The 288,358-nt window shown below is 40.7% G+C and overlaps 11 protein-coding genes and 1 long non-coding RNA gene across 17 annotated transcripts; 8 read left to right on the forward strand and 4 right to left on the reverse strand.

The window, feature by feature from the left end:
- Nucleotides 1-266: 266 nt before the first annotated feature.
- On the reverse strand, nt 267-41,362 carry wizb (WIZ zinc finger b). Its single transcript, XM_051941482.1, has 19 exons — nt 41,052-41,362; nt 40,424-40,600; nt 38,745-38,928; nt 38,433-38,508; nt 36,031-36,179; nt 34,348-35,934; nt 30,817-31,257; nt 28,143-28,556; nt 26,307-26,452; nt 24,517-24,556; nt 22,881-23,441; nt 22,328-22,789; nt 20,703-21,074; nt 18,325-18,900; nt 18,038-18,249; nt 8,154-8,409; nt 5,067-5,232; nt 2,784-3,131; nt 267-2,677 (listed from the first exon to the last, which is right to left on the reverse strand). The coding sequence occupies exons 2-19, from the start codon at nt 40,517-40,519 to the stop codon at nt 2,620-2,622; spliced, it is 6,144 nt and encodes a 2,047-aa protein (XP_051797442.1). The 5' UTR covers nt 40,520-40,600; nt 41,052-41,362; the 3' UTR covers nt 267-2,619.
- Nucleotides 41,363-46,856: 5,494 nt separating this feature from the next.
- On the reverse strand, nt 46,857-70,196 carry LOC110970843 (uncharacterized). The gene is made up of 11 exons (XM_051941483.1): nt 70,058-70,196; nt 66,577-67,398; nt 64,917-65,127; nt 64,544-64,838; nt 57,464-57,538; nt 54,229-54,245; nt 53,780-53,889; nt 50,322-51,143; nt 48,596-48,806; nt 48,223-48,517; nt 46,857-46,941 (listed from the first exon to the last, which is right to left on the reverse strand). The coding sequence occupies exons 1-11, from the start codon at nt 70,170-70,172 to the stop codon at nt 46,924-46,926; spliced, it is 2,991 nt and encodes a 996-aa protein (XP_051797443.1). The 5' UTR covers nt 70,173-70,196; the 3' UTR covers nt 46,857-46,923.
- A 1,561-nt stretch (nt 70,197-71,757) lies between these two features.
- LOC110967238 (trafficking protein particle complex subunit 5-like) lies at nt 71,758-77,667 on the forward strand. The gene is made up of 3 exons (XM_022216783.2): nt 71,758-71,859; nt 72,733-73,005; nt 74,653-77,667. Exons 2-3 carry the CDS (start codon nt 72,736-72,738, stop codon nt 74,947-74,949), a joined length of 567 nt encoding a protein of 188 aa, XP_022072475.2. The 5' UTR covers nt 71,758-71,859; nt 72,733-72,735; the 3' UTR covers nt 74,950-77,667.
- A 118-nt stretch (nt 77,668-77,785) lies between these two features.
- Nucleotides 77,786-94,755, forward strand: mcoln1b (mucolipin TRP cation channel 1b). Its single transcript, XM_022216786.2, has 13 exons — nt 77,786-77,973; nt 79,350-79,594; nt 79,713-79,874; nt 81,737-81,893; nt 83,437-83,518; nt 84,760-84,856; nt 85,029-85,128; nt 85,221-85,327; nt 86,834-86,983; nt 87,065-87,166; nt 88,176-88,298; nt 89,210-89,416; nt 91,176-94,755. The coding sequence occupies exons 1-13, from the start codon at nt 77,931-77,933 to the stop codon at nt 91,308-91,310; spliced, it is 1,710 nt and encodes a 569-aa protein (XP_022072478.2). The 5' UTR covers nt 77,786-77,930; the 3' UTR covers nt 91,311-94,755.
- A 6,632-nt stretch (nt 94,756-101,387) lies between these two features.
- prr36b (proline rich 36b) lies at nt 101,388-141,348 on the forward strand. Its single transcript, XM_051941484.1, is given in 7 exon segments — nt 101,388-101,715; nt 121,497-122,231; nt 122,644-122,731; nt 135,874-136,097; nt 137,121-137,162; nt 137,165-137,719; nt 137,768-141,348. Coding segments are annotated over 6 exon segments (4,017 nt in total). The 5' UTR covers nt 101,388-101,715; nt 121,497-121,603; the 3' UTR covers nt 140,248-141,348.
- A 10,930-nt stretch (nt 141,349-152,278) lies between these two features.
- Nucleotides 152,279-207,392, forward strand: pkn1b (protein kinase N1b). Of its 5 annotated transcripts, none has more exons than XM_051941134.1 (22): nt 152,279-152,645; nt 186,771-187,071; nt 190,179-190,324; nt 190,436-190,556; nt 192,063-192,208; nt 192,621-192,834; nt 192,924-193,118; nt 193,358-193,467; nt 193,971-194,114; nt 194,323-194,398; nt 196,385-196,520; nt 197,923-198,013; nt 200,165-200,277; nt 200,650-200,722; nt 201,430-201,521; nt 201,641-201,817; nt 201,953-202,015; nt 203,089-203,165; nt 203,345-203,487; nt 204,585-204,692; nt 205,410-205,490; nt 206,313-207,392. In XM_051941134.1, the coding sequence occupies exons 1-22, from the start codon at nt 152,619-152,621 to the stop codon at nt 206,514-206,516; spliced, it is 2,838 nt and encodes a 945-aa protein (XP_051797094.1). In that variant the 5' UTR covers nt 152,279-152,618; the 3' UTR covers nt 206,517-207,392. The 5 variants fall into 5 exon arrangements, with proteins under 5 accessions (XP_051797094.1, XP_051797093.1, XP_051797095.1 ...); XM_051941133.1 differs by lacking the exon at nt 152,279-152,645 and adding an exon at nt 177,394-177,537; XM_051941132.1 differs by lacking the exon at nt 152,279-152,645 and adding an exon at nt 180,095-180,395.
- A 4,656-nt stretch (nt 207,393-212,048) lies between these two features.
- engl (endoglin, like) lies at nt 212,049-230,428 on the forward strand. The gene is made up of 17 exons (XM_022210785.2): nt 212,049-212,526; nt 213,919-214,039; nt 214,497-214,669; nt 215,728-215,865; nt 216,333-216,507; nt 218,119-218,290; nt 219,329-219,473; nt 220,178-220,370; nt 220,568-220,731; nt 222,828-222,983; nt 225,210-225,290; nt 225,377-225,631; nt 225,752-226,234; nt 227,266-227,407; nt 227,478-227,579; nt 228,628-228,739; nt 229,800-230,428. Exons 2-16 carry the CDS (start codon nt 213,970-213,972, stop codon nt 228,735-228,737), a joined length of 2,559 nt encoding a protein of 852 aa, XP_022066477.2. The 5' UTR covers nt 212,049-212,526; nt 213,919-213,969; the 3' UTR covers nt 228,738-228,739; nt 229,800-230,428.
- A 2,156-nt stretch (nt 230,429-232,584) lies between these two features.
- Nucleotides 232,585-237,745, reverse strand: LOC110962782 (zinc finger protein Gfi-1b-like). 2 transcript variants are annotated; one of them, XM_051941136.1, is made up of 4 exons: nt 237,359-237,745; nt 234,257-234,406; nt 234,006-234,171; nt 232,585-233,919 (listed from the first exon to the last, which is right to left on the reverse strand). In XM_051941136.1, exons 1-4 carry the CDS (start codon nt 237,641-237,643, stop codon nt 233,723-233,725), a joined length of 798 nt encoding a protein of 265 aa, XP_051797096.1. In that variant the 5' UTR covers nt 237,644-237,745; the 3' UTR covers nt 232,585-233,722. The 2 variants fall into 2 exon arrangements, with proteins under 2 accessions (XP_051797096.1, XP_051797097.1); XM_051941137.1 differs by lacking the exon at nt 237,359-237,745 and having other exon boundaries at nt 234,257-234,439.
- LOC127531552 (uncharacterized) lies at nt 234,021-234,663 on the forward strand. The gene is made up of 2 exons (XR_007938683.1): nt 234,021-234,163; nt 234,273-234,663. It is a non-coding gene; the product is annotated as an uncharacterized LOC127531552 (long non-coding RNA).
- A 15,976-nt stretch (nt 237,746-253,721) lies between the features above and the next one.
- Nucleotides 253,722-262,255, forward strand: si:ch211-106h11.1 (volume-regulated anion channel subunit LRRC8D). Its single transcript, XM_022210786.2, has 6 exons — nt 253,722-253,863; nt 254,859-255,236; nt 255,481-256,068; nt 256,787-257,037; nt 258,304-258,681; nt 260,305-262,255. Exons 2-6 carry the CDS (start codon nt 254,886-254,888, stop codon nt 261,425-261,427), a joined length of 2,691 nt encoding a protein of 896 aa, XP_022066478.1. The 5' UTR covers nt 253,722-253,863; nt 254,859-254,885; the 3' UTR covers nt 261,428-262,255.
- A 953-nt stretch (nt 262,256-263,208) lies between these two features.
- On the forward strand, nt 263,209-273,650 carry ddx39ab (DEAD (Asp-Glu-Ala-Asp) box polypeptide 39Ab). Its single transcript, XM_051940907.1, has 10 exons — nt 263,209-263,340; nt 265,321-265,534; nt 265,807-265,934; nt 268,436-268,712; nt 268,798-268,916; nt 269,068-269,199; nt 270,413-270,522; nt 270,711-270,855; nt 272,060-272,207; nt 272,570-273,650. Exons 2-10 carry the CDS (start codon nt 265,330-265,332, stop codon nt 272,584-272,586), a joined length of 1,281 nt encoding a protein of 426 aa, XP_051796867.1. The 5' UTR covers nt 263,209-263,340; nt 265,321-265,329; the 3' UTR covers nt 272,587-273,650.
- Nucleotides 273,651-275,024: 1,374 nt separating this feature from the next.
- Nucleotides 275,025-286,259, reverse strand: si:ch211-106h11.3 (CCN family member 1). Its single transcript, XM_022210787.2, has 5 exons — nt 286,003-286,259; nt 284,233-284,446; nt 282,419-282,859; nt 281,742-281,920; nt 275,025-277,562 (listed from the first exon to the last, which is right to left on the reverse strand). Exons 1-5 carry the CDS (start codon nt 286,051-286,053, stop codon nt 277,257-277,259), a joined length of 1,191 nt encoding a protein of 396 aa, XP_022066479.1. The 5' UTR covers nt 286,054-286,259; the 3' UTR covers nt 275,025-277,256.
- Between the last annotated feature and the right edge of the window lie 2,099 nt (nt 286,260-288,358).

Consider the following 288,358-nt stretch of genomic DNA (forward strand, 5'->3'; position numbering starts at 1 on the left):
TTTAAAGCCACACTGGTGATGTTTTGTTCTGGAAGGCTGTCCTAAATTAACTGTATTGTTTTGTTTCTATGCTCTGCGGTTAAGCCAATTTCCACATTGCAGTTAATTAATGTCCTAACCAACTTTTCACTGCTGTCTGAGCTCGCATACATGTGAAATCTGGTTGGAATTAACAACTAAAGCTTGCATTGCAGCTCCCCCTGGTGGTCAAAAACGACAACAACCAAATCATCGAGGTGGGAAACAAAGGACAATGATTCAATGTGTGAAATTGAAATCACATTTATTGTTTGTTCTGGAGTTGATTCACTTAAAACTTAACCCTTTTGTGTACAGTACAGTTCTTTCTTTGACTGCATCGTTTTCTTCTTCGTTGTCATTGTCGTCTCACCGTCGTTTGACACACTCGTACGCTCACACACGCACACATCCACGCAAAACAGCCGGTCGCACCAGCCGAGGCTTGATCAGGCGATCCTAAAGGGGAACTCTAACTGCTCCGGCCTCCGATTCAAACCCCTAAGAGGCGACAGCAACGTGTTACTCTGTGGCTGCAGAGAGGGAGGCTCGTATCTCACCATGCAAAGTGGTCCCCTTTAAGGCCCGCTTATTAGAGTCCTTTGATACCAGGACGTGACAATCACATTAAAACGTTACCCTCGCGTTCAGTCACTCAGCGGCTCCCCGGCCAGCAACATTCTCACCAGCACCAAAATGTTTCAGCTCGGAGAGACTAACAGAGAAAATAAAAAATACTCTAAGGTTCACCTTGCGGGACTGCAAATACAGAAATGCACAGAGCAATAAAAAATACATAGCATCAAATGTCGAAATCAAAAAATCACAATAGAGGGATTAAGATCACTTCTTTTTCAACTACCTCGCTAATAGAACTGCCGACGGCTCTACTAGCATCAACAGCTTCTTAAGTACATGTAGTTATATAGTATGTATCTATACTCCATAAAAGGGTCGGGGTTTGGATCGAACAGTCAAACATGGCCGACACCGGAACAAACTCTGAAAAGGTCGCCAGCCTACATGGACCCTTTAGGGAACGCTTCAGCTCTGGGTTGATATGAACACGCCGAAGCAACGTAAAAAGAACCAGAAAGAACCAGACTTCAGCCTCGGGAGGCCGAGGTCAGACGTGTTTGTGTCTATTTGGACTGAGGGCTGACAGTTCTCAGGAGCCCCTGCTTGAAATCGAGTTTGGTTTGTGTTTAATTGGAATAATCTAACCCTACAGTAACAACGTGAGTCCCAGGAAGCCGCTCCAGTAGCCCGAGTCTTTAAAACCGGGGAGAGTCGGCGGTGTGTGGAGTGGATGCAGATCACCGCCGGTTCGGTCCGTCGTTCAGTGTGGGGGCCTCGGGGAACTCGGTAGCTGTGCAGAGTTTCCTCCACCATCAGGTCCAATGTAAACAGCTTTTACAGAGGCAAGACAAGGAAGTAAACAGACTCTTTGGCACATCCTAACACGACGATGGATGCATTTAAGTCCTGATCAGACTAAAACAGACAGACAGGCTCCCACATTTAGTTCACTTTGAGCTAAGGAGGCGTCTTCCTATCAAGCAGGTTTACTTTGCTGTCTTTCTCTTTCGAATGGGAAACAAAATGCACGTTTTGCTATGTATGTACACAAACATACAAACTAACACCCACACTCGCCTTGTCCGCTGACCTATTTTCACACATTCCTAAGTTATACGTTAGCTTTTAAATGACCTAGCTTACCACATTCAGATGCAAAATAATAAATAAATATTTTGGGTTACATCGAAAAAAGGCAGGAAGGAAAAATGGCAACACTGTGAGTGGATAGAAACTGAAATGTGTGACCTCGACCGCTGTGGCCCCACTTATCGAAAACCAAAAGAAGCAACCGTGCCGTCAACACCACAGCAGAAACGCCACTGCGATCGTAATATGGACCAAATGTTTGATTGTGTATGAATGTGTGCATATAAGGTATTATTAGGTGCTTTAAGCTACATTCAAGCAAAATTATGTCAATGAAAGGGGACAGTATTACATTATAAAGTTAACTAGGGGGACGTTTTCCCTTTTCGTGTGTGCTTCCACTTCTTGCTCCAATCAGAATTAATCTGCGTCAGTCCACATTAACCCATTTAAACGGGTGTTTCATTAAGTGCTGAGTGACAATGTCAACGTTAAAAGTGCCTCTTTTTTTTAACACTAAGTGTTACATGTTTAAAGTCTCAACCACGAGACTAGAATGATTAGAAACGTCGTTTAATCTCAGTCGGGACCCTTCAGTGACAGGCTGGAGCCTCCACCACGAGAAAAGGTCAACATCTCTCAGGTCTAAGCAATGCGCTGCTCATAAGGGGGAAATGTGGGGAACAGCTGTAGAAGACGGGAGGTTAAGGTTTGATAAAGGGCTACATTAACCCCTAAATCACCCAATAAATGGGAGAGGTACAGTAAGAGTCCACGGTAACACCTGGACATTCAATAAAAACAAGGCAAACACAAAACATTAGTTCATCTCTCCTCATAACCTCCCGTAATCACTCATCCTCGGAGCGTCGATAAGCCAGGAGAGCTTCGTTCCCATGGTAACGGGACTTAGTAACAGTCTAGAAAGCTGCTTCAAAGGTGCTTGGGCTCAGAGGGCTCTTTGGAGGGAGAACGCTCCTCCTGAACAACACTTTGTGAAGGCCAAAAGGAAAGAAACAGGTGGATGAATAGAAACCAGAAAAAAAACAAAAAACAAGAGCGACTGTGATGGCGGTGGGCGATGGGTCTGAGCTTACGTCGTCTGGGTGGAGAGGGGGATGGGAGTGAGGGTGGGCTGCTCTTCTGGGACCTGGACTATCTCTGTGGCAGTGACGGTGGCAGCACACTCGGCCTGGTGCGTGGGGGAGCGGCTCTTGGGAGCTGTAGTGCGGGTCGGGGTGGCAGAGGTGGTTCTGGAGGTAGAGGTGGAGGCCGGGGCCGAGGCCTGGACCACGGCCGGCTCGTCGGCCACAGCGGGGGGGTCAGCGGCGGCCGCTTTGGGAGCAGCAGACTTGTTGTAGTTCATCTTGAGGATGTGCTGCTGGAGGTGTCGGATCCAGTCCTCCTGCACCGACAGCGGCCCGTGGAACTCCACCTCACAGAACCTGAAGCAGACGGAAAAACATACTGAAAGACGGACTTTGTTTGTTTTTTCATGCACTGAATAATTCAGAGTTTTTCTTTTGGGCTGGTGAAAACAAAGCATTCAAACGACACATTTAGGCTTTTCTCTTGTTTGTTCCCTTTATTTATTTACATTATATTGACCACAGACTGAATAAACATCTATTTTTTATGTCTAAAGAGAACATTTCTAGAAAAAAATACAAAACAAATTAAATGAAAAAGTAAATACTCAATTGAGTGAATTTCATTGTGACACCCATTTGTACAAAATATAACCTGAAAATGCTGGTTTCCAATAAAAACACATGGAGTGTTGCTCTATAGAGTCATGGAAAAACTTATTAGCCCACCTTTGTTTTCTTCAATTTCTTGTTCATTTTCATGCGAGCCATGACCTGCTTCATTCTCCCTGTTCCACTCAGACTGAAACAACCCCAGATCATCACTGATCCACCCCCATGTTTTGCTGTAGGGGCAGACAGTCTGGTTTGTAGCTTCTCCAGGCTTCCTCCTAACCAGTAAGTTGGCTGGAGTGGGCATCAAGTGAAAACTGGATTCATCAGTGAAGAGAACCTTAGCCCAATCATCAGCAGTCCAATCCTTGTGATCCCAACAAAGAGTAACCGGCTTTCCTCTGCCTTTCCTTGATGAAGGGCTTCTTCCTGTCCTGTGTGGCTTCAGACCAGCTTCAACAAGTCAGTTTCCAACTGTCCTTGCCCAACAAGTCACATTTCTTGACAGTGTTCACTCATTTTTAAGGTCCCTGGAGGTCTGATGATGATTCCTGACACAGGAACGGATGAGTGTCGGTCATCTGGTGGGTAAAAGACGTTTCCTGAGTTGACCACTTAGCAGTTTGGTAGAACCATGTTGGACTTGTTCTTTCTTGGTGTGATGAATGACTGTCTTTGAGATCTTCAGTTTTTTCTCTACCTGTCTCTCACTCATTCCAATTTCCAGATTGCCAAGATGGCTGCCTTTGTGGATTCACATAATTGTTTAGTTTTAGGCATTATGTGAGAGCTGAAAACTTCTGGCTTGTGCTATGGCTTGAACGTCAGCAGGAAACCACTGTAGACCTTTACATGTGCTGCTGATGACATGAAATGTCCTCTTATATACCCTGGAGATACAATGAAACTGAAGCAGGTCAAATAGGACATAAAGTATGATGGAATCAGCTGCATTTTTTGTTGTGTTCATTGTATTCTTCAGGTAATATACCTTTAGTGATACCAAGTATTAAAATGAACAAGAAACTGAAGAAAACAAGGGTGGTCTAATCATTTCTCCATGACTGTATACATATATGTCTTCTTTTCTGGCTGTTACGGCATTTTGTTGTTTAGGGAGCGATATAAAGAGAAATCCAGAATAATGCTCACTCACGCACACAATATGTAATCCAAAAGACCACATGCATTATTGTATTCATTATAATCGACTTGCTAAGTGAGCTGATTGCACCATTCACCTGTAGTGTCCCCTCTTAAGCTGGAAATCAGGCCACATAATGCTGCCGGTAATCAGGAAAAATGACTGCAGTGTCGACCGTGGATCGAGCAGCTTCTCACACAAAGACACAAAACGCAGTCCGATGCTGCACTTGTTTCCCTCGGGAGCCGCTGATTCCGTCAAAACTTTTGTACTGCGGTTTTATCGGACCTTAAGCGCTCGTTCGTTCGTGTTGCGCGAAAATCCCAAATGGTTCGCTATCCTCAATATAGTGCATTAGCAACTAAAAGTGGAGTACGGCTCGGCAGGGGGTGGAGGTAGGGATTGCTGCTCGGGGATTAGGGGACTATTTAAAACTTAGCCAGACTGTTCTATTAATGCCACAGTCTCAAAAAATTCTAATGTAAGAGCCCTTTCTCTGGGGCGTTGGAAAGAAGCAGCAGACGGGTTTGACTCACCGGCACTTCAAGGTGTAGAACTTGCCCACCAGCTTGACCAGCGGGTAGGATGGAGGTTTGGGCACCAGGGCGGGGACGGTGCCTGTGCGCGGGGGTTTAGGAGGGCCGCTGTCCCTCTCTGCTCCATCTGGACAAGACGGGTGCTTCAGGGGCCGACGCTCAAAACCTTAGCGGGAGGAGGAGGGAGCAAAGAAGGTCGATGCAGAATAAAACTGCAGCAAAACACCGTGTATGTCAGAGCATGCTCAGTCAGTAGAGGTAATTCAGCCTCTGAACGCTGATAAGGTGGGAGTTTTCTTCTTCAAACCCAGCAGATGCATTAATGTCGTGCTTTCAAGGTTAATTTTGTGCAAATATTAATCCATCAAATGTTTCAGTGCGACTCCTTACACTTCACTTCAAAAGACAAAAAAAAGAGAAAAAAGCACGAATGAAACTCAAAGTCGAAGAGATAAAAGACAAAACTGTGACTAACAAAAGGCCAGCACGGTGCAGTGCCTCCAGCATTTCATTTATTTCCCCTGATGTAACATCTCACTCTCTGTGTTTTTGTTTCTCGTTGAACATTACAGATTTTATTTGGCTTACAGGGTTTACTCAGCCAGCTATTGTGAACGTAGTGTGTGCATACGTTATAATGCAGAGACTCCACTTAAGCCTCCTGTTGTCTTCATTTACGAGCACCAAAAAATATCGTTTCCTGTCCAATCCGGCCTGTTGGACGATTTTGTAAAGTGTAAAAATTACAGAGAAGATATTAAGTACAAGTTGTAAAACTGTAAATTTTACATAATTTCTAGACCATGACAAGATGTTTTGACCATCAAGTAAAATACTATATTGCTTACTTTTAACATTTTGTGTCTCATTTTTGTAATGTCTTGTGTTTTTTTATTGTCTGACTTTTGTTGTTCGTCTCATGTTTTTGTCATTTTATTTCTCTTTTTTCTCGTGTTGTTTCTTTTTTGTCTTGCTTGTCTCGTTTGTCCATTTTTTTGTCATTTTGCAACTTTTTGGTGTAATTTTTTGTCTCGTTTTTGTCGTCTCATGTTGTTTGTCTTATTTTTTTTTTTATCATTTTTCGATCTCATTTTTGTAAGATTTTGTCTTGTTTTTGTTGTTTTTTGTCTTTTGTTGTCTGACTTTTGTTGTTTGTCTCATGTTTTTGTCGTTTTGTTTTCTCGTTTTTGTCGTTTTGTGTTTCCTTTTTGTCTCACGTCTGTTTTTTGTCTTATTTTTGTCAGCTTAGTTGCTGTATATGGTCGTCCACATCTGGAATGAAGATGGGGTTGTAAATGCTCACAGGGTTTCAGAATCAGACTAATTCCTGGGTAGGTTTTCTGTGGGTCAGACGAGGAAGAATTGAGAAAGTGAGGGATAACCTTCTTAAACAGTGTTGATTTTTGACAGTTTGGTCGATATTTGTGCGATACTTCTGTCAATGAAATAGGAAATGCTCTTTTAAGATGCATTTTTTCATTAACTTTTTTTGCCCAGAGTTACTTTTGTAATGATTAATACAAAAACATTCCCCCCATGTGGCTCTTAGATGCTGCTCAGATGGCGCTAGTCTTTGTAATTGACAAACAAGAGAGAAACTGAAATTAAAGTATCGATCTTATTACTCTGGTATCGTTCAATATCGATACCAACGCTGGCATCGATATTGTTCATATTTGCATCGATCTATCCCCCTCCAGCTGTTAGAATGGTGCTGTGAAGTAAAACCAGTGGGTCAAAATGCTTTTTAAGATTTATTTTTCAGCAAAGTTGTAAAATCTTATTTTATCAGATTTGACTGGTGATTCCATACATGCAATTTTTATGTCCTGTCACTCACTGAAATGACATTTATGACTCCCTCCTCATTCATGTAGACAGGAGCCTGGTCTTGTTAGCCCAACATAACTGCCCCGGGGCTTGAACATGATGTCAAACTCAGGTATAGCGCTGCCAGGGCAAAGGAAACGAGGCTTTTTTTCTCAAAGTGGGAAAATATAATAGTCACAGTTTGCATTGTCCAACTGAAATTCCACAACATTTTAAAGTTCTAGAAGACCTGACCATCACTGAAGTGTCTGTCAACCAAGACAGTCAATAAAACAAAATGGTCAGACTTGTTGTATCGACATTAAAGACGATTGATTCACGATGTCAACTCATGCATGAAGGAACATGCAAGAAGGCGTTCCACCTTAAAGGCTGTCAGTAGCTGAAGGCTGTCTTACAGCGGCACAGGGGAATACTTTTCCTCTAGTGTATATAGTCAGGTTGCAACATGTCTATTTAATAAAAGCCTTGATTAGGTTATTGCCTTCCAGTGCGCTATATAATATTTTTTAGATACTGTGCCGTCTAAGACTTCTGGCACAAAACCCAAGTGCCGGAGGAAAATGCTTACCATCGCAGAAAATTAGAAAATTACATCGGTTCAAGAATGTAGAACGTGTTTAAGAGCATAGGAAGCGTTTAAAGGAGTCTGGGAAGGATGTATAAAGCCTTAAAATACACATAAAAAATATAACATACGGTCGCTACTTCGCAGATTTTCGTCTATCCGGGGGGGTTCTAGAATGTAACCCCTGCGATAGACGAGGGAACACCGTTCACTTTTTTTGCTTGAATGTTTTCCATCTTTAATGAGTTGGTACCAGCTGAATATTTTCAATATGTAACCACTTTTGTGCATTTTTATATTAAAAATAGCGTTCAGTTTAATGTTTTAGTTTATTAGTCGTATTCTTCTTCAAATAAAAATAAATACATAAAGACTAGGGGCAGCTGCGGCACCAAGATTAAGTCTCTGGGCTACTGATCAGAGGGTCAGGGGATCAAACCCCAGTATTGTCACTACTGGGCCCTTGAGTAAGGCCCTAAACCATTCCTGCTCCTGGGGTGTTGACCCAAATTCACAATTCTGCAAAAATGCATTCATGACAAATAAAGTCGTCTTCTAAAATGAACTCAAAACTGATTTTAAATATGCACACAGTGATATTTGTGGCCATCTTGACAATAATAAAGCCTACAGTATGTGATCCATGCAGGTGTACATGAGAGCTAAACATATGCTGTGTCCTCACGTACCTCTGGGCAGGCGGACGTTCAGCTCGCTGCGTGCCACCTGTGCTTGAAGCGGGAGGCCGCCGCCGCCGCCGAGCCGCGACAGGCTGGGACTGCTCCGACCGGCTCTGATGGGAACGGCCTGGAAGTTGGTACCGGCTTCTCCCTCTGCGGTCTTGGAAGAGCCCTGGCTGACCTCATGGCTCAGTGGCCGCACCAGGCTGACAGCCAGAGAAGAAGACCACTGAGAGGAGGAGGAGGAGGAGGAAGAGGAGGCCTTCTGCGATGAGAATGGGAGGACATGATCAGAACCCAGTGACGCAGTGAGAGGTGAGCTGCTCTTCTGGAAGATGGAAAAAATGAGCCATCCTATCAGCAGTACATTAACAGAACACCGACATGTCCTGGTGTGCTTACTGTGGCACTACAAAGAACACAGTGACACGAGAACGGTCACCGAAATGCTCGACAACACAGCGAACACAAAATACCTCTTTCGACATTTTTTTTTTATCATATAACTCTCAAGACAGATTGATATAAAAAACATGAAAACATGAAGTCACAGCCTGCAAATCATTAGCTTACCTTGGCACAAAAATGAAAACAAAGGTTAGTTAGCATAGCTCTGTGCAAAGGTAAGAAAAACCTACCCATAAGCTCCTCCAAAGCTTACAAATTAAATTTTTTTTATTCAAAATTTTAAACCAAAGAGAAAAGAGCGCAAATTATTATTAAGTATTAGTGTCTTTGACTCGCCACCTTTACCTGACAAATCGTCGTCTCCAAGTTATTGGGCTCTAGTAATTTCATTTGGTTTACATCCATAAAGCACCCACAAGTCATTCTGAGGAGTTTGGCTTTGCAACTAATCAGTGTCTCAGGATAAACATTAGTACCATCCACAGATGAAGACAGGGTTGTAAACGGTGGAAAAAGATGTGGATAAGCTGACTGAAATATGACATTTGTGCTCGTTTCATCCAGCTGTACAAGTGAATAGAAATGATGGCCGTTAGCTCTAATAGTTGTGATTATGTAATAGATTCAAAAGGACTATCGTGCAGCTGCATATAAACACAAAAGCTGCATCAATCTCTTCATCCACTCTGCGATAGAAAGGTAAATAATGTGAAAATATTCTTGTAATTTGCTGCAGAATGCCTTTAAACAGACAACAGCAGCAAGGTCACTGATAAAACTGGTCTTTGAAACAATATATTACTCTGTATTTGTTTGATTAACGTAGTAGGTTTTGTGATTTCCTCAGGTATTTTGGAAAGTATAGTATAAATATATTCTTTTAACTAGCCCTGCTTTGTTGCATTAATTTCTAGCTATGCTAATCCTGACATTTTTGGGTCCATTAACCAACTCGGTCCTGTGTGATTATTTTTAGTGTTTGTTTTGTAATAATTGTGATCTGTTAAAGCTGTTTTATCTGATCTGAAATTAAGAATATGTATCTGGACAGTTATATATATTTTTTCCTCTAAAAGTTTATCATTTTAGCATTTCTTTTATTTGAGCTCATCTAATTCGGGCTCTTTTTTTTGTTGAGATTTGATGGCTTGTGCAGTTCCACATCCACAAGTGGGATGTTTGCCACCTCACATTGTACATTTCTTTCTTTTATACCAGAACACAGAAAGTCAAACTGTTCCTTTAAATCACAGCAGACTAATGTTTCTGGACATGATTGTCATTCCAGACTGTTAGCATTTAGGCAGCTACACATGTTTTGTTTTTTGGCCTCTGTCCTTTAGCACATTCAGCTTTAATTAGAGAGGGTTTGTGTCATTACTGAAACAACTGTGTGGGAGATAAAACCTTTTTAGCACACAGCTCCTAAAATGCCGGGGGAATCTGATAACAGATCCACATGAATTAGAAGAACTTAATTCAATTAACAAAATTAAAAAAGATATTTAGTGCAGAATCAGAAACCGCCACAAACATTTGTTCTAGTTTTGTATGTTTTTGCAGATGGTCTGCTCTCATGTCTGCTTCACCCTCCTCTCTTGCACCTCTTAACTCCTTACAGCGACAGACAACAAGGAGACAGACAAACTCCACCTAATTCTAAATAACTCTCAGCTCGGATCCACGTGTGAGCTCTTCTGAACCGACTCGCTGCTGCTGCTGCTGCCCGGGAAACGTTTAGTAGTGACCAATTACTTTTGAACCCGTGCAATTATGGGCACTGTGTTAAAGGGCCTTTATCTCCCACTCGGTACTCTCGGTGCTGACGTAACTCGGCTGGAATGTGCTGAAGCACTGAGCCTGAAGGACAAAATATGTCTAACTGTGCTCACACTTACACTACTTACAGTCTGGACTGCACATCTAACTGTAGGATCATGTTAATCAGATAAACACGGTACAACACACCGCATGCAGCCGTTACTGCTGATCTTTTAAGCACTAGTAGGAGTATAATTAACACATGAGCACATAACAGTTAACAGATGGATGCACTGACTTCATGAAAACCATGAGATGCATTTGAAAGCATCTGGACCCTGAGCTGAGATTGTTTTTGCAGAAGAAAAAGTCATTGTTGCAGTGGATTGTTTTACAGACAAATCTCTGTATAACTACAGTTTCACTGCAAAAACTCAAAATCTTACCAACTCTACTTGTCTTATTTTTGGTCCAAATGTCTCATCTCACTTCGTTTAAGATAAATTCACTTAACAAGTGGCATTTCAGCAAGATGGAGGGACTTGTTTAAAGATCTTAAATATCTCGTTAAGTCAAACAATCTTGAAATTATCTTGTTTTAAGTCAAATTTTACGAGAAAATTCAAAATAAGTTTAGCCCTCGTGTCGTCCTGTGGGTCAAATTGACCAGTTTTAAAGTTTTAAAAAGTGGGAAAAAAACATATTTTCACAGTGAAACTTCAGATGTCCACATTTTCAACATTTTTGGGAAATCTTTGAACATTTGTGGTGGGAAAAAAAGAAATGATAAAAATGTTTCTTAAGAACATTCACAAAAAAATTAACCAAAATCCCGCGAATTTCGCGGGATTTTGGTTAATTTTTTTGTGAATGTTCTTAAAGAAAGTATTAGAAGTGTTGCTGATATATATGTAATCACTTTAGATATTTTTAGGATTTTGTTGAAGATTTTTGCTCATATTTTGAAAATATTTACAAGAATTTTTTTGCCAAATTTGGGGGACTTTTCTTAACATAAAACTTTTAAGGAATTACAGGAATTTTCTTCCTGAAGTTTTTGCAAATTTTCAGAAATTTGGTGAATTTTTTTTGCTGAATTTTTGGGATTTTTTGAGACAAAGAAACAATATTTTCTGGTGCCTGTAAATGAAGGGGAGGGTTAAGACATTTCAAATTAGGAGGTTACATGAATTCGAAAGTCTATTTTTGAGTGAAAAACTACTATTTTTTTTAGCATGTCTCGCTTATTTTAAGACACCTAAGCTTGACAGTCCTGGTAAAATAGAGCTTAAAATAAGTTTTCCCGGCTAATTCTAGGATCTCAATATTCTAAATATCACATCTTATTTCAAGAAGCCATTTTTCACTTGCTCTATTTGCAGATTTTTTCACCTATTTCAAGGTAAAAGTTCCTTGAAATAAGTTTTTTGTTCTTGTTTTAAGAGGAGCATTTTTTCCAGTGTGCATATTTTCTTGATTTTTTTTAATCGAAAGTACAGACGCTGATTCAAAACAGATGTGTTGGAGTGTGTCTGTGTGGCAGCTACTGTCCAAGAAATACTGTGGCACATAATCCCCATTAAACCAGTTAAGCTGAGCTAACTGGTTCCTGGCTGCAGCCTTGCAGTCTGCGCATTTGGACAACTCTGGACGCTGATTTTTGGAGTGAATACAACACACAAAAAGCAACCTTTCTTCAAATGTTAAACTTTTAAAGCGTAATTATATCAGCGTCGTCACGAAAAGAGTCGCATTTGTGTGGAAATGTGAAGGCCGGAGTAAGAGGTGTCCAAGGAAACTGCACGTCTGCCGGGCGGAAAGGCAAACACTGCACATTCCGCCGAATATCAGCAAATTTCTGGCTGCAAATGTCACACAGTCAGTCAAGACACAGAAAATGAAAAGAGGCTGGCTCCTACAAGAGGACAATGAGCCCAAGCAGCCCTCAAAATCCACCGTGACCTACTTCAAGAAACACAAGCTGAAGCCCTCACAGTCCTCTAACCTGAACTGAAAATCAGACGGGCTCCAGTACTGTATGGTTTTACTGGCAATAATGCAGATTTATACGCTATAGTTCGTCAGTACTGCCAACTCTCTTTGCATTTATATGTTTTTCTGTGCTCTGCTTTTGTTCCCCTTGCGTATGTACAAAGGGAATAAAGAGCAGAGTGAAAAAAAAGAGATAAAATCTGAGATGCTTGTGTGCGCAACATTGTCTAAAAATATCTCCGAAGTCGAAATGATCTGCAAGGATAGAAAGATTCTTAACTGGCTACGAACTGCGTTTGAAAGCTGTGATATCTGGCAAAAGGGTGTGACTAAGTACTGACGCTGAACGGGGCCCAAGCTTTTCCACATGCCACGAATACTGTTTGACTATTTTTTATTTTTGAGCTGTGATACATTTAATGCCACTTTTATTATAAATTTTCAGATGGGCTTGTATTTAATTGATTTTACTGAAGAAATCAACTAAATATTGCTTACTGGGGCCCAAACTTCTGCATGAAACAACCATCCTGTGCATTTCAGCTGCACGTTTTATGGCATAATTCGAAGCATTAAGGGCTGCCACAGCAATCTGACAATCAACCACTATTCACTAATTAAATCAGTTTTCCCTCACAGCGCCCACACCAGCTACCTTACTCGCGTTGGTTTTAATAGTCATGGTCGTAATTGTGCTTTTTGTGGTTTACATCTGTTCATGAAAACAAGATATCATAGCAGAAGTTGTCTGAGTGTGGGTGTGAAACATGCGCTAATATAGACTTTTGTTCGTCGGGTTGGTGACACTCCACACTGCACTTCTCCGTGGCATGTGGTTATTATCGGCTCACAGAAGAAGTAGACGTGTGAAAGGATGTGTTTGAATTTATTTCTAAGCCTATATTAGATAGGATACTGAAAATAAAAGAGATTGGGGGAGAGAGAAGGGGAGCGACTTTCAGCAAATACTCTGGGATCCGTCACAAAGGGTGTATGCACATGACCTCAGCTATCGGATATGTTCGAACTCGTGCTGGAAAATCAGCTTCCAGACCAAAAAAAACTGAAGTCCTCCTGGTTTAGTGATCACGAAAAATGTAAATAATGTAAAACTATCTGCCCGTGTGGATTCTCAGTCATCCAGTTTGTTGTAATTGTTGATGCTTCAGTGGTTTGGTTCTTGAAGACATTTCAGCTCTCATCCAAAAGGCTTCCTCAGTTCTAACTGACTCCTGCATGTACAGTCGTGACTAAATGTTTACGTCTTTCTAATGATTGATGTGGATTCGAGTTTCTAATAACTCTTAATTTGCTTTTATGGACTCACTGAAACACTTGTCTCAAAAAAACATGACAGATTTTGGTTCTTTCATAGATTACGGGAAAATCTGCTCGGTCAGAAATATACATTGAGAACAGCTAAAGTGTGGTTCAATGTCTCTTGGCCCCCTTTTTAAACTCCACTAGGTGCTTTTGACAAGCATTGGTTGTGTCCTTGATCATTTCTGTGAAACTATCCGCATCGTCTCAGTCATGCAGTTTGTCGTAATCCTTGGTGCGCGAGTGGAAGGAACTTCTTTTTGGTCACTTTTCATCCAAAAGGCTTCTTCAGTTCTAACTGACTCCTGTATTTACAGTCGTAACCAAAAGTTTACATACATCTCTCTAATGATTGGTATGGATTCAAGTAGGGTGGGGTGATAAATCGAATTAATTCTCATTTTTAAAACCTGACGATTTGAAAATTTGCCAAATCCTAAAATCGAGACGAGCTTAAATATATAACAATACAGATTCTTCTTCTGCCTTTCACGACATGTGCACTGGCGTTTGCTTCCGCCTCTCATCTCCTTCTGCCAAAACACCCCCACCCCCGTCATGGCGGACAGAACAGCAGACGAAGAGTTGGTCGTGAGAAAAGGGCCTCATGTTACATCGATTATATGGAAGTGGTTCGGCTTTGACAAGACTGACACAGAGCAAACTACAGTCAGGTGCAAGGTTTGCAAAAGTGCTGTGAAAACGAAGAGTAGCAGCACAGCTAACCTCTTTCAGCACCTCCGGCAGAGGCATCCTAAAGAATGGGAAGAGTGCTGGCAGCTACGGGAGTGCGGCATGGCTAGCACTAGCCATAGCAAACAGACCGCAAAGAAACAACAAAAATCGATTAAAATCGTAATCGTCCAAGATGACTAAAAAAAAATCGAGATTTTACTTTTTGGCCATATCGCCCTAGATTCAAGTTTCTAATGGCTCCACTATGATGGACTCGTTGAGATACTTGTGTCTCAAAATGACATCACAGATTTTTGTTCTTTCACAGATTTATTAGAGGTTTTCTGGGAACATGGGAAAATCTGCTAGGTCAGAAATATACATGCAGAAGTGCTAATGTGTGGTTAAATGTCTCTTGGCTCTTTTTTTTTAAACCTCCACTCGGTGCTTTTGTCAAGTGTTGGTTGTGTCCTTGATCATTTCTGTCAAACTCTCTGCATCGTCTCAGTCATCCAGTTTGTAGTAATCTTTGGTGCGTCAATGGAAGGAACTTCTTTTTGGTTATTGAACACATTTCACTTTTCATCCAAAAGGCTTCTTCAGTTCTGACTCCTGTATTTACAGTCGTAGCCAAAAATTTTCATACATTTCTCTCTCATGATTGGTATGGATTCAAGTTTCTAATGGCTCTACTATCATGGACTCATTGAAACACTTGTGTCTCAAAATGACATCACAGATTTTTGTGCTTTAGATTTATTAGAGGTTATCTGAGAATATGAGAAAATCTGCTAGGTCAGAAATATACATGCAGAAGTGCTAATGTGTGGTTAAATGTCTCTTGGCTCTTTTTTTTTTAAACCTCCACTCGGTGCTTTCGTCAAGTGTTGGTTGTGTCCTTGATCATTTCTGTCAAACTCTCTGCATCGTCTCAGTCATCCAGTTTGTAGTAATCTTTGGTGCGTCAGTGGAAGGCATTTCACCTCTCCTCCAAAAGGCTTTGTCAATTCTGACTGACTCCTGTATGTACGGTCATAATCAAAAGTTTACACGCTTGTTTTTGATGATTATGTTTGACCCAGCACATTTCGTCATTTTAAAAAGACATCTTCAATAAATCAATTAAAGAAAACATGAGCTTTTTTATGAGAAAGACAAGCATTTCAATGATTCCATCAAAGATGATTAAGCTGCAGGAGAATTTGGAAATTCAACCATTATATGCCCGGTTTTTATAAGCGTATGGAAACTTTTGTGAACAATTAGAACTGGTGTAGCTCAGCAATTACACACATCCCAGTGCTCTTCAGATGCAGCAACACTCCAAGACAAAAACCAGTTCAAGATAAAACACCCAAACACAAGCCGAACAATGCATATGCTGCCCAATGCAGTGAGGACAGCACAGACTTACTGCTATATATTATGGCTACAGCAAATGGGTGACAGCTTCTCACAACAAGACTCAACGGTCCACCTGCATACAAAGGATAAGGAATGCTCCTCAGAGGACAGCAATGCATGACAAAGGAGACAGATGGTTTGAGAGAGGAGTCAAGGAAGCCCACCATTCACACCTTGAGGCATGTGAGTCCTGGCCATCAGCCATGTGGTTTGGGGTGACAATAAATAGCTGAGTACTGAGAAAGCCTTCTGGATAACAGGTGAAACATCTTCAACAAAAAGACAGCGTCCGGTTCTACGAAAACACCTGGATTGCCCACATCATCACAGAAACATTAAGCTGCTGCAGCAACACGCAGCCAGCTAATTTTAATCTACTAATGTCATTTAACCTAGCATCTGTGCTGTGGGGGGATTTATATTTATTATAGCCAACATTAGCAACCAGAAGAGAGACACAAAACTGGAAATGGAACAAACTAAAGGTGTGTATATGAAACAATCTCCTATTATTATTTACCCCACTCAGGATCCAGGTTGATGGACACCTTCCATGCTAATTTTATCATTCTTATTAGCAGTGAGGCCACATCACACGATTTCCAGCTCTGCTCTAATCAGCCAGAACGAAAACACCTGAGTGGGAGGGCAAAACTTAAAGGAATGTCTGAGCAACTACAGTTTTAAAGTGCTTTTAAATGATCTGACATTAACTTTTTCTTTCTAAATTTCCTCAGTTCACTTATGTAATATTAAATATTCTTCTTCTTTTTTATATATATGGTTAGATGTGTGCATTACCTGAGATGTAACTATACTAAAGATAAAGATAAACTTTATTGATCCCACGGTGGGGAAAGTGAATCGTTACAGCTGCTCCAAAAGAAAAACGTATAAAAGCAGTACAAGAAAAAACACAGTGCAAAAATTACAGAGAACATTATATACAGATGACTCTTTTTTTAAATACTATGTAGAAGACTGTATACAAGAGGACGAGGTATCGGTTATTGCACATAAATAGGTGGAAAGCGTGTGTAAATTGGGGGGAAATAATCATAAATAATCATAATAAATAGTGATAATCTAGTTTTGGCAGGTTTAGTTCATGAACTCACGAGTGTAATAAGGAAAATCAACATTATAATAACTGACTTTAAAGTTATTTAACAGGAAAAATGAGAAACTTTCTTTTCTTTTTTGTTTTTTGTCCATTTTTTATCATTTACAAATTGAATGCATTTGGGTTTAGAATTGCTGGTGGGGAAAAAAACATGACAAATAATCTATAATAGACAGTTTTCAATACGGTCTGACAACTACCAGTGAATTCTTTTAACAATTAATCTGCTAATCATCTTCTCCACTTAATGTTTTGGTGTATAAAACTCAGAAAAATGGCGATTACAATTCCCTAAAGCTCAATATATCGTCCTAAAATCAACTGTTAGGCGTTTTCAGGCTACTATCACATAAGACCAAGAAAAGTAGCGCTTCATTTCAACAATCAGCTTCGCTAATTGACTAATCAATTAATGGTGGCTATTTTTAATCATGCCTTCCTTCACTACTCGGTGCTTAGATACAAGCCTGGCAGTCTGCTTCTGTGCTCGGTGTACTTCTCCGGGATGAAAACCCTTTTACAATATGATTACAAGGACATTTAAAAGGTAATCCATTCTGTATGTGTGTCACATCACAGCTCAGGGAAAAGGTGTGACTGTGACGCAAATGCACCAGAAACTAATTCAGCAGGGGGGAAAAAAAGAAAAAGAAAACATACATTTTCTTCTATCAACAGCATGCCATAATTTATCTGAAGATGAAACATAAGCTGCCAGGCACCCTGGTTACTATGGCAACACCCAAGTCAATAGCAGAGTTGTTCTGGCATCTGTCCCCACAGTGATTTTTTTTTTCTTTTTCTTTTTTTTTTTGCTGGGTGTAAAGACACAGGATCTACAGTAAGGCTCAAAGCTGTGAGACAACACGTCTGAAGCTTTCCAAGACACAAAATGTCTGTCGTGCCACCAGCCGAGGCTTGTTAGATCTCCAAGCATGACGCCTATTCAAAGACGCTGAGAGGAAAGCGAGTGTGTCAGAAGAGCAGCACAGTGGGTTATGATCTTTTATTGTATATCTGTTTAGCTTCTGTGGAGTTCTTTCACTGATATTTTTTCTGTGGGGGGAAAAAATGACTCACCAGCAGCGACGATAGGTTTTTGCTGAAGCGCCAGCGGCCAAACACGAAAGCGAGCAGCTCTGTTTGTTAATAAAAACACCTGAGCCGGTAAACCAGAATGAATTACCAACAGCCGACTGCCTCTCCTCACCTTCTTGAGGGTTGAGCGGTTACCCTGCATGTAGCTCCGGTGCATCTCCAGCACCTTCTGAGGCCTGCTGCGCATCCAAGCGCTCAGCGTCTCGATAGGCGATCCGTTTACACACCACTCAGTCACACCGAACTGCCGCAGGTGGGCTCGCGCGTGGCTGGCTAGAGCCTTACGGTTCTCGAAGTAGAAGCCGCAGAGCTCACAACTGGGATCTGAAAAATACGAGCGAGAAGTAAAGGGAAGATCTCTCTCAAAGATGGGACTTGGCGTAGCTGGAAAAAACTCACCTTGGTGTCCGTGCTTGTCTGGAGAGGGTTTTCTTTTGTAGGAGAAGTCATGCGGAAGAGGCGAGAAAGTTTTGAGCTGATGTGGCGATGAGTGGGCAGCCTCCACCGACTGGGCCTCCTCAGACAGAGGCCTCTTACCCAGCGGAGACATCCTGAAGAACTTCCCTGCAGACGATGCAGCAGATGAGCCCACGGACCCCAAACCCTGCTTGTGGAGCCTGGACCCCGACTGCAGCAAACTGAGAGGAGATTTACGGTATTTGGAGGACTGGTAACCGGAAACGATCAAACCCTCGGAGCTGCCGGCGCCTCCCGCGGTCTCCCATGGAGGACTGTTGGCTCCTCGGCTCGATTCTTTCTTCACTCCCTGGTCTGAGCGAGAGGAGCCGCCCACCCCTCTCTTGTGCATGACCTCCCTCAGGGTGTCGATGGGCGAGCCGTTGACCGACCACTCGGTGATGCCCATCTGTCGCAGGTGGGAGCGGGCGTGGCTGGAGAGCCCTTTGCGATTCTCAAAATATTCCCCACAGAACTCGCAGCGGATATCCCTCGTAGGCTCCACTTCATGGGTCATAGCTGAGGAGAGAACAGGAGAAATGTCCACTTTAATGCTAGTTTTACCACGATTTTCCATCCACCTTCCATCTGTTACTGAATTTACACACATGTTTTGGAAGTTTCTGTTAAAGAAAAGTTGGAGGTGACATGAGAAGACGAATACACTGTAACCAGACTGAACACAAAGTGAAGCACACCACAAAAACTCAAAATCTTACCAAGTCTGTTTGTCTTATTTTCAGTCTAAATGTCTCATCCCACTTGATTGAAGATAAATTCACGTAAAAAGTGACATTGAAGAAAGATGGAGGGACTTGTTTGAAGACAATGCATCTTAAATATGTTGTTAAGTCAAACAATCTTGAAATTATCTTGTTTTGAGTTGAATTTTACAAGAAAATTCAAAATAAGTTTAACTCTCTTGTCATCTTGCCGGTTTAAGTGACCCGTTTTAAAGTTTGAAATGCGGACAAAAAAATCTATATTTTAACTGTGAAACTTCTGATGTCCACATTTTCAACATTTTTGGGAAATCTTTGAACGTTTTTTGGTGGAAAAAAAGAAATGTTCAAAATATTCTTAAGAGAATATTATAAGTTTTACTGATATACATGTAATTACTTTAGATATTTTTAGGATTTTGTTGGAAGATTTTTGCTCATATTTTGAAAATATTTTCAAGAATTTTTTTGCCAAATTTGGGGGACTTTTTTTTTTATTTTTTTTTAAAGAAAACGCTTAAGGAATTATTGGAATTTTCTTCCTGAAAGTTTTGCAAATTTTCAGAAATTTGTGGATTATTTTGCTGAAATTTTGGATGTTTTTTCAGACAAGGAAACAATATTTTTGGTGCCCATAAATGAAGACAACAGGAGGGTTAAGACATTTCAAATTAGGAAGTTACATGAATTCAAAAGTCTATTTTTGAGGAAAAATCTGCTATTTTTAAGCATGTCTCGCTTATTTTAAGACACCAAAGCTTGACAGTCCTGGTACAATACAGCCTAAAATAAGTTTTTCCAGCTAAGATCTCAATATTCTAAGTATCAAGGTAAAAGTTCCTTGAAATAAGTTTTTATTTCTTGTTCTGAGAGGGGCATTGTTTTTTAGTGCAGGTAGCCCGGCTCTGTACAAACGTAGCAAAATCTGCCTAACAGCACCTCCAAAGCTCCCTAATCAACATGGTATGTCTTGTTTTTTCTAAACTTGTGCAAAAACATAAGTGCAAAATGATGGTTTTATGCTGGGTTATGTACAGGATTATTTCTTGGCTGCGACCAAGTTGCTGCTGGCTGCCTGGAAACTGGTCCTAGCCAAGAAATAGCTCAGAACATACCCTCGCGCACTGCAGCTAATTCAAAATTAAACAAACAAGACATAGCATGTTAGGAAAAGAGCTTCTGAAGTCCTCAAAAGCTACATAAAAGTAGCTTAACATAAAAGTTTCATTCAGAATCCTCCCGTCTAACATTTCCTAAAGTCAGAATGTGAATTTTCAAACCAGAAATGAATTGGCTGAGATAAAATTGGTCAGGTTGCAAATGATGATGCTGGTACAGAAATGGCTGGTATTCACCTTCTCGTTTAACTGAGCAAGAAAGTAAATAAGTATAGCTCCTGAAATGTCACACCGCTCCTTTTGTATTGCTCAATAAGCACTAAAAATAAAAACTGAATTCAAGTTACCCAGGTTGAGGGGGAACACGTTGTCAGAGCTGCTCCAGCTGGAGTTGAGAGATTCAGCAGAAAAGCCTCCAGATCGCCCAACAGTTCCAGGTGTGGTGACCTCCAGCTGCACCGGCTCCGGTTTCATCTTGAGAATCTGCCCGCTCGGGACGACGGTGGAGCCGAGCCGGACTTGGACGCCGCAGACTGAGCGGGACTGGAGGGCCGGGCGAACGCGAAGGGCAGGCGACTGAGGAGGGTGGCCGAGGGAGACGAGGAGGCCGACAGAGGGGAACGAGGGGGTCCTGGGGAGGATGGAGGAGGGGTTTTGAGGGGTTTTACAGGAAGGGCGCAGGGCAGGCCCCGTCTTGTAATGATCTCCCTCAGGGTGTCGATCGGGGAGCCGTTGACCGACCACTCGGTGATGCCCATCTGGCGCAGGTGGGAGCGGGCGTGACTGGAAAGCCCTTTGCGATTCTCAAAATATTCCCCACAGAATTCACAGCCTATTTCCTTTGGAGGTTCACCTGAGAGATAAGAAGATTAAAGCATTTTGCAACATCAGATCATATATTTACAACAGTTATGTTCCACTTCTTATGGAGGATTTATCATGTTAGACAACAAGATGGTTAATCTATAACTGAGGGACTTTTGAAGTCCATGGGATATATCTTGCATATATTTTTATTAAAAGTAGAAAAACTAATGCTTTTTTATGTTTATTATGATCATGTCTTCACAAATTCCATGATCATCTATTATGGAAACAATCACTTATTAATGAAAAATGATGGATATCACTAAAATGTCAACTAAATAACCGTCCAAATTTAATAACAACCACCTTCTAATTAGCTAAACAACAATAAAATGAGCTTATTGTACATGGCACATGACCGGCTCCAAATTTTATGGATCTGTTTTGGCATTTTCTGTCTCGTTTTGTTTAAATTCTCAGTTTTGTCGTTTTCTGTCTCATTTTTGGTGTTTTGTCTGTTGGGTTTGTCATTGTGTGTCTCGTTTTTGACATTTTGTATATCAGTTTTGTCTTATTGTGTCTTTGTTTTCATTTTGTGTTTCGGTTTTGTTGTTTCGCGTCTCATTTTTGACATTTTGTGTGTTGGCTTTGCCGTTTTCTGTCTCGTTTTTGTCACTTTGTGGCTCAATTTCTAATAAAAAAATGACTTGATATCACTAAAATGTCAACTAAACAACTGTCCCAATTTAATAACAACCACTTTCTAATTAGCTAAACAATATTTAAATGAGCCTATTCAAAAACTGTTTTGATTGTGTTCTTTTTATTAAGTTGACATAATCATGACCGATTTTTCTTTTTATGCAATATATCAAATTTTATATAGAAAATAACAAATTATATCTGTGTCCAAGAAGCTAGCCATTACAAAAATATCTCTCAAGGAAGTGTGTTAATTCCAGATCACATGACCTGCTCCACATGATGTCACTTCCTCCTGAAGAAAAGACTGGAAGACTCCAAGGCTTTCTGAGTTATTCAATATAAAGTAGGGTGTGAGTCAAGTGTGGATTTATGGCATGTCAACAGGTTTACTATAATATCTTTATAAATAACTTTCAGTTTCAATTTTACTCAATTGTATATATAATATGTAGAAGAATGTTTCTGCAAAAATGCCATGTGGTGTTTGGTTATAGGCGGCCATGTTGATTCTGAAAACAGTAAAAATGTCAACTATGTTACAAAAAGTCCCGCAATTCTATATTGGCCAAGAAAATCCTTTTGAGCAACACTCACTGTGTGGAAGTGCCATGAGCTCCCCACTACTGAGGCGGAAGACCTGCATGGAAGAGGACTTGGCACGCTTGGCGGGTGGGCCAAGTAACGAGGAGGCAGAGGAAGAGGTAGCTTTGGACGTTGAGCCGCTCCCGGTTGTGGTCACCTTGTAGAGGAGCGATGAAGAGGAAGAGGAGGAGAGTGTCAGCATGGATTGCTTTGGGGAGGACAGGGTGGTGGAGGTGGTGGTGAGACCCCGTGGCTCGGTGGGGCTGTTGAGCTGCAGCGCACTGGCTTTGTGCTTGAAGTCGTCGGTATCGATGAGCTGGTTCAGGAGGTCGATGGGAGAGCCCTTGGATTCAGAGTACTCCACCCCAAAGTGCCGCAGGTGGGCTCGTGCGTGGCTTGATAGGCCTTTCCGGGTCTCGAACCAGGCGCCGCACAGCTGGCAAACAATGTCCTTGTTGGGGTCTACCTCCAGAGCTGCAAATGAAGAAGAAACAACTGAAGTAAGACTCACAAGAACCATGAACAGTTGGTGGAAATAGACTTTAATGAGGGCAGTGCCACTTACTGAGGTTGAGAGGAGCGTCATTCTCCTGCGGTGCCCAGAGGGGTTTGGCTGTTGTGATGGTGGACGGGGCAGAGAGGTTGGTCAAGCTTTTCATTCCCCCAGCCTTGTGCTCTGGGGACCGCAAGGGGGAAGACACAGGCAGCAAAGAGGAAATGGGGGCTTTCTTTACCACTGAGGAAGGAGAGCCAGAGTGAGACGGAGCTGGAGAGGCACCGGGAGAAGGTGTGGGCGTCGAGGAGGAAGAGGGTGGCACTGCTTTCGCCGCTTTGGCCAGGATGGAGAGGGGGATGGGCTTCTCGTCCAAGTCCATGTCGTCTAGCTCCTCATCTTTCGGGGAAATAGACGGGGGGGAGCTCTTGGCTGCGAGCGGCTCCAGAAGAGACGAGCTCAGTTTGCTGTCCGCGTCTCGCTCCTTGGAGATTTGGTAGAGGAGGTCGATGGGCGCACCGCTGCTCTCGGAGACGGTGATGCCCAGTTGGCGCAGGTGAGAGCGGGCGTGGCTGGAGAGTCCACGCCTGGTCTCAAACTGAGCGTCGCACACCTCGCACTTCAAGTTGTGGACTGCAAAAAAAGGAGAAGAAAAAGCTAATTAAGGACATTTTCGGACTGTATAATAAAGAACATTGTATACTTATTAACCCTCATGTCGTCCTGCGGGTCAAATTGACCCGTTTCAAAGTTTGAAAATGTGGCAAAAAAATATTTTTTCAACATTTGAGGGAATTTTTGAACATTTTTTGGTAGAAAATAAGAAATATTAAAAAATGCTTCTTTAAGAACATTCGGGGAAAAAAATCAGCTTTTTTAAATGAAACACTGAATAGAAAGATTTAGTTGAAAAAAAGTTGAAAATCTTTTACATAGAGAAAATATGATTTTGACCAAAAATACATTCCCTGTCAGCTGCTGCTACACAACCCCTCAACCAGTTATTTAAATCAGCACCACAAAGCTGTGCACGAGGCCAAACTTAGGTCTGATATTTATTTAAAAACTACTTTTGCCAGTGTTACACCATATGGGAAAGGCTCCAAAAGGCAAAGATCACAGTGACGAAATCACTTCTCACCACGTGAAACACACGACCGTTCAAAAGTTTGGGGTCACCCAGACAATTTCATGTTTTCCATAAAAACTCCCACTTCATGCATGTGCTAACATAACTGCACAAGGGTTTTCTAATCATCAAATAGCCTTTTTAGCTAACACAATGTAGCATTAGAACACAAGAGTGATGGTTGCTGGAAATGTTCCTCTGTACCCCTATGGAGATATTCCATTAAAAATCAGCCGTTTCCAGCTAGAATAGTCATTTATCACATTAACAATGTCTAGACTGGATCTATCCTTCACTTAATGGTATCTTCATTGAAAAAAATGCTTTTCTTTCAAAAATAAGCACATTTCTAAATGACCCTAAACTTTTGAACAGTAATGTAGATGAAAACAATTAACACTAAACAGGCTCTTAAAAAACACAACCCAGTCTGTAAAACCATCACCCACCTATCTATCTCAAACAACCATCCCTGAACTGTATGAAAAATGCAAGACACAGGTTGAGCTGTCAGAAGTGGAATATTACGCAGCTACAAAAAAGACTTGTGGTCCAGCAGGACGACGGAGCCCTGCATACGCCTCACAGCCCACTTAAATACGAGGACTTCCAGCTGACACTGTTGTTTTCACATTATCATAAAAGTAAGAACACCACAAATGGGATGAAAGAAATATCGGTGAACATGATGACTGTGTCGTACTGAACAATATCCATTCAGTATTTCCATTTTTCGTGCCACAATATATATCATAGACAGACTAAATATCGCTATATCTTTTTCCAGTATCGAGCAGCCCTGTTTGGAAGCATTACATCATATGAAAAGGGTTCGTATCTACAAAATCTTCTCAGTAAAAAGCACCCTGGACTGATGTAAATAACATGTAGGTCTATGCACACACACATTCACCCATGCTCTGATGCCTAAAAAACATAACAACACACACAACGTACACAGCACCACAAGATCTCCACCTCACTATTTATGCCGTTAGGACTTTACTCTAATGTTTGCCTTATTATTGAGAGCAGTCGCGTTGCATTTCACTGCACACACCGTACGAGAAGTGACAAATAAAAACTCTTGAATCAGTTTTCCATTTAAAAAAATAAAATTATCTATACATACGCACGTTGCCGCAAAAACTCCGCAATTTTCCAGAATGATGAGTTCTTTCCAAATACAGTTATTCAAGTCATCTAGTTTTTAATTCCTGTGCAAAATGTTCACGTTGCAAGTCAATTACAATTATATAGCACGTTTCAGAGATCAGCCAAAAATGTTCTTAAACATTTTTAACATTTCCCAAAAATGTTGAAAAAGTGGACATCAGCAGTTTAACCGTGAAAACATACATTTTTTTCATATTTTCAAACTTTAAAACGGGTCACTTTTGACCTGCAGGACGACAGCAGGGTTAAGAACATTCACCAAAATCCAGTGAATTTCGCTGGATTTTGGTGAAAGTTCTTAAAGAAAGTATTAGAAGTTTTACTGATATATATGTAATCACTTTAGATATTTTTTAGGATTTTTTTTAGATTTTTACCCATTTTTTTTAAATATTTACAAGAATTGCCCCAAATTTGGGGAATATTTTTCAAAAAAAAACTTTTAGGGAAACTTTTGAAGAATTATTGGAATTTTCCTCCTGAAAGGCTTTGCAAATTTTCAGAAATTTTGGGGAATTTTTTTGCAGAATGTTTGGATTTTTTTCGGACAAGGAAACAATATTTTTTGGTGCTCGTAAATCAAGAAAACAGGAGGGTTAAGGACCGTCTGATTGGCTGACCTCAGCGATGAAACTGGAGCACGTATGGTTAAAAGATCAAATCAACAAGAAGGTGCCAACATATTTCACACCTTAAAAACAAGCAATCAAATCTTAAAACAATTCTAACATAGACAGAAAGCCAGTGGAGTGACGCTGAAACTGTAGTGATGTGCTCCCTTGTCTTTGTATCGCAGCATACATGGAAAGAGAGCTATCATGCAGCTCACTATTAAAGCATCCTTCCTCTATCTTAACTAACTCCATCCACAGCAGGTGGCTCAGGTTCCTCCAGAGGCCACAGATACCCCAGCAGACATGTCACCTCACTTACCCTCCCTGTCTACATCTTCACCCAGCCTGCAGTAACACCGGCGCGGTGCTAGAGGTGCTCATATTAGCCCCTAAACGCATTTGTCTACCTCTGAGGATTTCCCTCGGGGTGCCGGGGAGGGTGTAGTGTCTCCACGACCCGAGGTCACTTTTACAATTTTCCCCCACTGACAGCTGCGATAAGGCTCGGCTGTGGCAAATCTGATCCCTTGTCAACACTCTGGGGGTCAAGCATTCCCCGCGCATATATCCCCGCCTCACCCTTGGCGTCTGCATCCTCCCCGGAGAGAGGCTGTCTGTGTTGGCGCCTGGTTTCCCGGGACTGGAGCTCAGAGCCGAAAGCTGCAAGTCCTCCTCGTCATCATCATCATCATCATCGTCGTCTTCCTCGGCTGCCTCCTCGTCATCTACAAAATACCACAACACAACCAATAAGTGCAGGAATGCCACCTTAATTAGGCTAATTAGCACTAAAACAGTGAGAAATGATGCCTCACATACATGTTAAAAAATCCCCAAGAGCCTCTCAGAGCATATACATGCACAGTGCCCCTCAGTAATTTCTCAGTCCTGGTAATAGCAGAGCACTACAAAACGTCCTCTTTTTTAGTGTTGAAATCTGCATGAAAAATGATTCAAGTGATGAATTCCTGTCACAAAGTCATAATTGCACTACTGTACGAGACAAACACGGCAGTCTCGCTTCCCCGCAGTCAAGGCATTCCTGGGACAAAAGTGCCATTTTCTGCGACAAATCGGTAAATCAAAAGAGACGTGGAGACAGACAATGCTTTTTGTCTGGTGGGCGGCTCTGCGCTTGTCAGTTCATCTCCTGACTGTAAAAGAGCGGCGATGTGACACCTCGGAGCGCAGCGTTATAACACCGTTTATTAAGAGAGCGAGGAACAATACGAAATAATCAATCAATCATTTAGGAAGAAGAGGAGGGAGGAGGAGGGAGAAAAAGAAACGAGAAACGGATCGGCGAAGAAGAAGTAGTAGAAGCAGCAGCGGCAGCAAATTCGAGTGGAGGAAGGAAAAAAAGAAACTTGGATTCTACTTGGTTGATAAGTTGTAATAGGATTACTGATTACTTTCGCAAAAGTTACCCGCGAGCTTTAATGCCCCCACTGTCAGTTTCAGTGGCACAAATGAAAGCACAGCGTGTCCTCTATCAAAAATCAAAGCAAAGTAAAATGGCGAGGATTGGGCAACTGTAGGTAATTTTAGAGATCCTGCAGCAGCGGCGGTGAGAATACTGGACGTCATAGGAGACAATAATATATATATATATTAAAAAAACTGGAATATGAGAGAGGGAGAGGAGGGAGGAAGAAAATGAGACTCCAGTTTATGACAATGAGCTTCTGACATGCATGTCATGGTGCTCGTTTTGCTTTAATAAAGAGTTTCTTTTTTTAATGGCAGTTCTGTTCCGGATACAACAACGGGGGGAAAAAGTGGAAAGAAGATGCGGCGCGAGAGAGAAACGGACGTGCGGCGCGCGCGAGAGAGAGACAGACGCCGCGCTCGTGCGATCCGACGGGGGTGCACGCGGTGCTCAGGAATTATAGCAGCGCGCACGGGTTACTCACCGGTCCGCAGCCGCAGTGCATCGGACTCCCGGCAGCCGAAGCCAGACAGTTTTTCCGCTATTGTTTGGGTCTGCGGGGAGGTGGAAGCAGCCATTTTGCCCCCATATGCACCGCTAAGCTAAGGCGTGACCAATCGAGTGGAGGCGGAGGTTGGGATGAATGCACCGTGTGCCACATCAACCACGGGCACCAGGGACTCACACTCTCTTCACAACACACTTACACACACTTATAATTATTTATTCCAACACTTCACCCACAGCGGGTCGTTTTTATTTTATTATTATTATTATTATTATTTTCTTGAGTGATCAGACATCCTCAAACAACCCCTGACAAGCCTCTTAAGTCACATTTCTCCACCTCACTCTTCCCACAATCACAACCCCAAACACTGCCAGGATCACCAGGTAATCAAATCCATCAACACAGCCAGCAAAACACACCAAAAAGTCTCATGCAATCCTCCCTTTTAAAAGTAAGAAAATCAATATAAACTTACCTTCACACTCCTCTTTCTTCTTCCACTGTGGTGATGCTGAAGGCGGTGCATCAGCAACAGCAGCACTCTCACTCGTCTCCCCCTCCAGCTTTACCTCAATGATTCCCTCCCCTTCCTCGTCAAACTCTTTCTCCTCTTCCTCTTCATCCTCCTCCTCCTCCTCCTCCTCCTCTTCTTCTTCTTCCTCAGGGGAGTCCAGGCTCCGAGGGGGAGCCGTGGGGATCACGAGGTCGGGCCTGCTGGAGAACAGCTCTCTCAGGATGTGGATGGGGGAGATGGTGACGTCCCAGTTGGTGATGCCGAAGTCTCGCAGGTGGGCCCGGGCGTGGCTGGACAGGCCGGCCCGGGTGTCGAAGCCAGCGCTGCAGAACTCGCAGTGCATCACGCTGAAGGTGTCTGGATCGAAGTTGGCAACTAAGGAGAGAAGATAGTGGATGTTTAGACGCAGGACTCGGTGGTTTCCAACCTTTTGTGACCCCTGAAATGAAGGTGACATATTCTTGCAAAGTGGAATCAACATGCAAGGAAGTCATTGACCTGTCAGGTCAGTCAGTTCACTACTTTGTTGGCTGGATGGTCAAGAAACTTTCACTCATGGTACCCAGAAGATGAATCCTATTGACCCTCAAGCACCACTTGCAGCTTAACATCTGTGCTTTTGAGTGAAATGTCTTCACAACTACTGGAAAGATGGCAAAACTCGTGCACACACTCACACTGAATGTAATGAGAAGTCATTCTGGTTCACAAAATTACTGACATTGTTTGATCCGTTGGCTTGTTCACTACTTTTTGTGAAGCTTCAAGAAGAGTCTTTCAATCTCACCATCCTACTTTTTTGAACCACACCTGCCAAATGAGAGGGAAGTGGATCTGACAGACCCCAAGGACACATAGGGGCGCACAGATATAGACCCATAAACAGGGTTTATACTCCCCAACACAGCACCAGGGTTCGATTCCAGCTCACGCCCCTTTAATGTAGGTCTTCCCCCCAATCTTCTCCCTACTTTCCTGTCTGCCTCTCTACTACCCTGTCAAATAAAATGAACAAAAGGGTCAAAAAATAACTTTAAAAACAAGAAATCAAGAACAAAGTCAATGTGGTAGCAATCTGTCATTCACAAGGCAGCCCCACCCTAAAACTTGCACTACTTTATCATTTATTTTCCTCTAAATGACACCATAATTTACTAAATGAACATCACGCAGTAGTGAAGGAGACTTGAAATTAGCAGTTGAGACCATCAGCACATTCAGAAAATGTTTACTGAGGTAGTATATGAAGTCTTAAGTAGGCCAATTTCCTCATAGACATCTATACAGTCAGGCTTTGTTTTGTCGCCTCCTGTTGGCTGTTAGAAAGAATGCAGGTTTTAATCACTTCTGCAATACTTGCTTTTCAGATCCAGTGGCCACATCCATCTTTTACATAGTGTACATCCTGAAAAGATTTGCATGCTGGTATTTAGCTCGAAGGACAGATCTGTAAACTCTGAGAGGGGAATTATTCTGTTGCTCTGTTGTGAAATGCACCAGTAACACAGTAAAAATACAATCCAGAATCACGACACAGCAGTTTTAAATACATTAACAGGTGTGTGTAACTTTAAACAGTTATCACGCCAGCAGCTATTTGATCTTTTGTCAGACGGATTGAAAGGTACACAGTATAAGGATGATTTTTTTGTGCATGAAATAGTGCATCAGAAATGTGCACTAGTATCACAGACTGTTTATAATGATGGATGTCATGTCAGCTCCCCAGAAGCATAGCCAGTACATTTCAAGCGACCCCTTGTTTCTGCCATTTTTGCATAGATCTAATCTCACAGATCGATGTCCTATAGTCTATTTTATATACAGTATATGATGGCATCACACTGCGGCAAAAGTCAACTTTTTGGACCACTGTCTTCCTTACGCAACTTCTCCTTTTCCTATATAATTTGAATAATTTGAATTTGATTATTCCTAACTATCAGGCTGGTGCCACTGCTTTACATTATGGAAATCACTCCAAAATGCATCATGTGTTTCAAGCATGTCAACAAAAATGCAACACATCCAAAAAAGTGGTTAGCACTTTCGCCTTGCAGCTGGACGATCCCCGCCTTCCCAGGATCTTTCTACATGGAGTTTGCATGTCCTCTCTGTGCATGTACATGTACTCCGGCTTCTTCCCACAGTCCAAAAACATGCTGAGGTTAATTGGTAATTCTAAATTGTCTGTAGGTGTGAATGCGAGTGTGATTGTTTGTCTGTATATGTAGCCCTGTGACAGACTGGTGACCTGTCCAGGGTGTCCTCTGTCTTCACCCTAAGGCAGCTGGGATAGACTCCAGCCCCCCAGCAACCCTAATGAGGATTAAGCGGTGTATAGATAATGGATGGATGGATAGAGTTCAAAATGGTATTTTAATCTTTTGATGCACAACGTGGGTCAAAAGTCACCCAAGTCATCCATTGAATATGGGTGACTTTTGACCCAAGTGAATGTTGTTACAGGTAATGTGCACTTTACAGCTTGGAATCTGTTATTGTTGCATGGTCTATATCAGAGTTATTACTGTATTCTGAGCATGGTCTGGAACAAAGACAATCAAAGGAGAGGACTGCAAATCTGCACAGACAACCACACAGCCCGAAGACACACATGCAACAAGTCGCTGACCTTTTTTTTTCTTCTTCTGATAGGAAAACTTCTTCTCAATCGCGTTGACCTCCTCGGGGGATATGAAGTGACGCACATTGTAGCTGACGCCCACCCGGTTCAGGTGGCCTCTCACGTGATTGGCAAGCCCAATTCCATTATGAAATCGATCGGGGCAGTAGGGGCATTTCCTCTCCACACTCTTCAGTGCCTCTGTGTCCTCATCAATCTCATCTTTGTCTTCATCCAAGATGCCCTCTGACAGGAAACGTCGCACGCGTTCCTCGTCAATGTCGTCGTCATCATCATCACTGTCAATTTCTGCAGGAGCAGCAGTAACCCTGGTGCTCCTCCTCAAAAAGAAAACCTTTCCATCCTTCTCCAGCTCCTGCTTGTCCTCGTCCTTTACGCTCTTCTTAGAGGGCAGCGACAGTGTAGGACTCTGCTGTGACGGACTGTCATCTATCAAGAAGAAAAGCAGTTTTGAATGCGACAAATAACCAACAAATCCAGCTCAAACTGAAACAACATGCAGTACACCATAATTACTGAATATGCATCCATGGTTTGGATGACAATTCCTGTAGAGCTCTTTAGAGGAGCCTCTGTCTGACTTAAGTCACTTCCACAAGTCCTTCTCCGGTCATTGCTTCAATCCCTAAAAACTCATCTCTGCATCAGAAACATGTATTTTGAAGTTTTTTCAATGCAAGTAATCCCTTCCTGCCTTAAAATGGCTTGGCAGTAACTCTGCAATGTTTCTTCTGAGTCACCTTTTCCTTACAGTTTATCAAAAATGCATATAGTCACGTTCACAAGGTAAAAAACAGGATTTATACAGGATATATGTTAATATACGTAAACAAAAGAATGACTCTTTGTGTGAATGAACTGAACTGAATCACTTCTGATCCGTTTATTTCTCAGTTCAGTTAAGTTCTCGGTCTGCAGGGATACACTCACCCACTGAACGAGCGGCTCAAGACATTGATTCGTTCGCAGGGAAACACTCACATAGAGGCCATTCTTTTTCACTACGCTAAAGGCTAATGTAGCCTGGAGTTAGCACAAGAAAGTCAGTGGCCTAATTCCTCACCCGGTTACGCTCACAGAGCACATTTCCAGGGTTGGAAACTCTCACACCTTGGCGTGAAGCACCTGCTTTTCAAGGCTGTATCTCATGCCATACAAGTGCAAGTCTCCAAATATATGAATAGGGCTTTGTACATTCAAACAGGCTTTTGTCTGCACACCGGACCGAGCGTGAACATTAGGCTTCTTCCACATTTCAGCACCTACACTGGTCCATAAACATCACAGAGAGTGCAAAAGATGCAGTCTCTATGCCTTCAGTTGCCAAAGCGCACATACAGACCTCTTCAAAACAAAAAAAAAAACACTTTTTGTGGACATCAATTTTGCCTTATTCACTTTTCCCAACAGTTCCACATCTACTACAAACTGAAATGTCCATAAAAATACAACTTCACTGTGCTGAAGCAAGAGTCTTATGACTCTGTGTAGCAGATTAGATTAGTGAGACTCACTAATTATAAAAAAGTAATTGAAAATAAAGGAGCTGAGGTTTAGTTTGTTGCTTCCAGCTGTTTGTATGACTTCTTCCTCAGAGTGTATTTGATTCCAGCAGCATCAGACAGCAGCAGAATCCATAAAAGTGTTTCCAAAGTGAAAGAGTTGAGCTCAATTACACATGTGGCAAAACAGCTGCAGCTTACTAATTAATTCTAATTACAAATGATCTCCAACATGGTGGCACAATTGATCAGGATCTAACTAATCTAGTTCGATCTAACTAATGTAAAACCTACAATTACATCATCTGGTACATAGTGACCATCTTCAGATTGAGTCCCAAGCTCCATCACAACTGCCAGAATATCACTTTACTCTAAAAGTCTGATCTGTTTACTAAAGTTAAATTATTTTTTCTGCAATATCAGTTTTTTTTATTTCACAGCTTGGCAGTCTCACAGCAGGATATTTGCAGCAGTGACATTCTGCATGAATGCATTCCTATAACTATACATAGAATGTGATCATTAAAGTAACTACTATAATTTGGTACCAGATAGCCAAGTAACAATAGACACGCTTTTACTATAAGTGGCTGTAGTTAGATAAATTATCAGCACACATGGGCAGCATTTTCTGTGCTGAAAAAAATCATAAATAACCTATGAATGTCTGGCCTACAGGTGAACTTTTCCCCCTCAAATACACCACCGCATCTCTTCTCCTGGGTTATTTTGGTCTCACAAATTACCCTCCTCCCCTCTACCTTCTCCGACTCTCACTCCAGCTGGTCGGCTAGCTGAAAGTTGGCAACCTTGCCATGAACACAAACACACACCTTCTGGTTCCCCGTTGTTTTAACAGACTCAAAAACGCAATCTTAAAATGTTAGCCTGTATGTGAGGAGACTTTAGAGAGACACATGAGCCCTGAGTGGTAGAACATCAGTGAGTGAAACTGAACTGTTGGTCAGTTAAAAAGGCATAAAAAATATTTTAAAACAAGCATTTATCTCCGCTACTGACTGAGAAAACGTTTAAAATATCAAGAATTATAGAGTTTGGCATGTTTGTCAAAGCACTTTTAAAGAAGTCTTTTTAATAAACTGATTACAGTGATTCAGAACACTGAAAAAATCTGCTAATGAGGCATGTTAATAATTAATACAATCTGAATTAAACTGAATATTAATTTTAAAAAACTATTGGTTCATTAAAATGCAATGCAAAATCCAGTTATCCCCTGGCTTTTGCATTTATCTGACTATGCCTCCAGTAATATGGACTAAACCAAAATATAAACACATTTCGATTTCAACTACAGGATTTTTAGGCATGAACGATGAATTTTGCCACATGGTACTGTAATATTGTGGGAGGAATACATTACACAGGCTTATTATCATCTTATAAAGCTGTCAGTGGCTAACGAGTTAGCAAATTGGTACACATTTATGCGTCTAGCATGCACAGAGGACATTAAGTGTTCATTTGGAGTCATGTTCTAGTGTCTAAATTTGACACTGATTCTTCTTTTTGCTCTGCTTTTGGTTTCCACCACAGTTCGAGGGAAATATCGGGCTCTTCTTTACATTATGCCTATGAGCTAATCCCCAACTTTGCTAACTTTTTGAAGTGTGTCAGAGCTTTTGAAAACAAAACTGTAATAGTTAAACAAAACAGGAAGTTAATAGTGGCTAAAGTGTCCTATATTTGGGAGATAATTGTCTAGGCTTGTCACCATGAGTAACACCTTTCACGTATATCTAACGAAGAACAAAAAATGTGGTGCAGCTTTAATATTATCTGGATGAGTTGATTTTCTGTGCAACTTTAAAACAAAGCTATAAACATGCAGTGTGTAAATTGTGTCTGGAGTGATCAAAATATTTTCTTTTTCAATTTGCTGAGCTTAACAATAATGTTTCTGTGCGCATGTCAAAGCAACTTGAGTAAAAATGTGGCTTTACCTAAAATGTCACTTCAACATGTGAGTCTTTATTCTGCCCTTTAGTCTCACCTGTGTTGGATCGCGCTCTGGTGTGTGGTTTTACTCCTACAGGTGAATCTGTCTCCTGCTGGGACAGCTCACTGCTAAGCTCTCTGCTCTGATCTTGGTCCTGCTCTTCCTCTTCGCTCCCAGGCAGCTTGTCATCATCCATCTCGGAATCAAACTTGGCCAGATCCGTCCAAGTCTTCCCTCTTCGGCTGAATCTCCGGTTCCCAACACACTTGTAGGCCGCCTGGGTCGCGGGCCGAGCTGCTGCTGCGCTGTCTGGTGTTGTTCTGTCCTCAGAGGTTCCTTGCTGGGTTTTGGCTTGATCTGCATCAAGAGGGGATCCTGAATCGGAATCTATGGTGAGTTTTGAACTTCTCGTTCCTCCGTTAGACTGTGAACGCTGGCCGCTTTCGTCGTCCTGTGCCCCACTGACAGATGCCTGTCCTGGGTGAACAAGCGTCTGGTGTTCCCTCAGTATGGTTGGACTGGAGGTCAGGAAGGCACAGTGACCGCAGGCCAGGGAAGTGGACGCCAAACTTGAAGGTGAACCACGAGATGGAGAGTCAGGCTGGAGAGCGGGTTTCTTTCTGTTGTGGGTCTTGGAGTGATTCGCCAGTGCCTGGGATGTTCTTGTGCTGAAGTTACACTTGGTGCAGACGAAGCGGCGGCGGTAGGCAGAGACGGCTCGGGCCTGAGTTGGGGTTCGAATTGAATTTGGTGTAGTCGCGTTTGTCTCGAGGACTGACGAGTCTGTGTCTGGTGTAAGAACTGGTGCTGGGGATAGAGGTGGAGATTTGACTGGTTCTAGCTCTGCGCTGATGTGCTTCACTACCTTACTGTCCAGTGTCCGAATTTCTTTCGCCTTCCCGTTTTCATTCAGTTTCTCAATCTCCTCCAGGATCTTCAGACGGGACTCCTGGTGCTTTCTGTGGTGGTCTGCCAGCGCGAGTCGATTGGGCAGATTCCATCCACACTCAACACACCTGAAACGGCCGCCTTTTCCTAAACGCCTTCCGCCCCCTGCACCGCTCTGACAGTGCTCAATCATGTGCTCCTGTAAGTGCACCTGCTTTTTGAAGTAAATGCTACACTCCACGCAGGTGAAAATATCGTTACCCGGCTCCACCTCACTTTCGTCTTCCTCTTTATCTCTTTTCCCACCTCTGTCTCTGAACTTTATCGGCTCCACGTCTCCCTCCTCAAAGCTAACCTCCTCAAAATCATAAACCCCTCCTCCTCGACTCAGCGGTGCAGTCTCAGCGGTTTTGGATTTTTGAGGACTCAGTCTTGCTAGCTTGCCAGTCTCAGGCGATGTGCGCTTTAAGGTGCCAAGTCCCGAGAAGGGCCTGAGCAGCACCCTCTTCTTTCTGCACCGCTGAATGAATGTGCAATGGGCCCAGGGGGCAGGAGGGGGACTCTCTGGGTCTGAGTCTCCCGGGAAGGTGTACACATCTCTCTCAGGCTCCTTGGTTTCCTTTCCCTTGAGCCTTTTCTCTCCGTCACTGTTGTCCGCCGCCTCCTCCTCCATTTGGCAACCTTCCTTTGGTTTTACTTTGGACAGAAATGGCTCTGCTCCCTTTGATACATTCCAGACTTTGCTGTCTGCCACTGTGAAGAAAGCAGAGCAATTCTGAATGAGAGGAAAGATAAAAAGGAAGATATCAAGTGTGAGGGCAGATTCAGTTTCTTCCTTATGGTGCTTACATTCTGGCTGGCCAATCTGAGATGTTTTTGGCTCTTCTGTTTTTGTGCTCTCGTTGTCGTCCGTGTGCCCCTCCACAGGGGAAGATGTGACAGTCTTACTATGGAAGTGCTGCAGTTTTTCCGGTTCTTGGTCGTCTTCACAATCAAGTCTGTACAGCAGCAGAAAGAGAAGCATGTCACACAAGAAAATCTCCTTCTAAAATAAGTGAAAATTGCATATCATGCGTGGGCTCGTTTTCTTGTTCTCAGGGCCAAGGCTACCACTGAAGACATTTTTCCGGGGAATTTCTTGGGTTTTAGCTAACCAGGGGTAGTGTAATTATAAATAAACACACGGTGGGAATGTTTTACACTCATTCCAGCGTTTGTGGACTCTTTATGTTTAAAGTTGACTACTTTTAGATCAACTAAATAAATTAAGGATTCAATATTTTCCCACCATAATATTATTGCTGGGAAGGCTTTGAAATAAAACAGAAATGCTTTATTTTCAGGGACCCTAATTTTGCGATAATGTCCCGTAAAGTTTCCTAAGAAGAATTATGCAGAAGTAGTAGAGCTTAGTGTTGTGAAAGCAAGAGTTGAACAGCATTTGAGGGAATACACTGATTTGCTTTCTTGCCAAGAATTACTAAACCACTCTAATTTATGTCAGTCAAGTAAACAGTTGCATTCTAAAGTTTGGCATGCATTTTTAAAGGGCCAGTGTGGAGGATTTAGATGGATCCAATGGCATTATATAGTGTATAATAATTTGAAAACTATACATTTGTGTGAGTCACAAATACACCCACCACGGTATCTACAGGGAGAGAGTGCAAGATGTTTCTACAGCAGCCCAGAACAGATGAACCAAACGCTGGCCTTTCAAATTCTTCGCAATGACCACAGGCTCTCCTACATGCATGTGACCTCACAGCGAGATGTCACTACGTCCAGCACATTGGTCCTTGAAGGTCTCACCACAGACAAAATCTGATACTGTGTAATGTGTGTGACATAAGGTTGTGGCAAAACAAGACAGTGAACTGTCATTTTGGGATTGTTTTCTTCAGTTTCTGGACCCAGCACAGCACAGTAAAACCTTAAGATTGTGTAATATGGTTAAGTTAACAGTTACAGACAACAGCAGATTCTGTAGGGGTTCAAGTTAGTTCGCAGCAATCAGCTGGTAGCTTCTGACGAATACAGTAAATGCCTGAATTGGAATCTCTGATCAATAGTACAGTTTTGAAAAAACAGACACTTTATGACCCAGTTCTGAGGAAATCAAGAATGTGCTAACTAGCTAAATATGCTAACTAGCCAAACGAAGAAACAACTAACTTTGCCCTAAAATAAGGTTCAAATAAGGATAAGGAAAAGGATAAACTTTATTGATTCCACAGTGAGGAAAGTTCACCATTACAGCAGCTCCAAAGAAAAAGTATAAAAGTATAAAGGCAGTAATAGTGTTACAGGTTCTACTTATTCAGGAGGACCTCAGTTTATGACGTCCTCGACTTATGTCATTTCACCGTTACGTCGGAACTGATTACCGTCCGGTCCTCGGTTTAACGTACAACGTTTCATCGTTATGTCAGAATTGATTCAGTTGAACTAGCTGGCGAGCGGAGCGGATGAAAACTGTATGTAGAGTAGTCACGTGGCACTACAAGAAAGCTTTGTTTACATTTGCCGCCACATTGGATTATGCTACATTCGTTAACTTCATCATGGCTCCTAAGCATAAGCCAGACTCAAAGTTTAGATTTTCGCCGGTGTTTCAGTGTGAGCTAATGACTGTTTTTGTTACTGTAGTTGTACAAATATGTAAAGTGATTAATATCGTGATGCAGTAACGGCTTTGTTCACATTTTCGCCGGCGGTCCGACTTATGTCACACCATAGGAACTGAACTCTGACGGAAGTTGAGGACCCCCTGTACTGAACACATGGACAGGTTATTTGCCCTGGGCTTGTTTCAGTGCTGCAACATGATTGGCTGAATGTTTCAGGTTTGGCTGTTACAAAGCAGACAATTGGCTTTTTGCAGGAAGGAGTGGGACAAGTTGGGCATCACAGAATTTTTCCACAGATTTCTGTTGAGGATTCTCAAATGCAATGTTTATGCTGTGGCTTTACATTTACTTTACAGACATGAGAGTGGTATTCATCTTCTCATCAAACTCCAAACCAAAAAGCTAGCAAGAATATTCTCTAAAGTTGAACTGTTGCTTTCACTTTGTTATGCATTTGCTAATTGCAGCTGTTCAGACAGATGTAGTTTTTGTTTTTTTTCTACCCAAATAATTGGGGGACACGATATCTGACAACCTCAGTTTTGCAAAAATCCTAAATCTGATGCTACACACTAATTAAACTGATATTTCGCTACTCTTCCTCCTGCACCTCCTCCTCACCTGAGTCCAGAAGAAGGAGATCCTGGGCTGTGAGCAGCCAGACCGTGAGGGTTAGAAAAGTTCTGTAGCTCCTCCTCTGACGCGTAACAGCACACAAAACACACAACCACAAGGAACATCACTTCACGGCTCAACAGGTAAAATTCACAGTTAAAACCATCTGTGCGTGTTTACATGGAGAGCGGGATGAGAGACTGGTGACGGTGGACGGCAATGGCGGGTTACACATTATGTGGACTACTAGCTGATTTCAGAACTACACTCCTGAGCTACTCTGGAGGTGTTGTGCGACAGGTTTGCAGTGTGTGTTACCATCCAGCGTTTCTCTCTCGGAGTCAGAGTCCCAGCTTAGGGAGGAAGGGAAGGCTGAGGACTTGAATCTCCTCTGTGCGCTCCTCCCTGACTCTACAGTGGGCTGAGGGCTTTCAGTCGGCTCCGGGCCCTCATCTCCAACCCACGAGCGTTTTCCAGACATCGGATCTGGCGAGCATGAGGACTGGTGGACACAACAGAACACACATGGAAACACAAAAGTACAAACTTATTGTCTTACAAAAGACAGATACAAGGTTCACTGGGAAAAATGCTCCTCTCAAAACAAGAAAAAAACTTGTTTCAAGGAACTTTTACCTTAAAATAAGTGAAAAAATCTGCCAATAGAACAAGTGAAAAATGGCTTGGTAAGATTTCTTGAAATAAGATATGATATTTAGAATATTGAGATCTTAAAATTATCTGGGAAAAGTTATTTTAAGCTGCATTTTACCAGGACTGTTAAGCTTAGGTGTCTTAAAATAAGCCAGACATGCTAAAAAAGAAAAGCAATTTTTCACTGAAAAATAGATTTTCACTTTCATGTAACCTCCTAATTTGAGATGTATTAACCCTCCTGTTGTCTTCATTTACGAGCACCAAAAAATATTGTTTCCTTGTCTGAAAAAAATCTAAAAATCAGCAAAAAAATTTCCCAAATTTCTGAAAACTTGCAAAAACTTCAGGAAGAAAATTCCAATAATTCCTTAAAAGTTTCCCTTAAAAGTTTTGTTTTTTAAAAAAAAAAAAAATCCTCCAAATTTGGCAAGAAAATTCTTGGAAATATTTTTGGAAAAATGAGTAAAAATCTTCCAAAAACTCCTAAAAATATCTGAAGTGATTCCATATACATCAGTAAAATTTAGAGTATTTTCTTTAAGAATTAAGTTTAACCCTCATGCTGTCCTGCAGGTCAAACCCGTTTTAAAGTTTAAAAATGTGGAAAAAGTATGTGTGCATATATATATATATATATATATATATATATATATATATTCACAGTGAAACTTCTGATGTCCACATTTTCAACATTTTGGGGAAATCTTTTAATATTTTTTGTGGAAAAAATGTTCAAAATATTTCTTAAGAACATTCACAAAAAAATCAACCAAAATCCAGCAAATTTCACTGGATTTTAGTTGATTTTTTTGTGAATGTTCTTGAAGAAAATACTAGAAGTTATACTGATATATGTGGAATCACTTTAGATATTTTTATGATTTTTTTTTGGGCAAGATTTGTACTCATTTTTCTCATTTTTTGAAAATATTTACAAGAATTTTCATGTCAAATTTGGGGATTTTTTTTAAATAAAACTTTTAAGGATTGATTGGAATTTTCTTCTTGAAGGTTTTGGAAATGTTCAGAAATTTGGGGAATTTTTTTGCTGAATTTTTTGATGTTTTTCAGACAAGGAGACAATATTTTTTGGTGCCCATAAATGAGGATACTGTGAGGGTTAAGGACTGAGCAGCAGAATATTGTGTGTTTTGGATGTGTTGCTGCAATGCTGGTATATTGGTGTCTTGTAAACCCATGGGGGTTGGGCATGCTTGTGTGCATGACACAAAAATAAAAATAATTAAAATCAATTAATCAATCACACAGAGCAATTTTGTATCAGCGGATGATGGAGATGACGGCGGAAATGGCGATGGCGATGGCGATGGAAGTTTTACCTCTAAGGTGCAGTTGCGGACTGGGTTTTGTGCTGAGTTGAAGGCTGGGGGCCCATAGCTGGTCCCTGGGGTTAGGGGCCGCCCTTCTGGCTCCATGGTCCCCCGATGCCCCCCAGAGAGCAGTATGGAGTCCCACTGGTGACCAGCCCACCTACATGGTGCCGCTTCAATCTTCTTCTGGAAAACACACACACACAAACACACACACACACACAGACAAGTTTTCATGATGCAAAACTTTCTGCAGATTTGAGCACACACACAATATCTGCAGGATCTGTCCTCTCCATAATTTTTTCCTCTTTTTTGTGCCAGCTGCAGTTTTGTCTGACCCATTTCCACAGCATTAAAGAATGAAACGGGGCGCCTGAATGGTTACATAAATAAGTGGCCTTTCTATCCAGGCCCGTGTCCTCTCCTGCTGCCCCCCTCCTCCTGTAAAAGCAGGAAAACGCTGGCCGGGGACGTGAAGGTGTCCCACGGCTTTGGCCTCTGCTGTTCCAGAGGACGTGGCTGGTATCGATCCGGCCGCTGTCAGGTGATTGGAAGCACAACGCATCCGTGCACAGAGCCCCAAACGCCCAGAAACTGCAGTTGTCTGTTTTTTTTTTTTAGTGCAAATACTCACTGAAATCGGCCTGGTTTGCGGATCGCACAGGGGGGAAGGCTGCCTCTCCTAAGCGCCGTTCGTCATAGTTTGAGGCTGGAGCTGAAGCTTTACGTCCCGCGACGATGCCGGAGACAGACTCGGGCCGGAGACATGGACCAACTTGGCGTGTTTTTTCTCTAGTCGCTGCTCGGCTCTTTGCATTGGATCCCTTGGAGATGCCAGGCAGAGGACTCCATGTTATTTGGCTTGCAGGCACGCCACGGCTCTGCGTACGTAACGTCGACGGGGAGGGCGACGAGAAGAGTTTCGAGTAAACCCACACCGGGGCAAGTTTAATAAGTTCAACTTTTACCACCGCTCCGTTTGTGTCCCCAATCCTGCGCTCCGGTCGCGTTTATGTGCAATAATTTAAAGCGAAACAAATCAGGATTACACTTAAATCCGCTGCAGATACACAAAGCAAAGCAGCGCTGATATATCACACCCATAATCAATCAGTATAATCATTTTTATTGTCTGCAAATAGGAGAAATATTAATATAAATAGTTTTAATCTAAATAAATCTCATGATATATATTTGACCCACTTATTAAAACTGTAATAGGTGACTTATTTACACACCATTACACACACGCATCCCTCTCTATTTGCTGATTATAGTTAATGCTGAGTTTGTCAATTAGTTTGTGTATCAAACATCCCCAAATGCTGGAGATCAATACGCCCCCCACTGATTATTAGATGGTCGTCTGGCGCCGCCTGCTGGTCACAGCTGGAACTGTGTGTTTGTGTCAGTGGAGGAAAAGGTTAACTGGTTGAAAACGCCCCCCTGAAGGACAATATTTATATATAAAAAAAGAAATGATGTAATGATTTTTTTCTGGTATGATTATGGTAATTACCTTCTAAAATAGTTCTTATGATATACAATAATAATAATAGTAATAATAATAATTATTATTATTATTATATACACCGGAGGTATGATTAGGTGATCTAATTTAGAAGGCAATTATCATAATCATAATAGAAAATACAAATGCATCTATATACATACATTAACAATACTATTATTATTAAATAAACAATAATAATAATTATTATTATTATTGCTATATGTTGACCAAAAGTATGATTAGGCGACTAATTTAGAAGGTAGGTATTATAATCATAAAGAAAAAATATATATTTATATTCATATATTAACAATGTTATTATTATTATTATTATTATTATTATTAAACCTTTAAACCTGTGTGCAATGACAATAAAGGTTTGATTGATTGATTGATTCTTATTATGTTGTTATTATTATTATTATTACTATTATTATTATTATTATTTGTACACCAGAAGCATGATTAGGTGAACTAATTAGACAGTAAACATTATAATCATAAGAGAAAATAGAAATAAAAAACTAATTACTAATAAGTAGAAGAAGGAGTGTATTACCTCATGAGTTATTTAGATGTACACAGATGATGTGATTTTATTTAATTGTTTAACGTTGGTTTGCTTCTATGTTATGAAATGATAGTGTACATAGATTATTATTATTATTATTCAGAATAATAACAATAATAAATATGAACAAAATCAACAATAATATTTATTATTGTTGTTGTTGTTATTATATGTACACGGGAAGTATGCTTAAGCAAACAAGATTAGAAGGTAATTATCATAATGAACAGAAATTTATTCAAAGAACTAAATGTAAAATCTTGAAAAGAAGAAGAAGAAGGAATATATTACGACATTATCATTAACTAATCTGAAGTTAGTTTTTTGTTGAGTAAAACTGCAACATAACTGTTCGCTAAAGCCTACATTGTTTTTTAAAACACAGTTTGAATATTGCCAATTAATTTAGAATGGATTGGCCAAAAACAAAGCTTCTAACAGTACTATAACTTTATCATCGCAGATATCAAAATTCCTGAAAAAAACAAAGGTCTAATCACAGGAATGCTAACAAAATACTAGCAAAGAGTTCAAGCTAACTAGCTCGCTGGCTAACGCTACAGAAGCTAATGTAGCATAGGTTTATAAGTTTAACATGAAGTCAGCTCGTTAGCCTTTTACACAAATAATAATACTTGTTTTTCCTTCTTCGTTTTTTTTTTTTTTTTTTTTTACTGTTGGTTAGCTTTTATGTTATTGAATTACATGATAGTACCTGAGTCTTTGCAGACAATTAACTTGCTAACATTAGCAAGGCTACAGTACTGAAAATAACGGATGTCCAAGGTGGGCTTCTTGCTTTTTTTTCTAACACTTTGATGTATTACAAGAAAAATATTTGTTATTTTTGGTTAAAAAAAAACAACTAATGGATAACCCTTTACATGACTCTTCTGTTTGTATATGTCTATTCTTATTAAAGAACAGACAATAGGTGAAAAGAAAATGTCACAGTGTGAAATAGAAAACATGGTCTTACCTTGTAATTCCTGCTTAAAATACCAAATATGGTCCATTTCCGACTAATGAACGTTATTTTATTGGATTGTAGTTGATTTTGTAATTGATTGCAGCTGGTGAGGTGCAGAGGCAGGAGAAGTCGGTTTACCAAAATAAAAGTACTGATACCATGGTACAGGAATACTCAATTACAAGTAAAAGTCATGCATTTAATGATGATATGATTATTTGTTGATTTTATTTTTGTTTTATTCATGTAAATATGCAAGGTAACTAAAGTCAGAGTAAATGGTGAAGTATTTGTCTCTGAATTATGGTGAAAATAATATTTAATGTGATGTATTGCAGTATACTGTATCTGATTCGTGGAAAAATACTCAACTGGAATCAAGTGAAAAAACATTTGATGAAAACTGTTGACTTTTTGTAAAACATCTTATTGTATTTGAATCAGTGCTTATTAATAAAGATGGTATACTCACATGAAATTGACATTTTATAAAAAATTTCACTATTTACACACAAAAAACATGTTACATCCCATGGACAAAGTGAATACAAGCATTAACATTATATGGATTAAAATTTATGACAAATGTCAGATCAGTCAAATTAGAAAATTAGGACCAAGTGTTCCAGTTTAAAAACCAATGATTAGAACCTCTTTAGACAGGTGACAGGTGCAACCCGTCAAATTAAACCCCTGACCTCTAATCTGCTGCTCTCTTTGCTGTTGAGCTCTATGACGTTGATGCCAAGCTCTAACAATCTCTCTCAGGCCTTCAGAAAAAAAAGGCTTTCGATTGGTCTGGCAAGGGATGTGGAACGATCCCCGAATGATTTGAACTAAATTGCTCCACTGTGAGGAAAATCATCTGTAAGTGGTGCAGATTTCAAATGACTGCCAATTCATCCAGGACTAAGCACCCCAAGAAATTCAGCCACAGAGCGAACAAAAAGTGTCAAAGAAGCCCAAAACTTCATCGCAGAATGTGCAGGTAACTCGGCAACTTTTTGCGTCAAAGCCTGGCATCTGTTGTTGTACAAATTTGACCGGCATGCGGGCTGAGACAGGAATAAAAGCATTTGTTAACCAAAAAGAACATTAAAACAAAACTATAGTTTTCCAGCCAATATGCAGGCAAAGAGCCGGCCTTTTGGAACGATATACTCTGGAGACGTGGATCAAAAATTGACTTCTTACTGTGAAGCGTGGTGGTGGAAATGTTCTGGTTTCCTTCAGGGACTGGACAGCTTGCAATCAGCGATTCAAAGTTTATTTCAACTTAAAGATACATAAACGTATCAATGATGTATTGACAATGTAGCAGAGAAGAAACTTAGATAAAAAATAACAATAAAAACAGTAAAGGCAATAAGGATAAAACATTATTTAGAGTAAGCGTGTATCAGCTAAAACAAGAACAGCTGGACATAAAATGAGATGAAAGTTAAAACCTAAATCGCCTCGAGGTTAAAAATGAGTCAAGCTTTAGATTGTGGTTTATTCCAGTGTCCACTGATGCAACAAAGACTTCTGCATCATATCAGAGAGAACTTGAACATAACCTTTAAACAGAATAATGATCCTAAGCAGACAGCAGATCCACCAAGGAATGGCTCAGAAAAAATGGAGGGTTATTAAGTGGCTTGATCAAACCCAGATTTGAATCCAATTTAAATGCAGTGCAGGATTCAAAACAAGCAAAAAACACCCTCAAACATCTGGCAAGTGAAGGAATTTTGCATGGAAGAGAGTTCTGAAGTTGCAGTAAGTTGATGTCAGAGATTGGCTGACTAGTATTCCTACTAAAGGGGTCAATAGTAGTTTCCGAATCCAAAGGTGTAGTTACTTTTACACATAAGAATACTAGATCTGTTGATAATTTTTGCTGAATAAATGATTTTAAAAAGTTCATTTTCCTTTGTGGTTGTTCAAGAATGTCAACTTTATTTGTGGCCACTGTATGTCTGTAGAGTTTTGCACCTATTTCTTCCACATGACTTTAAATATAACACAATAATGATCAACTAACCGTGTCTCTGGATTTACTGATGCATCACCATAAAGACTCTGTTTTATGATTGTTAAAGCGTTGTGAGGTGAAGTCAATTCTTTATTTACTGCCGTGTAGTTAAATCTAGCAGATCTTCATTAAGAGGTGCTTAATGTTACTCTGCAAATTATGGAGGTAAAAACAAAAGTAGGACAGTAAGTCCAACATTTCTGCCTGAAATGTAGCATAGTGAAAGCATTACAATAGTATCTTCTTCTTCTTCTTTTCCTTTCGTCTTTTCTCTTCAGGGGTCGCCACAGCGAATCATTTGCCTCCATCTAACCCTGTCTTCTGCATCCTCTTCTCTCACACCAACTACCTTCATGTCCTCTTTAACCACATCCATAAACCTCCTCTTTGGTCTTCCTCTAGGCCTCCTGCCTGGCAGTGGGAAACTCAGCATCCTTCTACCAATATATTTACTCTCTCTCCTCTGGACATGTCTGAACCATCTCAGTCTGGCCTCTCTGACTTTATCTCCAAACCCTCTAACATGTGCTGTCCCTCTGATGGACTCATTCCTGATCCTATCCATCCTGGTCACTCCCAAAGAGAACCTCAGCATCTTCAGTTCTGCTACCTCCTGCTCTGCCTCCTGTCTTTTCCTCAGGGACACTGTCTCCAGACCAAACAACATGGCTGGTCTCACCACAGTTTTGTAAACCTTTCCTTTCATTTTAGCTGAAACTCTTCTATCACACATCACACCTGACACTTTTCTCCAGCCGTTCCAGCCGGCCTCACTTCTTCATCTCATTTCCACACTCTCCATTGCTCTGGACTGTTGACTCTAAGTACTTAAAATCCTCCACCTTCTTGATATCTTCTCCCTGTAACCTCACCATTCCACTTGGGTCCCTCTCATTCACACACAGATACTCCGTCTTGCTGCGGCTAACCTTCATTCCTCTCCTTTCCAGGGCAAACCTCCACGCCTCTAGCTTCTCCTCCACCTGTTCCCTGCTCTCACTACAGATCACAATGTCATCTGCAAACATCATAGTCCATGGAGACTCCTGTCTAACCTCGTCTGTCATCCTGTCCATCACCATAGCAAAAAAGAAGGGGCTCAGAGCTGATCCCTGATGTACTCCCACCTCCACCTTGAACTCCTCTGTCACACCTACACCACACCTCACCACTGTCTTACAGTCCTCATACATGTCCTGCACCACTCTAACATACTTCTCTGCCACTCCAGACTTCGTCATACAAAACCACAGTTCCTCTCTGGGCACCCTGTCATAAGCTTTCTCCAGATCTACAAAGCTTTAAAATAGTATAAAACTACAAAAACAGTAAACATGCTTATGGTGTTGAAATAAAATGTCAACAATATGCACATAGAAATGTTATTTATTGTATGATTGTTTTGAAGTATTGAAGGCTCTTCTTGTTGAGGAGATCATTCTTGTTTCTTGATCTGAAAGAATTAAAATAAAATAATTCAGACCATTAGTAGAAGTAGGAATACAGCAATGTAAAAACAGCATTAGTAATAGTACTGTCGTCAGTCCAGGTAAAGCAAAAGTACAGAAGAATTGGCAAAAAAATGTATTACAATATCAATTATTTAAAAAAAATACACTCAGCAGTAAGTGAAATATATTTGTTAATATTTCTGTATCAGCGTGTTAGAGTTTTGCTTTGTTTGAACAACTCAAAGGGTCATAAGATAAATTTGAGGGGTCCTAAAGGAACTATTACATCATTCACAGTGGATTCAGAATGTATTGTAACCTCTTTTTTTGACACTGTGTGAAAAGTTTTGAATAAACACAACTGTCCAATCTACACTCAGTAACCCAGAATCGCGTTTTTAAAAGTTACACAAATTTAGTAAAAATCCAAAATTGAAATGTCTCATTTATAAAAGCGTTCAGACACTTAATTTAGGACTTTCTAGAAGTCCTTTTTGGCAGAAAGTACAGCTCTGGGTGTTCTTTAGTAAGTCCCTACAGGGTTTGCACATCTGGATTTGGGCAGTTTATCCATTATTGTTGGCAAATTCTGTCAAGTTTCATTAAATTGGATGAGAGGTGTCTGTGAGCGGCCATCTTCACGTCTCTCCACAAATGTTTTATATGCAATCAGGGGCAGTCTGAGACTTGCCCCGTCTCATTGTTATCTTGACATATGCTTTCATGCATCCCTTTATTATGATCCTCTGTGTCACTCTGGTTAGGCACCTATAGCATGCATGATACTGCCACCACCGTGCCTCACTTTAAGGACAGTATTACCACGTGATGAGCAGTGCCTGGTGTTTGTCAGATGTAGTGCTTGACGTTCCAATCAAAGAGTTGTTTTTTCTCATTAAACAATCCTCTTCTTAATTCTGTCATTATCTGGTTTCTAAACTCCGAGCAGACTGTCATTTGCGTTTATCGGAGTCACTTCGCTGTAGCTGTTCTATCATAAAGCTCTCATTGATGAAGTGCTGCTGACATGTAAAAGGCTTCTGAAGCTTTCTAATGGTGACTGTTTTGTTCTTGAGTTCTTGGACAATGACCTTCCTCCTTGGTTACTCAGTAAAACTAGACAACACCAAATCTACAACTCAAAAATAAAGTGTCCAAAACGTGAAGGGGGTTGGTATATTTCTTGAATCCGCTGTATTATTTTCAGGATATTGAAGCTTTGTTTCCTGTCGGAGCTCAACAGACCATGTAACACCTGCTGATATGTCAATACTTCTACATACCTCAAAGTGTGGCCAGGATTGTATCTCAGCATAGAAGGCATCTCCAGGACAAGCAGTGTCCACCACCTGTCTGTGGCCATGCAGGATGTAATCAGATCGCAGTCTCCCACCACTGACAGCACAGGATGCCAGCTGATCTCTGACCAGCCTCATGGATTGCTGAGAGGGCAGTCCGTAGGAGTAGTCTCCAATGAAGGAGACTCCGTAGCCTACGGAGTTGTATCTATAGGTGTGGGCTCCTTGCCAGTGCCACCCTCGGCCCTCGTAGATGTTCCCATCAGAACCTGCGACAAAGCTTTTAGAAGCACAGATTTTCTTAGATCTTGTAAACATTTCACATAACCCAGTTTTGACGTGTGCAAACTGTTTTTACCTGTATCCTATGTCATCCCAGCCTCTGTCGTCCTGGTGGAAACGCTGCATGGAGCGCATGTCTGCAGAGCACTGCTCAAAGGTGTAGCAGGGCTGGCTTGGAGTGGCAGTGTGGTGGATGAACAGGTAGGACAGAGGCAGAGACAGGATGGTGGGTGTTCCGTTGTATGGTCTTGCCTCCCACATACACCGAGGGATGATGGATGGACATTCTGAAACACAGGAAGAATGCATGACCTTGTTAGTTGTATTTGAAATGAAATGATCAGATTTTGCAGCTGTCTTCATATGGATTTTTGTCAGGCCATGAGTGCTTTTTGTTGTGGGAATTTTGCGATGTCGAGAGATGAACAAGGAGGCAGATTTAGAGATGCTCTGGAGACTCAGATGACGTTGAGAATAGGTTTTACTGACATCAGGAGAAGTGGCACTACCAGCAACACAGTGATGTGAGCACTGGCAGCATCAATTCTGAGGATTCTCCTCAACCTTCTCAGCTGCAACAACTGGTCAGCAGCTTTTCATCTGCATGTGTCATGATCAGCTTGAAGAAGACAGTTATTCTGTCTCTAAGCTCGGCTCAAGACTTCTCGATAAATGAAACAACCCTCCAAAATGTGAATGCCTTCACGTATCTTGGTTCTGTCATGACCTCAAACCTCTGCCTGGATAGAGAACTCTCAGCAAGACTGGACAAAGCTGCAAGCATGTTTGGTAAACTGGAGAAGGGTATATGGAGAAACAAACATCTTATTATAAAAACTAAGGTGAGAGTATATGAAGCATGTGTCATGAGTGTACTGATGTATGGATCTGCAACGTGGACAATAAACTGACGTCAAGAAGACCGACGGAATGCTTTTTATGCAAGGAATCTGACATCTATCCTTGGTGTGACATGGAAAGACAAAATGACCAAATGAGACTATTTGATATCACCAATTCCCATCCCTTGTCAACACAACTGAAATTCAACCGTCTCTGGTGGTCTGGGCACGTAGACAGCATGCCTACATCCCGCCTGCCTCGACAGATCCTTCACAGTGTTCTGAAAGAGGATACAAGGCCCGTTGGCAGACCTCGTCTCAGGTACAGGGACGTTCTGAAGACGGACCTTAAAGACTTCAACATGGGCGTCCACCTGCACTGACCAAGGAGTCTGGTGCTCCAAACTAAACAAGGGAGTCAAAAATGACAAAAGACGCCTGTCTACCACTATCTACAAAACCTAGCTGATCTTCTTCAGCAACGACTGAAACCGGCCTGAACTGAACCTCAGCCTTTGGTAATTATTGAGTTGGGAGGAATGCAATATTTAAATTAGAGCCCAATATGGAGACAACTTGTCTACTCGGTAACGTCGGACTAAACAGTCTTAATACAATCTAATGATAACCAAATCATGTTTTTCCTGCAGCAGTTGTCTCTCTCATGGATCTTCTTTTGCAGCATCTGATTTTCTCAGGATCATTTTAGGGACAGAGAGGTCCTGAGCAAATAGGAACAAGGATCAAAGATGATAACCTGTAGGATAATTTGAGGAGATCTATAGCTTCTACAACTTGATTTAAGGTGACTGTAGTTGACAGATGCAACCTGCATGATATTCTGGGATGTCTTCACCTTAGAGCTGCAAGGAAATACCTCAATATGAGGAAAGAGAATCATTTTTCCTTTACTCTTTTCTGATTTCTTTCATTTCCTTTGTGGTTTGGTCTTGTACTTACCCATGTACAGATGGAGAAACTCCTTCATTCCCTCCTTCACCGTAGCTGTCAGCTGCCTTTTCGTCTTCACCTCCATCTCAGAGCGTCCCGTCAGCCTCAGCTGCAGCTCTTCTGATTTCACCACATGTCTGACCAACACCGGAGGGAGGACCAGCGTTTTGAAGTTCTCCCTGCGACGTCGGCTGATGAGGCGAGGGGCGGCGTCCATCCCTCTGCTGTCCAGGTGGTGGCAGTAGTATTCTGTCAGCAGACTGCTCAGCTTTAGGGGACGTCTGGATTTGGCAGAGACCTCCATCCCTAACACCACACCATCCATGCCACCGTTGACCTGAGCGGTGGTGAGCAGAGAGGAGCTGTCTGAGAGGGTGAACACCTGAGGAGAGGTGATGTTGTCCCAGCAGCCGTCTGACCCGAGGCGCTGTGACTGAGGAGAGCGCAGAGAAAGACTGAGCTCTTTGGTCAGAGTGAGCTGGTAGAGACCTCGAACACGACCCTGATGTTTGGAGAGGAGACCAGCCTCGATGCCCAGGAGGAGCTGCCTGAGTGCCACAGTGGTACCATCAGGAGTCAGAACCACTCCGTCCTCTTTGCCGTCCTCTGTCACCCGGTGATGCACGACCTTGCTAATGTAATCTGAGAGGTTGGCATTGAGTTCAGGACCGCTGGAGTCGGCGTTTGCGAGGAAGTGCTGGATGAATGGATCATTAAGGCCAGCTGCCCTCCGCAGCCTCTTCAGCACAGCTACTGGCTCCAACCCAGGATCCTCATCTTCCACCTGCTGCACCGCTTTGATGAAATCTTCCATGCGCCTAGAAAATGAGGCTAGAGACAAACAATCAAAAAAAATATTTTATCACTCAGATGAAAATCCACGTCTTTACCTTCATCTCAACTTGCTAGTTTTCATCCATTCGTCTCCATACACTGATGTCACCTGGAAAGTAATAGTGTGAGGCGAACAGTGAAACTTAGCAACTGGATCTCTTTATGTATTGAAAAATGGTCAGTTATATAGTACCATCAGTGTTTCAGAATGTAACTGTTTAGAATTGGCTAGTCAGCTAATGGTGGCTAACAGTTAGCATGCTTGAAGGTGAAGCAGCATTAGCTTGAGTTGGCCACTGATGGACAAAGTATTCACTTTCTTTACTTAAGTAAAAGTGCTGATACCAGACTGCAAAAGTACTCTTTTCTGCATTAAAACATTACCTTAGCAAAAGTTTATAAATATTGAAATGAAAATGCATTCCAAGTCTTAAAAGTAAAAAAAATGTCCCCTGTGACTCTACTATTGTTGTTAATTATATCATTTTAATTATTATTACTAATAATCTATTATTTTATTGTTGAAGTTGGTAGACATGGAGCTTATTCTTAACTGTTACTTCCAAATAATGATATTGTCATGAATTTATCTGCTGATTGTTTTCTCCATTAATGAATTTCCATTCAGGGATCAATAAAATCATTCTATTCTTTTCTAATCAATTGACTATTTGGTTTGTAAAAATACAGTAAACAGTGAGAAATGCCTTCAGAAGTGCTCTAAATGTAGCCAATTTCCTCTCAACTGACTGAACTGATGAATGGACTATTTCAGCTGCTTTAATGTAAACTGTAGATTTTCATTTGTTTTGTGTGCAGAAATCTTCATTTGTAAAGTAACTATAGCTGTCAGAGAAACAGATAAACTTGATGGAGTACTAGGTTTCCTTTTAGAGATGTAATGGATTAGAAGTGGCATGAGAAGGTCAGTCTGAAGACTCAACTAAACTACTTCAAATTCACATTTAAGTACATTATTTGAGTAAATGCACTTAGTGACATTCCTTCACTGCTTTTAGCAGCAACAGAAATGTTTAATTAAATAGACTTTGTTTCATATTAACTGTTACCTGTATTAAGACTATTATGTTTAGGGATGATTCATCTAATCCAGTGTTTTGTTTCTGATTTTCAAAGATGTTATTTCTGTGGCTCAGCCGACTGATCTAGCACTTGTTATAAACTAATTTGCATTAATCCTGCATAAAAAACATGATTCTACAGCATCTTATTCAGCTGTCTGTTATGATAGTTACACAGCAATCCTTTCCATGAAAGTCAGAGCTCTCGAGGTGTCACAATATGCCAGTATGGATGAAATGAGAATACACTAGGGCTGAAGAATTATTTGACTTCAAAAATTAATTCAGTTTCCAGTTTGAAATAATGCATGTAGCAAATTACGAAGGCTGTAATTAGGGATATGCATAATGCAGCAGAGCTGACGCAGGACTTTTACTGCTGCGTCAGTGGTTTTATAAACTCCTGTTGTCCTCTTGTGAGACGATCATGCTTTTGATGGTCAGTCATGTGGTAATGTTTTAAAGCTAATCGACTAATATCGTCATTGTGAATTCTTCTCGTCACAATCTGGTGTCGTGAAAATCTGATATCCCTTGAAAAAAGTTTAAAAAAATGTATTCTCTAATGTTCTAAAACGTCTTAGCTGAAGCGTCAAATAATTCCAGCATGTTGACAAAAGACAGATTTCAGACTGCAGTTTTTGTTTGAACTCCTCAAAAATAAGTTATTGCTGTATTATTTTCACAAACATGACAGTTAAAAAAGAAAAAGAGGGTATAGATGCACTTCTTAGTGCTTCACTACAGGTTGTCACTCTGCTGATAAGACTAATGTTTTGATGCATAAAGGCTGGTATTTCAGCTGGAAATCACACATGGGCCTGAATATGCATGAATGATATTAATAATAATAATAATAATAATAATAAGAAGAAGAAGAATCACTTTATTTTTATAGCATATTTTGAAACCCTGTTGCAAATTGCTATGCACTTATAAACAACCAAAACAAGGTCAAATAGTTACAGCAAGTCAGGACAAGTTAAGACAATGTTTTTATACAACACATTTAAGACAACAGCTGTTGCACAAAAGTACCTGGATAATGATTGGTGTGATGAAAGAAGGAAAACAAACTAAAAACAGTGTGGTTGACACCTTGTAGTGTTGTTTAGAGTGTGATTATATCTGAGTTATTTGCAAATTAGTGATCAAACCCTATACTAATTTTAAAAAACACTACTTTACTTGAGTATAATCAACATTAAAGTGAAACCATACAGTGTTATTAATGATGGAGAATAACCTAATAATAGAGCTAGATTCTAAAGTATTCTCATTTAGGTTAAGTAAAAGAAATATTGTGGGGTAAGAGCATACAGCTGTATCAATTTGGGATAAAAACCTGATTGTTTTGTTAAGTTCTTAATTATATATAACACTATATGAACAGCTCAGAGAAGTTTCTCAAGTAGATCCACAACAATTTCTGAGTCAAACAGAAAAAAAACACATCATGTACCAGATTTGACAGAATTTCTGCCTCTAAATGCATCTTTTACATACCCTACATCACACAAAACTGTTGAAATCATAAACAAACGTTGTTACCTTCTGCATGTGTGCTGACCAACAGCACCCCAAAGGCCAGGATCAGTTTCCAGCTGCTGTTCTCCATCCTGAGATCGTAGCTTCGACTGGGTGCACCTTGTTGTTTGTCTCTCATTTATGTGCACCGTAAATGGGAGGTTATGCAACATCTGTACACATGCTGTAGATACGCCTACGTTTAATCAGTCGATGTGGCCGAACGACTAATGTGGGAAACTGCCACCTGTTATATAATCAGAGGGCTTAACACCAAAGGTCTTCCTGTGCACGTCGTTCATGTAAATGACTTGGACATTTTCAAGAAATTCACAAGTTCCGTATAAGAAAAAAAATCTATGTCATCTCGTCTTATGGGAATAATCTCAGCCACCAGAAGCAAACTGCTGAACAAATCACTGGCAGTCCTCTATGAGGCAATCGGCACGTTCTCTGGAAGTGTTCATCAATACAAACCCAGGCTGCAACACTGAGGAAGTCCCAAAACCGTGAATCATGTGTGTTCTCTGTGGCAGGAATAGATGGTTGGCACGCTTTTGCATTCATCAATGAATGGAATAAAACTGATGTTGCTGAAATATCTGTTTCGGGAATATGTGCACAAACTGTCCGGAGTGTAAGTCACATAGAAGCTCTTGCAGAGCTCACACAAGAAGAGGAAGTAGATGCTGTCTGTGTGTGGTCTGGAAGGTCCAGGATGGGCATAACTATGGTCAGAGATGTACTGACAGGAATCTGTGCTAGTATCCTTTTAGAAGGAGGAAGAACACATATAAGGTGGTGTTTGTGGGAACAAATCGAAAGGAAAATATCATAATATTTTATGACATTTCTGAGGGAGGCTCGTGATCAGTGGGGGATAACATGGAAGGAAACTACCAGTGATATTTGCACTGATACTGATTATTGCTTTATTGCACTGGTTACTGGCTATAACTGTGCAGCTTAATGTTCGTTCTGTGTTGGTAAAAGTATATGTTTACACCCCTTTGAATAGCTCCGGTGCGGTTACCTTTCCAGGAGTACCGGTTAGCATCGGTAGCTAGTTAGCCAACAGCGAGAGGTGATCAGCTGTTTGTTGGGTTTAAACTGGACACACAAAAACACACAAGGATTCAGCAGCTGCATTTTATTTCTGAAGCATTCACACAATGTGTAATTTGTGTGTATTGAGTGGTGTTACCTTTAAAATTAAAAATACATTGATTTTGACGTAGGGTAAAGTGGCTAGTTCGAGCCTGTCCGTTAACAATTAGCCTCAAATTCTTTCAAATTATATTAATGTCAAATAATATCATTGCTTTAAATGATTCATATAATAAATGGAAGCTGGCTAAGCCCCAGATTATAGCTCTTATATTTTCTCATAGCTGTCAGTGACAGTAATCACGTGATTTAGTCACCATAACAAGGCTCCACCTTCAGTATTTTGGGGTGTATTTGACTGTAATTTTAGATAATGAGCTGCAGGTGTGTTTATTTCTAAAGGTTTTACAGTAATAAACAGCTTAACTGTCACTGTTTAGGTTGGCATTATTACCAGTTGTTGTCTCAGAAGCTGGGGCAACCTATAATTGAGGGACTTTTGAAGTCCATGGGATATATCTTGGATACATTTTTATTGAAAATAAAAAAATGATCATGTGTTCCCAAATTCTATAATTATTTATTGTGGAAACAATTATTTATTAATAAAAAACGACTGGATGTTACTAAAATGCCACAAAAAAAAGCCGCAAAGTCCCAAAATTATATATTGGTTCATCCAGAATGAAGTGAAAATGATCCATAATTCTGGAAAATTAGTCCAGAATGACATGAAATTTGTCCTAAATGACTTGAAAATTATCCCAAAGACACAAAAACGATCCAAAATGACGAGAAACGATGCAAACTGACATAAAATTTGTTGAAATTGACAAGAAAATTGTCCAAAATGAAATTGTCCGGGTCAATCTAATTGATGAACTTTTTAAGTCCGTGGGATATATCTTGCATACATTTTTATTAAAAGTTTAAAAAAATAATGTTTTTATGTTCATTATGATCATGTCTTTACAAATTCCATTATTATTTATGATGAATGACTCTAAACTGCATCACTTCTTAAGAACACTAATATTTCTCGACAGTTGATCAAATACTTTTTTAAAGAGAAAAATACAGCTCCAAAGTAGAAACTTCATACAACACAGCTGAATACTGCCGTGAACACGTTAGAAAACCTGTGATCATTGAGACAACATTGAGTTCCCTGTGATTTCCAGTCAGCCTAATCCCACAAACATGATTAGAAAATGAGCCGTGAACATCAGGACTTTCTGAGTTTAGGACCTATGGTTGTGTCTATCTGTTTCTATCCACATGGAAAACAGTTACTAGAGGAAGTGAAAAACCCTGAGTGTGAAAGTTCACATAGATGGATACAGGAAGATTGGTCACCCACAAGAAATCAGCTGAAGCACAGTTCCAGCGGTAATCAAGATGTAGACAGTGTGCTATTTGCGCAATCTAGCTCTGATAAACAACAGGCAACTGTGTGTGACTTGGTACTGAGTTCCTGTGAAGAACGATGCATAACGTCAGCCTCTATAGATGGCATCCAGGAAAGATATTCCTGCATGGAACAAAAGTGAAAAACAATTCTTTGCTAGAGAAGATGAAAGGAAGCCTGATGAATGCTTTGTTAGATGTGGCAAGGATACGTTTGTTTGGCTTAGATGGAGTCAAACAAGTTTTATCCCAGTGAATACATGTTCCTGACAGTGAAGCACAGAGGTGGGAGGGTGACATGAGGCTGCATGTGTGCAAAAGGTGTTGTGGAGAGATAACATTTAGAAATGGCACCATAAATGTATGTAGATTTATCAAAAGCACTGGCTCACAAGATTACTCCCAGTCTGCAGAAGAGAAATATTGCAACATAAACATCGAAAGCACACAGACAATTTCTTAAAAAGAACAAAGTGAGAAATATGACCTGGGCAAGAACACTTTTGGTTTGTATTCTGATGAGACAGGCTGAGCAGCACAACCCTTCCAGGAAAGAGAAAGTGAAAACAATAGCCCCTGAATAATGGCTTGATGAGTCTGTAGAAATGTTCTGGTATCCTCCATGCTGAGGAGGATTGGACTCATGAAAATAAGGTGGACATATGAAGATTTAAATCTTAAAAATGAACGATTGACTGACACTTGTTGCATTGAGTACCTTCTGTGGGTCTGAGTTTTTAAAATAGCGACTCTAAACTGTTAGTTTTTAATTCTGGCTTCCTCTTTAACTTAGAAGTAATGCAATTCCTGCAAGGCGCTACAGTTTAGAATCATATCATTTTATGTCGAAACACAGAGGAGAATACTCACTTCTGTCGTGTATTTATTCACCTGTATTTTCATAAATTTTAGGTTGAGGATTATCTATCTATCTATCTATCTATCTATCTATCTATCTATCTATCTATCTATCTATCTATCTATCTATCTATCTATCAACACAATTGGGCTGTCAGTGCTGCATATCTATGTCAATATAAACCTGTGACTTCATCTCTCTCCAACAGAGAATGGACACAAGGTTTATCCAACATCTTAGAGCGGCCCCTGACCCGACCAAAGACCGAAGTCAGCGTGAGCGCCTTCGCCCTGCTGTTCTCTGAGATAGTCCAGTACTGTCAGAGCCGAGTGTACTCCGTAACCGAGCTGCAGACCCGGCTGGCTGACATGGGCCAGAGCGTTGGAGCCAGCATGCTGGATGTTCTGGTTCTGAGGGAGAAGAACGGCAAGAGGGAGACCAAAGTGCTGAACATGCTGCTCTTCATCAAGGTCAGCAAGTAGGGATGTCTGATAAATTATTGGCTTTTCTGCCAATATCCGATATACCGATTGTTGTCCAAATCTCAATTTCCGATTCCGATATGAACCCTCCTGTTGTCTTCATTTACAGGCACCCAAAAATATTGTTTCCTTGTTTGAAAAAAATCCCAAAATTCTGCAAAAAATCCCCAAATTTCTGAAAATTTGCAAACCTTCAGGAAGAAAATTCCAATAATTCTTCAACCCTTGAGTCGTCATGCAGGTCAGAATTGAACCATTTTAAAATTTGAGGCTGGAGCTGAAGCTTTACGTCCCGCGACGATGCCGGAGACAGACTCGGGCCGGAGACATGGACCAACTTGGCGTGTTTTTTCTCTAGTCGCTGCTCGGCTCTTTGCATTGGATCCCTTGGAGATGCCAGGCAGAGGACTCCATGTTATTTGGCTTGCAGGCACGCCACGGCTCTGCGTACGTAACGTCGACGGGGAGGGCGACGAGAAGAGTTTCGAGTAAACCCACACCGGGGCAAGTTTAATAAGTTCAACTTTTACCACCGCTCCGTTTGTGTCCCCAATCCTGCGCTCCGATCGCGTTTATGTGCAATAATTTAAAGCGAAACAAATCAGGATTACACTTAAATCCGCTGCAGATACACAAAGCAAAGCAGCGCTGATATATCACACCCATAATCAATCAGTATAATCATTTTTATTGTCTGCAAATAGGAGAAATATTAATATAAATAGTTTTATTCTAAATAAATCTCATGATATATATTTGACCCACTTATTAAAACTGTAATAGGTGACTTATTTACACACCATTACACACACGCATCCCTCTCTATTTGCTGATTATAGTTAATGCTGAGTTTGTCAATAAGTTTGTGTATCAAACATCCCCAAATGCTGGAGATCAATACGCCCCCCACTGATTATTAGATGGTCGTCTGGCGCCGCCTGCTGGCCACAGCTGGAACTGTGTGTTTGTGTTAGTGGAGGAAAAGGTTAACTGGTTGAAAACGCCCCCCTGAAGGACAATATTTATTTAAAAATAAAGAAATGATGTAATGATTTTTTTCTGGTATGATTATGGTAATTACCTTCTAAAAGAGTTCTTATGATGTACAATTATTATTATTACATATTATTATGAGTCATTCCACGAAACCGGTGCCTTTTCAACTTTGAAAATGTAAAATTTAAACTATATTTAATTTTTATTTTTTAAGTAGCCAGGAATCACAGAAGGTCTAAAATGACAGGAAACTATATTGTGCCATCTCAGGCTGTGTTATTTAATATTTGTTAATTATGTCAAATCCTGTTACTGTGGAAAGGTAACAGGGTTGACAGTAACAGGGTTGACCATTTTAAACTAATTTGCTTGTAGCTAGCTAAAATAAATGCTCGTTAAAGTGCAAGCTATGTACTTTGAAAGATAATTACTTGTAGATATTGATTATATTTTGAAAAATAGAAAATTGATTATGTTTATATGTTAAAAACTGGTAACAGGATTGACGCTGTATGCTTGTCCCCCCCTGGTTAAACCTTGAAAAACACTTCAAAATACCAAATCAGAGATGAGAGAAACTTACTTGTCAATGAGCTGTGAGCATCCTGGTTCCGAGATGATGCAACCTCCTTTAAATCCTGTCAAATCTGGAATGTACCATTATTTTTATAGGGTTTTTTAGTTAGGGTAACAGGGTTGACACGAAATCAGGGGACGCCGATAAATTGGTAATTTATAATGGTTAATATATATTATTATTACCAAAAACACTTTTTTACAATAAGATCATACTTTAAACTACATGTAAATGTAAAAATTTTAACATTTTGCCTACATTTTACAAATGAAAAGTCCTGTACACATACAACAATAACAGTGAGGGACAGGCCAAAAACCTCACCCTCTTCAGCATGAAAGTAATTTAAATTAATTAAAATAACATTTCACTGACTTTAATTTGATGTTATATTAAGGAGAGAAGACAGGGTAATGTTATATTTTTAAATGAAATATTAATTTGTTGTTATCATAATTGTATGACTGATTATTTCTTGGGGACGCAAAAGGCACCGATTTCATGGAATGACCCTTATATACATACAGCCATGGCCATAAGTTTGGACACAGCATGACTTATGTCTGTTTTGATGTCTATTACAGAACATAAGTATATTGTAAGTGACAATTTTGTGGTATTTTCTAAGATTCACAAGCGTCATGGTACTTGTGTCCAAACTTATGGCTGTACATTGTTTTTTAAAACACAGTTTGAATATTGCCAATTAATTTAGAATGGATTGGCCAAAAACAAAGCTTCTAACAGTACTATAACTTTATCATCGCAGATATCAAAATTCCTGAAAAAAACAAAGGTCTAATCACAGGAATGCTAACAAAATACTAGCAAAGAGTTCAAGCTAACTAGCTCGCTGGCTAACGCTACAGAAGCTAATGTAGCATAGGTTTATAAGTTTAACATGAAGTCAGCTAGTTAGTCTTTTACACAGACAATAATACTTGTTTTTCCTTCTTCGTTTTTTTTATTGTTGGTTAGCTTTAATGTTATTGAATTACATGATAGTACATGAGTCTTTGCAGACAATTAACTTGCTAACATTAGCAAGGCTACAGTACTGAAAATAACTGATGTCCAAGGTGGGCTTCTTGCTTTTTTTTTCTTACACTTTGATGTATTACAAGAAAAATATTAGTTATTTTTGGTTAAAAAAACAACTACTAATGGATAACCCTTTACATGACTCTTCTGTTTGTATATGTCTATTCTTATTAAAGAACAGACAATAGGTGAAAAGAAAATGTCACAGTGTTAAATAGAAAACATGGTCTTACCTTGTAATTCCTGCTTAAAATACTAAATATGGTCCATTTCTGACGAATGAACGTTATTTTATTGGATTGTAGTTGATTTTGTAATTGATTGCAGCTGGTGAGCTACAGGAATACTCAATTACAAGTAAAAGTCATGCATCATTTAACTTTATGCTTAATTAAAAGTATAAAAATATTCAAATATACTGAAGTAAGCAAAGCCTTATCTTACTTAACAATATGCCATCATAATTTATTTGTTGATTATATTTTGAATTATTCATCTGAATATGCAAAGTAAATAAAGGTTGTGGAGTTAAACGTAGATTATTTGACTGTGAATTGTGGTGGAATGAAGGTATAAGGTAGAAGAAAGTTGAAATGCTCATGTGAAGTGCAAGTGACACAAAATAAAATCCTTATGTACTGTCCACCCCTGTTAAGGTGGAGCTCATTTACTCTCTGTGCTGCTGCGTCACCTTTGAATGTACCTAAGAATAAAATAAAAAAAATGAGTCAACTAATCCATGATGATATGATTATTTGTTGATTTTATTTTTGTTTTATTCATGTAAATATGCAAGGTAACTAAAGTTAGATTAAATGGTGAAGTATTTGTCTCTGAATTATGGTGAAAATAATATTTAATGTGATGTATTGCAGTATACTGTATCTGATTCGTGGAAAAATACTCAACTGGAATCAAGTAAAAAAACATTTGATGAAAACTGTTGACTTTTTGTAAAACATCTTATTGTATTTGAATCAGTGCTTATTAATTGATGAAAGTTAAAACCTAAATCGCCTCGAGGTTAAAAATGAGTCAAGCTTTAGATTGTGGTTTATTCCAGTGTCCACTGATGCAACAAAGACTTCTGCATCATATCAGAGAGAACTTGAACATAACCTTTAAACAGAATAATGATCCTAAGCAGACAGCAGATCCACCAAGGAATGGCTCAGAAAAAATGGAGGGTTATTAAGTGGCTTGATCAAACCCAGATTTGAATCCAATTTAAATGCTGTGCAGGATTCAAAAAAGGCAACAAAAAAAACCACCCTCAAACATCTGGCAAGTGAAGGAATTTTGCATGGAAGAGAGTTCTGAAGTTGCAGTAAGTTGATGTCAGAGATTGGCTGACTAGTATTCCTACTAAAGGGGTCAGTAGTAGTTTCCGAATCCAAAGGTGTAGTTACTTTTACAAATAAGAATACTAGATCTGTTGATAATTTTTGCTGAATAAATGATTTTAAAAAGTTCATTTTCCTTTGTGGTTGTTCAAGAATGTCAAATTTATTTGTGGCCACTGTATGTCTGTAGAGTTTTGCACCTATTTCTTCCACATGACTTTAAATATAACACCATATTGATCAACTAACCGTGTCTCTGGATTTACTGATGCATCACCATAAAGACTCTGTTTTATAATTGTTAAAGCGTTGTGAGGTGAAGTCGATTCTTTATTTACTGCCGTGTAGTTAAATCTAGCAGATCTTCATTAAGAGGTGCTTAATGTTACTCTGCAAATTACAGAGGTAAAAACAAAAGTAGGGCAGTAAGTCCAACATTTCTGCCTGAAATGTAGCATAGTGAAAGCATTACAATAGTATCTTCTTCTTCTTCTTTTCCTTTCGGCTTTTCTCTTCAGGGGTCGCCACAGCGAATCATTTGCCTCCATCTAACCCTGTCTTCTGTATCCTCTTCTCTCACACCAACTACCTTCATGTCCTCTTTAACCACATCCATAAACCTCCTCTTTGGTCTTCCTCTAGGCCTCCTGCCTGGCAGTGGGAAACTCAGCATCCTTCTACCAATATATTCACTCTCTCTCCTCTGGACATGTCCGAACCATCTCAGTCTGGCCTCTCTGACTTTATCTCCAAAGCCTCTAACATGTGCTGTCCCTCTGATGGACTCATTCCTGATCCTATCCATCCTGGTCACTCCCAAAGAGAACCTCAGCATCTTCAGTTCTGCTACCTCCAGCTCTGCCTCCTGTCTTTTCCTCAGGGACACTGTCTCCAGACCAAACAACACGGCTGGTCTCACCACAGTTTTGTAAACCTTTCCTTTCATTTTAGCTGAAACTCTTCTATCACACATCACACCTGACACTTTTCTCCAGCCGTTCCAGCCTGCCTCGCTTCTTCACCTCATTTCCACACTCTCCATTGCTCTGGACTGTTGACCCTAAGTACTTAAAATCCTCCACCTTTTTGATCTCTTCTCCCTGTAACCTCACTCTTCCACTTGGGTCCCTCTCATTCACACACAGATACTCCGTCTTGCTGCGGCTAACCTTCATTCCTCTCCTTTCCAGGGCAAACCTCCATGCCTCTAGCTTCTCCTCCACCTGTTCCCTGCTCTCACTACAGATCACAATGTCATCTGCAAACATCATAGTCCATGGAGACTCCTGTCTAACCTCGTCTGTCATCCTGTCCATCACCATAGCAAACAAGAAGGGGCTCAGAGCTGATCCCTGATGTACTCCCACCTCCACCTTGAACTCCTCTGTCACACCTACACCACATCTCACCACTGTCTTACAGTCCTCATACATGTCCTGCACCACTCTAACATACTTCTCTGCCACTCCAGACTTCCTCATACAAAACCACAGTTCCTCTCTGGGCACCCTGTCATAAGCTTTCTCCAGATCTACAAAGCTTTAAAATAGTATAAAACTACAAAAACAGTAAACGTGCTTATGGTGTTGAAATAAAATGTCAACAATATGCACATAGAAATGTTATTTATTGTATGATTGTTTTGAAGTATTGAAGGCTCTTCTTCTTGTTGAGGAGATCAATCTTGTTTCTTGGTCCGATAGTACTAAAATAAAATAATTCAGACCATTAGTAGAAGTAGGAATACAGCAATGTAAAAACAGCATTAGTAATAGTATTGTCGTCAGTCCAGGTAAAGCAAAAGTACAGAAGAATTGGCAAAAAAATGTATTACAATATCAATTATTTAAAAAAATACACTCAGCAGTAAGTGAAATATATTTGTTAATATTTCTGTATCAGCGTGTTAGAGTTTTGCTTTGTTTGAACTACTCAAAGGGTCATAAGATAAATTTGAGGGGTCCTAAAGGAACTATTACATCATTCACAGTGGATTCAGAATGTATTGTAAACTCTTTTATTGACACTGTGTGCAAAGTTTTGAATAAATACAACTGTCCAATCTACACTCAGTAACCCAGAATCATGTTTTTACAAGTTACACAAATTTAGTAAAAATCCAAAACTGAAATGTCTCATTTATAAAAGCGTTCAGACACTTAATTTAGGACTTTCTAGAAGTCCTTTTTGGCAGAAAGTACAGCTCTGGGTGTTCTTTAGTAAGTCCCTACAGGGTTTGCACATCTGGATTTGGGCAGTTTATCCATTATTGTTGGCAAATTCTGTCAAGTTTCATTAAATTGGATGAGAGGTGTCTGTGGGCGGCCATCTTCACGTCTCTCCAAAAATGTTTTATATGCAATCAGGGGCAGTCTGAGACTTGCCCCATCTCATTGTTATCTTGACATATGCTTTCATGCTTCCCTTTATTATGATCCTCTGTGTCACTCTGGTTAGGCACCTATAGCATGCATGATACTGCCACCACCGTGCCTCACTTTAAGGACAGTATTACCAGGTGATGAGCAGTGCCTGGTGTTTGTCAGATGTAGTGCTTGACGTTCCAATCAAAGAGTTGTTTTTTCTCATGAAACAATCCTCTTCTTAATTCTGTCATTATCTGGTTTCTAAACTCCGAGCAGACTGTCATTTGCGTTTATCAGAGTCACTTCGCTGTAGCTGTTCTATCATAAAGCTCTCATTGATGAAGTGCCGCTGACATGTAAAAGGCTTCTGAAGCTTTCTAGTGGTGACTGTTTTGTTCTTGAGTTCTTGGACAATGACCTTCCTCCTTGGTTACTCAGTAAAACTAGACAACACCAAATCTACAACTAAAAAATGAAGTGTCCAAAACGTGAAGGGCGTTGGTATATTTCTTGAATCCGCTGTATTATTTTCAGGATATTGAAGCTTTGTTTCCTGTCAGAGCTCAACAGACCATGTAACACCTGCTGATATGTCAATACTTCTACATACCTCAAAGTGTGGCCAGGATTGTATCTCAGCATAGAAGGCATCTCCAGGACAAGTAGTGTCCGCCGCCTGTCTGTGGCCCTGCAGGATGTAATCAGATCGCAGGTCCCCATTACTGACAGCACAGGATGCCAGCTGATCTCTGACCAGCCTCATGGATTCCTGAGAGGGCAGTCTGTAGGAGTAGTCTCCAATGAAGGAGACTCCGTAGCCTACGGAGTTGTATCCATAGGTGTGGGCTCCTACCCAGTCCCACCCTCGGCCCTCGTAGATGTTCCCATCAGAACCTACGACAAAGCTTTTAGAAGCACAGATTTTCTTAGATCTTGTAAACATTTCACATAACCCGGTTTTGACGTGTGCAAACTGTTTTTACCTGTATCCTATGTCAGCCCAGCCATTGCTGTCCTGGTGGAAACGCTGCATGGAGCGCATGTCTGCAGAGCACTGCTCAAAGGTGTAGCAGGGCTGGCTTGGAATGGCAGTGTGGTGGATGAACAGGTAGGACACAGGCAGATACAGATAGGAGGGTGTTCCGTAGTATGGTCTTGCCTCCCACATACACCGACGGATGATGGATGGACATTCTGAAACACAGGAAGAATGCATGACCTTATTACTTGTATTTGAAATGAAATGATCAGATTTTGCAGCTGTCTTCATATGGATTTTTGTCAGGCCATGAGTGCTTTTTGTTGTGGGAATTTTGCGATGTCGAGAGATGAACAAGGAAGCAGATTTAGAGATGCTCTGGAGACTCAGATGACGTTGAGAATAGGTTTTACTGACATCAGGAGAAGTGGCACTACCAGCAACACAGTGATGTGGGCACTGGCAGCATCAATTCTGAGGATTCTCCTCAACCTTCTCAGCTGCAACAACTGGTCAGCAGTTTTTCATCTGCATGTGTCATGATCAGCTTGAAGAAGACAGTTATTCTGTCTCTAAGCACGGCTCAAGACTTCTCGATAAATGAAACAACCCTCCAAAATGTGAATGCCTTCACGTATCTTGGTTCTGTCATGACCTCAAACCTCTGCCTGGATAGAGAACTCTCAGCAAGACTGGACAAAGCTGCAAGCATGTTTGGTAAACTGGAGAAGGGTACTGATGTATGGATCTGCAACGTGGACAATAAACTGACGTCAAGAAGACCGACGGAATGCTTTTTATGCAAGGAATCTGACATCTATCCTTGGTGTGACATGGAAAGACAAAATGACCAAATGAGACTCTATTTGATATCACCAATTCCCATCCCTTGTCAACACAACTGAAATTCAACCGTCTCTGGTGGTCTGGGCACGTAGACAGCATGCCTACATCCCGCCTGCCTCGACAGATCCTTCACAGTGTTCTGAAAGAGGATACAAGGCCCGTTGGCAGACCTCGTCTCGGGTACAGGGACGTTCTGAAGACGGACCTTAAAGACTTCAACATGGGCGTCCACCTGCACTGACCGAGGAGTCTGGTGCTCCAAACTAAACAAGGGAGTCAAAAATGACAAAAGACGCCTGTCTACCACTATCTATAAAATCTAGCTGATCTTCTTCAGCAACGACTGAAACCGGCCTGAACTGAACCTCAGCCTTTGGTAATTATTGAGTTGGGAGGAATGCAATATTTAAATTACAGCCCAATATGGAGACAACTTGTCTACTCGGTAACGTCGGACTAAACAGTCTTAATACAATCTAATGATAACCAAATCATGTTTTTCCTGCAGCAGTTGTCTCTCTCATGGATCTTCTTTTGCAGCATCTGATTTTCTCAGGATCATTTTAGGGACAGAGAGGACCTGAGCAAATAGGAACAAGGATCAAAGATGATAACCTGTAGGATAATTTGAGGAGATCTATAGCTTCTACAACTTGATTTAAGGTGACTGTAGTTGACAGATGCAACCTGCATGATATTCTGGGATGTCTTCACCTTAGAGCTGCAAGGAAATACCTCAATATGAGGAAAGAGAATCATTTTTCCTTTACTCTTTTCTGACTTCTTTCATTTCCTTTGTGGTTTGGTCTTGTACTTACCCACGTACTTATGGAAAAAGTCCTTCATTCCCTCCTTCACCGCAGCCGTCAGCTGCCTTTTCGTCTCCACCTCCATCTCAGAGCGTCCCGTCAGCCTCAGCTGCAGCTCTTCTGATTCCACCACATGTCTGACCAACACCGGAGGGAGGACCAGCGTTTTGAAGTTCTCCCTGCGACGTCGGCTGATGAGGCGAGGGGCGGCGTCCATCCCTCTGCTGTCCAGCTGGTGGCAGTAGTATTCTGTCAGCAGACTGCTCAGCTTTAGGGGACGTCTGGATTTGGCAGAGACCTCCATCCCTAACACCACACCATCCATGCCACCGTTGACCTGAGCGGTGGTGAGCAGAGAGGAGCTGTCTGAGAGGGTGAACACCTGAGGAGACTTGATGTTGTCCCAGCAGCCGTCTGACCCGAGGCGCTGTGACTGAGGAGAGCGCAGAGAAAGACTGAGCTCTTTGGTCAGAGTGAGCTGGTAGAGACCTCGAACACGACCCTGATGTTTGGAGAGGAGACCAGCCTCGATGCCCAGGAGGAGCTGCCTGAGTGCCACAGTGGTACCATCAGGAGTCAGAACCACTCCGTCCTCTTTGCCGTCCTCTGTCACCCGGTGATGCACGACCTTGCTAATGTAATCTGAGAGGTTGGCATTGAGTTCAGGACCGCTGGAGTCGGCGTTTGCGAGGAAGTGCTGGATGAATGGATCATTAAGGCCAGCTGCCCTCCGCAGCCTCTTCAGCACAGCTACTGGCTCCAACCCAGGATCCTCATCTTCCACCTGCTGCACCGCTTTGATGAAATCTTCCATGCGCCTGGAAAATGAGGCTAGAGACAAACAATCACAAAAAATATTTTATCACTCAGATGAAAATCCACGTCTTTACCTTCATCTCAACTTGCTAGTTTTCATGCATTCGTCTCCATACACTGATGTCACCTGGAAAGTAATAGTGTGAGGCGAACAGTGAAACTTAGCAACTGGATCTCTTTATGTATTGAAAAATGGTCAGTTATATAGTACCATCAGTGTTTCAGAATGTAACTGTTTAGAATTGGCTAGTCAGCTAATGGTGGCTAACAGTTAGCATGCTTGAAGGTGAAGCAGCATTAGCTTGAGTTGGCCACTGATGGACAAAGTATTCACTTTCTTTACTTAAGTAAAAGTCCTGATACCAGACTGTAGAGGTCCTCTTTTCTGCATTAAAACATTACCTTAGCAAAAGTTTATAAATATTGAAATGAAAATGCATTCCAAGTCTTAAAAGTAAAAAAAATGTCCCCTGTGACTCTACTATTGTTGTTAATTATATCATTTTAATTATTATTACTAATAATCTATTATTTTATTGTTGAAGTTGGTAGACATGGAGCTTATTCTTAACTGTTACTTCCAAATAATGATATTGTCATGAATTTATCTGCTGATTGTTTTCTCCATTAATCATAATCATTTCTCCATTAATGAATTTCCATTCAGGGATCAATAAAATCATTCTATTCTTTTCTAATCAATTGACTATTTGGTTTGTAAAAATACAGTAAACAGTGAGAAATGCCTTCAGAAGTGCTCTAAATGTAGCCAGTTTCCTCTCAACTGACTGAACTGATGAATGGACTAACTGTTTCAGCTGCTTTAATGTAAACTGTAGATTTTCATTTGTTTTGTGTGCAGAAATCTTCATTTGTAAAGTAACTATAGCTGTCAGAGAAACAGATAAACTTGATGGAGTACTAGGTTTCCTTTTAGAGATGTAATGGATTAGAAGTGGCATGAGAAGGTCAGTCTGAAGACTCAACTAAACTACTTCAAATTCACATTTAAATACATTATTTGAGTAAATGCACTTAGTGACATTCCTTCACTGCTTTTAGCAGCAACAGAAATGTTTAATTAAATAGACTTTGTTTCATATTAACTGTTACCTGTATTAAGACTATTATGTTTAGGGATGATTCATCTAATCCAGTGTTTTGTTTCTGATTTTCAAAGATGTTATTTCTGTGGCTCAGCCGACTGATCTAGCACTTGTTATAAACTAATTTGCATTAATCCTGCATAAAAACATGATTCTACAGCATCTTATTCAGCTGTCTGTTATGATAGTTACACAGCAATCCTTTCCATGAAAGTCAGAGCTCTAGAGGTGTCACAATATGCCAGTATGGATGAAATGAGAATACACTAGGGCTGAAGAATTATTTGACTTCAAAAATTATTTCAGTTTCCAGTTTGAAATAATGCATGTAGCAAATTACAAAGGCTGTAATTAGGGATATGCATAATGCAGCAGAGCTGATGCAGGACTTTTACTGCTGCGTCAGTGGTTTTATAAACTCCTGTTGTCCTCTTGTGAGACGATCATGCTTTTGATGGTCAGTCATGTGGTAATGTTTTAAAGCTAATCGACTAATATCGTCATTGTGAATTCTTCTCGTCACAATCTGGTGTAGTGAAAATCTGATATCCCTTGAAAAAAGTTTTTAAAAATGTATTCTCTAATGTTCTAAAACGTCTGAGCTGAAGCGTCAAATAATTCCAGCATGTTGACAAAAGACAGATTTCAGACTGCAGTTTTTGTTTGAACTCCTCAAAAATAAGTTATTGCTGTATTATTTTCACAAACATGACAGTTAAAAAAGAAAAAGAGGGTATAGATGCACTTCTTAGTGCTTCACTACAGGTTGTCACTCTGCTGATAAGACTAATGTTTTGATGCATAAAGGCTGGTATTTCAGCTGGAAATCACACATGGGCCTGAATATGCATGAATGATATAATATTAATAATAATAATAAGAAGAAGAAGAAGAAGAATCACTTTATTTTTATAGCATATTTTGAAACCCTGTTGCAAATTGCTATGCACTTATAAACAACCAAAACAAGGTCAAATAGTTACAGCAAGTCAGGACAAGTTAAGACAATGTTTTTATACAACACATTTAAGACAACAGCTGTTGCACAAAAGTACCTGGATAATGACTGGTGTGATGAAAGAAGGAAAACAAACTAAAAACAGTGTGGTTGACACCTTGTAGTGTTGTTTAGAGTGTGATTATATCTGAGTTATTTGCAAATTAGTGATCAAACCCTATACTAATTTTAAAAAACACTACTTTACTTGAGTATAATCAACATTAAAGTGAAACCATACAGTGTTATTAATGATGGAGAATAACCTAATAATAGAGCTAGATTCTAAAGTATTCTCATTTAGGTTAAGTAAAAGAAATATTGTGGGGTAAGAGCCTACAGTTGTATCAATTTGGGATAAAAACCTGATTGTTTTGTTCAGTTTTTAATATATATAACACTATATGAACAGCTCAGAGAAGTTTCTCAAGTAGATCCACAACAATTTCTGAGTCAAACAGAAAAAAAAACACATCATGTACCAGATTTGACAGAATTTCTGCCTCTAAATGCATCTTTTACATACCCTACATCACACAAAACTGTTGAAATCATAAACAAACGTTGTTACCTTCTGCATGTGTGCTGACCAACAGCACCCCAAAGGCCAGGATCAGTTTCCAGCTGCTGTTCTCCATCCTGAGATCGTAGCTTCGACTGGGTGCACCTTGTTGTTTGTCTCTCATTTATGTGCACCGTAAATGGGAGGTTATGCAACATCTGTACACATGCTGTAGATACGCCTACGTTTAATCAGTCGATGTGGCCGAACGACTAATGTGGGAAACTGCCACCTGTAATATAATCAGAGGGCTTAATGCCCAAGGTCTTCCTGTGCACGTCGTTCATGTAAATGACTTGCACATTTTCAAGAAATTCACAAGTTCCGTATAAGAAAAAAAATCTATGTCATCTTGTGTGCTTGTGAAACAAACATTATGGGAATAATCTCAGCCACCATAAGCAAACTGCTGAACAAATCACTGGCAGTCCTCTGTGAGGCAATCGGCACGTTCTCTGGAAGTGTTCATCAATACAAACCCAGGCTGCAACACTGAGGAAGTCCCAAAACCGTGAATCATGTGTGTTCTCTGTGGCAGGAATAGATGGTTGGCACGCTTTTGCATTCATCAATGAATGGAATAAAACTGATGTTGCTGAAATATCTGTTTCGGGAATATGTGCACAAACTGTCCGGAGTGTAAGTCACATAGAAGCTCTTGCAGAGCTCACACAAGAAGAGGAAGTAGATGCTGTCTGTGTGTGGTCTGGAAGGTCCAGGATGGGCATAACTATGGTCAGAGATGTACTGACAGGAATCTGTGCTAGTATCCTTTTAGAAGGAGGAAGAACACATATAAGGTGGTGTTTGTGGGAACAAATCGAAAGGAAAATATCATAATATTTTATGATATTTCTGAGGGAGGCTCGTGATCAGTGGGGGATAACATGGAAGGAAACTACCAGTGATATTTGCACTGATACTGATTATTGCTTTATTGCACTGGTTACTGGCTATAACTGTGCAGCTTAATGTCTGCTTTGAAATTAATCCGGAATTTGGAGTCATTTGGTATTAAAAAACAGCTTCTTGCACAGATGTGATGATCTTTACGAAAGAAAAATTACATAAAAAGAGCGAGAAAGGAAAGACAAACAAATGTGTTGTCAATAGGCATTCTCGTACGCTCACTTTTATGCAGCTTAAATGCTTTTAATCCCAATGAGAAGCACGATTCGAGTGTTAGGGCACAGTATATGAAAGAGTCGGTAAAATTAAACAATAATTGTATGCTCAGATTCTACTGTAGCACTAATGATACTGAAAGGATAGAAAAAGGGGAGCTGGATCAAACCTAATAGTGGAAATTCAGACTGCATTTAACTGTGAAATTGGAAGAATAAGCAGAGCTAGAAGTGCTGGACAGAAGATTCAAGAGTAAGCGCAAAGATATGGCAAAAATGAGAGAAAGGCCACAAGGGATGGTTTTGTTTTTCAGTACAGCCAATATAACAATGTGGTCATGAGACTGGGTCACTGAATCATGGGCTGGCAGTGTTTGGAAAGCTCCCTGATGGAAAATACATCTGTGGAGCAACTGTGAATCACGCAAGAATAACATCACACAGGGAGGAACCTCATAGCTATTAGAAACTCATAATTCTTTCAAATTAAAACTTAGCGTGCAACAAAATCAACAAAATCTCTGATTCAGTCTCTCCACTGTACTGTATTTAACTGTGTTGGTGTAATTCTCCTAATGACCTGCAGGAGGCAGCAAAACACCTCCGCTGCGTTTCGTCTGCTGTAAATTACACCAACAGAGGAAGAAGAAGCAGAGCCTGAACAGCAGCTGATTTCGCTCCAGCAAGGTGCGTTTATCCCTCAAAGACTTCACTTATTAAAAGCAGGAAATGCAATACTATATGCAGTTCGTTCCGTGTTGGTAAAAGTATATGTTTACACCCCTTTGAATAGCTCCGGTGCGGTTACCTTTCCAGGATGTACCGGTTAGCATCGGTAGCTAGTTAGCCAACAGCGAGAGGTGATCAGCTGTTTGTTGGGTTTAAACTGGACACACAAAAACACACAAGGATTCAGCAGCTGCATTTTATTTCTGAAGCATTCACACAATGTGTAATTTGTGTGTATTGAGTGGTGTTACCTTTAAAATTAAAAATACATTGATTTTGACGTAGGGTAAAGTGGCTAGTTCGAGCCTGTCCGTTAACAATTAGCCTCAAATTCTTTCAAATTATATTAATGCCAAATAATATCATTGGTTTAAATGATTCATATAATAAATGGAAGCTGGCTAAGCCCCAGATTATAGCTCTTATGTTTTCTCATAGCTGTCAGTGACAGTAATCACGTGATTTAGTCACCATAACAAGGCTCCACCTTCAGTATTTCGGGGTGTATTTGACTGTAATTGCAGATCATGAGCTGCAGGTGTGTTTATTTCTAAAGGTATTACAGTAATAAACAGCTTAACTGTCACTGTTTAAGTTGGCATTATTACCAGTTGTTGTCTCAGAAGCTGGGGCAATCTATAATTGAGGGACTTTTGAAGTCCATGGGATATATCTTGGATACATTTTTATTGAAAATAAAAAAAAAAGATCATGTGTTCCCAAATTCTATAATTATTTATTGTGGAAACAATTATTGATTAATAAAAAATGACTGGATATGACTGCATATCTGTGTCAATATAAACCTGTGACTTCATCTCTTTCCAACAGAGAATGGACACAAGGTTTACTCGAGGGAAATCCAACATCTTAGAGCGGCCCCTGACCCGACCAAAGACCGAAGTCAGCGTGAGCGCCTTCGCCCTGCTGTTCTCTGAGATGGTCCAGTACTGTCAGAGCCGAGTGTACTCCGTAACCGAGCTGCAGACCCGGCTGGCTGACATGGGCCAGAGCGTTGGAGCCAGCATGCTGGATGTTCTGGTTCTGAGGGAGAAGAACGGAAAGAGGGAGACCAAAGTGCTGAACATGCTGCTCTTCATCAAGGTCAGCAAGTAGGGATGTCTGATATACAGTGAACCCTCGTTTATCGCGGGGGTTGCGTTCCAAAAAGAACCCGCGATAGGTGAAATCCGTAAAGTAGTCAGCTTTATTTTTTACAGTTATTATACAATACTCCACTTGGGGGAGCGCTGCAGCTGCAGCCAGGTGGACGCCGCGGCGGTACTCCTGCCTCAGAGATCGGGCCGGCTGAATCAATTGGAGCAGTCGGGGGTGGGGAAGGCTCGTGCCGGCGCTCTTCTCCTGGGGAACGCAGCTGCGGTGGCCAGAGACGGCTGGGGACCACGTCCACTGTCCGGTTGACGACGGGGGAAAAGAATAAAGCTGCTCCGTCGGCTCCGTCTTTCAGGGTGTCTCACTACATAGAGACCAAGGAGAGAAATGATCCAGCGCCCCACAGCAGGCAGCGCTGGCCTGTATGGCAGAGGAGATGAGGCGCGGAGACTGTTCACGTTGGTCAGTCCCTTAGCCAATCAGGATGCAGAACACAATGCACAGTTTAAAAAAAGCATTAAAAAACTGCACTAAAAAAATCCGTGAAACAGCGAAGCCGTGAAAGGTGAACCGCGTTATTGCGAGGGTTCACTGTATTGTTGGCTTTTCTGCCAATATCCGATATACCGATGTTGTCCAAATCTCAATTTCCGATTCTGATATGAACCCTCCTGTTGTCTTCATTTACAGGCACCCAAAAATATTGTTTCCTTGTTTGAAAAAAATCCCAAAATTCTGCAAAAAAAATCCCAAAATTTCTGAAAATTTGCAAAACCTTCAGGAAGAAAATTCTAATAATTCTTTAACCCTCGTGTCGTCCTGCAGGTCAGAATTGACCCATTTTAAAATTTAAATATGTGGAAAAAAAATATATTTTCACAGTGAAAACTTCTACATTTTCAACATTTTTGGGAAATTTTTGAAAATTTTTTGGTGGAAAAAAGAAATGTCAAAAAAATATTTCTTTAAGAACACTCAAAAAATAATTTCTAAATATTCTTAAAAATACTAGAAATTCTACTGATATATATGTAATCACTTTAGATATTTTTAGGATTTTTTTGGAAGATTTTTATTCATTTTTTGAAAATATTTACTTTTTTTATTTTTTTTGTTTCTTGCCAAATTTGGGGATTAAAAAAATCTTTTAAGGAGTTTTTGAAATTTTCTTCCTGAAGATTTTGCAAATTTTTGTGAATATGGGAAATGTTTTGTAGAGTTTTTGGATTTTTTTGAGACAAGTGAGCAACTTTTTTTGGTGCCCATAAATGAAGACAGCAGGAGGGTTAAAGTACAAGACTGATGCTGACTCGCCTCTATGACTGGTCTAATTTTTTCTCTTGTCCATTTATGTGAGAGGTTGATTTTCTGAATGAAAATAATCATCTTAGCATTGTCACACTGTATGCTATTTCTCCTCTTGTCTATGACTTTGAAGACGGACGGTAAATGTAGGCGAAATTCAGGCACGGTCGGCAAAAAAAACAAAAACGATATTGACCGATATTACATTATTATGTCGATATCGGTGGGCTGATATTATTGGACATCCCTGTCAGCAAGAGTAAAACAGTTTCAGGATTGAATAACTCTTTATTTGCTCTTTGAAGCTCCACTACACAGCTGTCTTTCTTTTAGGTTAATGTGTGGAAGTCTTTGTTCGGTAAGGAGGCGGACAAGCTGGAGCAGGCCAACGACGACGACAAGACGTATTACATCATAGAGAAAGAGCCGCTTATCAACGCCTACATCTCCGTGCCGAAGGAGAACAGCAGCTTGAACTGTGCTGCCTTCACCGCCGGCATCGTGGAAGCCATCCTGACTCACAGCGGCTTCCCCGCTAAGGTCACCGCTCACTGGCACAAAGGCACCACTCTGATGATCAAGTTTAACGAGTCGGTTATCGCCAGGGACAAGGCTTTGGATGGCAGATAGGAAAGACTGGACACGGTGAATTGTGTTGTAAATGGATAGGGAATGAGGATCAATCATCAAAGCTCAGGCTGGTGTTTGTTCCTGATGTGTGGACGACGTATTGTCCTGGTGGTAACTGATGAGAAAAGACGACTTTATGGATGAATGACTGCAATGCACTGAGCCACATGTAGAGCAGAAAAGACGCAACTAGCTGGTTTTGTGGATCATCTCTCACTGGTTTTACCTCATGAAGTTGTTCAGATCACTTTTCATTTGTAGTTTTTTGGTTACATGTTTATTTCACAGATAATCCATAAAAGATAAAGACATCGGATCGTATTGTCACCCCGTCTTTTAGTTGTTTTTTCATGACTGCATCTCTGATTCTTGAGAGTCACCATATTTTTTTTAAAATGGCTTCAATCAAATAACCTTATGGCCTGTTTGTAGACTAAATAATGAATCAGATATGTCAAAATTAGACTGGTACACTGAACAAAAACCTGCTAAATGGTGGCCAACACAGTTCCACATTCTTCCTTTTTAAAATGTTCATTAAAAAATAATGTTTTTTAACAACAAAATATTTTATCTTCCGTTTTTTTCTGATTCATTCCAGTTCAGTCTCAGCTTTCATCTCTGTAAAATAGCGTCTTAATCTGGGACAGCGAGGTCGTGTCGTCACTGCTCGTGTTTCTTTTGCTTTTATTATAAATGTGGAAATTTGAGATGTCTAAAACACAGGGTGGTTTACATTCTACTGTTTAAAACTTGAACATCGAGCACATTTGAGAGGATATGACTACTGTTAAAGGGGAACTTCGTTTTTTTTCAACCTGGGGTCTGTTTCCATATGTCATTTCATACATGTGAGTGATGCAGAAATGAATTTTTGACATAGCTCCAGTATTTAGCCAGGCAGGCAGCTTAGCAGCTCAGCTAGCAGCTCAGCTAGCGAAAAGTATGGGGCAACTGGCCCCCCCGCGTCAAAGTCCGCCCTAACGTGCTTTTTACCCCACACTGACCGGCTCAGATAGTCTCAATGAGTGTCCCACAACATACTAGAGATGAGAAGTGAATGAAAACCTCCACATTACCTGGCGATCGCTCCAAAGAGCTCGCGCGATTTCGGAACGAGATTTGCTTTCTTGCGTCTTGAGATTTGGATACAGACCACAACAAAGAGCGATCGCCAGGTAATGTGGAGGTTTTCGTTCACTTCTCATCTCTAGTATGTTGTGGGACACTCATTGAGACTATCTGAGCCGGTCAGTGTGGGACAAAAAGCACGTTAGGGCGGCCTTTGATGCGGGGGGGGGGGCCAGCTGCCCCATACTTTTCGCTAGCCGAGCTGCTAAGCTGAGCTGCTAAGCTGCCTGCCTGGCTAAATACTGGAGCTATGTTGAAAATTCATTTCTCCATCACTCACATGTATGAAATGACATATGAAACAGACCCCAGGTTGAAAAAAAACGAAGTTCCCCTTTAAGCTGACTAAATAAAGGGAAATATAGTTTCAGCATTTCACTGCCAGGATTTGACTACCGCCACATTTGGCAAGAAAATTAGTGTAGATGTGCAGATTAGAGTGAAAGTCATTGTGGAATGCACCTATTTTTGTTTGTTTTACTCAGAACAGGCAGAAAGATGAGAAGGTTGATATTATGTCTGTAGAGTTAGAGCTTAGCTTAGTGCATAGACTGTAAACAGGGATGAGGAGCTCACCTGGTTGCTGCAAAACACAATGGAATCTGTCTAGTACCACTTCTAATTCCTGCATTATAAAACACTTACACTGCAATGTATAAAAAGTACATATGGTGTAACCAGATGTACCGGAAGCTAAAGACTTGATATTTTGTCCAGGCTAGCCTCTGTTCCACTCGTTTCTATAGCTCTGTACAATGTCACATTCAACATTCTCAGTGTAAAAATGAAGTGATTTCAGGGGTTTACTTTCCATCATAATCAGCATCCACTACAGCACTGGTTTTCAGACTTTGTAACTTTATAATTTTACAAAGTTGAAGAAATGATTACGTTGCAGAAAATATATATATATATATATATATATATAGATTATTTAATATATTAAATAATGTGTTATTGCAGCTACACCTGCATTTGTTATTTTATAATAACATATTAATATATTATTTTTATATTTGTATTATATAACAGCATTGCAAAATATTGCTATTATTAATATATCTATATTTCAACAATAATATTAATAGTATATTAACAATACTATGTAATTAAATAGCATAAATGTAGGTGTAGCTGGAAACTATTAAATAAGATTATCTAATATATTAATATATACTTATAGTTAATATTCTTATTAACAACAATGACATTACCAATGTTATGTTATTAATAAGAAATAGCACATTGTATTTATTATATTAAGTGCTATATTATTATGTAAGGGTGTTAAGTATAATAAAAAATATGAATTATTGTTATTACTAATGTGTGTCATCCTGGAGTCAGAGCGAGGCTAACTGTTTCCCTCTATTTCCAGTCTTTATGCTAAGCTAACCTAGCTGATCTTTACTCATATACAGATATAAATAGCATCTTATCTTAGCAAGAAAGTAAATCAGTACGTTTTTTTAAAAAAAAAGGAAAGTTACAGTTCTCATAATATCTCATGTTGCTCTTATTTGTGTGTAATGTGTAGTTGATGATGTTACTGTTTATTCATCTGTAAATAAAGCTTTAATAAACACGTCTAACGCATGATAACTCGTTACATTTCCGCATATGAAACATGATGACCATCTTAACAAGAACAATCACAGCTTTTGTTTTTTCGGCTGCGGCGCAAACGAGGCGCCGGTCACGTGATGACGTCACGTGGCGGCGACCAGGAAGCAGGGATGTGTTTACCTATGTGTCATCTAAACACTGCGACACGGAGCATCCTGACCAGACTGGACGCGTTTTAACAACATGGATCCAGTCTCTGCTCGCTCCTCCGTCTGAGCTTCAGCATGGCGGTTTCCAGCTACACCTGCATCCAGGACAGCGCCACAGGTTCGTCTCCTCACCTGTCCTCTGGCTCTTTATTCACAGCGGCGATCCTTTCTCTGCTACATGGGTGTTATAAATCCACCCTTTAAAGCCTGACCCATCAAAAAATAAACTAAAAATGACATCTTTTGGGAACTGAGATGTTTATGACCCCTTTTAACGAAATCCAAAAGAAAAAAAATTGCCATATCATTTTGTTTATGGTGTGTATTTTTGTATTGAATACATTGGCGTATTGGCGTTTTGGCAGCTTTTTGCTCACAGCAATCTAAAGCAAAACTGCACTTGCTCCAGTCTACTAATTAGCATTGAGTGAGCTGACAGAATTCATAACAAAAAAAATAATATAATAATAAATAAAATTAGTCTGCATCTCCCAGTAGGCTCTCACATTGGACAGATGTACAAAACCCATAATATGCCTAGAATCTGCTATATCCTCGTCTTCTAACTGCTCCACGTCACTTATGTTGCCATCCAGTATCTCGTTGGTGACATTTTCAGTGTACTGTATTGTTCTGTCTTCTTCCTCTAGTGTTCTTGACATCTTAAAATTGGTCTATCTTGTATAGCTATTATGATTTCAGAGGAATTGTTACTGTAAAAATATTCAAAATGCACTTGAAGATGGCATGTTATTCATTAATTTGGTTTATGAAGTCATCAAAAGTAGCTTGTTGATGATATTTTCAATGCAATTTCTTTTTGTCTCTTCTTCGAGCAAGGTTACGCAATCAACCCACGTCTGTCCAGGAGCAACAGCTGTAAAGAAGCGTTTCTGCAAAGACATTTGCCAGAAAAATTACAGGATGTAACTCTAGCTATTTCAGTACGTCTAACAGGTTTAAGTGTATGCTGAGCTGGCCAGACTTTAGCCTGCGGTTGGCATGGTTACGGACCTGATCCACCTGAAATGCAACAAAAGGAGGATTTATTAGACGACTGTGATGGTGAATCAGAGCTCAACTCTATCACTTTATGACGTTAAATCTGGTCTAGACAGCAGGTATTTACTTGGTTTGAGTTGAAATTGGACATCTGCACCTCCTTTTGCAGCGTGACCCACACCACAAAGAAAAATTAAGGATCTTTCTTCCTCTTCTGCTTTGATTTTAACCATTTGATCTGTTTCTTGAGTGTTTCTTCAACATTTTAGGGTTAGGGTTAGACAATTCAGAATTATGTATCAACCTCTGCATGTTTTTAGACTGTGGGAGGAAGCTGGAGAACCCGTTGAAAACCCACACTGCACAGGGAGAACAAGCAGATTCCACACAGAAAGATCCCTGGCTCAGGCCGAGACGCAAACCATGGATCTTCTAGCTGTGAGGTCGCTGTGCGGATCTCTTAAAATCACTTTTTTTGTGTGTGTTTTGCAGAAAAGGACAGGCTTCTCTCCTCTGGAACCAGCTACGGGTCCCGGGATCTTCTTGGAGATGGGAGCTCCCGTCCTGGTCTGGTGGGCTCCGAGTTCCACCGGCAGCAGGAGGAAGAGGAGGAAGAAGCCCTGAGGAGGAAACTCAAGTACTTCTTTATGAGCCCGTGTGACAAATACCACGCAAAGGGACGCAAACCTTTCAAACTGGCGCTGCAGCTTTTAAAGATCATCATCGTGACCGCGCAGGTGGGTCCAGCTCTCTGCTATGATTATAAGATGATGGTAAAACCACGTTGGTGAGCTCTACTGTAACTGCTGCTCTGCCTGGATGCTGAAGCTGGTTTGTTTTGTCCTTGACTCCCAGCTGGTGTTGTTTGGACTCAGCAACCAGATGGTGGTGACATTCAAAGAGGAGAACACGGCGGCGTTCAAACACCTCTTCCTGAAGGGTTATCGGGACAACGCTCCGCAGGCCGTCCACACACAGATGGAGATGTACAGCCACATCCACTTCGCCGTGGACCAGGTGACCTTATGTTAGCCACAAGGACACACAAAGGGTTATCCAGCCATTTGGAGGGTTTAAGAAATGTTTTTTCCAGAAATAATGCCTCCTGCTCCTCAGAACAGCTTTGATTAAATCGATTTCTTTACTGAAATACTCCCTATTAAAGTGCATATATCGTGTTGATTGATGCAAAGATGGTTTTTACTGTACTTATTACAATAAAACCAAAACTAGTTCTCACCTTTCTGGCAGTGAGAGTAATGAACACTGTTGACATATGCCTCACTGTTGATAACCTCCTATTTTAGGCTGTTTATCTCCCTCTGAAGGCTGACTTTCCTTTAATCTGGAGCATTGGAAACTTTTAGTTGGACGCTGCTCATGTTTTTCCACCAAAGGCTGCTGTTTCTATCCCCCCCTCTTCGTCGTTCCTGGCAAATCACTCATTGCAGGTTGATGTAAAAAGCATTGCTAGAAGTGTTCCAGCAGGGTACTGTTGCCAGTTTTGAGATTTAAACAGCACTGCTAGGTTTAATCAGAATTATGTGAGCTCATTCAGCAAGAGATGAACGTAACAGTAAAACTACTGCACTTCAGCTTTAATCACAGACTCGTAGGAGAACATGACTATTATCATGCTAGCAGCTCTGCGAGGCTGTAGTTACAGTTTCATGATTTTGGCCACCAAGTAATAAATCGTGTTTTGCTGGAGGATAAAGTACTTATTTTGTTAGTCAACCTTAGATAATGTGGTTTTATGGATTTTTTTAAGTTGATATTCTGTTTCTTAGAGTTCAGATAAACCTGCTATTAAAATTATAGAGTAGGGACGATATTATCGGCCTGATATTGTCATTAAAATGTGATATCGGTCAATATCGTGATCTTTTTTTTTTGCATATCATGAAAACCGACAAAATAATGCCTGGATTTCGCTGACATTTACCAGACTCATAGAGGGAGGAGAGTGTGAAGTGCTGTTGGAGACAGTTAAAAATAAAAAAATGGTATAAATTTGGTATTTTTTCCATAACTTAAGTTGAAGTAGTTTTCTTGTTTTGCACAGACAGTGTTTACATTTGGAAAGCTTTGTTGCATATGAGAATGCATCCAATGGAGCATCACAATAAAATCAGGCATGATGTGTTAATTCAGGAGATATGTGATGTTACCTAAAATTAGTCAAACAGCCCACATGTATCGGCTATATCGGTATCTTCAATTGAGAGTTGGCCAATATCGGTTATTGGCAAAAAAGCCAATATCAGACTTCCCTATTATAGAGTGATCGTTTCTTTGTAAGTGGTCAAAATCATGAAATATCTTGTTCCCTTCAGAGGTAGCGAATCATCTGCTTCCATCGAACTCTGTCCATCTTCCCTCACTGGATGCATGTGAGCGATACCAGCATGCTGATCTCTAGCTGTAATATTGTTTACAGTGCTCCTCAACATTTTAGCGTCTTAACAAACACTAAACACAAAGTGCAGCTGAGGTAGAGGGGAGTATCTTTGCAGGTGCTTGGCCGTAAACCAAAGCAGCAGTCAGATAAACAAAAAAAAGGTGGGTTTAGATTTTTCCAGTACAGTTCTGGGAAAAGACACCGTTGTCTTGCAGCACAAAAGAACTTTTGTGTTGAGGAGGTCACAGAAGCATCTCAGAAGCCACCTGCAGGGCTGGAAGCCACTGTGGCAGAGGGAGAGAAGGGCTTGGGTTTTTATTCTTTTGTCATTTTGGGTAAGCTGATCCTTCAAAGAATTTAATTAGCATTCAGATGTGACCTTTAGTGTTTGGAATTTGAAGTTCTCCTCAATGAATGAACTTTGTATGTACCTTCTAACATATTTTATGTATTTTAAATCCCACTTCTGTCTCCTCAGTACTTGGCTCTGCCTCAGATCTCGCTGGGTCGGTATGCATATGTGTTGGGCACCGGCTACAATGGAAGTGCGCTCTCCCTGTGCCAGAGGTTCTACAGGAAGGGAACCATCGACCCCGTCAACGACACCTTCGACATCGACCCTCACGTTCTCACCAGTAGGACGATATTTCTGTCTTTTAGATTTGAATTCAGTGCAGTTTTTATTTAAATTCAGTGAACATCTCATCATGGTCTGCTCGCTGGTGACTGTTTGAAGCGATGCAGCATTTTTCCTGTGCATGAACAGCACAGGGGGAAAGTGAAAGATAAAGGAGTGAAAGGGACAGTAAATGTGGCGCTTGCACTGGAAAAAATGCCCCTCTCAAAAAAAGAAAAGAAATATTATTTCAAAGAATTTTATCTTGAAATAAATGAAAAAAATCTGCCAATAGAAAAAGTGAAAAATAACTTTTAATAACTAGATTTCTTGAAATAAGATATATTTAGAATATTGAGATCTTAAAATTAGCTGGGAAAACTTATTTTAAGCTCTAGTTTTACCAAAAAATGCTAAAAAAGTTTTTGAAAAGATGCAGATTCTCACTCAAAAATAGATTTTCGCTTTCATGTACATATTTCCATGTAAAATATTTTCAAAAAATTAGTAAAAATCTTCCAAAAAAATAATAAAAATATCTAAAGTGATGAGTTATATATCAGTAAAACTTCTAGTTTTTCTTTAAGAACATTCACATAAACATTTCACTGGATTTTTGTTGATTTTTTTGTGAATGTTCTTCAAGAAAAAATTTAACATTTCTTTTTTTTCCACCAAAAAAATCTTCAAAAATTTCCCAGAAATGTAGAAAATCTGGACATCTGAAGTTTCACTGTTTTTTTCCCACATTTTCAAACTTTAGAACTGGTCAATTTGACCCACAGGACGACACGAGGGTTAAACTTATTTTGAGTTTTCTTGGAAAATTCAACTCAAAACAAGATAATTTCAAGATTGTTTGACTTAACAAGATATTTAAGATGCATTGTCTTAAAACAAGTCCCTCCATCTTGCTGAAATGTCACTTGTTAAGTGAATTTATCTCAAATCAAGTGGGATGAGACATTTGGACTAAAAATTAGACAAACAGACTTGGTAAGATTTTGAGTTTTTGCAGTGTGGTGACGACACAAACTCACTAAACATCAAAAATCACAAACTCGACCTTCCAACTCTTGCTTCGTTAAATTAGCCCCTTTTTCTTCCCATTTAAACCAGTTAAACCAGTCTTTCCTCCCCGGCCAGTGTTCTCTTGACCCGTGAGGAGATGACTGTCATTGAGTCATTGTGTCGCTGCTCCACATATGTCAGGAGCTGCCCTGCAACTGTGTCCTACTTTCAAAGGCTTAAAATAACTAAGTTGAGTCATCAAAAACACAACATGAAGGCTTATTTTTTTTCCATAAACTGGGAAAGAGGTTATTTGCAGACACCTGCTGCCTTGGCTCAGATGGCTCTAATGCGTGATAAATGAAGTAAGGGCAATAAAAATGGATGTTCAGCTCCATGTGGGTTCATCTGCATTTCACATGCTTTGAGGAAGTGTGGAGATGCGGTTTGGGATTCATGTGATGTGGAAAAACGGCATCATTTGAAATATTACTTCCCCATGTGAAACTTTTTAGTTCCTCTAATGCTATTTTCTGGTTTTCTTTTTCCAGCTTGCATTGGACTAAATCCTTTGACATACAGTTCTGCTCCAGGAAACAGTGACTACAAGAATTTCACTCTTGAGTTCTACAAGTGAGATACTCCTATATTTGTCTGTTTAACATTAAATAAACTGCAGTGGTCCCTCGTCGAATCACAGCTCACTTTTTGCGGTCTCACTGCATCGCGGATGTTTTGCTATATTGCAGGATTTTGTGGTATACAGGTATTCTTATATATCTTATAGTGGCGAGCTGCGCTGACAAATGACCCTGTAGAAAGGATATGTGTCTTAAATGCACTCTGCTGCTGACTGATGCTTTTATTTTGACACACACAGAGGGCAGCACTGCAGAAAATGTAACAGGAAATCATCAAACACACTAAGATAAGAAAAGATGAGATCTGCTTTATTCACCCAGGAGGAAATTCTTTTGCCAGAGTACAATACAGTAAGCAAAGGTTAGTGGAATATACACAATTACACAGAGGTTAGTAGTAAAATAGAAATAACAAAGAATGCAAAGTGCAAAATGCAAGTTTCTGAAAGTGTTTGTGTGAAGTGTCTTGAGCCTGTAAAGTGTCTAGAAAAAATAAGAAAATAAGATAAAACAAGTACAAGATGTAAACTGTATAAGACTAATAGCAAGAAAGATTAACAGAAAATGAACTGAAAGTAAACTGACATATTGCACCTGAACACACTCACGGTCTTGACAACATACCACTTAACCGAACTAACTAGGCTGACTAAAACACAACAAAAACACACTAATAACACTGTAACACTGATATAAACCACAATAATGACATTTAAACCCCCAGCACCCTCAACTCCCATGGTGCATTGCAGCAGAACAGTTCCGTCATAGCAACCAGCTCTGCGATCGCTACGTTATTTTCATTGTTTTTGCAGTAAAATAAGCATTTTCCAGCCTTAAAAAATGAAAATAATACAATATATATATGGAGACAACAATAATTAAATCATATCAAAAGAATATTTAATCAAAATAAAATGCGTCTTGTCCAGTGCTGGCCTCTGATTGGCTCAGCGACCGTAGCATCAGTCTCCTCTGTCTCCTTTGTCCATTTCACATATACATCTGATCGGTGCGCATGCTGTTGCTCTGCGGTGTGTGGGGAGGGTTTATAAAGCCTTAAAATACACATAAATAGTAAAATAAATATGGTCGCTACTTTGCGGATTTTCGTCTACGATAAAAACTTGCTAAAAACGTTCCAGACCCCCTGCGATAGACGAGGGACCGCTGCAGTTTCCTCTTTACAGTTTTATTCTCAGCGTATCTCTCTGTCGTATATTTTCTCTCCAGGCTCATCAATGTAACAATTGACTTCCAGCTGAAGGCCATCAACATTCAGACCATCATCAACAATGAAATCCCCGACTGCTACACCTTTGCTATCACCGTGAGCCAGCTCTCCTGTTGCTTTTTAAAATCCTGCATCACAGTGCAGCGTTTGGATGCACGTAATCGCAGCTGTGGCTTAGAGATAAGAGTTGAGCTAAACTGATGGGGCTGTGTAAACATTTTCATGCTCAGAGGTTGTGTGTCTGCGTGCTTCTTGCCTGTGCTATCAGATCGTCATGGATAACCGGGTGCACAGCGGCAAAGTCAAGATCAGTCTGCTGAACGAGGCCTCCATTAAAGAGTGCAAAGACCCCAACGTGTCGGGACGTGGTGAGTGATCGGTGAGCGGGGATGTTAATTCGTCTGTCACTTGATTTTCCTAATAGCCTTTGATCCCTGTAATTTGTCTCTGTCTCTGTCAGCGGAGAGCTACGCCCGGGAGTTCTTTGATGTGCTGGTGGCGATGGTGTGTCTGCTGTCGCTGCTGCTGTGTGGGCGCTCCATCCTCAGAGGAATCCTCCTGCAGCACGTCAGTAAAATATCCACATGTAGCACTCCACTGGAAAAAATGCCCCTCCCAAAACAATAATAAAAAAACTTATTTCAAAGAACTTTTACTTTGAAATAAGTGAAAAAATCTGCCAATAGAACAAGTGAAAAATGGCTTGGTGAAATTTCTTGAAATAAGATGTGATGTTTAGAAGACTGAGATCTTAAAATTAGCTGGGGAAACTTATTTTAAGCTCTATTTTAGCAGGATTGTCAAACTTAGGTGTCTTAACTCTCCTGGTGTCCTCATTTACAGGCACCAGAAAATATTGTTTCCTTTTCTGAAAAAAAAAAAATCCAAAAATTCTGCAAAAAAAAAAAAAACAAGAAAAAAATCCTTAAAAGTTTCCCTTGAAAGTTTTATTTTTTAAAAATAAAAAAGATCTAAAAATTGTAAATATTTTCAAAAAAATGAGTAGAAATCTTCCGAAAAAAATCCTAAAAATATCGAAGTGATTTCATATATATTAGTAAATGTTCAAATGTTTTCTTTAAGATCATTCAGGGGAAAAATTGATTTTTCCCCTGAATGTTCTTAAAGAAACATTTTTTTTACATTTCTTTTTTTAACAAAAAATTTAAAAAAAATCTCCCAAAATTTTTTGAAAATATATGTATTTTTTCCACATTTTTAAACTTTAAAATGGGTCAATTTGACCTGCCGGACGACACGAGGGTTAAAACAAGATAATTTCAAGATTGTTTGACCTAACAAGATATTTAAGATGCATTGTCTTAAAACAAGTCCCTCCAAGTTGCTGAAATGTTACTTGTGAAGTGAATTTATCCTAAATCAAGTGGGCTGAGACATTTGGACTAAAAATAAGACAAACAGACTTGGTAAGATTTTGAGTTTTTGCAGTGTACCTTTTCTAAATGCGAGTAGACTGGGCACAATTTACACCAAACAGCCACAACATTTAAACCACATTTCTAATACTGTGTTAATATTAGTAGCAGAAAGAAGAACTGTGAGCAGAACCTCTGGGTGTGTCCTGTGTTTTCTGGTACTGGGATGTTTTTTGGCTCCTGTGGGTTGTTAGGTGAGCCTACATGGTTTAACCCTATATGCAGTCATTTTTTATTAATAAGTGATTGTTTCCATATTAAGTAATTCTGGAATTTGTAAAGAAATGATCATAATGAACATAGGAAGTATTAGTTTTATTTACTTTTAATAAAATGTATGCAAGATGTATCCTATGGACTTCAAAAGTCCCTCAATTATAGATTGACCCAGATGGTTCTAGTCTGTTGTGCACAGCTGTAGAGAGCCAAAGGCAAAACATTATTATCTAATGATGATTCCGTTTATGATTTTAACATGAAAACAATCATAGATGCAACAAAGACGAGCATCATAGACATGTAAAATCCCCAAATCTTCCAGTTTACAGCACCAGAAAGTCACCTTGAAAGGACCAGACTGGCTGTATTTTACACTTTTTGCTCTTATTAACAGCTTGTTTATCATCTCCTTACTCAGGAGTACGTGCAGTTTTTCAAACACAAACTTGGCCGCAGTGTGAGCTGGGGAGACAGAATGGAGTTCATCAACGGCTGGTACATCCTGCTCATCATCAGCGACTTGTTCACCATCATCGGCAGCTTCATCAAAATCGGGATCGAGTCCAAGGTGAAGTGACACGTTCTCGTATTATCACACGTTACAGCTGGGGATGTGTTTCTGGTCATTCATGTCTCCCTCTTCGTGCAGACTTTGTCTTCATACGACGTGTGTGGGATCCTGCTGGGAACCTCCACTCTGCTGGTGTGGGTGGGAGTCATCCGTTACCTCAGCTTCTTCCAGAAATATAATGTAAGTCCTACAAACACACACAAACACACTGGAAAAAATGCCCCTCTCAGAACAATCAGAAAAAAACGGATTTCAAGGAACTTTTATCTTGAAATAAGTGAAAAAATCTGCCAATAAAACAAGTGAAACATGGCTTGGTAAGATGTCTAGAAATAAGATGTGATATTTAGAATATTGAGATCTTAAAATTAGCTGGGAAAACGTATTTTAAGCTCTATTTTAACAGGATTGTCAAGCTTAGGCATCTTAACCCTCCTGTTGTCCTCGTTTACCGCACCAAAAAATAGTGTTTCCATGTCTGAAAAAAAAAAAAAAAAATCCCAAAAATTTGCAAAATCTTCAGGAAGAAAATTCCGTAAAAGTTTTTTTGAAAGTTTTATTTTTAAGAAAAACATCCTCAAATTTGGAAGAAATAAAAATTAAAAACAAATAAAAATTGTAAATATTTTCAAAAAACAAATAAAATCTTCCAAAAAGTCCCAAAAATATCTAAAATAATTACATTTTTATCAGTAAATCTGCAAAAACATTGTATCATTTGTAACCTCAATTTTTTTTGTAACATTTCTTTTTTCCATCAAAAAATGTTCAAAAATTTTCCAAAAAATTTTTAGAATGTGGAAATTTTCACTGCGAAAATATTTTTATTTCCACATTTTCAGACTGTAAAACGAGTTCATTTTGACCCCCACGAGGTTAAAAGATCATTTCAAGATTATTTGACTTAACAAGATATTTAAGATGCATTGTCTTCAAACAAGTCCCTCCATCTTGCTGAAATGTCAGTTGTTAGGTGAATTTATCTTAAATCAAGTGGGATGAGACATTTAGACTAAAAATTAGACAAACAGACTTGGTAAGATTTAGAGTTTTTGCAGTGTACAAGTAAAATCAATCTTTATATTTCATCCCTTTTGTGTCTGTATGTCTGTATTTTACTGCTTTAGTTTGCATGCCATGCTCTTTTTTTGGAAGGGTAATAAATGATGCCTTCCTCTTCATCTCTCAGATCTTAATTGTGACCCTGAGAGCGGCCTTTCCGAACGTTATCCGTTTCTGCCTCTGCGCCGCTGCCATTTATTTGGGGTATTGCTTCTGTGGATGGATCGTGCTGGGGCCCTATCACGCTAAGGTATTGTTCTCACACAGCAGGCACGAGTCATTCAAACCACAAGTGCATGTCAGAACAGCCTAATTATCATGAAATGCCCTCCAGCTAGCAGATCACTGTTGCAGCTCTGCATAATTAATGAGAGGATAATTGACAGATATTAATAATGAATCATGACAGCTTTGTCATGCGTTTTACTTGGAGTATTATACATAACAACTGGTAAAGCTTCACATATGGAAAACTTTTAAAAGGCACATCGTTACAACACTTGTTTAAACAGTTCTTTCAATAAATCAGGGATGTCAAACATGCGGCCCGTGGGATTAAAACCGGACCGCCAGAGGGTCCAATCCAGCCCTCAAAGTGTAAAAATTACAGAGAAGACATTAACTGCAGATTGTAACTTTGTAAAACTATAAATTTAAAATAATTTGTAGACCATGACAAACTGTTTTGATCATAAAGTAAAATACTAGATTATTCTTTTATCAATTTGTGTCTCATTTTTGTAATATTTTGTCTTGTTTTTGGTCTTTTTTTGACTGATTTTTGTCTCATTTTTTAGTCGCTTTGTTTCTCGTTTTTGTCCTTGTGTGTTTCCTTTTTGTCTGTGTTGTTTGTTTAATTTTTGTAATTTTGTGTTTCGTGTAATTCGTAAATCATTTATGTCAATTTGTGGGGTTTTTTGTCTTGCTTGTGTTATTTGTCCATTTTTTGTCGCTATGTAACTTTTTTGTCTCTTTTTTGTTTTGTTTCATGTCGTTACTCTCATTTTTTTGTCATTTTGGAGAGATTTCTCGGTTATTGCGGTGTGATTTTACTGCTCCGGCCCACTTGAGTTCAGATGGGACTGAACGCGGCCCCTGATCTGAACGAGTTTGACACCCCTGCTATAAATGACCGTGCTGACGCTGACCTCTCGTCTACAGTTTCGCTCCTTGTCCATGGTGTCCGAGTGCCTGTTTTCTCTCATCAACGGAGACGACATGTTCCTAACGTTCACTGAGATGGAGCAAAGCGGCAAGCTGGTGTGGGTCTTCAGTCAGATTTACCTTTACTCCTTCATCTCCCTCTTTATCTACATGGTGCTGTCCCTCTTCATCGCGCTCATCACCGGAGCCTACGACACCATTATGGTACGCTCACTGCTTCGGTTTCTTTTTATTATGCGTTTCTGTCCACTTGAGTGATTGTGGATCCAAGGGGGGCCACTTGGGAGAAGACTGGAATATTTTGATGTCTCTTCATCAGCCTCGGTTACTGCTGGAATAAGTAAGGCTAAAAGAAAAGGTGATGATTCGACTCAAAGAAAATGTTGGACTGAAAATGTAGCTACGCCTTAACCGATCGATTAATCATGGGGGAATAATCTGCATGTTATCCTAGATTAACAGATCCACACAGTGCACTGTACCTGCTAGTCTTAATGAGTTAAAAATCAAGATAAAAAGCTAGTATTTCCAGCATACCAAAGACATATTTTACCATGAAAGGAATGCAGCAGTCAGTGTGCGTCTGCCCATATTCTTATGATGTCAACCAGTGATTGCAGCATCAGAACTGCTCAGGAATACAATGCAGACAAGTTAGCCTGCTGTTTTTCGATGGCATGCTATGTAGGCTGTGATACATAAGCTGCTGTTTGCAAAGTTTGACTTTTTGTCCGTCTGTTTTAACCGAATGAAGCCGCTTTGACAGCTTAATGTTGTTTAGTTCGGTGCCAATTTCACAAAGTAGGCGTTCAGTAAATGTTAATAAGTTGGACCGGAGATGTTAAAAGGGAGAGACTTGCCAGTTAAAAAGTCCCACCTTCCCCTGAAAACGTCAGGGTTTTTTTTTTTAAATTATAAAAAAATTGTCTTTTCCTGCTAGTACGCATAACAGGGTTGCATGAAGTAGAATGAGACATTCAATCAAGCCTGAAAATATGAAAGATAGTAGAGAGGACATGGCTTTGCTCTGCCTATTCTTTTGAAAAACTGTTTGATGATGTAGATGACAACAAGAAGACATAAAACAACAGAAATAAGACATAAAATGACAAAAACAAGACAGAAAACTACAAAAACAGGACACAAATTGACAAAAACTAGATACAAAACGACAGAAATGAAACAGAAAACAACAAAAACAGGACGCAGAATGACAGAAACAAGAAAAAATGACAGAAACAAGACAAAATGGCAAAAAGAAGGCCCAAAATGACAAAACCAAGAAGTAAAATGACAGAAACAAGACACAAAATGACAATAACAAAACAGAAAACTACAAAAAACAAGACACAAAATGACAGAAACGAGACCAAATGACAAAAACTAGATACAAAACGACAGAAGGGAATCAGAAAGCAACAAAAACAAGACGCAGAATGACAGAAACAAGACAAACTGGCAAAAACAAGACACAAAATGACGAAAACAAGGCGCAAAATGGCAAAAACAAGATGCAAAATGACAAAAACTAGATACAAAATGACAGAAGGGAATCAGAAAGCAACAAAAACAAGACGCAGAATGACAGAAACAAGACAAACTGGCAAAAACAAAACACAAAACGATGAAAACAAGGCGCAAAATGACAAAAACAAGACACAGAATGACAAAAATGCAAAATGACAGAAACAAGAAAAATGACATTTTAAGGGCAACTCCCAACTTATTTAGTATTTTAGAAATATTTTCAAACATTCTTTTCTCCCAGTTTATTTTAGATTTGGTCTCAGGAAGCGTAAATGTACACAACACCTGCATGTTTTAGTATTATGTACATGGATTATTTGAAATTGATGGGTGGGATGTAAAATGTCCTCCAATTCTAGAAGGACCCACGTACAATAAATGACCCTTTCAGGTATTTTTTAAATAAAATATACCGCTTTTTGTTGTCTTCCTGAAGGCCCAAACACAGGAGCAGGTTCGCATCACAGACCTCCACGCTTTCATCGCAGAGTGCATGGACACACCCTGCTCTGGAAAGTTCCGCGGGCCTGAAGGGTCGTCATGCTCCATCCTCTGCTGCTGCGACTGGTGAGGAGGAGGACCGAGGGGAGGCACAAAGGGAGGAAGAGACACGTCAGTTCAAGGGCAAGAGATTCTTGATTTTTCTCCACCCTCTCTTTAAAGCACCATATTTCCACTCCAGTGAAAGCCGACTGCTTTTGCGCTCCTTTTTTTTTTTTTTCCAGACGGGCACCCAGCAGGGACGATAAATGCCTCTAGTGAACCGGCTGACCTTGGACCAATTTGTCCTCTTGTTTTGCATTTAAATTTGCACCAGAATGGTAGATTGCACTGTACGCTCACGAGCCCAATTACCTGCTTGGGCTTTTGTAGTGTATGAATAATTTATTGTCTCTTTCTGAAACGTCTTTGATGACTAGACATGGTGCCAGTAAACGCATCCATCGCTGTAGACTGGACACAGGGTACACCAAGAAAAATGAAAATTTCCGCTTGAATAGTCCGCTATGTACAGGATTTTATTGTTATTTTACCGTCCACTTGACTGCCTAGGTAACAGCATTTGTATGTGTCTTGATTATGTAAATATATGTATGTGTTGTGGATCTTTATAGCAAAGGTAGAAGACGCACAACAGGCAGAAAAAAACGGAGCCATTAGGTGCTGTACGAATGCATTAGCTTCTGTAACGTTTTCAGCCAAGGCCGCTCCTCCACTCCAGTTTAATTTGCCCACTCTTCATATCCTTTATTCTCTTGTGGCTTGAAGATGATGGCTGCACGATGAAGGACGAGCCCTGCAGCCAGTTAGCCATCAATATGGATGAACTTTTTCTGCTCTGAGGAGCCAGGTGACTGTGTGGTAATGCATTATGTGTTACAGAGCGTTTTACTCATATTCCTCAAAAAAATCAAGATTCAAACATTGTCAAGTGATGTTTAAAGGAAGGTTTGTTGTACTTGAACAGCTTATGCAAAGTGCAGTAATAAGTTAAGTTTAGTTTAGGCTGTTTTATGCTGATTATTAATCATTACAACCTTTACATAAAGCCTAAGAACAAATTGTAATATTGTACGCACATTTACAAACAAAAACATTCTCAATTCCTTTTCTGCTCTCCTATTCAGTTAATCTATTAGCTTGTATTATATATCAAAATTTATTTTAATATGTAATTTAAATGTACCTCAACCAAATTAAATCAAATTAATTCGACTAAAAGCTTCAAAGACTCCATTTACAGCTACTATGCTAAGCTAGGCTAGTTTGTTATCTGCAGGGCTAGTTTTTTCTCCATTATGATTTGACATATAGTCTGTTCCAGGTGGTGGAACAAACTTAGTCTCAAAAGTGAAGGAATAATAAAAGGGAATTTTTAGTTCCATTAAACAGGAAAAGCTAAATTAGCTTCAGCTGTGGCTATTCACCAGCTAGTGCTAAGAACACTTTGCCTTCGTGTACTTGATTTCTGGACACATCTACCAACAAAATCATTCTTGCTTTTCCCATTTAGCTTGTTTACAAAGTATGATTAGAATGCCGACCGTTCACACTGTAGTATACTACTCCGTTTCCCATAATGCATTTCAAACCTCCGACGACAAAAACCGGAAGTACGGCTATCAAATATCTCGGCTCAATGCCGGCTTCAGGTCGATTTTATGCTAACAAACAGTCGCATAATTAATGTGGCAATTTCAAGCCGGCACTCCTCACGCAGTTATTAGCCAGATTATGCGAATCGTTTGAGTTGTAGCTGCAGGCTACTCGAGGTAGCTGCGACTTGTTCTGTATGCAAAGCGAGCTGCTGCAACTAGCTGCTAGCATTCAGTAGCACGTTGTGAGGCGTCTGACAAATTTAAAACGTTGGTCAGAAAACGCCTATTTCTCAAATCTGTGGAGTGATTAGGATGACTACTTAACCACATAAAATAAAATAAAAATCGCCGCGGTCCGGCCACATATCCCGCGGAGGCTTGCATTTCGGTGGATAGCTCGCAAAGCATTATGGGGCGGTTGAGTATGACTAGTGTGGTCACCGCGCATACTTAAAATTTTTCCGGATATAGTATACATCCGGGTATTTCTCGCGCACTCAATCTATTCATACTATCCAATGTGAACGCACTACATACTTATTTTGACGTCACATTTAGTATGAGTAGTACGTTAGTATGCGATTTCGGACACAGCCAGTGTCTATCTCGCCAATTAGCCTAACTAGCATTCGTCACAGTTTGGGTTTTGAATGCTGTTTGTGAATTGTTTGCATTGTTTTTCCTTCCCAAAATTACATGTTTCTTAGGGATACTTATGGTAAAGGAATACACCCAAAAGTCCCGTTTCTGTCAATAACTACAGGAAAAAAACTACGTTATTTTATGCCTTTTTGTGCTAGTTTTTAGTCTGAGCTCCTACATAAAACTGAAGAAAACATTCCCTTATTGCCCATATTTATGGACAAAAAACATCTACAAACAAAATGCATTCTTAATTCTAGCAATTAGCTAGTTTAATAAATCAAAGTTGCATTTAAATGTGTATTTTAAAGGAAACTGAAGCAAATGAAGCCACACCAGAGGTTTCAGAGACTGCATTTACTGCTACTGTGCTAAGCTAGGTTAGTTTCCTCTTTGCAGGACTACATTATAGCATTTTCAATCAACATTTAGCTAGTGTCTTATTTAGGTGAATCACTTTGACTGACTTTTGAGCAAATATGTGGTTACTGCATTTTGGTTTTGCGGGGTCGTATGTGCTGTAGGCAGCTTTGAAAGTGTTCTGTCTTTTATATAATGTGTCAAATTTGGACACTGACATTGAAGCCACGTGCGAAAAGGTCATTAATTTTATCAGTGAATGAGCTAGGACATCTCCACAAACCAGCACTCTCTTTTTCCTTTCAAAAGAAATATTGCTCTTATTATCGGAGCTTACTGAAGTGGTAATGTCGTTCCAGCGTACTGCACACGGTCAAATGAAGGGCACTGAGGTTTTCACTGAACAAAAATGAAAAGGGACAAAATGGATTCAAGATGCTGCAAAGATATTTGCACTTTTTTTTTTTATTTCCTCACTGACATGTTTAATTAACTGATGTTGTTTACAACTACCGAGGTAGAAAATATTCTGTCTTTTAATTATTTTGTTTATTTCCACTTAATGACGACGGATGTACAGCTTAATTTGATTTGAATGTGTCACATGGGAGACGTATAGAAGAATAGAGCAAACGTAGTGCATCTCTTAGTGGCCTCCTGACACTTTGGGGCAGGTATTTTAATGCTGTTTTAATTAAATGGTGTCAGTTACTGCTCATTGTATGTGTTTACTAACATTTTGAATGCTGTCTTAATTATTTTCACCTCATTATGAGATGTTAAGCATGTAATAACGAAAAGGGAGTTACTTGGTTTCTGTATATGAGGGATTTGTACAGGTTTTTACCTTGTTTTCTGTGAAGATGCTGCCTTCTGAAAGTACACGTCTACAAAATAAACAGTCAAAACACTTAAGACGGGTTGAGCTGCTGATATTCATCATGTGATTTATTCACAGTCATCATAACCCTTTAGCTGTAATTAGTTCTCATGTTTTATTTTGTGTTTTTTTTCCTGTTTATTTTAGATGTTTACTCTTGTTTTATTTTAATTTTAACTGCCTGGTTCCTTGGTGTGATGTCGTCTCTCTCTTTGTTTATTTCTGATTTTTAACTTCTAACTTTTAATCCTCCATCTGATTCTTTAATTTTTAAACTTGTTTAAGTTGCGTGTTAATCTGGCTAATTATTCATTGTGTGTATATAGCAAGGCCTATCTATCTATCTATCTATCTATCTATCTATCTATCTATCTATCTATCTATCTATCTATCTATCTATCTATCTATCTATCTATACTCAACAAAAATATAAACGCAACACTTTTGTTTTTGCTCCCATTTTTTATGAGATGAACTCAAAGATCTAAAACTTTTTCCACATACACAATATCACCATTTCTCTCAAATATTGTTCATAAATCTGTGATAGTGAGCACTTCTCCTTTGCTGAGATAATCCATCCCACCTCACAGGTGTGCCATATCAAGATGCTGATTAGACACCATGATTAGTGCACAGGTGTGCCTTAGTCTGCCCATAATAAAACCTTCCAATCCATTGTATTGAGGAAGCACCTCTAATGTGTCGTGGTGGTTTGACACCACTAGAGGGAGAGAGCTGCTCCGTCTGCAGCCACCAGCCAACCGATCACAGGAAATCAATGCAATCAGAAGGTGAAACACTGACACTGTGAGGAGGAGGAGGGGAGGAAACATTATCTGAGCTGTGCTGAGCAAACTACCCAACCTCCAAGCCTGTTATTATCACAAACCATCTTATATCTCAAGGTAAATGGAAGAGGAGGCAGGCTGTTCCGGCTTAAGAAAACGCTCAAGACGTGAATGAATGAAAATGAGAGAGCGCATGGAAAAGATGAAGATTAAGGCAGATATGTGCACACTCATTCCTCTTAGTGGAGTGGAGTGGTATAGCTGTCCAATATCCTCACTACCTACATGCATTATTCACTCAAGGATGCTACAAGGGCTGAGACGAAGCACTTAGAATCAGACTGACAGGAACTGGCCTGCCTGCCCTGGTCATCATCAGGTTTCAAGCTAAAGCTGATTAGAACGTCCCATTGAGAAAACAGGCTGCAGGGCAGGGCCTTGCAGTTTATTCTTTAGCTGGTTAACTGCATTCATGTTGCAACAAACCACTCACAAACTATCACAATGCTCTCTGCTTTAACATGAACCGTACCTGGTCCCCACAGCACTAAACAGGAAGAGGCTCAACCCGGTGGAACAACCAAGCACCTATCCACATCCACTGACATTGTGTGCTTTCCGTCCTAAAATTATAAATCAAGTCGAGAACAAGTTTAAAACTGGCCCAGAAGTTAGTCTGAAACTAGCCATAAAGCACTGACTGAAACCGAGTCCAAAACTCGTTCAAAACCAATTTCAAATCAGCCCAAAAGCTACTTTCCACTTGCATGCATGAGTTAATTCTGGTTGGAGGTCATCAACCACCACAGTAGTCATGTGTATGAATTTAAATAATGATGAAGATTCTCATAATCGCTGATGTTTTGATGGTATTGTGCGAGTATCTGTAGATACACGTACAATATCGACAATAGATCCATGCTGATTTATCTTGGTGATTTTTTTGAAGATCTTTAACATCTGCACACAGTCAAGTAGGGCTGCACAGTGGAATAGTGGCTAGCAATTTCGCCCTGCAGCAAGAAGATCCCCAGTTCAAATCCCGGGGTGGGCCTGGGATCTTTCTGCATGGAGTTTGCATGTTCTCCTTGTGCATGCGTGGGTTTTCTCTGGGTACTCCGGCTTCCTCCCACAGTCCAAAAATATGCTGAGGTTAACTGAGTACTCTAAATTGCCCGTAGGTGTGAATGTGAGTGTGATTGTGTGTCTGTATATGTAGCCCTGCGACAGACTGGTGACCTGTCCAGGGTGTCTCCTGCCTTCTCCCGAGTCAGCTGAGATAGGCTCCAGCACCCCCCACGACCCTAGTGAGGATAAAGTGGTGTATAGAGAATGGATGGATGGACACAGTCAAGTAGGGATGTCCGATAATATCAGCCCACCGATATTATCGGCATAAAAATGTAATATCGGTCAATACCGTTATTTTTTTTGTTGCATATCATGAAAACTGATAAAATAATGCTTGGATTTCGCCGATAGTTTTCAAAATTGTACAGCATAGTTGCCACATTGTAATAGACTCATAGAGGGAGGGGGAGTGTGAACTGTTCTTTGAGACAATTTTTTTTTTAAAAGGCATTTTTTCCACTTAAGTTGAAGTAGTTTTCTTATTTTGCACGGACAATGTTTACATTTGGAAAGCCTTGTTGCTTTTGAGAATGCATCCAATGGTGTATCTCAATAAAATTAGACATGATGTGTTAATTCCATGACAGGAGATATGTGATATTACCTGAAATTAGTTAAATAGCCCACATATATCGGTATCGGTTAATATCGGAATCAGAAATTGAGAGTTGGACAATATCGGCGTACCGGATACTGGCAACAAAAAGCCGATATCATGACACCCCTACGGTTAAATCTCAGACTCTGGCCCTTGATTTGTGAGTTAGTTTACACTTCATCAATACCTCTTATAGCCACTTGTGCTACGTGGGGTTTGCTTTGTGAATATCTCTGTATAAAACATGGCGACAGTGTGTGCCTGCCTGCCTGCCTGTCTGATGGGTGTGTCTTTCAGTACCAGCTGCTTTCTTGGGTGGCAGGAGATTCAGGCCTCTGTGCAATCTGATGCTGGAATAAACGATACATAATGAAAGCGTGTCTGTATCTGCCACGATGTGTTGTGCAAGAGTTCGTCAAAAGGTAGCAGACTCCTGACTGGAGGCCAGGTTCTGGGGCTTGACAGAGCGCCAGCCCTTTTTGTGCCGTGGCCGCCCCAGCTGGACCGCGGGCTGTGCGGAAAAAACAATGAGATAAATAACACGGGAACTGTGCAGCGGGGTACACTGCCCTGCCCCTTCCTGTATCCGCTGCCGCACACCACCGCCTGCGTGAAAAAAACACCTTCCTCTCTTTGTTGCGCCTGGTTGACCATGCCAATACGTCCGTCAGCGTCGAGTCAGGAGGCATGGAGTGCCCCAGAGGCCCCGCCCTCTTCCTGGTCTCCTTCCACGTCTTTCATGTGTTTGCACACACACCTGCATGCAGTGAAATTCACACACATCTACAGTACGTGGGTGACATTTTCAACCCTCACCAGCTATTTGGAACACTTGATTTGATCCTGCAGATATTTCCGCGGGCATGGCGTGACCTTTAATTATGATTTCCACCAAACAAGTGGCATTGTTCAGTAGCAGCACTTAAGCGAGAGCAAGAAGGAGCTAAATTATTTGAGGTGAACCCCTCTTAGCAATGGGCAGAGTGGTCCGACATTAGTGAGAGGAACACAAACAAAGCTTCCTCTGGAAATCTGACCGAACGAGATAAGAGATCGCTGTTTTTTTGTGTGTGTGTTTTATGCGATCAGGTGCATGTGCGGTGTATGGATTCAGCTTTGTGCCATGCATTTCCACCCAGAGCTCAAACAAGAAATGCAAGATGAAATCCCCTTTTGCAGTTCTTGGAAAGAGAGGAGCTCACCACGGGCTGGACATGAAAAGAAGCCCATCCAGAACAGACACAGCACACAAAAGCCTGGCTCATGTAGACAGGGGCAGGCGGCTGCTGGGAGCTGAGCAGCAGCGTGGCAGACAGACAGACAGACAGATAAACAGACAGGCAGACAGGAGGCATGCCCACCCAGACTGTCTCTGATGAAAAGCCCTGTTCTGGTGAGGAGCTCGGCACACAGAAACAAAAGCTTTTAAAGCGATGAAACAACGCCCTTCGCTACCTAATTGTGACTGAGAGAAAACACACATCTGAGCTGAGAGCCAGGGAGACTCTCCATTTGCTCCTCCTTGCTGACTTTCTTGTCTTCTCCTTTTCAATTAGCATCTCCCAATTTGAAATCTTCTCACCCTGTCTGTGAAGTTGGAAGCAGGTGCGCATTTTAAATCCGCATGGCGCAAATGTGACTTTTAAGACAAAAGAAACAAAAGAATGTGCAAGACCATCAATCAAATAGACATACTAATGGCAGGATTGCATGTTAATATGAAAATAGTTCACGTCCTTCAGGCCAGAATCACGAAAAGTATTTTTAATTGCAGTTTTACAATCAACAGGTCTGAAATGTGTTGAGCAATCCTGAATTCTTGATGCAACAGTAGCATTGAAGGCAGACAATGCAGGCAACTTGATGCATGTGGTGCAGCAGTAATGCGCGGTTAAAGAGCGCGTGCGTGTGTGTGTGCGTGTGTGTGTGTGTGTGTGTGTGTGTGTGTGTGTGTGTGTGTGTGTGTGTGTGTGTGCAGTCAGGCATGGAGAATGGAAGAAAAGGGTTTGAACAGAGGAGAGAAAGGGGTGTAGGGGCCTAGAGGGAGGGCAACAGACAACCGGGAGAAACTCGGACAAGAGAGTAGGGTGACTTGCAAGAGGTGACATCATCCTTAATTTGAATAATCCCCCAGCCCGGGAGGTGATTGGCTGCTCTTAGAAAAAGCAGAGTTCCTCTGCTATTCGCTATTCACTCCTTTCAATTTCAGCATGGCGCGCTGTCGTGGTGAATGCTGCCTTCAAGGACGCATTGTTAGCTCCTGTTTCTGAGGCCAGTTGGGGCTTTCTGTGTGTTTACTTGAGACAAACCTGCAGTTCAACATATTTATCCGATTACAAGTTATTTTTGTGTGGTGGGAGGGTGGGTGTTACTGCGGTAGACAATATTTGAAACAGCTATTTATTATGCTCGCCATTTATGTAGTTTCCTGTAAAATGATGGAGCAGAGAAAGCGAACAAGACGGGACTTTAACCCTATTGTTATCCCCATTTACGTGCACCAAAAATATTGTTTCCTTGTCCGGAAAAAATCCAAACACTAAGCAAAAAAAATTTCCCCAAATTTTGGAAAATTTGCAAAACCTTCAGGAAGAAAATTCCAATAATTCCTTAATTTCTTAAGTCTCCCTTAAAAGTTTTATTTAAAAAAATCTCCAATTTTGGCAGGAAATTTTTGTAAATATTTTCAAAAAATTAGTAAAAATCTTCCAAAAAAATCCAAAAAATATCTAAAATGATTACATATACATCAGTGAAACTTCTAATATTTTCTTTAAGAACATTCACATAAAAATCAAACAAAATCCAGAGAAATTTGCTGGATTTTTGTTGACTTTTTTGTGAATGTTCTTCAGAAACATTTTTAACATTTCTTTTCCCATCAAAAATGTTCAAAGATTTCCCAAAAAATGTTGAGAATGTGAACATCAGAAGTTTCACTGTGAAAATATATATTTTTCCACATTTTCAAACTTTAAAATGGGCCAGTTTTGACCTGCAGGACGACACAAAAGTTAATTAATATTATGCAAAGTCTAGCAGTGCCTACTTGTTTGACTGAACAGAATAAGTTTTGTTCACAGTTATTACTCTGCCTAAATTTGTCTTTGTTCATTTTTCTGTCTTGTAACACCCACAGATGACCAATGTAGCAGGGTGGATGCCACTCTGGTGGAAGTACACTTGTCAGACGAGTATGACTGATGACATTTTAAAACAAAGGCTGCGTTTAGGCGTGCCGCTACCTGTAGTCACGACTGGAATAAAGCTGCTAATGAAGCCGACACCCTGTTCTTCCATACCATGCATTATTCAAACGGCATCTTAATTACACTTTTTCTGGAGATCCAGATTCATTCATTCATTTATTTATTCACAAAAATCAAACAAAATCCAGCGAAATTTCGCTGGATTTTGTTTGATTTTTATGTGAATGTTCTTAAAGAAAATATTGGAAGTTTTACTGATATATATGTAATCACTTTAGATATTTTTAGGATTTAAAAAAAAGATTTTTATTCATTTTGTGAAAATATTTCAAGACTTCTCTTGCCAAACTTGGGGGATTTTTTAAGTAAAACTTTTAAGGAATTATTGGAATTTTCTTCTTGAAGGTTTTTAATATTTGAAGTTTTACTGATGTATGTGTAATCACTTTAGATATTTTTAGGTTTTTTCAATAAGATTTTTACTCATTTTTTGAAAATATGTACATGAATTTTCTTACCAAATTTGGGGGATATTTTAAAGTAAAACTTTTAAGGAATTACTGGAATTTTCTTCCTGAAGTGTTTTAATATTTGAAGTTTAACTGATGCATGTGTAATAATTTTAAATATTTTTAGGATTTTTTGGAAGATTTTTACTCATTTTTAAAAAATATGTACAAGAATTTTCTTGCCAAATTTGGGGGATTTTTTGAATAAAATTTTTAATTTCTTTTAAATTCTTGGAATTTTCTTCCTTCAGGTTTTGCAAATTTTCAGAAATTTGGGGAATTTTTGCTGAATATATGTATTTTTTTAGACAAGGAAACAATATTTTTTGATGTTTATAAATGAAGACAAGAGAAGGGTTAACAGTCTATGGCAGGCGATAGCTTTTTTGCCACTCCTGTGTTTTCGGGTGTAGAGCTGTGGTTTCCGACACTCCCGGCGGTCCATGAAGGCAGCGGCAGCCCTCTCCTCCGCCTGTCCATCCATCGTTCACCGGTCTGTGTAGCGGACCGAAGCCTCTTTCTCCTCTTTCTTCCTCTCAACGTGCATCGCTCGAGACGCAGAAGTTTCTTCGCCGTTGGCTCGTCTCGGAATCGCTCCGCTCCGTTATCACCGGCGGTTCTCCTTCCCGGTTTTAATCCTCATCCCTGTACTTTCTGTATTTCCCCCCTACTACCCCCTGACTCGAGGACCCGGTCTGGTTGAACACTGGGCGTAGCTGGAGAGGATTTCTCACTAGCTTTGCCGCTACACTGACGGGTAAGGTCGAGATTCTTTTAGCTTTTAGCTAGCATGCTAGCCTCAGTTTGTAACTAACTGCGCGGCTAATTAGCGGGTTTTACTACGTGTCTTTCCTTATTTTCACACCAAGCAGCGCCCTGGAGGTAGGTGTTCTCTTTGTGTGAAGGGTTATTTCTGTAAACGTTAAGTTGAAATTGAATTAAAGGTTGTGTTTTAAGTGTCGCCTCATCTTTTTTGTCGATGAGTCGCTCCGTTTCTGAGTCACTTTGGTTTCAGGGGAGAGAGGCTGATGGGGCGGTGGCAGGGCTGCGTGGTGACTGGAAGTGCTCCACAGACCTGTTAGCCCAGCCTAAAGCAGCCTAATTAATTTCAATGTGTGCTCTGCTTCATTTAGAAAACCTCTTCCTGTGTCCGTGTGGCCATTTTGTCGCCTTTTTCCACGCTAAACTTTTCCTCATCTCCCCTCCTTTCTCCATCCTCCGTCGCGGATGCCCATTGTTCTGTGATGGGCCAAGTGGCTGTGGAGTGCTCAGAAATGTCGCCTCCGGGAGCAGAAGCAGGCGGATTTTCTGCTCATAAATTCACAGATGCCGGCTCGGTTTTCATTTTAACTTTAACTGAATAACTTTGGGGGCATTTGCAGGGTGTTAAAGCAGCCACCCAGCCCTCCTCAGATGCTGGAGGGAGCGTGTGAAGCTTAAATATCTCTCAGAGAGTTTTGCACAGTGTGAAGCTGGCATGTAATCAGAGGTGATTAATGTCACCCCCAGAAGTGATCAGCTATTGTGGTGTAAAGGCTGGAGGGGTGAAGCTGCTCCCTGGCTGACTCTTTTTTTGGGGTGAGACAGATTACACTCCTCTCTGTAGAACAATAGAGAGGAGAAAACACACTGCCAGTTCCCAAAGCCTGGCCAAAAAACATTTAATAAACAAAATATGGAAGCGTTTATAAAACCTCCATTCTCTTCCCTTGAGGTGGCACAAATCGTCTCCAAGCTTTTGTGGCCACCGTGGGCAGGGAGCTGGTCAATAATGTGACCTGATCGACCGTGATGTATTGATGTCATCCCGAGCAAATGGCATCCCAGGGCAACTAATAGGAACACTTTTAAAGCCCCGGCCATGCAGGGGCTTGGAGACTACTCCAGGACTCTTAAGTCAGAGGTGGGCTAAAGCCATCAGCGAGTCCTCCACCCCCTCCATGGATGAGAGAATGGCTGACTCACAGTGTTGGTGGATGAGGCAGGGAAATGGAGGACAGACAGGCGGCCTAATGCAATCACGAGAAATTAAATTTGGCTGCCATTAAAAACAGCAGTCTGTTTTATGAAGTTATTGTAGAGAGATTATCAGTCGGAGGATATGGATTACAGCCGGAGGCATTGTGTGTGTGTGTGGAGAGGATTTGTAAGGAAGTTAACTTGATTGTGTTTGTGAGACAAATATGAAAAAAAAATCAGATGCAATAATCTTCTTGTCACTGTGGAGTGTGAAAAATTACAAAAAATCGGCTGGAGTAATCTCCTTTTCATTGTGTTGTCAGTGTGTTTTTATTATCACTCTGTCGCTTGTCACTGAGCTGGAATTAAGGGTGTGGGTGTCTACAGCGTTAGTTACCCCGGCGCACTGAGAAATGGAATAATAATCCATATGTAGAATGAACGTATGTTAAATAATAAGCAAGAAATAATTAAATCAAGTGACTAAATCAATCAATGAGGTGCTGAAGATTAATAATCAGATAGCTGGTCGATTGTGATCAGTGATGTTTAACCCTCATGTCGTCCTGCGAGTCAAAATTGACCCATTTAAAGTCTAAAAATGTGGAACAAAAGCATATTTTCACAGTGAAACTTCTGATGTCCACATTTTCAACATTTTTGGGAAATTTTTGAGCATTTTTTGGTAGAAAAAATGAAACGTTAAAAATGTTTCTTTAAGAACAGTCACAAAAAAATCAACCAAAATCCAGCAAATTTCACTGGATTTTGGTTGATTTTTTTTAATGTTCTTAAAGAAAGTATAAGAAATTTTACTGATATATATATAATCACTTTAGATATTTTTAGGATTTTTTTTGGGAGATTTTTACTCATTTTTTAAAAAAAATATCAAGAATTTTCTTGCCAAATTTGGGGATTTTTTTTAAATACAATTTTTAAGGAATTATTGGAATTTTCTTCCTGAAGGTTTTGCAAATTTTCAGAAATTCGAGGGAATTTTTTTGCAGATTTTTTTTCAGATGAGGAAACAATGTTTTTTGGTGCCTGTAAATGAGGACAACAGGAGGGTTAGAGTAATAATATCTCATATTACTGATACAGATGCTGCTCCCAAATGCATATTCTCATTTTAAAACATCAGCTTAGCCTCTAGGTAGCTGGTGTTTTTCACTATTTCTGTCATTTAATGTTGTTCGTGATGCATTATTTCCATTAGATAATAAACAGTTACCCCATTAAATAATTATTTCAAGCAAAAATGGCAAGCATTTGCCAATTTAAGGTTCTCAAATGAGTGAATTTACCCTTTTTATTTGTCCTATAGTGCATGATTTACTATTCACTATGAGTACTGACAGAAAATTTAATTTCTTTGGTTGTTGGATGAAAAAGACAGAGTCTTTACCTTGGGCTCTTAGTATTTTTTCATAATTTTCCGACATTTTATTTATAGAAAGTGGGTTTTCTTCTTCTGCTGCAGCACCTCTGAGGATTGGTGCCACTGTTATTAAATGCAATGTCTCTCATAAGCTTGTATATCAGGACAATTTAAATTTTAATGACTTATTTTGCCCCAAGCAGGCCTCTTGACCCGTGCTTTGGCCAGTCATCTCCGAGGCATGGATGGAGGGTCGGGCGATGATTGCTGCTTTAATGGACGTATGTGTCAGCTCGCCCTTAGCCTAAGGACTGGTGTTGGTGGGTATGTGACTCAGAATAAAATCCCCCAGCTCTGAACTTCTCAGCAGTGACAAGGGCAAGCCTGTGCCTCTGGTCATCGAGCTTTTTCCAGCCTGAACCCGTGCTCCTTGCGCTCCTTGGCGTCATTAAAAATTACAGCCATCCTCCAAAGCTATGTTTTAATCCATGGCAACAACTGCACAATAGTTTCTTGTTTTGAGATTATCAGAACACCAAGAGAAAGAGCGTTTGGCTGAGTTTCCTTCTGCTTTCCGGGTGATTGAGGCTCGAGGAAACGGCCATTGGCAGTAGACTGATTTTGCAGAGTGAAGATAAAGCAGAGATAAACTTTCCCTGCACTCCCGTTTCTGATAGGAGCCTCAGTTGGTGGTGTCACAGTTGTCAGGGCATGCAGTTGGCAACTGGCGGTGCGGTTTTGAGGCTGTATTTGCCAGCAGCTGCAGTAATTTGCTGTGTTTGGACGTTCTGAATTCCTCCAGTGGGAGGATGGATAATGGACAGGGTTCACAGCCCTGTTGCTTGGCTCGAAGACCAAATTTTTCACGGCACAGCGTGTTGGTGGTGCTTTGCTGTTTGGTACAATGTCGTCTTGGAGATGATAAAACTTAACTCAAAAATTACAGTTGTTCTGTCAGTCATTAGATCTGCTCTTAACACTTTCAGATTAAAGGCAGTAGTGTCAGTACTGCTGCATGTTTTCTTTGTGGCTGCTGTGGTCTAGATTATGTCAGAGGCTGCCACACTATACCCACGTGTGGAATGATAGGCATTTCTGCCAGACATTGGTGCTGACAGAATGATAAAGTCTTTTACTATAAGCAACTGGTGGGGCCAAGTTATTCCTCTGTCGTATCAGTTTCCTCTGTTGAGAGGCAGATCTCGCTTTGCCTGCTGTAAAGATACATCATCGGCTGCCTGTGAGGTGCTAAATATACGTCTCTGTGGTTGTAGATGTGGTAAAAGACGGGTTTGTTGCATTTTGTGGGCAGATGTTGTGATGTTTCAATGCCAGATGTCTGCTTCGAGGTTTGGTTCTTAGAAAGCTCTAGTTAGTAGTCGCTGATCTGGTCAACCACCCAACCTGTCCGCCATCCTGCGAGAGGTCAGATTCCATCTGGAACGTGCCTTGTTCCACTTCAAACAGGAGAACATAATCCTCTTATGGACACGGTCTTTCCACTTGTACTTTGCATGTGAGTGACTGTGGCCTTGTGCAAAGTCTCGAGAGAGCGCTGGAGCTTCTCAGGCGTGTTCCTGCCATCCTGTCCAGATGCCTGGGTCCTGTCCTCTTCCTCCATCTCTGGATCTGCTCTGTCTTGTGTCATTGATCCAAGCCACCAGCTGGTCCTGGGCCGGCCTGATCTCATTTACCCCCAGAGAGGAGCTTGTTTGTGGGCAGACGGCCCATTATGGAGATGATCCAGCAGCTCTTCAAGTTACAAATTAGCCTTAGTTTCTCTGTTGGGTCCTCTGTCTGTCTCCTTTCTTGCCGTCCTGTTCCTCGCTGGTTCTCCCCGTCTCTGTCCCTTTCTACCCAGCCCCCTCCTTTTTTAAATTGTCCTCTGCTAAAACCATGTCATGGCTATCTCTTATATCTCCCAAGGGAGGCGGCTAACAGCATCAGAGGAACCTGCCTTACTAATGCACTTCCTCTGTCTGTCTCCGTCTTTTTCTCTGTCCCAGCCATCTGTGGAGCTGCCTGCCCGACTCCCCACTTTCTCCCATGCGATCAATATCCACAGAGTTGAGCTCTGTGCTGCCCTGCTGGTCGTCCCTGCAGGCGGTGGAGCTCAGCCAGGCGGTAGTAGGGCCCTCGCCGATGGGGCCTTGTTTGTTGTCGGGCTCTGTCTCTACCCTTATTGTTTTGGGGCTGATAGACCCTCCAGCCCTGCCTCCCCACAGTATTGTCTAGTTTCTGGGACATACTGAGGCCTCTGTTTCGCTTACATATTCCTCCCTTGTTCTTTCTCGTCTTTCTCCGTCTCTCTCTCTCTCTCTCTCTCTCTGTCTGTGCACTGTTTGAGGACAGCCGAGGCCGACTGTACAAGATTAGCATCTCTCTTTGTCCAGGGTTAACAAGCTCTGTCATGTGTTAATCTGTCCGTCCCCAGGGGGCCGAGTTCCTCCGAGCCTGGGTGCACCATGGGAAGGACAAAGTTTGAGTGTTTGCATGTTTATGTTGTGTGCGTCAGTGGTTACATGAAGAATAGGGGGAGGTATGAACCTACACATCTACAACGTATAGAAGCAGGGGTGTCAACCTCATGTGGAGCCACATTCAGCCCAATTTGATCTCAAGTGGACCAGTAAAATCCTAGCATAATAACCTATAAATAACCACAACTCCTTATGTTTCTCTTGTTTTAGTGCAAAAAAAGCGTATTCAGAAAATATTCCCATCTTTTCACAAAACATTATGAACAAACAAAGTTATTAAGAAAGATAAATTCAACTTCAACAACATTATGTGTCAGTTTATCAGTTACAGATTACGACTCACAGATTGTCTACAAAGACAGAATATTTAGTCACAGTTATCTGGAACTGAACAATATAGTATTATACTTTTAAAAAGACAGAAAACAACAAACGCAAGACAAAATGTTATAAAAATGAGACACAAAATGATAAAAGCGAGAAACAAAATGATGAAAAATGAGAGAAATGACACGAAACAAAACAAAAAAAGAAAAAATTTTGACAGGAAAGTTGCAAAATGACAAAAGAATGGACACAAAACGAGATAAAAAAAAATGACAAAAGTGTGAAACAAAATGATACACAAAACAATGTATAAATCAAAACACAAAATGACAATCGAACAAAATACAGAAGTGAGACAGAAAGATAACACAAAACGACAAAAACGAGAAACAAAATGACAATAATCAGACAAAAAAGACAACAAAACCCAACAAAATCAAGACAAAGTATTACAAAAATGAGACACAAAATGACAAAAGAACAATGAGCAATGTAGAATTTTACTTTATGATGAAAAACAACTCGTCAAGGTCCAGGAACTATTTTAAGTTTGTAGTTTTATAAATCTACAAATTGCAGTTAATGTCATCTCTGTAACTTTTTACACTTCCCAAAGTCTTCCTGCGGGCTGGATTGGAACCTCTGGAGGGCCGCTTTTGGCCCGTGGGCCGCATGTTTGACACCCCTGCTGTGGAGGCTGAATCTGTGACGTGCATTGGCGTTCTTTACCCTTTTCCCGGCAGTCGTGATTGCCTTTTTGCTGATTAGTTTTGTTGTTTTATTGCAACGAGAAACGTAATTAAAAAGAATGTTTTAATAGAGCGATTCAAACCTGTTACAGCAGCTGAAGTACTACTTGAGGACGCTGTAAAATCTTAGAGTTGGTAGGATTAGCGCTGGTGCTTCAGATCACATGTTTCTGTGATCCAGGTGACCGTCACACAATCTGCTGCTCTCTCTCAGCGCACACGCCAGCAGCCAAACAAACAAGGATACAGATAAAGACTTGTTCCTTCCTCTTAGCGGGGCTTTTTGTTCCGCATCACTTTGTCTTATTGAACGTCGCAGCAGCCCAGAGGACCAACGGGTTGGAATGACTGAACTGTACAGTATTAGGGAGCTCACTTGACAAGTAGCAAGGAAGGAAACAGGTGTTTGTTTGCTGTGGCCCTGCTGTTTGTAAGAGGTAGGTGTGGATAACTAATGGCTACAGAGGCCACGTTTTTACAGTTTTGTTTTGAAGTGGTTTCCCCTGAGTAAGCCTCCATCCACCTGTTTTGTGTTTTACAGATAATGCCATCTCATTTACAATTCCAAAAAATGCCATATCTTGATTTTTGCGCATATAGCTGAGTTGTAAGCCATTTTACGGTTGAACAAATGATAAAAATTAGACAAATAGGATGTGTGAAGCAAATTTAAGAGCTAACAATGATCAAACTGGAAGACTTAACGTGTCTACTGAAGTTATGAGCACTTCTTTGAACATGCGCTGCTTTATTTGCCAGATTTACTACATTTTCTCACAACTTTGTGCAACATTTTAATAGAAGCCTACTTCTTTCTGTGTCCCTCCCCCCTCTTGGCGACTTCCTCCCTCTCTCCGTCTCCCTCATCCCTCCCCTCCGTCTGTGGGGAATGCCATGAAGAGCAGCAGGCTTTGTTTGCAGTTTATTTGTGTGCAGGACAGAGGCAGTTTTTTGACCCCAGGCTGGGGGTGTGTGGGGTATGTGTGATCTGTGATTACTATCAAGTGGATGGAGGCGGCAGCACTCGTCACCCCCAGCTGGATTAAACTGGGTGTCCAGCGCCCCTCAAATCCCACACATGCATCCGTCTTTTCCATTCCGAAATCCCTCATCATGCACGTCCTCATCAGGGAGGTGTGGTAATAATCAGCCTCTCGTCTCATGGGCGGCTCCTCTGAGATCAGCAGCCATAATGTTGTGTTGCAGCTGAGGAGGAGGAAGCGATGACGGACAATGACACCATCCCTCTAAATGTCACACAGGGACAGAGTCAGTAGTTGGAATGATGGTGGGTTGGAAGGGAAATAACTTCGAGAGGGTTTGTTGTGGTCATAGTGAAACACACACACACATATATATTTGCATTTTTGCTTTTATTGGACGATTACGGTGGTGAGAGACAGGAAATGTGGAGAAAGAAAGCATGGGAATCATATGCAAGCCAGCTGGGAATCAGGCTAGAAAGTCATTTGTGGCCTTGTAATGTGTGCCCCAACTATTTGGTTATCAGGTCACCCCAGGATGGATGATAATTTCTATGTACGAATGTGGAGATGTCTCCTCTCTGCACCATCTTATTCCTTGTCCTCCACCTGTTTGTACAGTGTATAACCATCACTGATGTAGCTGTTAGTCTGTTGCGGATGTTCTGCCAAGATTTGGCTGAGAGTAAATGAAACATTCAGCGGTGAAGCATCTCTGCTGTACGTCTTTACTTTTGCCAGTAAGTTCCTGCCACCTTTCTCAAAAAAGAATTATTAGTCATCTTGTCCTGGTCTTAACCTCTTCTTCTATATCAAATCTTCATTTACAAATCTGTAGTTTTCTGCTATATCATCTTCTCATTTTCACTTAAAAATCATGCTTAAACCATTGTATTAAGAGCACATGGTGGAATCAAGGCTGCAACCGTTTCCATTATTGCTTAGTTGACCTTTTGCATTTCATTACCGTTGTTTGCCTGTAAAATGGCAACAAACTTTGAAGAAATGCACAATTGAAGAAGCTCCCTTTAGGCTGATATAACAGAGAATTTCAGCACATTCTCTCATTTGGAAGCTGGAACAAGATCATTTGCGACAACTAATCCATCCAGCAATTAATCGGTTCTAAAATGGTTGCAGATTAATTCTCTGCAATTACAGCTCTATTTGAAATACATGCTTTTTGTCCATTTTAATCTCGAGTTTGACTACATTGTTTTTTAATGTGTTAGATTTCAGACAAGAAAACATTTTTTTCGAGGGATTGCACAAATATCCATTTCAAAGAGCGATTCAACAAATGTAGCCTGTGGCTCTAAGTAGCCCTGAATAGGGTGGAGAGTTGACTGAGACTACTGTTGTAACTTAGAGTAGGTTGAATAGACAATCTAAGGCCCCATGCCAGCGTGTGGCATCTTGAATGTGACATTCACCCCCTCGTATAGGAAGAGTGATGCACACACTCATGAAAACATGCTCACATTGCATCTTATTTGATCGTTTTTGGTTGCAAATACAACTGCATCAAATGTGAGGCTCCTTGCATCGGCCCACAAACTCATGAGTTGTTTAGCTGTTAGCAAGATGGCAGTAAATTATTGAAGCAGCTCTGCAGAGTTGTGCTCCTTGAAGAGACAAGTTTGGAGCTCTGTACCAACATATGCAATACCAAAGTAGGCTCAGTTCATACCCAATATATGCATCTATGAAATCAATGATGTGCATGGTGATGTTTTTATAAAAATGCTGATCAATTTCCTAGATTTTATGGATGTTCTACCATCATTAGCAGGCACAGGAAGGAGGCTGGTTAATTAGCAGTGTCAAAGAGCAATCACTGCAGTCCTGCTATCTTCTGTTTGCTGCTTGTGGAGATAAAAGCATGTCAATTACAGGGTCAGGGGCCACCACTTGCTCGTTAAAAATGCCTTCAAAAACCATCCCCGACCCACCAACATCCTGTCCCCCCCACTGCTTCAAACCTCTTACGAAGACATTAGTTACGTCTTGGGTAATTCTATCAACCTTGGCCGAGTTGGTCTGAGCATTCGTGCACGGTTGCATCGTCCACACAAGCTCACTTTCTTTTTGCATCTTTTTCTGGTGTCTCCCATACCCCACCCCCACCACCATCCCCACCGCTTCCTTCCCCCACAATCCCTCCCTTTGACTGCTATTTAGAGTAGGCCCCGGGGATAGAAGAAGGCTCACAGAATGTGTGTGTGTGTGTGTGTGTGTACACAGTTGTGCACTGTGAATGCACCGTTGTTTTTTGACCACAGCGATCCGTACACGCTCCCGGACGGTTGCTTGGCCTAAGTAAAGGAGCGAGCAGAGGCACTTCGATTTAGGCCTTTGTGTAGAGAAGGCAAAGATGTTCTTGTTTTTGGCTGACGGCGGTTATAATTAGATGTGAACACACACCACAACCCCAGAGCAGATTTGACATTAACGCAACATTTATCTCAATGCCCCACACCGCAGCGTCTTCACATTAATCTGCATAATGAATCACTGCTGTCCTGCATGATTAAAAAAACATAAGATTCTGAAATTTTCCTGTTTTCCCATGAGGAGTTCTTTAAATGTAACCCCCTGTATTTAACCATCCTGTTGTTCTTATTTACAGGCACCAAAAAATATTGCTTCCTTGTCTGAAAAAAATCCAAAAATCCAGCAAAAAAACACCCCAAATTTGGTAAACCTTCAGGAAGAAAATTCCGGTAACTCCTTAAAATTTTCCCTAAAAAAATTGATTTAAAAATTTGATTTATGGCAAGAAAATGCTTGGAAATATTTTTTAAAAATGAGTAAAAATCTTTCAGAGAAAAATTAAAACTATCTAAAGTGATTGAATATCAGTAAAAGTTCTATTTTCTTTAAGAACATTCACAAAAAAAAAAATCAACCAAAATCCAGCGAAATTCGCTGGATTTTGGTTGATTTTTATGTGAATGTTCTTAAAGAAACCTCTTTAACATTTCTTTTTCCACCAAAAAATGTTCAAAGATTTCCTAAAAATATTAAAAATGTGGACATCAGAAGTTTCACTGTGAAAATATATATTTTTTTCCACATTTTCTAACTTTAAAACTGGTCAGTTTTGACCCGCAGGACGACACGAGGGTTAAAACGGACACGGCTAATACATGTGCACCCCCCTGTACTCACACACACAGTAGGAGATTGTACTTATAGCTAAAAAGGGGTCAAACCACCACTTTTCTGTTAAAATATGCTGATGACCTGATTATTCAAGAATGCTATGTTTGTGTCTAGACAGTCAGAAAAGCTCAGATCCCTCAGTAGAGCTGGATGCCTTCCAGTTATTGACGGTATCTGCCTAAACACGGTAGCGGGGCTGGGATCCACACACACATGTTTTGTTTATGTCCCAATGTGGGAATTAGGAAGGGATGATGCCTTGAAGGATGATCTCACCTTGCAGAGCCGGCTTGGCCATCATTAGGGTACTGCTTGGGGTAGTGTGATAACAACAACAACAATAATAATAGGAATAAACAACACAGTGTTTGCCTAGAAGGAAACTTTGCAAAATGTGAGACCATGAAAGAGAATGCACCATTAAACCCCAAGTAATATAAATATAAGCTACATACAGTATCTTGATTCACTCACATACACATATGATGTTTAAAGCAACATTCATTTGTTGAGATCATAAATTTGATCCAAAGATTGTCAACAGTGTGCGTTTGTGTGTCCCCTACTGGTCTTTTCTGAGCCCGTGCTTCAGCCACTGCCTTTGTCTCTGTATGGTTTAGTGTCTGTGTGGGTTTCCTTTGTTCACAGTTGCTGCGTAGCTCATCATCGAGGCTTGCAGGGAATTTGGAGTGGGATGCTGCTTGGAAGCTGCGAGCATATGACTTGGATACTTTGTGAAGGCCAACAAACACATTTTTGCAAAGTCAACTACGTTCAAAACGCAGAGGGAGGAAATTCCATTTTCAAAGCCAGACATCGGCCAGATCTGGAGAGTGAAAATTTGCACGGCGCTTTTATCCTGCTTTTTATAGTACTTTATCTTCAGGCATTGTTTACAGCTCAATACTGAGGGCAGCAAGTTTAATTCTAGCAGCTGATTTTGATTTGGTTTTGGTCTTGGATGTGGAGAGAGACGTCTGTCGTCTCAAAGACAATCTCCAATCACGCTGTTGTCTTCTTTTTTTTTTGTCGTAACAGAAAGCTATAATTTGAGATAAAGTAGAGTGTGACCCTTCATGCAAGTGATCAGATGGAAATTGTTTATTCATGTACTTGTCTCTGACAGGCGCTGAACACGCCCGAATGAGCAAGACTGCCCTTACTATTGTGGTGGTGCTGCATCAGCAGCTAGCAGAATCAACCCTGGAGGATAAATCGGCTCCACTGGTATCCGCCACCAACCCCTTCCAACAATCATGAATCCATCTCTTTTCAAATGATTGTGCAGTCAACAAAACCTTCGTCTTTTAGTGAAATTTCAGCCTCATTAGCATTATGCATTTTCAGTTTTTACGTCCACAGAATCTTTGAGCTACAGCTGTCACTCTTGTTGTTGTGCACGGTTGCCATGGTTACAGATGTCTTTCTCGTCTCTCTTTACTTGCCCACCCTCACAGTGTCTGTGTCACTCTGCTCTACAGTAACACAACAGACTGACTCTCCTCACATTAGTCAGAAAGCTCAGCATGAGCAGCATGTTTGGGAGCAGCAGCCGTTTCTCTGTCTGTGTGACTGCATAGGAGGCGTTCAGGTGCAGCGCTGAGAGTAGGTCACCCACGGCGTGGAGATGCTCAGAGACCAATACACAGTGACTGCATTCGTGCTTGAAATGGGAAGAAATAAAATGCTGCCGTCTGAAAAACGCCTTCGGTGCAGACACGGTGTCAGACAATACAGCTGTCATTTCAAACTCTCTTTGAATGTCGTCACTCGCTGCCTGTCACCGAGCATCACCACAGATGGCTGACTGTGCTGTTCAGAGCAGGTGATCTTTCTGAAACCGGATTTACTCACTTCTTCACTAAAGTACTGTGGGTGTAGCATGAGAGGTAAAACTAAAGGGTAATATTTCATGAGTGAACATGTTGAGGAGGTTTTAAATGGCATTCCTTAGCCAAGTAACAATACCAAAGATCCTAAAGGTACTGTCACTGTCACATCCACAGCCCTTCCCATTACTTTTGTGTTGTGTCCGAGCTGTTTTGTTGGTTTCTGGTCTAATTCTTCATGTATTCAAACAGTGTTATTCACATAGACGCTACGTTACTGAATGCAAGATGCTTTCTGTTTATGATAGTGCAACAGCTCACGCAGCCAAGTCAGAATTACAACAAGACTGGTGATATTTTGGATAATGAAATGTGCATATTTCACATTAGTGGTTAGTTTATATTCATGTGTGCAAGATTTGCCTTGCCTGGAAAATCTAGACTGACTTTATTTATGTATTAATATAAATACAAATAAAGGCAGTCTGGCATTGTGATGACAGGAGACGATTTCAAAAAGGAGGGGCTAACGAATGCAGCTTGAACGAGAAAGAACCAATCAGCGTAACACGGATGTGACGCACAAACAAATCGACCTTGTAGTCCATGTAGTCCAAACAACAATGGCATGCAGCCGAGAAAGTGTTGCGGTGAATGATTACTGCCGTTTTTGTCACAAAAATCTGCGAATAGATGGGGTACTCTCAAGTACAACACTTATTTTTGAAAAGGCTACGCAACAAAAGACTCCTTCTGAATGATTAGCGGTGTTAGAAATAACTTTAAATCGGAGCCAAACCAAGTCGGTGCGTATGTGTAAAAGTTGCTTAAATTTACTCACACGTTTGGAACGGGATTTTCCTCTGTACAAACAATGGCAAGAAGCCGAAAGTAACGAACCAATGCCAAACTGACTCTCCTGTATCTCCTAACATGGAGATAGGAGATTCAGTTTGGATTTTCCAAGCTAAGGTTTGCCACATTCAGTCGTGGTTTTTATTTTCATACATTGCTTTTTATTTCATGTGAGACTTATTTTAGTCATGATAAGTACTCATATTTATCTCACATTTGCAAAATCAAGACCAAAGGATAACAACTGTAGCCTGCTCTTTGTTAAGGAAATAGTTGTTCTGCTCCAAATCCTTTGTGTGCATGTGTGTGCCACTGATGCCACAGGAGGTCAGGACAGCTGATGATGTTCAGCTGCCTGTTCTGAGGTAGTTTGACCAGAAACTCCTTTCAGGTTAAACCGTTTTATGTCCCAAACATTTCGCCAACATGTTTTGAAATGGACCTAATGTGGCTGGCAAAGCCATCTGTCTCGAATCAAACAACATTATGTCTCAGGTCATTGAGTACACTCCTTCCGTTATGGGTGGAAAATGCCAGCTTGTGTATTACATCCCAGACTGCAGAGAGGATTTCCCACAGCCAATCTTTTTAGTTGGTTCTTGGAGAGTAGCCGGAGTATTGAGACAGTGGGATGTAGGATAAACTATACCAAGGAAATGTGGAATGTGGGAGTCAAATGTGCCGCACCCACATGTTATTCCTAAATAGATTACAGATAAAAGGTATTAGCTTAGCAATGATTAAAAGTGTCCCGCTGACAAAATGTAATGTAGCTTTATGTAATGCAACCTAAAGCAATGCAAGCTCATTGTAAACCCTTAATGTAAAACCACTTTCAGCAGCTATAGTTAAAGTGCCAGTGAACCAGAAAATGCTTAATCCCTAGTTGCTTTAGCGAAGCTGCTTAGAGAAAACAAGAATTTTGCCTCAAAGATTTAATGGTCCGGATGCGTCATTGTGTGAAATGTGAAGCATGGGTTATGAAGGGAAGAGTAAGATTTTCCATAGATAACACAGTCATTAAGTCATTACTGGAATGGAAAACAAGTAAACTATTATAACTAGCTCTTTGAAATCTTCCGTTGTATTGCTGTGTGACATTATTACAGTTATAATCAAGCATTTTACAAGCTCTGGATTGGCTTATCTCTGACGCTGATCCTTCCAAATGTGCCCGCATAGCAACAACTCACTCAGTTTGAAAGTGAACAACTGCCTTCAATCTAATTAGGTCTAATGAAAACCTGTAATGGCATTAGCGGGATGAGGATGTTTCAGTTGGGAGTGCCACAGTAATTAGGGATGAAATTTTAGATAAAGCTGTTGCAATACGTTCAGGAGGACTGTGCGCTGAATCATTTATTTATCAGCCCAAAGCCTTACGTATGATACAATTAGGGGTGTCAGATGTTGGCGTATTTGCCGATAACTGATATGCCGATATTGTCCAACTCTCAATTTTCGATTCCGATATCAACCGATACTGATATATGTGGGCTATTGAGCTAATTTTAGGTAACATCACATATCTCCTGTTGTGGAATTAACACATCATGCCTGATTTTATTGTGATGCCCCATTGGATACATTCTCATATGCAACAAGGCTTTCCAAATGTAAACATTGTCTGTGCAAAAGAAGAAAACTACTAGCCTAGCCGCGCTAGACCCAGCTCTTAAGACACAAGGGTCTAGGAACGCTCGACAGGGAGGGGGGCGGGCTAAAAGGTTGTCTTTCAACTCACTCTGCAGCAATTGGGTAGGTATACAACCAATCAGCGCAACGGATAGGCTGACGTAGTACCGAGAGCACCGGATTGTGGCTAAGTCCCATTAGCTTCCCAACCAGCGGAGCCAACTGGTATATTAAGGATTTGCCGTATCCCGTCGGCATAAGTCCAAATACGTCTTTCTTCTCAATGAAACACTTCAGTGCCATCCTTTTGTTTATCTTTCAAGTTGAATTTTAGCTTCAAATCTTTAAGGGCTGTGGCCAAAGCTGAGTCGAAAGATAGCTGATTATTGTGCGCCGGTTGTTTCTGTGAGAATCGTCTCGCCTCTGTCGTCACATAGTTACACCCGCCTTCTGACTCTACACTTCATGGTGATTGGTCCGGCCAGTTTTAGGAGAATCCAGCCTCGAGTCTTATGGAGGGTAACTAGACCTACCCTGGCAGAGAATTAAATTCGTTGCCGTGGGTTGTCTAGCGCGGCTAGGCTAGAAAACTACTTCAACTTAAGTTGTGGAAACAATGCCATATTTATATATATTTTTAATTGTCTCAAACAACAGTTCACTCCCTCCCTCCTTCCCTCTATGAGCTGGTAAATGCCGGCGAAATCTAGGCATTAGTTTATTGGTTTTCTTGATAGGCAAAAAAAACCACAACGATATTGACCGATATTAAATTTTTAGGCCAATATCAGCCGATAATGCCCTATCCCTAGATAATGTGCATACAGTAGTGAATGAATTACTTTCATATTTCTTATGATAATCCAAAAACTTCAGCCCAGGTGTGCAGGATTACAGCATGGGAAGTTTTGACAGCAAAGTAAACGTACATTTTTAAATATCCGTTCAGTCTGTTTGGCTTCTGAAATGGTGAAAGTCCCGCTAATGTGGCATGGATCCCTCTTGGCTTCAGTTCCAGCTGAGAATAAATAACAAAACGTCTGTTCCCGCCCCGGTTTCCAGCCTGTTTATGGTCGCCAATGACTGATGCCGCTGATGACGCAGGGCTGGGTGGATGAGCCGTAGAGGCAGAGAAAAGTGCAATCTCACGGCTGCCTGGAGACTTGCAGGAGAATGAGAAATGTTGCTTTGGATTTGCAATCAGGATTTACCACTTTCACTAACACTGGCGGCGCAGGGTCCTCTGGAGAGGAGCGGTGAAATAAACAGCCGGGCCAGATGCTTTAGTTTACTGTGGGAAGAGCAGCAGCCAAACATAAACTGAACACCAGAGTCTGAAAGAGAGAGGAGGGGCGAAGACTGTGTCCTCTATTGGACACAGTCTTATTTCCTGGTTCACTTTGTGGTCAAATTAGGTCACAGATTTAACAGCGAAACCAGGTCTGAGTCAAACAGCGGTGTGGTTATATTAACCCTCGTGTCGTCCTGCGGGTCAAAATTGACCCGTTTTAAAGTTTGAAAATGTGGTTGGAAAAAAATATTTTCACTGCGAAACTTCTGATGTCCACATTTCAACATTTTTGGGAAATCTTTGAACATTTTTTTTGGTGGAAAAAAATAAATGTTAAAAATGTTTTTTAAGGAAATTGACAAAAAAATCCAATTTTTGCTCGATTTTGTTTGATTTTTTTTGTGAATGTTCTTAAAGAAAATAATAGAACTTTTGCTGACATGCAATCACTTTAGATATTTTTAGGGTTTTTTAAAGATTTATACTCCTTTTTAAAAAATATTTCCAAGAATTTTCGTGCCAAATTTGTTTTTGTTTTTTAAATAAAACTTTTAAGGGAAACTTTTAAGGAATTATTCGAAAATTGGAATTTTTTGGGTTGTTTTCAGACAAGGAAGCAATATTTTTTGGTGCCTGTAGATGAAGACAACAGGAGGGTTAAAAAGTTAGTTTGATTAGTTAAAACTTGAGGGATTGAGAAGTTGTGAAAGGAAGGGAGGCATTGTTCCTGAAGTGTTTCTTTCCATTCTTAAAAACACATTTCAAGTTTATCTTTAAATCACATCTTTTGGTCTCTTATTACAGAAACACTTGATTTGATGGCTTCATGTCTGAGAAGTAGTTTTTTTCTGGCCTTTATCAATCACCTGCAGTGTTCTGCTCTGTGATTGGATGTTTTTCTTGCTGATGCGCACCTTGGGAGTTAACTGGGAGCTCGGCTGTGGGAAGTGGGATGCAGAAGCAGGGAGCAATGGTGAAAAGTAATGGTTTTTAGTGGCGTCAGTGACCGCCAGCACATGTCTGGCCGCCACCAGTGTGCAGGTTGCACAGAGAAAATAACAGGGCCTGCTGTTTTGACGTGCACCATGCGACGGTTTATTTTGGCCTTCAGCCTCTTAAGTTGTCCCAGCTAGTGGCCTGTTGCGTTAGATGTGTGTATCCGTTCTTATGCGTTGTTTGAGATACATGGATCATTTTTCTTAGTCTCTGTTTTCCCCCTCTGGCTCTGCTCAGCTGCTCTGGCCATCTGTGCAAAGGCAAACAGAGAACAGAGGGATGGAAGGAGAGCGGGAGCAGTGGGGGAGGAAGGAGATCAAGGAGGGGGGAAAATGGCTGGAAGAAAGGGAGAATCAGCAGAGAAAGAAAGAAAGAAAGAAGGCCTTTTCACATGTGAAATTTAGTTCAGAGGATGAGTAGTGGATGACCGAAGAGGGGAAAGAAAGATGGAGAAGTGTATGCGGGAATTGTCTCCAGGAAACTGGAGGCATAAAGATGATGTCTGTCCTCGTCCAGAAATAGGAGAATGAGTGTGTGCAAGTTTAGGTCAGTGGAAACTAGGATGACTAGCGATGTCTGGATTTAAAGTCAGACCAGCAAACAGTCAGATCAGCCAATAGTGAGCTCATTTTGTGTCTTTTTTTCCCCCCTTGTCTCTTTACTGATGCTCTCCCACCTTCTCTTTCTGTTCCCATGCTCCACAGGCCAAGCCTCTTCCTCTGGGCTGGCCTCGGTGTTTGTCTCACCACTTAGACTCCTGCGCAGTCGGCTCCTCGCTCTGTTTGTAAACTCTGACAGGCCGGTTTCCTGCTACTCCCCCACTTCCCTCTCTGCTGCTCTCTGACTTGTAAAGATCCTGTATGGTCTTGTAAATTACCCTGCTTTTCCTTGGATAATAAGGTAGCTGGGGAAACAAAATACGATTCCAAATACTGGTGGTGACAGGGAATGACCTCCAGTGTTACAGATGGTTGCCTTTTGTCAGGCCTCATATGCTTCACATCCCAATTTTTTGTACTCAGATGCTCATGTCTCTGTTCTGTTGGTAACGTCTCAGTCAAACTGTCTCTGTCTTTGGGCTTATTGGGTTTATTGTACATGCCTTGACCCAGTTAGCAAATACTTCTGATCCTTTCTCCCCACCTTCTCTTTTTATACCCACTTTAATCTAGTAGTGGGAAGCAGGATGTGTTGACTTTTCTCATCCATTACAAAGTTTGAGCATCTTAACATTATTACAGGTGGCATTTGCATTTGTGTGTGTGTGTGTGTGTAATTTGCGTGCCAAACCTTTTTGCACTCCCTTAAGTGTACTATCCTAGAAAACTAGTCTTCCACACTAGTGACTCTTATGCTATTTTGTACCAAAAAAAAACAACCCACAGTAGCTACACTGGCCAAGTGTGTCACTGAGCTTTTTAGTGTCACAGAGGGGACCGTTTGCAAAAGCATTGCAGTTGGCGTTGAAATTAATGAGGGCTATTTGTAGAATTAGTTGTTTTTGCAGTGGGCATGGTGTCCTCTTCTGACTCTTAATTTTAAGCCCCAGATACGTCACACACATTAAACTGATTCAGTGAATGCTTTCATCGAATTGACCTCTAGGTTTCTGTCCAGGCAGGACTCATGAAGCTGTGTATGGAATCACAGGAGTGCCATAATTAAAGATAAAGCTGTTAAAAATAAGGAAATAAATGTGTAAATAAAAGAGGAAAAAATAATAAAATAAAAAATTAATCTGTTAAAAAATAAGGAAATAAATGAAGGAAAAATAATTTTAAAAAGACTAAATAAAAAATCTGTTCAAAAAATAAGGAAATAAATGTGTCAATATAAAGAGTAATAAATATATTTGAAAATATAAAGGTAAATTGTGTCTTTGCTTTTCTTTATTCCTTTTGTTTTTCCTTGTTTTTTTCCTTCTGTCATTCCTTTTTTTCTCTTTATTATACAGTCTATGGATCAGGTATTGACAACTCACCCTGGACAGAAAGCCCCACCCAAAGTCATTTGATTGGTAGCAAAATTGGAAAAGCAAAAGGAAAAAACAAAGGAGAAAACTGAAAAACAGACAATATTTACCTTTATATTTCCATATTTTTAATTAATTAATTTTGAATGTATTCCTCTTTATATTTACACATTTATTTCCTTACTTTTAAAACGATTTATTATTTTATTGATTCTTTTATTTATTTATCTTTATGTTTATACATTTATTTCCTTTTTTAACAGATTTAATTGTTTATTTATTATCCCCCGCCTCCACGAAGTGGAAAAGGGGGATATAGGTTTGGCGTCCGTCCGTCTGTCCGTGCGTCCGTCCGAGATGAAGGAGACAGCTTTTCTCGGAAACTATTGCAGCTAGGATTACGAAATTTAGTGTGTAGCTTCCCACCATGGACACCTTGATCAAGTTCGAAAATGAGACCTGTGTGATAATATTTAACAGAGTTATGCCCCTTGATCACTATTTTGGATATAGACTCATAGACATGTGGCGGGGGATATTGATGACCATGTCGTTTTGTTTAATTTATTCCTCTTTATATTTCCACATTTATTTACTTATAGGTTTATCTTTTATTATGGCACTCCAGTGATTCCATAGCTGTGATGTATTTTTGCACAGGTGTATGTATAAGGTTCAGTCCTCTCTTGGGTATTGCATTATTCTGGCATTTAATTTCTCTTGCATTTTTTTTTTTGTCCTAAATAAAGTCTGTGTGATGCTGAAGCTGTTAAAAGACTGAAGATTATGCTTTATCTGATTCTTAGGGCGACCTGCATTCCTGTGCCTCCGTCTGCTGATAGACTGAGAAGTGCTTTTCATGTCTGGTCTTGCTGTTGACTAACTGTGTTCTTCTGTATTTTCTCTCTCCCTCCAGACCAAATTTTGCTGTCTCCCAAAAGCCTCTAGAGTTGTGGCCATCCTGTGAGATTTAAGTCAGTCAGCCCTGCCCTGCAGAGACGGACCACTACCATTCAAGGGGAGATGAAGCCGGATGGGGTTCCCATAGCAGCGATGGAGCCAATGGAAACATTGGAGTCCAATCCTGCAAATGAGGCAGCACCAGCTGCAGGACAGGAGCCCAACCAGGCAGCCAGTCCAGTGGAGGGTGAGATACCACAGCAGCCGGCAGGTGAGATGGGTCAGGCAGAACCACACTCAGACCAGTCCAAGGAAACTGCAGCTGCCAAGACCAGCAACAAGACCTCAGGAGACCCCAAAGCCAAGACGACCAACAAGGCCCCAGCCAAGACAAAGCCCGGCGCCACCAACCCAACGAAGACCACACCCGGCTCACGGCCCAACACATCTCAGAGCCGCCTCTCAAACGGCGTGTCTAAACCTCAGACCAACGGTGTGGCGAAGAAGACCACACCTGCTGCAGAAAAGAAGAGCACCCCGACCTCAGCTCCATCCAAAAAACCAACCGGGACCGCTGGGGCCCCAGCCTCCAAGACGGCCACCAAAGTGGGTGAGAAGAAAGCCACAGGGACCGGCCCTAATACCAACAGCGCAAAGTCAGCGACCGGAACGGCAGCCAAAAAGACACCTTCCACAACCGCTAATGGTGTCAAGTCCAACACCATGGCAGCTGCTGCTAAAAAGCCCGCAGGTTGGTTGAAATGTCATCACAAAGCTGAAGGTTGACGTGTGTGTGCAAACATGAATATGGTTTTGCTGTCTGAGAAAAAGAAACAGTGAGTCTAGCATAAAGCATTTTCACAGCTCCATCTCTAATAAGGAGTGTTCATCGTAATGTGATGACACGCAGATAGATGCTCACTGGATGGATTCAGCACACATATTAGACATGCCAGAATGGCTGCTGCTAAACTATAAATGCATTTGCCCCAAAACCCTGTGACACACTGTATGAAACATGTCCTGCCTGAGCTGTATCTGGGCAATATGCTGCTATATTCTATATACAGTAATGCTATAATTCAGCTTGTAATGGTGTTCTTATTGCATTTCACATTTCTTAACTTTTTTCTTTCACCTCTGCTCTCCTCTACATCCTCCAGCCCCAAAACCTGCTTCTGCAACACCCACCAAACCGAGCTCTGCTGCCTCACCCAAACCTGATAAGCCCCCAGTTTCCAAGACAACCAGGTAGGTTTGACATTTGAGTGGAATTGAAGCCTCGCCCAGGCTTCAATGTGTGTCTGTGTACGAGCACACACAAAACTGTGTGTTTGTAGATAGAGCAGGCTGCCTATAATTGCTCCTTTTCTCAGACATCCTCAAGGCAAAATGTTCTAAGTGAGCTCCTTTTATGAAATAGCCTTTCGAGTGGTTTGCTAGCAAATCATCAAATCTGCTCCAGAACAGCAGCGAATCCGAATAAATGACCAAATAGACGAGAGAGTAAGTTCAGCATTATACAGCTCCTCAGTGCCAAGTGCAAAGCAGTCAGTTCAAACGGCATCACTTGGCTCAAGGTTCAAAGAGGACGCTGTTTAAGAAAGAACACCCTGGAGGAAGGAGGGACAATGATCTCCCACATAGCAGGTTTGAGGAGCTGGTCATAAGTAGGCCAGCAAGCAGCCGATGTCAGAACAAGCCTTAGAGGAATGCCTCACAGGGTTTCATCAGAGCAAGCATTATACAGCATTATTAATAAAACAAGTTTTGGGGAGGGCGTTAGAGAGGGGAGGATGTGCAGTTGGATGAATTAGCTGATAGCTCAGAATGTTTTGGCTTCTTCAGAATGAGCGTTTGTTTGTGCTTCTGTAAGGCGGCGTGTCCTGCGTCTGTCTGTGTGGAATCAGATGTGTTTCTCACCTAAGTCACACTGTGTGCATGGTGTTGGATCCTGAGGTGATTTGGAGATAGACCAGGGTAGGAGGATGAAGGAGGCCTTTGTCTGAGACGGTGATGATCATAATCAGACGGAGCCTTTGGGAGTCTGACTGCTCCGTGAATAGCTCGTCTCTCTGTTTGTTCGTTTGTTTATTAAAGCAATGGCTGCTTTCTTCCTTACTGTTATGTCACTGAGTTGGTATGTGTGCACGTTGCTGAATCGGAGACACTACATCAAAGAGATTGGACCATTCGGAGCAAAGATCTTAAATAAATACTGGCGCATGTTTTCCGAACAATGCGATTATTTGTCCATTGTGCCAGTATTCATTCATTGTTTTGGTATTTATTCAGTAAAGGCAAACTTTTTTTCTTGTAATTTTTAGCAACACTTGAAAAAAATTGCTCATATTTACACCTCAGCAGTGACCATCATGGTTCAGTTCACCTTGGCAGTTAAAGGGAAGACAAAATGCCAAAGACCTCAGCTGTGTGTGAACATTTCAAACTGTGCAACAACAAAACAAAGGCCAAATATACAATTTGAAACTGGGCTACTAGGGTGGCATAACATACATAAAAAGTAAGTACAGGAGGTCCTCGGTTTACGACTTGATTGACCTACGGCATTTTGTTGTTGAACTGGTTACATGGAACTAGTTGGCGAACGGAGCGGATGAATACGTCGTATAAGACGGCTTTGTTTCGATTCTCCAGTTGTACGCCACTCTAGATTGTGCTACATTTGCTAACTTTTTTCCCTTTGTTATGGCTCCCAATCATAAGTCAGACTCTTCTGATGGCAGTGCTTCAAAGAAAAGGAAAGCCATCTCCATGGAAGTGAAATTAGATGTAATAAGATGCTTGGAACAGGGTGAAACACCGACGAACATCAGTCAAGTTGTAAAAACAGGTCAACATGTTGTAGTGACCCTCTGTGATGAATGAGTAAGACTTTATCTGGTTCTCTGGTGATTTATTGAACCTTCACACAGGCTACCGTGGGCCGTAGCCAACGCCAAAATAACTACAAAAAAACCCATAACTTAGCTCCAGAATTAGCTGCAGTTACCGGCTCTCTCTACTGCTGACTCTCAGCCAATCAGAGGTGAGCTAACTAAACATGACACGTTCACTGTCATTAGGTAAATCTGGAACTGAACTATAAAGATTGAAACATCAACAACAGTATCAGTCCATTACAGTATTCTGTTATCTTCCTGTAAAATGATTCATACATGCATGAAAGTCGTTGGGGTTCATGACTTTTCCGAAGACCTGATCGATATCGTGATGCACGTAACAGCTTTGTTTACATTTTCGACTTACGTAGATCCATAGGAACGGAACTCTTGCATAACTCGAGGACCCCCTGTCGTAGATTATTCTTTGACAATACAAAAAAGGAAGACCAAACTTTGCTGAACCTATGCTTCTTGTCCAGACGCCACATGATCAAAACATGCTGTTACTCTGCATGGAAAGTAACCCTTTAAGCTTCAGTGTACCGCCGGCGGTACACCTACTAATTTGCATAGGAATTTCAAGAATGTCCGACGGCCGCAAACGCGCTTATACAAACACTATACACCGATGGAAAGCTTAGATTCTCATGAATCTGCTGGTATAAACCACTTTCAGATGCGATTACCACAGCGGGTGAGAAAAACACATTTGTCCGACAAAAACGAATATTCATCCATCCGTTCTCTATACACGGCTTCAACGCACACAGCGCGACTCACATTTCCGGGTTCATTATTATACACAAAAAAAAAGATGCCACAAAAAACGGCCATAATCCAACCTTTTACATCCAGATGACACAAGCCAGGAAACTATTTTGTCCAAAACATGTCCTGAAGTCGGTATAAAATCCCCGAATCGGTCCTTTTCAAGGAAATGCACCTCGCGATGCCCGTCCAATATTCCCCGTATTTTTCGTAATTTTTTTAATTTAAAAATAGAATATTAGCGATTTTTTTGTACTGAAAACGGCTGGAATTGACTGAAGCTTAAAGGGTTAAACTGATTGAAATTAAACATAATATAATGCGGCTATGGCAGTCATTGGTATAAAACACACAGACACAGCCCAGTCTACTAAAACTGCAGCTTGTAGCGGGTGCATCCGTCAGCCTTCTCAACCAATCTCAAAGCTCTGCAGCAGACTCTACCGTTTCAAAAACTGATAACGAAGAAAAGACACTGAGAGATAGCAGATGCCTCCAAATGCTCCAGTGTCTGACACACCCAGTCTCTGAAATACAGCAATCTGTGAGGACTGTGAGTTCTTTTCGTGTGTGTTTGTATCAAAAATGAAGAAACAGGAACAGAGTAGAGGACAGGAATAGTAATATTACTGTTTTTCCTTTTGACATACCCACCTATTCTTGTCTCTGTTTAGTCGCTGACAATATAATACCATGTGCCTGCTCAAATAATATGATAACACAACATAATAGTAATAATAAAATGCAATACTGAGTTGCCAGGAGCCTTTTTCTACCTGACAACCAAGGTGTTTTAGATCCCTTCCCCCACTGCACTCTCCATGAGCCACGTGTAGCAACTGGATAGTGGAGATTACGCTCAGATTACAGCTTTATACAATGGTTGATATGCAAACATCTCATTATGAAGAATTACACAAGGGCACGCTGGTAATCACCGGCACCGTGGAGAACACTCACTATGCAACCTTTACCAACTGTCCTGGTGATTTAATTTCCAAGTACAGGCGACCTTTAGTTGTGTTCCCCCAGTTTTCAGCGAGCTGCACTCATTTTAATAACACAAAACACCTCACACGAAAAGGAGCTGTGCAAAATTTCTGTCCACTACTCCAAAAAATCTATTTTGAGTCCGATCTTGCAGCATGTTGGTGAAGTTTTTGAACAACAAAAACACCTTAGCTCATCAGTTAAGCAGATAAATGGGCACTTTTGTTGAAACATGGCGCTGTAGTTGTTATTGTAATCAGGTCAGGCTGTTAGGGCGTATTTAAAGTAAAAATATGATGCAGTGTTTTGTGTTGATACCGTGGGAGTAAGTAATAACGTGTTGCCCAGAGAAGGATTTTGCCGCAGCAGACCTACATATGAATCCCCATGAGAGCGGCATTACTGACGATAGGCTTCTCTGACAGAACTCTGTAGCCTCGCAGGCGTACTTTGCTAAGTGTGTGAGTGCACGTTAGCATTTGTGTACGTGATGTGCTTTGACAGGGCCATAAATTTCTGCTTTAATTAGATTTTGCCCTTTTCCTACCTCGCTCAGTCCTTAATTCAGGCCTGCTATCAATATAATGATGGAGAGCTGGACAGACGCATTAACTGCTGAAGGAGACACACCCCTGTTGTCTCACACACGTCCACAGTATTCCTCTAAAAGTTTAATTGATTTAATTCCATCCACTGCAGGCTCCAGTTATCAGACAAATAAAAGTGCAGAGCAAATGCAGTTTGGCCAAGTGATTCCAGCCTAATTTAAGGTCGCTGACAAATGTTTGGTTTCTCCTAATCAACAAGGGGTTTTAGGTAAATTGAATTTGGGTTTTGTAGTTGCTTCTGCAGTTACCTTTGTCTTGCTGTTGTAACTTCTTACTTCTGCTTTTATATTGGAGGGCGATAGCTTCTTCTACGTAGATGATTACCAACAGAAACTAGCTTTCTTCACATTACTACCAAAACAAGACAGTGAGAGTGTAGAAGTTACAAACAGGGCTGCAGGTAATCATTGCTTTTGTTGGTATTTCATTTCTTCATTCGATCAGTTAGCTGTTTGGTCTACAACATGTCAGAATATTGAGGAAAATATTTCCTAAAGCCCAAGATGACATTCTTAAATGACTCGTTTCATCCATAACCCAAAGACATTCTGTAAACCAATTAACCAACTGTCAGAATTGTTGCTGATTAATTTAGTAGATTATGGATTAATCGTTGCAGCTCCATCACACTTCATGTTACCTGATTATCAAACAGCAACAGGTCAATGAGGGTGGAGAAGTTGAAAGTGATACATTCTATGTGTACCACAGGTCGTGAATAAAAAGTAAAGATTTTTGATGTGTACATCTTGTATGTATGTGTGTTTGCATTATGCATGAAGATGTGAACTGGGTCACCTTTATATGCATGTTTATAGATACAGTACATGTATATTTTGACAAGCGTGTTTTCTATTTGTACTTTTGCTTGCATTGGCACTCCTGTGTTCATTATAATGTGTGTGTGTGTGTGCGTGTGTGTACGTGTGCATGTGTGCACCTGCTGTGTGAAGCAGATTGCCTACGGCATGCAGCTTGTGACAAGAAATATTTGAGCCTGCTTAGTGTCCAAACACAGGAAGCGGAAATCATCGTTGGGTATTTGAACATCCTATCTGCCCAAGCTGCATTGTATGCTGATGGTTTAAGTCCCAGCTTGTGTGCGTCAATATTATCCAGTTTTTAGCTTTCTTGTGCAGCTGCAAAGATGGGTCTTGTCCAGTTATGCATGAATAATTTGCTACTGGTATGCAGCACACAAACAGAGCAGTACCACACTGTGAATTTGTGATATGTGTTTTTCTATACGTACACGCCGTGCTCATGGATGTCCGCTGAGCAGGAACAGCATGCAATTAGCATGCAGGGCATGTGTTCATTTGCTGGTGTGATACTCGGTGTGATGTGGAGGTAAAGGGGGAAGGGAGACATACATGCCGGTCTGCTGGACACGTGGTACAAGTGCACGTGACGCTGAGCCGCTTTCTCCTGCTGTCTGTGAATGCAGCAGAGTGAAGTAAAGCAAAAATGGTGGCGGTAGAGTATGGAAGCTACATGCTTGAATAAGTCATGCCGTCCCTGCTGAGCTCCCATCACTGCTGCCAGAGATGAACAGAGTGTTAGGGCTGTGCACGTAGAGAGTGAGAGGAACGGAGGTGGAGAAAGGAAGGCGAGGACCAGAGAGCACCTCTGCGTGAGATCGAGGGCGATATTTCCATCTTGTGTGTCAGAGGGCAGAGCAAGGGTATTCAGTCCTTTATGTGAAACCTCTGAGGAAATGGGATGAGTTGGCTTTTGGGCAGTCAGAAGTTTTTCCTCATCCCTTTTTTTTCCTATTCATTCAGCCACCCATGTTCCCTCATTAGTCATGCTGTTTTCCTCACTGATGGTCCCTCAGGGATGATAAAGTTTTATTGGAGTGGATTGCATGCCACCCACCTGATGATCTAACAAATTACTGCTGATGTAACGGTCCGACACTGCTGGCTGTGGCGAGCAGCAGCAGCAGCAGCAGCAGGCAGGTCCTCGCCTCAGACACCGTTCATCCGTCCAGCGTGAAGCAGACGACATGTTGCGCAGGCTGTAAATCTTCCATCCTGCCATGGGTGTGGTCAATGACTCCGTAAAGCACGCTTCCGCTGCCATGATTTTATTGGGGTGCACCCGCAGAGCCAATTAGTAAATGGATTTAGTGGGAATGAGCTGGAGGGAGGGAGGGAAGGAGTGACGGACAGAAGGAGGCGTTGTCTGAATGTGAGACACAGATGTTTTTGTGCTGCAGACGTTTGGCAGGTGTGATAGATGTTGAACATGCTTGATGGAAAGTAGTGATTTCCTGTCTTCCAGACCCACATATTAGTCGTTGTACATAAACATAAAAAATAAAATATCGATTGTCCTGAGATTGAACTATGCCTTCTTTTGAAAAATCCATATTTTCATTTTTTAAACTCTTCTTACTAAAACCCATTCAGAGTGTGTGCATCGCTGCATCACTTTTGATTAATTTTAATAAGTGATTTGGTTACACTTGGACTGACATCGTGACTGTTCTCAATATTTCTGGTCCTGTGAAGATGTAGAGATGGCTTGTGTCTCTCTCAAACAGTTGATTATTTAAAAAGACAAAGAATATTTGAGAGCTTCATATTTCACTTTACCGTAAGCATGTTTTGTTTTAATTGAATCCACATTTAGCGGTACAGTACATGAGTGATTCATGGGGGTCTGGTGGAATTTATCGGAGCCTCGAGGTCCTCGATTACTGCTTTCATGCTGCAGAAAAGCGCTACAGGCAGGTAGGCAGACACCACTAGGGCTATTATAAACGGCCCTCTTTGTCCCATAAAAATACCTTATTAGAGGGAGAATAGCAATCATTATCACTTTTATGGAAAAGAGATCTGATCAGGTTCATTTAACCCAGGGGTGTCAAACATGTGGCCAACGGACCAGAACCACAGGACGACTTTTTAAAATGTAATAATTACAGAGAAGACATTAACTGTAAATTGTACATTTGTATAACTATAAATTTAAAATAATTTCTAGACCATGACAAGTTGTTTTGATCATAAAGTAGAACACTAGATTCACATTTGTCGTTTTGCGTCTCATTTTTTTAATATTATGTCTTGTTTTTGTTTTTTTGTCTTTTTTCCTGACTTTTTTCTCTTTTTTGTTTTGTTTCGTGTCATTTGTCTCATTTTTGTCATTCTTTGTCTCGTTTTTGTCATTTTGCGTCTCCTTTTTATACTATTATGCCTTGTTTTTGTTTTTTTTGTCTTTTTTTTGTGAGTCTTTTGCCATTTTGATCATAAAGTAAAATACTACATCATTCAGTTCCAGATACCTGTGATTAAATGTTGTGTTCCTTTGTAGACACTCTGTTATCTAGAAGTTGCAATGCACGTGTAAATCAGAATCAGAAAGCCTTTATTGCCAAGTGAGTACACACAATTAATTTGACTTGGTGTATAGAGAGCAGTGCCCAGCAACAACAACAGACAGTAAAACCAGGGTAATAAATTAGAATATTTTTAAATTACAGCATTGCCCATAAGAGTATTGCATATGAGGTTTGAAGTTGTTGAGAATGTTTTGGAAGAAAGATAATTCCTGAGATGTGAACATTTTTAGAATGTACTTTTTGCAGTAAAACAAAGGAAAAATGTGGAGTTGTGGTTATTTTTCGGTTTTTATGCTGTGATTTTACTGGTCACTTGAGATCAAATTGCTCTGAATGTGACCCCTGAACTAAAATGAGTTTGACAGCCCTGATTTAACCATCGCTCCATGTGTTGCTCCATCTTTTTTGCTGCTCATTCACCCTATCGTCTATAATTTGGTGCTTTGTTTTAAAAGGAGGGAGTTCCTCTTCACCACAGTTGGTCGCCTTTGCTGCAGGGAAGACGCCTGAACGCACGCTTGCTTTGCTCCTGCTTACTCATTCGTCACTTTCATGGATCTCATTATTATCATTATTTAAATCATAGCCTGGGTCTTCTTGTATCGCAGCGAAGCAGCGCCGGCACCAGCAGGCAGCCATGATCTTACACACAGCAATCCATTCACGGCTCCGGCGACTGAAGAAATGCTGAAATGAAGCTGAAATGCTGTCAGGCAACTACAGCGAACTTTAAGTATTGTGTGCCTGAGTGCCCCCGTGGCAACAAACCGTCAGAGTCGTGTGATTTTTCAGCTCCAGTACATTTCTGGGTGTTTTTCAATGTTTCCTTTAACCCCAATTTATAGTGTGTCTCTAAGCAAAGCCTACGGTGAAATGTGAACAATGAACGCAGCTTTTCTCCTTTGATAGATTCTGCCCTCTAAAGCAAATGTTGATGCGTCATTTAAATACTACAATAACTCCTAATAGTCTTCTCAGTCATTTGGCTGACAGTAAACTTAACGCTGGTGTCGTCCTGCGGGTCAAAATTGACCCGTTTTAATTTTTGAAAATGTGGAAAAAATATGTATTTTTACTGTAAAACTTCTGATGTCACATTTTCAACATTTTTGGGAAATCTTTGAACATTTTTGGTGGGGAAAAAAAATTAAAAAAAAATGTTTCTTTAGAACATTCACATAAAAATCAACCAAAATCCAACGAATTTCGTTGGATTTTGGTTGATTTTTATGTGAATGTTCTTAAAGAAAATAGTAGAAGTTTTGCTGATATATGTGTAATCACTTCAGATATTTTTAGAATTTTTTTTGAAGGATTTTTACTAATTTTTGGAAAATATTTACAAGATTTTTCTTGCCAAATTTGGGGGATTTTTTTTAAAAACAAAACTTTTAATGGAAACTTTTAATGCATTTATTGGAATTTTCTTCCTGATTGTTTTGCAAATTTTCAGAAATTTGGGGAATTTTTTTTGCTGAGTTTTTGTATTTTTTTTTTTTCCCCAGACAAGGAAACCACATTTTTGGTGCCCGTAAATGAGGAGGACAACAGAAGGGTTAATTACAAAGAAAAGCGTTACTGTATTCACACATTGTCTCCACGGTAGAGTTGTGTTAAATCACCTCTAATCCCACGACACACAACATCTCATTCTGCTGTGGCTTATTCTCTGACAATACTGTGACTGTGCAAACAGCTTTATTTGTTCATCAGGAAGACAGCACTGTAAAAGATTATGAGTAATCAGATAATGATGATCTGCTCATTGTTTCTTCTCTCTCAGTTCACTTTGCTTGAATGAAAACCGCCATTCTTTTACCAGACATTCAGAATATTTGTGTAAAAAGTGAAAGAAAGTAATAAAACAAAGAAAATACTCTTATATTCCTTTTTATATGAAATTCTTATAAATTAACATTGGCCACAGCTTGCAATAAAGAACAAAGAAAATGCAAAAATGAACAAATATTAAGCCAGATCAAAAGGATAAAACCAATATATGCACATTAAACGTTTTCTCACAGCAGCAGTCGACGTGAATCTCTCTCTCACTTCGTCTCCAACTCCCTCTTGCCTCGTTCTTTCCCAGTGACCTGGTTAATTTCCAGCGCTCTTCAAAGTCCTCCTGCCTTTTTGGATTATCCATATTCCTTTTATCAGGCAGATTATTGTGAATGCTCTCTTTGAATATCCCATTAGCATACTTCATCTCTAATGCCAGTCTCTATCTTTTAATTCTCCTCATTCTCCTGTCCCTGTAATTCTTATCTTTTACTCTCTAATTCCGGCATCACCATGGGGTAGTTTTTTTTTTTCTTTTCCGGGAACTTATTTTCATTTTGGGCTTAAAATCTTAACATCTTTCTCACTCAGGCCACAGGATTTTGCAGTAGAGAATAATACAGAGAAAAACGTGAACTCTGATGGAAGTCAGCGATTTATTTACTTTGTTAAATAGGGTTTTTTTGGCCAGCACATTTCACAACTTCTCCATGTCATCACCGTGCCAGTTATTAGGCGTTTTGATCTCTTTCTCTCTTTTATTCTTCCTACAACAAAATTAGAAGTGTAGAAGGATTTGTTTTGCTCCAAAAACATCAGAACAGGGTGTCAAACTCATTTCGGTTCAGGAGCAACGTTCAGCCCAGTTTGATCTCAAAATAGACAGACCAGTAAAATCACAGCATAATAATCTACAAATAACCACAACTCCGATTTTTTTTTTCCTTCGTGTTAGTGCAAAAAAAAAAAACACACTCTGAAAATGTCCACATTCAAGGAATTATCTACAAAGGCACAAAACATTTAGTCACAGGCATCTGGAACTTACTGATATAGTATTTTACTTTAAAAATGACAAAAAACAACAAAAGCAAGACAAAATATTACAAAAACAAGACACAAAACCACAAAAGCAAGAAACAAAATGACAAAAAAATTGAACAAAGCGACAAAAAATAGACAAACGAGACAAGAAAAATGACGTAAACATGAAACAAAATGATCAGAAAAGGTACTAAAAACAATGAATAAAGTGAAACGCAAAGTGTCATAAATGAGGCGAACATAAGCAGGACAAAACGGAAACACAAAACGACAAAAACATGAGACAACAGTCCGCCAAAAAAAGGCAATGCGCAACAAAAACAAGACAAAATGTTACAAAAATGAGACACAAAAGAAGAATGAATAATGTAGTATTTTATTTTCTAATGAAAACAACTTGTCATAGTCTAAAAATTATTTTAGATTTAGAGTTTCACAAACTTACAACTTGCAGCTAATGTCTTCTCTGTAATTTTTACACTTAAAGTTGTCCTGTGGGCCGAATTGGACCCTCTGGGGCGCCGGTTTTGGCCCACGGACCACATGTTTGGCACCCAGCATTAGAACATTTAGACAGTATGATGGCATAATTCATCAGACATTAATCATGATTGAATTTACACTCAAGATAGACTGCAATGTTAGCATTTAAATCCTAATTCTGCTTATAATAAACTGCTTATCAAATTAAACACACCTTAAACTAAGAGGCCACCACCTCACACACTCATAACAGCCACACGAGGCATCGCTGTATTGCACAGTGTGAAAGTCTCAAAAGTTCTGGCACGATTTTATTTATGTTTTGCTTCTAGAAGCAGTGTTTGATTTAAGATTGTGTACTTTAGTAGGTATGTAGCACAACATTAAAGTAAAAGCAATGCTCAATTTTAATGTGAAACTGCAAAAAAATAAAAGAAAATTGTCCCTGAAATCAATATAATTACACTGATCTGTAATTGTGCAGCCTTAGTAGCAGTTTCCCCCATCAGCATTTTTACCTGTTTTGATTTTTCGTTCAACATGGTCGGCTCCAAACGCGCTAAATCAATGTCACAGATTAGTCTATCTGTGGTTTTGCGTAGCCAGAAGGATTTTATATCAGTAAAATTTGAACTGGCATGATCTGATAGTCTTAATAGCGGTAACACACCTTTCACTACCCCAAAGCCAATTCCAAATCATGTGGATCAGCTGTTAAAGCTTGTTTGAACTCCTAAAGTGACCGCACCCCTCTTGTGTTGCCGCCCGTCGCTCTCTGACTTTAATCTTATTTCGTGTTACCAAACCGTATTCCGTTGCATTTGCCAGGTTGTGAATAGCGTGCGCTACTTCACTGCCCTCATACAATGAGTGTGCTTTTAACATTGGCTCCTTTTCCAGCTGGGGGGATTTGGAGAAGTTATTTTTGTTCTCGTTTCAGTATTAAAGATTAACGTGGTCCCAGCCATCTTCACTCTCCCTCTACCTCCCTCCCGTTGCCTGTTCTCTTTCTGCCAGGACTAACTCAATTCTTTATTTAGAAACAGGCAGTTAGAGTAGCGTGGCCCGGGAGACTGCGCACCACAGACTTGTCAGGACTACTAGATGTAGGTTACTTTGCTCAGACATGACATAGAAGGCGGCTTTTAGGCCAGGAGCAGGCCGGCTGACGCACACTGCCCCAAGAGTCGTTCCCTTGTGGGGCGGAAGCTACAGACGGAAGATAAAGGACATGGCCGACTGGGGTTGGGATGACTCTCTGGGGTCCACTGACTCACCTTCCAAACCACTTCACTTCAGAGCCCCTCAGGGGAGTCTGTCATGGCGTTGTGGAAGAGTTATCTGGGCCGAGGACTGTTACGGGCGTTTCAGATGATGATGTATTAAAGACAGAATTCCTCCTGACGTGCTATTTGCATGTTGTTTGCTCTAATCAGTCTATTAAACTGTACTGCACAGCAACTTTAACCCTTGTTTCATCCTGCGGGTCAAAATTGTCCCGTTTCAAAGTTTGAAAATGTGGAAAAAATATATATTTTTATGTCCACATTTTCAATATTTTTGGGAAATTTTGGAACAAATCCGTTTGTCCGTTTTTGAGTAATGTTGCACACGGACAGACAAATTCACAGACAAACGTACGCCGATCGTCACATAACTCTGCCGCATTACTTGATGGAGTAACTAGTGCACATAAGACAGAGAAATGTAAAAATAAAACCTTTTCTTGCACTTAAAAGCAACAAAAAGCGTCAGAGGTGGTGCCCTGTTTATACATTGGAGATCTAGACAACTAGACATGTACAACATAATGAGGTGCTTTAAAAACAAGCACACATTTAATAAAATCAATGGAAAATGGACTGAGGATCAATGGAAGGACTTTAAAATGGTTGTAATGCAATTTCTTTATCTGATCCCAGTGTGCAATCAATAATAATGAGTTGTGTCGGTATGCCCTCTTGTCCTTGAGAGGATCGTCGTCAGGCTGCCTTGGGTGAACCTGTCGAGGTCATGGTCTCGTCTGCTTGTAAACCCTTTAGAAGTGTATTGTTTCGTTCTCGCAGTCCATGTAAGAAGTCTTGCCTGTGTTTGTTCCATTTCTTCAGGTTCCCTCCTGGCAGCAGCAGTGACTAATGGTGGCGTGTCAAAGTGTTGCTCCTTGTAACCATCATTCGGAGGCACTCAGAGCATAGGGTTGATAAGCACATCGTCGGGGTGAGACGTGATGTTCGCCCCGAGATGTGAGTGACTTAGAAATTCAAACGCTCAAGTCAGCTTCAATTAATCCTCATCCATTGTGTTCTGTATCCGGGGGAATAACTGTCCGTCAAGCTCGCTTAAATATGTCTCTCATGGGCATTTTGAATGATTGTACAAGAGCCCGAGATTAGACTTAGAAAGGACATAGGCGGGGATACTGCCAAGCATTTCCTAACTTTTTTCTTTGCTGTGTTTCTTCAGGACCCCAACCACCACGGGAGCATCATCTCGTCCTGCCACAGGCTCGACTCGGCCACCCACTGCCAGCACAGCCAAGAGCTCCACAGCTACAGCCAAACCTGCCACCCCTAAAACACCCTCCACCACTGCCAAGCCTGCCGCCCCCAAATCCACCTCCACTACCCCCTCTGGTGGCAAAGCTCCAGGATCGCAGACATCCAAAAACGCAACCCCTGTCAAAAAAGGTAAATACAAAAGGAATGTTCACAATGAAGTAAAAACACATATTGAAGAGGATATAAATAACTTACTAAGAGCACAAGCTGTCTGGATAAAATCATGAAAACATTCTGATGGCTTTAAAAGCTGGAAAGGGATTCAAACAACGCAGAAAAATCAGAGTGGCTACGTCTGCTCCGACGTTTAAGGCTAACAATGGAAAATGCTCCATCACCCCTTGATAAGGAATGAATGTTTAATAGTGATTGATCAGCAAATCTGAAGGATCTAATCCCCGTGCTGCCAAAACATCAAAGTCTTAAAATAAACTCTGAGCTTAACTGGTAAGGAGTGAAGAGAGGTCAGTAAACAGGAGATATGGTTTGTCTTGACAGCGCCAGGAAGAATCTTTTCCGTGGCTTTTTGAACCAGCTGTAGGCAAGATAAGGCTGACTGACTGATTCTTAGATTGCAGTAGTTGAGTTGAGAAGAAAAAAATGCATGAGTCGTTGTCTCTTAGAATGGAATCTAAAATGGAGGAAGTAGTGCTGACAATAAAGTTATCATCCATCAAATTTTAAAGCAGAATCAAAGATATCACTAAGATTTCTTGCGAGGGTAAGTCTAGTAAATGTGGTTTTGGAGTAGGATGTTAAAAGCAACATAAATTAGAAGGTACAGCTGGGTGAGATATTGGATACGATCGATTCAAAAGGAAGCCTTAAAAGGAACCTTGTGGTGCTCTACATGAGGTGGGAAGCAAAAGGAACACATTATCAATTCTCACAGTGGGAGCTGTCTTCAAAAGCACTAAGAGAGATGGTGTTTCAAGGAGCAAAGAGATCTAAAAGAATTATTGAGTGTAAAGACACTAACAAATGACTCAAATCAATCCATTTCAAGTTTGTATTGTACATATTTACCTGGATTATGGTGTCCTGTCACCACAGAAAGCTTTAGTGTGTGTTCTGTGTGCTTTTGGGGTTGTAATATGAGGAGATCTTGTACATTATCACATTTGTCAACTACTTTCTGTGCTGTTTTTCTAGATGTCACCAAACCAGCCACCCCAGCATCCAAAAAGCCTGCAGAGTCCCCCTCACTCGTCCTTCCTCTACAACAAAGTCAAAACCCGAGACTCCCAAGTCGGCTGCAAAATCAGACGTCGCCACCAAAAAGCCTGCTGCTAGTAAGGCTGCAGACACAAAGACGCCCATCCGCAAAGAGAGTAAGCCCACTCCTTCCAAGGCTCCCTCCAAAGCGCCTGCAACCAAGACTTCCAGCCCGAAGAAAACTGTGGGAAGCAGCACCCCAACGCCTGTGAAACGTGGTCCTAAACCCACGGCAGCTGCTGAACCTGCAAAGGAGATAGCTGCAGCAGTAGCCGCGGCTGCAGCTATAGCAACTGCTGCAGCTGTGGTTGCCGGGCCAGAGAAGGCAGAACCTCCAGCAGAAGTAGCTTTGGAGCCACCTGCTGTACAAGTATTAGAGCCCACACCAGAACCTGTCCGAGAACCAACACCAGAACCTATACGGGAACCGACACCAGAACCTGTCCGAGAACCAACACCAGAACCTATACGGGAACCGACACCAGAACCTGTCCGAGAACCAACACCAGAACCTATACGGGAACCGACACCAGAACCTGTCCGAGAACCAACACCAGAACCCGTACGTGAACCGACACCAGAACCCGTACGTGAACCGACACCAGAACCCGTACGTGAACCGACACCAGAACCCGTACGGGAGCCAGAACCCGTACGGGAGCCAACACCAGAACCCGTACGTGAACCCACACCAGAACCTATACAACAACTAAGTTTCAACCAAGAAGCATCTCCAGAACCCCCAGTAGAACATCTCCAAGCTGAACAGGTCCAGGAACCAGCCTCCAGTGTACACTTGGACCCTTTCAAATTTGAAGAGTCTGCCAACGACTCGGTTCCTTCACTGGGAACCACTGTCATGTCTCCTCCTTGCTCCCCACCGGGCCCTGCTTCTCCTGTCAGAGAACCACAGAATGCCTCGTCTCTGATGGACATGCATGTCCAGCCTGATCTCTGGGACAGGGACCAGGACCTGGTTCAGTCTGACATGCCTCCCCAGAGTACAGTCAATATGATGGGCTTCCAAAGAGAAGAGGAAAAGGAAAAAGACGAAAAGTTTGAGACACAGGAGTCACAGGATGAGGAGGACCAGGAAGAAGAGAAGGAGAACCTGTTCATGCCTGCCTCCACACCTCCAGGGACCTTCAATGTTATGGCGCAACCTCACTTTTTGGGTGCCTCTCCTCTGGATGACTTCACTCCCAGAGAACTGATCTCCCCTCATGAAAAGGAGGAGGCAGTGGAAAAGGCCGATGAGGAGATCAATGAGGATGACGATGAGGAGGATGATGAAGATGAGGAACAGAGGAGACTGGGCCACCAGCCGTCGTCCATGATCACTGACTTGAGCTCGTCTCAGCCGTCTGATGACTTCCAGGTCCGGTCCTTGACCTTTGGGGGCTCGACAGGTTGGCACGGCGACGACCTGCTGTCTGGGATGGACTCTGAGGACGTGAGCAGCTGCACCAGCAGTCGGCAGCAGGGAGTGTCTGACCTCAGCAGCACCCAGCACACCGCGATACTGGAGGGCACCCAGAGCTCAGACGCCCTGGTGGACACCAGCCTCCGTGGCTCTGAGGGTGATGGTAATCTAATGGGTTCTCCCAACGTGGAAACCCTGGCTAATGAAGAAGAGGAGGATGACGAAGATGAGAGGGTGGACGATATGGACCTGAGCTCTGAGAGAGTAGAGGAACCTCACAGAGCGTTCCAGGAGCAGGAACGAGATGAAGAAGAGGACGAAGATGTGGAGATGCACAGTGAAGGCATCACTGAGAGCTGTGAGAATGCAGATGAAGATGACTTTAATGAGGAGGAGCGCTTGGACAACCTCAACCGCTCTGGTCCTCCGCCTTGCGTCCCCCCTGCCTCCTCTTGGGGCCAGACCAACCCTTTCTCAGACACCTGGGCTCAGCCGGTCTCCCTGCTGTCCGTGTCCTCGCCCAGCCCAGTGTCGGACCACGGTGCTGCTGAATCTGAGACACCCACCCAGTCTCCTGCCCAGGCCTGTTTGGATGCCAGCGCTCCTTCCTTCGCTCCTCAGTCGGAGCAGCATGAGTCAACACATGAAGACATGAAGGGCTCAGCTCCTGAAGACACTCACAACCTCCTCGCTCCCCCAGCTGTAGCTATGTCCCAGTCCAGCACTCTGAGCGGCACAGCTCTGGCCGCCCACAGCAGCAGCGAGACGAGCACACCGGAGGAGCTCCGCGACTACGACAGCAGCTCTGGGGTCGAGTCCCGTTCAGACAAGCAGCAGACCCCAGTACCGGCTTCAGTCCAGCCCGACATGGAGCAGGATTTGGGGATTCACTTGGAGAAGGGCGATGGCGAAGAGGAGGAGGCTGAGACTCTCCCAGCTGACGAAGTCCTGGGAACCGGACCCCCAACTGCTCCGGCATCTGCCCCTTCCTCCCCGTCAACATCAGGAGACGAGGCCAGCGACACAGAGGGCGAGATGCAGATCAATGACCCTGATGCTCCGATGATGATGGATGAGAGCGCTGGGTTTGAAAGCCCTCCTCCTACCTGTAACCTGCCCGCTCTCGAGGAAGACGAGGAGGCCGGGGACCACGCCACCGGAGAGGGCGAAGAGGACGGAGGTGGAGCCACCCCTCAGTCAGCCAATTCGGTGGCGTCCTACGGCTTTGACTGCACCACGTCCAACTCTAACGCCCACTCCATGGCCGAGAGCTGTGGGAAAAGCCCGGGCATCTTCTCCCTGGAGAACGAGGAGCAGCTTCCAGAGGAGGCCAAGGACCCCTCCCTCATCAAGGAGCTGACCCTGCCTTCAGCTGCTGCTGCCGCACAGGTGGAGGACCTGCTGGGCAGACCCGTGGACCTGATGCCTTTGGGCCACCCAGGAGACAGCCATCCCAGCCTGGGCGATCACCACTACATGCTGGGGGGGAAGATGGTGGCCGACGAGCTGGAGGACGTGGATCCGCTGGAGCCCAGCCACCACCTCGGGGCCCAGGATTCCGGAGAAACCGACGACAGCCAGCCGCCCTACTACTCTACCATATGTGATAAGACTGATAGTTTTCTGGCAGGTAACGTATAAGTCCCTCCTCTTACCCCCGGAATGCACCTTTTCCCTGCAACCCTCCCCCTTTACCTGTCGTTTGTTTTCTCTCCAGTTGGGTTAGATGGCTTAGAAGAAAAAAAGGAGAGCAAGGTTGTAGGAAAAAGATTTTAAAAAATGAACGAAGGATGGAAAAAATGACTGTAGCAATTTTTAAATGAAGCCTCCCTCTTTCATACTGTTATGGTCATGGTTCTGAGTGTACGGCTTAAACTCCTTTATGTACAATAGCTACTACCATTTTCTAGTAGAATGTTCTTTTTAAGTAACACTGCATATTCTGTAGCCCCTGATGGGGTATTGACTGATTGGTCCAAATGGGACTGAGCCTTTAAACTGAAAAAGAAAAAAAAACCAGATGGAACGAAATGGACTTATTGTGTATTTATCCTACTGTTTTTACCGAACAAATGTCAATGATTTTTTTTTTGTTTTGTATTTGCTTATTTGTTATTTTTTTGTTCATTTCTGTTGAAACCTGGTCCTCCCTACCCCGTGTACACATGCTTCATGTTCAACAGCACCATAGCGATAGTCACATGCTCCTTTTTAAAGTTTGTGTTCTTGTTTCAAGACTTTTAGCTTTCAAAATAAAGGCTAGGTATTAACACGGCTGATTTGCTGAGGTAGTGGGAGCGGGTTTGGGAGTGTTAGATTGCAGTTGTTGACGTTTTTTAATGTGTGCTTCAAGAGGTTCTACGCTCTTTGCATAGGTTGTTAAGGTATATAACGTGCAGTCACGTACAGTATGTGTTTCAGGCATTTGGTTTTAAGTGGCTAAGCTTTGAGCCTCAGTTAGCTGATCATTTGTGTTCCGGAAGAGACTAACAATTAGCCTATTATTTGTGATGAGACCCTGCGTTATCCTACATCGCTATCACAGTTGAGCTTTACACTCGCTGGAATCTTTTCATAGTGGGCCTTTTGGTTTGCTATTTCAACCGTATATTGCATGTTTAACTAACAAAAAGACTGTGTACTACCTGGAATCTGAAACAGTTCTACACTAGACATGTTCATAAATGAATGGTTCACACTAGGTTATCTTTCAAAATTCCATTAAAACATCATTGCAAGGCATTTTGTTCCTGTTTCTTATTTTCCCTATGGATCCAGCATGCCCGAACTTTACTGTCCTCCTGTTCGAGTCGCTGTGTGTTTGTTTGTTTGATTATGCACCGGTAATTCCCATGGCGTCTCCTCTTCCTCACCATGGGAATGACTGGAAAACAAGGAAGGGATGCGACATGATACAATGGTGTTGTATCGAAAATGGAATTTTGGTCAATCAAAGAGGTTATCCAAGTCTTGTCCCAGTGGTTTGTCGTCCACCTTGCTTATGGCTTCATGATATTTTTCAACTCACAAGGATCAGTGTGTCGGACTTCTGGACAATTAGCAGCTAAACACCCCTCCCTACCCTTCCTTTCCAAGCATGTACAGAACCTATGGTGGCTGCTTCGTCAATGGAGAAATGAATGCACTCCCTATGTAGATAAGACGGTCTTTTTCTAAGGTGTTGAAAACCAAGAAAACATACTATATTCCGTGTTTTGCTAATAGAGTCCCCTAAATCCTGCACACTGGTCCTTTAGGGTGCCCTGTGGAGCAAACAAACATTGACTACATTCGTGTTTCATAGGAGTTCTTCACACATCTGTTGTATGAGACCGGTGTGTAGAAGATGGACGAGCATTTCTTCAGCTTTCAAGTAGTCTCCTGCACGCTCTCTAGCTTGCATAAATACGCTAAATTGCAACATTTCAGTGCAGCAAAACATCACAAATAGGTGTATTTAAGCAACTTGGACAGTATGTGGGAGTCTTGTTGAAACTTTTGGTCACACAGTTTGTATTTCCCTTCCTTGAAAACGTTTCATTTCCTATTTTTTTTAAATCCCACATTGCTAACATCTGTGTTGTCTAATTAACACTCATATTCCATTCCTTTGTTGGCCCATTGCTACATTATTTGCCACAACTGGAGTAGTACACAATAAACAACAACAAGGCCCACACCTAAAAAACACAAATCCATGTTGGTCCATCAAACCTCCACAGGGCACCTATTAAAAACTACATCACATATTTCTCTTGTCTTAAAGGTTTAAAGTGCTTGACATCCTTCCAACAGAGAAAAACCGGCTGCATCCTCCTGAATGTTCCACTCACATTTAATTCATTCAGCACCAAACGACACATAAATGGAAGCAACAGGCCACATGAATGCAAAGTTTCCTCTGATCTGCCCGCTCCTGCTCATTGAAACCCTGACATATAACACACTCTGCATTAAAATCACACACAAACACACACACCTGTACATGCAGCTTCTCTCTACTTGATCATAGCTGAGTCATGAGACTGTGCAGGACTCAATTCAGACATTTAGTGAACTTCTCATACACAGAACAGTACAAGTTAGTCAAACACATGTAGTTATAGTTTTCACATCTTAACCCTCCTGTTGTCCTCATTTATGGGCACCAAAAAATATTGTTTCCTTGTTTGAAGAAAATACAAAAATACAGCAAAAAAATCCCGAAATTTCTGATTCTTTGCAAAACCTCCAGGAAGAAAATTCCAATAATTCCTAAAAGGTTTCCCTTTAAAGTTTAATTTAAAAAAAAAAATCCCCCAAATTTGGCAAGAAAATTCTTGTAAATATTTTTTAAAAAATGTAAAAAATTATCCAAAAAATGAGTAAAAATACCTAAAGTGATTCCATATATATCAGCAAAACCTCTATTTTTTTTAAAGAATATTCACAAAAAATCGACCAAAGACCAAAATCCAGTGAATTTCGATTTTTTTGTGGATTTTCTTAAGAAACATTTTTAATTCTTTTTTCCACAACAAAATGTTCAAAGATTTTCCAAAAATGTTGAAAAATGTGGACATCAGAAGTTTCACTGTGAAAATATATATTTTTTCCACATTTTTAAACTTTAATCCGGGTCAGTTTTGACCTGCAGGACGACACGAGGGTTAAACCATACATTATGTTAGTGTTGTCATTTATCTCTGATGTTGTCAGTTTGAACCTCCATGTGTTCATATGTCTCTCCAAATACCTGGTGTCCGTATTGTACCGTGTATTGTATGAATGCTGTCTTGCATGATAACCATCAATGGAATACGGGAATGAAACTACAGATGTGAGTTTACATTATTGAAGCAATCAAAAGAAAATGCAACCTTAGAGAGAAAACATCTTGTTTCTCAGTGCTGGTTTATACCGTGTATGGTGTTCCTCTGTCATTGTTGTCACTTTATTTTGGAAACCCCTGTTCTTTTTTGCGTTCCACCTTTGCGTTCTTGTCAGATTTCTCCTCCTTCCTGGCCCCTGTTCTGTTTGATGCATGCATCTCTAATGGATGCACCAAGTGATCTTAACTGTCTCACAGGAGACGAGAAGAGGCACGTCGTGGACGAAGCTCACGCGTGGCAAACGCTCTCACAGCAAGACAACCAGAACCAGAACCACGCTGCCTCACTTCCCATAGCGAATGGCCACTACTTGGCGCTGGTCCCCGGCAACAGGAGGCCCATTGATCCCAGTCTCGCCGTGCATTTTGCCAAGATGGCGCCCCCTCCGCCTTTGATGGAGCCCAGCGGTGGCGGTCGCGCTGGTGGAGAACAGCTGAGGAGGCTGGAGCAGCACCAGGAGAAGCTGAGAGAGATGCAGCAGCGCCAGGAGCAGGAGAGGCAGAAGAGGCAGTGGCTGGAGGAAGAGCGTTTGAGGCTGGAGCAGCAGAAGCAGCTGGAGAAGCAGCGGCGGGAGCTTCTCCAGCTGCAGCTCCAGCAGCAGCAGCAGGAGCACCGCCACCGCAGGCAGGTCCTGCAGTGGCAGCTGGAGCTGGAGCAGCAGTACCGCATGCAGCAGAAGCAGATCCAGCAGCAGCAGCAGCTGAGGAGGAGCCCCACCGGAGTGATGATCTCTCCGTCCTCGGGGCTCTGCACCATCTACGAAGCCATGGAGACCAGCGACGAGGAGGACGAGGCCAGAGGAGAGCAGAGGAGGAGCACGCACCTGGTGGGAAGAGGATGTCGCCCTCCCAGGATTCTCAGAGACAGCTGCGCCCGGTTCCTCCGCAGGAACTGGAGTGGAACAAGAAGGTGGACATGGTGCAGCAGCTCATCAACCAGACCCTGATGCTGTCTGGTGATGGGGGCTGCCCTCCTCTCCTGCTCCTCCCTGTGGGGTCAGGAGGAACCCTGAGCCCCTGGAGAGCAGCATGTGGCCCAACATGCTTCCTCAGTTCAGCCCTCCGGCGCCACGGTCACCTCGGTCAGCAGCTACTCTCCGGACAGCCGGGGCAGCTCTCCGCCCGGAGACTGGACTGTGGTGGAGGTGGAGACCCAGCACTGAAGACAGCCGACCAACAGGTGGTTTAGCACATGATTAGCAAGTCAAAGGAAGAGTTTGGCATTTTTGAAACAGAGAGCCCCAAAAATGTTTGGACACACCTTCTCATTCATTGATTTTATTCATTTAAATTATTTTCTGCTTTGTAGATTAACACTGAAGACATCAAACTATGAAAGAACACACATCAGAATCAGCTTTAATGTCCACAAAACATACAAGGAATTTGGTTTCTGTTGTTTGAACATGGAAAGAGAATCATAATTAAAAAAAAAAGAAACTATAGGAAGAAGAACAGGAAAAAATGTAATAAAAATAAATTGGCACCATATATGCAGATATTTACAAGCTAGAAAGTACATATAAATACAGTAGTGCAAAATGATCATTGCTCCATGATGATGCACTGCAAAAAGAATTATATAATTTTGCATGCAACTGTATGCTAAGCTAACTAGCTGCTAGCCTTACTCCTGGTCTGTTTATCATTCTCTGTTTAGACGTTGGATTTTCTCCCTTTGTCTGCTGAGTCCTTCTCCCACAGTCCAAAGACGTGCATGGCAGGCCATAAAGAGTGATCTGTCTCACTTCTGTAAAAGCTGCAGCCTTCTACAACCCACAAAAGTGGCTGTAGGTAATAATGGATGGATCTTCTTTTCTTACTCTGCCAGTAATTCCAGAAAATGTCAAACTCTTCCTCTCATCATGAATATGCACCATAAGACTGCAGTCTTTTGACAGATTTGTGTCTATATATCGTTCATATAACTCTTTTTTTTTTTTTTTTTTTTTTGAGCAACACATGAATTTCTGGTAACGTCTTCACACAATGTTCCATTTTGTCTTCATCACATGACCGTGCAAACTCGGTTTGAGGGCAACGATCCTGATTCTTATGAGAACAAATCCACTTTTTGCTCCCCGTGTCATCGATTACTGTAACCCAGACATGCATATCTCACACTGTAGCCTCTCGCATTAGAGCATGTTTCCTTATAATACGCACACTGAAGCACACTGTTAGAGCTCATATCCGTCTGTATAGTCACTTTTTACATATCATAACCACAGACCAAACACTGGTCTCCTCTCTCTCACAGGAGGGGTTAAGCTATGACGAATTGCACTGATTTTCCTCCTTTATTTATTGTGTTTATACAGGTAAGTGGCAGTCAGTCGGTACTGTTTTTATAATAATTATATTTATAGTTGTGGAAATATGTGAAAAATCTACTCTATTGTGTCCTCTCCACCCTCTGTGGTCCGTTTGCTGTGTTAGTGTGACTTCACCGGACCAGCCGAGGTTTTCATGGACTGAACCCTCATGCGGGTCAAGTTTGACCCGTTTTAAAGTTTGAAAATGTGGAGAAAAATGTGTATTTTCACAGTGAAACTTCAGATGTCTGCATTTTTGACATTTTTGGAAAATTTCTGAACGTTTTTTGGTGGAAAAAAAAAGAAATGCTCAAAAATAAATGTTCTTTACCCCTCCTGTTGTCCTCATTTACAGGCACCAAAAATATTGTTTCCTTGTCTGAAAAAATCAAAAAAGTCCACAAATTTCTGAAAATTTGCAAAACCTTCGGGAAGAAAATTCCAATAATTCCTTAAAAGTTTGCCTTAAAAATTTAATTTAAAAAAAAATCCCCAATTTGGCAAGAAAATACTTGTAATATTTTTTAAAAATGAGTAAAAATCTTCCGAAAAATCCTAAAATATCTAAAGTGATGACATACACCCCCTGTCAAAAGTTTTAGGACAGGTTCTAATTTATTTGAATGAGAAAGTGTCTAAACCTTTGACATGTTATATGTCAGTAAAACTTCTAGTATTTTCTTGAAGAACATTCACAAAAATCAATTCGCTGGATTTTGGTTGATTTTTTGTGAATGTTCTTAAAGAAGCATCTTTAATATTTCTTTTTTCCACCAAAAAATGTTCAAAGATTTCCCAAAAATGTTGAAAATGTGGACATCAGAAGTTTCACTGTGAAAATATATATTTTTCCACGTTTTCAAACTTTAAAACGGGTCAATTTTGACCCGCAGGACGACAAGAGGGTTAAGAACATTCACAAAAAAATCAACCAAAATCCAGTGAAATCAACCATAATTTCACTGGATTTTGGTTGATTTTTTTGTGAATGTTGTCAAAGAAAATATTAGAAATTTTACTGATATATTTGTATCACTTTAGATATTTTTTTGGAAGATTTTATTCATTTTTGAAAATATTTACAAGAATTTTCTTGCTAAATTTAGATTTTTAAAAAACAAAACTTTTAAGGAATTACTGGAATTTTCTTCCTGAAGGTTTTACAATTTTCTGGAATTTTGGGATTTTTTTTTTTTTGCTGAATTTTGGGATTTTTTTTCAGACAAGGAAACTATTTTTGGTGCCCATAAATGACGACAACAGGAGGGTTAATGGAGCTGTCAGTTATGGGAGGAAGAGGGAGAAGGCCCCTCCTTGTTCAGCTGTGAGGGGTGACAGGAGGCTACCAGGGGGTGCAGTTGTTGTCTTCTCTCTCACATTCCAAAGTCGTAACCTCATTTCCTGGATCGGCCGTATCCAGGGAGTCAGCAAGGTTACAGATGATGTCATGGTGTGGGAGAGGAAGGAGGATGAGACAGTGTACCAGCCCGGTGGGTTGGAGTGACGGGTACCAACACTTCAGCTCTCCCCGACTCCCTGTTTCTGTGTTATTTACACCAACCACACTGCTCAGATTTCCTCCACATTCCCCTCTTTGTGTCCTATCTGTGATTTGTGCAATATTCAGCTGAGAACCAGGCGATCACAACCTTAAGTATCAATAACTGTGATTTTTTTTGTGGTTTTTTCTCGAAAGCACCTGTTTCTCTTTGTGTCTGCACAAGGTAGGTGATGTCAGTGGGAGATGGTTGGAATAAAGAGGCGACGGCGCCCCTGTTGGCCGCGTGAGCGTCACACTAACCCACTTTCCCACACAGAAGCTCTTCTACATTAACCCGTTAGCTGTGTGTTTTCTATCTGTTCTCCAATAGCCTTTATTGCTTTTGCTGCTGTTGCTGAAATGCACAATTTTATATGAAGAATTACAGCGATCTAAATTCATATTTGACTAATAAATAAATATTTGAAAGCAGAATTTAGTTTTCTAAGTGAATTTACTACTGCAGTGAGCTTAGCATGCTGTGTCAGATTATATTTTGTGTAAAACAACGTGGCCACGGCTGTTGTATGCTGCTATACTATCATATCCAGAGTTTCTACGATTTAATTTATCACCTTATATACTAAACAGCACAACTAATAATAATAATAATGCATGTGTTTATGAGAGTGGACCTATATGTGCACCTTTATTGTTTTATCGTAGTCTGCAGTGCCTCCAGTTCCTCTACACTGATATTTTTGTGTACCTTTGCTATCAGATTTCATATCATACAGTGAGTATCAAATATAGATGTTTACATCCTCATATTTTAATGTGTTCTATGAGTGTTTGCTATGATTCTTTTGTATTGCAGAACTTTTCTGTGGTGTTGTGCCAATGGTTCAATCATTAATAGTATGAAATGTGAACAATCACTGCTTCCAGTAATAAATCAGATGCTTGAAATCATGTTGCTCATGTTTGTGTTTTCGTGATTGTGCAGACTTTAAATGTTATCTCTGTAAACAAGGAATGACCGGAGAGGGCAGTTCTCCTCCAAGGCTGTCCATTCCCCCATATGGCATCATCAGAAATGCAGCATTTGTTTATTTATACTTATTGATGATGAGAAATCACAGCACTATAGAATGTGGCTATTTAACCCTCGTGTCATCCTGAAGGGTCAAAATTTGACCCGTTTAAAAGTTTAAAAATGTGGGGGGAAAAATATTTTCACAGTGAACTTCTGATGTCCACATTTTTGGGAAATCTTTGAACATTTTTTCGTGGAAAAAAAATGTAAAAATGTTCTTAAGAATCATTCACAAAAAAATCGCTGGATTTGGTTGATTTATGCGAAGTTCTTAAGAAAATATCAAGAGTTTTACTGATATATATGTAATCACTTTATATATTTTTAGATTTTTTTGTCAGATTTCTACTCATTTGCCAAATTTGGGGGATTTTTTTTTTTAAATAAAACTTTAAGGAACATTTAAGCAATTATTGGAATTTTCTTCCTGAATGTTTTTGCACTTTCCGAATTTGGGGAATTTTGTTTTCAGAATTTTTAGATTTTTTCAACAAGGAAACTATACTTTTTGTGCCCGTAAATGGGACAACAGGAGGGTTATTGCAGATGTACCTCAATAAATGACTTTGCGCTGAGCACAGGCGTGTGTACGTTATGTACAGATACCAATCATGTGACCTAAATCTGTAGTGTGCGGTGGGGAATTGATGTAATGTCGCACACGACGGAGTAACAGACGGACAGACAAACGCACGGTGATCATCACATAACTCAATAAAAGTAGCTGAAATGAGGGACCAGGCTTTGTTCCTAACGTTACAGTGATGCATTTGATTACTGATGAGATAAGAGTTTTTTCATTTGATTATGAATCAATTGATATTTAAAATGTAATATTTGAGTCTTTTTTTTAATCTGTTTTTCCTCCATTGTTTTGTCCTGTTATGGGAAAGCTGCCATTAAGGCACGGATTGCAAGACTATTGTCCCAGCAGTGAGGAATGGGGCAAAGAGAAGGAGTATAAAGGAGAGAATCTGGCAGTCGCTGATGGATGTGTAATACTGCTTTGTGTGCTCATGTTCAAAATGCCATCCTCAAAGCTAAAGGTAATCCAACAATAGAAAATGCAACATTTTTTTGGATGAAGCAGTGAATAAAACATTTCAAACCTGGTTCTGTAGGTGTTTCAATCTGGAAATATATAAGGTGTCCTAGGTAATTTTAGATATCAAGGCTAAGCTTAATAGAAAAGAATACAATCAAAACTGTTTTTTGAATCAGTCATTTTATTATTGCTTAGCTCATGAGAAGGTTATTATTAAATCGGGACGTTATTTAGTGACATTTTAGTGATACCAAGTCATTTTTCTTCATAAGTGATTGTTTTTGTAAAGACATGATCATAATGAACATAAAAAACCTTTTTTTTACTTTAAATAAAAATGTATGCAGACATATCCCATGAACTTCAAAAGTCCTCAGTATAAGTATATTATCCTATATAAACTCCACCTGCTGCACATACTGACCATCTGTCACTAATAAAATGAACAGGTTGGTATCCAAAACTTCTCAGTTATGTAAGTGCTGAAATCGAGCTTTTATTCAAAGTAAACAGGATGCCGACTCCTTAAAATTAGTCAATCAGACATCAAGTTCACTATATGTTATGAAGACAAAACAACAGATCTGACAGAAGTAGATTTATGTACATTAAAGAGGTCAACAAAACCAGAGGAGAAATTAGCTTTGGCAGAGGGATAACCATAGACATGCTATAATACAACAACCTGCATTAAAGGCTTAAATATGTCAGTGGATTCTAAATTATCAGCACCATCCATGATTAAGTTGTCATTTTGTCCAAAACTAAAGTGTTTTTCATTCACCATGTATTGATGAATGAGGCTGTTGGTTAACTCTCCCTCCCTGGTTGTGCTTTGGAGCTTTTCTTCCTCATGTCTCAGAGAGGATTAGGTGCTACAGTTGGTCATATTGTTGCTGCAGCCGTCTTATGCACGGCAAATTGCTTGGGGGCAATAAATTCATTCGTCTACTGTAGTCAGGAGCTGCAGGCCGGCCGGTTTGCTGACAGCAGAAGAGCCATCTGACGCATGCAGAGGAGAACAAATGCATGAGTATGATTTGGAAATGTTTATGATAGCAGAGAAATAGAAGATCTGTGATGAACACAGAGTAGCCTCAGTTTTGACACTTAATACAATTCATTTATAAGGATTTTGCTGCTCATTTAACCACAAGACTCAAAGTGGGTGGTGTTATGACCATCTGCAATTAATATTAAAAATGAGGACTATAAGATTGGATCTTACTGTGGGATTTGAAGCCTGAACTCCTTCTAAACATAATTTGCATGATTGGCTGTACACGACTGGAATCTGCACACGTTCTAATGAATAAATGATCAGACGCCCACCTCAGTGAATCTGTCACATCTCCCAGCAGAATAAACACTCTGACATGTTTCAGGGTGATCAACAGGTCTCAGGTTGAGCAGAAGGGCGCTCAGCTGCCGCAGCGATCTCGCCTGTTTCCAGCTGGTCAAGCTGCCCGAAGAAACCCCGCAATAAGATCACAGGAAGGACATGGTGGTTTCAAAGTAAAAGCGCAATATAGCTTTCTAGATTAATAGAGCATCAACAGTGACCATGTTCTGAGAATAAATAAATTAATACAAATTCGGATAAAATGAATAAAAAAATACTGAACTTGTTGACAACTACCCACATTTCAGAATGCAAGGCACATATAATAATGCAGTGCAGACACTTAAACTGAGCAAAGTCTAAAAAGAAAGCTTCACTACAGGTGCCCAGTCCGGTAGTATGTATATATAAATATATATACTATAGTAGTACTATAGTAGTATATATATATATATATTATATAATATATATATATATATATATACTATGTATATAATATATATACTATAGTAGTATATATATTTATATATATATATATACATATAAATATATATTGCTACCGCACCACACACTTCTGGACGCACCATGGGATGACATTCAAAGTGTAAAAATTACAGATGGACATGACAAGTTGTTTTGATCAATAAAGTAAAATATTACATCGTTCAGTTCCAGATACCTTTGACGAAATGTTTATGCCCTGTAGATAAACTGTGATCTGTCTGTTGTAATGTGTAAATGATAAACTGAGGCACAATATTGTTGGAATTGAACTTATTTTTCTTAAGAAATTTCGGGTTGTCATCATGTTTTGTGAAAACATAGTTTATTACATGTGATCATTTTCAGAGTGTGCCTTTTGAACTAAAACAAAGGGAAAAAGTTGGAGTTGTGGTTATTAATAGGTTTTTGTGCTGTGATTTTACTGGTCACTTGAGATCAATTGGGCTGAATGTGAACCTGAACTAAAATGAGTTTGACAGCCCTGATCTTTACTGTGAAAACATATCTATGTGAACTTTATTATATATATATATAGTATATTATATTATTATATTATATATATTATATAGTTACTGGGGGGCACGGTTGGTTTGTTGTCCTCTGAAGGTTTGAGAGCCAGTCTTCTGGGACAATGTTCTATGTCTCATCAACACAGACGCCAAAATCCAAGTTTTTCCATCAGAACACCAAATGGAACCAATAAGATCAATAACATTCCCTTCACCTGTCCAGTGGTCTTCATGCTGTTAAACCGATCTGAATTGCGCTCGACCCTGTTTTAATTGTGGAAAGGCGGCCATAGCCGGAAGTATGTTTTTTCTTCCTCTGTCTGACTGTCTCCTCCTCCTCCTCCCGCAGCATCCCCAACCGCTCTCCGCTTCTCCGCAGAGCCGAGCAGGAGCGCAGACGCCGCGGGGAGGATGGGCCTCAGACCCGCTCACTCTGCTCCGGTGAATCCCGTCCCGGTTCCGGCTTTCTCTCTCTCCTCTCTCTCTCTCTCTCTCCTCTCTCTCTCTCTCTCTCTCTCTCTCTCTCTCTCTCCGCCGTCCTGATGAGCGGCCGGCTGTTCCCTCCGGCCACGGACAGCCTGCACCGCGGGATGCAGACCACAGTCCCAGAGTTGACATCCTGGTCCGCTCCGTCCTCTGATCACCTGCTGCTCCAGACGGCTCCATGTTAGCGCTGCCCGCTGCTCATCGCGTCCCACTGCGCCTTTTCTCGGACTGTTGACTCTATTTGTTGCATTTCACAGGACATCCAACACTGGACTGTTAGTATTTGGACATTTCTGCAATGATCCGCCGGCTGTGAGTGAGAGGAACACTAACAGAAGTCGTCTAATTGGCTGAACGCGCTACGCATGATGGCCAATAACAACGAGCTACAAGTGAGTCCCCAACTTTTTCATTGCTGTGAAAGCTGCTGTGTGGATGCAAATATGTTGGTGGATTCATTTTGCTGCTGTCTGTGGTGATGAGGGAACGTCTTACAACTTGTCCTCCTCGGATGTCTGATGAGGGATACTGTTCCTTAAAGGGCTCCTCCATTCAGTTGCTGTGTGCATGTGGGAAATTATGGAATTAGATAGATTGAAAATAGGTTTCAGAGGCTGATATCTTGTTTTTTAGATCCTACAGTGAGTCTAAAATGATAGATAGTTGTGTTTTGTATTGTACCTCAAACTGTTAAAAGGCTCCCTATGGTAAAAATCAAGCTGTATTTTTGTTTTTTAAAGAAGAGACAAAATATTTGACAAAATTAGTTAGAAAGCGACAAAAAATATGGATAAACGACAGAAATTTGACGAAAAGTGACAAATGCAAGAAACAAATGACAAAAAATAGACTAACAACACAAGCAAGAACAAAAAAACACAAATGAAACACAAAACGATGAATAAAGCAAATCACAAAATGACAAAAGTAAGACAAAAACACAAGTGAGACAAAAAGGAAACACAAAGCAACAAAAATGAGAACCAAACGGCAAAAACATGAGACAAATTACAAAAGTCAGACAAAAAAAGACAAAAAACTAACAAAGTATTTCAAAATGAGATGCAAAACGACAAAAGACGAATGAGCAATCTGGCATTTTACTTTATGATCAAAACAACTTACAACAGTGACAAAAACACCTCTCCAGGAAGTGTGTTAATTCCAGATCACATGACCTGCTCCACATGATGTCATTTCCTCCAGAAGTAAAGACTCGAAAAACTCCAAGGCTTTCTGAGTTATTTAATATAAAGTAGTCAACAGGTTTACTACAATATCTTTATAAATAACTTTCACTTTCAATTTTACTTAATTATAATATTGAGAAGAATCTTTGTGTAAAAATTCCATGTGGTGTTTGGTTATAGGCGGCCATGTTGATTTTAGGCCTGAAAACAGCAAAATGTAGCCTAGCCGCGGTAGACAACCCACGGCAACGAATTTAATTCTCTGCCAGGGAGGGTCTAGTTACCCTCGGTAAGCCTCGAGGTTGGATTCTCCTAAAACTGGCCGGACCAATCACCATGAAGTGTAGAGTCAGAAGGCGGGCGTAACTAAGTGACGACAGAGGCGCGACGATTCTGACAGAAACAACCGGAAACAACTAGCAACGAATTTAATTCTCTGTCAGGGTCGACAACAAAAACGACAACAGTCGTTGAGCTCCATTAGCACCGACTCTGAATAATCTTTCTGTTAACATGTCTGTAATATACTTGAGCTTCACCCATTGACTGTATAAATAAGGTTTCACCGAACTCCCGCATCCTCTGATTTCCGGCGCGCAAGGAACTCCGTCAGCCTATTCGTTGTGCTGATTGGTTGTATACCTACCCAATTGCTGCAGAGTGATTTGAAAGACAACCTTTTAGCCCGCCTCCCTCCCTGTCGAGAGTTCCTAGACCAGGGGTCGGCAATTAGATGTGGCTTCAGGAAAAAATTTGTGTAAACAATCGAACAGCGGGCCAACCTGCGGGCGGGGGGGGGTGCGCTCTGATGCCACGAGTGTGTGTGTGTGTATGTGTGTGTGTGTGTGTGTGTGGGGGGGGCGATACCGCGCCAACCTGCGGGGGGGGGGGGGGGGGGTGCGCTCCGATGCCACGTGTGTGTGTGTGTGTGTGTGTGTGTGTGTGTGTGTGTGTGTGTGTGGGCGGGGGGGGGCGCGATACCGCGAGCAGCGGAGCTTCTACAGCTGATCGCCGCTGCTTGGGACACGTCTCATTTCTGATCACAGATGTATTATAATGATTCCCGAGACACACACATGTTTTTGCACACACTGTTGCTCAGTGAAATCTGGCTGGTACAACCGTGTCCGACCAGTAGCGCAAACGCGGAAATGCCCGGCAGCAGCCGACCACGCGAGTTTCGTGTTGCGGTGATGGACTGGCTTGGCTCCGTGCCCGTGGAAACGCAAACTGGTTTTCAGAATTAACCAACTAAGCTCTGAACTAGCACTAGCTCCTGGAGCCAGCGGGTGGAAACACGGTATATGGGTGCGATCGATTCTTCATTTTTAATAATCTGAAACATTGAAAAAATAAATCAAATTTTCAAAATCATCAGGCGGGCCAGATATTATTCCTGACGGGCCAGTTTGGCCCGCGGGCCGCCAATTGCCTACCACTGTCCTAGACCCTTGTGTCTTCAGACCCTGGTCTAGCACAGCTCGGCTAGCAGAAATGTCAACTAGGATACAAAAAGTCCTGCAATTACGTATCGACTCATATCATCAAAGTGATATTTTCAGGACAGAAACCTGAGCTTCTGCATTATTAATGAGACTTCACAACAACTCTTTTCCAGATAAATAAGCCCTGCTGCTACTGTTTCTGCTCCACTCTTGACCTACATCAGGTTTTCCAGAATACATGGCATAATTTCCCCTTTGTGACACGGTTTTTGAGTCAGGGCTGAGTCATGAAGGGTGTCGTGGTGTCTAATTTAGCGGCTTGGCTTACAGTTACCCCGGTGTCAGTTCAGCACAGGACCTGGTGGAGGGAAATGTTCAAAATTAAAGGCAGAGTGAGTGCAGGCTGGGCTCAGCTCCTGCCATTAGTCCATGCGGCTCTCTGTGGTTAGTGGAGCGAGCACAGTTTGTTTTGTAAATATGAAATACTGTAACTCAGTACGGGCAGAAACAGATGAAATAGTTACAAGAAAGACGTGTGACTGATGGGTGACAGCGTGTAATCACAACCACAAGCCACTCATGGTTCCTGTTTGAACCTGTGTGGGTTCACTTCCACAGCATTCCTGTAACCAGCAAGGAGCAAAGAAGTTTAAAAAATTGCTGAAGGTTTTCCCCAGAAATCAGCCCAGTTAGACCGTTCTGTTGCACTCTGACACTGCTGAATCATTTGTTTTGACTGAAAACTTGATTCCTTCCTGGTATTTAGTGGTTTCTCTGAATAGGGCAGGTCCTTCCAGTGTTTCTTGGAAAGCTGCGCTGCCGATGTGGGCATGAATGTCAAAAGAAACGGCTGCTAGGGGTCACAGTGAACCATCCAGACCTGGACTGTACCAACTGGTCTGTTAGAGCAGCAGGAGACGGCTCAGCATCAGTCATTAATGGGGTCTGCCATCAGATAATTAATCATAGTTAAACTACAGACCATATAAAATGGTATTTTCACTCATTTTTATTGTGGCCAAAAGAATTCACTGTAACAACATTAATGTGATATCTGTCAGTGTTATTAAATTTGTACGGTTATTTAGTTGACATTTCAGTGATATCCGGTCGTTTTATAATTAAAAACCAATACACAAAATGACAAAATTAAGACACGAAACGACAAAACCGAGACACAAAGTGACAAAAACAAGATAAGAAATAACAAAACTGTGACACAAGGTGACAAAACGAGACACAAAATGACAAGAATGAGACGGAAAACAACCAAAATGAGACACAAAATGACAAAAAATGAGACAGAAAACGACAAAACTGAGACAGATAGTGACAAAATGAGATACAAAATGACAAAAACAAGATAGGGAACAACAAAACTGTGACACAAGGTGACAAAACGAGACACAAAATGACAAAAACGTGATATAAAATGACAAAACCAAGACACAAAATGACAAAAACGCAACAGGAAACAACAAAACTGAGACACAAAGTGACAAAACGAGACACAAAATGACCAAAATGAGATAGAAAATGACAAACTGATACACAAAACGACAAAAATAAGACAGGAAACAACAAAACTGAGACACAAAATGACGAAAACAAGGCAGAAAATGACAGAAACGAGACAGGAAACAACAAAATCGGGACACAAAGTGACAAAACGAGACACAAAATGACAAAAACGTGATAGAAAATGACAAAACCAAGACACAAAACGTGGAGCAGGTCATGCAATCTGTAATTAAAACACTTCCTTGAGAGGTGCTTTTGTAATGGGTAACTCAGTTGAAAGGTATTTCTCAGACACAGACACAATTTATTATTTTCTGTATAAAATTTGATATATTTACAAAAAATAAATATCTGTCATGATTATCTCAACTTAATAAAAAGAACACAATCAAAACTATTCCTGAATAAACTCATTTTATTATTGTTCAGCTCATCAGAAGGTGGTTGGTATTAAACTGAGACGGTTATTTAGTTGACATTTCAGTGATATCCAGTCATTTTTTATTAACAAGTGATAGTTTTCATAATAAGCATCATAATAAGTAGGTCTGGACCCGAATATCCCGAATATCCGAACATTCGTTCGCTACGGCGGTATCCGGATATTAATTTTGGTATCCGAATATTGACATCAATATTTCATTTTCTAAATATCTTAGTTATTGTCAACATTAGTCTACATCTCAGTAGTGAATACTCGCTGTTAGTCTACACTTTCAGCTAGTACCTTTTTGTGTGTGATTTGAGCTTATTGCAGGATTAGTGGTTTAGTGGTTTAACATAGTGATTTCAGCTGATCCCGATTCTTTGCATTTCCACCATGTGAGAATTTATTTAGCAGGAGAGGTAACAGTAAACAGCATTTTACTTTTTGTCCTCATGCAGGAGCACAGATTAGTTCTACTTTGACTTGGCATGCATACAGTATTTACAATCCTTGCTTGAAAAAGTTGCTAAAGACGTATTTCAGTGATTTATTGTTGCGGACATGTTTTAAAATAATAATTGGAGAAGAAGCAGCATGGGGATTCCTAATCTCTAAAATGGGTCAGGCCACCGTGCCTCAGCCTGAAATGCAAGTTATCTATTATACATTTGCAGAAATGGCATTATAAGGGGTTATTTTCTCTTTGCAAGCTTCCCAATCCACTCCAGAATGAAAAGCGTGGCTCATGCTGGGCTTCTGGGGCTAATGCAAACACTGGAGTGGGGCTGAACAATGAATCGAATATTAATCATCATCGTTATTTTGGATTCCCACAATTAATTGAATATGATTGAATGTGATAGAGACATTTAAATACTCATAGAAAAGGGTCCATGTAGATTAAATCACATATTTTCAATCTGGTTAATGTGACATTAGAACTTCTTTCTTCCCTCATTGAAGTTATTTTTGACTGAGTTACTGGAACTGAGTGGAGACTAGAGGCTTCTCTGTGCTCATCCACCCACCTACTTCAGCCTGCCTGTGATGCGTTTATACTTCAGCCTGCCTGTGATGCGTTTAGTGAATACTGGTAAATTGTAGTGTCTAATCATTGGCAGATCTTCATCAAGTGAGGCGTTTTGTGTTCAGTTTGTCTTATGTTTTGCCTCTAGGAGATGCAATCTTATTTTTAATTCCTATTTTGATGCAAAGATTTCTATGCCAGCAGTAATGTAATACAACAAGAGATGGTGGGAAAAATTTCATGCAGCCTTTTGGTTTACAGGGGTCCTCGACTTACATCCGAGTTCTGTTCCTGTGATGGGACGCAAGTCGATTTTCGCCGAAAGTCGGAACTCGAGGCCGTTCGTGCATCACGATTTCGATCAGTTTGCATATTTGTACAACTACAGTAACAAAAACAGCCATTAGCTCACACTGAAAATAAAATACCAACGAAAATGTAAACTGTGAGCCTGACTTACGCTTAGGAGCCACAATGAAGTTCGTGAATGTAGCATAATCCAGTGTGGCAGCAAATGTAAACAAAGCTGTCTTATAGCGCCAAGTGACTACTGTAGATGTGGTATTCATCCATTGTGCTCGCCAACTAGTTCCACTGAACCAGCTCCGATGTAACGATGAAACTCCATCTGTTAAACCGAGGACCGGCCCGTAATCAGTTCTGCCTTAACTGCAAAACGCCGTAAGTTGAGGTCGTCATAAACTGAGGACCTGTATAGTTATACTGACAAGGGACAATGATAGCTTCTTTGTCAGTTAATTTTCCAGCAGTGTATTCACAAACTAGTTGGCATCATTTGACTCAGCTCACCCTCTGCTCAGCTGTGATGTATACTCTGCTACATGTGCTGCAGACAGTGTTAAGATTAACAGTGGAGTCAAACTATGATGGCGCTAAAAAGTTTTCACAAATCAGACAACTTATTATCTGATAAAGCAGGACGACCAGGCCGAGAGACAGTTTTTATCCATGGTCCATCAGGCTTCTGAACTCAAAACATTAACGCACAGTGTCACTTTTCATAACGCTGCTTACGTGCAATCTGCTGCCCGTGTTTGTTCTATTTTATTGGTTTTCATTTGATCTCATTACCTCCTCACTGGACTCTATATATCTTGCCTCTTTTGCATATCTTGGAATTCTTAATATAGTTTCGTCTTACATGTACATTTAGCTTGCTTCAATGCACCGTCCAGTGGCAGCTGCTTATATTTTCCCTTATGTATGATGACAATAAAGCTACTCTATTCTATTCGATAGTATTATATCTGTGACAGGTCAATATCAGCTGACTGTCTGACTCATCTAGAGGTCAAGCTCTCGTAGACCAACTCACTCTTACATTGAACTAGATGTACATGATTATGAGTCACGTTCAGCACAATTAACTGTAGATTGGTCTTGCCCTGCTGTGTGGGTGATGCATTTAAAGCTTTACGGCCACCAGAATGAATCTATAACTCCTTGCTGACAGCCAGAGCAGTTTCTACCCACTATGATGAATTCTTTGATGAGGCGGGGGCTCGCTCATCATCCCTACAGGCCGGCAGACTGGTGGGGAGTAACGGCTGATTGAGATCAAGGGGGCAGCGTTGGTGATGATGATGGGCTGGACCCGTCACAGTGGGCCAAGGCACATCGGTGTGATGATTGTGCTCGCTGGGTCGTGCTCTTTTTCCTTTATGTCTCTACAACACGTCGTCAGGGCTGCAGTCGTGCTGACACTCGTCTTATTCAAGGTCACGACTGCTCGGAAACGACCGAAATGAATCTGTTTTCATTCACTCCGTCTGTTAGAACCATCAGTGTAAAATGTAGCTCAGGTCCTAGCGCTCCTCTGCCATCTCTTATCTCGTCGCCACTCCTGATTTCATTGATTTGCAGCCTGTTGATCTGCCGTCCCGCCTCCTTCCTCGGACGGCCGTGAGGAATGTAAATCAAGCCTCCCTGCTGAGGATGTGAGCTCTGCACCGAGCCGATAACACGACGTACACTTTGAGGTAGCTGTACACTCCGCGGACGCCCTATCATGAATTCTTTATTTCTGTTGGTTTCCTGTAGTTATTATCTGCAAGAGGGGAGGTCAGAGGAGTTGCTTCTTCTCTCAGTGTTGAAGGGTAAATGACTTTTCTATCGATCATCCGAGAGAGTGGAGGCAACTTCTTTAATGGCATCTGAGGACTTTGAGAACACAGCGGTCCCTCGCCATATCGAGGTCTCACTGTATTGTGGACTTTTAAATTGTATTTGGTATCATAGATAAAATCCGAAATAAGAGACGAACTGATGAGTGCATCGCAAAAACTCAAAATCTTACCAAGTCCGTTTGTCTTATTTTTAGTCAAAATGTCTCATCCCACTTGATTTAAGATAAATTCACTTAACAAGTGACATTTCAGCAGATGGAGGGACTTGTTTTAAGACAATTCGTCTTAAATATCTTCTTAAGTCAAACAATCTTGAAATTATCTTGTTTTGAGTTGAATTTTACTAGAAAACTCTAAATAAGTTTAACCCTCGTGCTGTCCTGCGGGTCAAATTGACCAGTTTTAAAATTTGAAAATGGGGAAAAAATACTAATTTTCACAGTGAAACTTCTGGTGTCCACATTTTAAACATTTTTTGGAAATTTTTGAACCAAATCCAGCGAAATTCAGTGGATTTTTATGTGAATATTCTTAAAGAAAATATTAGACATTTTACTGATATATATGTAACCACTTGAGATATTTTTAGGATTTTTTTGAAGATTTTTATTCATTTTTTGGAAATATTTACAATTTTTATATTTTTTTATTATTTTTACAATTTTTATTTCTTACCAAATTTGGGCATTTAAAAAAAAAAACTTTCAAGGGAAACTTTGAATGAATTTTCCTAATGAAGATTTTGCAAATTGTTTAGAAATTTGTTGAATTTTTTGCAGAATTTTTGTACTTTTTCAGACAAGGAAACAATATTTTCCAGTGCTGTAAATGAAGACAACAGGAGGGTTAAGACACCTAAGCTCCTGGTAAAATAGAGCTTAAAATAAGTTTTCCCAGCTTATTTTAAGATCTCATTATTCTAAATATCACATCTTATTTCTAGAAATCTTACCAAGACATTTTCACTTGTTCTATTGGCAGATTTTTTCATTTTTTTCACATGGTAAAAGTTCTTTCAAATAAGTTTTGTTTCCTGGTTTTGAGAGGGGCATTTTTTCCATTGTCTGACAAGGTGGGGTTGGAATCCGAACATTCAGATTCCACCGTAACGGATATTCGGATATTCGGACATTCGGGTCCAGCCCCAGACCACTGTACTCACAAACACAACCGGCCGAGGTAGCGTTATCACAGCCAGCGATGTGTTGCATCATGTGTGTCTCCAGCTGCCACTGCTATGGATAATAGGATTAGGAGGACCTCACTCTGTCTCTGACCTCCTAGGAGGAGGGTAGCATTAGTGCCCTCAGTCACCAATACTGGCTCAAAAACACATGCGACAACCCCCCAACATCCACGGCCTCCTGCCTCAATCCAGGATTACACCGTGTATGCAGGAAAAAATCTGTCCGTCTGCAGACACATCAGTGGACGAGCTTACGACGGCAGCTTTGATGCGTTGATGGGACACCTTAATGGAAACCATTGGTAAAACCGTTGGATGCATTAAAATCGCTCATTAGGGTGCAGTCGAGCAGTCCAAAATTCATTTACATCTTAAATTCCACTACAGGAAAAGAATATTTAAGAATGCGCTAGAAAAAATGCCTCTCTGAATAGAAGAAAAAAAACTTATTTCAAGGAACTTTTACCTTGAAATAAGTGAAAAAATCTGCCAATAGAACAAGTGAAAAGTGGCTTGGTAAGATGTCTAGAAATAAGATATGATATTTAGAATATTGAGATCTTAAAATTAGCTGGAAAACTTATTTTAAGCTGTATTTTACCAGGATTGTCAAGCTTAGGTGTCTTAACACTCCCGTTGTCCTCATTTACGGCACCAAAAAATATTGCTTCCATGTCTGAAAAAAATCTAAAAATTCAGCAAAAAAATCCCCAAATATATATTAAAAAAATGCTAAATCTTCAAGAAGGAAATTCCCTAAAAGTTTTCCTTAAAAAATTTATTTTTAAAAAACAATTCCCAAATTTGGAAAGAAATGAATATTTCAAAAATCTAAAAATTATAAATATTTTTTAAAAATTAGTAAAAATCTTCCCAAAAAAAATCCTAAAAAATATCTAAAGTGATTCCATATATCCGAGTAAAAGTTCTAATGTTTTCTTCAAGAACATTCGGGAAAAAATCAACCAAAATCCAGCAAACTTCGCTGGATTTTGGTTGATTTTTTTCCCGGATGTTCATAAAGAAAAATTTTTTTATCATTTCTTTTTTTCCACCAAAAATTTTTCTAAAATTTCCCAAAAGATTTTGAAAATGTGGAAGTTTTCACTGTCAAAATATATATTTTTTCCACATTTTTAAACTTTAAAATGGGTCAATTTGACCCGCAGGATGACACGAGGGTTAAAACAAGATAATTTCAAGATCGTTTGACTTAACAAAATATTTAAGATGCATCGTCTTAAAACAAGTCCCTCCATCTTGCTGAAATGTCACTTGTTAGGCGAATTTATCTTAAATCAAGTGGGATGAGACATTTTGACTAAAAATAAGACAAACAGACTTGGTAAGATTTAGAGTTTTTGCAGTGTTTCAGGTATTCAATCAGGCTTGGAGTGTGTGTTTCAGTGTAATAGCTGCCCTTCCTGACCATTCAACAGCCCAGTCTCTATTCAGCTGACCAGTCTAAACACCAGCTGTTGTTGTATATGCCACCAGCCTCTCAGAGGATTAGTTATCACTGACACCAGGCCAAAAGATAGAAAAAAACAACCACAGGCTAAAGGGAGACCGTAAACATCCTCTAGCCGCTGGTTGTATTGCTTCTGTGTGTGTTTCTAAGCTGGTTGTGTCAGTATTTTAGAGCTTTAAGGGATTGTGGTATTACATGATTGAAGAATGTGCTGCTAAGAACAAGTCAGAGAAACGGTGCGGCGTGTTTTCTGAGCAGAACGTCGTAGTTTTCGTCTGGAAACGATAATTCTGTCAGGATTACGTGTAAATAGGAAGGTCACAAAGGAAGGGAGACGTTTAGGAGACATGTGCTCCTCTGGGAAGTGAGCATTGATTGGTGGCTGAAGTAGTTTTGTAATGCCAGAGGGCAGTGAGGCTCAGCGGTGCTTGTGAAATGGCTTAGACTGTGATTTTTGGCCTCTGAACGAGCATTCACTGAGGTAAAAGGAGAAACAGAACAAAGGTGCATGTGATATTTTGCTCTAGCAAGTACTATAATTGACAAATAAACAATTAAAGCAACTCCATTTAGTAGCTCTTCTGTAACTTTGGGGTGTTTTTACATAATTTCCATCAACATATATCGCGCAAAATGATTTTTTTTTCCTGAGAAGTTTGATGATTTGTGCAGGCTTGAGTTATTTCCTCAGCTGCTGTTTCTAAAGTCATGTATTTTCCTTGAATCTCACATATTTAACCCTGTTGTTGTCCTCATTTACAGGCACCAAAAATATTGTTTCCTTGTCTGAAAAAAAATCCAAAAATTCTGCAAAAAAAATCTGAAAATTTGCAAAACCTTCAGAAAGAAATTTCCAACAATTCCTTAAAAGTTTCCCTTAAAAGTTTGATTTAAAAAAAACTAATTTGGCAAGAAAATTCTTGTAAATATTTTCAAAAAATGAGTAAAAATCTTCCAAAAGAATCTTAAAAATGTCTAAAGTGATTACATATATATCAGTAAAACTTCTAATATTTTCTTTAAGAACATTCACAAAAAAATCAACCAAAATCCAGCGAAATTCGCTGGATTTTGGTTGATTTTTTGTGACTGTTCTTAAAGAAACATTTTTAACATTTCTTTTTTTCCACCAAACAATGTTCAAAGATTTCCCAGAAATGTTGAAAATGTGGACATCAGAAATTTCACTGTGAAAATATATATTTTTTCCACATTTTCAAATTTCAAAACGGGTCATTTTTGGCCCACAGGACGACACGAGGGTTAATTAGCCTTATGAACTCAAACATTTATGAAGTGACGACAAAAAACAACCGACTTGAAACCAGAAATTCCAAAATGACTAACTTTTGGACTTGTTCTGATCCCTGCCCCGAGACTTCCCCTTCTTCCTGTCTATCATCTGTTTTACAGACTTCCTCTCTGCTTCCTGAATCTTCTACCTGCCTGCAGTCTGATTGCAGGAATGTGAATCACCTGTTCACAATTCCACCTCACAGTTTATAAACCTGGTTCTTTCAGTCGCTCTCTGCTGGACTGCAGACTGTCAGATCCCTGCTTCCTGTCACACTCAGCTCTCTCCTCTTGGGCTCTGTTCCCTGCTTCATCTTCAGGCGACAATACCCCACATGGACCGAGCTTTCCCCCCTACCGTTCTCATCTTTGTCTCCAAGTCTGCTGTACCTGTTTGGTCTTCTGGTTTGCTCCCCGTTAGTCTAGTTTTCCCCCGTTGTTGTGAGTACCCTGTCTTGTTTGCTTGATTAATTATTTATGCTTTTTAGAATATTATGCTGATAGTATATATGCGGTTTGTCTGTCTGGTTCTAAATTACAGATACAAGTAGGGAGGACACGTGGCCTGACCGTGCTACATCCACCACTCTAAAAAACGTCATCTTCTGTCGGGTTAACTTGTTCGCATTTCGCTCAGCTTCTGTATGTTTGTAGCAGCACCTTAGTGTTTCTCAGGTGAAAAATAATGAAAGTTCCGATGCTTAAATTCAGCATCAGTTCATTAAATCTTGTATTATATATTTATTGATCACATGATTTGGAATATTTACCTTGTTACTTGACAAAGCTGGACTGTGTGCAATATTGTAACTAAATGAGTAAGTCCCCAGTGTGATTTCAGTCTGATGACTTCTATTTATGCCACCTTGTTATAAACACATGGTTAAAGAGCTGGTCAAATTAGTGGATGTTTGTGAATTCTGTTGGATGAAGCCTTCATTTCTTTAAACCCTGGCAATGTTTCTGTCTTTGTGTCTAATCTCCACAAAAAGTGTTGCATTTCCATTTCTGCTGTAGTCAAAAATGCAGAATTGTGGAGTCAGAGCACTTCTCCAATGCTGCAGGTTAACAGCTTTCTATAAATCTGCGTTGCACAGTGTTTTGCAACTACCTGGACATGAAAAATAATTGGATCTGTATAGAAATACAGATATGACGTGTCTGATATTTATCCATTTTATCCAATTTTCATAAAGGCTATAATGTTCAGTTTCTATTCCAACAGTCTTGGAGACATTTCCATTCATTTTTCTGATCATTTTATTGCAATTTATTAATAGCGCTGAGCTGTAAAGCAACTTTTTGAGATAAATCAATAGATATTTAAACGAGACAAAATAGGACACCCTCACTCTCCAGCACTACAAGTTCTTCTGAAACAGCCCAACAATAAATTATATCTCAGAGTTTGAATGTATGTAATACCTTAATGATAAAACTTATTTGATTTATGGACACAAAGAGCTATAGAGGCGACTGAACATTAAGCCCTCTTCATAGAAAATACAAGTACATGTAGTCTGGATCATCATTCAGAGAGAAAATGCCAGCTGAGTTTTTCTGTTATTTGGTCAATTTGATTTAATTTGGTGAACAGAAAGACTTCACACAGTTCAACAGCACCACAGACTGCCTCTAATATGATAATAAAGTTAAATCCTCACTTCTCTCTGGCAGTTACAGCAGAAAAATGAGCTGCAAAGCCTTTACGAAGGTAGGATTTATTGCAAGAGCTGCAATAAATGGCTGCTTGGTTTCTGATCAACTGTCAAGTAGCAAGATTTGATCTCATAGCTGTGGCTGACCTTTTTTGCTGTCATTTGGTACCAACATTTTGCAGAAAAGTTCATAATGGCTGCAACCAGTCAATAATTCAATCTATAGTCTCGGTTGGTGGCGTAAACTCAGCAACCAAGTTTAGCACTGGACAGCTGTGGGCAAAGAATTTGAATAATGTGTCACAACCTGGTGTAGAGAGGACAAACGGTGAGGATGACGCATGCTGTTTGTAGAAACTGAAGTAGAGTAAAGGAGAGAAACCTGGGCTGTGTGACCTGGTTGTGGTTCCACCTGAGGCACCGACATGACTTATCCACCGCCACTCAGAGGTCATGTGACAGCCTGTATGTGTTACTACTGGGGTGAAGGGCCGCCCAGAGCCGAGGCTTCATGGGAACGATGGCGCGCTCAGCCATGATGCCTCCCAAGACAGTGGGCTGTCTGTTCTTTCAGCCCGGAGGCCATAAAAGTGAGACAGACAGGGGAGAAAAACAGCTATTATTACCTGCTGAAGACTGAGAGACAGAGGTAGTCGCAGAGTAGCCCAACGACAAACCTTGCCTTCAAAATGTAACCGAAACTGCAGCTATTGTTGTTATTAAAGTCCATGAGGCTGGATTGCTGGAACAATCAGAGAATAAGGCGTAAATGGCAGCCAGGTGCCATTGTTAGTTTGGCTTTTTTTCCACCCAGCATTAACAATGCACGGGGTACGGTGAGGGTTGTAACTGGAGGAATATAAATAGTCGTTAATGAATAGAATGAAGCATCTGCGGAGGGGAAACCCAAAGAAGGGAGAGTTCTAAGGAGGTGTTTGGCTGCTAGTTTGAGATGATGGTGACAGTTAAAGTGAATAACATTGATCCTCTTGTTACAATGCAGTGCTCTGCTTGGAAACTTCATGTGAATGTTGCTCTGACGTGAACCACAAACTCAGATGATGTTCCAGAACCAACACTAGCGATGTCCCAATCCTGGTCATTTAATATTTAGAGTCTGCTGATCCTGAGTCCCAGTCCAATTTCATTTTTCTACATGACGCACACTTCAAGTACATTCAAGGACATTGTATGAAAGTAGTGTGTACAGGATAAAGTGTACCATGACGCCACAAGTTCCAAGAGATGATGAAAACCTGTGTTCTCTGCATGTATTCAGAACATGTATTGTCCATTAGCTGTAGTACCTGGATGAACCACCAGGTGGAGCCTCCTACCGTTTATTACTGTAGCGACCCCAGGAGTTTAGCTAGCAATGGGCACCATGACAAAGACCTCTGTGACGCTAATGTCATCCAGCCAGAGCTTGTGTAGTTGGCAAATGTCTCACAACAATCTGTGATTCACGTAAAAGACTGGCTTAGATTAGTGCTGACATTGATCTCTTAAAAAATGTTGTGATTGATCCAGATCCCTGACATGGTCTTGACACACCCGTACCGAGAACACACCACCCCACCTCAATCTCGATGGAATTTCCTGACAGCAGCATCTTTACCCATCTGGACAGTACATTCTGCAAAAACGTCTCTGAATCAGCTCGAGGACCACAACAAAGAGCTTCCAAACTCCCCAGATCCTAATCTAATCCAGCATTGGTGGGACATGGCAGAATAATACCAATCAATGGAGACCCACAGGACTCCCTTCCATTTCCAGTGTCCTGGTCCCAGCCCACAGGAACCCCCAGAGGTCTTGTGTCCATTTCCTGATGGTTCAGAGCTGTTGTGACTGATCAGTGTAGCTTCTAGCTGCTGCTTCTGATCCATCAAACTAGATCACATAGCACGGTTGCTTTCACATGCCTCTAATTTTGACCCGATTACAAAGTGAAGCTTGGTATTTTTTCTGTCTAAATACACAACGGCTTCTATATCAACACATATGCCTTTTATGTTTTTCTTACCATCAGCAACCGCACAAAAATACCAACAATGAATTGGTCCTGCAAATAAGCATTATGTGTGTCCAAAGCTTCTTTCCCACAGACGTCCGTTATTGTCCAGACTGCTGCACTGCATGACATTCTCCTTCATTACCATGAACAAACATGCTGGAGTTTATTTTGAGTTCTACCCACATATGCTGTCCTGCTGCTCCGAACAGTCGCCACGACATACATTGTGTGTTAATCCACTGCTGGAAATATTCCCCAACAAATACATTATTAACTCCTGATTGAGCTATTTTTTTAACCCTCCTGTTGTCCTCATTTAAGGGCACCAAAAAAATATTGTTTCCTTGTCTGAAAAAAATTAAAAAGTTCTGCAAAAAAATTCCCAAAATTTCTGAAAATTTGCAAAACCTTCAGGAAGAAAATTCCAATAATTCCTTAAGTTTCCCTTAAAAGTTTTATTTAAAAAAAAACTCCAAATTTGGCATCAAATTCTTGGAAATATTTTCAAAAATTGAGTAAAAATCTTCCAAAAAATATCTAAAATGATTACATGTATATCAGTGAAACTTTTAATATTTTCTTTAAAAACATCCAGCACAATTCGCTGTATTTTGGTTGATTTTTTTTTTTTGTTAGTGTTCTTAAAGAAACATTTTTAACCTTTTTTTTTTTCCACCAAAAAAATGTTCAAAGATTTTTCTGAAAATGTGGACAACAGCAGTTTCACTGTGAAAATAGTTATTTTTTTCCACATTTTCAAACTTTAAAACGGGTCAATCTTGACTCGCAGGACGACATGAGGGTTGAATGAAATTTGAAATGCATCCAAGTATATTAAATACAAGGACAGCACAGTTGCATAAATCTGAATGAGCAGCTGGACAAATCATAAAACCTAAAACTCCTGGTTGTGTGCAGATGAGCAGCTACTCTCTGTGTAGTCCTGTGACCTTACTAATTGCTCTCAATAGCCATTATACTGTAATTAAGGTAACGTAAACGTGTGCTGCTTGCGTGTTTGCATTCCTCTTGTGAGTGCAGTGCCGTCGTAATCAACAGCATCAGTAAAGAGGGATAATCGTCTGCTTTATAGAATGGACCGCTTATCCCCCTCAGCCCTTCTGCCATAATCATTTTTAATCTCCCTTGTCCATTACCATCATGCCTGCTCCACCATTCATCACATAGTGGGTTGTTTCCGCTCCCTGAGTCCCCTCCTAATATGCTCAAGTGACTGGTTAGCATACTGTACAGAGTGTCTGCCAACAGGCCTGTCAGGAGCTGTTACAGGAGGAGTGAGAGAGACATCCCAAGAACCGCAGATTTAAACACATGGCTTTGATTTTCTGGTGAAATCTCAGGCGGACATCCGTGCATGATTTACACAACATCGAAGTTTGGATTTGTCCCAGACAGCGGGGGGAGATGGTAACGGATAAAACCCTGCTGCAGCTGCAGCTCATTCATGTTTTAGGCGGTTGGGTTTTTGGTGAGATTTCTGGGCTGTAAGATGCTCAGTTATAGCATCCAAGAAGTGACACAACTCTAAAACTCTTTAAAGCGCTCTGCTGGAGAGTTACTTAAGATTACGTGGTGCTATTATAACCCCGTGTGTGTGTGTGTTTTATCTGTTGAGTGAAAAAAGCAGTGTGTCAGCACGGCTGTCCATCAGAAGCCACATCCAGCCTTCACTCTCACTGTGGGCTCATTAGAAGGAAGTGTGAGATATTCTTCAAATGTGTATCCTGATGCGTCACATATAGCTGGGCAGCTAAAGAAACATTAGACTGAGTGTCTCTGCAGATTAAACCAGCGCTGAGCTGAGCTAATGGCCTTGAACACAGCCTTGTGCAACAAGTCCAGCTTCCAGGACAAAATGATTTATTGGGCATTGTTGTGCCTCAGTCTGCCTGCTAAGGGTCAACGATGGTCAGGCAGCTTTGTGAAACGTATAGTCAAAAATCAGTTTTGGATCAAAAGCTGCAGTCTTCAAAAAAGCCTCCAGAGTCTGGCGCGAATAATGTTTATTTAATACAGAGGCTGTAAGAACAAACATGAGCAAAATCTTGAGATTTTAACAAGTTAATGGCCTTATATACTCGCACAAACTTCTTCTAAACACTCCTCTTCCATTCTGTAAGCCGCAACCCATCATCTTACGACCCAATCAGGATGTACATGATGAAGTCGTATCAAAAATTAAACCACCCCCCACCCCTACAGACGAAGAGAAGGCATGCACTTCCGGTCTTAACCCCTGGTTTCAGCTCCATGGTCTTCAATTGGATTGCCCTTTTCCACAGGATTATTTAGTGTTTTCATAGCTTCAGTTGATATGTTAGATCTTCCGATCTTATCGTTGTTGGCTGTTAAATTTGTTTCACACATCCCATTTGTCTAATTTTATCATTTGTTTAATCTTAAAATTCCACAACAACATGTGAATATAGTGAGGCTGCACAAATGCCTAAAACTGATTAAAAGTCAGTTTCTATCTGTCCACAGCTGCTGCCATCTGGATCAAACAGTCGTTGCATGCAAATACACACAACTCGTAACTGTCTGTTCGTAGTAATGCTAAAGTGTCTGGGCAAAGATTGAACGAGAGGCTCTACTTGAAGAACATTAGACACCAGAGCACAATGCTGGAGTACATCCTGGTAACGGGTGGAGTCATCTCTGGCATCATTGCAAGCAGCGTGGTCACAATCCTCACGTCGCTTTCACCTTTCATGGCGAGGTGTTTGTGCTTGATGACAGGGGAGAGGTGGACTTACAAACGCTTCCCTGACATCCGACTGACAAGAGATAACAGCCTGACCACCAGCTAGATTTATCAGTCAGTTGTCAATAAGGAGAGGAGGGGAGATTACCTGGACAAGACCGTACAGGTGATGCCCCACATCACGGATGCTGTCCAGGAAGGGGTTGTGAAACAGGCCAAAGAGCCAGTTGATGATGTAGAACCTCAAGTCTATGCAACAGATCTATTACAAATTAGTAAGAATGCTAATATCTTTGTGGACTTTGACACCTGCTTTGCTATTTGACCGGAAATTTCTGCAAGTGTACCAATAATATGGCACAGTTTTTGCAGGAGCACTTTCCCCCAGTATAGATAAGTTGGGTATTTATTGAGACACAACTGACCTCCACAAACATTATCCATGTATCCTTCTCCATATTTTGACCAAACGCTAGTAGATTTACGCTGTCCAGTAGAAGTCAGAGGCACCCAGCTGCACAATTACAGTCACCATTTTACATTTTGTGTGATAGCGAGACAATAATACAATGCTCTCAGCAGAAGTTCCAGCCAACCACTCACAATTAAATGGTGTTAAATGTTAAACTGTGGGTGTAATGGGTTGTTTTGCACCGCTGTAAAACTGGGTCTCTGTGTAAAAAAACATCATATTCAGCATCAATCCTACAGAGATCTGTTTTTATACAGCTCAGACAACAAGGACTGAGCTCACATTAGTACCTCTGACCTCCCCGTATGTCTTTACTTTAAATTACTTGTATTGCATTGCTCCTAACCTTGCATATACTCTGTTTTTCCCGATCTGGAAACACAAAGTCTGGAGCATGACAGAGGTTAAAGCAGCTCCTGACTGGAGAGCCATGAAGTGCCTCGTTGGTTCTCCTCTGAGTAACACCCTTATGCAGGTTGACTGTTGTAGGTCAACAACTTTGTTTTCTACCTTTTTTATATGCAGGTGGAGCATTCACAGAAAAGTGGGTTATGTCTGTTAGATTCAAGTCCAAAGACCTCTTTTACACCTGAGCTGGTCAGTACCTGCTCTTCTTCCTGAATAGATGAACTTCAAATGCTCTTTTTTTCCCCCTTTTCCCAAATTGTATTTTTTGGTTTCCTAATCTTTTAATTGTCTCATTGTATTTTTTGTTTTTTAAAGCTTGTGCTACATGAATGATAGAGGTAAATTAAGTGTGTGGACCGTAGAGCTTTTCTCTTTGGGGGGTTTGTGTTGTCCAGTTCCTCAGAAACCTGAACAGAGCCACTGTTTGTTGCAGGAGAGTTCACAATGGACAAAGCCGGGAACACAAACACACAAGCATTTGCTGAAGTCTCTTGAAAAGATGGACTCTTCTACAAAGATGCCATTCATGCTGATTTGCTCCCACCCAGCTGTGGAGCGGACATCGCTGCAACACACACACACACACGCGCGCGCACACACACACACACACACACACACACACACACACACACACACACACACACACACACACACACACACACACACACACACACACACACATACAGGCGTGCAGACAGATGTTCACTCAAGCACACACAGGACACTCTTTTCCACCTTACTTTCAGCACAGTTTCTCTCCTGTTTGCTTAGACTCAGAGAATCGTCTTTCCTTGTGCACGTGATGTTTTCACTGAGCTCTTGTAGTGCAGCAGATATGCGCTACATAAAGCAATGCTGCACTTTGTAAAACTGCAAAAGGAGATTTGGCAACAGAATTTCCCTGGAATATGAGGGATTTTAGGGATTAACAGGCAGCAAACACACAGTCCAAGGTACATTTTGTAAGCTGTTAACTCGTTCATAGAGGGCATGAGTTTGTATTATAATACAGAACACAATAATAGCAGGGAATTTGACTGCGGCGTTTTGTAATTTTTGTTGAATTTGTCAATTACTAATGTTAATATAGTGTGAATATAGCGATTTAATATTTCAATGGACTGAGATTCCTGACTTCAGTACTACACTTCCCATAATGCTTCGGGTATATTTTGTGTTTGGATTGTATATAAATGATGTATAAAGCCACTGTGACATCACCCACTAGTACTGGACATCATGAGTGACCGTGCAGTGCAACCTGTGAACCACAAGGTAGTCACACCCTTGAGCATGTCCTGCTTTATCATCCATTTTATTCTCAATCAGAGCTTCGTTAAAAAAACAAACTAAAAAAAAAACAAACTAAAAAAAAACATCTTGCTGTATTGAGCAAGACTTAAACCTAGCAATTAAAACCATAAATTAATTTGGAAAGTGTTCATTGAGATTACAAATCAAGTGAGAAGTAGAGTCATTTAGGACATGTTTTACAACCAAGGGACAGGTTTTTAGTTGAGAGGCAGATAGGACTGTGAGGCAGAATCGAGCCATGGCTGCCGCATCGGGCGCTATAGTCCCTGTTTAGCCTGCTCAACCGATCAAGCTATCTGGGTGCCCAAGAATGCAGGTTTAAGGCGCTTCAACCTTTCACTTTTCAAACCTGGAGGCTACATCTTTGTTTGATTCACAGATTATGGTCACATCAGGCAGATTTCCTTCTGCAATTTGGTGAACACAACAACTTCCATGACTCTACTTGAAACTACATTTTGGAACACAAAATAAAAGATTTTTTGGGGGGATTCTCTTCTTGCAAAAAGTTTCATGAGAACATCAATACCACTGTCATGTCTATAAAGTAAATATAAGGCTACAACCAGAAGCAGGGTTAGTTAATGCATCTGGCTTCATTCAAAAATGGGACCAACCAGCAGATCTGCAGCTCATGAGTTCATGAAATTACTACAACTTTTTGACAAAGCAAAGTGAATCAGTTGAATCTTTCTGTGAAGTTAAGCTAAAGAGCAGTTTTATATTTTCAATGCTTGTGGGTAAGCAAGGGTCGGCTAAATTTCATGTGATGTTTGTTCTCTTCCCAAGTCCCAAGAGTTCATCAGGACCCCTACTTGTAGAACCCAAACTTTGTGTAGCAACTACATCAGACGGGTAGTAGCATGCAGGCTTAACTTGCGTGACTGTGCAGAATACGTGGGTACGACCTACCATGTATGTACGGAATAGAGCCAGTCTTATAATAGCATCAGCTATGCTTTGTTGGTGACTGCAGTTGTCCATTGGTGTATCCGCAAGAAAGTATAATCAAGGCTAAACGAGCTGTTTAACGTAACCGTACATTTATTAAGAATAAGCCTTGTCTCCAAACTCCCTAATAGTGGTTTCTGGTCTCCGGATATTTGGGTCCTATTAAAGACGAATATCCGAATATTCGTTCCGCCCCGTAATGTCCATGGGGTGGCGGCGGAGATGGCCCGAATATTCGGATCCATTCGTCTGGTCTTCCGGACCGGACCCGCCTGAGTATTTGGATCCATTCGTCTGGTCTCCCGGACGCAAATTTTGCACACTGCCTTCGTTGTCACACGAAGCGGAGGTCTTCGGCATCTTGTCTTGTGTGAAGTGAAGCGTAATGTCAGAGTCGGCAGCCACCTGGCCATTCGGGTGGTGGTAACAAACACAAATGGATGAGCCGAAGTGGGCCGAAGGCGAAGGGAAGAGACGAGCTCCGAATATTCCTATTTTCTTCTAGGGGGAGGAGAGGGTGATCGCATAGACATATGTGTATATATCATAGACGTATGTGTATACGTTTGTGATCACACCACGGGATGAGCCGATGTGAGCGGGGGGAAGACAGTAACGCTGAATATTTGTTCCGCCCGGTAACGTCTGACCGGAGGGTGCGGGCAATATTCGGATACCAAAATTGATATCCGGATGGTAAATGGTTGTATTTATATAGCGCTTTTATCCAAAGCACTTTACATGATACATCACATTCACCCATTCACACACTGATGGCGGAAGCTGCTATGCAAGGCGCTAACCACGACCCACCAGGAGCAATTAAGGGTTAGGTGTCCTGCTCAGGGACACCTTGACATGAGCTCAACAGGCCGAGGATCGAACCGGCAACCTTCCAGTTACAAGACGGCCACTCTACCCACTGAGCCATGCCGCCCCCCCGATTTCCGCCATAGCGAATGAATATTCGGATATTTGGGATATTCGGGTCCAGCCCTACTAACTACAGCTTTAAATGGGGCATTAAAGCTAATGCATGGTGATATGCTGCTCCAACAAGTGATGTGACCAACACCAACCTCACCTCTGCTGCTCTGGAGTGAAACTGGCCCACATGAGTCGGCTTGGTCTGCTCATGGAGTGTAACGTTGTCCTGAAGTTAACTCTGCAATCTGAATGCAGGTTTGATGTACTGCGTTGACAGAATGAGGAGCAGCATTTTCTCTTGTTGGTACACTCAGCATCCAGCTGACATTGCTTTACAACGCTGTTTTATTCATTACCGACCAGTTCCAGTACATTAGGCGTGTGTGTGTGTGTGTGTGTGTGTGTGTGTGTGTGTGTGTGTGTGTGTGTGTGTGTGTGAGTGTGTGTGTGTGTCTGTGTGTGTGTGTCTGTGTGTGTGTGTGTGTGTGTGTGTGTGTGTGTGTGTGCACATGTATGATATGAGTGTTAGTGCCTCTTCAAGCTTTTCCTCCTTTAGAGTGTATTATTTATGTCTTTCATTTGGTATCCATCACTGTGTTTTTTCTGCTTGGCAGCAGTGTGTGTGTGTGTTTTCTGTGTTTGTGCATGGAGAGATTAATTGGAATTCACTGTTCACCACCGCCCTCTCCACCTCAACCACTAAACAAATCCCCCCCACCCTCCCTCTTAACCCAAATCCCTGAATGAGGCTGTGTGCAGACATCAGGATGTGAGGGGAATTTAAAGTTCTTCTCCCAAATTCTGGCCAGTCTCGCTCTCTCTTTCGCAATCTGTTTCACCACGTAACACACACATCATTAAAAGGATGAATGGCACTACGAGGAGAAATCTGACCTCTTAGCTGTACTTTCCCTTTTTTTTCCTGCTCTCTCCGTCTGAACTCAACTTTTCTGTCCTAAAAAGCTGTATGTTCAGATCATAAAAGTCATAATTAATCCACTGAACTAAGATTTGTCACTTCCATGAACAACTTCAGCCCAGTTTTGAACACTGTATGATGCCTGCAGCATCTTTAACCCTCATGTTGTCCTGCAGGTCAAAAGTGACCCATTTTAAAGTTTAAAAATATATATATTTTCACAGTGAAACTTCTGATGTCAACATTTTTAGGAAGTTTTTCAACATTTTTTGGTGGAAATAGAAATGTTAAAAATGTTTCTTAATAATATTCACATAAAAATCAACCAAAATCCAGCAAATTTTGCTGGATTTTGGTTGATTTTTATGTGAATGTTCTTAAAGAAAATATCAGACATTTTATTGATGTACATGTTATAACTTTAGATATTTTTAGGATTTTTTGGAGGATTTTTACTCATTTTTTGAAAATATTTATAAGAATTTTCTTGCCAAATTTGAGGGATTATTTAAAATAAAACTTTTAAGGGAAACTTTTAAGGAATTATTGGAATTTTCTTCCTGAAGGTTTTGCAAATTTTCAGAATTTTGTGGATTTTTTTTTTTTTTTTGGCTGAATTTTTGGATTTTTTTTTTCAGACAGGGAAACAGTATTTTTTGGCGCCCGTAAATGAAGACAACAGGAGGGTTAAAAACATAAATTGCCCACATTCGCTCATACTAAAGCTCATATCTTGACCTTGTGTTACACTGTTAGATCCACATCTTTCAGAAAATAAACATTTTCATCACCAGTAGCTTCCTGCAAATCCCAATCCCTCTTTCACACACAAAAACACCTCTCCAGGGTGCATTTGTGAAATGATTGATTCGTAATATGATTACAACAATCAGGTTGAAAGTCCCAGGGCTCGTCGTTGTTGTGTTGGAATGAATGAAGTTAGGGCTCACACAGCTGAAGCATTCCCCCCGCTGCCTGCAACAAAAAGGACCTAATCTCTATTTTTAGACGCTGCAGAGTCAAGATGAGCTGACAGGCCATTAAAACTTAATCAAAGGGATGGCTTTCTATCACCCAGCTCCAGCACCGGGCCGCCATCTGTTAACCTGAAATGTGTGACAGTGGACAGCGCATGACGGACCGGCGATAAAATGTAGAAAAATAGGAAAGAGAGGGCAAAGCTGCAAAGATAAAGGTGTGAAGAGATGCAGGGAAAGGTGGACATGGTGGCAGTTAGAGGAGGTTGGAGGAGGTTGTATACAGGAACGGACAGAAAATGGTTTCGTTTCTCCAACAGCATGGTGTCATCTAAAAATAGAAAGTGAGCAGACCACAATCCTAAGGACAGTATTGCTGCCTGGTGCCACATAAAGACTGTGACAAACAAGGCTACGACAGCTACCACCCACTCCTATGTATTTTAAGCATATTAACTGGAGCCATACTGGACTTTTGGGGCCACTGACAGTGATGATGTTTCAGGGAAAAATATCCTAATTTAATATGGGGATGGACTGATTCTCCACCTGGCTGATTCTTGTTGCCAATAGTTGGTGTCTTTCAGATAATCTGCATTTTCATTGACCAATTTTTGGGTCATTCCAGAAACGGTGGACATTTTACCATCAAATTTCAAATAATCCATGCACAAAATACTCCAACATGCAGTTGTTGTGTAAATGTTCTTGTCCTGAGACCAAATCTAAAAAATCTAGGAGAAAAGAATGTTTGGCTGAAAAACGTCAGAAATTTTATCGTCAAAAAAATGTGAAATTGGGGATTTTTCTAACTTTTATAGCTCATTGAGGGAAATCTAAAGGGAATAGTTAGATGTTAGAGAGCTTACATGTGTACCAGTTGAATCCTAACCAGGTAAACGGGGTGAGACTGTAACTTTAAGAGCCGTGTATATATTTAAAGTGAAGTGAGCTTAGTTCCTGATAATGTGGTCAGCTTGGTTTTAGTAGCTGCATCCATTTCACAGACACAGTTTCTGAGTACGGGCATCACAGCAGTTTGTGAAGAGATTTCAGATTGAAAGTCCTTAACTTTCCTTGCTTTGGGGTTGACAATGACAGCTCAGTCACATCTGTGAAGGGGAGAGACAGTATGGATGCATGGGGGCTGCTATCTCTGCAGCCACCAGAACACATCACACAGCAAGCAGTGAGAGCCCCAGCTGCTCGGTAAGGACACCGTTTATCACCTGCTCACAGATAAGGGCCTCAGAGCGCTTGTGTGTTTTAGCACAGCGATTCTAAGCACGAGCGAATGGCCGTGTTTTGCATGTGTTGGCTTAACTTGATGATATTTCACTTCCTATTGCCCGACAGCAGAGTGGGTGAAGAACTGGATGTGCTTTGGTTCCACTCTGTCACGCTGTTTGTGCCTTTCTGTTGCCTGCTGTCTCTGCAAGCGTTTCTGTGGAAGTGTACGTGGTACAATAGATAGAGATCGGGAGCCAGAGATGGCCATCTGCTGCACAGTGAGGGTTCAGAGGGTCAGTGACCCTGACCCGCTGAGTGTCTGAGTCAGATAAAACCATGACCTGCTTGTCTCTCCCTGACAGGAAGAGCACAGAAGTTAGACAGTGATGAGGCTGTCTGTAGACCTCGGAGAGTTGGAAGGCTGCGTGATCTGTCAGTGCTTCCGACTGGTGATCTCTGCTTGTTTAAGTGGCTTCTCAACTTGTAATCCTTTGTTTACTGTGAATGTTGATCTTGTGCAAGCTTCTAGTTTTTTGGTTTTTAAAGTTATGTTTTTGGCCTTTTGTTGGCTTTTTCAATCGATTAGTTAAGAGGCAGACAGGAAAGTAGGGAGAAGAATGGAGGAAAGGTCTCCCTGCATGTACAGTCAAACCTCTACAGATGATCCAGAATGCAGCAGCACGTCTGGTCTTCAACCAGCCCAAAAGAGCTCGTGTCACTCCCCTGTTCATCTCCCTTCACTGGCTTCCAGTTGCAGCCAGAATCAAATGCAAAACTCTCCTCCTGGCTTACAAAAACATTTACAAGAACGGCCCCAGCCTACCTGGATTCCCTGATCCAGGTCTACTCCCCTTCACGCCCACTTCGCTCTGCTTGTGAGAGACGCCTGGTGCTTCCAGCTCAGCACGGCTCCAAATCTCTAGCCAGACTCTTCTCCTCTGTTGTTCCCAAATGGTGGAACAAACTACCAAACTCTGTGCGTTCTGCTGAGTCCCTTTCTACTTTTAAAAGACAATTGAAGACTCAGTTGTTAAGAGAACACCTAGGCACTTAATTCTATTCCACCTTAGGGGTAGAATAAGTCAGGTGGTCCAAAACCTAGCACTTATTTAGCACTGACAAAGTTGAAAAAAAAAAAAACAACAAAAAAAACAAAAGAAAAGGGGGGGAAGGGGTGGTTAGCAATTCTTGTGCAACTTGATGGCAACACCTTTGACCAATCGCAACTGAAGCACTTTTGCACTTTTGCACTTACTACAGGTTTATCCTTATGTCTGAATTCTTGCCTGTGTTGTACGTCGCTTTGGACAAAAGCATCTGCTAAATGAATTTGTAGACTTGGAAAGACCTTCTGCAAGGGACCATAAGATGGAATTGAACCCAGGCTGCTGCATCAGGGACTAAAGCCCCTGTTCATGGGTCACTGTCACCATGCAATTAGAAGATCTCCGGTTCGCGTCACGGCCTTCCTGGGATCTTTCTGCATGGAGTTTGCATGTTCTTCTTGTCCATATATGGGTTCTCTGGCTTCCTCCCACAGTCCAAAACCATGCTGAGGTTAATTGGTGATTCCAAATTGACCGTAGATGTGATTGTCTGTATATGTAGCCCTGTGATAGACTGATGCTCCCTGCCTTCACATAAGTCAGCTGGGATAGACTGCAGCCCCACTAATGAGGATTAAGCAGTCAATAGATAATGGATGGACAAATTCCAACACAAGACTTCGGCGAAATGTTATTGTTTGTTATGTGTTTAATTAAAAGAGAAACTCACAGCATTAATTCTTCAGTGCTGATTAGTTGTTACCTGTAACCAGATAGTGATGTGTTGGGACATCACTGAAGACCACAAATACAGAAAAGCAGCTTAATCTGCAGTTTTTAGTCAGTTACTGATGATTGGAAAAATGTTCGTTTTTAAATGTAATTGATGTAGCTGATATTCGGTTACTCCCTAAGTTTGTATAAAAAGCAGAGAATTTTTCATTTCTCAAGGATCTTTTTTTAGTCGTGACTTTGCGTCCATGTGAGGAAAGTTTGTCTGGTTCACAACAGAGCGTCGTTACGAATCCTCGTCCTTGGAGCCTCATTTAAAAATCAAGTACCCTGCAGTAGTGGCTCTGTGTGGCGCGTCACAGTGAGAAGGATTTGCATTTTGACTCCGTCTTTCAGGTTTGTTTTCATAATTTAGCGCTTTGTCTGAAGGTTTGTGGTCATATATGCACAAATGTTAGCCTGCAGGTAAATCTACAGTGCTGCACATACATGCAGACATGTTCAATGTTTTACTTCTTTACACACACGTCCATTTATTATGACCACATTCTGTCAGAACAGCCTGCCTTGCAGCTTTGGTGCCCCAGTAGCAGGAAGCAGAGTGACTGTGAGCTCTCTCACTTACAAAACCACCCGAATGTGTCTGTGTGTGTGTGTCTGTGTGTGCGTGTGTTTGTGTGTGTGTACAAAGTGCATGACGCCTCAGCCTCTATCTGGCAAAGAGCAGAACAGGAAGCAGTGAGGTGGGGCTCGGTCTCTGCTGTTCTCTCTTCCTCCACTTCGTTCACTCGCTCCAGATTTAGACTGGCTTTTGATTCCTGGCGGGAAGGACATCCTGGATTTTGAGGAGGCAGGAATAGCACTCGGTGTCGCCTGATTGGTGCTGCTGTCGGTGCTGAGTGGTGTGTGGTAGTAGCAGGACAGAGTGGAGGGAGGGGGCCTGAGAGCGAAGCCAGAGGGAGGCCAAAGATGGCCAGTGAGGACGCACTAGAGGACCTAGCGGTGGATCAGCAGGTCGACTGCCCGCTGCCCACCGAGCACAGTGACACAGAGTCTTCGGTAGGCAACCGCGGCCGGAGCAGGCCTCAACGCTGCCGCCTTTCTCGCCGCTTTCTTTCCATCTCTCACTGTTGCCCTTCTCTTTTCTGTCAGCTTCCTCGTTCACTTCCTATAAAAACATCTCCTATCTGACAGCGAGTCACATGTGGGTTTTAATTCCTGTCTGCTGTCGGGATTTCGCCCCGCTGTGTGAGCTGTCTTAGACCTCGCTCCAGAGGTTCTTTGTTGTAAAACACCAGGGATTAAATTGTATTGTGTCAAACAGGAGTGCGTCAGTGCACAAACTCTCCCTTCCTGTCGTTGGTGGCGTGTTGCTGCCTCTTGCTTTCTCTTCTGCTGCTCAGGCCGACACTTCTCAGGCCTACCGCACCGAGAACGATGCACACGACAATCAAAGTTTCTTAAAAATAATCACGCATTTCATGACCTTGTTCCACTGACAGTTTGTTCGATTGCATTGCTTCACTTTTGTGCAGTGATGCAACGTTGCATTAACCCTCGTGTCGTCCAGCGGGTCAAAATTGACCCGTTTAAAAGTTTGAAAATGTTGGAAAAAAAATACAGATTTTCACAGTGAAACTTCAGATGTCCACATTTTCAACATTTTTGGGAAATCTTTCAACATTTTTTGGTGGGGAAAAAAACATTCACAAAAAATCTACCAAAATCCAGCAAATTTCACTGGATTTTGGGTGATTTATTTTTTGTGAATGTTCTTAAAGAAAATAATAGCTTTACTGATATATATGTAGCCACTTTAGATATTTTTAGGATTTTTTTTGCAAGATTTTTACTCATTTTTTGAAAATATTTACAAGAATTTTCTTGCCAAATTTGGGGGATTTTTAAAAAATAAACATTTAAGGGAAACTTTTAAGGAATTATTGGAATTTTCTTCCTGAAGGTTTTGCTAATTTTCAGAAATTTGGGGACTTTTTTGCTGAATTTTTGGATTTTTTTCAGACAAGGAAACAATATATTTTCGTGCCTTTAAATGAAGACAACTGGAGGGTTACATATGAGAGATTAAAGGAAAATCCTTGACTTTGGAAACAGCAGCTGAGAAAACAACTCAAGTCTGCACAAATCATTAAACTCTTCAGAAAAAAAACAACTTTGCATGATATGTTGATGGAAATAGTATAAAATGCCCAAACATTAGAGAACAGCTACTAAATAGTTACTTTCTTAATTAATTCGTATTTTTTGTTGTTTATTAATCAAATACCGAACTCACTAAAGCTTCAGCTCTGCTTGTTTTGTTTCTCTTTTTACATCTTACAATATCTTTTGGTGGATGTAAATGAGGACAACGGGAGGGTTAAAGAAACGGTTAAAACCCTGCGAGCACTCGGCCTGCGCCATGCGGCTGCTTGGGCTGTAGTGCATTGTGCTGCAGATGGATTATGGCTTTAATGAGAACGGAGCTGTAGCCTCGGCCTGCATGTTGCTGGACGGACACAGAGACCTAAGAAGTTGTAATCAGATCTGCTAAGCTGGACGGCTGGCTGCACGGTGCAGTGAAAGGCCCCGAGCACCCCGTCATTATACCCCAGCAGAGGGGAGGGGACGGTGAGATCTGATGTCACAACAGTAAATGAACGCATGACGCCTCCCAGTTTGATAGAAATTACAGTAAGAATATGAGCAGTTGTCTGCAGTGGAAACAGTAACGTGAGCAACAAAAGCAACAGTATATTCCTTTTATACAGCTTTTAATGTTTCCTTCTGACTGTGTCTGGGAAGTATTGACCTACCTGCAGTATTTTTAAACCTTCAGTGTCGTTGGGGTTTGTGATGGCTTCGCATTATTTTGTCCGTTGTGTTGTGTGCGCTCTGCAGGGCCTCCTGTTTTGGCTACAACTGACCGACTGCAGGAAACGTTCTTATGGCCAAGAGCTATTTGCAGGCCTCTTATGTGACTATTTTATTAACTGAATTGAATTTATTTTTATTTGATCAGGATGATAGTTTAACACAGAAACTCGAGTTTGTAGCTGTTGCTGGACTTTTACATACACAGGACAATTAAAATGCTATCATTCTCATAAATCCATAATATATTGGTTTTTAATGTAAAAAAAAAAGAAAATTGGATGATAAGTTGAACTGAAATGTGAATTCTTCTCATGTTCTGTAAAGAAATGTGAACAGAACTGGAGCAATTGTGCATTTTCCTATTCTTTTTGTGAGACCGCTTTTCATGGCAGCTATTGACTGACATTTGAGTGCCGCCGTTACTAGGAGACAGAATTCACCCTCCATGGTTCACTACTGACTGCAGCAGGTTGTTATCCTATGCAGCTAAAAGATACTGATAAAGGGTTTCTTTTTAGCTTTTTTTTTAACTACTCGGATAAATTGTTGATTTTGTTCATTATACTTTCAACCAGAACATAAATGAGAATGTACAGCTTGCATAACTTTCTTGTTTTGCATAGAATACATGTATAAATTGTCTCTAATCATCCAAAAATTGTTGCATATAGCATATTTATTCACAATCTATAAGATACACATATGAACTCTGATTGAATCCAAAACAGCAGCTCTGCCATAAGTTTTAAATCCTTCAATCAGTTCTGGTTTTTTTTCAAATTTTCTACAGGTACAGATTTCTTTTGTGTCCCCCCCGTTAATGTGCCTGAAGAGGACCAAATATTAGCAATGCGTTTAAATGAAATGATCAATTTTTAATCGATTATTGTATGTGCAACTGTCAGTTTAAAGGGTTCAGTTTCATCCAATCAAACGCCATTTCATTTAAGTACATTTTTGAGTGTATTTAGAAACAGACAACACTTACGATGGTTTCCCCTCTTCTGGTTGTGCATCTTTCAGATTATCTCCTGTGTCTTTTCTTTTCAGGTGTGTTGTGTTACAGTATGTAGTCAAAGCTTTACACAGTACACAGACCAGCTTTCTGTTCTGTGATAACTTGAAATACTTTAGATTTTGGGAACTTTCACAATGAACAGAATTGGACTCTCTTGCAGTCGCTGTTATCTAAAACTGTCGTGCTGAGTTCACCTGACCAGTGACTGGAACTAAAAACTACTGATGTTGAACAATAAGATAATAATAGCAATCAGGTCATAAAAAGTAGCTGTTACATTTCAGACAAAACTTGAAACCATATTGTTTTTTTTTTAATCAATATCTCAATAGCAGACTCCACATTAAGACTCAATTCTGCCATGTACAAATCTGAATAGTCAAACTAAACGCATAGTTTTATAAGAAAAGCACTCAGAGCGCAGTACTCCTCAAAGGCTGCTCATTCCCCCATATGGCGTTGGCAGAAACGCAGCATATTTTTGTAGAAATGTAGCATTTTTATTAGTTACCTATGATCAGAAATGAGGCCATTTGATATAGATGTACCCACAAACAAAGTGACCTTATACTGAGCACAGGCGTGTACCATGCATGTGTACATTATGTGCGGATACCGACTCACGTGACCTAAATTTGTAGCGGGCAGCGGGAATTGATGGGACTCAAAAACACCCCCCACAATTTAATCAGTTGTTCCTTGTATCGTTTCGGATAAGTCGGCAGCAGTGGATTTGTAGAAGGATTGCAATCAGGTGATCGTCAGCAGGCAGCTGATGTAGTGTTCACTTGTTGTCATGGTTACAGTTACTCCGTGCTGCTATATCTTGCAATGAATTCTTTGACAAATCCGTGGATCAAGACTATCAGCCGCTTCACTGCCAAAATCTAATGAGGTGGTCCTTGTGTCATTTCTAACCTTCCCTGAAAATTTCGTCCAAAGTTGTTAGTTCGTTTTTGAATAATGTTGCACACAGACAGACAGACAGACAACCCAATGCTGACTTTTATTCCCTCCCTCCTGGACCACTGCAGCTCATTGTTCTCTACGTGATCTGGCTCCACTCTGCATGTCTTTAACCTTGCATTCTTCATCTCAGCACGTCAGATCAGAGAAATCAGCTGCTCGTATGAAGACCTAAAACGACAGCGAGAATATACTTTGAGTGTTTTCTAACAAGCTCCCCCTGACTTTCAGAACAGCTCAGCCAATGCCTCGGTGTTAAAAATGTCCCCCGTTCAGACAGACATCTGTGCAGTATTTAAGAATGTCTTTTCTAATGTATCAAATTTAGTCCTTTTTTGATGTTGTCTTTTTTTTTTACTTTTCTGTTGCTACTATTGTCACTGTTTTTGTACCACATCTTGAAACTGCAGGTTTGAAAGGTACCACAGACAAAAGGTTCCTCATTATTCTTTTTATTATTATCTTTTTCATTAAATATTAACATCGAGGCTTTTTTAGCAGCAGTGTCATCAAGTATGCTGACATCTGGGCTTGAACGCAGCCCAGTGCCCCATCACCATCTGCTCTGATTTCAATGACAAACAGAAAATAGAACCGTCATCTTGTGCGATGTCAACAAAAGTAACAAAAAAAAGTAGAGTTTATGGCAGAACTGTTGTGTTGGACTGCAGCAGATGTACCTAATAAAGTGGTCAGTGACATCTGAGCTGTATTTGTTGTTCACTTTAAACTGCCGGCGATCTTCTTGCAGTAGAAATTACAACAAATGGACATAATGGAGATGTGAAATCTGGTTGAAAATGATCTGCTTCTCCTGATAATTCACTGTTACGGTACATTTATATACATCTACACTCGCTGCGTGTTTACTTGTGACCCGTCCAGCAGGAGACGAGCCCCTGATCGATTTTGGTCTGTATTAATGCAGTTCTAATCTGCTCTAATCTGGTTAGCGTTGATCGGCAGGAGAGCTGATGCGAGCACTCAGCTCTTTACGTTCTAAAGTGGTTCCCCTGCTTTGATGCTGCTGCTCTGCCTCGGCTTGGCGGGTTTCACATGTTGACAGTTAACTCTCAGAGTCGCTGTTTTCCCCCGATCACAGTGCGTCACCGTGTCAGAACTATGCAGGGTGACTGTTTGCAGATTTAACCTCAGCTCAGCACCTCTCAGTTGCAGATGTCGCCCTTTGATTTCCTCTTTCAAGTAAGATTGAATAATCCCCCTCATACACAGTGGGCTAAATTTAGCAGTTTCCTTTTTCATAATGATGCTATTTACAGCTAATATACATCTTGAATTTCACTCAGGATTGAATATCTATGTATCATTCTGTTGTTCCAACTGTAATTCTATCTATCTATCCATCATTCCATTGTTCTATCCATCGTTCTGTCATTCTATTGTTCTATCGTTCTATCATTCATTCTATCGTGCTATCTATTGTTCTACCGTTCTATCGCTCTATCATTCTATCTATCGTTCTGTCTGTTGTTCTGTCGTTCTAACGTTCTATTGGTCTATCTATCTTTCTATCGTTCTATCATTCTGTCTATTGATCTATCGTTCTTTCTGTCGTTCTATCGTTCTATCATTCTATCTATCGTTCTGTCTGTTGATCTATTGTTCTTTCTGTTGTTCTATCGTTCTATCATTCTATCGTTCTATCTATCGTTCTGTCTTGATCTATTGTTCTATCTATCGTTCTATCGTTCTGTCTATTGATCTATCGTTCTTTCTGTTGTTCTATCGTTCTATCATTCTATCGTTCTATCTATCGTTCTGTCTTGATCTATTGTTCTATCTATCGTTCTATCGTTCTGTCTATTGATCTATCGTTCTTTCTGTTGTTCTATCGTTCTATCATTCTATCGTTCTATCTATCGTTCTGTCTGTTGATCTATTGTTCTATCTATCGTTCTATCGTTCTGTCTATTGATCTATCGTTCTTTCTGTTGTTCTATCGTTCTATCATTCTATCGTTCTATCTATCGTTCTGTCTTGATCTATTGTTCTATCTATCGTTCTATCGTTCTGTCTATTGATCTATCGTTCTTTCTGTCGTTCTATCCATCTGTTGTTCTATCATTCTATCTATCGTTCTGTCTATTGATCTATCGTTCTATCTATCATTCTATCGTTCTGTCTATTGATCTATCGTTCTATCGTTCTATCATTCTATCATCTGTCTGTCATTCTATCATTCTATCGTCTGTCCGTCTGTCATCTATATATCATTCTATCTATCGTTCTGTCTGTTGATCTATTGTTCTATCGTTCTATCGTTCTGTCTATTGATCTATCGTTCTTTCTGTCGTTCTATCGTTCTATTGTTCTAGCTATCGTTCTATCATTCTATCATCTGTCTGTCTGTCATTCTATCATTCTATCGTCTGTCTGTCATCTATCATTCTATCTATCATTCTATCTATCGTTCTATCATGTCTGTCATTCTATCTATCTATCATGTCTGTCGTTAAATCTATCTATCCATCGTTCTGTCTAATCTACTGTGTCTTCTCCACATAGTCTTCTATCTCCTTCATCGTGTCCCTCCTTCTTCTCTCCTTCTTCAGACTGATCCAGATGGGCTGTCGGTGCTCCAGCAGCTCGGTTTGGACCAAAACTCCGACTTCTCCGACTCCAGCGTGCAGCAGCGGCTGGACGAGCACCGCGAGAGGATCCGCAGGGAGATCCGCAAGGAGCTGAAGATCAAGGAGGGGGCGGAGAACCTTCGCAGGGCCACCACCGACAAGAGGAATGCCCAGCAGGTGGACTCGCAGCTCCGCAGCTCCAAGCGCAAGCTGGAGTCCCTCCACACGCAGCTGCAGGAGCTGGACGCACACATCGTGGTCAAAGGCCCGGACGACAACAAAGGTACAGTATCTATCACTGTGGGATGGTTCAGCTGCCCTCTTCAACCTTCCCGCTGTCCTCATTTACAGCCACCAACAAATGTTTCCTCATCTGAAAAAAAAATTCCCCAAATTTCTGAAAATTTGCAAAAACTTCAGGAGGACAATTCTCATTATTCCTTAAAAAATTCTCTTAAAAGTTTTATTTAAGAAAAAAATGCCCCAAATTTAGCAAGAAAATTCTTGTAATTTTTTTTAAATGAGTAAAATCTTCCAAAAAATATCTAAAGTGATTCCATATATATATCAGTAAAACTTCTAATATTTTCTTGAAGAACATTCACAAAAATCAACCAAAATCCAGCAAAATTTGTTGGATTTTGGTTGATTTTCTTTTCAACCAAATTAGATATTTTTAGGATTTTGTTTTTTTAGAATGTTTAAAAATATTTTAGGATTTTTTTTTGAAGATTTTTACTTTTTTCTAAATTACTTGCAAAAATTTTCTTGACAAATTTGGGGATGTTTTTTTTTAAATAAAGCTTTTAAGGAATTATTGGAATTTTTGCAAATTTTCAGAAATTTTGGGGAATTGTTTTGCTGAATTTTTGGACTTTTTTCAGACAAGGAAACAATATTTTTTGGTGCCTGTAAATGAAGACAACAGGAGGGTTTAAACATTTACATCACTGAAAGCAATGTAATCATAACAACCATGTCGCCAGCAGCAGGTTTTGTGTAATAACCGAACAATAACTTCCTTTGTTGTTCCTTTGTCATGGAGGTGTTTTTCATGTTTTATCTCATTACTACACACCAAAAGCGTGAGTCTGTGTGTCATTTCCTGTCTTCCAGGAAGACATTGCTTTCATTTCATTCTAAAAACCTCCATCCTAAAACCTGCTTAGACAGCTGGTCCATCCAGGTCACATCAGGGCCTACTGTTGTTGACGTGTTCATCCATGTGGAAAACACTCTTTAAACAAGAGTGAAAGTCTAAAGCTGTCCTAGAAGCTTGTAATAGCTGCACTTAAGGACAGTTGTGCTTTGAGCTTAAATGCTACACTAATTGTCCTGTTGTGCTCACAGTAACAGTGCCAACACGCTGGTGTGAAGCAGAGATAATGTTTACCACAGGTCCTGTGTTAGTTCAGTGTGCTAGCAGAGCAACATCTGGGGCTGATGGGAATATCGTTAGTTCAACATTCAAATTATGATGGAGTCTGGGGGCGACCGAAGCCCTTCAAAACAGACCTGAGCTGCCCAAGAGCAATAACTGTTATTATTTCTGATGCTATGTAGAAGAAACGGTGAAATAAATTCATAAAGTTGAATTTAATTTGATGTCTTATCATCTCTACATTTAACTCTGCTGTTGTCCTCATTTACAGCATCAAAAAATAGCGTTCCCTTGTCTGCAAAAAAATACAAAAATTCAGCAAACAATTTCCCCAAATTTTGCAAAATCTTGAAGAAGAAAATGCCTTAAAAGTTTCCTTAAAAGTTAAAAAAAAAAAATCCCAAATTTGGCAACAAATAAAAATGTGTAAAAATAAAATACAAAATGTAAATATATTCAATAAATGAATAAAAATCTTACAAAAACATCCTAAAAATATCTAAAGTGATTCCATATATGTCAGGAAAACTGTTTTCTTTAAGAACTTTCAGGAGAAAATCAACCAAAATCCAGCAAATTTCGCTGGATTTTGGCTGATTTTTTTTTACCACCAAAAAATGTTCAAAAATTTCCTAACAATGTTGAAAATGTGGAAGCTTTCACTGTGAAAATCTGTATTTTTTTCCTGCATTTTCAAACTTTAAAACGGGTCAGTTTGACCCGCAGGACGACGTGAGGGTTAAATATATTTGCACAGCTGTGTCCTGATCAGTGCACCTGAGGTTATACGCTGATAATAATACCTGTACCATCATCGATCAGGGCATGTACGGGGCTTTTTTATTATATTTAATTATCAAAGGTCATGTGCTGCTGTCATGTGCTGTTTTGTGTAATTATTGTGCTTGAATTTGCTGTCAGATCTGTGGTTCTCAGCGACTGAGAGTAGTTTCAGTTCGGCAGCCTCTTGCTCATCTCATTAAAAACCCTCCCTCAGAGGGATTTTTCCACATGATGCCAACTGAATTGCGAAACAATTTGGTTAAGAAAGTGGAACAGACCTACCTTTCTGTGTAAGTAGTGAGTGATAACTTAATGAAGTCTGGATCGCCTCCAAAAATGGAGGTCAGATGTCCTCATGAAGTAATGCTGTGTGTAGGTCTTTTATAGTAATTAAAGTTTCTGAGCTTCATTTGGGTTAAACTGATGTCTGTTAAGTGTTTATGCTATGTATGTTAAATAGAAAACTTGAAGCTCACCTTTTAGGCTTTGCTTGCACTTCAACTATTCCTTGTTTTATTATTGCTCTTTTTATTTGTGGTTTAATCCATTCTTTTTTACTCTTTATGTTCAGGTTTATGAACATAAAGAGTAATGTAAATACAGCAACCAGTGAATTCCTGAAAAATCAAAAGAAAACCAAATTGTTTGCTCTGTCAGTAGATAAGAGCGGTGCTCTGTGGGTTAAAATGTGTAAAAATCATTTAAAGGACACTCATTGAAACACTTTGAAATTCAAAATGTCAACCCTAGACTGTTATTGGAGGACATAAGACTTTTTCACTTTTTCCTGTTGAAATTCAAGGCCAGTGAATTGCCATATATGGTTCTTTGCCTATTAATGGTAAAAACATTCCAAGAAATGTACATATCAACACTTAGCACAACGACGTCAACCGTAAAATGCACGAGTTTCGTTAACTAACCATGGTTGGTTTTGATGTTTCGAGAGAGAACCGAGCCGCAAGTCAGTCTTTTTCCAACTTCAGAGAAAAGAGGAAGTTTGATACGTTCCAGTCCTCTTCTGCCTGGTCAAATGAGTGATCTTGCCTGATTGGCTGGGTGAAAAACCACTGAGAGGCAGGAACAACACCATATTTAATGTGTGCAGAAGTTACTGAATATGATCAATTGCTACTTTCAGGTTCTGCTAGAGGACAACAAAAATGTTTTATCAACTGCACAAACAGTTACTTGACCTCCTGCTGTCTAAATGCTTCTTTTGCCAGATACGTGCAAGTCTCCAGGTTCAGTCAATCGGACGTCGGCCAATCAGCACCGCATTGCAGCTTTGGAGCGGCAGCTAAACATTGAGCTGAAGGTCAAACAGGGAGCAGAGAACATGATTCCGATATACGCCAATGGAGGCACCAAGGTTCGTAAAGGGACAACTGCCAGCCATAAGTCTTATTCACTGCGGATTGTAATGTTCAATCTGTGCTCCTCTACTCCCTCAATCATCTTCTGCTTTCATGGCTCCTCACAGGACAAGAAGCTTCTCCAGACGGCCCAGCAGATGCTGCAGGACAGCAAGACGAAGATCGACATCATCCGCATGCAGATCCGGAAGGCCATGCAGGCTACGGAGCAATCCGAGGACAACCAAAGTACCCATCATGCTTTTGTGTTTTATCCTCACTCTCCTCTTTCAGTTCCTCTTTCATCCCACCTGTCACTCTTTCAGCCAATAAACACTACATATTTTATGATGCGGGTGGTAATGGATCAATTCATGCTTCAGAACTTCACAGTGCACGGTCTTCCAGTCACACACACACACACACACACACACACACACACACACACACACACACACACACACACACACACACACACACACACACACACACACACACACACACACACACACACACACACACACACACACACACACACTCGTTGTCCATTACAGCTCTCTCAGGTTAGAGCCTTATTGATGTTCCTGCATCCCCCTTGATGTTGCCCAACAACTAAAAGCCATGCCTCATTTCGCAGAGGAGGCAGGACAGATGCAGGGAGCCAGGAAGGGAGTGAGACTGAAAGGACTGAGTCAGAGTGGACAACGGAGTGAAGTGGAGGGAAGGACGGAGTCAGAGATGAAAGAGAGGCTGAGCAGGAATTATAAAACAAAGCAGAGAGCAGGAGTGACTCAGGAAAGGACAGAAAACTCACCGACACAGAGCATGACTCAAGTGGGATCATATGTCAAGGCCTAATTTTCTCTCTTTTGCGCTTTAAAGCTGCTGAAATCAATATGTTGACATGGATCACATGACGACTCGCGTGTGGAAGGGGCATTTCTGAAATATTGCTCAACTTTGTAGTTTCCACCAGCTCAGCAAAAACACTGTACCAGTGGTAGAAGAAGTACTCAGATCTTGTACTTCTCAAGCAAAAGTAATGCCTTTAAATGTAAAAGTACCCAAGTATGTGCATCAAGATATACTTGAAAAGTCAAAGTACTCATTATGTAGAATGGCACATTTCAGAATTATGCATTTGATTATATTTATTGATGTATAAGGTGTTAATTAGAGATGTCGCTGGGATGATATTATTGGCATAAAAATGTAATATCGGTCAATATCGTTATCGTGAAAACCGATAAGATAATGCCTGGATTTCGCCGGCATTTCCCGACTCATAGCGGGAGAGTGTGAACTGTTGTTTGAGACAAAGGCATAAACATGGCATTTTTTCCATAACTTAAGAGGAAGTAGTTTTCTTATTTTGCACAGACAATGTTAACATTTGGAAAGCCGTGTTGCATCTGAGAATGCATCCAATGGGACATCACAATAAAATGAGGCATGATGTGTTCATTCCACGAATGGAGATATGTTTGATGTTACCTAAAATTAGTTAAATAGCCCTTATGTATCTGTATCAGTTTTTAACTTTGTTTACTTTGTACGGTGTCCTTGGGTGTTTTGAAAGGCACCTATAAATGAAATGTATTGTACAAGAAATGTATGTGTAAAAAAACACTCAGCATATAAATTACAGCTAACAGAATGAATACATAAATCTTTTCTCTCTCTGTCACATTTTGTGATCCATCACTGCTGCATGTTGTTGTGTTTCCTGTTGTTCACGTGTTGTTGTTGTTCCAGGTAAGCCGGACCTGTGTGGGGTGGAGCTGCGTGTGGAGGAGCTGTGGCATCATTACCGGGTAGAACACGCCATGGCCGAGGGAGCCAAGAACATGCTGCGACTGCTGGGAGCCGGAAAGGTCCAAGACAAGAAGGCCATAGCTGAGGTGAGAGAACAGGGAGGGAATGACGTGCTTTAAACAAAATTAGTTTGACACACACAGTAAAAAAAAAAAAAAAGCTCTCTTGATGATAGCATGCTGTAAATTTGTTTATTTTGTTCTCTGTTTGACCTATTTTCATATTAATTATACTTTTAAATAATTCCACAACTCCATGCAAACATTGAGTTTCATGTTTTAGAAAAACAAACAAAAATTTGCCTCGATGGTGATCATTTTTCTCTGTTTTAGTTGCATATTAGCTCGTTTAAACTGTTATTTATTGCAAATTTAAAATTGTTTAATTAAATTGTTGCTCACCTTACCTCAGAAGGTCCATACATACATTTATGTTGGACAATAAAACAGCAGAAATCATTGATCTATCCATGCATAATTCTTTGCCTCCACTCTGCAGGCTCAGTGTGGTTTGAGCGAGTCCTCCCAGCGTCTGGACCTGCTCAGATGTTCGCTGGAACAAAGGCTGGTAGAGCTGCCGGAGGATCATCCCAAGGCCTGCCTCATCAAGGAGGAGCTGGTGCTGGCCTCCTCTTCTGCTTTCAGCTCCCGTCACAGCACTCCCTATGTCCATAACCAGTATAGCACCCTGAGTAAACCGTCGCCTCTCACAGGTAGACGCAGAAAACATAGGACGACGTCTCTGCTTGGACTATATAGTCAAGTAGAAAGCTCATGTTAATGGTGTGTTCTCTCTCTTCAGGTACTCTTCAGGTTCGGCTTCTGGGCTGTGTGGGACTGTTGGAGGTGGTTCCAGGGCGGAGCAGGGGGACCCCAGTGGTTCTTCCTTCTTATACCCCAGCAGACGGACGCTCCTCGTTCAAACTGAGCGGCCTCTACAGCCGCAGCACCAGCAGCATGAGCCTCAAGATCCCCAGCAAGAACGACGAGCTCTCATGTAAGTAACGCCTTTTAGTGTGTTTTATGTTTGCTTACCAGGCTATATTATCCTGCACGCTAATCCGCTACATGCATGCATGCAAATTATTCCGAGTGTAAGTGTAAAGAAGCACATTCGCAACGTTTAATTGAGCGCCATGGGAACATTTCAGATCTCAGACGTCCATGTTTCCTCTCCCTCCCACGTTATACATTTTAATAATTAAAATGAATGGGTTTTTTTTGTGTGTTCTGCAGCGGAAGTGAGTGCGGTGCTGAAGCTGGAGAACACAGTGGTGGGTCAGACAGTTTGGAGAACAGTTGGAGAGCAGGCCTGGGACCAGAGCTTCACTGTGGAGCTGGAGAGAGTAAGACACAGAACACTGGCAATGTGTTACTTTATCACAGAACAGAGAGACTGTGATTCAGCTGAAGCTTTCACTCAGATTTTCTGTCTCTCTCTCACACACACACACGCATAGTTTTTTGCACTTTTTCCACAGATTGTCACAGAAGAACACCTGGACTGTTTAGACAGAGTGCATAGGTTTCATCCCAGAGTTATTGTGTTTTCTGCTGAGACAATACTGATCACTAACAGCATGCAGGACAAGGTCAAACAATGAGCAGCAGTTTATTGTAAGAGATAAATAGAGAGAACCAGCTAATGAGCTGTTATGTAACTAAACATAAAGGAAATAGTTAAACTATCATAAAGCTGCACATAATATTTCTGTGATTATAACTAGACAAGAGCATGGATTCAGAAAAGATAATTCTACAAAAACAACAAAACTGATGATTTTCTGTTTCAAAATTCTCCAAAGTGATCAGATCTTCATGTTTCATCCGTGCCGTGTTGTGTGATTAGTCCAGGGAGATGGAGATCGCGGTGCATTGGAGGGATTACCGCTCCCTGTGCGCTCTGAAGTACCTGAAGCTGGAAGAGTTCCTGGACAACCAAAGACACCAAGTCCAGCTGGAACTGGAGCCACAGGGGCTGCTGCTGGCTGAGGTATTTGCACTTATATGGGACACTTTTTAAACACACGGGGTGCTTCTTTAGCATAGCTTTTCACAGATTTAAGACTCTCGCCCAAATTAGTGGGATTTGAAAAAACTGATACCGTACAGGTCAAAACCAAGCATGGGTCTGTGAGGAGTTGGAGAGAGATCAGACTGTTGTTTTGTCATACAATAACATGTAACTGTGAATCTTTCAGGTGACCTTCTTCAACCCAGTGATAGAGAGAGGCCGGAGACTGCAGAGACAGAAGAAAGTCTTTTCTAAACAGCACGGTAAGTTCAAGTTTTTACAAACTTCCATCCATTCTCTATACGCTGCTTAATCCTCACTGGAGTCACGGGGGGCTGAAGTCTGTCCCAGCTGATTTAGGGTGAAGGCAGGGGACACCCTGGACAGGTCACCAGTCTGTCACAGGACTACATATAGAGACAGCAGCTATGGACAATTTAGAGTTATCATTTAACCTCAGCATGTTTTTGAACTGTGGGGGGAAGCCGAAGAACCCGGAGAAAACCCACACATTGACAGGGAGAACATGCAAACTCCACGCAGAAAGATCCCAGGCCCAGTCCAGAAGAAAACCAGTGATCTTCTAGCTGCAAGACGTCAGTGCTAACCACCGAGTCACTGTGCACCCCGGTTTTAACACACTTTTCACAACTTTGTCTTCAATGAAAAAAATCAGATTTTGTTCAAATCTTTTTTTGTTATTTATTAGTTTGTTTTTTCCACACTTGAAAATCATCCTGAGTATTAGTTAATTTGAGAACATTAAACCAAGGCTGGGCTGCACAGTAGAGTAGCGGTTAGCACTGACATCTTGCAGCAAGAAGATTGCCGGTTCAAATCCCGGGGTGGGCCTGGGATCTTTCTGCATTTAGTTTGCATGTTCTCCCTGTGCATGCGTGAGTTTTCTCCGGGTACTCCGGCTTCCTCCCACAGTCCAAAAACATGCTGAGGTTAATTGGTTACTCTAAATCGCCCGTAGGTGTGAATGTGAGTGTGATTGTTTGTCTGTATATGTAGCCCTGTGACAGACTGGTGACCTGTCCAGGGTGTCTCCTGCCTTCACCCAAGTCAGCTGGGATAGACTCCAGCACCCCCCCACGACCCTAGTGAGGATAAAGCGGTGTATAGAGAATGGATGGATGGATAAACCAAGGCCTTAAATGCCTTAAAAGTTAATAAACCTTTTATGGCATGATATTTATCTGACCTTTTAAGGTGCATCAACCCTCCAGAGCTCTTAGGTCAGCTGACCAGATGGTCCTGGATGTTCCTCGATCCCTCATGAAAACCAGAGGAGATTGAGCCGTTGCAGTTGTATCTCCCTTCTCTAGAGGGCTGCGAATAGCCTCTCCATTTTTAAAACTCGTCTTAAGACCCACTTGTTCACTCTGGCCTTTGGCTGAGCGGAGCCACCTTTAGTGGATCTTTTATCTGCTTTATTTTACTGTCGTATTGTTTTGCTTCTTTGTTTTTGTATTGTTGATGATATATTTTACTGTAAAGCACTTTGGTTGGCCATACACCTATTTAAATTGCTGTATAAATGAATCTGACATTTACATATAAATAGTAGTAATGCTGAGTTTCAGCTGATGTAGGATCATTTTGAAACAAAAAGGGAATCAGTGGGCTTTTAGTGTTAGGTGCTCTGTCACGCCATCTACTTGTGGGAAAGGAGCAACGCTTAAATTAACTTCAATGCTTAAAAAGACACATATCCTTAGGACATTTATTGAACATTAAAATTATTTATTTTTTCTTTAAAACATTGTGGTTAATGTTCGTCAGTGTTGTGGGAACGTTGCTTTCTACCTAAGAAGTAGAGCTGAATACAGAATTCAGACAGTTTTATATTGATGGTTAGTTATTCAGTTCGATCAGAAGAATCCTCCTCCCATGCAAATGTATCACCATTACAGCTTTTTTTCTCATTTTTGTTTGTATTTCTGAGTTATTTACAGCCTGACTCAACAACAACCTACTCAGAGTGTTTTAGCCGTTCAGCTCGCCGGCTGCATTTAAAGGGGTTACGATCCAGAGGGGCTGAGAGGAGCCGCTGCAGAAAGTGTTAACGACTTCTGGTATTTTCTGGAACAGGGATTATAAACACAGCAGGAAATGCAACAGCTCATCCGCTTCACATCACAGAAGCTCCATCATATACTGATGTTTGCATTGATGGATGCAGTTTTCTTTATTTCCTCAATACAAACAGGAGTGATTATCTAATTTAACTGTGTGTGTTTCAGGTAAAGCGTTCCTGCGTGCCCGTCAGATGAACGTGGACATCGCTACCTGGGTCCGCCTGCTGAGGAACGCCATCCCCAGTGGAAGCAACACGCCTTCATACACGCCCAGTTTCACAAGCAACACACACAGCACAGGGTATGTAACTAATACACCTGCAGTTTGGCCAAAACACACTTGATTTAAAAGATTTTATTTATGCATTTTATATCCGAGTCATTCATTCTCCATTTATTTGTCTTTAGAGAAATCAATAAGTCAATAGGAGATAGATTGTGTGGAGCAATGAACTAGTCATCGTCTTTTAATGTTTCTTATTAAGTCAATCAATGTTTGTGATCAATTATTAATGCGTACTGTCTTTAATGCAGCTTTTAATGTCTTTAGTAACTTTTTAATGTTTGCCATTATTGTAAGGGGTGATCAAAAAGTTCAGACTGATTTAAATTTGGATGCTGTTCCCGTCAAAGTATTCCCCTTGTGCGATGACACGCTGTTTCCCAGCGCTCCTGTAAAGATCCCTGGAAGCACCTAAGCATGTTAAGCAATGTCTGCAATAAACAGCAAATCTCCCTTACTGTGAAAAAATGGCAACTAGAATGTCATTTTAGGGAAAGAGGAAGAAGTGACGGAGCCAGATGTAGGATAGATGGATAGAAACAGTGAGAGATAGGCTCCATTGACAGGCTCCAATAATAAAATACACAAGAAACAGCAGCCTTTAGTATTTAGTGTCTTCTCTAATTTTTCTCAGGGTGGTTGTTGCAGTGGGAATAGAGGATTTCTTATAGATGTTTTTGCGATCCACTGGGGCTTTCCTCTGTGATCAGGGTGGCTTTCCTGATCACAGAGCGGTTTTACAGCTCAGAGACATGAGTTTGTGACGAACCAATGATTTTGCTGGCTTGTTTAACAATATGGGAGAGTTTTTTTTGTGTCTAGAGGAGAGGGCCAAATGTTCTTGATAAAACACATGAGAACTTTGCAGGAGAATTCCATCTTGACAGTTTGACCCTGGTTGTGGAGGGCTCCTTAATCTCACACATGTTGTCCGATTTGGAGAACTTTGAGCTTTTCCATTGCTCAAACAGCTGCAGATGCACTTCTCATCACCACTAATGATCCTCCACGTGAAGTTTGGGTTATTCTGGCTGGTGACTGACACTTCTCTGCTACAGTTCTGTGTAGGAATGTAGAATATCGCAAATGAGCACCAACCAGTGGTCAAAAATACATGCCTTTAACAGTTACCAGAAACAGTATCCAGACTTTTTGATCACCCCTCTTATTATTTTTATGTGTATGAGTATAAATTAGGAAGCATACTTTGGATTTGCATTCATTCATTTCTTTATTGAATCCATAAGAAGATGGATGAACCAACCAGGACTGAACTACCTGGATGTCTACTTTCCTATCATTTTTACCACAGCTCCTGCAGCAAAGCTCATTGTTTACGAAGTATAATCTTCATTCTATTTGTGCCTCTTCTAGACATAATCTGACGTTTCTTTCTCTGTCTTGTGTGTCTGTATTGTAGAGAAATCTCCGTGGAGAAGCTGAACCTGGAGAGCGAATCTCCCCCCAAAGCTGAAGTCAGGAAAGACGTTGTGGACGCTCCTACTCCCCTGGTGAGTGAGACACAGGAACAGAATCAAAGGGAAGCAGAAAACAGATTTTCTGATGGGGAAAGAAGGCCATCTTTACACTATCATGTTACTATTTCGTTCACTTCCTACCTGCCGCCGTGGAAACAGTGCTGCAGTTAGATTTCACTGTGTGCTGCAGTGAAATCTAAGACAGCCGTAGTCTGGGAGGAGAGAGAGGACATGGGGAATAATTAGAGGGATGAAATCTCTGGGAGACAGATTTAATGAGACGTAATTGGATGGAGGGGAGCTTTAATTTGATCAAGTCCAAATCCATGTGATTTTCTCAGTGTGAAGACGACAAAAAACATTTAACACTCAGTCTCTCTCTAGTCCGGTCTACTCTGTCCCCGCTTTACTAAACATGCTATTCTGATCATTTATACAACCAATGAATTGTATTTGTATTGTGTTTCTCTGTACATCTGTAGTAAACACATACAGTGGTGGAAAATAGTTTTCAGACCCCTTTGGAATTTTACACAATCTCAAATATTATCATAAAATATTTGCAGAAAAATATTTTTTGTGTTTCAAAAGGTGTGGCTACATTAGAAAGACACAAATTATATACATTTGTTTATTGTTTACAAGAAAAATTAACAAAACTAAATTCTACCAAAATTACTCAGAATGTCTTATTTTTGTGGAGTTGTTGTGGCTGTGATTGTATGAAAAGAAATCACGACTGAAGACCTAAGAGTGATGCTTAATGCAATATACATGCAAATGTTTGGGGTGTCTGAAAGGTTTTTTCCACCACTGTACAACACGTGAGGCAGGAATTTATCATTAGGCTGAATAATGAAGTTTGCTTTTAGAAAATGTTATTTATCATTGCAATAGACTTTGACAGCATTATTTTATAAATGATTTTCAGCATAGTTCATTATTCATAGTTATATATTTATATTACATACATTTATTATTATTAGCATTATTGTTTTGTTTTTATTTTTTTTTATCAGTCCTAAAAATTTGATGTCAAATACTCTTGCAATTTTACCATCAATTATTTTGAGTTTGCTTTTCAGAATTTGTTTTGAGTGATGAAAAACCAGTTCTATTGTCATAAATCCAAAGAAATATTAGGATGCAGGACATTTCCAGGTGCAGACAGGTGCTACCAATACTGTACAAAAAACTGGTCCCTCCTCTCCTCACTGTTCCTGCAGATCAGCCAGAAAGTTTCAGAACTCTCACAAGATTTTATTTTTGTCATGTGACTTGTGGCCGCAGTAAAGCTAATTTTGAATTCTCAGTTGTGCCAGGGAACACAGAATTTTCAGTTTTTTTCCAGAATCTGGTACAAACAGTATATTTTTGTCACATTTTTTTAATGAGTCAAGTAGAAAAAAGAGAATTTGAATCACAATTTTAAGCTTAGGTTTGGTTAGTTTTGCCAACACAACCCCCACATCACACATGATTAGTTAAAGAATCTGACAATTTCCTCTGACTTTACTGTTTCTGGCTGTGATAAATGATAGAATTTTGGCAGTAACTTTCAAACATACCAGCAGATCATCCTTACTTTGCAGAATTAGCTGCACCGGGCCGAACAGTATGCCTTGAGGAACTCCAAAAGTATCTTCAGTTAATATTAAATGATGAAATTATAAGAAGTGAAACAAAACATCAGGTTATAATGTGTAATCTTTTACTTAAGGATTTAGTTTCTTCCTTTTTTGAATCGTTACATTCACATCATGGACTTCATGCTGAACGGTTTTTGGCAGCGCAGTGCTTCATTGCGGTCGTGCCAATAAAGCAAATGTGACTTTTAGAGGCAGACAGACAGAATTAGACAAGCAGAGAGAGTCGGAGGGGGAGAGGGCCTGTGGCAGATGGTGTGTTCAATGAGGTCGAAGTATTATGGGATTAATTACTGTGATGTTTTTTAGACAACTAATTAGCAGTGAGTAGTGAGTGTAGAGGACAGGAAGAGGGGCGGAGCGAGACCGTGGGCCAGCAGGGGATCTGGCAGTCAGGCGGCCATGAGCGTCTTTGACTGTTTGTCTGCTTTTACAGATGTTAGCAATCACTCTGTCCTCATTTCTTCCTTTTTTATGATGCTGTCATTTCCCCTCTATGTATTCATTCTAATGGTGTTTGGCCTGCTTTGTCTCTCAGGAACAGACGCCAGTCATCGAGCCCCCGTCCACGCCAGATGTCCCGGCTCACGAGCAGCCAACCAGATCGCTGTCCCAAAACTCCTTACGCAGGTGCAGCAGCACACACAACAGGCAGCCTTCTTTCTTTTTCTCTCATGTACACACTCACAACACACCTGAGTGCATCTTTTTGCAATATGGCCAACACAGCGTGACACCAGGAAGACAGCCCCCGCTCACAATATGCTCCCGTGTTGTAACCTCTTTTTGTAACACCTGGTAGCAAAGCCAAGTCATCGTTAAAGTGGATGGCAGCATATGTCGCCCCAGAATAAGAAATACCTCGCTGTGTCGGAGGCTTAAACACTGTAAATACGTTAAGAGTCATACGATGTTTTTTTTTTCTGTGTGAGCGCTAGTGTTGAATAACACACATTTACAAATGACATCATGTTTTTGTTTTTGCATTCACTGCCTGTAATCTGCCTGTAATCTCTTCCTCAGAACCAGCAGAGGCCCTCTCTGTCTGCAGGACTTCAACCTGATAGCAGTTCTTGGCAGAGGTCACTTTGGGAAGGTGCTCAAAGTTCATTTTTCATGTTAGGGTGGACAAAATCCAGACACAGTGGTGCCTTGTCTCGCATGTGGGTTACATTCAAAACACCTCCCCATTAAATTCAAGAAGTAGCGACCTTATTTATTTCATTATTTATATATATTCTAACCCTCATGTCGTCCTACGGGCCAAATTGACCCGTATTAAAGTTTGAAAATGGGGAGGGAAGCAACTCTTTTCACAGTGGATATATGAAATTTCGTCAGATTTTGGTCGATCTTTTTGTGAATGTTCTTAAACATTTTTAACATTTCTTTTTTTCCACCAAAAAATGTTCAAAAATTTCCCGAAAATGTGGACATCAGAAGTTTCACTGTGAAAATATTTATTTTTTTCTCCCATTTTCAAACTTTAAAACGAGTCAATTTTGACCCGCAGGACGACAGGAGGGTTAGATAAGTTGATTTTAAGGAATAAAAGTAATGACGGAAGGTTAATCTGAGACTCAAGATTCAAATATTCATAAGGTCCCATAATAGAAATTTTAATAGAAGTTTTCATGTAAAATGTTCAAGAAATGACCCAAACTCGCTTCAGTAAGAACCAGCAGGAAAGAGTGACAGAACTGATTCATTGTAGGTCTAAATTATAATCCATTCCTTTATATTACTTTCCATTAGCATTTTATTATTCAAATCCCTGAAGTGAGCTTTTGTGGGACTGTTCAGGTGCTGCTGTCAGAGTACAAAAAGACCGGCAGCCTGTACGCCATCAAGGCCCTGAAGAAAGGAGACATTGTGGCTCGGGATGAAGTGGAAAGGTAACCGACGCTGACCACAACCAAATCTCTGCTGCACGACAAGAGCTCATTCACCTCATGATTGCACCTCGTACAACGACCGTCTCATACGCACCCCCTCCTCCTCTGTCTGTCTCCAGTCTGATGTGTGAGAAGCGGATCTTTGAGACCGTCAACGGCTCCCACCACCCCTTCCTGGTCAACCTGTTTGCATGTTTCCAGACGCCAGAACATGTGTGTTTTGTCATGGAGTACACGGCGGGAGGAGACCTCATGATGCACATACATGCCGACGTCTTTTCTGAGCCTCGTGCTGTGTGAGTGTTAAAGAGAAGAAACGCGTGTTCGAAGCGCCGTGTTGTCCGTGTCTTTACACCCGCTGATGCTGATGATCGACGACGCAGCAGCCTGTCTGTTCAACTCTGTTTTTCTGTCTGTTGTCTGTCCTTCAGGTTCTACTCTGCCTGTGTGGTTTTGGGTCTGGAGTTCCTTCATGACCATAAAATCGTGTACCGGTGAGCACTTTGATCATGATCTCCATGAGATATATCTTGCATACATTTTTTATTAAAAGTAAGAAAATTAATGTTTTTTTATGTTCATTATGATCATGTCTTTACAAATTCCATAATTATTTATTATGGAAGCAACCACTTATTAATAAAAAATGACTGGATATCACTGAAATGCCAACTAAATAACCGTCCCAATTTATTAAAAGCCACCTTCTAATGAGCTAAACAATAATAAAACACGCCAATTCAAAAATGGTTGTTACTTTGTTTTTGGTTTTTGCCATTTTTTTTCTCTGTCATTTCCTCTCTCATTTGTATCACTTTGTGTCCAGATTTTGTCATTTTCTGTCTTGGTTTTGCCATTTTGTGTCTGTTTTGTCGTTTCCTATGTCGTTTTTGTTAGTTTGTGTCTCGGTTTTGTCGTTTTGTGCCTTGGTTTTGTCATTTTCTGTCTCATTTTTGTCATTTTGTGTCTAGATTTTGTCGTTTTCTGTCTCGTTTTTGTAATTTTGTCTCCTGTTTTATCATTTTATGTCTTGTTTTGTAATTTTGTGTCTCAGTTTTGTCGTTTTGTGCCTTGGTTTTGTCATTTTGTGCCTTGGTTTTGTCGTTTTGTGCCTTGGTTTTGTCATTTCCTGTCTCATTTTTGTCTCTTTGTGCATCGGTTTTGTCATTTTGTATCTCTTTTTCTCGGTTTGTATCTTGATTTTGTCATTTTCTGTGTTGTTTTTGTCATTTTGTCTCTCAGTTTTGTCATTTTGTGCCTCTTTTTGTCACTTCAGAGTTATTTAATATAAAGTAGTGTGTGAGTCAAGTGTGGATTTATGGCATGTCAGCAGCTTTACTACAATATCTTTATAAATAACTTTTAATTTTACTGAATTGATATATAATATTTAGAAGAATCTTTGTGTATAAATGCCGTGTGGTGTTTGGTTATAGACGGCCATGTTGATTTTAGGCCTGAAAACAGCAAAAATGCCGCATTTCTATACTGACCCCTATGAAAAGAGGCATGCATGCTGTCTTTTCTATCACTACAAGACATGAATCCTTTTCCTTTTCTTCACCAGGGATCTTAAATTGGACAACCTGCTGCTTGACACAGAGGGTTTTGTGAAAATAGCAGATTTTGGGCTCTGTAAAGAAGGTGAGAGTTCATTATTTATTTATCACACTGGCCCTCTACAGCACCATTTGAGAGAATGTTCCCTACATTAAGAAAAAAAATCAGATTTTCTTACTTTCTCAAGCATCAAAGTGCCTCTCTACTCTCAGTTGAATCAAACCTACCCTCACTGTTCTTCGCTTGTTCTTTTTCTCGCTAAGGCATGGGTTATGGAGACAGAACCAGCACATTCTGTGGGACTCCTGAGTTTTTGGCTCCAGAGGTGCTGACGGATACGTCGTACACCAGAGCAGTGGACTGGTGGGGGCTCGGAGTGCTCATCTACGAGATGCTAGTCGGAGAGGTGAGAATAAAGCGTTATTTTTTCTCAGCAGGAAGGGCCTCTGCTCCATGTCATACCCTTTTTCCCCGTCTGCCCTGGTTTCCTGTCTCGCTCTTGGCTGCTAAATAAAGGTCAAATGGCACTGGCTACTACACTTTGTTGGTGGGAGTTTGATGAAAAGATCGATTCCACTTTCACGTCTGTGCACTAAATATAAAACGACAGCCGGTAGCCAGTTCCCAGAGATCATTTTTCCACTCAAAAGTTGTTTCAAACTGTTGGCTGAATGTTCACATTTAGATCATATTTCATAAGGATTTAACAGTGGAAATTTTTAGCCTTTAATGTGCAAATTGTTTGCACAATAACTTGGAATGTGGCCAAGAAAAGCTAAAAACAGAGCAAGAGGAGGAATAAAACGGTGATCCAAGCAGGAACTGCAACCATGGATGGATAGATAGATACTTTATTCATCCTTTTGGGGAAATTAAAGTTCATTCATTTGAATAAAATATGGAAGACTTTTATTTCCAGTTTCTCTGTGTATAACGCATACAGAAGAACCAAAAAGACGTTTCTTTCTCACCTTTTTATTTAAAAAAGGATCAAAATACAGTGTAAATGCAATAGTGACAGCTTATTGAGGTGATAGTCGTGTATTTGTTGCCGTTTCTGATGTTTTTGGGATTGTTTTGTGTCAGCCTCAGTCATTTTTGTCGCTTTGTGGTGATTTTGCATCCCTCTGTAGTTGTTTTGTGTCCGTCACCTTTATCACTCTGAAACCTCTGGCTTTATGCTCACCATGCCTCACTAACTCATTAAATGAACGTCATCGTACACTGCTGCGTCATGTACATTTAAGTTGCCCGGTTCACTTTTAGGTCTGTGCTGACTGTGCTGATTTCATGATGTGGCAGAAGTGAAAGCTCTGATCACAAGTTTTTCCTCTTATAGAATAATTTTAGTAGAAAAGAGGAAATGTGTGAGAGAGAAAGTTTTGAAACAGAATAACCAAAGATTAAAAAAAAAAAAATGCATAAAGCTGCAACATGACATCTCCACCTGAGCCGGGGGAAATAAATATTTAACACTTCAGATGCTTCTTACGTTTGTTTCAGTCTCCGTTCCCAGGCGACGATGAAGAGGAGGTTTTTGACAGCATAGTGAACGACGAAGTCCGCTACCCACGATTCCTCTCCACCGAGGCCATCGGCATCATGAGACGGGTCAGACTGATTCCTGTCCTCATTGTCCTTTATGTTCTCTTTGTCCTGTCTTTCAGTTTATTTGTTATTAGGCTGGAAATTTAAGCCCTACATACAGTGGCGGGAAAAAGCTTTCAGACACCCCATACAGTCATTGATGAAAGTATTAGTACCCCTGGAATTTTTCCAGTCAACTTTTATACATTCTAACTGCCTTCAAGTGTGAATTCGGTTTTGCCAGCACCTGTTAGTTGCTACAGGTGAGTTTCAACGAGCATCACATGCTTAAAGTAAAATGATTTACCCACGGATTTAAAATTCAAATTTCGTCCAGCCCATTTTTTTTTAGTTTTGTGTAAAATTATGGCAACTTTGTTTTTTTTCTTCTGCTTTTTTGTGTTTTTTCAACAGCACGTTAAGGAAATAAACACATGTATACCAGAAACATTTGTTATTGCAACAATTTCTGGGAGAAATGTTGTATTTTCTGGAAAAATCCAGGGGTGCCAATACTTTCATCCGTGTCTGTACATTTGTAAAATACTGCATTAAGAATCACTCTGAGGTCTTCTACAATCACAGCCATAACACTAAACAAATTCTTAAAAAGCCAACAAAAACTTAAAATCGATTGGTTCCATGATAATATTTGAGATTGTGCAAAATGTATTCATGTTTACCTACATATCTGTGAGGCAAAGAAAGCATTAATGTTTGTTGTTGTTTCTTGGTTCCTAGTTATTGAGAAGAAATCCTGAAAGACGTCTCGGCTCTGGAGAAAAGGACGCTGAAGATGTCAAAAAGCAGCCTTTCTTCAGAGTGAGTGTTGACTTTTTGTTTGTATTTCAGACGGTGTTAAGAGCTCCGCAGGCAGTGGATGTTTTTAAAAAAGGCCTAAAGACCTCTCTTTTTAACCCTCCTGTTGTCCTCATTTATGGGCATGAAAAAATAGTTCCCTTGTCTGAAATTTTTTTTTTAAAAATTCAGCAAAAAATTCCCCAAATATCTGAAAATTATGAAAAACTTTCAGGAAGAAAATTCCAATAATTCCTTAAAAAGTTCTCTTAAAAGTTTTTTTTTTTTTTAAATCCCCCAAATTTGGCAAGAAGATTCTTGTTAATATTTTCAAAAAATGAGTAAAAATCTTCCAAAAAATCTAAAATGATTCCATATATATCAGTAAAACTTCTACTATTTTCTTTAAGAAGATTCACAAAAAATCAACCAAAAACATTTGTAATCGCAATTGATTTTTTTGTGAATGTTCTAAAAGAAACATTTCTAACATTTCTTTTTTCCACCAAAAACTGTTCAAAGAGTTCCCAAAAATGTTGAAAATGTGACATCAGAAGTTTCACTGTGAAAATATTTTTTTTCTCCACATTTTCAAACTTTAAAATGGGTCAATTTTGACCCGCAGGACAACAGAGGGTTAACAAAGCTTTTAATTAAACGTGTCCCTGAAGTTTCTATTTTTTATTGTGATTTTATCTGATTGTTTTGTTTTTATGCGTTTTATATCCTCAATGTTGCGCTTTGAGATTTCGCCTAAATAAAAAGCGCATTACAAATTTATTATTATTAAATGTAAATGACACAAAAACATAATTCCACGACTGACTACATGTAAATCTCGTTTAGAACACCGACTGGGAGGCTCTTCTTCAGAGAAAAGTCCCGCCGCCGTTCGTCCCGACGATCGCAGGAAAAGAAGACGTCAGCAACTTCGACGCCGAGTTCACCACCGAGGCTCCCACCCTCACGCCTCCCCGCGAGCGCCGCACCCTCTCCCGTAAGGAGCAGGACTACTTCAAGGATTTTGACTACGTCTCCGACCTCTGCTAGGGTCCGGGGTCGGGGGGGGTCACAGGATTTTTAGCTGCCCACTGCCAGCCACAGACTCTGAAAGGAGACTGAGAAGTGACGGCTGAACTGGATGGCGATGGGAGGATCACTCTTACTCTGTCCTCTCTCTCTATCTGTGTGTTTATGATGGGATGGCGTAGCGGCTGGTCTGAGCGTGTGCGAATCAGTGGAATCTGATCGCGTGTCGAAAACATATGCAGCGTCACAGATCTGCTGACCCACAGACTTTGTGGAGTGGCTTTTAAGTCGTGATGATAACGGAAGATAATCCAGATTATGTAACAGATGGAAGATGACATGATGGATCCTGCTGTTTGTTTGAAACGCTCAAAAAGTCTCAGAATCATGGAGGCAACGAGTGAAAAGTGATTAACCTGACAGGAAGCAGTCTGCCTCTTTCCCTCCTCGTATTTGCCCCACTCCGTCGTCCCTTTATCTCTGCTGTTTGTCGCTGCTCAGTGTGTGTTTTAGCATTGTACGGTGTCCTTGCCTCCGTCATGAATGTGTCCATGTCAGCTGCATCATCTGGGCATCACCACTTGGGGGAGCCAGAGGAAAGAGAAAAATTCTCTTCATGTTTGATCAACGCTGCCCCCTGCTGATTACGCCAAAGAAGGGCAAGTAAAAGATTTAGACAGGAGAGTGGGGGGTCGGCTGCTGTTTGTGTGTCTGTTCGATCACCTTTCCTTCCACGGTTCTTTGTTACACCACGAATTTTTAACTGCAATCATTTTTCAGTGACAAAATGCTTTTACAATTTTGTGATTTACTGTCCTTTTACCCCCGTCTGTGTTTCCTCAGTTATTTGCTGGTGAAATGTGTTGGAACTGTGACTCAGTAAAGATGTGAACTCAACTTTGAGGCATTAATTATTTATTGTCAGGGGTTGTTTTTTCTTGGTTACACAAACTGTTTGGGCACACAGCCTTCAACCAATCCTGCCTATGATGAAAATGGGAAGTGTACAGGTACATTTTGAGCTTTTTTTTGCTCAGCAGCAACTTAATGTAACTTCTACAGCAGGTTCACATTGTATTTACAGACTGATTGCTTCTAGAAATGGGCAAATCCTCTTTATGTGACAGCAGCATTAGGTTTGCTGAAGCTCAGTGTGGTGAACCCTTGGTCAGCCCTTCAGTGACACTGAAAGCAACTAGCTGCCTTTTATACCCATCCTACTATGGGTCATTAGCTGTAAGAGCCCTCTTTAGTGGCGCCAACACCATATGAAGCCCAATTTACAAAGATTTGCTCTAACAAATCACTCGCTTGCCCTCATGCCCCACTGAGGAGAAAACCCAAGAAGAGGTGAGAACCATTATTTTGATTAGATGAGCATATAATGATGCAAAGATTTTGGTTGAAGCTGCAGGAAAATAATTGATTTAACCTTACAGCACAAAGCACTGCTTAGAAATACAAATTGCACCAATTAGGGTTTTCTTTTCCACACAGGCAGGTCGACCAGGACCCCCCTGCTTCATCAGTCACACTCTACATCAGGGGTGTCAAACATGCGGCCTGCGGGCCAAAACCGGCCCTCCAGAGGGTCTGATCCAGCCGGTGGGACGACTTTGTAAAGTGTAGAAATTACAAAGAAGACATTAACCGCAGATTGTAAATGAGTAAAACTATAAATTTCAAATAATTTCTAGACCATGACAAGTTGTTTTGATCATAAAGTAAAATCATTCATTTTGTCGTTTTGTGTCTCATTTTTGTCATATTTGGTCCTGTTTTTGTTGTTTATGTAGTATGCAATTCAAACAAGGGAACGAGGCATTTTGAAAATGAAAGAACAAGATTGAGGGTTAAAATTACAAGTAAAAAAAAACAGAATTAGAGAGATGACATCACGGCTAAGAGTAAAATTAAACGAGAGAACATCTAAAATAAACAGGAAATGAAACGGAATAAAACACTACAACGAAATAAAGCTAAAAGCAAATCTGTAAAAGTGTGTTTTAAGCAGTAATTTAAAAGAAGTTACTGACAACTGATTGCACAGATGTTTGTGGAGTTTCTTTGAATTCAGAGGCTACACAGAACAGCAGACAGATCCGTCCATCCATTACCTATACACCGCTTAATTCTCATTAGCTACACATAGAGACAAACTATCACACTCAAATTAACAACTACGGACAATTTAGAGTCACCGATTAACCTCAGCAGCATTGGACTGAGGAAAGAAGCTGGAGAACCTGGAGAAAGCCCACACATGCACAGGAAGACCATACAATCTCCATGCAGAAAGATCCCAGGAAGGCCAGGATGTGAACCAGAGATTTTCTAGCTGCAAGGCTTCAGCGCTGACCACCGACTCACTGTGCAGCCCCAGCAGACAGATGTTCATGTAATTTTGTGTCTTGGTCACACTGACATCAGAATGCTTGATGTCTTGAATCCCACAAACGCTCGGATGGATTTAGTGGATCAATCAAACAGGTAAAATGTAATTTGAGAAAAATATCCGAGCAGCCGAGGGTCCCAGGTGGTGTTCTTAATAGTCTCCTGAAATGAAAATCAATTGAAATATTCCTGTAATTATTAACAGGAATCACGTGGGCACAGAAGAAACATGCTAACTGACACACTGGGTGAAACTGTCAAAAAACACTTAAGAAAATAGTTATTTTTGTGACAAAACAATGTGCAACAGTTTCGCTCACAGTAAAGACGAGTGGAAACAGAAATGTGACCTGGAATTTGGCTGCATATTTCGTTCCGTTTGCAAAATGTCACAGATTACTCAGGAACTCTGTTCAATGCACCGATGTTTTTGAAGAAGAATAAAGAGAAACCCACATCCACAGCATGGTAAATCATTTTTGGGCAAACAGACCATTTGAAATGATTAGGAATTCTTGAATTTGGACAAATAATGATACCAACTAATTAGTTCAGTCTGTACCCATGTTGTACAGCTGGACAAACTGCTCTGGTGTATAAACAGAAGCACTAACACAGAATAAGAACGGTAAAAATTGAAGCAGCAGAGGTGGACGCACCCTGAAAGATCCTCTAATGGACGCTTGAGTCATTCCTAATTGGTCCCCATATTAAAAATTCCAACATTACGGTAGAAATAAACATGTTTACAGAATGGCACCAAAACTATTCTGGCCACTATGGCTAATTTTCTTGTTTGTGAATTATTCTAGAACTGACCTGTTTGAACTCACCTGTTTTATTATTTGAGTTAAAAGCTCAGATAATAAATCCAGACCCATAAAAGAGGTCAGAAGAACAGAACTTAACTAAGGCTATAGGGAACTAAATAACCCAGCACCGACTGCACTGATTAGACAAATTCATAAAAGACTCAAAATATATTAAACAGAAGGGAAAGTGCACATCTACTGGCTGAGCAGAGCATTTACAAACAGTAGGGGGAAACATAAGTCACCTACACCTAAACTAGCAACAAAAACCCACAAAAAAACAGTGTGATTGCTCTGAATAATCAAAGGAATAACAATAAACAAATGGAAAATATCTAATATCCTAGCACAAATTAAATAAATGAAGTAATATTTAAAATCCAGCCAGGTGACCACAGCTGCAGAAGAACAGACACCCCACCACTGGTAAGGCCAAAAAATTCAGTACAATTTAAATACATACTTAACACACAACAGTTACGTACATGTGCATGGTAAAAATGGAAGTTTAGTGCTTCAACAAAGGCTGAATAAATTATGTAGGATGTTTGACATGATACATGTGGTGTTTATTTTAATCCAACCTACATCATCAAGGTTGTTTTGTCAGTTTTTAAGGTAGAAAGCAACTTCAAAGCCACTCAAAATTGTTTTCACAGCATTATTTTTATTAGAAATAAACTGAAAGGGGTTACTTGCAGTAGTAAACCTACGGAGAGTTATCACATGAATCTTCTATTTATCTTTCAAAAACATCTCATTGCTGAGCTGTCCAAGTCACAATTTTTGTTTCACTTTCACTATTCTCATAGTATAATTTTTGCTCCGTTTCCAAAGAAAAATCTGTAAAAAGAAAATGAAAGCACCGTACACCACCTCCTCAACGTCTGGCACAATATAATTGGAAACTGGCAAGTGGACAAAGTGTAGCATTTAGCCGTTAAAGAGACAGATTTCCCACAGGAGATGGTGGAGACCAAAAATGGAGCTAAAAGAAGTGTGAAAATGGCACACAACTCCAAACAGACGTTAATGATGCTCTGTATATGTTCAATATTAGCAACTCGGAGATGTGGCAAAAAAGAAACAGGACATCGGTTGCAGTTCACACAGTAAAGAAGTATATGACAGTGTCGCCTAACATCTCAACAGTTCAACCGACTTCTGTCTTTCTCTTCACAGGTGGGTTTCTTGCTCCAGTCAAGGAGTCTCTGTCACAGAATGAATCTTGAGCAAAGGTATAAAATCCAAAAGAAACCCTTGTCATGCTGAAAGATGTGTACAAGAAGCAAACAATGTCCTGTTCACGTTTCTAAGAAGTTCAGAGGATGATGGAAAACCAGGACGTCCCTCAACAAAAACTGATGCCAACATCCAGAAGGTCAAGGTGTGGATCGTAGACTGACGGTCAGAGTGATGGCTGATCGACTGGGATAGAATAAAGAGTTGATCAGGATCATCTTATTGGATGATTTGGACATTGGAGGCTCTGCTGCTTGGTCCCAGGGTCTTCTTGGAAGAACTAAGTCTCATCCACAGGGAAGATGTTGTCCAGGAAGTCGTTGCCCTCAGACTGCTACACAACGTCCCAGGACACATCAACATAGCGAATCTTTTAGTCTTCGGAGAGCGGTTTGGGCACCAACAAATCTTCTGGATGCCCAAATACTCTGATGTTCTTCATGACTGTGTGGCTGCTGAATCATGTGATCATCAACCAATGTCCTGTTTCTTTGTTGTCACACCTCATACTCACTAAGAAGTTTGCTATATTAGATTAAAAATGTTACGTTTCACAAATTCTTTCAGTCAAAGCAAGTGTGAAATCAGTGTTATGTCCCTTTAAGAACTCTTTGGACACAGTCTTAATGACTTCCAACATGACTGCAGAAATTTTATTTATTTATTTCGAGACAGTGCACATTAATGAACATCTATTTAGATAGCAATAGATGTAAATAAGCCGGATTATAGCAACAATACTAATTTAAATCCGTAGTCCATTGGCAGGTAAAAAGAATAAGACAATCAGTCACAGTAAAAGGACACCAGGTCAAAATAAAAGGACAATATTCACAATAAAAGGACAATAAGTCACAATAAAAGCATATTACAAAAAGTACACAAAAAAGTTACAGAAAATTAAACTGCATTGTTTGGGGTTTTATTGCCTTTATATTAAGTTTTCCTATGAAATTCAAAACCTGACCTGGAGGAGACTGTGTTACCTTTAGTTTTAAACTGAAGAAAGAAACTTTTGAACTCAAAGTCAGAATTATGTGTAAAATCATCTTTTTCTTTAATGTCCTAAAGACTCAGAGGAGACTTCATTAGTGTGTTGTCCCTCCATCCCCTCCTCATTTCACCTGCCAGTCAAACTCCAGAGGTCCGGCCTCCTCCTCCTCCTCCTTCCCTCCTCTTCCCTCCTTCTCTCCCTCTGGTCCTCCCTCCTGTTGCCATCTACGCGCGGAGACGTTTCCAAAGCCTTTTATTCCTCTCCTCGCCATCTCTCTCTCCACTCTGTCACACCATCCCTCAGTCCCTCCCATTGCCCCTTTAATTGTGTCCTTACAACTTGTTCCCCCTCCTTCAGTCCCCCTCGGTGCGTAAAATAGGAGGAACGTTCCCCACAAGGCGCTCCTCAGCTGGATGAAGATGCGCGGCGGAGAGCGGGGAGGATTTTTGCGCGGCTGTACATGGGGAGAGTGTGTGTGACTTAAGTGGTTGTGTGTTTAGGAAATGAGGTGGGCGTGTGTGGAGTTGTGAAGCCTGAAGCCACAGCTGGATCAGCAGAGAGTCCGTCCCTCTGCGCCTCAGCGCCGCAGGTGAGTCCAACTTTTGCTCTCATGTTCGCTCCAGAAAAGTGTCAGCTGAGGAGAAAGAGGGTCAGAAATCCTGAAGTGCACTTTAGACACGACAAATATAGAGCAACACCAGCTGGATTCCAAGCTATTTATTGGGGAAACTCAGTTATTATGATAGCAACATGGTGGGAGCAATCCAAACTTTATGGTGGAATATTTTTAGTTGGAAAATGACATTATGTTATGAATTTTACACTGTAAAAATGACAGTTTTGTAAAAGTTTTTAACTGTGTGGAAATTTTTACAGTTCATGTGTATTATTGCAACTGCAGAATAACTAGAAAAATCACAAAAGTATGAATTTATTTGTTTACTTTTACAGCATATGACCAAAATATTGCAGTTTCAGTGTAAAATTCTGTTTGAATCAGACAAAAATATCAATTATTTTACAGATATATGACATAATTTTCACTGTTTTGTGCATGCTTCAGTATTCCGCGTTTTTTTTTACCACATTTTTTCTTGCTACTTGGCTGCCAGAGTTTCATTTTTACTGCTGTTTCATGTTTTTTTTTTTTTACAGTGTTTCTCAGTGTACATAATTTATGATGCAGATATTTGATCTGATCTACAGCTGTTCATAAAACTGCACGGATTTGTGCCTTTTCTTGAACCTGATCATAATGTGGATTGATATTAGAACTGATTTTCATGCACTTTTTGACTTAAGGAAGCTCATTTCTGCTTTTAAATGAGAAAAATGTCTGGATATTAACAATAAATATGTAAAGAAGCAATGCTTATTTACACTAAAGTCAAAATTATGAGATGTAAATGTACGATGAAAGTATATCTGTGGAGGATACAGTTTTTATAATGACCTGTTGCAGGTGTGTTTGTGTTTTTGTCATTTAAAGTGTGCTATCTGTACATATTATATACAGGAAACATTTTGAAATTTTTTTTTTAACTTTAAAGGAAAATAACTCACCTGAGCTGAACTGAAGTCAAAAATTAGGTATCATTTTTTAACTAATCTGTTTTTTTTATCTATTTTTCTTACATATCTACAAGATTCACTCCATATAATCAGTCAGTGTGTCTGTAAAATGTCAGAAAAAGGTTCAAAAACAAGTTAAAAACCTGTTAGAATTTCCCTCTGTGTTGAGATGATATATTCATATTGCTTATTTCAAAATATCAGTCAGACGCTTAAAGATAATTTATTCATAATCTTATATGACAAAGAATGCCATCATTTGAGAAGCTTTGTGAGCAAATAGTTACTGATTGTTTCTTTTTTATTCACACTTCTCATATCTGTGTACTGTGATGAAGTTATTTGTATTCATTTGTCAAAAAAGGAACCGACTGAGATGATGTATCTTCATGTATGATTGTGTTCATAGGATTCTGTAAGCAGTGCGGTCACGTTAAGTCAGTCCGGTAGTGAACCTTTCATGATGCCTTCACTGTCAGGGGTTGGATGGACTGTTTGCTGTCTCCTTTTGCTCTCTGGGAGTCCGTCAGGTAAGAACGTCATTATCCAGCTGGAACAACACATCCATTTACAGACAGAACAACAGCAATGATGAGTTTGTTATAAAGACCTTAGTGTCAAAAAGGACATTTCCGCTGCCTGAAAGTCGTTATTCAGAGCGTCAGAATGAAACTGAAAATTGTTGAAAAGTTTTCTGTGGGAAAGTTTCCAGCCCCCTCAGGCAGGGATTAAAACAGATGCAGAAACATCAGTCTACTGTGTCGCTCAAATATCACAGAGAGAAAGAGAAGAAAAACACAAAGAAAGAAAGATGAAGAAATTCTTGAGGCCTGAGTCAACAGAGTCTGCATGTAGGAGCAGAGGATCGTTCTCACTCATGTTGTTAGTTATTTTACACTGAGGAATATGAAATGAACTTTTGTTTCAGTGCCTTCCAGTTCCAGAACTTCTTCATCAGGCAGTCCTGTATCTGTTGTCCCTCCGCAGCTAACAGTTTAGAGCAGCGATGTTCAGCAGCTGGTTCAGTCGGACCCCAACATCCTGTTCAGGGTCAGCTGGAGAAGTTTGAGGCAGGTCCAGGCTGCGCTGCCAGAGAACGTGGGAACAAAGAGACTCATGTCGTAGCATTGGGAAGAGTGACAAACAGCCCCGGAAATAAGGTAACTGATGAAACCTCACAGAGGGACTAAAGATAAGAGTCTGAACTGTAGCTAACTGTTTGCCAGGTCTTTGTTCAAATAAGGTGTAAAAACTAGGGATGTCAGTTATTGGCTTTTTCCCAATAACTGATATGCCGATATTGCCCAACTCTCAATTTCCGGTTCGGATATCAACCAATACCAATACCGCATGTTAGTCAGGCACAGCAAGCTTGCTACTGTAGCCACACTTGTTTACACGCTTCACGACGCAGTTTGATGATGTCATCTTTTGCATGTTGGTAAATCCTGGCAAAATCCAAGCATTATTTTATCAGCTTTCATGATAGCCAAAAAAAAAAACGATCACGATGTTGACCAATATTACATTTTTATGCCAATATCGGGCCGATGATACCAGTGGTCCGATATTATCGGGCATCCTTGGTAAAAAAAAACCAACCAAAAACCAACAGAAAGTGAGAAAACTTATAGATACAGAAATGTACAGTAGAAATTTAAAAAGTGGAATATATCGATCAAGAATATTGCTCAGATAACCGTATATTTTATGTCCCTTTTTCTGTTATTTTTGGTTTCAACCATTTACAATTTAATTTTATTCGTATAGCTCCAAATCTGTGCATTGTATATCACGACGTGAAACCTAACCATTCCCAAGATTCCCTTTAATTAGAAGAGAAAACTCCCTTTTAACAAAAAGAATCACTTTTTTTTTAACTAATCCAGATCATAGTAAGGTAAGCTCTTTACGAGAAGTCAGCTTGACATTGCAAGAACCAAAAAGAGGTCCAGTTGTCTTCTACTGAAACACTTAGGATTACTTTTGAAAGAAAGAAAGATTTGGCAGAACCAGGCCTCTTAGGGTGGCCATCTGCCTCGACTGGTTGGTGTGAGGGTAAAAGAGAGAGAAACTGATGCATTACGATCAAGAGAGCAGTAAACACTGGGGAGGCTTTTAACAGCAGATCAGAAACACATAGCTCTGGAATCAGAACTACAAAATGTCTGGCTTTACACATTTACCTCACTGCCTCCCTTTTCTCTCCTGTCTCCAGGTGACAGTGCTGCTGAAGCCTTTGTCTCTGTCGATTTCCTCCCTGAGACCCATCAACCTGCTGCTTAGCTCTAAACTCCCAGTCAGCTGGAGGCTGGAGACTGAAAGGCTTCCATCTAACCTCCCAGTGTTGGTGCAGGTCGGTTACAGCATCATTTTTAATTCTCATTTAACTAAGCACACAGAGTTCCTCTCCTGGCATCAGTGAAAGCCCTAATACTTTATATAAAAATTATTAGACACAGTTACCAAAGCTGACATGTAACTTTACACCTTTAGCTTAGTGTACCTGATCATGCACAAATCAGTGAATATGTAAATTGGTTCCCACGTCTCTCCATCCACTGCTCTGCCTCTTGCCTGTACAGCTATGAGTCTGTTCACAAATTGAAGAAGAAGGAGAAGAAAATTGATTAAAACTGTTAATAAAATGATCTGTGTTAAATGATGCTTTTATTCACCTGTCCGCCTTTTATACTCGACCGACTGGGGTGAGGTAAAGGGGAGAGACAAAAAGTACTGCACAGAGAAACAGACAAAAACACACTCTGTGGACATGGTAATGGGATTTAAGAAATGTGTCGCATTTCTGTTTCCATCTGCTAGGTGTCCTCTAACTCCAGTGTAGAGTCCAACTCCCTGCATTTACGTGTCCTGAAGGTTCATTCGTTACCTTTTCGTCCCCGTGCGCTGCACCGCTGGGCTCTGAAACACCATGGCAACCTGTCCTCTCTGACGCACACAACACATGGCAATCGAGTCTACCTCCGCCTGGGAGAAGGTGAGCCTCCATGAATCCAGAATCCTTGTCATGACAGCTACGTGGTGTGTTAGGATGAACGTTTTGCAGCTGGATAAAGCAGGAGACTTGAGGCGAGATAAGGCGCAGACCAACCTACTGTTCATTCACCGACATTCACATTACAAAAACACAAACAGCAAACCAAAAACAAAAAACAAAGCAAGGTGGTTAACTGGTGTGTTGTGGCGCTCCTTCCCTCTGTCCTCAGCCTTTTATAGTCAGCCCCTAATCAGCTCCTACCAACATAAGGGTTAACCAGAAATAATCAAACACAAGAAATTCACAAAAATATAACATATCTCTGCTTTTAACAACATTAAAACTAAGCATCTATTTCCTAAAAACGACTACTGACATCCTCATTAAGCAATGCATTTATTAGGACTGTCAAAATTAACGTGTCAATGCAGATTAATCCATTATCGTGATTAACCATTATTAAAAATTTTAATTCAATTAAGATTTATCTGCAGTGCAGAATGACTCAAAATCTTTGAAACAAATTTCGGGCAGTTTGTCTAAGTAGACTTACCATCACACATGTGCAAATGGGCAGTTGATCCGATGGTGGCAGAACCAAGCAACTCCACATGGAAAACGCTAAACAGCATTTTAATCGTGTTTCTCATAGATAGATAGATAGATAGATTGATTTGAAAAATGCGATCAAAATCTGAGAAAGAGCCTGAGTAAGCATTAATTTTTACAAAAACTTCAATGAGTACAAGATCAAGTTGCATTTTTGGGAAAGAAAGACACATGGTGAGATCCGGTTGTACTTTCACAAGAACTAAACACAGTACAAGGCAAAGAAAAAGACAGAAAATTAAACATTATCTCAGTTTCATGTGGAGATAAACCATGTGATTCATCTGATTAAAATTTTTAATCGATTGATAGCTTTGGTATTTATTTTATCACCTGAAGAGATTACTACTCCCCCTCTCCTCACCTACAATTGGTTCCTCCCGGAACCTTTTAAAGGTGTTTCAGCTCATGGGGACTCTTTTGGCTGGAACACCTAAGGCAAGGAAAGAGGTGAGTCATCTCAAACTTTTCAGTTTACACATTGTTAAATTAATGCCACATACCCATTTCTATACTCATTCAGTTATTAAGTCTAATCACTTAATCATGTTACTAAAACTGTTATTTTCTTTGTCTTGTAGGCCTCACTAGGGTTTTCTCCCAGTGTATGTTAGTCCTAAAGCTACACTCATTCAACCTATCCAACAGTCATTGTGTTGTGTCTTACTATGTCTTTGTCCCAGAATGTGAACTCCCATATGAAGCTGACTTTCATTACATGGTGCTTTTGTGTATAAGATTTTGATCTAAAACTTTAGTTGTTATACGCAAAACTAAAGGGTTAAAATTTAGAATATGTCATTATGTCTTTGCTTGTGTGTATAAATGATTATTCTAAACATCTGCACTCTAGACTCTGTGGGTTAAAACTCAGGTCTTTATCTCCTCAGCATTTCCTGTCTCTGTTCCAACCAGACACAACACAAAGCTCAGCTGAGGTCTGATGGACCGTTGAGAAAGATCTGACTTCCAAACATCTCTTGCTTTGTCTCCGTATCGCAGATCCAACGTTGCCTGCTGTGTGCCAGCTGCAGTCCATGTTCCTCTCTCACAACTACATGACCTCTGACCTGCAGCAGCAGGAAGTGCAGGGCTGCAGCGACACGCCGGCCGGAGGATCCAACCCTGAAGTTCACGTGATCAAACTCCATTCAGCGGGATCAGGGCTCTGTGGGTGAGAACATGCATCCTCTGAAAGTCCTGGCAAGAGCGTAAATGTTCTTCTGTTATGCGGCCATAAAAAGTTAAACCCTGGTTGTGGTCGAATAGTCCGAAAAATTGTGTCTTTTCCTTGGTCTCAGTAGGAAACGCCATGACGTATACTAGGTTGTGTAATCATCTAATGCTGGATGTTGTTAATGTGACATGTGACGTCTCATTTTCTCTTGTAAACGGTGGACCAGCATATTCGATTCTAAAAGAAATAAAAAAGGAAGCAATAAAGCACCGTTAATTGCATTTAGAAGGTCCAGTTCCAGTCTCCATACCCTAAGGCAGAAGCACTAAACACTTACAGAACTACCTGGTGTCAGAGATTTAGTGCTTGAAGCTCTTGAGGGCTCAGTTGGGTAAAAAAAGAAGAATGGGACACGGTATTGTGACAGCACAGGTTTCTTGAAAACAGTCCATCACCATTACAACTAAAAGTGATTTTTTTCCCCCTTTCATTTGCAGTTTGATGAGATGTTCAGTTGATCTCCTCCTGTTTGAGACATTGTGTTTTCATGTAGCTTATACATTTACACAACCAAAAGTCAAGGAAGCCATGAACATCTGGAAATCCCGCTGATGTTTGACTGAAAGCTTAAATAACCCCTCTGATTTGGAAGAAATAATCGCAGCAGGGAACAGCCAGGTAGCAGTCCCTGTTAGATGCACTTCCTAGTGGGATTTCTTCTCCACCATCAGTGCTTGGTTTGTGTACATTTTGTAGGAAGCAGGTCGACCACAATCGTACATCACCAATTCACGCTATGAACAAGTCCCTCAGGAAAGTCCACAGATATGTCGACTCACGCCGTTGAAAATCCCACTTCAGAGCCTTCATGGACGTAATGATTTGACAGTGGTACAGCCCTAACGTCTGTGAATCCACAAGTGTGGAGACTGTGATTGGTCCAGAGAGTTCAACCAGCTCTTATCATAGCTACAACTGAGATTCTTACACATCATTCCACTCAGCCCATCTTTCCTCTCTCTACGTGTCCTTCAGCTCTCTGCAGGTGGAGGTGATTGTCTCTCTTGTGCCTCCGGTGGCCAATTCAAAGTCGCACAGGGTTGTACTGATTCTGAGCAGCTCGGTTCCTGTCAACTGGGCCATCGTTGCTCACGGTGTCCGAGGTCACGTCACTGTTCATGTAAGGGAAAAACACATCGCATTTCCAGATATTAGTTTAGGAATTTGTTTTTGATGTTCAAACGTTTGGGGTCACTTAAAAATGTCCTTGTTTTTGAAAGAGACCGTTTTTTTTTTTCAGTGAAGATGACATTAAATTTATCATAAATCCAGTCTAGACATTGTTAATGTGGTAAATGACTATTCTAGCTGGAAAATGTTTAATGGAATATCTCCATAGGGGTACAGAGGAACATTTCCAGCAACCATCACTCCTGTGTTCTAATGCTACATTGTGTTAGCTAATGGTGTTGAAAGGCTCATTGATGATTAGAAAACCCTTGTGCAGTTATGCTTACACATGGATAAAAGTGAGTTTTCATGGTGACCCCAAACGTTTTGTACAGTTGTGTATATGTCAACAACTGCTGTGTTTTTTTAGGATACATGAAACAGCTGTAAAATGACTAGACTGTTTTTTAGCAGACACTGCAGCAAAGAAAACTAGTTTTCTTGTAAATTGGGAAATTTTGGCTAATGTGGACCCTCATTATTTTAGCTAATATTGTGCATACAGGCTGCATGTTTTTAAATCAAACCATGCAGATTACCGCACAGCAAACTTAGGACTGTGTAATGAAGTACCGGCCATGCACAGATCTTACATGTTGCACATCTTCTGGCTTTGATCATACTTTGATTTTGTTTTTCCATTTCTCTCCACAGGCCTCCAACAGTGTGTCTCCGTCCTACCCAGCTGAACCTGGCCTCACCGTGTCCAGCACCCTGAACTCCGACCTTTCCACCATCACTGACCTTCTAATGTGGGCCGGTCAGAGCGGCTACTCCAAGGTGACCTCGTACACCGAGGCTGATCTGGCCAATCGCTTTGTGATCCAGCTGACCGAGGGCGGGACAGGTCAGGACTCCTGTGTGCCTCTTAAACATCTCATTTTTTAAATCAAGGCTTGTTTTTCCTTGTCAGGCTTGAGAGACGAAAGCAGAATACTTCCTGCACTGCATAATGTATACATTGAACGAAGGGTTTTTGAAGTGTAAGTGTGAGTGTTTAACATCTCTGCATGGCTGCCTCCGTGTCTCCTGTCTGTACGTCAGAGGAGGCAGTAAATCCCGTGGTGGTGAAGCCTCCCTGGGCGGAGGAGCGCCGGCTGAGGCAGTGGCTGAACGGTGGAGGCCAAGCGGGAGGAGGCGTGGAGAGTTTCGCGGTGAAGTGTGATGACGGACGGCTCAGCGTGACAGTGGACCAACGCATCCTGCAGGTATTCATACCTCAGTATCAGATACAGCGTAAACACGTCGTAAAGGAAGGAGCAGGATTCCCTCCTGATCATAGTCGACCCAGTAGTGAAGCAATGTTTGAGCTGCAGCAAAGACTTTGAATATGAAGCAAATCTTAACATCCCAAATGTTGTAGGCTTTACAGGACATGAATGAACAGTTTTTAACCATCTAGCTGAATTTGAATGATTAAAATATTACAGTTTGCGAAAACAGAAGCAGTATTCTTTGCAAGAAACTGCTCCACTAAAGGTTTTAGTCAATAAGAAAAGACAAAAAAAATCCAGCTATTCACTGAACACCTTTGCACTTGACAGATTGCAACATAGAGTAAATAAACCCTTTTACCTCCTGCTCTGGTTGTAGGCACCAAGGTCCTGTTATTGCACTTGAACTTGTTTTATTGCTCTTATCCAGGTTGTTTTCTCCTGATTAGATCCTTGCTTGTGTTGTATCTACTCTCAGATGGACGTCGCTTTAGATAAAATGTCGCTTGAAAACTTTTTTGTCTAATTTTTTTCTCATTTTGTATCTCGCTTCTATCGCTTTGTGTCTCATTTTTGTGATACTTTGTCTTGTTTTTTGTCTCATTTTTGTAATATGTTGTCCTGTCTTTGTTGCCCCCATCTCCTCCTGCTTGACCCTTGTCATTTGTCTCATGTTTCTGTCATTTTGTGTCTTGTTTTGTGTCGTTTTGTGTTTCCTTTTTGTCTCGCTTGTGTATTCTGTCTTATTTTTGTCATCTTGTGTTTTGCTTCATTCGTTGTTTTGTGCATTGCTTTTGTCGTTTTGCGTCTTTTTTGTCTCACCTGTGTCGTTTGTCTCCTTTTTTGTTTTGTCATTTTTTGGTCTCGTTCGTGTCATTTGTGTATTTTTTTTGTCGTTTGCGATTGTAAAAAAAGTCAAAAAAGCTGCACTAACCAAGCAAATGGACCTGAATTTGTTTAAACTAAGCAGGTTATATGTTATTATGTAGCGTTTCAGTCACTTTATAGCTGTGGACGATAACTATACAATAAGAAACGAAGCACAAAGGAGAACTTACAGCTGATAATTACATTAAATGTCGGTAGAATGAAGACCAGAGAGGGACAGTCGGTTCAGTCCCGGTCAACAGCAGTGGAAAATCACTGAATGCTTGAGTAGCCAGAAGAAATTTTGTAAAATTACCTGCTGCAAAATGGTAGCTGTAGAGATGAGTGTTGATGATTCTCAGCTCCTCGTTAGTGTGGCTCATCAAAAAAACCAATGCAAGTCCTCATCTCGTCACTCCTAGGAAATTTAAATAGAGACGGAGCTGCTGCTATGCAAATTAAGGGCATCCAAAGAAGATGCTTGTGCTGCACGAATCCACAGCTGACAAACAGTAGGCTGTAGAAGAACTCGCGATGTGGCAGGAGAACCGCTGATGCTAATGCACTAGCAGCAAAATATGTGTCCAGGTATCACTGAGTGATGATGTCACGTTTGTGTGGATGATTCTTGCGCAAAAGAATTACTTCATTTTAATGGTTTGAATCCAGATTTCACTACTTTTACCGTCTTTCGACTCATTCTTCTGGTTTCTGGCCCATAACTGCACTGTTATAGCTCACTCTCATCATTCCCTCTTCTAGCATCAAGCAGCTAATTTACAATTAAAAAAAACAACTCTGATCATGCTTTTGCATGCTACTCAGCCAAAAATAAATTACTAAACTAGTAGAACATTTAGCCACACGATTACTGTTTTCTGAGGAGCGGAACAACAGTGAATATTAGAGTAATTTGACTGCAAATACTCATGTCTTATGTATGACAGCTGAATGTGGCTTAAAAATCTATGTCAGTTTACAAAAAGCAGCAGTGAAAGTCATTTCTGTGCTAAATTTAAGATGTCATTGTAGTTGAGGAAATGTTTGTTGAAAGGATTTAGTGGGTTTAATGTTATTTCTCATTGGTGTGAAGCTGCAGTGTTGGATTTGTAGCCTGCTGTATCTGATCATTTCTAGATCCTAAAATGTTCCTTGTACTAGTTTCTGTGTGATCGCGACCACTTGTAAGTTCCATGGCCTCATATCGGTGCTCTCTCCTTCAGAGTTTGTCCGTCCCGGTGGCTGCTGTGACTCTGCAGGACCCGACATGCCAGGCTCAGTCCAACGGGAGCCATTTCCTGTTGGTGTTCCCAGTGATTTCCTGTGGGACCGAGGGCCTGCTGCTGGGAGAGCCTCGAGGGGTGCAGTACTCCAACATGGTGAGAGAAGAAAGCCTCTGGGGACGCAGACGTTTTTTTGGATTGTTTCTCAAATCCTACATATTGCTTTGTTTCTCTTATAACTGATTTTTATCATTCAAATGAAACTGAATTACAGGAAAAGTTTCAGATTATTGTGGATATACTGCAGTCCATACTGACCAACACACACAGATGGGTTGAAAAGGAGCAAACACCAGAAAGAGTAAAACTCTTGGCACCCATTGGGGAAAATATCAGAATTTCAGATGAAGTCAGAGTCTTATCAGACAGTGGTAAAAACAAAAACATGTGGTGCACAACGACAACTTGGAATTGTACTAAGTGGAAGCTGTGCTGGTGAAACTTGTGACCCGGGTCATCATGACCAGAACGTTGCTGAATTATAAAAATGGGTCTATGCGCAGAGGCAAATTAAGTGAGAGAAAATCTCTGCTCAGAGGCAGAGCAGGAAATTGAAAGGAAGGATGAAGACAAACAACAGAGACATGAGGTGTATGCGTTGCAACACTGAATTAAAAATATGTTCAAATGTTGAGAGTGAGAGAAAAATCTGTACTTGGCAGAGCTACACAATGCATTTTCTAAGAAGGCTGAAAACCACCGATTTATTTTTTAACAATATGTTACAATTTAAAAGCTTTATTAGACATTGCTCGGCCAAAAAAAATCACACACTCTAATATTTTGTTGGACCATCTTTAGCTTTGAGGACGGCACTCATTCACTGTGGAGTTGTTTTGATAAGCTTCTGCAATGTCACAGCAGTTATTTCTGTCTAGAAATGCATTTATTTTCTATTATATTATATTGATGATGGGAGAGTCGGACCGCTGCACAAAATCTTCTCCAGAACATCCCAAAGATTCTCAGTGGGGCGGAGCTCTGGACTCTGTGGAGGACAATCCATCTCATGCTCCCTGATCCACTCATTCTCAGTGTGATCCCCATGAATCCTGACATCATCATCTTGGAACATGAAGAAAAACTCCATTGATGTAAAGACCTGGTCATTCAGTATCTTCAGGTATCAGCTGACCTCATTCTTTGGGAACAAAACGTTGCTGAACCTGACCAACCCCAGATCATAACCCTAACCCCTAACGGCTGGTAGGCACTAGCCATGATGAGTTCATCACTTCATCCGCTTCTCTTCTTACCCTGTTGCCCCCATCACTTTGGAACAGGGTAAATCTGGACTCATCAGACCACATTTGTTCCTTGAAAATGATGGTTCTTCACTATCCTTCAAGTTTTAATGATGCGTTGGACGGTTCTTATCCTGATTTTAGTAGTTTCATCTCCTGAGTTGTTTTCTTTGCTTGATACAGGCCAATAATTTGACCCTTCTGAGACAGATTAACATCCTTTCCATGACCACAGAATATGTCTTCCAAAATGGTAGTTTAAGAAATGAGAAGCTCCTCACTGCATCAGCTCGGGTTAAAGAAGTTGTTGTAGCTGAAACGTATTCATCACTGCAGTAATTATCCAATGGAAGGCTCTTACCTATTTGCTTAGTTAAATCCAGGTGGCAACTTTTTTTTTGAAGGGTGGTATATTTTCCATGGTGTCAGATCCTCATGTTGAAAATAGCTAAAGAAATGTGATGCAGAAAGCGCAATGTTTCTCTCTGAAATCCAGATGAGTTTAGGTATAAAAAAGCAGTACAAAACACTTAAGTAAAGTACAAGTACCTTTAATACGAGTACAGTAGTTACGTAAATGTATTTCATTACTTTTCATTCCTTCTCATTTTCTGTCTGTACCTCCTAGGGCAAAATATCAACAATAATAACCCTAAGCCAATAGGTTAATACAGATGAGCTGATAACATGATCTCTGCCATCTTTTTGGACATCTGACAGTTCATCTGGTTAAAACAGTTAACGAAAGTGGCGAGTTTATATTATTATCAGCTGCTAAAATGTCCCTTGCAGATGTCGTGCACTTGAAGTCGTATACCTAAAGGAGGCATGGAAACAGAAAACAGTAGAGGACCTAAAAGCCAGCCTTGTGGTACACCACAGGTGACCTACCACAGTCGATGAGGCATTACTAACAACACTGATTCACTTATTAGGGAATGTTCTTGTAATTTTTAACTTGTAATCTCCTCTCAAGTGTGCTTTATGTCGCTCAGAATGAGAGCTACTTCAGAAAATGTAAGAGGAATTACTGTTAACAGCAGCTCACTGTGTTTCCTTCTTTATCCTCTCTGTCCAGGTCTTATTATGGAGACACATACGACAGACCTCTCTGGCACTAAATGAGACAGACGAGCCTAAAAATCCACTCGGCATACATGTAAGATGTCTGTGTCTTATGTTCTCCATTTTCTTTCCCGTGTTTTCTACCTGTAATTTCCTGTTGTTGTTGTTTTTCCCTCCCAGTTTAGCTGTTTGGCTGCTGTTCCCAGCCCCTCCAGTCTTGTCGCTGATGCCAAAGATAATGTAAACACTCCTCAGACAGGACTGGTCCCCTGGGTGCCCGAAGGTCCAGGATCTGATCCCGGACTGAGCCGCCTCCCAACACCCAGACACAGATCTGGGCCTGTTCTTCTTTTAGAGCTTTTTATTAACGAGCGCTACGAGCAGAAGCGAATCGGCCCCTGTGTCATTACTGCAGATCACCGTGTCTATGTTGAGGTCCGTGTATTTCTGCTTATTTGTCATGTTCATGCACAATATCATGCCAGCATATTGCAAGCCAAGACTTTGTTTCTAAATTCAATTTCCTCATCACCATTTCCTTGTGTTTAACTGCAGATTTCAGCCAAAGGGCCCCCTGCAGACGTCGTACAGCTGAACTCGTGTGTCGTGTCTCCTCTGTCAGACCCCAAAAAATCTCCTTTCTGGGCTGCAATAAGTGACGGCTGTTCCTCAGATCCCTCACTGACCCTCAGCGCAAAGAAAAAAGAGGAAGAGGAGGAAGAGGCTAAAGGTGATGGTAAAGTAGAAAAGGAAGAGACAGAGGAAGTGGAGAAAGTTCATCACATAACTGAAAGAAGAGGAAGAGAAGCAGTGATTGGCAAGAAGACTACAAGGGCGGGAGAAGAGGAGACGCAGCCGTTAAGGTTTAGTTTCATCCTGAGGCCGGTTTATAACAACTCCATTCAGTTCCTCCACTGCAGCCTTCGAGTGTGTGTCTCTGACCCAACAAAAGGGGAACTTACAAAGGATACGGTGAAGAATGAATGTCAGGGGAAACTCCATATCCCTCCGCTAGTATTTAAATCATCAAGACATCAGGTAAAGAAACAACGAAGACATTTCATATCACAAAACTAATACGTATTAAAGTGTCTTGTCGAATTCACCTTGAAGCAGTAATTCAGTGTTTGGAAAAAATGTGCTTTTTTTTTGCTTTCCTTTGCATTTTTGTCTTCTTAGATTGTGCATCAGTGTGCTGTCTTTGCCCTTCTTTTTCTTTATTAGAAAAGACTGTGCATCATCATCTAATCTATGAATATTCTTCAAACCAAAACCTGCGAGAAAGAGTTGTTTTTCTAAAACTGTCAAACTGTTGTAATGTAGACAGCAGTGTTTTTGTTGGGCAATAGCGAGAACATTCGACTTTGTAAGTTTGCAGACCTGTTCTGTACACAAACAAGAAAAGGCTGTTCATTCCCCCATATGGCATTGTCAGAAATGCAGCATATTTTATCAGTTATTGCTTATCAAAAATCACGGCAACATAGAATATGTCCATTTAATATAGATGTACCCACAAACAAAATGACATTGCACTGTTATGCATGTGTACGTTATGTACGGATACCGAATCGCATGATCTACATATGTAGCGGGCGGTGGGAATTTATCTGACTTGGAACAATTTAATCAATTGTTTCATGTGTCATTTCTGACGGATAAGTCCCGACAAATCTGCAGTGGTCAATTTGTAGTGGGATCGCAATCATGTGTTCACTTGTCGTCATGGTTCCAGTGACGCTATGCTGCTATCTCACAATCATATGGAAATCCTTAACAAAGCCGTGGATCCAGACTATAAGGCGTATCACTGCCAAAATCTAATGAGGTGGTCCTTGTGACATTTCTGACCTTCCCTAAAAATTTCATCCAAATCCTTTAGTCCTTTTTTGAGTAATGTTGCTAACAGACAGACAAACGTATGTCAATCATCACATAACTCTGCTTCGTTCCTTGGGGGGAGTGAAATAGCTACAAAACACTAAAGTAAAAAAATGTTCGCCAGCAGGTATCATGTCACTGCAACACTACAACTAACCTAGAGATCTTCTTCTATGTTTCCATTTCAGTGTGAGACCAGAAACCTCTCCAGACCCATGGTAGTCACCCAGTCTGTGAGCTCACTGGTACCCAAAATACAGCTGCCTGCTGGTCCAAGAACCAAGAGGCTAAGTGTTGTCCCGGTGGTCCGTCCAGACCCGGAGCACAGCAGTGAGTATCATCCATTCATGCAGTCATTTTACTGGTTTACACTTTAACCAGCCTCACACTGTGTCTCCAGGCTCCGTGGTGCAGACAGGACCAGTGATAGGAATCATCTTTGCAGCCTTTGTGATGGGTGTCAGTCTGATGGGGGGGCTGTGGTGCATCTATAATTATACAGGTAATGCACAGTAAGCTGCCAATGACATTATCATTTTAAATACCAAATCATTTGGTTAAAAACAGAATATCTAACACACATTTAAGCGCTACCTTTGTGTTTTGTGCTAATTCTTTCATATTAGCATGCTAATGTGTATCATTTAGCTAAAAAGATTTTGCGTTGTTCAAAATTCTGTCTATAAGTGAAGCTGTATAATTGTCTGGATGTCCACTACTTAAAAGTTGAGAAACACAATTTTAACATATTTTTCACACATGTATATCACAAGTAGCACATCATTTGTCACATTTAATATTGACACTGATTTCAAAACGTCATAATTTCTGCATTTTGGGTGTAATGTTGAAAACATTGCTGGTTTTTTTGTTTTTTTTGAGAATAGTGCTTTCCTTGCATGAAAGTTAAGCTCCAACTAGACTGTCAGTGATTTACTGAAGACAATAACAGCACGCTTTCACTTTGGAAGCACAAAAAACTAATCGTGCGTCTCTGGAGATTTCCAGCGTTCTGGTCAATATAGTTACAGGTCCCTGGAACACAAAGTTTTGCTTCAACAACTACTTTGATTTGTGTACATCAACCACAGTTTACAATCAGAGATACTCTGTGAAGGAATAATTACTCTTTCCCTATTCTAAAGTCGTAATGGCCTTCAGACAGACTGCAGGAGGTCAGATATTCTCTATTCTGACGCGGCGAAGCAAACTAGTTGTCTCCATATTGGTCTGTAATCTAAATCTGACCTTCTCCCAACTACAGCGTATACCCAAAGATCAGAGAGAATCCTCAGAACTGATGCTGGCATTGCTTGCATGTACTGCTGCTCTGTCAGTGTCACTTCTCCTCATCGGTAAACCTTCCTCACAACCTAAGTCATCTGAGTTTCCGGTGTGTCTCTCTGTTTGCCTCCTCATCCTCTCTCGACCTAACTGAAAGTCCACAGCACATTCAATAATAGAAAAAGAAAAATCAACATGAATTGGTGTTTTGTCTTCTGGTATTATCTGAGAAGACAGTATAAAACAACTATATGTGTTCTTTGAAGGGTCACGCCAAGCATCTGCAGGAGAAGGTCCTCTAACAGACCAGACTCCTGTCAGTCACAGCATCTGGAGTCCAGCTTCACCGTCCGATCAGTTCTCCAGCTCAGTGTAGAGGTAAGACCTGATGAAGGAAACTGCAGGTTTTCTGTGTTTTCTTATAAACCGCTTTAGAGCAAATAAACTATGTGGCTTAGTGTGGTCAGAAGGTGGCGGCATAGACTACATTACGCAGTAGAGACATCATAGTAGATGTTGGAAATAAAACTAAAAAACCTTAAAGAAGAAGAAAATCATATACTTGGAAATTTTTTTGAAAAAAAACACTGTTTATGGAGTTACCTCTTTCTTTTTTTAGTTTCTACTGTGTGCAGCTCTTCTGGCAAAGATACACGTATTTGAACTTATACTCATTCAATACAATATAATTATTAAATACTTTATATAAACAAATGGTGAGCTAGTCGCTTTTTGTGGCCTTGATTTTGGCGGCAGTTGAAGAAACACATGGGCATTAGGTAACTGAACACACACTACCGGTCAACAGTTTGGGGTCACCTGGAAAATTTCTTGTTTTCCATGAAAACTCACACTTTTATCCATGTGCTAACATAACTGCACAAGGGTTTTCTAATCATCAGTTAGCCTTTCAGCACCATTAGCTAACACAATGTAGCATTAGAACACAGGAGTGATGGTTGCTGGAAATGTTCCTCTGTACCCCTATGGAGATATTCCATGAAACATTTCCAGCCAAAATGGTCATTTACCACATTAACAATGTCCAGATTGGATTTCTGATTGATTTAATGTTGTCTTCATTGGAAAAAGCTGCTTATCTTTCAAAACTAAGGATGTTTCTAAGTGTCCCCAAACGTTTGAACTCTAGTGTGGACTATTTTTGCTATTATTTTCTTGTGTTTATAGTTTTTCTTTCAAATTATGCCCTCAAAATGCCATCAAAACATAAAGAAGTGTATCTGTCTCTATGCCCTTTGTTCAAATTCAACACAACCTGTAACTACAGCTGTCAAAGCTGTGCATTTAAAATAAACTGAAGTGGTTACAAACTCTGCCAGTTCCAGATAATGTATGAGCATTAGCTGAGCACCTGCAGATTTTAACTGTGATGTGCCACATAGCTCTGAACAGTTTTATTCTTTTATCTCCTTCTCAGGATTTCCTCCTGCAAATCTGAGAAACTGGAACTGGGACAGAGGTTCTAACAACTTATGTGTGTGAGAGAGCACAGCTGCCAGTGTGTGTGTGTGTGTGCAGAGACATGTTTGTGCAGCGCTCCTCATGAGTCTTTGCTTCGTAGCAGAAATGTGAGAGGACCGAAAACATGTGAATACAATAGCACCTACTCATCGCAGCGTTCTGAAGGATCAGATGTTTGATTCAAAGCGAAACGTTTGTTGTTCGATGCAGCGAGCCGTTCTGCACCGAGTCGTTGCAAAACTGGCAGCGCGTCGTGGCATGGACAGCCGTTTCTGGATTCAACAGGATCTGATCATGGTTGGACTGACTCAGACAGAAACCACATTAACATCATCATCGCCTTTAGAGACTGAACACGAGGTTAAAGAAGAATCAAGAGGTTACAGTGCGCCCGTTTGAAGAGTCGGTGTTTTAGTCATTTTTACTACTTGTGTTGTAACTGTGAATCAGCTGGTTATTCAAGCTACTTCTGTGAATTCTGTCGTTTTTATGTGGCAAATAAGACATTTTAAATGTGCTGAGGCCTGCGTTGGCTCGCTGTTTGGCTCAAATATAATGTGACTCAAATAAAACAAAGAAAGTTCATGTGCCGAACATCATAACTGCAAGAAACGGCAAAATATTAAGAGAAATGTTGGGTTTCTCTTACTGACTATTGAAAATAAAGGCTCCAAAGTAGAAACTCAGAACAACAAAAGTTAATAACCGAGTACTTGTTTCCAATCAGGCTAACTGCTTTATCATTGTTACAAAATACATGTGAACAGCAGAACTTTCTCGGTTTTGTGTCCATCTACATGTCTGCATCATGGCTCCATGTAGAAAATAGTCAGAGCAATTCAAACAAGAAAAGCACCCAGAGTGCAATTCTCCGCCAAGGCTGCTCAGTCGTTGTATCATTTCCAATGCATAAGTCTGTAGCAGTGGATTTGTAGTTGGATCGCAATCATGTGGTGTCAGCAGGCAGCTGACGTAGCATTCACTTGTTGTCATGGTTACAGTGACACCGTGCCGCTGTCTGCCAATGGTACAGAAATCTTTAACGAATCCGTGGATCCAGACTATAAGCTGCATCACTGCCAAAATCGTATCAGTTGGTCCTTGTGTCATTTCTGACCTTCCCTGAAAATTTCATCCAAATCTGTTGGTCTATTTTTGAGTAAAGTTGCGCACAGACAGACGGAAGGACAAACATACGCCGATCGTCACATAACTCCACCTCATTCTTTGGCAGAGTAAAAATCTGATTATTAGAATTCACAAAAAAGCGATACAGGAAAATCAATGACCAACTGAAAATGATTACTTGCAGCAGTAATCAGGAGTTATAGAACCAGTGGTAGGAAAGAAAACGAGTTGTTTATTCATTGGCACTAAAGAACATAAAACAAAGTCTGATGAATATTGGGAGCACATGCTGTGGTCAGATGAGACCGAGATAAATTAGTTAAACTCAGATGGGGTCCAGGTGTGACCCTGTTTAGGACTGCTACAGTGAATGTATATTCCCAGCAGTGAAGCACAGAGGTGGATGATATGGAGCTGCATGAGCCAAAAGGTGTTGGACAAGATGAGGAATAACACAACACGATAACGATGCAAAGCACACTACCAGAATCACAAAAGAGTCTCTAAAGAAGTGAAAATTGTGACCAAATATGTCACTTAACTTGAATCCAGTAGAGCACTTTTGTTTTGTATTTTAAACGTAAAGCAGCACAACCCTAGCCTAGCCGCACTAGACAACCCACAGCAACGAATTTAATTCTCTGCCAGGGTGGGTCTAGTTACCCTCCATAAGGCTCGAGGTTGGATGCTCCTAAAACTGGCCGGACCAATCACCATGAAGTGTAGAGTCAGAAGGCGGGCGTAACTAAGTGACGACAGAGGCGCAACGATTCTGACAGAAACAACCGGAAACAACTAGCCTAGCCGCGCTAGACAACCCACGGCAACGAATTTAATTCTCTGCCAGGGTCGACAACAAAAACGACAACAGTCGTTGAGCTCCATTAGCACCAACTCTGAATAATCTTTCTGTTAACATGTCTAATATACTTGAGCATCACCCATTGACTGTATAAATAAGGCTTCACCGAACTACCGCATCCTCTGATTTCCAGCGCTCTAGGAGCCTATTCGTTGCGCTGATTGGTTGTATACCTACCCAATTGCTGCAGAGTGATTTGATAGACAACCTTTTAGCCCGCCTCCCTCCCTGTCCAGCGTGCCTAGACCCTTCCGTCTTCAGAGCATGGGTCTAGCGCGGCTAGGCTAGCACAACCCCTCAGGCAAAGATCTGCAGAAAGAAAATACCCTCAGAAAAATGACAGAGCACTACTAACAGCATTGCAATTGATGTAAGGTCCTTCAATTGTTCTACTCTCTTCTGTAAATATCACAGATTTATTTAAATTCTTGATTCAGGAAAGTTATTGTCAATTAATATATGGTATTAAAATAAAAATATATACTTGTCTTTCATACAAACTGCAGCTTTTATCCCAAGTGCAATGACTGTCAGAGAGCTCCTACGTAGACCCCCTGAGACTGTGTAATACTTTACATAATAATCCCATCTATTAAAACTCATTTAAAGCATTAGAAAACACTGGAAACTTTTGATTGAGTTGCCCAGAACTCTTAACATTGGCGTATTTTTAAAAAGCACCAGTTAAAGCAGAAACAGAACAACAATGATATGAAGCCATTTGATTGAGAATTAGTCCTCTTCTGTAACTGCTCCCTTCATGAATGTAAGTTCAGGATTCACTCTTTGCTCGGTTTTGTAAGTCACTCCTTTGCAGCTACAAGCTCCAGAGCAGAGTAGAAGTTTTCTAAAAATATCTGATAAAATAGAGAAGTTTAATGCAATAACATTAAAGCTGCACGTGGGGAAGTGGTGAAATGCTGAGTACAGCTGTGAGGAAGTACTGAGCTGTAGATTATTATCAGTGGCTTTGTTCCTGTAAGAAACAGCCTTCACATAACAGTCGTTTGACATTTGGGGACACTTAGAAATGTCCTTATTTTTGAAAGAAAAGCGGTTTATTTTTCAATGAAGATAACATTAAATTGATCAGAAGTCCCATCTAGACATTGCTGAATGATTATTCTAGATGGAAACAGCTGATTTTTAATGGAATATCTCCATAGAGGTACAGAGGAACATTTCCAGCAACCATCACTCCTGTGTTCTAATGCTACATTGTGTTAGCTAATGGTGCTGAAAGGCTAATTGATGATTAGAAAACCCTTGTGCAATTATATTAGCTCATGAGTTTTCCTGGAAAACATAAAATTGTCTGGATGACTCCAAACTTTTGAGAGCTAGTGTATGGTTTATCTAAAAATATTGATCAATGTACCTTTTAATCAGGCGTACTGTGGAAATGGTGTTACAAATTCACAGGTGTGTTTTTCTTTCGTTCACAGAAAGTAATTTTAAAATAGACTTGCAGAAGTCAGTGCATCCTGTGAGTGGATCATCATCAGTCGTCTCCATCAGGATATAATGGGGCAATCGCACACACACATACACACTGCGATCGCACAACTTTTTAAGGGAAGTAATCTCTCAAAATGACTGATTATTGTTACTTTAAGAACACTGCTGTCTGGCACATCCTTTGTAAACATCCCCAGTATTATTTGTGAATAACTTTTGCTTTGCTTTCTTAATAAAGATCACAGAGTTTCTCAACTTCACACAAACACAAGGATGATAAAATGATGTTCCTTAAGCAAACCAGTACAGCTTTATTTATACAAAATGCATGCTATCATTGAATTGATGTTTTCTTCCTGACTTTTACAATAGTGAATGTTATTATTATATACAGATGCCATTTCTCAAAGTGTTGCCATCGCTTCCTGCCCTCAGATTGGAGTGTACAGGTGTCCATAGCCACACTGAGTCTCTTGGTGGCGCTGCAGGTCCACCCTGCGCTGGAAGCTGTGCTGACAGCGGGGGCAGCTGAACGGCCGGTAGCTGCCGTGCTTTCTGCTGTGGGTGATGAGGTTGGAGCTCTGGCTGAATCCTTTCCCGCACACTTTGCAGATGTGTGGTTTCTCACCTGAGGCCAGAAGAGAGGGCAGGACACCGGGTTTCAGATGACGGGTTTGAAGGGAACACGGCTCTTTAAGTGTTGCCTTCACTTACCTGTGTGGATGAAGGTGTGTTTCTTCATGTCTGACTTCTGGTGGAATCTCTTCCCGCAGTACTGGCAGGGGTAAGGCCGGGTGTCCGAGTGGATGAGGAGGTGTGTGGACAGGGTGGACGAGCGCTTGAACACTTTTCCGCAAACCTTGCAGCCAAAGGTACGCTCCTGGATGCCACGCAGACAGAAAGTCTTTCAGAGCTTGTGATAATGAGACACTTAAAAAGATGTAAATATTCTAACTGTACTGTACCTTTGCTCTGCCGTAGCTGCCAACCGCTCTGAAGCCAAAGCCCATGTGAGGCATGTCTGTGGCTGTGGGTGATAAAGTCAGTGGGACAGACAGGGCGTTGTAGACATGAGGCTGCAGACCACCTCTTGATAGCTGCACTTCTGAAAGAGACTGAGAGCAAAAGTTGGAGGACATTTTACTCATCAAATTCCAAATAATCCATGTACAAAACACTAAAACATGCAGTTGTTATGTACGTTTACTTTTCCTGAGACTAACAATAAAAAAACTCGAAGAAAATAATGTTTGAAAATGTGTTTGAAATACCAAATAAATCTGGAGTTCCCCCTAAAATGCCATTTTCTCTTGTCCCAAACCAAAAATGACCAAATTGAATCTCAAATAAAACTGTTAAAATGAAACCTTAACCTCATTTTTTTTCCCATTATTTTTTCATTGTCTCTTGTAATTGTGGAAACATTTTTTAATCAACATAATGTTTTAAAAAGTCATTAATGTGCATGTGTTCCACAACAACCCTGTTAACATAACCTTTTTAGCTGGTAAGAGAAGAAAACAGTGAATCACATGAAATGCTGGAATTATCGTCATCAGTTTTCCAAAAGAATGGATCGAACAAAGCTATCTTAAGCCATCTTGTCTTAGTCTTTTTGTTTTCTTTCTGCCGTTTTGCTTGTTTTTGTTTTGTGTCTTATTTCTGTCATTGTTTTAATCATTTTGTGTCTTTTTGTCGTTTTCTGTGTCATTTCTGTCATTTTATGTCTTGTATTTAGCATTTTGTGTCTTGTTTCTTGCATTTTCTGTCTTGTTTTTGTCATTTACATCATCAGTTTTCCAAAAGAATGGGTAGAGCAAAGCTATGTCCTCTCTTCTATTTTTCATATTATCATTACATTGTCAGCCTTGATTGAATGTGTCACTCTACCTCATGTAACCCTGTTATGCACATTATCAGAATATGACAAGTTTTTTTTTTTGCTTTTTTTCTTGACTTTTTTCCATCCTCTTGTCCTCTTGGTCAGTAACGGCTAGCTAAACATCTAGCCTCTACTGCTGAGAAAAAGCTAACATTAGCATGGATTAGCAACCCTGTTACTGTGATTAGAGTAGGGTTAGCAAACAATAAATAAAACATGGGGGGAAAAAATGATGCCACTGATGTGTAAGCTGAGCCAATCAAGCCTCTGACAGTTTATTAACCGTTACTGATGAAATGTCTCAGAAAATTGTTAAAGAGAAGGTTTAGTTTTCAAACATTTTGAAGCCCAAATGTCCTCCAATTCTGGAAAGACCCATAAAGGAGAAGATTGGTACCATTTAACAACAGTTGTTTCTCAGACACAGCCAGTGGTAGTCAGATCCTTTACTGAAGTGTCAATACAGCAACGTAAAAACGCTTAAGTCCACGTATAGTGAATGAAAAATCTTCAGTAAAAGTATTAGGAGAAAAATGTAGCTAAAGCACTAAAAAGTCCTGATTAGCTCTCACTGACTGATATATTATTATAGTTTAAACTACTTTACATCCAGTTTAATATACAGCAGATCAGTCTAAAGACCCCAAACATGATTAATGGGAGAGGAACAAAACAAAATGCTGATAGATAAATCTGTTTCAGTTTTAATCAAACCTTTAGAGTTTGATTTTGGTGAGAGACTGGATTACCTGAACATTAACTAGAAAAAAAAAGACCCGATGTGGAACCATTTGTGAAGATAAAAAGCTTATAAATTTCTGCTTTAATCCTTTACAATGTGTTGTCTTTAAAAAATGTGCTACATTGTCCATGATGTAAAATGTTCATCTTCAAAGTGCCAGTTAAATGTAGTGGAGTAGAAAGTAAAAACCCCTACAAATATCACTAAACTGCATTTTGTACAGTGAGTAAATGTACTTACTTACCTCGTTATTTTCCATCACTGCACTACAACTACCAGATAGGGAGCATAGCTTCGTACAAAGACTGAAACCAACCGCAGATCCTTCTAAATGCAGCCCCTCTATGGCTCATTAATTAACACATTATGCTGTTTATCTGTATTGAAAGTGTAAAATTGAAGTACAAAGCGTAGAAACTGCAATTTGCAGATTTAAACTGTTGGCTGGTGCAGCGATGTGCAAATTACATGATCAGACACAACAGATTTGATTCAACTTTATCCAACATTTTAGCGATTTACAAATATAAATGATAAGAAAATCGATGAACCGATTTCAAAGCCATGGAGGTTTGACTTTGTCCCTCTGTTTATTCTACAATGTTTTAAATCAAGAAGGATTTTCTTTATTCTAATGTTTAAGTCGAAGTGAGTAAAGTTTACAAAAAAAGTTGCCTTTATCCGAGTAAATCAGTGAGAAATCTCCCTCCTGGAGTCAATAATAGCCACATTTTACGTCTGATCCAGGATGATGAAGACACAGAAAAGTGGCAACAACAGCATCAAGGAACCCCAAAGTTTCACAAATCATATTTTCAGCGGAGCTCACTGTCTGCAGCACTGGTTTACACCCTTTCTTGCTGTTTCCGCTGGTTGGGTGGCTCCAGGAAACAGTCGTATAATTCATTGTACAAATTCCGTTAGTGTTGTGCTTATGTAGGTGGGCTTTTATTTTGGTACAGTAGGATCAAGCCAGGTTGACTTCAGGCTGTTTGAGCCTAATTTATTTATGTCTTTATGCCAAGCTAGACTCACTGGCTGCTGGCAAAAGCATTAACACCCTGCTGGAAAGCAACAAAGTTCTTCAAATATCAGAAGAGCACCAATTGTTGTTGGCTAGCTGAGACATGTCGAAGGTACATTTGAGATCGTTAAGAAATAAGGAGACATATTCATGTATTCTGTCCAAGAGTTGAGTTTTTACATTCACTTTTATAGATATTTTAAAGCTAATATAACTACTTTTCCATGCACTGTTTTCATAACGCCTAAATATTGAAAATTCAGGGATCTTTATCTAAGCTACAATGACAAAAGTGACCATTTATATTCTTGAAATAAGTGGTTATGTTTGGTAAATCTCCTCACTCTGGTTTCTTCTTTTTCATCCTCGGCTGATATGGACAGATATTGTAAGGACATGAGATAACTGAGGCCTCCTACCTTTTCACACAGCGGACATTCGCTGACGGGGGATTTAAGGTCGGTGTGGGATGTGTGGTTGACCAACATGAAGACCAGCTTCTCCAGCTCTCGCTCTCTGTCGGACGCCTGGTGTCTGTTGGAAGACCACGGCGAGACCAGGGGAGGAGCATCTCCTTTCTCCGCTGGGGCTTTGGTAAAAAAAAAAATAAAAAATGAAATGAGGATAGAAATAGAAAGAACTGAACAATTCTCTGTTGCTTTACTTTTGTGGCCTTGAGTATAGAACAGGAGTGTCAAACTCATTCTAGTTCAGGGGCCACATTCAGTCCAATTTGATCTTCAGTGATCAGTAAAATCACTGCATAATAACCCGTAAATACCCACAACTCCAAAAGTTTCCTTTGTTTTAGTGCAAAACAGTACATTCTGAAAATGTTCACGTTTAAGGAATGATCATTTTACAAAACATTATGAACAACCAGAAATTTCTTAAGAAAACTAAATTAAATTTCAATGACAATATTTCTCAGTTTATCATTTGCACATTACAACTTACAGATCACAGTGGATCTATCAAGACACAAAACATTTAGTCATCTGGAACTGAACGATCTAGTATTTTACTTTATGATCAAAATGACAAAAAAACGACAAAAACAAGACAAAATATTATAAAAAGGAGACGCAAGACGACAAAATCTAGACAAAAAATGAGACAACTGACACGAGACAAAACTAAAAATAGACAAAAAAATTACCCAAAAAAGTTACAAAGCAACAAAAAATTGACAAAAACGAAACAAGAAATTATACAAATGGCACAAATGAGACAAAAAATGACCAAAAAAGAAAGAGACAAAAAAATAGACCATCAAAACAAGTGAGACAAAACATAACACAAAACGACAAAAATATGAGACAAGCGGGAAAAGTCAGACAAATAAGAGACAAAAAACTGCAAAAACGAGACAAAACATTAAAAATGAGACACAAATGACAATAGAACAATGAGCAATGTAGTATTTTGCTTGATGATCAAAACAACTTGTCGTGATCTTGAAACTATTTTAAAATCATAGTTTTACAAATTTACAATCTGCAGTTAATGTCTTCTCTGTAATTTTTACAGTCTGAGGGCCGGGTTGGACCCTCTGGACGACCGATTTTGGCCTGTGGGCCGCATGTTTGGCACCCCTGGTGTAGAATAATCAGCTTCATGTAATTTTGTCACATTCATCACCAGCCACGTTCACATACAATCGAGAGAAAACATATTTACTGTCATTAAAGTGGCACAAAATTTTAAAAACAACATCATTACTTACCTGAAAGATCATCTGCAGGGGCGTCACTGGATTGAATCCCACTCCAGGATGAGCAGGCTTCAGACAGAGCCTCTTTGACCCCTAACGTGGGGGATAAAGGCTGCACAGCATCTTGACGGTTCCTGCCGTCTTGCATCACCGTCGCGGGCTCCTCAGCGTCCGGTTTGGACTGCTGTCTGAAGGAGTCCTTGAAGGAGCTGAGCAGATGAGTCCTTTTGCTCTTAACGAGAAACGACCGTGGCATGGCAGAGCAGTCACAAAGCTGAGCCCTGCAGGAGCGAAAAGTCGACTCTTTCATGTCACTTTTTAGAGCATGGTGCACTCAGATGGTGCACACCTGTTGTTCAGTTACAATGCCAAAGATTGAGGTTTCCTCAGCAAATACAAGCCACCACCTGCACCAAAGTTTCAGGGCTTTCACTGAGGATAACCCCGCTGTGGCATCAGACATCTTTCTAAACTGATGCTGCTTTTATACTCCCATTTGAACTGCTTTTGTCACATTTAGATATTTAGAAACAACAGCAGAGTGATTTTGAATTTGAAACTGTGATTTGTATGTTTCCAAATTCAAACAAACGCTCGATCCGAGTATTTAACACATTAATACTTGGTCCTAGATGCTAAATATTTGAAACTGATATCACAATTGTGAATATTTTCACTTTATATCAGTTCCTTAGTTAAATAAGGAAGAGGAAAGCCTGAAAGAAAAACTAAACGAGACAACTCAAGAGCTCGACACCACATAGCTGCTCTTCTAAACTTCAAACTTTTCCCAGTAATTCTTAATGAACACTTTGTGTGTTCTTCTAATATTTATTTAACTTGGTGATTCTGTAAAGTTATTTCATCTACAACCTGCTATTGCACGAAAGTGTGACAAAAAAATGCATTTGTCATGTTTTAAGTGCATTACAAAATATTTTAAAAGATATAAATTCAACATAACTACGACAAAATAACAAGAAAATTCCAGCGACTTACCTCTTTAATGCACAGCTGAATGCTGAGTGTTTCTTGCGTCCTTGTTGCTCGCAACGTCCCCTTTTCTCTTTCTCACACCCATCAACTGATGACATGATGACACCAAGAGATTTGATTTGATTTTGAGAATCTGCTCGGGAGAGTTTGATCCGATGCTCAGGAGGACAAAAAAGTCCCAAAAGTTTGCTAAAGTTGCAAAACTGTTCAGATTATAATGTAAAATACCGGCAGGAATGTTGAAAAAAGCAGATTTTTTTGAAGCTTTTACCTTCGTTGACACCCTCATTCTTACAAGTATGAAACATGTCAGCATCTCCACATGTTTGGTCAACTGACACTCTGGGGGACACAGTGAATGAAGAAGTTGTGACACCAAAGTCAAGATGAAACCTTTGTACTGTGGGATTCACAGGTTTGTGTCACTGTTGGATTCACAGCACAACGTCTGTTCATGTGGGAGGACTCTAAATAGACTGAGCATCCTCTGGAAAGTTTGAACATCTCATCGTTCTCATGTGAACATGTGGACCTTTACTTTTAAGATGCCAGTTACACATCAACATGTCTTTAGGTTTCTTTGTGTATGTTTTTTATGTGGTATCCAATCATCCTACACAGTTCATCTGTGAGTCGGGGCAGATTTTCTCTCTTCCTTTTTGTGTCACCTTCATTTTAAACACAGAACCTACAGTGTACAACAGCAGTGAGGACACCCCTGTGCAATATCACTTAAATGTCAGTGATGATATCGCCACTCAATATTGCATCACTTCGAGCAGTAGCGTATTTGCTCTCATGTGAAAGTAAAAACTAACAGTGCTCATTTAGAATTGATATAATTTATCATTTCTACACCACAGTGGGAACTCAATTCAACAAAATTTACTACATCTTTTAAGACTTATATTTTAATGTTTCATTGTCTCAGATCTTCGTATGTCTACTCAAAGATGTTCTGTTGAAGTCACATGAGACCCTGGTCCAGGTCATAGTTTTCACTTTTTTCGACTTCAGAAACCCTTGTGTCATTTTAACACTTTGGATGGTTGCCATGCACCATTGTTCCTTCTCTGCTAAATTTCTACATGCCGGAAATGATCTTATCAGTGAGTATTTTGGTATATCTTGGTCTCACCTGACCAAGGAATTTGCTCCCAGGATTCATCAGACAAGCTATTATCTTGCATCTTTAACTGAAGAGCAACCAAGGATGTTTGCTGGAACAACTTCTGCAGCTCTAGTTAATGGCGCGATGACTGATTTTACACCTCTAAATGCTGCTGTAACTGTGTTTCAGCAGATTTTTATCTGGTCACCGATCTTCCTGCATCCTCTTCCATCTTTGTGAGATCTCACAATCTGATTTTGAAATTTCTCTGACAATTCTTTTCCATGCGAGGCCATGATGCAGACACAGCCCATTTCTGCTGAAAGGATGATGGAAAGGTTTTCCTCAAAAATATGTCATTAAGTAAAAGATAAAAAAAAATTCTCTCCTTCTCAATGTAATAATGTTGGTGTCTGAGAATGAGTGTTTTATATTACGAACCTATGACAAGGGAAATGGTGGACCATGTGTATAAAAATGTTGAACTTTTCCTTCCATAAAGAAAAGAAAAATAAAGGAATAGAAACACTGGAGAAAAATATTAAGTCTCACTGCACTGCAGAATTCAATTTTGAAAGAAACACGACACATCCTGGTTTCAGGATCATAACAGGAAAAAACAACAACCAGTCATACCGAAGGCAAAGGCAGATGGGCAACACAGATAAGAGATCAACAAACTTTTCAGCTCGATCTGAATCCTACACAGTGAAACGCAGTGCAAACCGAAGATCAGTTAAATTTTCACCTACATTTAACAATAGAGCCCTTTAATGCCCTTGGATGTATCGAAGAACTCACAAGCAAGAAAATCTTTATTCTTTATGTAGAACAATGCTATTCAGGACCAGATGGTAAAGCTGCAGGATAGTCTTTACAGTCTATACTTTGCTACACTGCTGGCAGGCTCCATTTTTCAAGAATGTGCTTTATCAAATTTAATTAAAAGTGCCTAAAATCCGTAGCCTAGCCACGCTATACCCATGTTTCTGACGGCACAAGGGTCTAGGGAAGCTCGACAGGGAGGGAGGCGGGCTAAAAGGTTGTCTATCAAATAACTCTGCAGCAATTGGGTAGGTATACAACCAATCAGCGCAACGAATAGGCTGACGTAGTTCCGAGAGCACCGGCGGATTGTGGCTAAGTCCCATTAGCTTCCCAACCAGCGGAGCCAACTGGTATATTAAGGATTTGCCATATCCCGTCGGCATAAGTCCAAATACGTCTTTCTTCTCAATGAAACACTTCAGTGCCGTCCTTTGTTTATCTTTCAAGTTGAATTTTAGCTTCAAATCTTTAAGGGCTGTGGCCAAAGCCGAGTCGAAAGATAACTGTTTATTGTGCGCCGGTTGTTTCTGTCAGAATCGTCACGCCTCTGTCGTCACTTCGTTACGCCCACCTTCTGACTCTACACTTCATGGTGATTGGTCCGGTCAGTTTTAGGAGAATCCAGCCTCGAGCCTTATGGAGGGTAACTAGACCCACCCTGGCAGAGAATTAAATTCGTTGCCGTGGGTTGTCTAGCGCGGCTAGGCTATAAAATCTGTGTATATGCAGATGACATACTTCTTTAGCTAACAACAACAAAATGCTTGCTGAGTCAGGACTACCATGTCATTTGGCCATTTATCTGATTGACCTATCTGTACTACCAGTTTTTAACCACATGGAAGCTATTACTCCATCACAGTTATGTGACGATTGGTGTATGATTGTCTGTCTGTTTGTCTGTGTGCAGCATTGCTCAAAAACGGACTAACAGATTTGGATGAAATTGTCAGGGAAGGTCAGAAATGGCACAAGGATCACCTGATTAGATTTCGGCAGTAATGCAGCTTATAATTTAGATCCATGGAATTGCTAAAGATTTCCGTATCATCACGAGATAGCATGGCGTCATTGTAACTATGACAACAAGTGAGTGCTATGTCAGCTGCCTGCTGACGATCCAATGATTGCGATCCTACTACAAATCCACCACTGCTGACTTATCTGGACTTATCCATCAGAAATCGTACAACAACTGAGCAGCCCTTTCAGTGTACTGCGCTCTCTGAGTTACTTTTCTTGTTAGCAAAGTGACTGCCAAGATATTTACATGTCATTAATGGCAGATGACCTGTTTTAATTTTACACTAATGCTTAAAGTCTTAGAAGATGGCAGTTCCTATCTAGAGGAATGGCAGTCATAAAAAAATCAAAGTATAACATAAAAACATTATTAAAATAAAAGTGGTCACTTTACTCTTCATTTTGGAAGTGCTACTTACACTATTGTAATGCAAGAAAAAGGGCTAAGCTTCTGCTTAAATATTTTCTCCATCAAGATCATCAGCAAATACACAAATCCCCTTTTACAGTTGTACTAACCTAATTTAGAAAAGAAAAAGTATTCCATAAATACATTTCTATTAACAAAAAACAAAGCCTGAATCTGACCTCTGATTGAAATCAAGTCATCAAGGGCCGCATATAAACAGAAACCAACGCTTCTTTCTGTGTGGCTGTATTTTTCAGGCATCTCATTTGACTCCTGGTGAGAGCAGCATAAAACACAGTCTGAGTTTGCTTTGAAATGCATGAAGACAGGCATGTCAGAGCAGTGTGGTTGATGTGGTGGGGGGCTTGTAACGTTTTCCCAGGGGCTGTCTGTGAGAGCAGGCGAGAGCAGCGCAGGGAGTCGAGACGAGCCAGTGGGTTCGGTGGGTTTCTGCCTCATTTGTTTTGGGGGGTTCAGGGGCTTCTTGCTACCTCCGTGGTGGAAGAAAACTGCCTTTCTAGGAACCTGAAACCTGGGTAGGATGGGGGGAAAGAAAAGAGGTGTGAATGTAGGCAGAAGCTCAGTTTGTTTTTGCTGTGCTTCAGATGTTCATTTGCAATGCTGGGTTTTAAAATCTTACTATTGTATGGTAAAAATGTAGAAGGAATATGGTATGAGTGGGACATTAGCTACCTGAGTTGATGACGTTGGCATGCTGACAAAAATCTCCTCAGAAAATCAAGTTTTTACTTTAGATTAGCATTTCTTTTGAACTGACAAATTAAGATTTAGTAAGGATGGTTTTTACCTTGCTGACATGTTTTGACGCGTCCTCAGAAGCCTCGTCTGACTGGTTGATGACGTGTCTTTTATCAGATGATTTAAGTTTTCTTGTTTGGTTTGTGTCACTGGCGAACAGCAAAACTTAAAATCAGCCAACATGGACTGGGACAATGGCAGAATTATAACGCTGGAGGCCAACAAACACAAACGGTGCGTCAAGGAGGCTGTTGAGATTTGTTGATTAAAAAGAAACACTAATCTAGTGTAAAGATGACCAAATTTGCATAATCAATTAAAGTTTTTACCTAGTCTGAGTTGTATTATGGATGAATATAGACCTAGTTATTTTCCACCCTGACCCATACCAGAGCCTGTAAGTAAAACTATATTAACCACAACTGTATAATTTGATCAGTCTTTTCAAAACCTGACTCATCAAAGTCCTCTAATTTTCTTTAAGTAAAACAATGAAGATAAGAGGAGATATGGCAAAGCATAACAGAGGAAACATCTGATTTAATCAACTGTGTTGCACTTACCTCCAGGTCTTTGAGCGTCTAGAAGGTTGAACGATGGAAGGTTTGTTATGTTAGAAGGTCAAAACCTGCACGGTAGTTGTTGAGAGTTGCTTAGAAGCACCAGCACCGAGGTAGGTACATTTTTCCGCCTTTGTTTCTCAATCAAAACCAAAGATGAAAGAGGTTCTACAAGGGCAGTTCTTGTGGTCAGAAGACCCACAAAGATTCAGCCTGCCCTACAACAGCTAAAACTGTTTAAGTTCATTCTAATTGCATTTTCCCGGCAGAAGGCAGTTGGTGGAGCCCAAAAACAATAAATATTGGACATAAATTCACCACATTGACAGAACTCCAACTCTAAATGATACTTTAATGGTTTTCTGATATCACTACAATACGTTGATTTGGTAAATAGATAGACTTGTGGCTTATTTTTCACAGCTTGACATTAATTCCTTCAAAGGAATGTATAGTTTAGGGTCAGTAAACACCAAAGCAGATGATGTTTCAAGATATTTGCGTACACACGTCGACAAAATTGTTGGTACCCCTCAGTTAAAGAAGGAAAAACCCACAATTCTCACTGAAATCACTTGAAACTCACAAAAGTAACAATAAATAAAAATTTATTGAAAATTAAATAATCAAAATCAGCCATCACTTTTGAATTGTTGATTAACATAATTATATAAAAAAACAAACTAATGAAATAGGGCTGGACAAAAATGATGGTACCCATAACTTAATATTTTGTTGCACAACCTTTTGAGGCAATCACTGCAATTAAACGATTTCTGTATTTGTCAATGAGCGTTCTGCAGCTGTCAACAGGTATTTTGGCCCACTCCTCATGAGCAAACAGCTCCAGTTGTCTCAGGTTTGATGGGTGTCTTCTCCAAATGGCATGTTTCAGCTCCTTCCACATATGTTCAATGGGATTCAGATCTGGGCTCATAGAAGGCCTCTTTAGAATAGTCCAACGCTTTTCTCTCAGCCATTCTTGGGTGTTTTTGGCTGTGTGTTTTGGATGGTTGTCCTGTTGGAAGACCCATGACCTGCGACTGAGACCAAGCTTTCTGACACTAGGCAGCACATTTCTCTCCAGAATGCCTTGATAGTCTTCAGATTTCATCGTACCTTGCACACTTTCAAGACACCCTGTGCCAGATGCAGCAAAGCAGCCCCAAAACATTACTGAGCCTCCTCCATGTTTCACCGTAGGGACAGTGTTCTTTTCTTCGTATGCTTGGTTTTTGAGTCTATGAACAGAGTTGATGTGCCTTATCAAAAAGCTCCAGTTTGGTCTCATCTGTCCAAAGGACATTCTCCCAGAAGCTTTGTGGCTTGTCAACATGCATTTTTGCAAATTCCAGTCTGGCTTTTTTATGAGTTTTTTTCAGCAGTGGTGTCCTCCTTGGTCATCTCCCATGAAGTCCACTTTGGCTCAAACAACGACGAATGGTGCGATCTGACACTGATGTACCTTGGCCTTGGAGTTCACCTTTAATTTCTTTGGAGGTTGCTCTGGGCTCTTTGGATACAATTCCAACGATCCGTCTCTTCAATTTGTCATCAATTTTCCTCTTGCGGCCACGTCCAGGGAGGTTGGCTACTGTCCCGTGGGTCTTGAACTTCTGAATAATATGAGCCACTGTTGTCACAGGAACTTCAAGCTGTTTAGAGATGGTCTTATAGCCTTTACCTTTAAGATGTTTGTCTATCATTTTTTTTCGGATGTCCTGGGACAATTCTCTCCTTCGCTTTCTGTTGTCCATGTTCAGTGTGGTACACACCTTTTCACCAAACAGCAGGGTGACTACTTGTCTCCCTTTAAATAGGCAGACTGACTGATTATGAGTTTGGAAACACCTGTGATGTCAATTAAATGACACACCTGAGTTAATTATGTCACTCTGGTCAAATAGTTTTCAATCTTTTATAGAGGTACCATCATTTTTGTCCAGGCCTGTTTCATTAGTTTGTTTTTTTAAATAATTATGTTAATCAACAATTCAAAAGTAATGGCTGTTTTTGATTATTTAATTTTCAATAAATTTTTATTTATTGTTACTTTTGTGAGTTTCAAGTGATTTCAGTGAGAATTGTGGGTTTTTCCTTCTTTAACTGAGGGGTACCAACAATTTGTCCACGTGTGTATGTACCATCCAAGTACCTTCTCAATAGGCCTCTAGTAGCAACAGTGTAGATGTACATTGAATAATACAATGAGTCAACGATCACAGAATGAGAAGCATCACATCATAAAGCAGCTCCATGGTCAGACCACAGATTCAGCTTTATGGTGTTTATCTGTTTAGCTGCTGCGGTTGATAGCCGATACGGTGGTTTCAGTCAGGGGCTCTGACAATAAAGGCTCTATGCCACTTTCTCACGGCCAGCGCCTTCGCTTGTGTCTCGAGTTTACCCCCACCCACCCATGTTACACTCATTTCCTTGCAACTTCTAAACTTTCTCTCCCTTTGGTTGGCAAGAGAGTGAAGGTCATAGACAGGGCAGGACTTTCTGTGTGCTATTAGGTGAGAAAAAGGAAATCAGAAAAGTTTAGGAGGCTAGCGAGACTTTGAAGTTGATGTTAGAATCCTGTGGATGCACCAAATGTGTCAAACAAGCTCCTCTCAGAAATAACTCATATAAGCGGGGATTAGTGTTGACAGAAAAGCTAAGAATAGTTTTGCAGTATTTGGTGTGTAAACAGTAAATCTATATTTATTACAGCCATGGGAACTGTGGCCTGTTCCTTCTTTCAATATCACACTATATTACCGAGTCATGCACAAAAGCCACAACTTCGTCAGCTCGGCCTGTGCCACCCACTGAACAGGAAACGCGTATTTTGCTGAGGTATTTTCTTTCTTTGTTACGGCTTATCACATCCTCCTACCTCTTTTCAATCAAATGCCTTCAGATTGAAAAAAAAAACAGATTCAGATTAAAACCAAACTGCGGTGTTTTCCATGCAGGAAGCGACTAAAGCAAGGGAGTTTAAGGGTAGATGAGTCGACTTCACCTCGTCACAGCAAAATTCCTTTACACTGTGGCTAAATATCTGTCACAGCACCATGTAAGGAGGAAAATGATGGTGATATTGATGGTGACAGCTTCACAAATTCAACCAACAAATGGACATTCCCACTCCCACACATGCAGCTTACTGAGATTTGTGTCATTCTCACAGAGCAGGGTTACAGAAAGGTAAGGGGGTGTGAGAACTGTAAAATGACACAGTACCCAAGGCAGTTTCTGCCTACATGTGGTAGACATGTGGTGGCAGTCTGAATCTATACCCAGAAGCCTTAGTATTGTCAATAAATGTATGATTACATGTCTAGTAATGTTGTACCGTAACTGTCACATTCATCTTGATGTCATGGCAGATGTCCGCATTTAGAACGACAACCCTTGTGTCGACAACTAGCAGATCTATGATGCTTTATCATTGGCTGGATGTAAAAATGGATGGACCTAAGTTTTGAAGATCAGTGTGGGGACTCAAGGTTTCATCATCTTGCTGCTGCCCGACTCACTCAGCTTGAGTGTATGAGATGTGAATGGATGAGTCTCCTGTCACTCAAAGCTGCCACACCCTTAAACAAGTCCCCAAACAACTTGAGCAGGAGAGTCCATAATAATTAGCCAAAGAAAGTTGTCACGAACAGGCAAATTAGCTATAGAGACGCTAAACGGTTATTTCTACTGTAAAGTTGGATATTGATATGGGCTGATTCACTTTTAGAGTGAGCCTCAAGTGGCCATTTGAGGAACTGTAGTTTGTGTGGCTTTTCATTGGTGTAATTTTTCGGCTCCAGAGGTTTTCATTCGGACTGCACCATGTCATGTGAGCAAAGTGGAATGATGAAAAGTTTCTGTACATGTGCCCTGGATTGGGCAATGTGGTGCTTTAAGTTAAATGGTTAAATCAACATGCAGATCATAATTACAAGGATGACATCCTGATTTTTAAATTGAATCTTTGGACCCATCTGAGATAGATAGATAGATAGATAGATAGATACATACATACATACATACATAGATACATAGATACATAGATAGATGATAGACACTTTATTAATTCAAAAACATACAGACAAATGACAAATTAAAGGAAAAATTTGAATGCTTCAAGAGTTTGAAGACCTCTATTTGTAATAAACACAACTATATACAGCGCAACATTGTGAAATGTTGCACACCAAAATGTTGCACACCAAAACAAAAAAGAATAATAAAAGAACGAATAAAAACACACAAGAAATAAATATATAGAAATGAGTAGAAATAAGCTAAATAAATATGTATGTTTTTGTTTTTGTCCGGAAACTTATTACAGTGGCCAATTCAAGTACATTTTCAAGATAGATGACCTCCTTGCCTGAACAACTAATTCTCTTGTCAACTTTATCATCATCACAGCTGAGGATAAAAATAAGTAATAGCTCTCCTGTTCACATTTTGAGAACTGTACTGTTTGTTTCTGTGGAGTTCATTGAAAAAGCTGCATAGCATTCGTGTCTATTAAAAACAGGAAAATCAAACCATCCATCCATCCATCCATTCTCTATACACTGCTTTATCCTCACTAGGGTCGCGGGGGGTGCTGAAGCCTATCCCAGCTGACGAAGGCAGGGGACACCCTGGACAGGTCACCAGTCTGTCACAGGGCTGAAAATCAAACCAGCAGCTGGTTATTTTAGCTTGAGGACTGAAGTTAATAGCTTAACTCTGGTTGAATCAGCCTAACAGCACCTCTAATGCTCAGTAGTTTCTTTAATCTCTGCAAAAATGGGATTTTAAACATTTAGTCACAGCCAAACGTGCTTCTAATAATCTTAATAACTCTAGTTGTTTGGGGTTTCAGTCGGCGTTTCCGCTAAATCTTACTGATTGTTCCGCAAGCCGTGTAGGATGGGTGGTGTAAGGTCGACACTGTTCGCTTGTGATCAGCTATATTAGCTATTTGATGTGATGTGAGAGGTGGGTGATGTTTTCTCATCGCATGGACGTGTGAAACGTGTCACAAAACACAACCCCACCCAAGACATGCCTGCTTTGGGCACACTGAGTGTGCAGATAAGGTGTGAAGCCACAGGCACCTCAACAGCACAACAAACCGAGGGTGTTGATAGGATATCGGCCTCTACTAGTGCAGATCTTGCCACACCACAGCCCTGCTTTCTAATTCTGGCGAAGTTTCCCTGAACCAGATGCGAAAAGCCCAGTTAAATAAAAAAAAATTTACAATCGCGTTTTACAAAAAATTGTATTTACAAGAAGAGAAAGAAAATTGTCAGGTCTGCATTTCATAAATAAAAGAGATCAGATCTGTTAAACCTTTGTTTACCCTGTTTAACAGTGTTATACATGGCCCCTATGAGATGTTAAGAGGTGCTTACATTAAAGGAATTTTTCACTTTCATGCTGAGAGTTAGAAGAAAATATTGATGCCTCTCGTGTTTCTTGGCCCCTATGTGTCAAACTACTGCCATGATGTTTTCACAAAGACGTATTTACAGCATGTAACCCTTTAAACTACAATTTCAGATGTAAGCATTATTGTACAAATCGCACAAAGGAAAATATTGTTTTACTTACTGCCCCTTGAGCACTACAACCGATGTTGTAGCTCTCATTTAATGCTGAATATTTCTAAATAGTTTTGAACAAGACGACATGGTCATCAATATCCCCCACCACATGTGATGTCTATGAGTCTATATCCAAAATAGTGATCAAGGGCCATAACTCTGTTAAATATTATCGCACAGGTCTCATTTTCGAACTTGATCAAGGTGTCCATGGTGTGAAGCTACACACTTAATTTCGTGATCCTAGCTATAATAGTTTCCGAGAAAAGCTATCCCCTTCATCTCGGACGGACGGACGGACGGACGGACGGACGCACGGAAGCACGGAAGCACGGAAGCACGGACGGACGGATGGACGGAGGCCAAACCTATATCCCCCTTTTCCACTTCGTGGAGGCGGGGGATAATAATGCTCTTTATTCCTCATAATATACTTTAAATATCACACAAACTGCAGTAAATATCTTATATTCACATGTGAGATGCACAACTAAGGTCCATGCATTGCGCTAAAATCATTGGAATTTCCATTTTTTAGTGGCATAACTACATCAAGTCTATTGCTCAACAGCCATTTCTGAAAAAGAAGAAGCACACTTATGCCATTTATGCTTGTCTGTAAATTGTCCATTGGCATCACTGTGTGTTGAATAATGAGGTAAGTTGTACACACCTCTCAATTAATTTATTTATTAGATTTGATTGAGTTCATTCTTTGGTTGTCTCTCTGCCTTTTCTAGAAGTTGGTGCATGCCTTCTGTGCAGCAGCTGACTGGGACGACTCCCAGCTCATCCAAAATTAGAAAAGCGCAGGAATGTAAGTATCAGCCACACCCTTAGTTATTCCAATGCTTTGAGTCTTGATACATTTTAAATAGGTGAGCTACATAAGGATTCTGCCCTGGATAGCTGTGATGAATGGGGAAATTTGCCATAGAGACCTAAACCATTTCTTGCACCAGCCTGTAAGCATTTATTTCTGCTATGAAGTTGGATATTTGTCAGTATATTAACATGGGGGTCTATGGGGATTGACACATTATTGGAGTCAGCCTCAAGTGGCCAATAGATGAACTGCATTTTTTGGTGCTGTCATGTTGGCTTCAGGGCTGCATAGCGCTTCTGTGGTTAGCACTGTTGCCTTGCAGATAGAAGATCCCTGGTTTTCATCCCAGCCTGGGCCTTGGATCTTTCTGCATGGAGTTTGCACGTTCTCCCTGTGGATGCGTGGGTTTTCTCTGGGTTCTCTAGCTTCCTCCCACAGTCCAAAAACATTGTCAAGTTCATTTGTGATTTTAAATTGTCTGTAGATTCGAATGTGAGTGTGATTGTTTGTCTCTATATTTAGCCCTGTGATGGACTGGTGACCTGTCCAGGGTGTCCCCTGCCTTCGTCCAAAGGGATAGACTCCAGACCCTCTAATGACGATTAAGTCGTGTATAGATAATGGATGGATGGATGTTGTCTTCGTTTTATTTTTGGACAACAATTACCCCATATTTAGCCCGAGTACCTTTCAGACATCTACTCAGCATAAAATTGCTCAGTGGGTGAGGTTTATAGTTGTTAGTATAAGCATATTTGTTGCTATACAGTAATATTTGGTAAGAGTTTAATAGAAAGGCTGGAACAAGAGAAGGGATTGCAGTCAGTCAGGCTATTAGTGAAACATGCACTGTGACACTTATTTACAGCAGGTGTCATTTGTTGCTGACTTTAGATTGAACCAAAGATCAGGAATCTGGTAAATTATTTAGACGGCCTTACTGTGTATGTAGCAGTGGATGGTGCGGACAGGTAATCTAAAGAGCTGCCTTCGTCCTGCACAGTTACACACTTTATCTTAACGTTTTTCTCTGTGGCATCACTAAACCTTAACGCCAGTTGCACTCACATGTTCAGTTTTACACCACTGCTGCAACTTCTACAAAACACACACTTATTTTTCATACTTACATGCACAGCACAGACACACAGAAGACACACACACACACACACACACCAGCTGTGTGGAGCAGATCTTGTTGTGGTTCGCTGTCAGTTTGAGTTTTTGCTCCAGATTCTTTGTGGCCCAAATACAAACGAAACAACACACTAAGAACACGCAGTAAGGCCTCCAGTGTGCACACACATGAACAGACACAAATACTTCATAGCTTTAATTTTCAAGATTCTGTAACTTCTTTGGAAACAAACCTGGTGTCTCTACATGAGCAAACATTCGATCATGAACAAGGTGAGTGCGAGACCTTTTTGTGATGTGAGACCTACAGGGAGCAGCTGGTACAGGATTAAACCTGTGGAGTCAAATATAGCTCCCAGTACAGTAACTTTAGCAACCTCTGCTGGATAATACTGGAACATATAAACAACGAGATGCATTCATACACCCACAATTATGCATAAATAGAATCAATTAGGAAAGGGGTGTGTGATAAAACTTTATGTAAAGAGAATGTGATTTAATTATAAAGTTCTAGAGTCCCTATGCAGATTTAACATGTGATAAAAGTGTGTTTTTAAATCTATCCATAGCAGAGTGAAAGTTACATTACAGGAGTTAAGAGCTGTGTGTAGCGATGCCGACGACTATCTCTAATTTGGATTATTTGATATAATAATAATAATTTATTTTTTCTCAATTTTGTCATGTATTTTTCTACTGAGTCAAATCCGCTCAACTTCAGTTCTATTGATGTTATCTCAAGTAAACAATAAAATAAAAAGTTTTCTGAAAATTTATCAAAACGGAGTTATCTGTTTTTGAAATTGAACTTATTGAATTTATTGGCCTTTTGCCTTTACAGTGGAGAGAGAGACAGGAAACATGGGTAGAAGACTGAGGGAATGACATGCAGCAAATGCCCCTGATATGCCTCTTTTATTGTGAGGATCTTGCATAATTAGGATATAATTCGTAGTTAGGATGTAAATTGTCTTACAAACTCTTGTACCTGCAAGCATTTTAAAAGATGTGACAGGGGTATTAAGTTAAATTAAATAAATAAAATAAAATAAAATAAAATAAAATAAAATAAAATAAAATAAAATTAAATTAAATTAAATTAAATTAAATTAAATTAAATTAAATTAAATTAAATTAAATTAAATTAAGATGTGTTGGCCATTAATTGTTATTTTATTTTATTTTATGCCCCTGTTTAAATAGTGGAAATACCTTATCAATCAAGACAACAATAAATATATAAACTCCTTCAGGGACGCAAATCACTCAGTTTCAACCAAACAGCAACAGCTTCTGATCTACTTTATTACCCTGAAACTCTTTTATACAACGTTTACGACTTTTATTTAAGCAACAGAATAATCTAGCTTTAGCTTTAACTGATGAATAGTTTGAAACTTTCTGCTTAACAAGCTCTATTAGATGCTCATTCAGACTTTTGTGTCCCAACATATTAGATGGAAAACATGTGCTTCATCGTATTTATGTAACAGCTGTAGTTATTTTATTTGTGCCTTTGCTTTAATTCATATTCAATTTTACTGATTAACCCATGACTAGCTTGGAGAATGTGATCTCAGTGGTTAAAACTACCCAACAGGATATAAAATGACGTCCAACAAGGCTGTACAGGAGGTATTTTCATGCTTTATATATTCTCTAAGGATATCAAAATAGACTGTGCGTGACTTATTTCTCATTTTTTTCCTCTGATTAGTTCCGAAGGAGTTAAAGGTTGCAACAAACCCCCCAGTAGGCCTTGAACGGGCCTCTGGTGCTGAATTAGATTTTTCAACCACATCCTCCGCTGCCATGGCAACCCTTGAAAAGCTAAGTGTTGGCCAGCTCAGGAGGAGTTTGTCGTAAGTTTCAGGAGTTTTTCCGTGCAGAACCGGACAGCACCGGCCTGTGAGGTTTTCTGTGAGCTGATCAGGAGGAGAGAGAGAGACAAACAGCAGTTATTTATCCAGGTAGGTGAACGCTGATCCAGGGCTGTAAAAATAACATGGATCGTGTTGATTGTTCCGTATTTCTGCCAGGAATTAGACAATAGAAGTGTTGTTATTTTTTTCAGTTGGTTTATTCTGAATGTGCAGCCACTAATCAACATGACTTTAAATGTCCAGCTGACCTTGATTTTATAATATCAGGTTTTTGATTGCTTCTTCTGTGGAATTTTTGTTGAAGTCTATTAAAGTTTTCCCTGTGATATGCCCATTTCACAACTTTAAAAAAAATCTATCTAATCTTAAATAAGATAAGATAATCCTTTATTACTCCCCTCGTCAGGGGAAATTTCCAGTGTTACAGCAGCAAACATCTTTCAGAACAGCACTAACCATATGTACAGTAATGACAATAATTGTGGTCACAATAATATGTACAATATTTACAAGAATGGAGAATGAAAAATTAATAAATACAGTATTACTACACCACAAGTGACATCAGCATAAAGTGGCTTGTGGAATAAATGTAAGTGTGAAAGTGCAAAAAAATGCCAGCAGTGCAAGGAATTATACTCCCAAAAAATTCAAATGATAAAATTAAGTTTCATTTATTTAAAGAAAAACTATGCCTGTATGTTTTACCATGATCTTGTTAGTATGATATGGTTGTTGTTGCTTGGTAACATAACCGAAACTACCCCAACCCCAGTGTTGTTTAATCCTAACTGGGGTAGGGAAAAACACAACAACACCTTTTTCTGTCTGCCACAAGAAGAAGCAAACAAAATTTAGAAATGTTCCATGTGAACATCCTCCAAAAATCCTCCAACTATGGCAGAAAATAGTGTCTTCTGGAGCCTTGAAAACTGAGCTTTTCTGGATAAAACACATTCATTGATCTTACTGGATCTGTCTGTAGACCCTGAACTATATACGAAGGGTCATCATAATTGTAGTGACGCCTCCAAAAGTTGGTCAATGCATCGGTATTTTTTCCTCATTTTGTTCTATTTCAGTCATCCTCACAGGATCCAGAGGACACGATGTTTTCACTCTCAGAACTGGCGCCCTTGAATCAGCATCGGAATCAATCTAAGCTGCTAAAGCCCTGGTGGGAGGTCTTCATGGACTACCTGGTGGTCCTGATGCTGCTGACGTCCGTCCTGGCTTGTACCGAGCAGCTCTCCAGGGACAGAGTTGTGTGTGTTGTCTCAGATCCACCTGTCACCGCAAACACAAGTGGTCACGATCCCTCATCTAGCAGCAACGTGGCGCCGACTCCATCATCAAAGCTTCCCACACACATTCCCCGCAACATCAGTCCAAATCTTCATTCTGCAGCTCGGGGCCGACGCACACATCTGGTCTACCAGCAATACGTTTATATTAGCCAGGTACAATAACACAGCAGGTAAAATCAATAAAGTAGTGGCTTTACGGTCTCTAAAAGTATGCCGTAGACTGTAAGTGGTCAACATTAAGGCTGAACATTTCGATCTTGAAACCACAGTGTACTGATGACTGAAAAAGATGGATTCAGACTTGTGTGGTTTTATATATAACAAAGTTGGGTTCACAGCTTTCTGCTGCCCTAACATGGCCAGAAAACATTTACTGTCCATCTGTGTGTCTTTCTAGGTGTGCTACCATGAAGCTTTGCCTTTGTGCTCCCGCTTCTTCCCCTACATAGCCCTGCTGCAGTCTCTAGTTCTGGTAGCCAGCAGTTCCTTCTGGCTCCACTTCCCTCACACTTCTTCCCGCATAGAGCAATTCCTGGCCATCTTGGCAAAGTGCTGCGAGTCACCTTGGACATCTCAGGCCTTGTCCCATGCTGCCCGCCAGGAAAACATCCACGAGAGGAAGGAGGAGAAAAGACGACCACACCAATTTCTCCCGTCTTCAGATTCCTCTTCACCCTCGGTGACCCACACAACACGTTCAAGCTTAGACTCAGGGACTGACAGCCCACTCCTGAAGAGGTCAGATAGTGCTTCCTATGCCACCCCTCCATCCCCTTGCCCTTCCACTGTTTCCTGTAACTCCACCATGTCTTCAGTATCCCTTGATTCACGGGTGCACCTTCCCTCCTCCAAGCCCTCGGTCCTGGTTGACAGTCCGAGGCAGGTAATCAGTTTGGATAAAAGTGACGGAGAACAGGCCAGGGCGCTGTTTGAAAGGGTCAGGAAATTTCGATCCCACTGTGAAAGTTCAGCTGTCATTTATAAGGTAAGAGATACTCTAGGTTAGCGTTTTCTTTTTATCCAACACTTTTGTAAGGATTATTAAGGACGTTTTTGCCTTTACATGTTTCGACTGCATCTGCCATCTTCAGAAGCCTTATCCGATGTGTTGATGATGTGTCTTTTATCAGGGGAGAGAGGGTGTCAGCCCCTTTGTCCCGGTTCATCGAATCTTTGGCTTACTTCCTATTCTGAATGGCCTCTTTTATCCTCTGTTTAGCTAGCTGGATGACTCACAAGAACATTTAAAGACGAAGCTGAACAATAAAACTTAAAATCAACCATCACGGACCACGACGAGAAAGAATCACATCATGGACTGGGACAAGGACAGAATCATGATGTCGGAGACTGACAAATATAAATCATGAACCGGGACAAGGGGGTCTACACCCTTTTGCACACCTGGGACTTCCTCCTCCAGAGACCATTGGACGGCCTTGGAGTATGGACGGTCTGACAGATTCTGACAGATCTCTCAGGCCGGTCAAAGTTGTCTGATGAAAAGAAAACGCTAACCTAATGAAGAGACGAAAAATGAACATAATCAAATTAAGAGATACTCTAGTTTTGTACATGTAAACATAAACAACTTTAGAATTAGTACTAAACCAATAAAGCTCTGTGATTCTACTTTACAACAAAACTTAACGTCTGATTAAACATTGCAAATTTATTCATCTTACCCCCTTTTGTCTCTTCAGGTCTACTTGGCTCAGACGATATTCAAACTGCTGATGGGAACGCTGATCGTCAGCTACACCATCCCTCTTCTCAGCTCCTTCTCCTTTAACCACACCTGCCACCCAGAGGAGCAGTCCCTGGTGGGCTACGCTACCTTTGAGTGCATCCATGTGCTCTCATCACTTCTACGCAAACTGCTGGTGGCCTACCTGATCCTACTGGGGCTGTATGGTCTGCTTAATTTTTACACCCTCTGCTGGATTTTACACAGGTTAGTACCATGATCTGCGTTGTTGCGATGTCTAGTCACATTTCTTGGGAGGTGCACATGCTATGGCATCAGTACACCACATATTCAGTGTAAGTGTAAACCAAGCTAACTTTACAGTTTGTTGCCGTGTGGTATCTGATCTGTTACATGTATCTGATTTGAGTTGCTTGTTATATGTAGTGTCTGCTCTGGTGTCTCTGATCACAGATGGAACCTGCATTAGATGTTTGACTAATTCTACCCATGCCATTGGAGTGTGTTTTCCTGTTTACAGAGCCCTGTTGGAGGTGTTTTTATGAGGGTTCTTCTGTCCAAAACACTGATTTAGGGATTCTTCAGCTGTTGTAGAGAGGGGAGTTGTTTGGGGATGCTCGCTGCTTTCCCCATATGGTAGGCAATAAAGAGCCATTTGTTTTAACCCCTCCTATATGTTGAAAACCTATAAAACCTGATTGCAGGTCATTGTCCAGGAAGGGGGATTCAATTGGCCGACTCCTTCCAGGCAGGTTCTGTCTGGATTGATGCTGCTCTTTCTTTTAATAAAATACTTTTAAAGAAAGTCAGTGTCACGGACATTTCTCCCTTATCTGCACATCATGGACACCAGAGAGAGAAACAACAGCAGCGTGCCCAAGTGGCCAAAATGTACATTAATGGACCTTTAATTGTTATAATAGGACCATTTGAACATATTTTCATGTTTTAATACATTTATTGCAAACCTACACCATATAACACAAGACTTCTTGTACAAATTTGGTTTACTACCTTTCATGCAGCTTTTATTTTCAATTCATTTCAGACCCTCACAATCCAATCGGTCTCGTTAACATCAATAAAAACAAAACTGACTAAAATAGAACATAAATCCTTATATTCCATGTGATGTCTTACGTGTGTTAAACAAATTTAAACTCTCTAAATCTTATGCTAAGCATTTGCATGTTATGTAAAGTATCAACAAATGAATACAAATGCAGTAAAATATGCAAAACGTAAAAAATACAATAAAAGAGATGGTTGTCGCAATAGCCACAGATAAACTCATCTAAAAGGCTTGATTCATACTTTTGAGGATTTACATGCAGACTTCGCAGCCTCCAACTATTCAATGAGCCACTCAACAAAAGAATTCCTGTGAGGTGGAGCTTACCAGGAACCCGATAATAGGATTAGAGTGTAATTCTGTGTTTTGGGTAAACGGTACATTCTGTGTGATATATTTCTCAGTTGCATCTCTTCTTTTTTTTTTCTATCTCTACGTAGCTCTCTGCGGCAGTATTCCTTCCACTCCCTGAAGGATCTGTGCTCCCTCAGAGATGTTCCTGACCTGAGGAATGACCTGGCCTTCCTCATACACATGTTAGACCAGTACGACCCATTGTTGGCCCAGCGTCTCTCCGTGTTTTTGTCCCCCGTCAGTGAGAGCCGACTGCTGGAGGAAAGCTTGGAGAGGCGCTGGGGGGAGGAGAAGCTGCATGCCATGACTACTGTGGATGCAGATGGCTGCTCCAGACTGCAGCTGGTGGCCCTGCCCCGCCTCCCTCCGGCTCTCTTCACCCTCAGCCAGCTTCAGGTCCTCAAACTGGAGCTCATCACAGATGCCAGGTTTACTGCACAAGTGGCCAACATGACGTCACTCAGGTGAGTTGAACTGGAACTGCAATTATTTATAGTCATTGTTATATACAGTCATGGAAAAATGATTAGACCACTCTTGTGTTCTTCAGTTTCTTATTCATTTTTATGCCTGGTATCACTAACGGTATATTACCGACAGAATACAATGAACATGACAAAAAATTCAGCTGATTCCATCATACTTTATGTCCTATTTGACAAGCTTAAGCTTCATTGTATCCCCAGGGTATATAAGAGGACATTTCATGTCATCAGCACCACATGTAAAGGCCTACAGTGGTTTCCTGCTGACATTTAAGCCGTAGAACAACTCAGAAGTTGTCAGCTCTCGCATAACGCCTAAAACTAAACAATTATGTGAATCCACAAAGGCAGCCATCTTGGCCCTATTGGAAATTGGCATAAGTGAGAGACAAGTAGCCAGAAAAACTGAAGATCTCCAAGACAGTCGTTCATTAAACCAAGAGAAAACAAGTCCAACATGGTTCTACCAAACTGCTAGCTGGGCGCAGCAGGAAACGTCTTCCTACCCACCAGATGACCGTCACTCATCCGTTCCTGTGTCAGGAATCATCATCAGACCTCCAGGAACCTGAAAAATGAGTGAACACTGTCAAGAAATGTGACTTGTTGGGCAAGGACAGTTGGAAAGCGACTTCTTGAAGCTGGTCTGAAGCCACACAGGGCAGGAAGAAGCCCTTCATTAACGAAAGGCAGAGGAAAGCCGGTTACTCCTTGCTGGGTTCACAAGGATTGGACTGCTGATGACTGGACTAAGTTTCTCTTCAATGATGAATCCAATTTTCACTTGATGCCCACTCCAGCCAACTTACTGGTTAGGAGAAAGCCTGGAGAAGCTAAAAACCAGACTGTCTGCCCCTACAGTAAAACATGGGGGTGGATCAGTGATGATCTGAGGTTGTTTCAGTATGGCTGGAAAAGGGCAAATGAACCAGGTCATGTTTGGGGCTACTCTTGAAAACAGTCTTCTTCCATCAGCTGGAAAACTCTTTCCTGCCTCCAATGACTGGATTTTACAACAAGACAAGGTCAGTTAAAGCCTGGATGGAGAACCAGAACATTAGAACCATGCCTTGGCTGCTCAATCACCAGATCTAAGTCCAACTGAAAACCTGTGGAAAATCGTCAAACACAAAATGGAGAACCACAAGCCCAAAAACAAAGCAAAATTCTTTGAATTTGTGCAACAGGAATGGGCTGCTGTGACAGCGGAACAATGTCAGAAGCTGGTGGAGAGCATGCCAAGACGTATGGCTGCAGTCATTAGAAACAATGGTTATGAATCAATACTAACTCTTGTGTGTATCATGTGACTAGAACAGACAGAAAAGAAGACATGGAATCCTAAAAGCTGTTTGTGGCAGCTATTGATGGAAGAACCTAAGTGATTTTGGTTATTATCAAGAAAGCCATGGAAAATATCTAGATATCAGCTCTTAAATTAAACTCATCTGAACTGTTTTTGTTGACATCATTTTGTCATATTTTGTCCAAACAAATGTACTTGTAGTGGTAGCAGACATCGAAATGAACAAGAAATTGAAGAAAACAAGGGTGATATAACACTTTTTTCCATCATTGTACTGTGTGTTATTCCACCAACAGGGAGCTCCACCTCTACCACTGCACAGCGGCTGTGGATCCCAGTGCTCTTGCGGTCCTCCGGGAACGTCTGGAGGTCCTCCATCTCACCTTCACTCATGCATCAGAGATCCCCAGCTGGGTCCTCTCCCTCCGCAGCCTGCATGAGCTGCACCTCTCTGGTCGTTTAAGCAGTGATGGTGGGGTGGGCCGTGGCTGGGCTCTGGGGAGTCTGCGGCAGCTCCGTCACCTCCGTGTGCTGGTGATTCGAGGCATGTTACAGCGGATCCCTGGCGAGCTCTATGAGGTGGCAGGCAGTTTGGTGAGACTGGAGATCTACAATGAGGGCGCCAGGCTGCTCGTACTGACCGGGCTGAAGCGGGTGGTTGACCTGACAGAGCTCCATCTGCAGGACTGCCAGCTGGAGCGTTTGCCCTCCGCCCTGCTTGCTCTGACCAACCTGCACACGCTCAACCTGCAACACAACAACCTGAGAACTCTGGAGGAACTGCTCAGTCTGACTCATCTGCGACGTCTTTCTTGCCTCAGGCTCGCTTACAACCGTGTTTTGGCCCTGCCGGCTAGCGTCGGTGTACTTCGAGGCCTGGAGCTCCTGGATCTGTCCAACAACCAACTGAAGAGCCTTCCCCCAGCGCTCTTCACTCTCCGCTGCCTTCGTAGGCTCCTGCTGGCTGGCAACCTTCTAGAGGAGCTGCCTGCTGATGTGAAGGCACTGAAGCTGCTTTCAGAGCTGGACCTCAGTGGCAACAGGTTAGAGAGGCTTCCCTCTGAGCTTTTCAGCAACTGTTTGGAGCTGCGCATCCTAAATGTGGCTCACAACTCGCTAGGCTTTTTGCCCAGGGGGATTGCAGCCTTGAGTCAGCTGTGCAAGTTGGACCTGCGCAGTAACAGTCTGGAGGAACTGCCTGCTGAACTGGGCTGCTGCTCGGGGCTGCCCGGTGGGGGTCTCCTGGTGGAAAACTGGCTCTTTCTTTCTTTGCCTCCACATGTCAGAGACTTCTTGAGCCATTCTTGCGCTCCCACTGGTACATACTCAGAGGGTCACTCCAGGCCAGAGTCTGACAGCTTCCCATACTTTTCTCCAACACAGTGGAGCTTCTTCTCTGCTCTGGAATCCCAAATATAAAGCCAATGACTCCCTAACTGCTTATAGTTATGCGAACACTGACAGTATTCTGCTAAGGTTCGCTTGTATGCTGATACAATTTTCTACTTTTGCTTTTGCAATGCTTTTTGGATATTCCTCATTTGCCAATTCTTGGAATGTGCTTTTTTCTGTCTGTTTTTAAAAAAAAATTATTTTTAGACCACCTGAGTGTCCAACCAATGGGCCGCTTTGCATGGCATTAAAGTCTCGATTAGAGAAACTGTTGTTCAGATTATGTTGTTATTCTCATAATGCACAGTAAGAGATGATGAAAAGGTTTAGTTGAAAGAATTGAACACTGGCAATAGCTCTGTATTTTCTGAGCAGCACATCAGTTTCATGGTTTGTATTGGAACTATATGCTAAACTGCATTGTCCATAAAAATAAATCAATCTGTCTGCATGTGCTGAATGAATGAATAACGGCCAGTGGGTTGTTTTCCAGGGTTGTGTCTGAATACATAACATTAACAAGTGGTGCATCTCGTTTTATGACCAAATGTGTACCCTTAACGATGCGTCTAAAGAAATATATTAACTTTAAATGTCACATTATTCCTACTGACGAGTCTGTAGTCTGTGTGACAACTATAGAAAAATAAACATGATTGTTTTGTAAAGATTTCTTTAGTGTTTCTCTTTCAGATTGTTTCTAATTGGTCACTACATTCTGAAAATTTTCAGTGTTGTCAACTCGGACCAGTTTCAGATGTAATTTTCTTTCTTGATTTTGGTGGAGATCACTCTCTTTATGAATGTAACCTTATTAAAAACAAACAAACCACACTTGTGGTTTACTTTTGGGAATTTCGTCATATTTTCATTAGCAAGTTTGATTTGTTGCAAACTTGAGGTGGACTTCTGGCTAATTTTGCAGAAATCTTCATTGATTAGCCTTACTCAGTTTCTCTTTTAAAAGGTCATCCCAGCTGACACTTCACAAGAAACATAAAATAACCTCATTATTGCCATAAAGTTGGTGTAGGTTTTCCGCTATTGTTTCCAGCACTGGCAAACTTGAGACTATTTTTGACTAACTAATGTCTCTCCTGAAAATTAAACACAAATGTGTTGATTCCATTATGCTTCTAGCACTGATGTTGTGTTCTCGACACAACGCTGTCATTAGATATATTTATTTCTTTTTGTTTTTTCCTTTCTAGAGTTGTCATCCTGGATGTCATGTAATCCAAATTTCCAAATTTTGTAGATACAGACAATGATTTAATAATTCAATGTGAAATAAAATATCTAAATATGAGTGTAAAATAAATTCTGAATAAATAAATGTGGCACTATGAAATAAAATCCCCAAAATTAAATAGAAGTGGTTCTCTGTAAAAATCCTCTTGTTAAATTATTACATTTATTTCATAGATGTATTGTCTCGTGTATTTATTTTAATTTTTATTTTGCTGCAATGTAGATGTATTTACAAGCAATAGCTGTTTATTTTTTGTGGTATTTATTTATTTGTTTAAAATTTAATAAAACTGTGTTTTATACAAAGATGCCAAAATTCTTGCTCCACTTTGGACATTTAATTTCTTATATATGCTGTGACTTTAATGAGAACTCTTCCCAGAGTTTTTATTGATATGTTTTAACCAGCGATATATTATATTTTCTCTTCATATTATTTGTTCTTCCTTGTTCCTCGTGAGCTTCCGTACACAGAGTACAGCACTGCCGTGTCCCGCTTTTTTAAACTGCGGTGGACTGCGGCACACTTTTCGTCCAATCACTGGCTGCGTTTTTCATCCGTCGTCCAAATGCTCCAATGACATTAACCCGCTTTAGGGGAGGTGGGACTTCCGGTTACTGGTATAAACCAACTGAGGCCTCCCATGCGGTTTTGATCTGTCGGTGCGCTCGGAGCTAACGTTGTAAAGGTAAGAAGGCTAAACCGACTTCAGATGTGTATTTACAGGCTTTATAAAGCTTTAATTGACGTCCAAGATCTCAAAAACTACATCCATTTAATTTTCATCAGGAAGTAGCAACTCTTGACTGAAATAGCTCCCTTCATTGTTTGCTTGAGGGGGAGGTGTTACCTAGCATTTTGTAGCCTAGCTTAGTAGCTTAGCCAACCTGCCGATCTTCGTGATATTTGATGATCTATACGCCATGTACGACTAATTTGCTTTTCTATCTCACATGTGGCTTAGACACACTTATATATCCTCTGCTAATATTAAAGATTTATGTTAGCTTCTCCTTTTAATTGATTAGTCGTTGCGTTTAGGGAATTAGCTCGCCACGTTAGCACTGGTTATGCAACACAATGGCTTTGTAATGGAGTAAAAGCACAGAAGCTAACCGGTCAGTTTCGGGTATCTCCGGGCTACTCGTGACCTCATTTGTTTGTGATATTGTGCGAGTGTATTTGTCTGTGGAGCAGTTTTTGTTTACATAATGCTGCTGCGTACTCGCTGCTAGGCCTGGAGTGATTCGTGATTGCCAATCTACCAACTGGATGTCCTTCTCTGGCCTCACAATGAATAATGGAGCTGCGCAGTGTACACAGCGATGCTAATGATTAGCATAGGTTTAAAACCACCGCTGATGTCTTTGCTAATTTGGCTAACAAATCCATTTTGTAGTGATGACATGCAGACATTTATACCTCTCAAACTTTGTCCAAATTTGATATCTAAACGTGCTCAAAATGTCAACAAGTGGGCTTAGTTAACAGGCCCCCCATGCTAACCCAGCATGAAGTCCTGTCCTGCACTGAAAACGCTCACAAATATGGATTAATAAATCAATCAATTAATCAGAGTTTATTTATTTTGCCCTTTAAAACAGCCCGAATGGTGACCAAAGTGCTTCACAGTAAACAAACTAATGAATAACTAAAGAACAGTACAGTAACTTAAGACAGATTCAGATAACTTTATTTGTCCCCAATGGGCAATTAAAAAGGCATGAAGAGCAGGCAGTGCAATAATGACATAAGAAATTGAGTACAAAAATAAGAATTTAGAGATAAGTAACATAAATAACAGGTAGTGAATATATATATATATATATATATATATATATATATATATATACATACACACACACAAATGTAGAACAAGTAATATAATTAGAATAAAAATAAATGAAAAGGAGAGGGAAAAAGAAAAAAAACACAACTTAATAACATGCTAATGCAAATGTGACATACTGTAAAAATACAAATAAACAATGTAGGTACAATATGGTAATGTGTTGGATACAAATTGCATATGTAGATGGCAGTAAAAGTCTAAAAAAAAGCCACACTAAAACATACATTTAAAACTAGTACATGAAACCAAAATAAAATGTCGCCTCGGTATTGAAAGCCATTTTAAACAGGAAGGAACTTTAATTTAAAAGGCATGGGTCATGATATTCCAGAGCCTGGATGCAGCTACAGAGAATCCCTGGTCACCCCACTGTTTAGATTTTGACCTCAGTACTTCAAGCAGCCACTGATCAGACGATCTCGGAGCTCTTTTTTGGTCCCGTATAGTTAAAAGCTTGGATAAATAAGGTGAAGCAAGACTGTTTAGAGATTTACAAACAACCATATATGTAATTGTAAACATCATATATCAGCAATAATGGTGAAAACCCATGAAAATAGTAAAATATTTATCATTCACATCGTCCAACACAATGCCTTAATGTCCCTTGTCACTTTCCATGTAATTTCTATTGGGGGGGGGGATCCCCGCTGGTCATGCAAAAATCGACCACAAATTCAAATCCTGACATGCGCAGGAATAATAGAGGGCTTAACTATAGGTGTAGGTGCTTACGTCTTGGGGTGTTTGTTGAACGACGCGCTGCAGAATTTATTTATTTTTTAACAACTGAAGGCCGTATTTTCTGTGTTCCAGACATACACAATGGCTGAGAATGATGTTGACAACGAACTGCTCGACTATGAAGAAGATGAGGAGCCTCAAACAGCTGAGAGCGCCGCCCCCGCAGGCAAGAAGGAGGTGAAGGGTTCCTACGTTTCCATCCACAGCTCCGGCTTCAGGGATTTCCTTCTCAAGCCAGAGCTGCTCCGTGCCATCGTTGACTGTGGTTTTGAGCATCCATCTGAAGGTGAGAACCATTAGGCTGTGTGAACTTCTGATGAGGAGGTTTGTTTTGTACATCATGCCTTCATTGTAGGAAATGAAGCCTACTATCCAGCCAGTAAAAGGATTTGCAGCTGAACCTGCTTTTATGTCTCATAAAATGCAGCAGTACCAGCAGGACTACCACACCTCAAAGCACTCTGTCCGATATCTTGAAATTGTAATCGTTCCACAGGTAGTAAGAAAAGCGCACTCTCTTATATGTTTATGGTGGTTTGTGTTCTTTTCCAAATCCAGTCCAGCATGAATGCATCCCACAAGCTATCCTTGGCATGGACATCCTCTGCCAAGCCAAATCCGGTATGGGCAAGACGGCAGTGTTTGTGTTGGCGACACTCCAACAGATCGAACCTATTGACGGACAGGTTGGTGTGCATGTTTTTATGTATTAAATTAAGAGTGTTGTTGTGGGTTGGGTTCAACAATAAGTGGAGCTGCCGTTTGGCTCTCATTCAGAACAAGTTTGTATGTTGAGAATAGCTCAAACTTCTAATGATGCAGTCCTATGTTGTTTGTGTAGAGTTGCTGTGGATTTTAAATTATGAACTGTGATTGTAATGGCTTTCTTTCATGCTCCGATGTTTTGACTTTAGCAAACTAGTGCAATGGCTGTTCAAGACATGCAGGTTTGGAATGGGCCAATTGTTTGGCCTCAGTATTGCATTATAATGGTCAGCTGCTCATCCAGACCAGTTCATACTCGACACTGACTGCTTGGGTTATTAAACAGTAGCAATAGTAGCTCGTTGGTTAGCACCGTCGCCTTATAGCTAGAAGATCCCAGCCTGGGATCTTTCTGCATGGAGTTTGCATGTTCTCTCTGTGCATACGTGGGTTTTTCCAGGTACTCCGGCTTCCTCCCACAGTCCAAAATCATGCTGAGATCAGTTGGTTATTCTAAATTGTCCGTAGGTGTGAGCGTGCTTGTTTGTCTCTGTGTTAGCCCTGTGATAGACTGGTGACCTGTTCAGGGTGTCCCCTGCTTTCGCCCTAAGTCCAGCCCCTCCATGACCCTATTGAGGATTAAGTGATGTATAGCTCATGGATGGATAGATATACTACCGTTCAAAAGTTTGTGATCACCCTGGCAATTTCATGTTTTCCATAAAAACTCACACTTTTATCCATGTGCTAACATAACTGCACCAGAGTTTTCTAATCATCAATGAGCCTTTCAACACCATTAGCTAACACAATGTAGCATTAGAACACAGGAGTGATGGTTGCTGGAAATGTTCCTCTGTACCCCTATGGAGATATTCCATTAAAAATTTCCAGCTAGAATAGTCATTTACCACATTACCAGTGGCTACACTGGATTTCTGATTAATTTAATGTTATCGTCATTGGGAAAAAAAATACTTATCCTGTGCTTGCACTAGCCATTCCCCACTTCTCCATAGGCAAAGCCTTCCTCAGGATGGCGAAGCCATTTTTAGCATGTTTAGTCACGGTGGCAAAGCTAATTTTGCCTAATAAATGTGAAAAAAGGGTTAACTTACAAATTTTTCGTAATTTGCTGAGCGATAATCAAAGAAAATAACAAACGGCGTCTCCTTTACTGAAGAGCGCTACCGAGTATAACCGGAACGACCCGAATGCTTCCGATCATTAATAGATGCACACTGTCATGTGTCTCGTCTCAGCCAATCAGAAAAAAGGATTTGGACTACAGCGCTCGCTGCACCTGGCTTACTCCATTTCCACCAACACCCCTCCCCCTTTGCCACACACACACGCACACACACACACACACACACACACACGTGCACATACACTTCCCTCATGTGTATCCCAGCTTGTTAACCCATGTGTTTTTTCCTTCCTGTATTATTGCTATTCAGGCCTTCAGCTGCTATTTGGCTGGCAATTAATTGGTCATTTCATTGTTTTTGAATCTGTCCATTACTTTCTCAATTGAGTGATTAATTATTTGTTCTATAAACTGTCAGAAAAGGGTGAAAAATATATTGTATCAGTATTTCCCAAAGCCCAACATGATGTCCTCAACTGTCTTGTCTTTTGTCTACAACTTGGCGCGCCGCAGTACAGATACTGAAAAAGTGTGGCTAAACAAAATTCTAGCACTTTAGCCACAGTGGCTAGAGACAAATTTTCCCTAGTGCAAGCACAGACTTATCTTTCAAAAACAAAAGAAATTTCTAAGTGAGCCCAAGCTTTTAAACAGTGGTGTATATAATGCAGTCTGTGGGTGTACCATGTGATTTGTTCTGTCACTTATTCTAATGCTTTTTGATTAAGGCAGTAGCAAATTTACCAACTTTTCTAAGGAGGATTTTTTTAATTATTGTTTTGCTTGAACAATCCACGTCCAAAATCCGTGTCAAAAGTTTGTCCTGCTGTTTGATGTTGTTGATAATAATAATAATAATGATAATTACTATTATATTTTACCCTATATGACATGAATTCACTTTATCCCTGATGTGATATAATGTTTCGATCATCATTGCCTAATCTGTTTATGTCGGTATGGGATCAGGAAAATAACAGACAATGCTAGCAGTAGTCTCTAGGGATAGTTCTATGATGGCTGAATATGTGAACTAGAAATAGGCTTGACTAAATTAGTGCGCTGTTCTGTAATCGACTGCTGTACTTTTCTGGACTCCCAGCTGTACACCCACCAAGTTTAAAGCTGATCAAATGAACAGTGTTTGAGATGCACACACATGTCCAGATATTTCTCTTATTTGTTATTGAAAAAGCTCAGAATTTAAAGCTTATAGCTCCCAGTGATACATAAGCAGTTGCTGTTCCAACTGCTTAAAATGAATTTGGATGGATTAAATTGTCAAAAATGCAAAGCGTCTAAGGTCTGAATGTCCGTGCGCCTCCTCCTCAGGTGTCTGTATTAGTCATGTGCCACACGCGAGAGCTGGCCTTCCAGATCAGCAAAGAGTACGAGCGTTTCTCCAAGTACATGCCCAATGTAAAAGCCGCAGTGTTCTTTGGCGGTCTGGCCATCAAGAAGGATGAGGACGTCCTGAAGAAGAACTGCCCTCACATCGTGGTTGGAACGCCCGGCCGCATCCTCGCTCTGATCCGGAACAAGACCCTCACTCTGAAGAACGTCAAGCATTTTGTCCTGGATGAGTGTGACAAAATGTTGGAGCAGCTAGGTGCGTCAGTTCTCCTACCCGATAAGGTCAAGAAGAGTGTTTAATCAGGATTGATTCGCGTGACTGACTTGTTTTTGTGTGGCAGACATGAGGCGTGACGTTCAGGACATCTTCAGGATCACACCTCATGAGAAGCAGGTGATGATGTTCAGCGCCACACTGAGTAAGGAGATCCGACCAGTATGCCGCAAATTCATGCAGGATGTAAGTAAACAGTGGAGTTTCCTCTAAATTTCTACTGTCGGGAAGAAACGGTGTCAACTCAGCCACAAATTTAAGTTTCACAGCTGTCATAGTTCACTCATAAAGCCTGTAAATTTACCTTCATCTCTTCAACCTGCCATCTCTTCCACAGCCTATGGAGGTGTTTGTGGACGACGAGACCAAACTGACGCTCCACGGCCTCCAACAGTACTACTGCAAGCTGAAGGACAGCGAGAAAAACCGCAAGCTGTTTGACTTGCTCGACGTGCTGGAGTTCAATCAGGTAAATGAGTGGCGCTTTATCTGACCTAGAAGCTTTTTGTATGTTGAATTGTTACTGCTTTTTGCAAGGTTTTAAATACTGTCAAGCATACAAATATAGCCAAATGCAAGTGTGAAGAAAATTTAGTTTCACAGGAAACTAAAAGACAAAAACGGTTCTGCTCGAGGTTGAAGAGAAAAAAATGAAACTACCACCAGCAGCCAGTTCGATTTCCTTATTGTAGCTCATGGCGGAGAAACTGATAAAACTGCTTGCCTGGTTCTGTCCAAAGGTGAAATTTACCCGCTGGTCATGAGTGTCAGTTTTGAGTCATTTTGGGTCAATTTTGTGTTGCTTGGACAACATTTGAAGTGTGTTTTGGATTTTTTTTATTTATGTTTTGGACTCATTTTGGATGAAGTTTGGGACATTATGGACACAAACTAATCAAGGATGAATTTCTGGTGATTTTTGGAGACAATCTGAGTAATTTTTGATTTGATTGTGACCAATTTAAGCATTTCTTGATTGTCTTGAATCGTTATGGACAACATCTTATGAAGTCTTATGGTGGGCTTGAAAGGCACGTTGTGTTGACATAGATTACGGAAATAGCGTTACGGAGCAGAAAAGATTGTTGGTTTTCAACTATCAGGTGGTCCTTGTGTTCATCATATGATGTGGAAAAAATGATTAAATCTGAGCTGAAAACTGTGACAAGAATGTATTTTTTTTTTAAACATGTCACTGTGTCAAAAGTGCACCAAGTAGGAAGTTGTTGGAAGTTACAGTCAACATGGTGAAATGTCATTCTGGAGTTGGTTTGTGTGAAGACGTTGTTTGTCAAGGTTGTAAAAATGTAAACGGTGAAATATACAATATGTAGTGCCTCCATTTCCTCTCAACATTGGTATCATGTGGACACTTGTAATTGCTGGTTTACATTTTTCTTTCAGAGCTTCAACTTTATTTTTTTTTTATTTTTTTGAGTCATGTTATTGTCCTCCAAAGACATTGAGTTCTCTGCTTCTGGGCATGATTGTACCAGTTAGTACTTTATGCTTCAATGAAAAATTCTGTGTGTGTGTGGGGGGGGGGGGCTGCTGCTAGTTTTGTCAAGAAAGCAAACTATTATTTTATTTCTGATGTCAAACTCGTCCTTTTGAAGTCATTTTGTGAATAATTTGAATAACGACTAAAGTTTTGTATTTTAATGCCCTCGCTTTGCCTCTAGGTGGTGATCTTCGTCAAGTCTGTCCAGCGCTGCATCGCTCTGTCTCAGCTTCTGCTGGAACAGAATTTCCCTGCCATCGCCATCCACAGAGGAATGGCTCAGGAGGAAAGGTGAGCCTCGCGTCAAACGTCTTCATCCCGCATACTTACAGTCGTAAACATACGCTTCAGATGCTAAATGGCTTTATGGCAGCGTGATGCCTCATCCTTCAAAGGAGGGGATGCAGTCCAGTCATGCCGACAGCAGCTGTGTTGATAATCCTCTGGCTGGTTCTGTCCCTTCTAACCCTCTCCCCCAGGCTGAATCGCTATCAGCAGTTCAAGGACTTCCAGAGGCGGATCCTGGTGGCCACAAACCTCTTTGGCCGAGGGATGGACATCGAGCGAGTCAATATCGTTTTCAACTACGACATGCCAGAAGACTCTGACACCTATTTGCACAGGGTGAGGAACAGGATGGGGGATAACTGAGCCAGTTTTTCCGTCTTCTTTTAAACACCATATGCTGTTGTTGAATACACTACATACTGTAATGTTTGGAGTATTGAGCCCACCTGAATATAAGCTGCATCCACTAAATTTTGAAAGAAAAAAATTTATACATATATAGGTCATATTTACAGTGATTTTTTTTATTTTTTTTTATATATATAAATGCTTTTTTCCAAACGTCAGTAACACGGCAGTGAAATGGCTGTTTTAAAAAATACAGTAGCCTACCAGAAAAGTCATTGATCACTGTCTTCATCTTCCTCCTGCTCACTAAAACCACCAAAGTCGTCTTCTACATTCGGGTCGTCTGCTTTTATTACCTCTGAAAGCTTCTGTCGTCTTTCTGCATTGAGTCGGTTCACACTGCCGTCTCCATCGTCGATCAATTCGTTGACGCTGAGCTTACGTACAGCAGCTCTAGTTGCTCCTTCGACAGCCAGATTGATTGCCTTTAACTTAAAAGCTGCATCATATGCATTTCTTGGTGTGTTTTCCATGATGAGGGTGTGTGCATGAAGCGCAAAATGACTAAATTTAATGCAGGCGTGTTTAAGTGAATTGGAACAGTTTCATTGGTCCACTGTGACCTGTTCAGTAGCTTCATTGGTCTGATGTGACGAGGCAAAAACATTGACGGCATGAAGCTCATTAGCCCATAAAAATCTGCATTATTGAGTTGTCAAAACCTTCCTGTTTAAAATGGCTGTCAATACCTAGCGACATGGTGACATTTTATTACTTTTAAATGTGTATTTTAGTGCTGTTTATTTTATTGCCTTATTGTATATTTTACGGGCTGCACAGTGGCGTAGTGATTCGCTCTTTCTGCATGGAGTTTGCATGTGCATATGTGGGTTTTCTCTGATTTCCTCCCACAGTCCAAAAATATGCTGAGGTTCATCGAATATCCTAAATTTGCCTGTAGGTGTGATTGTTTGACCTGTTTTAAGTTACTGTATTGTTTTTAAGTTATTTTCTTTCTCTGTGAAGCACTTTGGTCACCCTTTGGGTTGTTGTAAAGGGCTGCAAACTCTGATTGACTGATCATTGTTTAAGCCGCAGGGTTTCAAAGCTTGTGAAAAAAGTTGCGGCTTATAGTCTGGAAATTACTGTATTTGGTGTACGTGTTAATGATTCCACCGTCTCTTCCCTTAAGGTTGCCCGTGCTGGTAGGTTTGGGACCAAAGGCCTGGCTATAACCTTTGTGTCTGACGAGACCGATGCCAAGACTCTCAACGATGTGCAGGACCGCTTTGAGGTCAACGTGGCCGAGCTGCCAGATGAGATCGACATCTCCTCTTACAGTAAGTTTTCCATCTCCGAATGCCGGCCGAAACACATTGATGCTTGATGTTTTAATGAAGCTCCTGCGGTGGGTTGGAATGATTGTAACTTGTGGCTTAAAGACCTTTCGCTATCAAAACAGCAAACTGCTAATGCTGAAATGTTTTGAAGATTTCCCCTCGCACAATCAGCCGCTGTAGTAAACCTTCAGTCATTATGGCAACGAGAGAAAACAGTTGGTGCTGTCATGTGACCGCGGCGTTCTCCTCGAATCCTTTACGTGTTTAACCTGCTGGTGAAAAGCCGGTATGCTCAGCTGTCGCTCATTGTGCTGATCTTTTACATGCTCAACTCATGTCTCTTCTCCTGTGTCTGTCTGCAGTCGAGCAGTCCAGATGAGTCCTCCGGCCAAACAGAAGTCTCCTCTCCACGGATCTTGTCTTGTATTTGGAAGTAGACGTACTTCACTGTTGATTTGAAATCTCTGCGTGTTCCCTTATGTTCACCAAACATTTTATTTTTATTGTCAGTTTTTTGGGGGAACGGGGGGGTTATGATTTTAATTTGTCTTTTTTTCCGGTTTGTCTTTTGCTTACTGACATTAAAACTTTTTATAAAATGCCATTTTACTTTTGTGGTCTCTTACGAGGCTATTTGTCTCTACCCCCATTATCATTGATCTCACTGTCGAGCAGCGTTTCAGGGAAGCATTCAGAGACATAGTCCTGAGGAACATGTGTCCACTGTTTTTATCTTTGTTTTTCTTTATATCCGAGCTAGATTTGTATAAGACGTTTCCCCCCCCCCCAGTGCTAAAAAGTTGATCTTTAGATAGTAATTCTGCAGGCATGTCGTGTTATGTGAGTGAAGAGACACATTTGGCTCATATGGCAGCTCTTTTTATGACTTTCTAACTGAATGCCTCCAATAAACAGTCACTAAGTGAAGTCCTAGTGTTGAATTTCCAGATTTTGATTCAAGTATGTCTTCAGCACACTGTGTACACATGAATTGATGCTCACCGTGTATCTCTTGGTATGTTTGTTTGGCAATATTAAAAACATGAAACATCATAAATGGAAATATTAGCCGAGTCAGACCTTGGAAGGATCAAGCAAACGTGCACTAAAATTAGCCTGATGACTGCTTGGTAACAATGGGTTATGAGCCATGCTAGCAGCATAGCATTGTAGACGGCTATCATTTGATATCTCAAGCTGTTTTAATTGGAGCAACATTAAATCATGGGAAACTCATGGTCCCAAGAGATATTCACAAAATTTATGACCTCCATTAAGCCCATCATACCAACACTCCGAGATGGTGACGGTATGGAGCTAAATGAGATGTTGGTATCAAGTTGAAAACATTGCAGAGCTGCTGGCATGGCTGTAGACTTGTAGTCATCGTGAGTGTGAAATTTGAATCCCTCTCCAGTCATTGAATAAATCTCTAAAAACTCATCTCTGTGTACCAAGGTTACATATTTAGTTGTTTTTTTTTTCAATAAAAAGTCAATTCCTGCCTTAAAATGGCTTCAGAATGTGCAGATCTGTGAAGGTCAAGCCTTCCTCCACCCACCCCTTTGCCCCCTGAGCACACCAGCTCCCCTACGACTCCTCAGATGCTCTGCTGATGCGGCAAAAAGTTGACACCAACTTGAGCGATTATCCTTACGTCTTCGCATAATTTTAAGCGCTCTGTCCAGACGATAACCACTCCAATTGTTTTTTTTCTTGGGTGTAATGGTTTCGAGGGTCCAAACCAACTCATATATTATCAATTGCTGTAATACAGGTGCACACAAAATCATTCAACCCCTGGATATTTTTGACATTCTGGCAAAATGAGCAACTTCACAACTGCAGGCGATTACAAAATCATATAAGAGGTGACCAGTTAGTTTATTGAAATGTAATACCAAAGCAAAAATCAAGATTGAATTGATAATCCATCCAAAATTTCAATTTTTTTTTACAAAAAGCAAATTGTAAAATTATTCAACCCCTTATCAGGCTGTATCTTTCGTACTTCCTGCAGCTTCCTGTTGCTGCAATGACCTGCTGTAGACAGGAGGTATCGTCTCGAACAAGCTTCTGGCAGCGCTCCTTGGAAATTTTAGCCCATTCCTCATGAGTGATGTTCTTAGGTCTACGTGCTGTAACAGCTTTCTTCAGATCCCACCACAGATTCTCGATTGGGTTCAAGTCTGGAAATTGTGATGGCCGCTCAAGAAGCTTCCAGGTTTTTGTCTCTAAACAAGCCTTTGTTGATTTTGATGGGTGTTTGGGGTCATGGTATTGCTAGAACGTCTGGTTATAGACTGAGTGACATTCTTGTCCAGAATATCCTGGTACTTGCTTGAATCTATGGTGCCTTCGATATGTTGGGGTTCCATTAAAAGCAAAACACCCCCACAGCATCACAGATCCACCACCATGCTTCACAGCAGGCAGGGTGTTCTCCTCTTATGCCTCGTTGTTCCCACGCCAGACTTACCTCTGATCTGTAGGACCAAAGAGCTCAAGTTGTGTCTTATAAGTCGATAGAACAGTCTCCCAGAACTTCGGTGGCTTTGATAGATTGGGGTGAAGGGTTTGGTTCAGGCAACTGAATTTATTCTTGTGATCTTGAAGACCTTTCGCCTCTCATCCGAGAGGCTTCTTCAGTTCTAAAACTAGCTTGGAGAGTCCCAGGTATTTAACCACTAGAGGTGAAAGTGGGGCGAAGGCTGATGGTATCTACTATCAGTATCACTATTTGCCGATAGTAGATACCATCAGCCTTAGCCCCACCTTCACCTCTACTGGTTAAATATAAACAGTCAACACTGATAATGGGAGTGAAAATTTCTTTATTCAAAAAATGCAAAAATGATGAACCAATTCCAACTCCGAAACCAATTATATGTGATGTAACCAACTTCAAGAGAAATTAATGTGATGAACATGTAAAAAATCTTTGTTTTTTTAAGCCTCTGAGTTTTTTTTAAACATATAATCTTACAAGCATGACTCATTACAGAATATTACAGATGGTATTAATGTACACTACTCGTCATACAATCATCATGCTTTCAAATTGGCACTTAATGCTCGTAAAGGATCTGAACCCTGCCTCGTTCAGTGCTAAACTATACATGGACTACTTCAGTATAATGATTGGCCCTTATACAGCAGATCGAACTACAAAGAAGTTAACAATGCATCTGTACATAGCTGCTCTATAGTGTCCCTTAACAAAACTACACATACAGTACCAAAACCACAGCATCTACATGGGCAAGTAGCAATGACACCAACACCAAAAACACTTTTATCACCTGTAAAGTTAAAAACCACTGATCAGGTGTTGGGGCAGCACAGACTCATAGAAAACTTTACTGTATGTTAAAAAAGAATGCAAATATTTTCTAGTTTCACAGAATTCGGTAAAAATGTCTAAAATTTTGGCACAACAGGAAAAAAACGAAATCACCCATTTAAAAAAGTCAGTTTGAAATGACCTCTCAATCCCTCTGCATTACATTCGCATGAGATACAAGATTAGGTCATGAATCAAGGCTGTCGTAAGGTGCGCTAACTCTAACCCAAGCACCGGTTAAGGAAGAAGCTTGGGTCCTTCAGTCATAACAAAAGGGTGTCAGCCACAAAAATGAGAGAATACAGAAAACTTGCTTTCGAATCCGTCTTTAAAAATGTCCTCTAGTGACATTAATCAGGCCTGCAGCAACATACAACTCCAACCGTCGCCTTCAACAGCCTTTTTCAGAAACAGACACCCTCAAACATGAGTTATTGTTCTGTTTCAGTGAAAGGCAGCGCTGCTCGATTACAGGCCACATTAGGCACCAGAGCGGTTCCACCCGCAAGTCACAAATTACATGTTTACCTCAGCACACACAGTTTTCAGATTTTATTTTTACAGCAAACCAGAGAGCGGCTGATTTTCTCTCAGACTCAGGATTGTAATTTGCACAGAATTAGGTGCTCGACTTCTTGACGCCAGAATCCCAGGCTTGTTCTTCTGGTGCTTGCTAAATGCCTCAAGAGGCGAGGCATGGGATGAGTCCAGCTGTGTAAACAACCTTTGACATATTCCCCACTAATGCGTACAAAGCCTCAACCCATTAGGTTCAACTCCGTCTTTTTCCAGTACATACCTTTTCTTCTCATGCACCCTCCATCATTAGATATGGCTTTCTGACCACTGGGACCTCCGACCCCGGGGTCAGGTCCTGGATCTGTGGGAGTCCTTCTCTCCATCTCAAGAGTGACAGCTCTCAGCTGTTTAGTCCCTATCAGATCCTCGGTCAGCCGTGCTGATGCTCCAAACATAGCAGCGCCGCCTTCCCCGGTGGCGGGCCACTGTGTCGTCATGTCTGTCTCACAATAAATACCAGTGAATAAATACCATAAAAAGACACAAACCACATTCCTGTCAGAACATCTGAAATGCTCCTCCATCATCTTCTGCTGCCACCATCCCAGTCTTCTACACCAGTCTTCATTTGGTTTATCAATACTCACATATTGGAGTGCACAGACATGTGATTCCAGCCGGGCTCCAAAGCAACATCAGGCCAGCTTTCTATTAACTGATATATTGCTCAGCAACTGTGATGTGAATCCACATTATCAATAATAGAAGACAGGCCAAACACAAGAGACAGTTGTGCTTGTGCTTCTCAGCTCCATTGTTCCCAATAAAAGTCTCAGTTCAGGGAACTTTTGGAGCATGGCAGCAACATGGCGGCTGTGTGCATCCATGTTGTACACAAAAGATTCAGTCACAGTCTGAAGCCTGACCAGGTCAGAAACAACTTTATATCTACACTAAAGCAGGGGCTGGTCACTTTCAAAGATGGAGGTTGGCCCATCTCATTCATTCTTCTTCTCCCCATTCCTCCCCAAATAATCTTCCAGAACAGATGTTTTGATGTGTGCACCTCGCTTGTGTCTACTCATAGATACACTAAAGACAGCTATTCTATAATGGGTATTGCTGGGGGGGGGGGGGGGGTTAAAGTCTGTTTTTATGAAGGAATGTTGTGGGGCGGGGTAGTACCACTAGTCCTTGAACTTGTGCGTGTCTCCGTAGAGCCACCGCTGTGGAGGCATGGCAGCCTCGTTCAGATGGTTGCACTCATCGCGGCACTTGCAGGACTGGATAAACATCACAGACCTGTTAAAGCGCTCACCGTCCGGGCAGGCAAAGATCACACTGGTTGTGCGAGTACGGCGAGGTGAGCAGCAGCGGCCGTCCCGACATACTCCACAGTAGTTGGGTCTGTACAGGCGAGTGCTCCTGCAGCCGGCATAGGACAGGCGGTGGGGCTCTGGGGCCTTATGGGTGCGAGAACACTTCCTTCCCTTCTGTGGACAGAGAAAGAACAAAGAGTGAAAAGTCTAAATAAATAATAGCAGTTGTATGTGGTTGTACTTAAGTGCCTCAAGATAAATGCTATGCAAATTAATTATGGAAGTTTTTGACACTCATCTAGTGCTAACATTCTACAGAGGGCTTAGCACTTCTGGTCAGAAAGCTTCTGCCTACCACTCCATGATCACTATGACCAAGCATTGTCACTGAAGTTTAAATGAGTAACTGACTGAGAGGTACCATTTACAAAGGCCAAATCAGGATAAAATCTCAAGGGGAAAACAAACACCACTTGATCCAATTTAAAATCATAAATAGAGTCAACTAGCCCCAATCTAAAGCTGCAAACGACGGGATTGGTTGACAACTCATAGTGCTGGGGGTTCCTTGATGGTACTTTAGTCTGCTATACATATCATTGCAAAAAAATAATATGAACCAAGACATCCTTTTCTCCCTAGAATGTTTACTTTGGGTGAGTAGAGTCACTTGATTCTACCACTTGATCACCATTTGGATCCAAGCTAAAGGATTTGAGGTTTTAGCTTTTTCACCTCATTTTCCAAAGTCTGATCAGCTAAAATGTTGGATGTACTTGAAATATTAAGCTTTAGTCTGAAGAGTTAACTAGCTTATATAGAGTTATCCAGGCAGCATAGATTCCCGAGTAACCCTGTCAAGAATGCAAGTTGTTTTCTTGTAGGACTTCTGGATGCATACTAAGGATGTTAACGATTAATTGCTATTTAATGGATTTCCACGAACAATTCAACTGTAGTGACCCAGTCATTTGGGCTACATGCACTTCATGTTGGCAGTGCAAAAAACCACGGGAATGTTAATGTTGAAATCCAAATTGTTAAAGAGGTAATGGGATTGTTATTTTAGTTGTGTGAATAGGTTAAGTGGTTTGTAGTGTTTGTGTGGCTAAGAATACTGCAATGGACCACTATGACAGAGACTTCTGTAGCAGTTAATCGCAGTAATGGCCAACTTTTATTCTGTAACAATTGATGTTTGTTGGTTTTACTAATGATTTTATGTTGTCGTAACTAATGTTTCCCTTGAAATGGGGACAGTACCATTCGTATCTGAACTTCAGGACATACAAGTAGAAGTAAACTCTTTAATACGTGAATAACTAAGAGGACTGAATGTGCGTACTAAATTTTACATCAATGCAATCCAACATTTCACTTATGCCAGAATATGAGGCTTTAAAAAAGTCAGGGGGTCACCAAGGTCAGGTGGATTTATCTACTGATCAACATGGATATCTGTGCCAAACTTCATGTGGCAACCTGTCAAATAGTTGTTGAGAAATTCAGTCTGCTGAACAGACTGGGTGATCCCTAGAGCTACACCACTTGGAAAAACCCTCGTTACAAAGGCTAGAGAAATGTGGAGCTGTCTGAAAACTGCTTTCCAGTCTGAGGTTTGTGGGATCACATTCCCATTTGCTTGGAATCAGAGCTGCCATAACACACGGCAACAACAAGCAACTCGTTATTCATCGTTCGTGACATGAAAAACAAAGTTAATGCAGTTAAGTACGGCGACGGACGAACACAGAAAATAAAGGTCAAAACAGCGGATGAGTGCCAGAGAGAACAGCATGCCAACAATAGTTAAGGATTGACACTGATGCACATTAACACCCACAGCAGCTCTGCAAACACTGGGAGAACGCAGCGAAACAGGTGCATAACAACCCTTTAGCCTCCTGAGTGGCTCATGGCAGGAGGCAGAATGTTTCTGAGAGTGCTGTGTATGAAATGTGAGAGAGCACCGGAGTGGGCGAATCGAGTGCTCTCTAAAGCACATAGCACAGTGCCACTGAGTGCAGCTGTCAGCCGCAACGTCGTACTTTCAGTGCAGAAAAGCTCCGAAGCAAAGCCTCACAGTCAGTTATTCCTCAGTCACGCCTCTGAAAAGTTCTTAGATTTATGTGTTACGCATAAAGACGAGCTGCAGTAACCATCAGCTATTTGAAAAGGAAGCTTAAATACGACGCAGTGCAAACATACTGAGTTTTTAATGCTATCAGAGACCGAGGCCATAATCACACCTGGCATTAACTGACTCTTGGGAGATCTGATCACAAGCAGACAGCTCTAAGTACGTCAGTTTGCACCTGGTGCTAGAACGCATCTCGAGTGACAACTTGTGATCACATCTCACTGTCCATGCAAATAAACACGTACATCATTTCCATTGGCAAAGACCAAATATGTTGTTGTTTTAACCAGCAGTAGGCAGAATTGCACGTCCTGTGCCTCGTCTGCAAATAAGATGAAGAAATTAAAAAGATACAGACTGGGGTTTTGGCGGAATAGTCAAAAAATGATGTCCTGTGTCTTTTCCTAAAGACTTTCTAATCCCTTTGATGAAAAAAGTCAAAGGTCAAGAAAAACTATATGTGAGACCTTTCCCCCAGTGATGCTTTCCTGTTTCTCTGCAAGGATCCCAAGGCATTCTTAGGCCAGATGAGATATGTGATCCCTCCAGAGAGTTCTGGGTCTAACCAGATATGTCTTCCCAGTTTTTTGGCCTTTTGTTGGCTTTATTAGACAGCTTAGAAGAGAGGCAGACAGAGAAGTAGGGAGAAAGATGAGGGGAAGACCTGCAGCAAAGGACCGTGAACTGGAATCAAACCCAGGCCACTGAATCGGGGACAAGAGCCTCATCTCTTCCCAGTTAAATGCACCCAGAAAACCGCCATAGGAAGGTGCCCAGGAGACATCCTATTCAAAGCCTGAAGCACCTCAGCAACTCTGCAAGATCTATCCTGATTTCTGAGCTCCTTGTCTGACTATAAAGCTGAACCAAGCCACCTTCTGTACAAAACTTTGCTTTTGTATGGGACTGACAGATGTATCCTATGCTAAAGGAGATATATAGAGAAGCACTAAAGCACTTTTTCTCAACCTTTAGAGAATTCAACCAGCTCTTATTATTGCTGACACAAACCCACTTCTGGATTATTTCACTCTGTGACTATTTGTCTACAACCTGGGCATATTCTTTTCTGTGTTCAGGCATCTAAGATGCACAATGCACTTGAAATATTCAGCATCTATATGGAAACCTTTGGCGTTCTAATAAGAGCACATACTTCAACTTACGCAGAGGGCATCATTTGAGCAGGCGGTTTGTTCTTGATTTGCATACGCTCTCATAAAAGCATGTGGCCATATGTAGCCAAGGCAACCTCCGAATGTGGTCTAAGTGGCTGAATGTCAAAGCCTCCTCGATGTGCTTTGAGTACATTCACACCAGCAGTTAGAGCTGTCCACTTGTGATCTGATCAAACAATTTTGTGGGCAGTGTTTGTATGTGCCACAATGGTTTCATGGTAATTTACTCATGCATATTCAACTGTTTTGTTTATCAAATAGTCAGAAAATAAACAGAAATGTATAGAATTGTGTCAAAAAAGGTAAATTACTGTCTTTACTGTATATGAACTGATCGTGATTACTGTCATACATAGTGACACCCCAAAAGGCCTATTCTGAAGCAGGAAAAACACTGACGGCAGTTGCCATTCAACCAGCAAAGACTCAAGAAATTTACTGCCCTTTGTCAAGAAGTAACATGACCGTGTAAACTGTTGAAATGTCATGTTCGTACTTCAGTTTTAAATTATGTTGACAATACAACTTTAGGACAATTTCACTACATTTGGGCAGAAGCAATTTCTAGGCTTTGTGCTAATCTAAGCCAACTGACTGTTGCTTTATTTTGTCTTCACCGATGTAAGATTGGTGTCAGTCTTCATATCTCACTGTCCACTGAATAATGGAGACTATTTTTCCTAAATTTAAGCTTTGATGTACTTTAATTGACAGTGACCCAACCATAGACTGAAGCTGCACAGAGGTTAACCCGGCCTCGTTCAGTTCTCTTGTCCTGCTGAAGATGTCTCCCACACAGCAACAGGACCGTGAATAGACAGAACGACCCAGAAAGAGGCTCCAGCTACTGAGAGATCCAGGGGTGGGGGCTGCATACATGCCATGATATTAATACCAATCTGACCCCTCGAGACCAATTCTTTCCTGAATCTATTTAGCGTGGTGCCTGGGCCGCATGGCTGCAGGGCCATTAGAGGAAGCTTCACAATGTGTCCCTTTTATAAGAATCTTAAAAGCACCAAACACATTCCTCACCTTAACGGGGATCGACATGGAGCTGCAGGGCCGAACGTTGCACAGACGCGTCTCCTTGATCAGCTTACAGCGGGCATTGTCATTGGTAACACGAGAGGAAACGCCCATCCCACAGCTCCGGGAACACTGGGACCAGGAAGTGGTCTGAACCACACACTGATCTCCCACCTGCCTCCAGGCTAGACGGATGAAAGAGAAAGACACGTGAGGACGAACGACAATGCAAAATATGGCGAGCTAGAGAGGGAGAAGCAAGATCAGCAAAAGTTAAACTGGGAGAAAAGAGGTCATTGGGAGAAAGAGGGAAAAGCAGAGCTGCAAAGCACACTAGCCTTATTCAGTGAACAGGCAACACTGACGCACAGAGAGAGTGATTACAGAGAGGGGAAAGCTGGGTGACAGAGGTATGTGCTGTGTGAGGGCAGTGTGTGTGTGTGTGTGAGAGAGAGAGAGAGAGAGAGAGAGAGAGAGAGCGAGCACCTCTGGTGTGCAAGGAGCCAGTGGAAAATAAGCCTCACATAAATGCTAACACACATGCACACATGCAGAGGCTCACAGTGAGGCCGTTTGTGCGTCAAAGCGGCTAAAATGGCTAAAACATAAACATGATGCTTTACTGCGTGGAGGAAAAAACAGATGGCACTCTGAGGCTTTGACACGGCAGCTCCCTCTCTTACCCGCCAGGTGCTTGTTTCCACGTGGCTTGTCCCACTTGCGTCCCACTTCCAGCAGCTCGTTGCCCATGGCGTCCTTGTCCTTTTTGGGTTTGTAGGGGTACAGCTTCCGGTAGGGTTTTGGGTACGGCTTTGGGTAGGGGTAGGCCGGGTAGGGGATGAAGGGGTAAGGTGGGTAAGCGGGCAGCTGGGGTCGCCGGTGCACCGGGGGCACGACGGTGGTTCCCTTGTGGCAGTCGATGCTGAGGCAGCACTGGCCTGGCACTTTGATCAGCTGCGGGGAGGGGCAGGAAGGGGATGCGAGGGGCACATGGCTGGGGCAAAGGGGCACACACCCTACTGCTCCATCGATGCAGGTGCACTGGTGCTTGCAACCGGCGCGGAAATTCTCGCCGTTCTGGTAAATTCGCCCGTTGTATTCGCAGGAGCGACCTTCGGCCTTGGCTGAGGAGAAGACAAAACACAGACAAGTTGAGATACGTTAACCCTCGTGTCGTCCTGCGGGTCAAAATAGACCCGCTTTAAAGTTTGAAAATATGGAAAAAAAAATCTATTTTCACAGTAAAACTTCTGATGTCCACATTTTCAACATTTTTGGGAAATCTTTGAACATTTTTTGTTGGAAAAAAGAAATGTTAAAAATGTTTCTTAAGAACATTCACCAAATGAATCGAAAAAGTTGATTTTTTGGTGAATTTTCTTAAAGAAAATATTAGAAGTTTCACTGATATATTTGTAATCACTTTAGATATTTTTTAGGATTTTTTAAAGATTTTTACTCATTTTTTCTTAATTTTCTTGCCACATTTGTTTTTGGGTTTTTTTAAATAAAACTTTTAAGAGAAAATTTTAAGGAATTATTGGAATTTTCTTCCTACAGCTTTTGCAAATTTTCAGAAATTTGGGGAATTTTTTGCTGAATTTTATTTTTTCAGACAAGGAAACAATATTTTTTGGTGCCCATAAATTAAGACAACAGGAGTGTTAAGAAAACAGTGTCTTTGGAAATCAAATATTCTTGATCCAAATTAAAATGTGAGGCTGATGAGACCTTAAGAGAAAGGAGTAAAGAAAAAACAGGAAGAGTTGTGTATGTAATTGCAGCACTACTATGCAAAAACTTGTTAAAAGCAACTGGACTTCTCTTTTTTGGTTCTTGAAGATGTTTTAGCTCTCATCCTGGAGGCTTCTTCTTGGATGAAATGTTTTGAACAACCAAAAAAAGTTCACTTGTTTTTCCCAGAAACTCTTAGGATCACCATGGCCTGGATGACTGATAATCTACACAGACTTATGTTTAATAAGCATGGTAGGTAGATAAGAGGAGAGAGGATGAGACACACTATCTCCACATCGAAGGAGCAAGCACTATTCTTAGACCAGAAGGGAATTTTGACTTGTTTACAATGTCCTTCAGCGGGACTCCCCATACAACACCCCGGATACCCCCCTGTATATAGAAACACACCCAAATAAACACACACATAAAAATACCACTGTGTGTGCGTGCGTGTTTGTGTGTTTCATGGGGCTGTTTGTGTACACACTGGAGTACTTATATAAATCCCGGAGTTGGCCAGGTTTCAGTCGCAGCTCTTGAAGGTGCTCTGTTTTTGAGACGTGGCACAGGCTTCAAACCTCAAGCCCCTATCAAAGAGAAACTCCAGCCGCCTGGCTCGGAAGCCAGGCTTCCCCACCCTGAAGTTACACATTCCCTCACTCAACCCCGAACTGTGCCCAATCTAAACCCAAAAACGCCTCACCCCCTCCTCCTCCTACCCCGTTCAGCCTTCCTGCCACCTTCCTGCGGTACCTACCCCTGCAGATGCCGTGGGTACGGCCCACGTCGTTGCCGTAGTTGCACTCCAGGCCTTTGTGGTGGTCGCAGGGCCGTCCCTCGTGGCAGTCTTGGTTGAGCTGTGCGGCGCACACCTTGCAGCAGCCGCAGCCGTCGGGGACAGAACTTACCCCCGGGGGGCAGGATGGGGGCCCTGCTGGACACTCGCACACCACCGGGCATCCGGTGGTCACCTGCAGGAAGGGACACGCTTTGGTTGATGTCAGGAAGCCGAATTACTACACTGAGTAAATCACAGTGGAAACAGGCGGGATAATAGTTTGCCTCATGTTACCCAGATCACAGAAATTCCTCAAAGTGTGGCTTAAACGTCGCCTGAATGCTCAGCACTGTCCCGAAAGCCCACAGGGGTATCTGTAACCCTCTATCGCCTTCCGCTTGGCATTCGCCTGGCAAGCGGGGATGAAAGGGACGTTCTCTGACCCCACCTCCCACCTCCCTGCTCCTACATCTTTTGTTTCTCACTCCTTCCTGCATCCACACACATCACAAGAGCCACTTCAACAACTCCCAGCAGGTAGTGAGATGACAGGGAGCCATCAGTCTGACTGTCCACAGCCGGATCAGCCAAAGGAATCCCCTCCTGACTCTGCCTCTTTCTGCTGTGCCACCGTCACTGCTCATTAAATGAAACAATGCAGCAGCAGCTTCAAATTTACAGACCGAGCTGACATGGTGCTTGAAATACTTCCTTACCAAAAGCCACATAATTCCTGTCAGGATTTATAGCGAGCAACGAGTTCATATTGACCTTATGTGTATTTTTATCTCCATTGGTATAAGTGTTGGATAATATTACTGTAGCGTACATTTATAGCTACAGTAGGATAGAAGTGTAGGTAAAAATAGTTAATAGTTAAAACATGTTGTTTGCTGTTTAAATGAGCCAGAAATAGATAGCATTTCTGTTCAAGTGTTGTACTTAAGTACAAATTTGAAGTGCTTATGTTCAGTATTGACATTGGATTGTGCTTTACTCGTATTTACGTTGGAGATGAATGTTCTATAAACAAGGCAAGCTGAAAATATGATGCAATATTACAATCAGCTTCAAGTATTTGTACACATAAAAGGAATCTTAGTCTGCATACATGCATTAAAACACTACCTGCAGGTTTTAAAAAGGAAAAATGACTGTTTAGCCACTATGTACAGCTGCAGATATGAGTAAAAAAAATCTGTAAAAGAGCATTAAAACTAACCAGCAGGATATAATTGATCAACTGCAACCCCAGTATGATACCATTTACACATAAATGCATTGGTAAGAATATTTACAGTGAAATAAATGATAGTTTAACAGTCAGAAGTGAAGTTTTGCTTATCATACTTGTGATATTTTTCAATGCAGATGTGCAGATGTTTAACTTCACTTTTTAAAGAATTATACTGCAGGGCAGTCTGAAATATTTAATTATCCTTTGCTGAGGACCCCTTAAAATATCCCTCCTGATGGTCCACAAGCCCCACTTTGGCACCGAGGAGACGATATTGAAGCTACATTAATAATCACTGGTGGTGAGCTGGATCATGAGGGAACAGGATTTCATTAGACCATCATTTTTGACGTGTTATACTAACAGTAAACGGAAGATTAGGCTGTAGACCAGACGACAGCAGCTCAAATCCCTCAGAGCTGCAGTGCAGTACAGGCACGTGAGTCCTTAGTCCTCACTGTTTGCATGAAACACAACAGTGACACACAATAACCTCCAGTCCACGCACTTACCAAGCCCACGGTGGCCACTTGCAAGGCAACAAATAACAGCAGCGTCCACATGCTGTCAGCTGATCACATAAGGAGAGCAGAGGCTGGCACAGGAAAAGTAAAATCCTCCAAAAACAAAACGAAACAAAAAAACACAATAGCTTTTGTCCACAAAAAGGTTAAATCCGACTCGGGGGGAAAGAAAGAGAAATTATCCTCAAACGTCCTGCATCACTTGTGAGTTTTCACCGATCAAAGTTTGAGCCTTGTTTTTATACGAGCCCCGTGCTTTTTGTGGAGGCCACGCCCACTCCGGACCTCCTTCAACCAATTAGGAGGCAGGCGCGCGGCCAAGGTGTCCCAGCAGGGAGGGGAGGAGGGCCGAGGGGGGCGTGGCCGAGCATGAATGCAGTCATTCATAAAAATTCAGAATTACTACATTCCAAAGAGGACCTGGCTTTGGGGTGTTTATTTATTTATGTTCGGGTGAAAATAATATTTTCGATGCTTTAAAGTTCTTTTCACACGCATACCTCTGTCCGGCTGCTGCTTTGTGAAAAGTAAAATAAGTGTACTCAGCTGCTTGTCTGTGCTGCATTAATACTGGGAGCAGCCATGGAAAACAGCTAGGAATTTCCTTCCCCCACTTTATAAAAATACTTTTGGAAAAGAGCTGGACAGATAGAATACAAACCCGGGCAGAGCGTTAAGTGTTCCTTGGAGCTGGATATGACTGATGCTGAAAATGATTATGATAATCTCCAGTGCAATTAATCACTCCTTTTCCCCCTCCTTTCATATCCTGTGTTTAGCGCCCACATCTCAGAGGTTCCCAGGCTGCGTTACACACCACATAAAGCCCATTTGGTTTTAGGTTTTCATTGAAGAGTGGAGGTGAGAATAATGTTCCTGTCATCCCTGCAGACACGCTCACAGGAAGCCGGAATCTGCAGCATGTCTGCTGGTTTCAACACGGAAACACATAACATAATTCATTCATAACATAATACAACAACACAATAACACTGATGCTCTTGTCTGACAGGGTTAAATACATTTAAATATTCCACATTTATGCACTCTCAAGCATTACAGTAACCATCCTGTTGTCCTCATTTACACGTACCAAAAAATATTGTTTCCATGTCTGAAAAAATCCAAAAATTGAGCAAAAAAATCCCTAAATTTCTGAAAATTTGCAAAACCGTCAGGAAGAAAATTTCAAAAACTTTTATAACTTTTATTTTCAAAAAATCCTCCAAATTTGGCAAGAAAATTCTTGTAAATATTTTCAAAAAATTAGTAAAAATCTTCCAGAAAAATCCCAAAAATATCGAAAGTGATTACATATATATCAGTGAAACTTCTAATATTGTTTTTTAAGAACATTCAAATAAAAATCAACCAAAATCCAGCGAAATTCACTGGATTGTGGTAGATTTCTACCCCTAACCATAACTCTGCCATCATGTTTGTAACCCTCCTGTTGTCTTCATTCCCGGGCGCCAAAAAATACTGTTTTCTTGTCTGTAAAAAATTAAAAAAAAAAATCAGCAAAATAATTCCACAGATTTCTGAAAATAGGCAAAACCTTCAGGAAGAAAATTCTAATAATTTCTTAAAAATTTCCATTAAAGGTTTTATTTTAAAAAATCTCTAAATTTGGCAAGAGGATTCTTGTAAATATATTTTTAAAAATGATTAAAAATCTTCCAAAAAATCCTAAAAATATCTAAAGTGATTCCATATATATCAGTAAAACTTCTCATATTTTCTTGAAGAACATTCACTAAAAAAATCAACCAAAATCCAGTGAATTTTGGTTCATTTTTTGTGAATGTTCTTAAGAAACATTTTGAACATTTGTTTTTTTTTCACCAAAAAATGTGCAAAGATTTCCCAAAAATGTTGAAAATGTGGACATCAGAAATTTCATTGTGAATTTTTTCTTCACATTTTCAAACTTTAAACTGGGTCAATATTGATCCACAATATGATCCCATTTTTACTCATTTAAAAAAAAAATATTTACAAGAATTTTCCTGCCAAATTCAGGGTATTCTTTTTTAAATACAGCTTTAAAGGGAAACTTTGAAGGAATTATTGAATTTCTTTTGCCTGAAGGTTTTGCAAATTTTCAGAAATTTCTAGGAATTTTTTTGCTGAATTTTTGGATTTTTTCAGACAAGGAAACAATTTTTTTGGTGCCCATAAATGAGGACACAACAGGAGGGTTAAAACACGTACAGTACTTGAATGTACTCAGCTTCCACTGCTGCCTACACCCTCCTTACTTGGATTTACATATCAACACTCAACACACAAGCGCAGAAAAAAGCAGACACGCCACGGTACATATATACACAGTGTCCTCGCA

Source organism: Acanthochromis polyacanthus, chromosome 21 (assembly GCF_021347895.1).
Source record: "Acanthochromis polyacanthus isolate Apoly-LR-REF ecotype Palm Island chromosome 21, KAUST_Apoly_ChrSc, whole genome shotgun sequence".
In the NCBI taxonomy this organism is placed as follows: domain Eukaryota; kingdom Metazoa; phylum Chordata; class Actinopteri; family Pomacentridae; genus Acanthochromis; species Acanthochromis polyacanthus.

Bases quoted from the DNA above. Each gene is read 5' to 3' on its own strand.
- engl (XM_022210785.2), top strand. From the start codon at position 213,970: ATGATGCCTTCACTGTCAGGGGTTGGATGGACTGTTTGCTGTCTCCTT. The intron at 220,732-222,827 runs GTATTCATACCT...TCTCTCCTTCAG, and splicing joins TGGACCAACGCATCCTGCAG to AGTTTGTCCGTCCCGGTGGC. The intron at 222,984-225,209 runs GTGAGAGAAGAA...CTCTCTGTCCAG, and splicing joins GGGTGCAGTACTCCAACATG to GTCTTATTATGGAGACACAT.
- LOC110967238 (XM_022216783.2), top strand. From the start codon at position 72,736: ATGGACACAAGGTTTACTCGAGGGAAATCCAACATCTTAGAGCGGCCC. The intron at 73,006-74,652 runs GTCAGCAAGTAG...TCTTTCTTTTAG, and splicing joins ACATGCTGCTCTTCATCAAG to GTTAATGTGTGGAAGTCTTT.
- LOC110962782 (XM_051941136.1), bottom strand. From the start codon at position 237,643: ATGAGTTTGACACTCCTGTTCTATACTCAAGGCCACAAAAGTAAAGCA. The intron at 234,407-237,358 runs GTAGGAGGCCTC...TTTTGCTCTCAG, and splicing joins AATGTCCGCTGTGTGAAAAG to TCTCTTTCAGAAGTGCAGCT. The intron at 233,920-234,005 runs GTAAGTGAAGGC...TTCTGGCCTCAG, and splicing joins ACACACCTTCATCCACACAG to GTGAGAAACCACACATCTGC.
- ddx39ab (XM_051940907.1), top strand. From the start codon at position 265,330: ATGGCTGAGAATGATGTTGACAACGAACTGCTCGACTATGAAGAAGAT. The intron at 269,200-270,412 runs GTAAATGAGTGG...CTTTGCCTCTAG, and splicing joins ACGTGCTGGAGTTCAATCAG to GTGGTGATCTTCGTCAAGTC. The intron at 270,856-272,059 runs GTGAGGAACAGG...TCTTCCCTTAAG, and splicing joins CTGACACCTATTTGCACAGG to GTTGCCCGTGCTGGTAGGTT.
- LOC110970843 (XM_051941483.1), bottom strand. From the start codon at position 70,172: ATGAGAGACAAACAACAAGGTGCACCCAGTCGAAGCTACGATCTCAGG. The intron at 67,399-70,057 runs GTAACAACGTTT...GTTTGTCTCTAG, and splicing joins GGTCAGCACACATGCAGAAG to CCTCATTTTCCAGGCGCATG. The intron at 64,839-64,916 runs GTAAAAACAGTT...TGCTTCTAAAAG, and splicing joins TGGGCTGACATAGGATACAG to CTTTGTCGTAGGTTCTGATG.
- si:ch211-106h11.1 (XM_022210786.2), top strand. From the start codon at position 254,886: ATGTTTTCACTCTCAGAACTGGCGCCCTTGAATCAGCATCGGAATCAA. The intron at 257,038-258,303 runs GTTAGTACCATG...ATCTCTACGTAG, and splicing joins CTCTGCTGGATTTTACACAG to CTCTCTGCGGCAGTATTCCT. The intron at 258,682-260,304 runs GTGAGTTGAACT...TTCCACCAACAG, and splicing joins GCCAACATGACGTCACTCAG to GGAGCTCCACCTCTACCACT.
- wizb (XM_051941482.1), bottom strand. From the start codon at position 40,519: ATGGAGCCAGAAGGGCGGCCCCTAACCCCAGGGACCAGCTATGGGCCC. The intron at 36,180-38,432 runs GTGAGGAGGAGG...GCTGCTGTACAG, and splicing joins TCTCCTTCTTCTGGACTCAG to ACTTGATTGTGAAGACGACC. The intron at 8,410-18,037 runs GTGAGGAGAGGC...TTCTCATCGCAG, and splicing joins ACCGCTCAACCCTCAAGAAG to AAGGCCTCCTCTTCCTCCTC.
- pkn1b (XM_051941132.1), top strand. From the start codon at position 180,306: ATGGCCAGTGAGGACGCACTAGAGGACCTAGCGGTGGATCAGCAGGTC. The intron at 190,557-192,062 runs GTACCCATCATG...TTGTTGTTCCAG, and splicing joins GCAATCCGAGGACAACCAAA to GTAAGCCGGACCTGTGTGGG. The intron at 201,818-201,952 runs GTGAGTGTTAAA...TCTGTCCTTCAG, and splicing joins TTTTCTGAGCCTCGTGCTGT to GTTCTACTCTGCCTGTGTGG.
- si:ch211-106h11.3 (XM_022210787.2), bottom strand. From the start codon at position 286,053: ATGTGGACGCTGCTGTTATTTGTTGCCTTGCAAGTGGCCACCGTGGGC. The intron at 284,447-286,002 runs GTAAGTGCGTGG...CCCTTCCTGCAG, and splicing joins AAGTGGCCACCGTGGGCTTG to GTGACCACCGGATGCCCGGT. The intron at 281,921-282,418 runs GTAAGAGAGGGA...TCATCCGTCTAG, and splicing joins TGGAAACAAGCACCTGGCGG to CCTGGAGGCAGGTGGGAGAT.
- mcoln1b (XM_022216786.2), top strand. From the start codon at position 77,931: ATGGCGGTTTCCAGCTACACCTGCATCCAGGACAGCGCCACAG. The intron at 77,974-79,349 runs GTTCGTCTCCTC...TGTGTTTTGCAG, and splicing joins CATCCAGGACAGCGCCACAG to AAAAGGACAGGCTTCTCTCC. The intron at 79,595-79,712 runs GTGGGTCCAGCT...CTTGACTCCCAG, and splicing joins TCATCATCGTGACCGCGCAG to CTGGTGTTGTTTGGACTCAG.